Source organism: Ptychodera flava, chromosome 22 (assembly GCF_041260155.1).
Source record: "Ptychodera flava strain L36383 chromosome 22, AS_Pfla_20210202, whole genome shotgun sequence".
NCBI classification, from domain to species: Eukaryota; Metazoa; Hemichordata; class Enteropneusta; family Ptychoderidae; genus Ptychodera; species Ptychodera flava.
Window position 1 is genome coordinate 14,649,308 of NC_091949.1, and position 247,191 is coordinate 14,896,498.

Here is a 247,191-nt window from a genome sequence, read left to right on the forward strand (position 1 = left end):
ACATATAGACTGCATGTAAATGGTCCACCACTCAAGTCCGAAAAATCAATAACGCAAGAAAATCGTCGAACAGAGGTGTTTTTTTATCGTCCTCAGACATCTAAGCGAAACCTTTTTTCTCGATTAGGCCAAATTTCATATCCCTTGGACACAAGATGGGAGCAAAGGTGACCAAATCTCCCAGGAAAACAACGTGAATCCGAAATGAGCACGAACTGGAAATATTGAGGAGGGTTTCTATGGCAGAGAAACAATTCAGGCAAAGCGCACTTCGTCTCTGCGCACTGTTGAGGTTAGTTCAGAGGAAGAGTAATCATAGACAGTTACTCTGTGGTTCAGAGGAAGTTAGCAATGATGCTGCCGAAGATGTCAAATGTTATGAATCACAAAACGCAATTTGTGTTTGGATACCTTTCATATGTAAATAATATGTAAATGAGTGACGAATAAATAAATTATTTCCTCCCAACGTATACAATAGTGAGTAAGTAAGTAATAAGTAAGTAACAAAGTAAGTTAGTAGGTAGGTAGGTAGGTAGGTAGGTAAGTTTAATTTGAGTTCGATTAACAATTATTCTAGAATTAATAGACTTTGGTCAAAACAAGACCAGAAAGTATCGTTATTTAAATATGAATAGGTAATAAAACTTGACAAGTTCTACAAATTTCACTATACATAGTCGAAGGGGTGTCGTTTTTACAGACCAACTGACATAGTGTACGTTTCTTTCAAAGATAGTACTCTACGGCTTCTTCTGATCTACGGTATCAACAGTTTTCGTCTGCTCTAAACTTTCCTTCAATCAAACATTGTAACATATACCTGCGTCAGATGGAAATTCTATCCTCAAACTCGAGTTTCAATTTACCTGTAACAAGTTATTTATTACGTCATTTCCGGTAATGTTTTGGGGCACCAAAAACTGTTCTGCAACTGGTAAATCTTAACTCGGATATTGTAGGCTTGAAAATGTGTGTAACCATTCTCAGATTATCTGTTCTCGACATTTTAGCCATAATCCGGAGTTAAGCCGGCCTTCAAAATGATAATACTTACTTATCAACGCACGTATCTCGACATTCTGACAGGGTAAGATTAAACCCATGACAAAACGTCTGTAATTTCTGGATACTGTAAAATGGCTCCCATTACGTCTTAGAATATGCGACGGCAGGTTCGCCATTGAATCGTAAAATGCGATTCCCCGCCTCGTAATCATGAACACTACTGTGTGTACACGGTGTCACATTAAATTCGTACCTACGTCATTAGGTCTGATGTCCGGAACATGCAATGTGTATTCAACGTTTCCACCACTTTCCCACAGCAACAAACCACTTAATCTGTCGCGTCAAACGTGTGTGCTTGTAATTGTGATTGAATGAATAGGGGCCGTATGGTTTGTTTTCACCTGTGAATGGCCAATTCAGACCAGTATACATGTACTGAAACAACCGCAAATTCGACAGAACACTCGATTATCCATAGAAAAGCATAACGTATGTGATATCATTGTCGAACTCAACTGAGATCGAATGTTCCGATATTTATAAAGTTTGCTTGGTTCTTGACTGTCATTCGGCCTTAAAATTTTATTACAATTCACAGCACTGTTAACTACGAATAGATGGTTGTTCTCACTTTTGGGCAGTAATGTTCAATATTGCCCTTTAGCATAAATAGTGATAATTTTCAACCATGCTTAGTTTCCCGCAACGCTTCAGAATCTGTCCTCTCACTACTTTTGGTAGCTTGCCGATAGACTTGCATAGGGTAGAAATCGTCCGGGGGGATATATGAAAGGGACGTATCAACACCAACCAATTCAAAGTTCAAACGCTATAATATATTCAAACTACAAAGTTTGTCCCTTGGATAACATACAAGAGGTGTTGAGGACACCACCTCGTGATCTTCAGCGACTAGGGAATTGTAAATAAATCTGAGCTGATGAAATGATTTACCATGAGGGGGATGCTGATAACTTTGCTCAGGGAGGAAGAACGTCTCAAAGATGAAGCAGGAGTACATTTCACGCAAGTGTTCGTCTCTGATGGTGTGTCTTTCGGGTTCCGTTTTATGGGAGTGGTGACGTCAATCCCGGTTAAGTGAAAAAAACCAAACAAAAACAATACGAATATCAACTCCTTCAGTGTTACGGAACATCGATTATTTGATCAGATTACAATCAAGCCGAGTGTGGAAAATAGTCCCCTCCTGATTTCGAATTACAAGGGGACAATCCCTTGATGAGGGAATGCTAACACTGGCGCGCTGATGGGCGATAACCCCCGAAGGGAAGCCGTGTCGACGGCGAAGATTTCGCCACGTTGACGAGCGTTCAGTAATGGCAAAGTCCGTAATCAGATCTTAACTTCATTTGAGTTTCCATCAAAATTGTAACCTATCGTGCCAAAGTACCTCATGGAGCTAATGAACGTGACCCAAACTGACCTGTGCCTGCTCTTGAGATTTTTTGTCGTGCATAGAAGCTCCCTTCCATCAACAGCGGTTTCTGGTACTTTTCTATAGGTACTGCCCCGGGCGATGGTGTCTACACCTTCGAACTTTTCCCTTATCTTGAGGTTTGATTGTTCACAAGCAATACGCACTGGCACGCACATTTACGTCAATATAGCTTCTCCTCTCTAACATGGTTAGAAGATGCGAGTTTCTCCAAACCACTTTCAGCTGGCGGCGAATCCTCGTTTCGCAGTCTATCGGCGCATGTCGGAAGTAATGGTTCTTCTGATGTATAGTGCGAAAATGAATTAAGGTGAGATCAGAGCGTGTTCAACGACCGGAATATCCTCCCGCGAAAAGTGTAAGCCGAAATGCTCACCTTTTTCGTTTAGTTTCGTGGGCTCGGATTTCCAGATTGACTTACAAATGAATTGAATTCAGCCACAGAGAACACTGAATCGCTTCAAGGGATAGTGAAGGCACATAGAAAAGCATATGAGACGCAATGCATATTGGCGTGAACAACTATCTCTTTGTAACATTATGCGTAAAGTACTAAGAAAGAATCTTCGTCATACTGATTACAACATGTAAAACACGCGCTGAATACATATGATACACTAAACTTTCACAAATATCAGATTTAGAGCTCCATTAGCTAAATTACTGGTCAAGACTTTTGATGAGTTTTCTACTGTTTTTGCTGTGTTTGTAAAGCTCATCTTTGTTACATTAATTTTTTTAAAGTTTAACTAGTTCAACACAAGCTGCTCATGTGTACGTTGACAACGGAATTTACTAATGGTGTGTAAGTTATAGTACACAGTGTGTCCTGTTCACAAGGATAATGCCCTGTACATGTATTTCGACATATCTGAGATAGCGGAAGGTACTCATCTATATCTAGTATAACAACAAAAACGAAGACGACAACAACAACAACAACAACAACAACAAAAACAACAAAAACAACATTAATAATAATAATAATAATAATAATAATAATAATAATAATAATAATAATAATAATAATAACAAGGCAGTATTGCTGAAGGCAATGAGTACTTGGGCTGAGATAGAGTAATTTTGAGGACAATATATACTACTATTCAAATATGGTCTTGAATTTCCTCCTGTCAATTAGGCATTTGATTAACTGGTTATTAAACGAAGCAATCGCATGACAACGGCAAAATATGTCTGGCAACTTTTGTGGAGTTTGAGGCAGGGGTTCTTTATTTATAGTGAAATTGCTTAAACTCCTTAAATATTCAAATTACAGCAAATTTCTTTTGTTCTCGATGGTAGATGTCTAATATTTAGATGGGCATATTTAGATTTCTACCCTATAGTTATCCCTATATATCAAAAATCGGACATCTAGCTCTGTTGGCTTGCTCAGAACTAGATATGCAAATAATTAATGAGGTACAATATGTGGTGTCATAAGGTGTCCCATCATACCAAATATGAAGGGTGTAGCACTTGTGGTTACTGAGTTGTGGACAAATATGTATATTTGAGGTCAAAGGTCATTGAGGTCACATGACATTTTGTCAAAATAATTGTATTGCTAAGTTATTCCTATATACCAAAAATCAGACCTCTAGCTCTATTTGCTCGCTCAGAATTAGATATGCAAATAATTAATGAGGTACAATATGTGGTGTCGTAAGGTGTCCTATCATACCAAATATGAAGGTTGTAGCACTTGTGGTTACTGAGTTGTGGACAAATATATATATTTGAGGTCAAAGGTCATTGAGGTCACGTCACATTTTGTCATAATAATTGTACTGCTAAGTTATTCCTATATACCAAAAATCAGACCTCTAGCTCTATTGGCTCGCTCAAAATAAGATATGCGCATAATTAATGAGGTACAATATATGGTGTCATAAGGTGTCCTATCATACCAAATATGAAGGGTGTAGCACTTGTGGTTACTGAGTTGTGGACAAATATGTATATTTGAGGTCAAAGGTCATTGAGGTCACGTGACGTTTTGTCAAACAAATATATTGTTAACTTATCCCTATATACCAAAAATCAGACCTCTAGCTCTATTGGCTCGCTCAAAATTAGATATGCGCATAATTAATGAGGTACAATATGTGGCGTCATAAGGTGTCCCATCATACCAAATATGAAAGGTTTAGCACTTGTGGTTACTGAGTTATGGACAATAATGTATATTTGAGGTCAAAGGTAGGTCACATGATATTTTGTCAAAATGTCTGAGATATCTGCGTGAACCGATGGACTCACTGATGGACTCACGGACGGATATGACCCAATCTATAAGCCCCCTGGACTTTATCCGTGGGGACAAAAAATTGTGTCACTGCATCCTTTAGGCAATATGAATACGATGAGAAACTAAATTTTTATTTTTCTTGGCCTTATACATGAAAGTCTATGGAGAACTGCCTTATACATGGGAGTCTATGGAGGTGTAAACTAAAAAGTCCTCTAACACGGCCAAATTCGATCGCATTGTGAAACAAATCGACGTGCATCTGTATGGGGTTGGGTACTATTCTTGTGCAAAGTTTGAAAGAAATTGACCAGGGCATGTCTGAGATGTCTGCGTGAACGGACTGACGGACGGACTGACATGACCAAACCTATAACTCCCCCAGGACTTCGTCCGTGGGCACTAAAAACAACGTAACAGTTATTACAGCTACACCGGCGGTAGGTTCATATCCAGAGCCCCGTACGGTCTGCCGCCGTCGCTTGAAAACAATCTCATAAACCTGGCCATATGGGCAACTGTGTATGAGCAGCTGGATACTTGACTTCCCGGAGAAGGCGAGCTGTCACGTTCAAGCTCAGGATTATTTGTCGATCAAATTTCAGTAAATTTACCTTACCTAGATGAAATTTTGTCTATATGCTGAAATTTCGCCGAAGTTTGACAAAATTGCATCGATTTTTCAGGTTCATATCCGACATTTTGAGTTTGAGTGCAGACAGAAATAAGTTTTGAGGCAACATGGCTGCGACCCCATGTTGACCCTAGCCCTGCGTACGATGCTATGTGCTACAGCTAACACACAGCATCGTACGCAGGGCTAGCGAGAGAGTTGCCGACATCGACGGTTATTTACGAGAAGTGAATAAAAGACTGTCATTTTTGGAAGCGATCGAGTAGCTGAGGTAGGCTGGGATACGACTTGGGCCCAAGAACGCTGAATTTCGGCAGTAATTTGGCTTTTTACGTCAAGTCCCAAATGGATTTGAAGTCACCGACCCTACGTACGCGTACGGGTCTTTGCAGGGCTGTGGTGAGCGGGGCGATTAGCTGTAGCAGAACACACAGCATCGTACGCAGAGCTAGTTGACCCCAAGTGAAAATGTGTTCGCGATCAAATCTTCCTATATTTTTTTCAGAATTTTCGACAAAATCATTGCTTCTTACATCTTTTGTAAAATATAAAATATTAAAATAAAAATGCGATGTGCCATGTCTCCAGATTTCTAAATATCGTTCATTGACCGTTCGACGGAATACTCATTTCGCAAACTTGTGATGCAGTTGAAATTCAATACTGACCGCCAAATAATCTTAATGAGACGAGATCATTCTAGACATCCTCCAAATTATCCAACCATTCGTGTTAGAGTTCAGCTCGCTTAGAGGATCATAACATTCTTCGGCCTTCGTTTAGATCGACCCTAATCTCTCCCATTTAGGAAATAAATGCACAAGCTACCTTGACAAAACTTCGTGCACCATCCAGGACCAAACACACTACAAATCTGTCTTGACGTCATCATCTCCTTACATGGTAATCGGCATACCGTATTTTTTAGCAAAGGAGACACAGAATACGTCGGAGTATTCAGTTTCAAAACGTATTACATTGTGTGATGTTGTCAAAAAAGGTAATGTTACTGCAGTGGTATAAATTACAAAACACAAAAGTTCAAATCAGTTTATTTTGGACTGGCTTCACCCAACATTTCATATCGTTTCTTATGCCAGATTTGACCACGTGCTTACTGGCGACCCTTTACATGCAAATTTTGTGTCAAATGGTGTGTTCTCCTGGAAAAAACAACGTACGATTTCTATATGAAGGAGGCGAAATTTGCCCTCATAACTCGAAACCACCCCTTATGGGGTGTACCTAGCTATTTTGAACGAGCTTCTCGAATCTGCAGCTCTATTTCGAAATGATGGTCTGGTTTTCTCAGCTCAAGGATAAGTGTTCTCCATCGCTGTGGGCATTACTATTCTCAACTGGGGGTACAGTTTCAGTCGTAATGTTTTTCATTGTGTCCGGGATATAAAACCTTTCCTTTTCACAATTTTACTTCGATTAACACTAGTCCACATCTTGTCAGCGATTAAACATGTTTCAAGTTTAAATGTTAAATTCTGGTCTCGAGCCCTCTTGTTCGACCAAACTGAAATTACCCCTCCCACTTTGGCTCGTCCAGTGGGTGTAGCAAGGATCGTGCCATCGCCTAGGAAACGGAGGGTGCATTAATTGTTGCATTTCGATGCACATTTTGATTATATTCAGAAGATTTTGTGGCAAAAACTCAGATAGAGAAGCATTAATATTCACATCTCACTTATTCAAGACTGGCTGAGAGCAGCACTTCCATTCAGTTAACATCATTACGCCATTTATTATGCCAAGAAAGATGAAGCCAAGACATTTTGCCCTCCCTGGTCTCAGCCAGGAATGGTTATACCTTACAGAGTTTTTCCCCACGGAATGAAAACAAATGTACTTGGGCTGAGGCCCAAGTACAATAATAATAATAATAATAATAACTATAATAATAAATGATATTATCAACCATTACAACTACCATCACACGTAAGGTTAGCGTAATTTAAAACAGCCAGACTGAGTTCCTCTATTCACATTTTCTGCACGTCGAGCGTAATCGATTGTCAGACTTGTACCTGTTCACCAAACGAGTCTTCAAAAGGATTACACTGTTGTTGATTTGATAAAAAACAATCAGTTTCCAATGCTAACCATTGAATAGTAACTCAGAGCCTATTTGCTTGCCTCTGATAGATTATCAAACATGTCAATGGATTGCAATCGTGCGAATCAGATAATTGAGATCCATCCTTCACCAGTCGAAGATATACGATCCGCGCGGAATGCCTAGTTTTCTTCTGCAATGAACACACTAGAATCCGTGAGATGAACACGATAGTTCAAAAAAAATGAAGTCATGAAAAACTGTATATATATATATAATATATATATATATATATATATATATATATACATTTATGTATTTAGAATGAAGTCACTATATATATATATTTATATATAATTATATAATATATACATATATGCACATTTATGTAGTTAGAATGAAGTCACTATATATATATGTATATATATATATATATATATATATATATACATATATATGTGTGTATTAAATGTACATAATATATTACATATACGAATTAAAATATCTGTATGAATATATATTCATAAAATTCAATAAATCTTATCTATCTTTATTTAACCAATATTTCATCTTTATTGCTATATTCTTCCAACTTTACAGGTTCTTGTAGGGACATCTATTGATGAATGACTTTTAGGAATGGTTGAACACGTTCATGAAAATACAAGTTGTGTCTTCGTACAAGTTGAAAGTACAATTCGTATGCTTTAAGAATTGATGCTCACGACCCGATGTCTTGTTAATACAGCACTTTCAGTGCAGTCTTTTGGAAATCATATTGTCGACGCTCGTCAAGTATATTGTGTCGTTATTTGCCCGACCTATTTCAACATTCGTCACACGAGTATTGGTAACAGAGACTCGTTTGGTACAGAATTGTCGTTTTCTCTGGGGCGAAGATCTCGTCAGCGAGAAACAAACACGTTATTTTCGCGCGTGAGTTGACTGAAATGTAACATATTGTAAGGAGAAACATAATCGACAGTCTGTTCAATTGATACCGGGAGAACGTCTCAACTAGGTTTTGACTTGATTTTCATAGATTGTTTTGAGTCAGACCACTCCGTCACGATGGCGTCTCCCATCCCATATATACCTTCAGAAGATGGATACAACTTCACATTTGAGTCGACGATTTCTCCGACACACTTCTACTTCAATGGTTCTGGAAATGACACAATGTACTGCCCGCAGAACCTGCCATCGCCACCACCGGTTTCGGTATTTCTGTGGGCGCTCGTCTTCGGTGCGATGATAGTCATCGCAACAGTCGGGAACATCATTGTGTTGTGGATCGTCCTGGCTCACCGTCGAATGCGTACCGTTACCAACTACTTCATAGTGAATCTGGCTCTGGCGGATGCCATGAACGCAACATTCAACGTACTGTTCCCTTTCACCTACATGATCTACAACGACTGGTATTACGGGAATGTTTACTGCAAAATACAGCGTTTGATCGGCCCGGCCACCGTCGCAGCCAGCATCTTCACGCTGATGTCGATCGGTATCGACAGGTACATCGCCATTGTGCATCCCATGCGACCACGGATGTCTAAACTAAAAGCCAAGTCAATCATATGTCTGGTGTGGTTTGTGTCTGTGGCGATCAACATGCCGTGGCTGTTGTATTCAAGGGAGTATGTTCTCACGTGCCCAGATGATTCACCGGACCCATTGATAACACGGAGAGTTTGTGCTACTATTTGGCCTGACGGTACGGACTATGGCGCCTGGTATTTTTGGTACGTTCGCATTTCTACACGTGGATAGAAAAATGTAGGACAATTTTTGACATTACAAGGGATTAGTTATTATAATGGACTCGTTTTGATGTGATATAATGGCAAATGTTTGCGAATTTCTATTACATTTGATTTAAATATCATTGATAACATATATCTCAAAGTCAAATATTTTACAAAACTCTGTGGGTCAGAAAGCGGAATATGATATTTGCAAATCGAAATTACAGATTGTTATATCATTAACTTTCTAACGTATATCACATTTCGGCACAAAGAATGACTGTTTATGGTTCTATGCTGTAAGTGCTCTTCTAATGAAGAAATAGTTACAAATCGCCGAAGCAATAAAGCAAAAAGCACATTTTTGTATAATCAGCGGCCATTGTCAAATGACTACAGTCAATTGAATATAGATTGAGTAGTACATATAATCTGCGGATCGTATTCCACGTCATGCGCTCTCGTTACAGTCTATATTTGTTCTATTAATCACTCATTGAGCAAAGAAGTGTTGTATTGCATTTTGTGGCGAATATAAATGTCTTTACGATTAGATACATGTAGACATATTGATTAGTCGACAAACTGATTGAGTAGAGGTTATAAGGTAATATCTATCATGTTTGTATTATTTAAAGTACGCTTTCTGTGTCTGTTGCTAGGTATTCGTGTGCTTTTATGGTTGTAACCTACGTTGTGCCACTACTGGCCCAAGCGATATGCTACACCATCGTTGGTATTAAACTGTGGGGAAGCCAGGCTCCTGGCGAGGCGTCTAATCGCCATAAAGAACAACTGAAGGCTAAAAGAAAGGTAAGAAAGTAAACAGTGCAAAATGACCTAGTTTCGTCGATTTCAAGACATAGAAGTAACACTGAAGCTATAGCAAACATCTTCAAAATTACAGCCTGAGTTGAGGACTCGCTGGCTATGAAGATAGTCATTGTTACCTTCGAGATTGCTGATTGGGTACAGGTCAGATAGCATAACATACAGTACATTCCATGTTGCACACGGGTACTCAGAATTAATACTACACACGTCTGATGTGGCAAACATTGATGGCGCACGATCTTCTGTATTTTCGGTAGTCAATACTTGCTTTTCACTTGGGGCTGCGCAAAACGTTGCTCAAACAACAAAAAATAAGCTTGGCAAGCTAATATTACCATAAATGTTATTTCTAGTGACCTAGTTACTTTGACATTACGGTGCTGGTATGTCACGAATAGTCGTTAATGTATGTGTAAAGGTGAATAATGTTTCCTACTCAATGTTAATGCTATCGTAAATGCTAACCTCAATCAAGACCGACATTAAGGTAGAACGCGCCTCGGGGACAGGTAATTGGACTCTCAAATTTCTACAATTCTTTTCTGATCTACCATTTGTGGGGGCTCGTTTTAAAGCTCTTGGAGAAAGGAAAACTTGCACCGGCTTGGTTTTTCGAAAATCCAAAATTTATTTTCCTTCCATAGAGTTAACATTGAAATGGTGGTCATTTTGAATTTCAAATATCGCAAAATGTTAGGCAATTCGTTTCACTAGTTCCAAACTTTGCACTGAGATCCCCGATTTTATCGTTGATTTGGTAAACGAATTGTTGAACGTTTCATTCAGGAAAGTTTGAGCAAAAGTTTAAGTCTTTCACTTTCGAGGCGCATACTACCTTACTTGTTCGTTTATCGTCTTTCATTGGTGGAAAATTTTCTCATTTCAGGTTGTCAAGATGTTAGTTATTGTGGTGATCATTTTCGCCATCTGCTGGCTTCCCATTCACGTGTACTTCCTTCTCGGCCGTTTCTATGACTTGTATTCATACAAACATGCCAGAGAAATCTACATGACATTCTATTGGCTGGCCATGAGCAACTCGATGTACAACCCTTTCATCTACTGTTGGTTAAATGACAGGTGAGTGAGACAATGATACGCTTATTGCATTGTGAAGTTTATTGCGTGTTTCGCCAAAACGTTTCTCAAAAAATCTATCATTTTCCCCGTTGTATTTACACCCGACTCGTAACACTAAACACCAGTATTACATGCATTTCGTGTCAACCTGCAATTGGTAGTTGATGTTGGTCGCCATGCAATCTTTGAGTTGGTGATTGCATAGGTCAAAGATCACGCATACTACTCACGATATCGTGCTTGATAAAATTTGAACCAGAATACAACGCGCGCATTCATACAAGATGGCGCATTGTGTAATATTCTTTTAGGTTCCGAGTACTTAATTTTCAGTGCTTATGCTATTAAATGGATATTTATTCTCTTGTACAGTTGTTTTATGGAAAAATTATCGCACTATTGTGTTATAGTTTTAGGATGGGCTTCAAGAAAGCATTTAGATGGCTTCCTTGCATCAATTACTCAAAGGAACATTGGTCGAAAGTCCTCGGCTCCGGCTATGCACGTGTCACCTATATAAGGAGGAACAACGTTTCCACCATTGGAAGTAAGCTGATATACGAGTGTGAGACGGTCAGAGGCAAAGCTCGTTTCTGATTGGTCAATATCCACCTGTCAGTCATTCGTGAAATTGCCATTTCCGGTACCGGTATGCATGAACCACAACCCAGTGCCTTGGTTTGCTAGTTCCAAATGTAGTGGAACATCGGAATTTCCGAGCAGTGTGTGCATATCAGAAAGTGTTTTGATATTTGTCTTATATTCCCGCTACAAAACCATTTTTCAAACCTTGCCACTTCATTAGTACATGAAAACATTTTTTGAACACGCGCTTTGCTTCTTTTAGCCTTACTACGCCCTCTAGCTTATAAATCAGCCTACAACTAATATCTTCAGAGAACTTACATGGTCGCTTTCACACTCATGTATCAAGTTGCTTCAGGGACCCGCCGCTAGCACAACATTTTACTACTAACAACGACAGTTACGTTGTGTTACATTTTTCATCTTACTGTATATTTTCTCAGGATCGTGATTTCTTCTCCACGTGATGTCAGCATGATGAGCATGATTTGAATGATTTAACAATGATCGCCTGTGCATGCCATCTCTCCGTGCATGCCACCAATCAGAAGCAAGTCTTTGCTTAAATCCAATAAGGGGTAGCTCAAGTAGTCTTGTTGCAATCTCTATCAATAAATGATATATCTGTATGAGGCGCACTTTATTGCACAGTCATAGCATTTCTTAACAGTTACTCCGGCTGTACGATGCAAAATAGATTATGCAATACTATATATATATATATATATATATATATATATATATATATATATATATATATATATATATATAGTTATCACGTTACAGTATGTTTTGCATAAGGCCACTGTAAGAAGCTTTCATTCACCTTACCCAGGACTACCAAAATGGTCACTTACAAAGAACTAAAGTATACAAGAAGTTCAGTTGAACCACTCACCATTATCCAGTGTTGTCATTCAACATTCTCTAATACACTAGCACATTTTCCTAAATCACTTGCAACCCCGATTCTAACCATGGATATGGCTTGATATTAAAGAATGGGTATAAGTGGTTACTGTTTGCCGATCACGCCTCACAAATTCAAACACTGTTAGATAGTGTTCAAAGTCTGCACAAAAGCAATCATAAATTAGGACGGAGAAATTATATTGCCAGCGAGGAGCTACCAGTGAAGAAGAGTAATCAAATCGGAGGTTGACAACGGTATTCTTGCCTTGCAGATTCCGTCGAGGTTTCAGGAAAGCACTGCGGTGCTTCCCGTGCGTTAAATGGGCACCAGACCAGCGAATCGACGCCTCTCGACCAAGCACTATGAGCGGCACGTACAACGCCGGGCACGGCATGAAGCTTTCCCGGAACGGTTCCGTCATGACCACCACGGTCACAATGGATTATTCGCTGGCAGAGAACGCCATGTGAGATGGCCCCCAAACCTGGACAACGTCCTTTGCGGTAACGTTTTAAGCGGTACGGACACCTCAATATGGCAGCATCCATTTAGAAAGGTGGAAGGAAGTAGTATTACAGGCGTGTAAGTCTTGTGGCTGTGACTCTACTACTATTGACTCCACTACGATCCAGGTTTACTTTTTTCACAATCGGAAAGTTATCAAAGTCGAGAGACTGCGTCTTTGTAGTTCTAGCATGGATCAAAGTTCGAATGCCACCTTAATGATTATCATCTCTATACTAGCGTTAGTATTTATATTTGGATCACAAATGCTAACCTTCACACAGGAAAATGATACAAAGGCACTTATTAGAATGCCGCACTTTATTCAGTGTCACCATGTACATAACATCATACAGCACAAAATCATTATACAACACGATGAAGAATCTTTTAGATTTTTAAGTAATTTTGATTCAGAGAAATGAACTTTGTAGCTTACAATATTTTTTGACTGCTGTTTGTTTACAGTACCACTAGAGAACTTTCACGTAAAGTGTTGATAAGTATACGGAAATTCTTACATCAAAATTTTTTTGAATGTAATTTCTGAGTAACAATCGTGCTCAGAGGACCGCCACTGATATATACGTCATCATCTCAGTGAGCAAACCTTGTAATGTTCAATAGTATATACACCGGGTTTATTAAATTTTGGAGAAATGTTTAGATAAATCTTTACCTATAACAACGACCTTTAGAGACCTTCTACAAATATTTGTTTTACACATCAAATGGGTTTGTTAAATGCCAATTGCATGAATCGTAGCCTCAGGGGTTTTTAATCAATGTCGGTTGGATCAAAGAGTCACCATATTTGGAAATGTCTGGCACGATTTTATCACCAAACTACATATAGGAGAGACAGGTTTAGGAATGCGATTCTTGCTTTACAACCATTTAGGATCACAACTTATTTAGGAACACACGTTTTTAAAGTGTTTAAAGGATGAAATAGAACTATTTACTGTATATAAAGAAGTTCGTAAGTTTTCAATTCTGGGACTGTCAGTAGGTTTTAAAAATTGACTTAAAGTAGTGAAATGATATAATTGTGCAAATAGTAACTCTTTTGGGGGTGTTCAACATAATGGCTAATTAAATCTGTACTTAATTAATAAAAACACAAGCGCGCGAGGAAATCTTTCAGCCATTGTAACATACTAGTGAAAATATGTCACATGCAATAATTAAATCGATACATCATTTAATAGAGCGATTTGTAGATTAGAACTTAATTGATTTTGCTGGTTGGATTGTAATGTATATTGTATGTTTCTTTGTCTATATGATTAGCATTGACTATTGGTTTTGATGCCATCGCTAACATTTTACATAAAGAAATGTTTGGACTGTTAGCCTCTTTAACATGTTTTTCTTTTCTAAATCAGTGTACAAATATTTTATCAATTATAGCAGTCTTTAATTAAAAGAAGAGAGTTGCAGAAATATTCATCACTGTTATGCTGGACGACTGATTGTGAGTGTTCCGTGATTGTTATCTATGGATATGAGAGAGAGAGAGAGAGAGAGAGAGAGAGAGAGAGAGAGAGAGAGAGAGAGAGAGAGAGAGAGAGAGAGAGAGAACGAACAAATGTACTTTTTAAAATCATTTGTCTCAACCACCAAGTAAAGCTTATACGATTTACACAAGGTCTCTGCTCCATACCCTATAAAAGAGCTTTTTGCCGCAGCATGCAATTGTCGAAATTGAAAACGTAAGACAGCTATAAACATGTCCGTAAAAAGGTACCATACGACCAGGGATACTGGCAACGCAGTGCGGGACAAATGATGTGTCTTGGCATCTCGGTTCCACCACTTAACATCGACGACCGGCTTTTGCCAAATTTGGCTCTTTATTGTCATCCATCATGTCAATGACATTTTGCTAGGAGTACCCTAATCTGATGTACGGTTCCAGATTGTTGACGCCGCTATATCATGTACACAGAAGCCACAAGTCTAATGAAAGTTATTGGGAAAAATTGACACTGATGAAAATTCAATGAAAAAATTTTCCTGTTTGTTTCAAATTTGAGACAAGTGAAGGGCGACTGCACTTACTATCAGTGTTTCCATCCTCGATAACAGTTACAAACAATTCAACAGGGACGCCAAGACGATTGCTTTCACTTTCATCAATTTCACGCATTTCTTACCATTGTCAACTGATGCGGCGGATGCCTTGCAAGTCTTAATGCAAACACTGTGGTGAAAATCACCGTAAAGGATTGTCGCTATGGTTGATAGATTAGACTTGCAAATGAAGGACGACAGTACACATTCGGAGAATCACTTTAAAGATTTCCACTATGTAGCTCCTGTTTGGCATTTGCTGTCAAAGACGACCAAATGCACGACCAACAAAATCAGCAATTGGAATCAGCATTTCTGTTTTACAACTGCCAGAACAGAAAAGTAAATCGTGCGGAAAACATGAGAATATTACGGTCCGAGGCGCAATTAAAATTATCTGATTGAAAGATCCAATGCTACCGAATCCCCATTATCAAGAATTGGACATTTGATATTTAACGGAGGTTGCAAAGCACCCTGAAATTAGATTATGGAAGAAGAACAACAATGAAAGACATTGAACATCCATTCTATTCTATATTTCCCATTCATGTTCAAGCTATTAAATTTTCAGTCTAAAATTCAACCATCCCGCTCACATTTTGTTTCAAGAAATGAATTCCAAGCAGCCTTCAGGGACGTACTCGGGCGACAAATATCGACAATGTCAAATAATTGTAGTGGACGCTATTCCCTGGTACGTCGGGTATCTCAGTCACGCGTGCACGACATCTTGAACGACTGTATGTGCTATACATGTATGGCGTCGCTAAATGTCCCCAAATTCGGTAGCTGATACGAAAATGTTTAGAACTATTCTGGTAAGATCCCTACATGACCAATTATGTGCGGGCTATTTTCGTCTCCTATTTTTTGCGTTCAAATTATTCGATGAAACCTTTCAGGCAAATATGATTGTTATCGAAAAGGCATTCTCAAAAGATTACGTGATCTTTAGCCCCATTGGTTAGCTTTAATACGCAACGCTTCAGGCTTAATTGGTCGCATTCTAAAGGTTGCATCGCTCTCGATCCGAAACACGAGAAACTGACGATTCTCACCTTTCATCTCGAGGCTTTTTCAATTATAGAGATACTTTATAAGTGGAATGAATTTCAATGAATCAAAATTATCTCAAACAATATACTTGCGTCAATAAGACATACTTCGTCATTATTGTAATTTGATGACATCAACGTCTTGAAACTGATTTATTCTCATTGTAAGAAAATTAATTACTCTCCCTGCCTTGCAGTACTACAGTTTGAAATGATAGATCGACACTAACCTAATGGTCAATTACTTCGTACTATAATGTTCATAGCCAATGCTTTCATGTGTTTGTATTTTTCATTCGACGTACCTGGCCTGATTATTTTCCAATTGTTTCATATTTGTGCACAGATGTTGCCAATGCCATTTCATCAGCTTGTTCAACACTTTGCAGACGAAGTTTGATGAAAATGTATATACACAGGATACCATTCTCTTTTGGCTATTTTTTTCAGAACTGTTGTTTTGTGGTTTCCCTATACTTTCTGCATTGAATCCCTACACTGTAATCTGATGACAAGTATTTAGCATATCAACATAAGCTATGTCAGTATAATCTCCATTGTTATTGTTGAAAATTGTTTTCAAGTCCGGACTAGAATTCATTTGTAAACAATAAACAATGATCACCTCACACATACAAGCTGTGTTGACAAAAAGAATACTCGAAATTTCAGCATGAAAAACGGATTAGGGTCAGACACAGTAGTTGATATACAGAAGCAGAATACTGAAAAACTTGGTACAAGTTACAGCTCGTATGTCCCTTTAAACCGAAGAAATTGTCTTCAATCTGTATGTAATTTACATCCATTTAAGTCATTGGTATATGTTAGGTTTTGTAACAATATTGTACAGATTATCGAAACTGATTCGTATTTTTACATTTTCCTTTCGACATTTCGTTCTATTGTCGAGGAGATTGACCTAACTCTGAAAATTCACACATTTTAGACTTTTTATAATAATTACACACTTATTCCATGATGATATATAGCTCGTATACAAGTATTAGACTAAGTTATCAACCCAACTTTATTTATGGTCTCAAAGCAACTTAACAGGACACTTCGCATACCTAAACACGCGCTTCATGATATCTTGTAACGGACTGCATGTTTCACAACCTGCTATTAAAGGTTCTTTAAAGAAATAAGCAAAAGTGTTTTAGGGTGAGGTTTAAGTAGACTGGCTTTTGTAGTTGAACATTGCTCCTGAATTTTCTGTAGTTTTTTCCAAATAGAATAGAAGAAGTCAACCTGTCATATTGACGCTACAATTTTCTTGTCTTTCCTCTTCCATCTTCACATGACAAACGCTCTACTTTGTTTCATCTACACACTGAGGCTTTGTTGTTAAGTTGTTGGATAATTTTAACAATCAAGATTACGATTAACCATCAAATATTTGACGCCAAATTATATTCACTCCTCGGTTAAATGAGTGCACCCTTTCTCAAAGACGGCAAAGTTGGGTAAAATGAAGTTTCGGTAATGGGATATCTGCACAGATTAACTGAGATGTCAGACAGCAGTAATTTTGTAATTAATAGTGGGTTGATTGTTGAGATCTTTGACTTAACCGTAGACTGCAGAAAAAACGTTCATGCACGTTTTTAGTACCTTTATTGTTTTACCACAGATAATCATCCGATGCTCAAATGAGATAATTCAAATTGCCATTCATTTATGCAAAGTATACCTATGGATAATATCCAGAAATATTGAGCCGGTATCAGTTGAGAAAATTCATTTTCTTTGCGCTCTGTACACAATTACAGACCTGTTGTATTTATCGTTGGTGGCGCTATGGAAGGCATCACACTGAGTGCCTGGGCAAATATAAAGTAACGAATTTCTCGGGACACTCAATTCGCCTTGGTTTCAATTATTCCCTAACTGGCTACTCTGTCTCTGTACGGTGGGTTTTGAGGTTTGGGTGGTAAACATTGCCAAACGTGCTTATTTCCTGACTTTGTAGACAAATCAGCGTCATTTTTATTCTATTATCAGAGAGTTTGGGCAGCCGATTGAAACTGCCTTCTTCAGCTGCGCAAACTCATTAATATCTGTAAACATTCGTTACCACAGATCAAGAGATAGCTCGACCCATCTCGTAAGGGCCATCAGGCGCTTGAACTTGGTAAATGAACATAGGCCACTTTACAGGAATCTTACGGGACACCTACTTGATCCAATGTTCAAGAAGGTCCCTGTCTAAGAGAATATCACATAATATCAAGAAGAACTTGCAATAGTACACTGCATCTAAGCAGCGCCACACCCGACGAGAAAAGGTCATGCTAGAGCTATCGTAATGGAATGCATTTGTAAGTTGGGGTATTCAAAGACTCGGCATTGACGTCATTTGGTATTACTTTAAAAGTAGGAAGTTCGCTGAAAAGTGATTGTTGGATTGGCAGGATAGCAGTAGTAAAATTTAATATCATAATTATGTGAAATTTCATGAAAAATTTTGTCTGAAACAAAATTTGTACAGAAAAAGTAATTAGTCAAGATATGTCAAGTATTAGGTTCAAAGCATATTATTTCTTGTTGTTTATTCAGATGTACAGCACTGTTTGCTTTCGAGTATGTCAAACCCTGTACGGCTGAAGAATGATGAATGAATGGCTTGGCAATATCTCCCATCTCAAAATATACCATAAACTACGTTGATTAATGTACAATCATGTTTGTAAGTGTGTCCCAGTACTGCCATAGTTTTTCAAACGTGTTAGATATATTGATCATCCTCACAACGGCTTGTTTCCTTTTTCCAAAATCACTCATACGTGGTCCATTGAGATTCACATGTAATCTACTTCTACAGAATACGGCAAGTTTTCAATCGGGTTTGAACCCACAACATACGGCATCAGTCGCCTAGCGGAGAGGCAACAGACAGAACCGCTCGGCTAAATCCCCACTCTCAAAAAAGAATGGTTCAATAACCGGCTAAGAACAGTAATAATTTAATGTTGTCAGGTAGAGGCACATGTGTGTAAGCACTTAGGCCTATATCTTATTTAATGACAAGAAAGATAAAAAATTTGCACTTCATACAAGAGATACCGGGAATGTACTCGAACTTCTCAGAACTGTCAAGTCGAACCTTGATTCCAACACCACCTTTCTCATACTCACCAAGTGCACCAGTTACCCAAGAAGTAATGCAAGTACTCCGGGCCACTGTGTCAGTGACTTTCTCAGCCCTTCAGTTGTCAACAAAGGGTGTGACTGCACTTTTCAGCGCCATCGGAAAAGGGACGCGCTCAGTTTGCTGTTTCAATTCGAACGATAATCGAAATATACCATTTTTCGTTAGTATATTTCGTAAGGCCAAATGAACAATATGTGTGTTACCAGTAATCGGACCTACACAAGACATTTTTCTCACTTTCAAAAAGTATCTTGTAAATTTTCTACATTTTACCGTATTTTACGGGTCTCGGACGAAAAACTGGTAAGTCCGATCAATCTACCCTTATGTTGGAGGCATGTTACCGGAAAAGCACTAATATTTTGTTTCGCCGAAGAAGGGAAAGCTTATCCCAGATTTTAGAGCTTTGATAAACAAAACATGTTTTTCGCTATATGATACAAACACTGGAAGTTAAGATAATCCCCTCGTCTTTTCCTTTGCAAAGCTCGATATCAACAATTCTTGCGTTTACTCCAAATCACCAAAACTCAGACCTTTTGCCATTTTCATTCGCAGCAAAAATGGTGTACAATTTATGTTTTTAGATAATGCAATGTATTTTAATTGTTAGATACGCATATATGCTAACTTTTTCTTTAATTCAAATGCTCAAATAAGAATTTTCATAGAAGCTTAATGTATAATCTGAACCATCTGGGATTATTTTGTCAAGTGCATACTGACGCTACGAAGTTCTTTGTAGACCTATGTCGTCTATTTGCCTGCTTCATTGTGGCTTGCATTGAGCGACAATTCACTTGAATGCAATGTCACTCATATCCTAGTGATCATGATAGTTATTTTCACTATGTCCAGCACACCACTCCTTTGCGATATTGACTAACATTTGTGTTCGAATCCAATAGAGAATTGACTGACCCTTCACTGTACCATTATTCAATGGCAATATAACAGATTGCCATATTGTCACTGTTATTAAATATATGAGCCAGGATTGGTGGAGAATCAATTTCTTAATGACAAAAAAATTAAACTTCCACTTTGCAATTGAATTTGGGGTCACACAGGTCAAGACATCTTGTTTTATAAGATCTCTCACATGAATTTATCAAAGTTTGCCCATAGCAATATATTTTAGGAATCGTAATTTTTCTTTAATGATAAATCATAGTATGTGTATTGTCGTGAACTTAGTAACTGAATTACAAATCACTCTTTGTCTTTTAGTGTATATGTTCCACAGAATTTCTCTATTAGATTGCCAGGTACTGGTAGCGTACACACGTAGGTATTGAAACCTTTCTTGAAAGTGTTGAAATTATTGTGCTTTTTTCAGCTGTCCCGAGAGGGAATAATATATATATATATATATATATATATATATATATATATATATATATATATATATATATATATATATATATATATATATATATATATATATATATATATATATATATATATATATATATACATATATATATATATATATATATGTGTGTGTGTGTGTATATATGTATAGGGGTATATATATAGGGTATGTTATGTATGTATCTATGTCTGTCTCTATGTCTGTCTCTATGTCTGTTTATATCTATGCAAATACGTACAGTGATTTAAACTCGGTGTTAAAGCATGCCATCGTGTGCTGAATCAATTTCTTTTGCTGTCGGGCATCAACTAAAAAAGAAAGATGACACACTCACTTGTGTTGCAATAATATGTACAATCTTTAATACCACACATTCACTTCCGAGTGTCATGGTAATCCGCAATTACAGATTCAGAAAATGTAGTTTAAATCCTTTATATTCGCACAAGTGATCTGCACATCAAAAGTACTAAACAGCCTTTAGTAACAAATCTTAAAGTACCAATGTAACAGGATCATAATCAGAAGAAGCATTTTCCACAAAGCATTCCACTACTCAATCAAAGAAAACTTTCTAAACCTCTATCTTATGGCCCTATTAAATGGGACTGGTGTACACCCATTGAGAAGATTTATTATAACACCTGTCTGGCTGAATTCAAACCATGAAAAAATGATACGGAAATACATTGTAACGTAGAGGCCTACATCATTGAAATCATCACAAAAAATATTTGTGAGGTTCCCTTGATTTATTATATTTGAAGGTATGGTACAAGAAAAGGACCTTTTAACATGAAGAATTTAACTTTAAAATTTCTGCGGTGTTGTAATATCTCATCCTTAAGAGTACTGAAGGTTTGGTAAAAATGGCACTGAACTTCGTTGCTCGCACTCATCAAAGGTCATGCTACGATAAAATTGAAAAAAGTTTCCCACAATCGCCTTTTCCGCTATTGAATTTTAAACATTTGCAAAGCAATAAGCCTTTGTCATGTCATCGAAAAATAATCATCTTTCCAAATTAAGAACATTACATTATTTGATTTTTATCATCAAAATGCATCTCGATTTCTAGAACTGGTCTGCGACAAACAAATAAAGAGCTTTGACATGTACACTCGCCATTTCTATAATTAAATAAATAGATATAACAGCCTTCTGTTTCCCTCAGTTACAGTAGCGAACCCATGGACCCGATCTCTGGGTAGCACTATAGTGTAAGAGTAACCACTCAAATTGTACACTTTGACAAAAATACAATTTATATTTTCGGGGCTTCTTTGTCAGGTTTTTACAAATCACGATTGGAACTAATTTGGGATAATTGGATGTTCATATTTTTCAAATTCCTCAAAAGTGTTATGTGCCCTATAGCTGAGCGTTACAATGGTAAAAAAGTACTCATAAAAGCAAGAGTATATATTAAAACGAAAAGTGTTGTGAGCTTACATTTGCAGATTGACCGACACAATTAACCCAAATCAGTTCCAATCGTGTGACAAAGAGCTGTTTCAAGTACGTCATATTTCGAAGACTAGTATAAATTCACATGGAAATATAATTTGCGATTTTCGCCATTGATGCAAAGGAGGCGGTATTTTCTCCACTCAGATTTTACATATTCCATGACATTCGCGAAATGAAGTATTGGGGTATTAATAAAGTTAACAGTAAATTTATAATTTATCGGATTTAGTTTTTTCTTGGCGTCAAAATTGTATTCCTTAATTAAAACATTTTAGTTTTAAATGCACGACATTTCACACATTTTCATCATATCAACCCAGGGTCCGTTTTGTTCGAAAACATGCATGATGGCAGTTTTCATCTTGACTAGTGTTTCGGTATGACTCTTTCTAGAAATGTATGCTGACAGATCTGGCACTGTTTTATGTGTCTGTGAAAATATAGGTTCCCTACACAAGGCATTACGAAACTTTTAAAAGCATATAGCCTAGATTCTTTACGCTCTTTATTGCGATGTTTCGCAACGGGATTTACAAATGGAGGAATAAGTGACAAAAATGTTGGGGTTTTTTGCGTAACTTATTATGTTTACGAATTCCGTACGGGCACTTAAAATGGGTTCAACCTAAAAATCTTTAGAATTGCAATGTAAAAAGTCTAATGCATGTGTTTTATTGAAGTATTAAGTTAACATCTATACCTAAAGGAAGTAAAAGTACAGTTCGTAATTTGTTTCACAACTTCTAAGTGGGAAAATAAAGTGACATGCTCAAAGGGAGAAATGGTCTCGTCTACGGCCAGGCTGCGCGACTTTCTTAAGTTATTAATTGCCCCTTCCCAGAAATTGGCAACGAATGTCGAACAAATGTGTTCATACTTTACCAGTGAAGCTTTTCAAACATTGCAAGACTTTGGCAAACCAACCTTCGCCACGTCCCTTCGCTTAAATGACACTGGTTCGGCCGCGGTCACCACTTTCGGTACAGCAGTCATTCTAAACTTTTTAATAAGTACAAAGGACGTTTGAATATGTTGTGTACATCAACATTACCGTCATATGGGTCCCGTACGCACAGTCGCAGACGGGACGACCTCTCCCTTTAATCCCTACCGAACTCCAAGGAGAAAGGTCGGCTAGTAAGATACCCAGTAGAAATAGTCTGTGTTCGTAATTCATTTAAGTGAGATCGAGAAAGTAAGATTACTTGTCGGCAAGTCTGGTCAACTTAATTTGGATCAGTAAAATAGACTCTGCTGAAGACTGAAACTAGACAACATAACTCCGTGTATTAGATACCACTGAAATTGATAAAAAAGGGTCCCTCCAGGCCTCGAATTCTAATGGAGTAAGGTGATGGAGATCCCAAAAGGGAAAAAATGATAGCTTTAGTATAGTTTTTCAAAGGATCGTCGCTGCTTCAGTATCATTCCTTTCTCAATCATCCGGTATTGAACACGACATTATCTGTGTAAAGGTCTCCACAAAGTGTGCCATGTCATCGATGATCGTGTTTCGCCTTTCGGAAGATTGTTGGGATATTTCAGGCGCGGTATCTAGTCACACGCACATCTTATAACAAATCCCTATTACTCTGTTATCATGTTACAACCTTTCTTCCAAGCCCTGAATAAAATGTTGTTGAAACTAGGATCCATTGAAACATTCTGTCGCTGATTGATGAACGGTTATTTGTTTACCTTTAGAAAGTAACATCATTTTTACCTACTCCCGAAAATTTGCTTTCAGCAATAAGCGCTACCTTATATATGGCGCTCAGCTTTGTGACTTGTACCGTTCCATCGGATGGAAATACACGCGGTTTTCCACACGTTTTGGACATGCAGCCGTTTTTACGTAAGATTGCAACTTCAAATGATCACCTTTAAAACTGTGATGTATTCTGTTAAACTCAAAATCTACATACTTTATGAGAAATACATTATCACTAGATTTAACATTGGATTCGGCCAACTGGTAAATTGTTGGAGTAAAATATGTAAGACAGTGTTGTAGGCAAATAGAATAATTGCTTGGTATTTAATTTTTCAATAATTTGGACAATAATACTGATCGATGAATATCTTGGCAATTCATAAATATGAGATGATTGACAACACATCAAAGAGATTGCAGTTATAAGAAAAGTATTAAAATTATGATTATTACACAAAGAAATGAGGGTTTTCAATTTGCGACCAACATACTAATACATATGATTCCCGAGCGAGCGCCCTCTTGCGCCAGACGATAAAACGCTTTTGTTGTTCGCATTCATTTGATTCAAATTTCTGAGGTACATCGTTCCCTTCGCGTCCAATTCCTTATGCCATGGAACTTATTACCTATGGACACATTACTGTATAATTCATCGAGACAAAGTTTCAAGAAATTTCAATGTCGATTCAATAAATTTTAACTATCTGCCGGCCGTATAATATTACGTTACAGACGTATACCACGTGACTGCAAGGACAAATTTTGATACACTCCTCTGACAAATTAACCGTTAAAAGATCCCTCTGTCGGGCAGTTACTGGTCCTATCAACATCGTCTATTCTAATTTCACAATATTCAATATTGTCACCGCAAACAAGTCATTTATCTGATGGCTTTTGCTATTTACGGTTTATTTGAATGGATGAAGACAATTCATTTTTTCCATATCGCCAGAACTAACAATGCTAGAGCAATTAGTACCGGGGCAATTTGTTGCAGAAGTTGTCTGAGATTTGTCTAACCATTTACCACATCCGGTAGTTCTGGATATATTTGCTCCAAAAACGCGACTTTTGAACATCTATCACAGTATATGGTAAATAGAATCAAAAAAGTATTGTACAAAGTTTTTGTTTCGTCACGTAAATTTCATTTGTTAAAAAATTACGTTAAAAGCCTAAAAGGCAGCAAAATACAAAAGCAAAAGTTTAAGCACCAACTATATTCCAAATTTATAAATACGAAAGCATTTTCTATTCAACATTTGAGGGCGCACTGCATCCAGGAGCTTTACAAAAATATCACAAGAACAAGAAAATAGATACTACCGGAAGAACATGTATTTTCTTAGTTTGCTTGCGTGTCATGCTCTGCAAGATTCAACAACAAGACCTATGACAAAAAAGTGAAAAAGAAAAAAAAGTTGTAAGGTAATGACTTTGCTATACGGTCTAAACTAATTACTTTCCGAAATTCGTCAGGCTTGAATAACTTAGGATTCTATTCACTATGATATGTTGAACGACTATATTCCGAGGTTGTTTCGACTAACTATTCATATAACTTGACGCGTGTCATTGAAGGTCATTATATTAGGGAATTATGTAAACAAACAAACTAACAAACAGGACATGTTTAATCGTAAACTAGACCTAAGATGTTTTATTCATTTCGCTAAGTCGATAATTGATAAAAGTTTAAATAGGAAGTCTGCCATACACAGCTAGCAGCCTGGTCACGGGTGACATTGATGTATGCTTTTTGTGTGTCCGTTATCACCACTTAAAGGTATCGTTGGTTTATAAGTTAAATTAAGTGTTTAAATTTGAGCATGTGAGTCGGTATTTTACTACTTTTCGTGTGTGAGAATACTTGCTCTTGCAATCACGGTTTTGCATCAGAGTTTAGTCAGCAAGTCCTCAACTGCGAGTGGGGAAATTCTCACAAGGATATTAACCCCTATCCGACGCAAGTATTCTGATTCGGAGACTGCTGTCAACAAGTCTGATCTCATTGTTGAACAGCACGAGGAGTGATTCAGTACTGACTACTGACGTCACTTCTTTCTATATCGGTCAAAAATCCAATTCTGCGGTACGGCGAATTTGATCCTCTTCGAGCTCAGAAACGGATTTCGCTAAACCCCCGGGGGACACTAACCTCAGCTTCATGAATTATATCTTATTGTTAGACGGAGAACCGGGCTCTCTTCTACCCATAATAATATCACGGGAAATGCTCCACCACATATGGACAAAATCTAATCATTGCTTACATCTGCAAGGGGCCCGGAGAAGCCATCAAATATGAGTTGACGATTGTTCGTCGCACGGGGTGATAGGCTTTTACATGCCACACTTCCAGGAGAAAAACTATTTATTCAGACATTTTGGCCCAATTTTACATTATTGAACTAACAGTGCGATGGGTGCAGTGTAGGTGGTAAGGTCATCCCGGTTTTGTTTTTCTTTATTATTTAGGCTGTATCATCTTTCGCACTGTTATATGTTATTCTTTGCGATTACAAGACATTTTCTGCTGGGGCGTCTTCTACAGTCGTCATGACAGATCCGTTCCGAGATAGTTTCATACTGTGACCCGAGGCATAACTGCTCAACGTACTCGGCCTAGGGGCGTCAATGCTGTCTTCGGGCTTCCATTTCACTCCCGGCAAGAAGCGAAGCGCCTTCTTGAAGCCTTTCCTGAATCTGTGGGGAACAGGAACGAAGAAACTGAATAAGGATGACATTTCAGGTCAAAAACAAAATTGCAAATATATGTATACGTTGTCGGAGAGGCAGAAACGGTAATTAATGTTGTTTTTTTTTACGATTAAAAGCGTTCGGATTTAAACAAGCCCACAAAGCATTTAATCGTATGACATTTTGAACTCGGATAAAATCTCCGCCTCCCGATGGTTATCAAAGATCTTGACTTTCATTCTAACATATATTTGCATCAAATAAATTATTACGGAGACATGAAGCACATGCTGAATCTGATAAAGCTTTGGAACTTGTTTCAGAAATCACAAACGAAAAGTGACACAAATATAAACAACAAAATACGCAAAATTTTTCTCTTTTTTGTGACACTGAGACATACGGGAACAGATACACCATCTCATGAGAACTCCCACGCTGGCGTGGTCATTCGACACCATACCCTCATAATATCCCGTGACACGTGACGTCATTAACCCATCTTCAATGAGGTCACGACACAATTGCGTGAAGTTGGCGAACATATACGCGAGCAAGTACATAGCTTTTGCGGGCATTCCCGGAGATTGCGCTTCAAGTCAAATATACTAATGATATCTTCAAAAGCGTCGTGATGAAACATTAGCTTTCCTTACCATCTCACAAGCAGAGCTTTCAAATTAAAGGAACACTGTTTACATCCATACAAAATATTTTACGTCCACAACAATCTGACTCACTCGCTGCGGACGAGTCTGTATTGTGGATCACTGAACTGGTATCGTCTTTTGTACATAATATGGACGAAATTTAAAGTCTACACCAGAATAATTACTACCAAATATTATAATATTCTTTTCGGCGAATCATCCTGAAATTTCCAAATACATTCTAACATTTTCAAATCTCGTTTCCTTTCCTTTCCTCTGATAAACTAAGGATGTGGTCAAGTTTAATTTTAAAATAAAAAATAAAACAAATATGTCCCATCAGTATGTAAGACAACAGGTTTTATACTTGTAAAGAAACCCACAAAGTGAAATTTTCTGGCGACAAGTGTTACCTCAAGGTGCCGAGATTTCACTCTGAATCGTTCAGCCGGAAATAATCCTTCTTAAACACGATTTCTAGCTCTACCCATGCAATTTGAGTCTACAATATGGGTACCTTCTACGTGCGTCAGTACCTTGGGGCGAAATTTCATCACACGACCCGCTGTCAATTACACCCAGCGTGTGGTAACTGTGGATACACCACATCACTGAGATATTGAAGTATCTTGGCCAAGTTTTAATGTCACACATGGCGCTCCACGTCCAAGGGTCGAGCAGTTGAGCCGAATAATGTGCGCTTTACGCTTGAGCAGCATCCATCGCGAATTTTCTCGATGAAAACCTACTTCCAGACGATTACACTCCCCCTGACGAGTAGCTAGGCATTTACTTTTACAAACGTTGAACTCAAACACCTCACCTTTCTGAAGGAGACCGCCCGCTATCACCGTTTCTATGCTCTGTATTGCTTTCAGAACTCAGTTGCTACGTTGATTCTATCAACTTGACCGTCTCTTTTACTTTTCCATCACAATTTGTTTACAGAAACAAATACCATGCTGATTTTAAATCGCCCGAGAGTCACAGAACTCATGTTTTTTGCGAATTTACAAACCTTATCACAAAGTATTTCGCTACGTGTCGTAAAGCACGGAAAAAGTACAGGGTTTAAAGGTCCAAGAGCTGCAGTTCTTTGTAATTTATTAACCTCACGCTATCTTGCAATTTTCTCAAATATTCTTGAAATTACACCGGGTAAATGAGGTGCCATGTTGCTACTTTTTAGCAACATTCATTTGTGATCGGAGCGGCAGCTAAATTTAACAGAATGAGTGTCGTTGCTTAATTTTAAATTCCCCGCTTTTTTCCGGAAGAAAATAGACAATGCTTTTTCCAAGTGAGAAATTCAGCGCTGTTTTTTTTCCCATTGGATTAAAATATGTTACTTTTGTATGACTTTAATGCGCACAGGACACCATGGCCATTTCAACCATATCATGCTTTTTGAATAATTTGCATGAAGGTGGTCGTGTGTAAGTGGGAAAATGGCTCATATATTCATCATCTCGTTCCAACATATTTTCATATGCTTTAGTCCGTGTGCAATACTTGTAATCAAACATTTACTCATAGGTATACTACGGCGCGCCAAATGTTTCAAAAATATTTATCGATTCAGTGCAAAATAAACTGTCTTTCTCGATGAAATAAAAAATTAGGTGTCATTACGGAAGGAAATAAGTAAGAAAAGTATAATTAAAAACCAAAAGAAGAAATGTCATTTTAATACTTCATTTTAACTTGAGAATATTCTTTAAAGCGTAATTAGGAAATAAACAATTTTCAACGATTTGAAAAAGTCATCCATACCTATCGACATAAATACACGTATAATAGTTCGCTTAAAAGGTGCAATTAGTGCTGATTTTACGAAAAAAGAATAAGATGTTTACAGTGGTACGTACACAATAATCACAGGAAAATCACTAAAAAACCACTAGTACCACTCGGAAAAAAAATTACAAAAAATTAAAATGTGAACCACATACAGAAAATCATTATAAAAGAATCAGACAAAAAAGCCATGCATACATAAAAAATTATTTATGTACCTAAGAAAATTAAAAAGCAGTACGTCTCATAAAAAACGTATTGTAGATAATCAAAAATATAATATGAACCACCAGCCGCTTTTAACAGTAAAGAGAGAAAATCACAGAAAAAATTCGGCAGTGATGGCTCTAGACAAAAGTGGACATCATCGACTAAAAAATAAATAAATAAATAAATAAAATAAAAAAAATAAAAAAAATAAAAAATGCCATGGACACAGCAAATACAAAAAAAAACGCGTGGGCCTGTGGAAAGAAAAAACAAATGAGCACTCGCCACAGCAAAAAAAAAAGAAAAAACGGGAAAAAAAAGAAAAAAAAACAAAAAAAAAAAAACCCCGAGCACTCGCCACACAAAAAAAAACCAAACGCGCGAGATTACAATTAATTTATTCAAAAAACTCATGGTTCACGTTTCCTTCGATCGATGAATCCCCAACAGCCGGGAATTCGATCACCACATACTCAAATGTTTGACGAAATATTAATTGAGCATTTCAGTGATAACTTTGACATCTTGAATCCTAGCTCTGTTTGGCTAGGCCCAGCCAAGCAGAGCTACTTGAAACCGTACTTGATGAAGTGAAGTGCAATATCACCTAAAGAACGTCCAGGTTAACAGTGAATAGTTCCAGAGAGTCAAGTTAACTGAGCCAATTTGAGACAGTCCACAGTTCAGATCACGAGCGAGACGTACAACCCTTGTACCTTCATAGCAACACTGCGAACATATGGATGCCTTAGGTGCGGTACAGCAGGGGCTCACGTGCAGGCCTTGCACCGAGCCGCTCTGTCATCGCCGTTATATGATTTCTACACGGTTACGTCACGTGTGGTTCGATACATAGCGGCCGGCGTGTTGAGAGAACGTCCATCGTTTTCCGTGTTCGACAAGACGAGCGACACAACTATAAACACGCACTATGATGCAACCGCGATCCCTCAGGACCGGCACAAGCCTAACGAGTATGGTGAGAGTGTCCGGCCTTCGCAACGCCAGACACTCTCATTACACTCGCAGGGCTAGACCGGCACATACACGACATGTCGATCCCCACTGCAGAAAGCTTTATTTCCAACAGTCCAACATATGGAGCTACGATATTTGTGCAGTAGCTTATACATAGCTCTGGGTGCCAGGGCGGTGAGTTACCAGCGTTATACGGTCTGGCCGTGTAACGCCGGTAACTCACAGCCCTGCCACCCACAGCTACATATATATCAGTTATACAGAGAAATAGCGGCTGCTTGATCAGTGTTTGTCAAGTCGGGCGCGATCGCGTTCTACATGTACTACTGAAAACGTTGCCTCGAATCTAAACGGAGTGTTTTAGCCTGAGTATTTTTTCCTTTGCCACACTCCGTTTAGAGGCTAAACCCACGGTTACACGTGGTTCGATACATAGCGGCCGCCGCGTGCAATTTTACTATGCAACTATGCATACCCACACGGCGGCCGCTATGTATCGAATCACACACGTAACCGTGGGCTAGCGGCTAGCCATCGTTTTATTGGGGTAGGACTCCATGGCTTTGGCACAGACTGTCTATGGTTTGGGAGAGGCGGCCCTACACTGTACAGCGAGGGGATCGCTGGTCGCCGGCGCGGCGTGTACTGTACTAGCGACGGGACCGCTGGCCGCTAGCTTACCATCTCAAGGGGGTACATTGAGGCACGCCATGAGCGAGGGGACCGCTGGCAGCCGACGAACCACCACGAATGTTTTGTCCACTTGTAACTGTTTAATATAGAATGGGACGTGTCGGTAACTTGGACGTCCATGAGATGATATTGAAGACTAGAAGCTGAGAGTCATCGCTGAAATACCCAAAATATCTTGTCCAACATCCGAGTGTGATGATCCAAAACCCTCTGGCACTAAACTCTAACAATCAGATTGAGAATTATTCAATTTACATGTTTGGCTTTTTCTGCGGGGTGTCCCACTCTAAATTCTTTTCTCGAACGGGCCTCTTTTTTTCTACTGGGTTTTTTTTTTTTTTTTTGGTAACCTCGTTTTCGTTTTTTTTTTTTTTTTTTTTTTTTTTGTAACCTCGTTTTGGTTTTTTTCAAGCTGACCTCGTTTTGGTTTCTTTTCAGCCTCAACGCCAGCGCGATCTCGGTCGACTTTTCAGTTGTGATTTTCTTTCTTTTTTAGTCAGACCTGATGGTGGTTCGCTTTGTTTTTTTTGTAGTAGTGAAAGTACTATTTTTGGTTTTGTTTTTAAGCATTTCAATATTTTTTTTGTGTGTGCTTGATTTTTTTTTTACTTTTTTCCTTTATAATCAGCATTCATTGCACCTTTATATCAAATACACGTGTATGTACGTCAATAAGTATGGGATTGTGGTATTTTCAAATTTTTGCAAACAGTTTATCTTCTCATTACGGTTTAAAGGGTATTTTACAATTAAGTATTACATAACATTCTCCCCTTTTTTGCAATAATACTTTTCTCGTTTATTTTCTTCCGTAATTCCATCGAATTTTTATTTCAATCGAGAACAACGGTTGCACGTCATCTTTATCTGTACAGACACATTCAAATATTTATTGACACATATTTTCAAATGAATGTTATTTTTGTGAAAAAGTACATTAATAAAATAAAATGATATGGACGAAAGAAATTTTTTCTTTATTATTCATACACATTTTTACTCTATGACGATAATATTTTTGAAACGTTTGGCGGTATACTCACTTGAACTAATTTTAGTAAGAACGTAAAATCCTAAAAACACTGGAAAAGGTTGTAACTAATTGGCATTTAAACACATTATGAAAAAATTAAAACTGAAGTATTTTGGTGTCCCTACCCTGCTATCGACACGCATGCGCAATCCATACCTGTCATTCATCCAGCAGTATATGAACGGGTTGGTCATGGAGTTACTCATAGCAAGCCAGTATATAAACATGTATATCTCCTGAATGTGTTCGCTTCGGTAAATCTCTCGGTGGTGACGACCAAGCAATATGTACACGTGGACCGGCAGCCAACAGATTGCGAAGAGTAATACGACCACGATCATCATCTTGACGACCTGCGGAAATTCAACGGTAAATAGGGCGTTAGTATCGCTCGGAGTATTGTTGACAAGTCGCTGACGCTTGAGATTTTGAACGGCGCCAAATTCATAATCGAGGCTCCAAATACTTCGCACCTTACACATTTTTGCAGTAGTATCGAAGAAAAGTGGGCAAGGAAATGAGAGAGAGAAAAAGAGAGAGAGAGAGAGAGAGAGAGAGAGAGAGAGAGAGAGAGAGAGAGAGAGAGAGAGAGAGAGAGAGAGAGAGAGAGGGAGAAAGGGACAGACAGACAGACAGACAGACAGACAGACAGACAGACAAAGACAGAGATAGAGACAGAGACAGAGACAGAGACTGACAGAGAGACCGGAACAGAAACACAGAAACAGAGACACAGACAGACAGACAGACAGACAGACAGACAGACAGAAAGACGGACAGACAGAGACAGAGAGAGTCATTGTGTGCAGGGTGTTACTGCACTCTCTTGTAAGACTTGTTTTAAATTACCCAGCTGTTTTTTACGGTCACTGCTCTTGTACTTAGCCGTCTTTACAATAGAGTATGATTATATCTATTTTTGTGTGTCGACATGATTACATATATTTGTACTGTACGGGAAATGCATAATATCCTAATGCGGATTGTATTCCAACATCGATAAAATTTCATGTTCAAACTACGGCGCGCCAAATGTTTCAAAAATATTTATCGATTCAGTGCAAAAATAAACTGTCTTTCTCAATTGAAAAAAAAACTCGGTCTCATTAGGAAGGAAATAAGTAAGAAAAGTATATTTAAAAAACAAAAGACAGAAATGTACATGTCATTTAATACTTCATTTTAACTTGAGAAAAAATCTTTTAAGCGTAATTAGGAAATAAACAATTTTCAACGATTTGAAAAAGTCATACATCCATACTTATCGACATACATACACGTATAATAGTTCCCGTAAAAGGTGCAATGAGTGCTGATTTTACAAAAAGAAAAGTAAAATATATGTTATACAGTGGTACGTCCACAAAATTCACAAGAAAATCACTAAAAATCACTACTACCACTCGGAAAAAATAGTACAAAAAATAAAAACGTGAACCACATACAGAAAATAATTATAAAAGAATCAGACAAAAAAAAGCCATGCATACATAAAATTATTTATGTACTTAAGAAAATTAAAAAGCACTAAGTCTCAAAATAAACATATTATAGATAATCAAAAATATAAAATGAATCACAAGCCGCTTTGACAGTAAAGAGAGAAAATCAGAGAAAAAATTCGGCAGTGATGGCTCTAGACGAAAGTGGATCTCATCTACAAAAAATAAAATAAAATAAAATAAAAACGAAAAAGAAATCAAAAATGCCATGAACAGAGATACAAAAAAAACGCGTGGGCTTGTGGAAAGAAAAAACAAATTAGGACTCGCCACAGTAAAAAAAAAAAAAAAAGAAAAAAAAAAAAAAAAAGAAAAAAAGAGCACTCGCCACAGAAAAAAAAACAACAAGCCCGAAATCACAATTATTTTATTCAAAAAACTCATGGTTCACGTTTCCTTCGATCGATGAATCCCCAACAGCGGGGATCCGATCACCACATACTCCAATGTTTGACGAAATATTAATTGAGCATTTCAGTGATAACGTGACGTCTTGAAACCTAGCTCTGTTTGGCTGGGCCCTGCTCTACTTGAAACCATCATTGATGAAATGAAGTGGGCAATATCACCTAAAGAACGTCCAAGTTAACAGTGAATAGTTCCAAAGAGTCAAGTTAACTGAGCCAATTTCAGGCAGTCCACAGGTCAGATCACGAGCGAGACGTACAACCCATGACCATTCATAGCAACACTGCGAACATATCGATGCCTTAGGCGCGGTATGGCAGGGAGCCCACTGCAGGTCTTCCACCGAGCCGAGCCGCATTGTCATCGCCGTTTGGCCTACGTGATTTCTACACAGTTTTACACGTGTGCTTCGATACATCGGGTTCCAATACCATGATAATAAACCACCTTGTTGTTTGCTAATTCCTCGTCTATCCTCAAATATCACCCAAATCATGATAAAATGAATAGTTTTGATGAAATCTGCCGCGTGTTGAGAGAACGTCCATCGTTTTCTGTGTTCGACAAGACGAGCGACACAACTGTACAAGCCTTGCGACTACGAGTATGGCGAGAGTGTCCGGCCTTCGCAACGCCGGACACTCTCACTATACTCGCAAGGCAAGACCGGCACATACACGACATGTCGATCCCCATTGCAGAAATCTTTATATCCACACAGTCAAATATATGGAGCTACGATATTTGTGCAGTAGCCTATACATAGCTCTGGGTGGCAGGGCAGGGCTGTGAGTTACCGGCGTTATACGGCCTGGCCGTATAACGCCGGTGTTATACGGCCTGGCCGTATCCGGTAACTCACAGCCCGGCCCTGCCACCCAGATCTACAGTATACAGAGAAATAGCGGCTGCTTGATCAGTGTTTGTCAAGTCGGGCGCGTTCGCGTTCTACATGTACTAGTGAAAACGTTGCCTCGAATTTAAACGGAGTGTTTCAGCCCGAGTATTTTTGCCTTTGCCACACTCCGTTTAGAGGCTAAACCCACGGGATACGTGTGTGGTTCGATACATAGCGGCCGCTGCTAGCTCTGCATGGCAGGGCTGTGTGTTACCGGCGTTATACGGGAGGCTGTGTCACGCCGGTAACACACAGCCCTGCCATGCAGAACTCGGCCGCTGCGCGCTGCGTGGTATGCAATTTTACCATGCATACCCACACGGCGGCCGCTGTGTATCTAACCACACGTAGCCGTGGGCTAGCGGCAAGCCATCGTTTTGTTGGGGTTTGGGCACAGACTGTCTATGGTTTAGGAGAGGCGGCCCTACACTTTACAGCGAGGGGATCGCTCGCTGGCTTACCACCTCGAGTGTACATTGGAGCGAGGGGACCGCTGGCAGCCGACGAACCACCACGAGTGTTTTGTCCACTTTTAACCAAAACTGGTAACTGTTTGATATAGAATGGGACGTGTCGATAACTTGGACGTCCATGAGATGATATTGAAGACTAGAAGCTGAGAGTTATCGCTGAAATATCCCAAATATCTTGTCCAACATCCAAGTGTGCTGATCCAAAACCCTCTGGCATTAAACTGTAACAATCATGACGTTGACAATTATTCAATTTTCATGTTGGGCTTTTTCTGCGGGGTGTCCCACTCTGTTTTCTTTTCTCGAACGGGCCTCTCTTTTTTTCTACGGAGTTTTTTTTTTTTTTTTTTTTTTTTTTTTTGGTAACCTCGTTTTTTTTTGTAACCTCGCTTTGGTTTTTTTCCCAAGCTGACCTCGTTTTGGTTTCTTTACAGCCTCAATGCCGGCGCGATCTCGGTCGACTTTTCAATTGTGATTCTCTTTCTTTTTTTAGTCAGACCTGATGGTGGTTTGTTTTGTTTTTTGGTAGTAGTGCAAATACTATTTGTGGTTTTGTTTTTAATCATTTCAATATTTTTTGTTTGTGTGCTTGATTTTTTTTCTTTTTTCCCTTATAATCAGCATTCATTGCACCTTTATATCAAATACACGTGTATGTGTACGTCAATAAGTATGGGAGTGTGGTATTTCCAAATTTTTGAAAAGTTTATCTTCTCATTACGGTTTAAAGAATATTTTACAATTAAGCATTACATAACATTCTGCCCTTTTTTGCAATAATACTTTTCTCGTTTATTTTCTTCTGTAATTCCATCGAATTTTTATTTCAATCAAGAAAGACGGTTGCACGTCATCTTTATCTGTACAGACACATTCAATATTGAATGACACGTATTTCAAATGAATGCTATTTTTATGAAAAGGTACATTAATAAAATGCGATGATATGGACGAAAGAACTTTTTTCTTTATTATTCATACACGTTTAAGAACTTTTTTTAGAAAGAAAATTTGACAGTTTATTTTTACTCTATGACGATAAATATTTTTGAAACATTTGGCGCGCCGTATCAAACATATTAAAATGGGATTTCGTCAGGAAGAAAAAAAGGAAAAGATTATTTTGACGTTTCCGCCGTCTTCTCATGATAAGTAAAATGTAATCTTCTTACTCTTGAAAATGTTAGGTTATCTTGGTCATAATGAAAATGGAGAAAGGTAATTTGACAAAAAAAATTAAATAGTTCGGTAGGTTACAGTCGTCAAGATCCAATCTGTCTTCAATGTCAACGCTGAATGCAGAATTCTGATGTCGCACGACATTTCACTACGTGAGATTAGGCTACAATCTGGAATACTGCACTGCCCCCAGTGGCCACAAGGAGGCACTCTGCTATCGTCTGTGCTAGCGATCCACATTAAACATCGTGGAAATGACTGACTTTCGCCTCGCTCGCGTGTCTGAGGAACATTTGGAAACTGCAGTCGACCAAAAGAAAATCGTGCCGGGTTCCAGTTCCCGTTAATCACGCATAAATACTGATAAACACTGTTGATCTCTATTCTCAAAGCCCCGACCTCGATTGACTGAGAAAAAATTACAAAACTTGAAAAGTCTTTGCTTTGCTATAGAACGTAAGATCTTTAATCGTTTTGCGCAAAATTAACGCCTTGGGCCATTGAAAATAAAATAAAAATATTAAGTAATAAACTTACATGTAAATATTTGCTCGTGAATTTTAAAAAGCGGTTTCGTACTAATACGTAATATTTATAAAAGTAAAAGGGTTTAGCATGAATGATGAAACAATGTCGCCAAATACAATTCTATGATATTAAAAGGACGCATTCATGGTGGTTGCATAATAGCTTTTCAAATGTAATATTCATGGAATGGATGTAATAAGTCACCTTGTCTTCTGGTTGAGGCACAGAATAAAATGAAAATAAGTCTTGGTACATTCTAGCGTTCATTGAACTGAAGATCAAAAGACGATCCAATGAAGAGATCCAAAGTAAAGCTAGCTTCAGTGAATTTGGAAACTTTTGCGCATTATTAGTTTCATTCGTTATCTTTAATTATCATTTTAGGGAATTTTCGTGATGATGGAACCTCAATTATTCTGTAAATTTTACGTGTATAAGAGGGTTTCGAGCTTGAGGTAGTGCGCCCCCTAAGTTTTCTCAAAGTTTGTGCGTGGAAACTTTAAATTTTTCCCTTTCACAATCAAGAAAATAATCAGTTTGTAAATGTGCAAAAATCGGTACTAAAAACAATTTACCCAAAATTTACTGACACATCAAATTCAAAATGGCCGCCGTCCCTGTGTTAACTCTATGGGGAAAATTGAAATTTTCGATTTCACAAGACTGAAATCTGATCTCCCAATCGGTCAAGCACTACAAATATGTACAATTCAGAACACCATCGACGTCCCACAAATACCAAAAAATCAGTCCATGAGCTTCAAAATGAGCCCTCGCAAGTGGTAGAACAAAAAGGTATTGTAAAATCTTGAATATCTATCCGAGATTCGAAGGCACATTCCGCAACAAGACCGAAGAAGAAGATATCTCAAGAGTAGAAAAAATAAGTGAAACGGACCTTAGAATTGCAACAAATACTGATATAAGGTAACGCATATCCATATAGCTCGATGGAACGTGATACCAACTCTACTTCATACGTCTCGATTGCCGTTCAACGAGCTCTCAACTTCAATGAAAGTGCTCCCGAGCATGTGGTATTGCAAGACAGTACACTTAGACACCATATCGGAACAGAACAGAACACATTGCAGATGTCAGGACAGTAACTTGACATTGTTTTGTGAAGAAAGACACCGAAATAATTTATTGCTCGCGCCGGAAAGTGCACTCGCCTCAGCCGAGTCACCAAGCGTGCCACTGATCATTCTATATGTTAGATACAAATAACATCCATCGATTTACGTTTACTTTAATTGTTCAGACAGACATCAGTTATCAGCCTGCGCTAAGTAATTTTCTAATGATCGGTAAATCAGGCCAGGTTATAGGCTAACAGTATCATAACCGAGAGGTGATAAAATCAGTCTTGTTTCAGATGACCGTCTATACGGTGGACGTCACGCAGAGAACAAGCACGGGCACCAATAGCAACCCGTACACTGGCGCACCCGGGGATGGAGGAACAAGATCGACTGGAAACGTATAAATCACTTTTTCTGCCGCTTTCGATCTCCCAATCGGTCTAGCACTACAAACATGTAAAATTCAGAGAATCCATAGCATAGACGTCCGATGTTCCAGTCGCAAAGACTTAGAAAATACGTTTCAAATGCCAGCGCTGGCTCCTCCGCGGATTTACAAGTTCCAATTTCATTGCACGTCTATTTCCCTAATGCGTATTACAGCTGTGATTCATCGCGTAGAAGAAGTATGTATTATTAATAGCGTAGGAAGGAAATCCTACATTGGATGATTCAAAGAAACACTCACTTATTAAAGTGAATCCTTCGCAGAAATGCATAGGCACGCGCGTATCAAATTCGATTTTATCGGTTTGCTGCCTGGTTCAAGCAATTTATCTAAATCATTTTGGGTATCAGCCAGGGCAATATATTTCGATGAAGAGAAATGATAAAATCTTATTTTTCTCGAGTGCCGTTATTCATTTAAGGCAAACGTGATTTAAGCAATCCATAATTGTTTAGTATGTCCAAGTAATGGCCCTTAACCTGTTGAACGAACGAAGGTGGAAGCCTTTGAAAACTATAGCATAAAATGCACTTGGCTTAGTATCACACAGCGTAACGTTATTGCTTGAGAATGCTTGGCTGTTAATAGTGCCAAACGTTTATTGAACCCCGACTATTATCTTTCACATGAGATCAACTTTGCAAATAATTGAAAGTTTTATTAGCATTAATTCATACGCTTAAAAACTAGCATGAAAAACACAAAAAACAAAGGGACAAAATATGATAAAACAATCGAAATTATTCATAAAAAACATTTGTATTCAACAAATCAAAGTGCATGATATCGGTTTTATGCTTCAGCAATTTACAGTTTACGTCATTTTCACAATGTCCTTGGTAAAAGTCTTTTCGTTCTGCGTACATGTTCTGCGGAATAATATAAAATTTCGAATCCCTGTCTGCAGATCTTGCGTTAAGGTTATATATCTTCCTTATACGCCAATAACTTAGCCATGTATTGCATTTTTACTCATTTTATATATTAAATAAGACTCGCTGGGCATTGATACGTGTCTACAATGTAACCAAGCGTATTGAAGTGGCTATTGAACGAGTAGAAGTAGGGGGAATTTTGCAAATCAAAGTAAAATGTTTTGAACGAACCCGTTCCAACATCCTTAAACGTCTTGAGTCTTTGAATAAGATCGTCGAAACAAGTATCACACTCATTCGAACAATATGGTAGGAATAAGGCAATATGAACCTTTAAAACGCCATGTGAGCTCCTTTTTAAGACAAACAGTTTTGCTCTTGCGTTGTTTAAGTGCAACATTACTACCCTAGTAATTCACAGGATTTTTCAGTTCAAATCAAAGTATTCTCAATGTTTTCTCGTGTGGCACATTCAAATGGATCGCTATCATTATAAAACAGTACCATGATTGAACAATCTATAGCTCAGAAGATTACCTTAGTTTCCAATGCATTGATTGTACGCATTACATTGATAAAACGATTGGCGTTGGCTTTTCTTGAAGTTCACACACGACCCACTGCTGGTTTTAGTGAATTGTCACATATGTGTTTTGATCTTAACCATGTGCGATGGAACTCGCGTACTGTTTAATCTTGGTTCCAATTTCATTTAAATTGAGCATTCTCACATGTCAAGCGGTGTCATTAGCACATGTATGTCTGCTTACATACAGGTTTGGTATCAGGAAGATACTGTGTTATTCATTAATATATGAGGAATCATTTATTTTGTACTGTCCATGACATTTTTGAACACCAGGTTCGCTGCTTGTCGATGATCTTTGGCCACCATATTGTTCTAGTGTATGTACATCATGCATATTGAACGTGTGATTACAAACACTGGGATATTTGGCAACTAAGAGAATAAAGCATTTAGGTGGGTTTATTATTAGTACACAGAGTTGCAATCTTAGAATACGAAAAGTGTATAAAATATGCTGCTTCCATTCAATGACAACAACACCATACAGTGTTTTACAGGTTTCTTTTGATATATTTTGTATGTTCAAATAATGCATTGGCTGAACTCAACCCTGAGTGCTAAGAGTCAAAAGTTGTAGGGTTATTATAAACTTGTCGACAGTCTGTGAAAGTGAATAATAGTATGACAGAAGAAAGCTGCTTTTGTGAATGTAATGTTTGTGGCACAAGTAACATGATGCCGGTGTTTATGAAAGAAAAGATAAACGAGAATGGTTATCGCATACATGTCTTGCTCGTTGTCTGACGAAAGGGAAGCGAAAAGTTCGTTTGTGATAACTTTAAAGATTAAGGTAGAACGCGCCTCGGGGACAGACATTCGGACTCTCAAACTTTTACAATTCTCTTCCGATATACCACTTATGGGGCTTCATTTTAAAGCTCTTGATGTGAGAAAACTTTTCAATGGCTTAGTTTTTCAAAATTCGGAATTTTTCTCAATAGAGTTAAGACAGAGATGGCTGCCATTTTGAATTTTAAAGATCGGAAATCTTGAGTTATTTGTTTCCCTAGTACCAAAATTTGCACGATGACCCCCCTCCCTCAATTTTTATTCGTAATTTTGAAAGAGAATGGTTGAAAGATTTCTTAAGGAAAGTTTGAGCAAAAGTTTAAGTCTTAAGCTACTGTTCTGTGACGGTTCTGTTTGAACTTTTATAAAACGTTTTCAAAGGTATAAGACGAGTAATTCATAATTTAGTCATTAAATTTGTGACAAAAGTGAACATAACGCTGAACACATTGTGCAATTAGGGTCCTATTTTTTCTTTAAAGACATGAATGCTGTCCTACAAAATAGAAGGATCACTTAATTTTGTGTATTGACCATGACGTTATAAGTTAACCTTTGTGGCAAAGTATACATGACTTTGGTGCGGTGTATACATTGGTTGTCAACGACTGCAAGTTTTATTACAAATAAAAGTATAGGGTACAAACAAATGAACATCCATGTTTATGCAAGATAGTGTTCCGAAGTTACATCCACAGCTCATTACCATTCCATACTTCAAGTTCACCAAATGTTACCTACAGTACCAATGAGGGTTCATTTCCGGTCACCAAGTAATTTCACACGCATTTAAGCCATAATTCACCGCTTTGACACACAAAGGATTAAACGCCATGGCAGCTTTGTCGAAGTTCACAAATCAGAGTTTGATAAGGCGGACTAATGAGCTGTTTTGTTGGTATCTCTTGTCGTTCGCTGTCTCATCTACCGAGATACATCAATCTTTTGCTGGGGGAGAGATCTCAAACCTCCCGAGCTTTCGTTGTTGCTTGCATTAGACCACTTGACCTGAAGGTGTGAAATTGCTTTCAGCAATCTTTGTCGGTGTGAGTGGGAACTTAAAGTCAAAGACGGTTTCCACACCTGTGAGGTTTCCTTCTCATGATCACACTCGAAAGTAAAGACCGTGACATGTGTGCGACCCGGCTATCACAAGAACCTCTAATGACGGATTTTATCTTTGAGACGTTTTATCGTTGCAATTCTTTGATGTGGCTACCCACACATGGAATAGTTCGATTGCTACATATGTTGACCCATTGGGCCAGGTAAACGCTTGCAAGCACAGTGAGATACCATAGCTTTTCCCTTTTTTATAACATGTCCTTCGAGCATCCAAATATTTCCTGATTAGTATTTATAAATATATATGTCAGCGTTTCTATTACATAAAACAACCCCGTCAAGCTCCTATCAAGTACGATTTTTTCCTATTGTATATTTATATCTGTGTTCAGTTTAAACCCTTTGAGCGCCAAAGTCAATTTTTGTCGCCTTTACAGAATATATCTCAGTCAATTTTTTCAGGTTTTTGTCAAAATTCTGATAAACAACTGTAGCAAAGGAAATAGGATTTCCATTTGGTCCAAAATTATCAAAAAAATACAGAAAAATTCATAAAATGTGGTAAAATGTTGCACTAAGATTTTGGTGGGAAAAAACACTCAAAGGGGTAGACTAATGTGGCGTCTGAAGTGGTAGAAAAGCAGTTTTCACACACAGAAATTATGTGTGTCACGGAGATTTTCTATACTCAAATTTATACAGTGTTCTTCACGCTACGATGAGGCTCAGTCAAAATCTATGCCATCAGGCTATTTTTAAAGCGAAGCAATTACGATCTGCTCCAGAGAAAAGGGACAGAGGAAACTAGAACAGCCATGCCTCTTATTACTGACGTGCATGTCATATGTGAACAGAACATGCTATATCATTCTGAATACGCGTAATTGCATCGTGACTACTCACTTATGTATTGCGGTGAAATTATAGATATTATTTGCTCAGTGGAAGCCAGATTAACGACAATGTATATATTTGGCAAACGCGAATGACGAAGTGACACAAAAAGCACACTTATTGAAAGTATACCAAATTATTCACGTTACCTTTCTCTTGGCCTTCAGCTGCTCTCTGTGTCGGCTGGAGCTCTCGCCGGGAGCGTGACTAACCCATAGCTTGATGCCGACAATTGTGTACGACACAGCCATCGCTGATAATGGCAAGAAATAGGCCAATATCATTGAAGCCACGTTGTACCTTTCAAAGCAAAGAAATTACCATTCATGTTAGTTTTACAAACTGTATATTTTCTCTGTGTCCATACATATGTAGACTGCCTGTAATTAATGTATATGCATATACGATACCGAGGTCCTCTTGGGGAAGGGACTTTTTCGAACAGGGAACAGTTGCCTAGCGCTAGCTTTGAACTTGAATGAACTTCGGCGAATTAACTTCATTTCATTACCAAGTACGTTATGTGAATATATTTTGTACGTGTAAATAAATCAAAGATGATCATCCACGATGAGCAACGTAGCCGAAAGATAAGAATGCAAATCAAGTACAGGGTAAATAAACGAAATATATGCATTAAGTATATGGTATGCACAAAGTATGAATGAGTAATCCGCAACACAAAATTAATGTAAAATAAAGAATAAGTATGCACAGGTATATATGATATGCAAAAGGTACGAATATGTATTGGTAACCTGTGACATAAACTTGATATTTGCAATACAAATTTGATTTCAGTACAAGCCAAGAAACTGTTCGTTTTACTTCAGGCTAATGGAAATAATTATTTTAATTGTAACTGTTGGTGTACATCTCTCTCTCTCTCTCTCTCTCTCTCTCTCTCTCTCTCTCTCTCTCTCAGACAATATAAGTCATTATGTGTAGTTAAAGTGCTGTATACTGTAAATGACCAATGTGTATAAACACATACACAAGTGTATATGTAAGCATCATGTATTTCTTAGGGCATGACGATGAACAGTCAATGTGTTTAAGGTGAGTGTTATATATACAAACACACCAACGCAGTGTGAACGATAGTAAACAGAGAGGATCTAGGTTTACATAGCAGCGAGTGTGATCTCATGACAAGAGGGGTAAGAGTAAGTCTTGAAGATAAATAACACTTGTGAAACTATGATGAATCCAGCATATTTTGGAATTGAAGCAACGATACAATCTAAATTGCACAGTCACTTTTGAAATCAATCTCATACCGTATTTCCGCATTTATCTTTTTTTTTAAAGTTTGTTTTTTCATGCGGTTTTGTTGAATATGCTACATCAAACTTTGAAACCACCCTTGGGATCAAAAGATAACATGATCTCTCCATCGTGATAAAAACAACGTTTTCAATTTTGCAAAGCAGTGCGAGCTTACTCGATTACATCGTTGATATGTACTGAGTCTCCCATGGTGCAATTTCACAGATATATGTTAACAATTTATATCACAGATCGCTGTATTTTTACAGATTCGTTATAATTTGTATGTAAAGTATTTCCCTATATATGAAATGTGAGCCCAAACAAGAAAAATTCAAAGTGTTGCATATTCTTCATGCATAGGTATTCTAAAAAATATATGTATACAGAAGTATGTGATTACAATGAAGACACTGGTGTAATAACGCATTGTCAACGCAATAATTCCACACCAAAGAGCCTTGATAGGCTGTCGTCATGGTGCACAACTTGAAATATTAATATTTTAAGAGATCTTTTTAACAAGAATAATTAAAAATTAGACAATTAGGAAACAGAGAAAATAATTTTTGCAGGCGAGACTAAGTTACTGGTCGCCAAGTTGTCTAACGTGGAACTTCAGACCGTGCACCAAAAGTAAATAGAAAATGTGTGTACTATTCCTTACTGTACGCTATTTTTATGAAAACCATTAACACGATTGGAACTAATTTGGGATAATTGGATCTTCATATTTGTCAAATTTCTCAAAGATGTTAGGTGCCCTATCGTTGAATGTTGCAACATTACAAATTACTCATAAAAACAAGTGTGTAACATAAAAAGAAAAGCAGATGAGGTTACATTTGTAGATAAAATCGACATTACTTCACCATCCAATTATCCCAAATTAGTTCCAATCGTGTTCATTTCACAGGATGATGTCTATTTCAATGTTCTCAAAACAGAAGGTAAAGTTCCATAAAGCTGTCATTCAATGACATTTTTAATTTAAAATATTAGTTGACGATGTATAGTCAAAATATTTATAAAGACGTCGACCAGAAAATGTGTCCTCATTAATTTGAAACGGTAGGGTTGGGGAACTAACATTTTGAGGTTCATGACACGATGAAAATGCAAAGTAACTCTTCCTCATTTTTCAGGAGTTACATGTGATTGTGTGGAAGAATGTTGAGGGTCAGCAAACTTAAGTACATCGAACGGGTCTACAGCAGACACAAACGTTTAATTTTACTGTATAGTGACATGAATGGAAACAGTAACTTCCCATCATCAATACATCAATCATACATCAATTTAAATTAGTCTTGACTACTGATTAAAGGGGAACATATCGTCTTCATACTTAGATCTTCGCTGGCGATACTCCGTTACATGTCTTGCTGGGTCTAATTGTAACCTGTATACCCAGATTACAACGTAGGTGGTACACATAGGCCACGATGTCCATCGCCATCTTCACAGGAACATGGACACTTCTATAGAGCTACGCGCTGATTTCTCTACATCCCGGCGGCCACAGTAAAAATATTTACACAAGATTCGATTAAATATACTTTACTTTTATCAACTCCCATCATCAGCTGCGACGTGGGCATTAACGATTGAAACATTTGTGATGTCAAAAAGCCACAGGTAATACGTGAAAGCATGCGAAAAATTTGTGTTTACTATAAACTACCGTGGCATTTGTTTGGTTGAATTTGTTCCAGGTGGTTTAATTTGTCATCATTTGCAACCTCTGTCTTTTTATTGAAACCATACTTGTTAATTCATCGCCAAACGATCAAAGACTCCGGGGGAATTCTCGACGACTAACCGGTGGTAATGAGGTAAAGGCGATAACGAAGTTCTGATATCACACGATTTCAATGGAAAAAATTATCTTACAGGAGGAGAAAAATAGCAGAATGTCCTCCCTCTAAACGAAAGTTGACAAAACTTTCCATTGTATACTTCATTTGTGACAGCACCAATGGAATAACCTAAGGCAAAAAGAATAGGCTTTCAGTATGTGTCCATTAACATATGAAACGATACTTTCAAAGTAAAAAAAGATAGAATCCGCCGTATAGTCTCACGTTAAATGCAATAATGATTAAACAGAAATCTTGTTAAGAGTTTGCTTGTGATGGCCTACGGGTATTTTCCATTTAGGTAACTTTGATCCATGCAAATCTGCGGAAGGTAGAGAAAAAAAACCATTCTCACGCGGCTAGGCAGTGTTTTGTAAAACACGGTCGAACAAGATGCTGGTTCGAAAAGCACTTTAATCGTGAATCGCTCTTTCGCAGATTTCAATCCATGACAATAAATCGACGGTTTTCACGGAGTAATCATTGCGGCCCGAGGAGATGTGAACTGCGATTCTAATCACAGAGAATGAAAGAATACGGATGCCTGTATATTCTGAGCGAGTCCTATAATATGTTAACCGTCACTTCATCCTTAGACTACATTGACATAAAAGAAATTCGATTTCAGAGCAAACTCATTTTATTTGTTCCACCTATTTTGTCGGGATAATTAGTCAATCAAACTCGTACATACCTAGGCACACACCTAGATACATACCTAGATACATAGGTACATATATAGAAACACACATACATATATGCAGCTATGCATATGTGAATCCATCAGGCATGATGAATCCATCCATCCATCCATCCATCCATCAATTCATTCATCCATTCATCCATTCTTGCATCTATGCATCCGTCCATCCATCCATCCATCCATCATCCATCCATCCATCCATTCATTCATCGCATGCACCCGTCCATCCACAAACCCATCCACCCACCCACCCACCCACCCATCAACCCATCCATCCATCCATCCAGACAGACAGACAGACAGACAGACAGACAGACAAACAGACAGACAGACAGACAGACAGACAGACAGACAGACAGACAGACAGACAGACAGACAGAAGACAGACAGAAGGCAGGCAGGCAGGCAGGCAGGCAGGCAGGCAGGCAGGCAGGCAGGCAGGCATGCATGCATGCATGCATACATACATACATACGTACGTACGTACGTACGTACGTACGTACGTACGTACATACATACATACATACATACATACATACATACATACATACATACATACATACATACATACATACATACATACATACATACATATTCTTGCGTGAAGCAGGGAACAAAGTTCGTTCAGTGATATTTTCACGGAGAATTCCTCTTAATTCACGTCGTAAGTGCATTTCGCTAAGCAAAGTTTGTACGTTTGTGCAGAGCCGAACAATTTCTCTGGCGATAAATCACTGAAAATTTAAAACTTTAGGACGTGTCAGTGTAACATAAGTCAGTGTCAATTAACAGACAATCGGTTCTACCACCCAGGGCAAGGCATCGCTTTTCATGTCATTGTATACATTTTACGTTTAGAGCAATAATTCTTCTGCAAAATGTTGGTATACTTTAACGTATTTTTCTCTGCGCATGAGCATTTCAGGTACACCATACGTAGCTCGGGGCCAAGGTCACGATTGTGCGCATATACTTTAACTTCGACTTTTGTACTCCACCCATCATGCATATTTTATTACGACTATCACTGGCATCCAGACGGCATTGACAAGATATTGACCAAAACAGTTTGTCTGTTAATTCTCACATTTCCTGTTAAAGTTGATTTCAAAATTTTGCTTTACCTATGACATGTGACATAAGACAATTAAAAAGAGTTCATGAGCGCCATGAAGTTAATATGTGACAGTAAAGTAATTAACATATGTAAGTAATTAACTAGGGACGTGAAACGGACAAGTTTTAAATGCAGCATACGATATGTGATTGGAGCGGAACAGGAGTGCGTGCGTGTCAGCTCCATTCTTTGACGCTTTACTTTTCTGGATATCATGTCGATTACAGTGCGAGTATTCGTGAACTTTGACCCAGACCGAACCACCATATGCGCACAAGACAAGCTGCTCGTTTCAGGAACGCAGTGAATTTTTTCTCATCGACACTTGTTCCCTCGCAACGGCACGCCAGTATAAATGCCGTGTCCCGAATTAACGTTTAAACGTAATGTGGGCAATTATAATGCTCGCTAATAATCAGAAAGCGTGTTTGCTACCGAAATTTAAAATATTTGAAATCTTTTTTTTTTTGAAAATTGAACGAATTTAAATTACTAATAGAGTCGGCATATTTAACAGTTATGTTTCTTTAATGAAGAAATCCAAAACTGCATTTTTGCGACCAATAATGAAGATAAGTTTTCAGTAAGCTATCAATCTTCAAATATGACTGTTAACTGATCGTGTCACTACGTTTTTCTTGTTTAAACCCTATAGACCCATTTATTATTAAACTATATACCGGTAAATATTTGATGAAATCTTTCATCCAAATTACTTAACTTCGAGTCTGGTTATATCTCCTACCAGTGACATTTTAATGATTCATTTATTGATACGTTTGGTCTACCTGACTAAAGCGATCAAAGTTTAACAGCAAGACGTATTCAAAGTTGGTCTGCAATAGGTTACTGACATCCGAACAGTGTATGATTAAAGAGCACATGACAGTGAATGACTGTTTTGCTTGTGCAATTAATTGTCTTCAGAACCTCTAACCCACCACAGAACGATCACGTTAAAAGGCCCGACTTGATGACTTCAATATTGTGTTATTAAATTCTTTGACAAGTTCACCGTTATATCTGCAAGTGATCCGTTACAGAGACATTACATGTTAATCTGTTATTTACGTCACGAACATTCACTCAATAAAGTTCTGCTGCCATAACTTTATCTTAGCTCGCTAAGACACAGTGGATGACCCTTCATAAAACAAAACATCATAATCGAAATTCAGTCAAAAAGGTCGAGCTGTTCTGGGCCAGTACATTGTTTCTGTTTTCCCATTTAGTTTGAAGATCGATTGATCGATGGCGTGTTTTTGTGGGTTACCAGCGAGGCGCGTGAGTCGTATAATCAATACATTCATCATCACACGTTGTCGGATGGAGTGACCTTGATAGCCATCTTTCACAGAAAGAGATAATTCTCGACGTTAATAGATGCGGCTTCGCTCACGCAGTACAAGGTCGAAGCAGGTTAGATTTCACCCGGAGAGCTAATGGCCAGCTTAAGCATATGGTATTGGATGGTACAACAGTAGGATCTTGTCAATGGAAAGAACCATACTCTTCGCTTGATGCAAATTCTGTAATTCTAATGGAACAAGGCTTTGAATGCAAGCGACTTGTCATGCTATAATATAGTGTATACCTGTGCGCACGCGAGACTTGATAATTGGCCGGGCATAAGTAAACGTGGCTTTCACCTCAGCAGTATTAAGCCGCGAGCAGGGCCAAGCCACGGTCATAACTTCAGATCTTACAAAGGAAACGTTCAACTTCGATGTGTACATTATCACCGAGTTTGACAGACACTCCAATGAAACTGCCTTAATTGGCATCACAAAAATAAGTAGATATTATCTGATGTCATAAAACGATACGATGGCTGAGATTTGATTTGTATCGCGTCTTTGATTTGGCCATGATGTATTTCGCGGCATGTCGTCCTTTATATAGATACCAAGATGTGTCGCGGACTGAAATAATCGCCGTGTGATAAATATCCATTCGATCTGTGCATTGCGTCTTGATACTCGATATGGGCAGGACAAGCCCCAGCTGAAAATACACACTGAAATATGAAAAAGCTAAACACGACAGCGATATTTAAAGTAATCAAGATCCGAACAATTTCTCTCGTAACTTTTCATGACGTCAATGAAGTGAAAACGCTTCGCATTTTCCTCAAATAAATCGTAGAGCGCCACAATATCGTCTCACTTGGAGAAGACATTGCCTGTTTAATATTTACCAGTGTGTAATAATGATATAATGTGCCACTCTGGCTTTATTGCGATAGTAGTCGTGTGGTTACGTTATGTACATGCATCTTAGAGTAATTCAAGCATGGTATGGCTAAATCAGCGTCATATGTGTGTTTTTTTTTCTAACTGGAACACTGTGTGTTCAGTCACTGCGTATAACCACGGTCCCTTTATAACCCATTCTTTCCTGGCAACATCACTGATTAACCCTAAATTGAAGTCAAGGCTAAAGAATCTTAAGGAAAAACATTGTTATCCGGCCCATATTTAATTTTATGAAACTATTGTGAATAATACTCACCAGAAATCGTAATCACTGAAGGTACCGTCTGGCCACTCCAAGATGCAAATGGTGCGTTTTCCATCCTTACACGGTAAATCTTTAGTACGGGCGTAGATCAGTAGTGGTAAGCAGATGATCGTAGCAATCACCCACACGAAGGCGATAATGGTCTTGGCTCTCGACTTCGACATCCTCGGCCGCATGGGATGCACGATGGCGATGTAGCGATCGACGGCGATCGCTGACAGCGTGAAGACGCTGGCGATGACCGTCAGCACGCCGAGGCACCGGGCTATCTTGCAGTACACAAAGCCGAAGTACCAGATATTGTTGAGGAGAAAGGAGAAATTAAACGGCACATTGAGGGTCGCGACCATTGCATCCGCTATGGCCAAATTCACCAGAAAGTAATTAGTCACCGTTCTCATCCGGCGATGCGCCAGCACAATCCACACGACGATAATGTTCCCACCGGCCGCGATGACGATCATAACGCCGAACAGTAAGCTCCACAAAAACTGGGCAAAAGCCGGCTGAGTGTACATCATGGCGGAGCAGTCCGGAGGACTCGAGTTAGTTCTGTTGTCAACGAAACCAAAGTCAATCTCGGCCATGGAAAAATTGAAACTAACGACTGGCACCAAGGAGGTCTCCATTATCAGCAAGATCTATCGAGGACGCTATTTTTTTAAAGTGTAAATTTTTAACATCAACGTCTCTGATCTCCCTCCTTCAAAGTCCTTGCGATATCTACTATCGTCTTTGATTTAGGACAGGATAAGACGTCGATTATCTCTAAAAAACACAGAGTTGGCTCTCCGAACAAGAAACTGCGTCTCCGCAACGGTTTCTTTCGCCCGACGATTCAAGGCACACAAATGGGTGTGAATCACATGCGCAGTAAGGCCGATATGTCAGTATTAATATATGACGATAACAAATGCACGAGGCAAGGGAACTGATACTTTGAGAAACCCGTGCATGCGAGCAAAGGAACAAGGAAGCTCCGTTGAATCCCCAGGAATGAATTTTCAACAAACAGCTGTGGATGCGTCACAAATACAGAAACTTGTTTTTTCCTCACACAGATACGAACACTTTGATAATAATCAAGAGGCATGCGTCATAATATATCGCATCAGATTTTTTCTTTGCAAAACAATCTCAGTTATATTTCTACCTTTCTTGCTTTTAAATCAACATATACGCGTTCTTCTTTCCTGACTTTCCACATCTAATGTATAAAACCGTGAAGCTGTGGATAAAAAAGAAAGTTTTCACACAGTGAGGCTTTCAGTAATAAGACACCAGCTTATCCGAGTACGGCGACGAAGCTAGCTTGACATCAAGACGTTCCTCGGTCGTCTCCGTCGAACGATGTAATTAACTGACTCTAGGCGAAGAAGAAACAGAACTCCCGCCTTAGAAAACAGCAGGACTGCTAACCCACACAGTGGCAATATCGGCAAAAAGATATTTTTTCTCCGGAACACAGGGGCGGCGACTTGATCACCGAGGGTGGGCGTGTGAATATAATAACTTCCGTTACAAATAATGAATTGTTCGCTTAGTTGTCGTCTGAATCCTATTCACTCGCTGACTTGATGGTCTTTGGAGTAACCTGAGAACAAAAAATACATATAAGTAGTCAAAAAGTTGAGAAAAGAGGGCGAAATCTGTCTTCAATGACTGTCGATAATTCTAAAAATTACATTAGGTATGGAATAGTTTGTCGACGAAATCGTATCCTTTCTCATCTGAGAACGTATCCTCGAGCCCTGAGGGTGTATCATGCGATGACCCCCGGACGGAGTTTCCATTACGTCTTTTTTATTTAATAGCTATTTGTTCCTTTCAGCTCTCTGCTCATCATGGTGTAAAATAGAGTCTCTGTGACACAAACGTCTATTATGTGTCTCATCCAAATGTGTGAAATATAAACAATTGAACGGAACACCTTCTGAGAGGCAGAATGAATTCGATCCGATTGCCTGTTTGAGTAACTAAAATGTCTCTCTTAACTGATTGCAAAAGAAATCATAATTATCTGTGAGTCTCGCGGGAATTACATAGCTACGGGCGTCATCATTATTTCTAACGTGTGTTTTGGTGACGATTACACGGGGCTTAATAAGACTACAGAGTTTTGTTTTCGGTAAGCCTGTGTGTTACGGTATTGAGCTTGTCACCAGGCATCTAAAATAAAGTGCCACACTTTTGTCATATTGAAAGCTGGATTGATGATGTCAATGATTAGAGAGTAAAGTTAATGATTATCACGATATCAAAACAACAACAACTAAACAAAAACAAGGTAACAATAATAATAACAAAGAATGACGACGACAACTACGACAACAATGAAAACAACAACAACAACAACAATAATAATAATCAATAACCAATAATCATGATGATGATGATGATGATGATGATGATCATGATGATGACGATGATGATGATGACGATGAGGATGATGATGATGATGATGATGATGATGATGATGATGATAATGATGATGATGATGATGATTATTATTATTATTTCATAAGTAACATCACATCTTCTGGGATCTTTTTTCTCACAAAACAGCATAAGACATCCTTTTCTATGAGGCTGTTCAGGTGCAGTCTTTTGTCACTTGCGCACACTTTAGAGGTCAATGCAATATTAATGGAAACCAAAGATCAAATCCTTTACGGAAAAAGCAATGGGTTGTATCTGTCCCCTGCTTGGCATCTCTGACTCCGGCAATAAAATAGATAGGGATGGGTAAACGCAGCTGCAAAAATAAGGATAGTCGTTGGGAAATCTCAGTTGGAAGACTGGATTGTTTGTTTGCTGACGGGACCAAAATGATCACACGGCAGACGTTTAAGTGACGGTTTGGCGAATGCCTACTGAGGTCACCAGTTCGGAGACGTTGATTCCCCGGATGATCCGTGGCTCTGTCTGCGTAATGCATAGTACAATTTCCCGTTAGCTATGCTCATTAGCGCTACGGCTACCCATGCTGAACGGAAAATTTCATTTCTCGCATGTATCCCTGGGCTAACAGAAATTCTCGTCGGATCAGCCCTAGAATGAAAACACCGTCAATGTGCTATAGGCGGAGTTATGTACGTGATCTGGAGAGTACTCCTGCCTCGCATGGTTTATCATCGACGGTTAAACTTAAGAATTCATTTCTTCACATTATGTGATTATATTTTTGGGAACCACGGTTCCGTTAAGTGGTTTTAGTGTCAATGCAGAATGTGCAGGTCTTCTGTAAGAAAATGAACGCATTTCAGTCGAATTAGTTTTCATTTCTCTTCCCGAGAAGGTAATCGTAACAACAACCACTGTTTCTGAAAGTTCAACCGGGCGCTACTGTCGATGTATGTTGAGGTATTTTATTTCATAGATCGAAGAATTTTTTTTGATTTGATCCTTAAAACTGATCTAATCTGCTACTTGTTCAACTTTTCAACAATTTTCTGAGTAGTTGTAATTGTGTAATGTCTCAAAGTAAGTTCGAGCTAGAATTTTTTTTTAAAAAGCACTTTGCGTATTGCACACCACCGTGCACAACATTGCATTTGCAACGCTAAAACTTGTACTTTTGACATACTTAGGCACTAGAAGGAGAAAGTGACATTGTTTTGCTAAACACAAATAATGAACACATCAAATTTACAACGGTTTACTCTTTAAACGCTTGTCTTTGGCCATGACTGATGAAAATCAACGAGGAAGACATATTTCACAAGACATCTGGCATTGAAGGCTGGGGCTGATGTCATCAAATATCATGTGATGAGATTGTAGAGTGACAAGGAGGAACAATTTAAGATGGCACACAGACTCTGCCCATGCCCCTCCGTCATGTGAGAAGGTTAAAATACGTCATAACAGCGGACCAAAGTAACTCAATATCCCCAGTCATGCCGTCACCCTTCTCTCACACGCGTTCCTGTAAAAACGGACACTGCAATGCAATATAACATTCTCTTTCTGAGATAAAATTATTTAAAAAATTAAACGCCCTATGCATCATCTTACTATACAAGCAACCAATTAATCAGCCATCTGAAGGGTGAAAAATTTGATACGACCTTGATTTTGACCCTAATATTTCAAACTTTGCTCTTCTAACATCTTATAAATCACAATGATATACAGTCCGACCCATAGCCAGCTTCGCTAAATGTTTACTCTAAGTTTTTTCTCAGTCTAAACGCTACGATATGAAGATGGGATATCATCAGACCGACTCAGAGTAAGGCAACGATTGCTGAGTTGTTTATATTTCCTCACGTTGCAGATTTTGGTTTATCTTACAGGTCATTCGCGTCAAAACGAGTAGTGGCTGTGTTAAATCTCAAAAGATAATGCCATGATGTGGAAATATTTATTTCTTTAGAAATGTAAAATAGAACAAAACTGGTATAAAAGCCAATTCGTATTGAAATAAACAAATATAACGTATTTGGTTGTTTTAAAGTTTAAAAATCAGTTATGTAAATGAAACACTGCAGTTTTGCAACATACCCCACCCATTTTGAACTCTGTACACTTTTGCTCCCATTCATGCGTTTCATAAAGTTCGACGTCGCAATGGGTGGAAGGTGTACATTATGGATATCGTTCTCAAAATTGCGTTCCTATCCTGTCAACAAAATTCACATCGTGTATTCCATAACTTATCAAGGAGCAGTTGTACGCAATAAATTTCACCCAAAAAATCGGCATAAACCATCATACAATGTTTTTCCTGTTCAACACAATAAATTATTTAAATCATATACCCCAGGCTTATCGTCTGCATGTAGTATAAATATTTGTCTTATCATTTCTCATAAAATCGGTGATAACAGAGAGAAGATATAAATTTTACATATTGAGGTAAACAAAAATACCACGTCTGTGAAAACTCTATAATTCATGTCTCTCTGTAAGTACATTTGACAACACGCGTGCCTTATAGCAAAGTTTCAAACTTTTATTTTTAAAGTTCTACACGAGAAACTGAACATTGTCACCCCGAACGAACAAGTGTTAACATGCAGTGACAGTAAATACGACTTGGCGTAAAGGAAATAAATATTTTGATACACAAATAGATAAAATTAAACGAAGGAGACTTGCATGACGACTCCAACGACGTGAAAAAGAACATTGCAAACACGTCTGGGATTTATTGTTCTCGCGATATCTTAGACGAGGTGCTGGTGGACCTCACAAGCCTCGTTATGACAAAACCCTTGGTGTCTAACTGTGGTTTGCATTTTCTACAGCTGCATGCAAAGCACTAGCAAAATAAATTTCGAAATAATTTAATAAAATGCTATCAGTAATAAACTTAACAAAAACACTCTAGCTTTGACTATGAACGAGTATGCTTCGTCGCAAAAAGATAGAAATAATGTAAAAATGAGGCACACAAAAATAACAACTTACCGGCCGATTGACCACGCAAGCAAACAAACATACAAACAATAAAAATGACAAAAATAAAAAGTAATATGTTCAAAAATGAATCAATTATAACCAAATATAAGTAGATTAAAAATTAAAAAAAAATAATTTGATAAAAAATACATAAATAAATAAGTGACAAGGCAAATAAATAAATAAATAAATAAATTAAGCTTCTCAAATCCTTGGTGATTGAGCAAAGTTTGCTCGTTTCAGACTTACTGTTGTGCATGTTCCTGATCATAATCTGCTTTGTACAAATGGTATTGACCACCTCATGTCGAGCGATCGAAGGAGTCAAAGATTTGTGAAACACGAAGGCAAGCACGGATAACTCAACGTGACGTGTGAACCACAGTATATCACCTTCTGTCTATACCTGTTAGGAAGCAAGCGAATGTGGGTGACGATTTAGGATGCCCTCTCGCCCGCTCTTGAAATTGATATTAAATAAGTAATATCCTACTGAAGTGCACTGGTACGCATGACGAGATAATCTCGCCAATCAGTGACACCTGTCGTCTTCTTTATTTGCCGTAGAAATGAGTAATTACAGAGGCATTATTATTTTGTTATTGACGTAGAGTGGAGGTCAAGTAATATTTTTAACTGCCTTGGAGAGAATGCCAGTGCCTGTGATTATCCTTGATCTTGACCCCGAAGAACTTTTCTCTCTGTGTCACATGTAGGTGTTTGTGTGTGAGTGCTACCTGATATTCAGCCGGGTTAATGATGCTTGTTGAACTGTTTTGTATAAAACTTTAAACAGCCATGCCGGAAAATGCCGAGAGAGTTTGACCGGTTAAGAAGGGCTTGACTACGCAGTTTCTGCGTAGTGAAGCTTCATTACGTATTCATGGTGACCCCTGGCCAGCTGTCAATAACTTTGGGGGCTTTTGTCTTTTGGCCTGCTTTGCATATGCGTCGTTGGACACGACCTGCCAATCACCCAGGTAGTCAATTAAACTATTAATTGACTGTTTACCGACCCAATTAACACTATCCAGCAGTATCAGTCATATTTTAATCGCGTGGCACGGGTGGGCACAACGTAGGAACGCGTGTATTTCTGTGTGTACGTTTCACTTGTGGTGTTGTTTGTACCATCGTGTGTCCTTGTTTCACCTACAGCATTACCTTCAAGGTGACAGGCTTACTATTAATGTTCAGTATCATTGCACCGAGTTCTGCCCACGGTGAAAACCACCTGCTTTGCCTACTAATTACTGCCCGTCGCTGCCCGTCCTGAATGTAGCCTATCTATAGCTACAGTAATCACATAAATCATTTATCAGTTTTGATATATACTCCTAAATTGTAAGTTTGATCAAAATCGAGACCACATTCAAGGGCTATGCAGACTGTCCATGTAAGCACACACAGTGACAAGAAGGCGGCAAACACCTACTCACCAAGCACATCGAATCGGCGAAAAGAAGCATAAAAAGCTAGGCTTATCGCCAAAACAAACGCGCCAAGCGCTAACAAAAACCCATACCAAGCGGCCCTTTTCAGGGCCACCAAATACTCCAAAAAGGGAACTACCAAAAAATACGATAAGATGACATAGAACACACAAACACTTAAAAGAAATAACAAAATCGTACACATAACAAACAACTGAACACAACATTAAATACAAAATAAACAATCACAGTAACGTAACAGAAAACATGGCCGTGGAAATAAATAAGCTATTTCCAAAGAAAAGCCGACAACAACATGAAATTCAACAACAACCTATCATCGCTCAAACTATGAAACTCCGAAAAATAGTACTAGGCAAAAGCCTTGAAATTCATTCGGACACCAACAAAACCAAACAGAATAAAACCACCTCAGGATTTCAACAAATAAAGTCGTATAATGTGACTACGCTACATCATGAGACACAAACAATCGCAACAACACCAATTCAAAGAAAAGTCAAATTGGACTCCACGAACAACAAAAAAACAAAAACTTGAAAGCTATCTGAAGCTGCTAAACTCGCACTTCTAGAGATACCCTTTCAAACAAGGAAACAAAACATGTCGCGTGCCAAAAGAATCGCGATAAACCAGCTTGCAAACATTGGACAAATTTTGGGAAAATAACCCTTCGACAAGGGTCGGTTTTTCGTTATTGTCAACACAAACGATTACGTACTCGAATGCGAAAGGCAATTACGTAACACTCAGTATTATACACAAGCCAGAACAAACAGTAAACAAAATAAATGAACTATTAATTAAAATGTACGAGAACAAGCACATCAACCAGGATACTTGTAAGTATCTTGATCCAATAAACATAAAATCCGTACCCCGCAGTGGTACTTATTGCCTAAAAATTCACAAACCTCCGCAAAAATCTAAAAGACACACCAGTCAAAACAAAATTTACCGAAGTAAAGAAATATAGAACAAACAAACCGAACCACCAAACGGACTCACAACGTGACCAAAATTAATATACTTGCCTCGCTAATCGGAAAGCAAGACAACTAAAATGCATTAAAATAAATTTTCACAAACACAAACTAAGGAAAGAATCTACACTGCGACTGATGAGAAACCACACTCGGGTTTCGAAACGCAAGCGTCAAAGGGCGACTCTATCACTTTTGTAACAACATAGGTCCGGCTGCGTCTCGCCATAAGCTTTCCCCACACAAACAAAACATTACCGTACACACTAATCCAAACTTCTCTACAAATATCCAAAGCGAAACAAACATTTCATTAACACAAACAATCGGATAAGAATGTAGGAACACATTTTCGAAACGAATCAAACACAAACTCGACACAAAAACATTTAGGATAGTTAGGTGGGGAGCCTGTTTCACATTTTTTACATCTCGCTATACTGTCTATGATTCTAAAAATAAAGTCATCTGCCACTTTTTCTGTATACGCGGTTTGGCAAAACTCATCTCTTCAATCGAAAGTCGGGCGATTTCATGGTTCTTTGGGGCACTTAAGTGTACTTCGAGCTTAAGGAATGTAGTTACATTCGCGATGTTTTATTCGAAAATTATTTATTCCTTCAAGGGCAAATGCACATAATTTATGCTGTTGGAAATACTGGCCGCTCATAAACAAGACAATAAACTCAATATATGTGCATTTTTACTTATATTGTCAAAGTACCACCGACACCCACAAAAAACCAAATGGTTCAGTCCAGGTATTTGCAACTCTGCCATCCGACTGGTCAACAGGAAATCAACCATAGGTGTCTTTTGGCACGCGTATACGCCAGTCACCTAGGCGACGGTAATCTGCACCACTTATCACCATCGGGAAGGTACTCCTCCCCATATACCACTGGTGATCCCACCCTCAAGGCACTGCGTCATTCGACCAAGCATCGTTATTGTAATTTCCTGCATAAAATTAACAGCGAGGTCAACCGGTCAAACTCTCTCGGCATTTTCTCTCATGGCGAAAGTACCAGTGGAGTTCACATTGATAATAGTCGTGAACGGCGATCGGTAATAGTAATGGAGCGATTTTATATCGGAGAGACTCGTTCGAAAGAAAGAAAGGAAGACAGACACATAGACAGATAGACCGATACCTTGGCAGATAAATCGTTTGCGACCAAAAAGACCAGTAAAACGGCATGGATACGTATGAGACAGAGGCCAGATCTAACTTAATATCACAAGCGAGCTTAGTATGTAAAAATACACCTGAAATAGATCTAGACAAACGTATACAGTATCACCGAATGGGCGTGTTTTGAACAGATTTAACCCTGTATGCTTCGACATAGAGTGTTAAAGGTATACTGTCACCTGTTCCAATTTTGCCAAAGTTACCATGGAAAGAGAAAATCTAACCAATCACAGATTTTAAGCGGGTGGCCGCTTTTTAAAACAGCGCCCTCACATGGGCATTTTGAATACCGAGGAATGCCCCTTTGACCATATATGGGCATATTTAGATTACACGTGACTGTATACCTTTAATACTTCATTAGTTCCTGAAGTTTCTCTTAAATCCGAATTCCGAGCGTCACGTTGTCCGTGACTTTCACAATGTTGTTTGTAATGTCTTCACTCGTCATACAAAAAGTTGATCTGCAAATTGGTTACATAAATTTTCGTCCTTGACAGTACTACTGAGGCAAAAAACTGGAATTTGCTCATAAACCTATCACTGTTGTTTGCATGAGTAAATCTGAGATCATTTTGAAACAATCAGTGCATATATTTCCGGAGATAGGCACTTTTCAGACTAGTAATCAGCAAAAGCCATACACTTGAAATAATTATACAGCTCTTTTTATGATAAAATGAATATCCGCAAAGCAAACTTATCATAAACCAAGCGTGGGAAGCATTTGGACGTGAACTTTTAGTAGCATGTCTTTTTGAGACAAAGAAGCATTTCCATAAGCCTTCCGCGTGCATAATAACTTTAAATGTTCGCAGGGCAAGTAAGATATGTTGGACTTGAAGTGAGGGAAATTTTGTATTACAAGCTGTTGGCACATATCATTTAGTCTGAAAAGTGATTATTTCAGATACCATCGACAGCTGCACATGGCAATACAATAAGCTTATCAGCGTATGCAATTCCAAGATGTCATTTAAAAATAGAGATAACCCCTATCCCCTGTAATAAAATTGCTATTTTGATTATGTTTTAATTCCGATACCTTTGCGCGATAGCCACCAGGCTCGCATCTGAAACTTTGAAGCGTCCGGTGAGGGTCTCCCTCAAGATGACAATGAACAATTACACCCGCTGCATTTGCCTAAAAGTAACTTCGTCATAGGTCATAGGTCATGGGAAATTTCCATTTTGATAACATTCTCAGCTCGTAATTTCGTAGGTGTAAGTAAAAGGGGACAAGGCACAAATATCACAAGGAAAATGGTGGACTGTGCTATTAACTGTTATAACTTTGCCTGCAGTCTGTTCTCCGATTAAGTGAAAATTATACGTTGTGAACAACACAGACAATCTTCTTTAACGCATTCAAGAAAGCTATACTAGCTTAATTTTATTTTCGTACCTTTGGGGGTCCCTGAAATTCGCTTACACATCACGAAGAACAAACATTTCATCGCCGACAAATCGGAAAGCGATGGAGCTGACGGTCTACGGAAACTTCACCCAAAGGAGCAACAACCGAGAAGTAAGTGCTGAAGAGAAAATTGGGTTTCAAACGGCACCTACTAATCAAGTTACGACCACCACACAGCAGCGATTAAGTTTCGCTTTTATCGTTAATTATGAATCCGAGCCTTCTATTACGGTAATGAAATTTCGAACGAGAGTAACTGAGTTGTGGCACTGCAGAGAATTGCAGACGGCAGGAAATAAGCGGCGCCTTCAAAGCGGTCGCCGAGGTTGACATTATCCTTAGGTTGACCAAGAAGCGGTCGGGGGATGGAAAGGTAGGGAGGTGTCAATGATTGACTGTAAGTGTGTAAACAGGATATACGTTGAAGATAGATAGAGAGTTAATAATGTTAAAACAAGCCCGAGATATATTTGCAAGAACTACATTTGCACTCTATATTGGTGGATGTGAATGAGTGTAAGTAAGGGCTAACTCATCACTAATACAGCGCGCACGCATAGTACAAATATCCCCTTGAGCATTGTAGTCCCACTGGCAAAACCGAATGACATTTCTCCTATTAAAATTCAAGTTCGTGGGAGATAAGTTAGGGATATATCATGAAGCCTCACTTAAGAAATAATGCATGTATGTATGTATGTATGTATGTATGTATGTATGTATGTATGTATGTATGTATGTATGTATGTATGTATGTATGTATGTATGTATGTATGTATGTATGTATGTATGTATGTATGTATGTATGTATGTATGTATGTATGTATGTACGTACGTACGTACGTACGTACGTATGTATGTATGTGTGTATGTATGTATGTGTCTGTCTGTCTAGCTATCCATCTTTTATATGTGTATTTTTGAAGGTGGATATATGAAAAGGACATCCACCTATCAATCATCTATGTATTCATATATGATCTGCGCAATAGCATCATTTTGCATGTATGTAAATATGCCTGCCCGTCTATCTATCTATCTATCTAGCTGTCTGTCTGTTTATCTGTGTTTGTCTGTCTGTCCGTATTTTTGCCTCACAGTTTGTCCAGTTGTTCGTGTGTAAGATCTCTCAGACTCTAAGTTCATACGTCCGTCCGTTTGACTATCTGTCCGTCGATCGATCGATCAACCTGCTTGTCCGACTGCCTGTCGGTCAGCAAACCTAGTAATCTTAACCCCTATTTTTACATGATGCGTGAGAATGGATATGTTGTTAAATCTCCAACTCTGTTTCACATGGCCAACGCTTTTCCCAGAAAGATAAGCTGAAAGCGATATCAAGAATTGCTTTAAGTCGCTCAGCGTTTGAAAATACTACTTTTTTGTGATATAAGACTCTATTCGCTCCTTGTCTTCCTGAGATAGGTATAGGCGGGTTTTTTTTCAACCTCAAAACGTTACTGTTAAGAGAAGATCTGCCCTCAAAGTGCACCTTAGCTGTTGGCGCAGCGCTCGTACGTGTCATATGAACGAAAAATAGCCGAAGTTATTTGTGAATTCCATTGACGCAAACGCTGGCAATCGTCCCTCATCACCGTTGAGTAGTCCGATTATTTTGTGTGCAGACACACGTGACGTCAGCAAAAGTTGTTTGTTCACACGGGACGCCTTAGATAAAGACGACGACGGCAAAGAAATCCAACAGAGAGCCGGAGGCAATGTATGCCAAAGTGGAAGCTAACTCGAATGAAAGACATGCAGATTTCTCGAATATGCCAAATACGGACAAAGAAAAAGTCAATAAGAGGCTTTTTTTTCTCTTCTGAAAGTGTTATCTCTCTGGCTGACGTCACGCGTTGTTGTAGATGAAGTCTGTCTGGTTCGTAAGTACTGGAAATGTTCAAAAAACTGTCACATTTGAATTGTGTATCATCATGTTTAATGCAGAGACACCGGTTAAGATGCAATATCACCGTGTACTATTCTTTTCACCATTACACTAAGCCTAATTGAATCAACGATTATCTGAGGATTATCTCAAGGAAATTGTACCTTGTAAATCCCCTCTCCATGCTCCATATTGTCAGATAATGCGTCGATTCGTGTAATTAAAGAGATGACACCTGCCACAAGATGCTTGACGTGAACCGAATACCCTATGCATTGTTCGATTGTTGAGCCATGAAAAGCGAATCTTTCAAGCTAAACAATTTCTTTCAAGCTCAATTTTCACAAACTTTAAGCTATCGTTTTGATCGTAAACAGGAATTACAGCGAAATTTCAACCTAAAATTGTTGAAAAAAAGACGTTGTAAAAAAGTAAATCCGTCTTTTGGAAAGAAAAAAGTTAAAGGGTCAGTAATGCTAACCTTTGATGATTTTTTATTATTTTTATTTGAATATCAAATGACAAGCCCTTATTCTTCTCCCAAAAGAATAATGAAACGTACGCTATTTAGGTTGTCCAAATAGCGTCTATACGTGCAAAACACGCTGCTGTTGTTTACATTAGAATTCTAGTCCGGACCAGAATTCATTTGCCGACAATAACAACACCGTCAGTTTATGGACAGGGTGAATTGACAAGCTGAATACTGTGAATATCAACACACTTTGGAGAGTAGAACAATAAATTATGGTTGACATTAAAAATAAAAATAGTGAAAAAAATCATCCAAATTAGCATTACTGGCCCATTAATGTACACACAGAGTCATCAAACGCTTATGTTAAGGTAGAATGCGTATCGAGACAGATATTCGGACGCTCAAACTTCCACAGTCCTATTTTGGTCTACAACTTAGGGGAACCGATTTTGAGGCTCATGAATAAACCAAAGTTTTCATCGGGTAATTTTTTTGAAAATCGATTTTTTTCCTTTGCCATTGAGTTAACACAGGAATTGCGACCATTTTGAATTTACAGAGTCTGGAAATATTGGATAATTTGTTTCTCTGGTACAAAAGTTTTTTGCGCGGTGACCCCCGATTTTATTTTTGACTTAGGAAGGGAGTGATGTAAAGTTTTCAAACGGAAAATGAATGTTTGAGAGAAATTTCGAGGCCCGTACTACCTTAATGGAAAATAACATGCTCTGCTCCAGGTGCCTGGCGCCATCAACGGTAATTATTCGGTTAGTATTTGTCGATCGGGGAGTAGAGTATAGCTATCACATTTACGGTAAATGATGATCTTACGTCTAATTCCGTTATCATCTATCCACACTTAGTCTTATATTTTGATTATTTGGGTACGGAGGCTTTTATCTGCACACCGCTTCCCGAGAATGGGATTTCTTCAAATTAAAGGAAATGAGAAACCTAGCTTTCATCACTGTTCTTTGGATTAAATGACAACTAATCGAGCTTATCTCACTATTAAAACTTTGAAATTTAACCCGTACCAATTCCAGGCTTCAGATAATGTGTCTTGGAAACCATAATAGCGGTGACAGATTGCTAACTATGGATTGGAGAATGACTTTCGACACAATTACATTATACGAGCCAGATAAATTTGCAACAAGAATGGCAAGACCTTTTCACTGGCCTACCTTTGTGGGAATAAGGTGGCTGTCTTTTGTTTCCTTTCCATGTATAAGAAAACATTAAAAATGAATAGTAAACTTTAAAAAAATGTTTCTCATAAAAACACAAGCGACAAGTAAAAAGATGTTGTAGTACATACGCTGGTGTTGCAGTCATTTCCCCATTGACTATTTTTTCTTTCCGATGCAAAGTCTTAATCTAAGGTACCTATTCTTATAGCAAATAAGTAGACTACCAAATCAAACGGGCTTCATTCCCACCTCCAAACAAAAATGATGGAATATCTGAATATCTGAACTTAGGTGCGGCAATTTGTAACGTTACTGCTCAACGTAGCTGAAGTTAGATGCAGGACGCACTCAATTATACAAAATATACAGAAATAATGTACAAGACAGCGGCCCTAATCTTTCAACTCACACACGCAGAGTAGTATAATCACGCGAGTACAAATCTACATTTAGAATAATTATCAGCACAACAAAACATAATGGAACAGTGCATTGCTTGCACGATAGACGTATATTGATTTTTTCCTTTTCTTTTTTGAAAAACTTGGAGTTGCAAAGGTATCCATATGATTATTCTGCGTTCTATTCAACATGTGAACGTGGATGAACTATGAATATTTTAAAATGAATTTTGTGTACATTAACCCCGTGAGACGAATTAGTGCCCCTCCCGACTTAAGCTTATCCAGCTGCTATTGGCTTTTGAACACTTTTTCAAGCAGTGCTGGTATGTAAAATCATTCTGACAGCAGGAAAATGTTTAAATGATTTAGGGGAAAAAGCGGTCTGTCTTTTTATCATTAACCTGAATGGATTTATAGTTTATCAGCATTACCTGTCCGTTCGGTAGAAATATCACCGCAACTTGGCAGGGTACTGTTACCACAGCATATTCAATAATGAGAAACATTGCAAGCCTTTGACGTCCACCTGCTCACAACGCGGTGTAGATGTCACCTATCCGGCAAGGAGAGTTGACGACAGCAACTAGAAAACCGATTGAATTCTGTGACCTTAATCGGTATCCAAACGGACCTCGACAGATATGAGTACAGAAACGGATATTTTTTTTTTCTAATATAAAGCAGAACCCCCCCTCTCTCTCTCTCTCTCTCTCTCTCTCTCTCTCTCTCTCTCTCTCTCTCTCTCTCTCTCTCTCTCTCTCTCTCTCTCTCTCTCTCTCTCTCTCTAAGTATACAGATGCGCTCATGGAAAATGACAGGGCTTAATGCTAAAAGCAGAGCGTCATAAAGTTTTCACAAATTACAAAGTACAAAGTTATAATATCTGTTACTTAAGTTTCATGACTATGTGTAGCTTTTCTGAAGATATATATATATATATATATATATATATATATATATATATATATATATATATATATATATATATATATATATATATATATATATATATATATATACGAAAAGTGATTTGCTTGCCAATGCAGGCAAAGTATAGTGCTCAATGCATTTCTGCAGGGCGGTAATACTGAGAATCTAGGAACTTGTAATTGTCACTCTACAGGCTGTTTCATGCGCTCAGCAATGATCACCCTGATGATTGCTTACCGCATAAAACAGCCTGTAGAGTGACAACTACAAGTTACTAGATTCTCTCTCTCTCTCTCTCTCTCTCTCTCTCTCTCTCTCTCTCTCTCTCTCTCTCTCTCTCTCTCTCACACACACACACACACTTACGACCAGTCATTATTGTAGTGCATTTCGAAATTATTTATACATTGTGGTGTTGATTCTTTAGTTTATTATTCACAGTCACACACAGGACAGTTTGCACGATACTTACTGCATCGTATACTTGTAGAAAGTCTTTTATTCAGTCGCTTCACACACCACAGACGCTTAGCTTTCTAAACTATGTTTGGTTTGAGGAGCTCAGGCTTATCTTGTTATCAACGTAGAAGCGAAATTGCTACCTGGGTAGCTTCAAATTGCAGTCGTTACGAGACAGATCACGGCTAATAGAAAATTAGTTTTCTTGTTAAGTTTACACTGTCAGCGACTAGAGAAGGAACCGACAGGGATGATTGATGGGTTGTGAGTCTATTTGACAATGTAGGCCGGGCACTTATCGTATTCCTCGCTTGTTTTGACACCTTATAATTGACTGTTTAACACTTTCCTTTTCTTTTTAAGTAAATGGAAACAAGACGGTTGCGGTGGATTCACGCAACTGACAAATTCTCGTGTAATTGAATGGAGGCAAGCAGAAACGTGAGTATCATACGGAACAAGTTGAAAACTGACGACTTGCTCAAAAACTGCATGTATCACAGTAACTGCACAACTTGAACTTGCGGCTGAAGAAATGTGGAGATCTTCTCGGAAGCCCACCCTTACTTTAAATGTTTAGCACCCTTGAACTTTACCAATTATCTAGCCAGGTTTTAAAAGGAACATCGTAAACAAGTCGCTCATGGATTTGCTGTCACGATCGCCCTGACCCAAGCGCATGTCGCATTTACTTTCACAGTCGATACATAATTCAAAGCCCCGATCATATTCAGAGGTCACGAGGTCACTATCATTTGTGAATCACAAAAGACTCGCGTCTCAAAGATTACCATTAAACCTAGTAAAATACGTTCACGAATATCTAATAGGGAGCGCCGAAAAAGAGTCGAAAATTATTAACCGATAGCCGCATATTTTTCATTCATACCTGTGTTAAGCTTAAATGTGGCATGAAGATCTACTACGAGAGCCTTAGGCTATGGGAAAGATAGTGTAGTTCGTTCTTCGTTTGTTTAGATATGTGAAAATAATCATTTTTGAAAATCAGGTCTTACCTCAAATCAATCACTTAGTGAGCAGTAAAAATTTGACTCTTCAGGTACAGGCATGCTTGTATACCGAAATAAGGTCATGTTGTAGATGAGATATAATAGAAGCTGTTCACAAAAACATGTTTTGAGAGCGCACTTATTGTAAGCCAATCACTTAGCTCGTAGCTGTGACATCTCCTGGGCTCTTCAGAGATGCCTCGCCCAGCTCTGAAGGGCCCTTCAATATCGGCGACGGCTTTGCCAACTACTCGACACCAATGGAACAGAAAAGACATCCGTAAACACAGTGAGTGCACGCTTATCACTACCTCAGTTCGGAACTTTCTCGATATACTTATCGGGGGAATCTGCAAATCGCAGGCATTCTAAATATTGTGTGTTCAGAATTACCGGAATTGAACCCTATCAGATTATTATATCCGCTTTCTGCGCCAATTTCATTTTGACTTTTTTATTGCATGAATTTCCAATTATAATATCATCAGGACTTTTTGTGTTTTATCTGGATTTAATTTATGCCTCGTAAGTGGTTATTTTGGAACAAATCTAAATTCATAATTGCATAGTGTGGAATCCAATCAGATTCTGTTATTAAAGCCACGCATAAATCGAATTTCAACTTACTTGTTTTACGATATGCTGACCTAGTTGAACATGTAACATAATTACATATTAGCACGATAAATCATGCCGAAAACGGTCAGCCCGCTAGCTTCACATATTGCGCAAGTTTAGGGTAAGTGGGTTATGGTCTGGCTGTCCTCTGATCAGGGCAGCTTGTGTCATTTCTGGCGCTGTTTTAACATCATTCTCTGCCGCATTCTTCATATGTAAAGGCCGACAGAACTTCACAATGGTTACCTTTTATCATATTCTGCATGGGTAGGCATACCAAGATAAGCACTTTTAGTGTTGGGTTCGGATGCAGAACTTAATCTGATTGTTTTATTATCGAATTCCTACAAGGGGATTTATGCCACATTGCTGTAGCCACTTCACACAGGAATTTATTATACCTTGCTGACATTCGTTTTATAGGAATATATAACACACTGTCGACGTATGAACGCCAATGGTTGATTTTGATATGTGAATATTTGCGCAAGCTGTCATTAAGTCGCAGATTAACTTTCCTAAACCTGACATAAAGCTCGTCATCATTACTGAAAAAGATGGAAATTACCTCGGCTGTTACTATCTCAGCTTGCCACTCGATGAAATGAATGCCACTTTCCTTACTTACCTACCTTTTTCACGAAGAAGGTGCGCATGAGCAAATGACTATGATTGCGCTCGTCTCAATTACGTCGAGTTGAGACGCTCTAATGCCTTGTAAGAATTTGCGGTAAGCCTACGGTCTTCTTATTATGTAAGTTGATATGCGAGGCTTTAGTTACTTGACTTTACATGTATAGGTAACTATTTATTAGGCAGATGAGCAAGGAAGGTTACGTGTAGAGAACGAAGCTTAAGGTCGGCGGGAGGTGGCCTCGAATTGAAAGTAAGACACTGCCCTACACACATCTATGACTACAGCAGTACAATAGCCGCAGGGGAGGAAGAAAAGCAGAGAGTGACATGTATGCAGACACTGAGAGACACCCTGCTTGTACCGATAGTGAGAAAGAAGGTAGTAAAAAGGTAATAAAAGGAGAGAGAGAGAGAGAGAGAGAGAGAGAGAGAGAGAGAGAGAGAGAGAGAGAGAGAGAGAGAGAGAGAGAGAGAGAGAGAGAGAGAGAGGACGAAATAAGAAGACATTGAGTAACGAGGACAGGAACGACTGACCCGTTCAACCGGGCAGGATGGCAGGCAGCAGATAGATGGATCGAAACACTTACATCACCGGAAATTACACGCGCATCGTTGGTGTCGGAAACAACTTTAATGCCTTCGGAGATATGAAAGCTGAACTACAGGTTGCATGAAAATCACAACCGCTGTTAGAGAAGCTCGCATTTGCTCTCGGAGTACATGCACCGAAGGAGACAAGAGAGCAATCACGTCGGCTGAGTTGCGGTCACCCGTCGAACGGAGAACGAGAAGCACGCGTGATGACCTGTAAACACACCTCACATCGCCACCAGTAATGCTAACTGACGTTCCTTTCAAAATTTATGTCTGCTGCTTCCGCCTGCTTGAATTATCTGTCAGTTCTAATGAGCATTCAATGTTCAAAGCTTTCATCTCTTCTGAGATCATCGGGTCCATCTTTTGGTTATGTTTAACACATTAGTCAGGGTCGATGATTTGATCGGTCACACTGTTTGTTCTTGTCACGGTACGTTTTTTGTTTGTTTGAACTAAGCAAATTATGATCTAGTACAGGTCAACAAACTACCAAACGAACAAACAAACAAACAAATGCTTGAAGACGCAATCAAGCAAATATTCATCACTATCACCCTGCTATCACCACTATATTGACTTGGCATTACGAGGGTAAAATTCTTATAGCTTTGAGATTCATATGTACTTCCTTTACCTTGCATTCCTTTGGGCAAAATTAAGACACCTAAAAGGTCATACGTCATTAAAAGTGTGTGATTGACGGGGGCCGATTTGGAATTGTTGCGATTGTCTCGATGTTTGCGAGAGAAAATGCGAACACATTAGTACGACTACTGCGTGAATTACGCTAAATTGGAAACTTTCAAAAACATCTGCGCCCTCATTGTTAAGTTTCTTCTAACGGCACATCTGTAAAGTTCATTTATTCCCCGGTCTAGAGCTCACAGAGGAATTAGAAAATGTTGCGCATGTCGCTAATTGATCAAATCTACGTTAAGTTATCAATGCCAACCGAGTTATCACGTCCCAGCAATATCCGTGCAGTACAACAAGAACCACTGCTAAATAACTGAGAGAGCTAAGGGTTACGGTAAAGTCTTCTAAGATAAATTTTTTTCATATTACAGTGTCACAGTCTGATTTCACGTCCTAAGGTAGAACACGCCTCGGATAATTGGACTCTCAAACTTCTATAATTCTCTTCTGATCTACCACTTGTGGGGGTTCATTTTAGAGCTTTCTGTGTAAGGAACATTGTCACTGTCTTAATATTTCGAAAATCGAAAGCTTTACTTTTTCCATAGAGTTAGCACAGGGATGGTGAACAATTTGAATTTCAAGTATCGGCAAATCTTTGATAATTTTTTACCGCTGAATTTTATTCCTGATTTTGAAAGAGAATGGTTGAAAGATTCTTTGAGAAAATTTTGAACAAAAGTTAAAGTCTTTCACTTTCGAAGTGCATACTACCTTAGAATGACATATTTAGCAATCAGATAATAGCACACAGTTTACTGACATTTAGGGTAATATCGAGCAGTTTTGGCATCCTAATATCGCATAACAAAGAATATTGCAGCTACTTTTTTTGTGAACTTGTTTATAATCACACGTATAAGTTTATAGTTAAAGGAATGAAGAAACACAAAAATTAAGGCCTCTTAGATAGTGACGGCAGCGGGGAAAATGTTTTCAATCTGCAAAAGACACCGGAGGCCGAAGTCCCGTTGTGCTGGGATTATCGGTTGATCAGCATGCTGCCGGCTCGGTTGTTAACGTCTGTGGAAGGATTTCGCCATTTTCCTAATGGCATTACAACGCGCGACATGGCCGTGTTTGAACAGTGTGTAGAACGAGATAAGAACACGCTGTGGCAACATACGACACCCAGATCATGGCGATCAGCAAGCGGGCGAGTGCAATGGGAGGTAAATCGAGGGAGCTTTAGATGAACATGATGCCTTCTCCGGTTACAAGAAAGTAAATGATCGTGACTTACGACATGCTAAGTGCCCTGATAGCGAAAGCACGAATTGAAAGTGGAGCCAGCAAGATACAATGTGCAACACGTCGCACACGAAAGATAGACATAATAAACCAAGGTATATACTTCAGATCTTCTTTTAGACTCCTAAAACATTAATATCTTTTTATTATATATATATCTGAATATATATCTGAATATATATATATATATATATATATATATATATATATATATATATATATATATATCTGAATACCACGTTTACTGGTCAGTTTTGAGCTTTTCAATTTCAGTTCTCCGGTGCAGTGTACTTGCCAATCTCCAGTACGACTATATATTATCTTACATTAATAAGTACTCGCTGCCTCAAGTTTTCCTTACACCCTTTCAACATCGAAATACCAGCCTTGCCCCGATACGCTACCAATTGATCGACAATACAATTATAACCCCGGTCACGTCACATATGGAAGGCGCCAAAGTCCAATATTTTGTCGTCTATCTACACAGCTACGAAATGTTTACTGTCGCATCTTATAAGCATTCTCCGTAAAACTGCAAATCAATTCTCGGTTCCGAGCGAGAATATTTCCAAACGAATCTCCGACTGAAAAGCGACAAAATGACACGGGTGACAAATTGACAGGGCAATTCAACAGTGAGTAACTAGACACCTTGAGTGCGATTATTCAGAAACGCAGTCCCAGGGAAACGGACTTGATGAACAGTAAGCGAAACAGGATTACCGGAAGCCTTACAACATCTCCACACGTTCACTAATAAGATCCCAGTGACTGCGTGACTTTCAAGTCCTTCCGTCTCCTGGGAGTCAACGATGCAAAGAAATGAACAAAAGGCTGAATTTTCTATGAAAGAAAAAAAATGTTTGATAAGCTGATAGCGGGGCTCGAGTAACGGCAGCACTAAACAAGGAGCTAATGGTGCCAAAGTGTCTGTTGCAACGTTTCAGGTCAAATCTGCCAGGTGTGTTCATGACGCGGCACAAAATGTGAAGACGATTATAGAAATTACGCATTTGAAAATATGTATGGGCATAGACATGATCTAGATACATAGATACATACATACATACATACATACATACATACATACATACATACATACATACATACATACATACATACATACATACATACATACATACATACATGCGTACATAAGTACGTACGTACGTACAGACAGACAGACAGACAGACAGATAGATGGACAGACAGACCGACCGACCAACCAACCTACCTACGTACATTCATCCATCCATCCATCCATCAATCCACTCACCCATCAACACATACAAAGACAGACAGACAGACAGATAGACAGGCAGACAGGCAGACTGTTAGACAGAATATGATATATTATTAAGCGCGCGCAGGCGCTGATTACGAGTAAGCTTTATCTCTATGCATCATAATGCACGTCGCAGGTCCATCAATGACGGACACAAGAATGGCTCGTTGATTTATAAAAGTATTATACGCATTATAAAGAAGCTCATGTAGAAGCCAGCCCACGTCAAATTTAGCAGTCTTGTGAAGTACAAGCCATGTTCAATCGGTAACTGTTCTTCGAAAATATCTGTTGTAAAATGTTTTTGTTTACAGCGTAATTCATTATTTTGTTTCCTTCAATGCACGATCATGGGCATCAATCTGTGCACTCAGAAACAGACATGGATGTCAGGAAGAATTTTTCTGCCCGTGCATTATGTGTATGTTATTTCAGCACAAGCCTAACCTCGACAAGCGATTGAAAAACACGGATGTACACGGTGAGAAATAAATAAAAGCGACAACAAAACAGCACTGGTAGGTGTCCAGTGCCATGACATTCGACCATTGTAAACCAAATTGCTTGTTACATATTACCCTGTCAATCTCAAAGCCCTCAAACGAGCCAAATGATTGAAAGCAATCTCCAAGGATTGTCAGAAACGTTTTCTATTATCTCAATCAGCTGAGCCAGAATTGTGAATGACGTGCTCCATAATGCAGGAAATAAGGTTTATATCTCAAAAAGTTGTTAGCGGTCTTTTATTCCTTTCTGTAGAACAGGGCTACATGAACGTCTTTCATCTTGATTGTGATTAAATCCAGTACCCGATTTGCTACATATCGTAGCTTTCACAGTTACAATATATGTAAGCTCAAAAGATATGTACACTGCCAGTCAAAAACATATATAGGATGTTTCTTGTAACCTTAGATCAACCTGAAAATATTACATACATAACGGTCTATATCTAGGCGTTTTTTTCTGTCAAATGTATTTCGATTTACACGTTTGTTATTGTATGTTAATTGTCCACTACGTTTATGGTGTTGTTATAGGACATTTTGTCACGCCATGACTATTAACTTACTCTGCGTGATGCTAGAATGTCATCAACTATAGAGTACCAACACCTGAATTCGTGTTCAATAAAGTCGCACTTTCTCACATGTGGGTGGTACGTTTGCTTAAACCATGTACAAACATCCAAAATGGCAAAGTGTTAGTCTCCTGAATCTGCAAGACATTCTAATTATGCACACGACAACACAGTGAAAAGACAGGAAATCAAAGCTACATGTAGATATGGCATTTGACGAGAAAATAGAACATGTTTCGTTTTTTTTGGTCGTTGTGTTTGCATGACATTTTAAGATCAACATAAGTATTCATGATTCCTATCAGAGAAACCTCTATTCGCTAATAATACGACTTGTCCTGTGAGCGCTTGTTTTTTTAGTCAGGTATAATAAAACCTAAGCTAACAATGATTAAAACGAAGCAAAATGTATATCATTTTGAAGTAGGAAAGTTTCAAATATTTTCAAATCAGTGCTAGGGAACAAGAAACATAACAACGCAAACCCTGCAATCGTTTGCTTCATTTTCAAGAAATTTTTATGACCTGCACTGTGATCAGCGGACTGATAATTAGTTCCAGCAGCCAGGTCTGGTGACGATGAAGTGTCAACAGACAAGGTAGTGGACTCGAGTGACACACTTCTGATCGTGACAGCTAACACAGACAGAATCATTTCAATAGAAATCTTCGCATCTGTAATTTGCAGCAACGTTTATCAAAAGGACAGTGACAGGCTGCTGTACTCGTTATCTTGCGGTCTAGATCAGGTCGTTACGTGGACTACATTTGTCGTTGTTGAACAAATCACGTGCATCTTACCTTGACATTTGAATGATAACGTTTCATATCTAGCTATCTTATGGCATATTCTCTCTCTCTCTCTCTCTCTCTCTCTCTCTCTCTCTCTCTCTCTCTCTGAAAAGCGGAGAAAGTGATGTAATAAAAAGCGTTGATTTTTGTTTTATTTATGTGTATATGTATTGATTATTTTATTCTTTTTGTCTGTGAAGTGAAACAACTTTGTTACTCGGGACACATTTTTCAGAAACACAGCCTACAGTCGTAAGATCGCTCTTCCCGGACGAGTTGACTTTTTACTGTATGTGAAATACCTACATCTTCTAATGTGTGTCATATACTTCAATCATATGTTGTGCTAGTTTTCTGAAGTTACAAATTGTTGTATAGTCTGATGAGCAATCTGACCTGCATATACTTCGCCCTACACTACAAGGCATTTAGCGATCATTTCGATCTTTACGTGGCACGATAGTCATGTTTTATGTTTTTACTGTTGCACCATAGCCTTTGTCAAGGGTAAATTCGCGGCCTTGAGTTTGTAAAGTGCACTTTGCATCCGTAAAATAACACTTTGAAATGATCCATGCCGGTTTGAGTCTGCATCCAGAAGATTTAAAGTGACAGAAGCATGGGAATGCAGAGCTATCCATAATTCAAATACACCACAGCACTCAGGTCATGGATCACCTGGAACAGCAGAACTCCATTTTACAAACACGGCGCAAAAAAGTCCTTCACCGCCCCACGCCACAAGGTCGGCTTAAGTATCTGACGACTGGCATTTTGTGGTTCTATGGATGTGATGAATAAGTAATCTGTTCGTATTCGCCATTGTGTGACGTCATCTCACTCATCTCACAGTAGTGTTTTCCCTAGCAAATTATACATGCATCTGAGTGCTTACCCCCTTGCGGAGATAGAATCGCTACTTTTGACTAATACCAATGACCGATGATGTTCTATCAGTAGCTGCTTAGTGTACTAATAGCTTAAAAATCGAGTTTACAGTCTACTACTGTAACATTGATCTTGAATAGTATAACGTGTTGGTAAACGAATAGAAAGATATTTTCAGCTGACGAGGTATCACTTATTTGACAAGTACTTTCTGCACGGTTCAAGACCTACAAAGATTTTGGCCTGCCGGGGATATTTGCATTAATATGTTCGCCATGAAGCCGCATCTCAGAGTCTATTATTGCGTCAATTCTCGCAAGTTCTTCAATCTGCAAGCTGAAGTTGGGTGTAATGCCCTGCGTACCATGAGCTTATCGCTTACTCATGAATTAATCCTTCAGAACAAGACGAGGCAGACGGAAATTTACAAGTTCCATACATAGCGAAATGGATCAATTCTCCAGGCCGGCAACGCAAGCGAACGATCATAGGTTCAATATTAAAATGTACGCATCACTAGAGACAATCGGCAGCTTTAGCTAGACACTCTTGCGTCCGTACCACGCATTAGAGATGCTAGCAGACTCCGTGCCCGTGCAATTGAGAGAGATACAGATCGATTATCACAATTACCATCCCAAGAAACTCGTGCCGTTCTAGACGTTGATGTGCACCCCAGGAGGTGTTTAAGGGAAAAAACCTCCCCGGGGCTACAGTTACATGAGCAAAAAACGGTGCCGGAAAGTAATATTTGAGAGTAGATCACACGAAAATGTATTGTTCATTCCTTTCGTGCACTGACATGTTTAACCTCTCCGAAGCCATCAACATTTAATCAGCTAAATGCACCTCGAGTGGTGGGTTAAAATCGATGTAATCGCAACAACATTACAAACACTCAGCTGCATTGTTTGGCATTCTTATCTGAGTCACGTGAAAGGCCTGTCGGCTAAGCGTTTTAATCATAGAGAAGAAATTCTCCGGGTAGGCGTTAGTTTGTAAACTCTAGGCACTTAATAGCGATGGTGTCATTGCCGTTAATGTGATAAAATTACCAGAGAGATAGCATCGTTAACGTACTGATATAGCTATAAAATTTTGCCAACCGGACGTTTTGTATGACAACGCAAACCCTGTCCATGGTTACAAATGAACGTTTGTTCAAATAATCGATGTGTTGTGTCCTCTCCTCACCTTATCGCTACCGGAGCAGGGCAAGATGGAGTTTTACGATAATGGTCCACATCTCTGCAAGCTCCTATCTGAGTGTCATTTTACCATGAGTACTTGGGACAAGACTAGAAGGCTTCACATAAGTGTTCAAAGACGAATTCGAAATAGTGATCAATATCTTCCTTAAAAACCCAAGCAACTACCAAACTGTCCTCTTTAAAGCATTTTGACAAAAATCAAACCAAGAAATAATAATCACTTTGGTAATCTTACGTTAACATACACGTTATTTGCACTTTAAAAATAAGCTTCAATTGACTATTTTATGTTTTATGGCTAAAACAATCAAATAAGTGAATCACAAATTAAACAGTGAAAGAAAGAAGATATAAAGAAAGTAAGAGAGAGAGAGAGAGAGAAAGAGAAAATGTTTCCATAGGCCTACTCTACTTTTTCGGAGCAACACTGCAGGAAGCACACGTACTGCATATTTAGCCCTGCACATTTAATGAGATTCCGGTCTCGTTATATATTTGCAAAGAGGCATTTTGTGCTATTTTCTCACAGAGTGCTTTATGCCTTTTATTAGGTTTCCGTGCACTTTGCTGTTGTTTAGCACCGAAACGGGCAAGTAGTCAAAACAGCACAGTTACAGCACTGTTCGCGCATAATTGGATGACTGCGGCTAAAACTCGAATTTCCAGCGTTCTTCGATGCAAATTCAACCATTCTAGTATGAATAGATCTAAGATGTATTCAGAGGTCATAGGCATTAAGTTACGCTATTGTGTATCCTCTTACTTCCAATTTGGGAGAAAAATGTTGTCAAAAGAACTGTAATATGTAATAGTGTATGAGTCTGCTAACCCGAGGGTCCACTTAATTACGCACAAAGCCAACCAATTTATACTCATCTTGGGTCCCGATGATTGAATGGATGCGTTTAAGGAGATTACTGCTTGAATTCATTAGGCTGTAGAAGGGGCTCGTGTGTTTGTCCACCGTTTCTGCCATTATTGATTCATTCCACAGACGGTTGCTCCGCGCTCGACAATTATCGGATGTACTGGAAAAAGGTTCTTTCTACAATCAAGCGCTTTACGGAGCGTGGTGCTCATTAAAGTTGAGCTGCACTTAACCAACACATTTTTTCAAGTAAAGTTCATTATCAAAGATGACATGAAAGCCCCTTCAAACTATACATTTTAACAAAGCAGAGAATCTAAAGTTAGTATGGAAGTACATGCACTATAGTTTACTCAAAGGACGAAAACGGTTTAAATTTGAGTTTGAAAACCTAAATTTTGGTATAAATGATATAAATAATTTAAGTCAAAATCTTAATAAAATTTATATCTTATTTAAAACGACTATATGTAGGAACAAGTCATTGACAATGACATAGTCCCCACTTGTAATAGGAGTATTAGTCTTGATAGGGCAGGGAAATGTGGTCATTAAGAAGTATCACTGGAGTGTATATGTTCAGATCTATGGACACATAGGTCTATGTCATTGTTCCCAATTTGAAACAAGAGGCATGTCTAAGTTATGGTTCTAAATCGGGAAAAAAGATCAGACCTCTAGCTGTATTGGCCAGCCAAGAAATACATATGCGCATAATAAATGAGGTACAAGATGTGACACCTTAAGGTCTATTATCCTATCAAAATTGAAGCGTAAAGAACTTGTGGTTACTGAGTTATGCATATATATGCATAATCAGGGTCAAAGGTCATCAAGGTCACGTGACATTTTGAAAAAAAATTGTATCGCTAATTAATCCATATATGCCGAAATTCAGACCTCTAGCTCTATTGGCTTGCCCACAATTATATATGTACATAATTAATGAGGTAAAGCATGTGTTGTTTATAAGGTCTCCATCCTACTAAATATAAAGGACATAGCACTTGTGGTTACTTATTTATTGACATAATCGTGTATTTTAGGTAAAAGGTTATCGAGGTCACATGACATTTTGTCAAAAAATTTATATCCTATAGTCTAACCCTATATACAAAAAATCATACATCTAGCTCTTTTGGCTGGCTCAAAATTAGATATGCACATAATTAATGAGGTACAATATGTGGCGTCACAAGGTGTCCCATCATACCAAATATGAAGGGTGTAGCACTTGTGGTTCCTGAGTAATGGACAAATATGTATATTTGAGGTCAAAGGTCACCAAGGTCACATGACATTTTGTCAAGAAAATTGTATTGATAAGTTATCCCTATATACCAAAACTCAGACCTCTAGCTCTATTGGCTCGCTCAAAATTAGATACGCGCATAATTAATGAGGTACAATATGTGGCGTCATAAGGTGTCCCATCATACCAAATATGAAGGGTGTAGCACTTGTGGTTACTGAGTTATGCACAAATATGTATATTTGAGGTCAAAGGTCACCAAGGTCACGTGACATTTTGTCAAAGTGTCTGAGATATCTGCGTGAACGGATGGACTCATGGATTGACTCATGGACGGACATGACCCAATCTATAAGCCCCCTGGACTTTATCTGTGGGGACTAAAAACTGTGTCACTGCATCCTTTTTGCAATATGAATACGATGAGAAACTAAATTTTTATTTTTCTTGGCCTTATACATGGGAGTCTATGGACTGCCTTATACATGGGAGTCTATGGACTTCCTTATACATGGGAGTCTATGGACTGCCTTATACATGGGAGTCTATGGATGTGAAAACTAAAAAGTCCTCTAACACGGCCAAATTTGATCGCATTGTGAAACAAATCGACGTGCATCTGTATAAGGTAGGGTACTATCCTTGTACCAAGTTTGAACGAAATCACTCCAGGCGTCTTTGAGATATCTGCGTGAACGGACGGACGGACGGACGGACGGACGGACGGACGCACGGACATGACCAAACCTATAAGTCCCCCCGGACGGTGTCCGTGGGGACTAAAAATGACAATCTTGTTATGCATTGTCTATTCTCATGCTTTAAAAGAAGGGGTTGAAAGACTGACATCAGATTTCTGCAAAAAGTAATTAAAACCATAATAAGAAAAATTGCAATGATCCTTATTCATAATGTAAGAACTTTATTGCCAAACAAGATTGTTTTTTGCTATATGGTATTTAAATAACATAATATCAAAAACAACAAAATTTGTCCCGGCCAGAATGGAGTTAAATTTTTTTTTGAAATGTTGAAAGGTTGAGAAAAAAGGAGCCAGAAAAATCGAGTGATTTGCGTAAATTTGCATGAATTAGCAGTTCTTTCTCAGCCAAAGTATAAGCTGCTTGTCAGGCTCAAAGATGAACCGACCAACATTTTAATGTTGTGTTACCAAACTAATGAAAATTTAATGAATCATGCAAATATGCCGTTTTATGTGCAACACCATCACTACATTCAAAGTTGATCTCTCTATTACGTGATAACTTACCTTCACTCACTCATTAATTAAAGGTAAAAGCTCAAGTTCTACCTAGGTTGTGGTCTTTATAGAGGTGATTATGTGTGTATAGGCAGAGAGATCGCTAGAGAGATAGATAGTTATTTAGACAGATAGCTGCTGACTGATTTACTATTATATTGATTCTGCCAGAATGACAAACCTCCATCGTAAGCAAATACTTGGAATGATATTTATCTATAATTTGTTTCACACTATCAAGTCAAAAGTACAAAACTTTCCGCAGTCATTTAAATTTGAAATTCTGAGTTTCAAAAAGACGGGATTTAAAACATATCTAAACCAGGACGTGCGTTCACTTCGTGAGAACGCGTTGACTGTTTAACATAACATTTAGCAATAACATCAAGCACATTGGAGAAAATTTCGAAAAATCCTTTGAAGACATATGACGGTAAGTTTGTGAATTATCTAGAATAATGTATGGTCAGAGTTAATGTTCAATATCATTTCTCTTTTATTGATTTCAATACATTTATACAAATCATATTTTTTTGGCTTACAGGTCAATTTTTCATTTATTTTATGTAAAGTATCAACGTATATATCTGGTTTCCTTGGATGGTGGAAATATTTTGTCATGGGAGACATATCATATGTACTGTGTAATTTTCGTGCATGATTGAAACAAGTGGAAATAATTCGTCGGAATTTCCAGCTTCGTGAGCTGAGGGTTCAGAGGCCTTAGAAAATGGTTTGTTCGATGTATTTCACAGTTGAATAAAGCTCAGACACCGATTGTAGCACGGTTTATACGCCGATAGAATTGTTACGTTTCTATAAAAACCGAATCCTTGACTTGTCACCCTCGACAGGCGATTCTCTTGTTTTTACTTATCGCAATTAATTATACACAATTTCAAATCTCTCGTCGAACAACTCTCATATTATGCTCATCTGTGATAAAAGTGTCACAGTGCATAGTGCTAGCAAAGCCGTCCCAGAATACCTTTCTTTCTCCTTAAAATTCGCATGGCGAGTTTGAAAACAATCCAGTCTAAATTAATGAGCACTAAATATTCTATATTACTATCCGAATACGACATGTATACCGTAGAAGGCCCGCTCACCAGCCTCGGGCGTTTAATAACCACGAAAGGCAACTTCTTAGTTACACGAATTAGCATGTTTGGAAATATAAAGTAATCCTAGATTTTTGTCACCGAGCCAACCGACTCCACAGCCATAAAATGCCTAGAATTATATTCTATCAGTCCTAATGATGAATTGTGATGTATTTATTACGATTTTTGACGTACGCATACACGCAGGAATATATTGTACCGAAGAATATAACAGAAGAGGTAAAGCTAAAAGGCCTCTGCGCATGCGTCCTCACCAGAGACACGGTAAGACACGGTGATTTACAGCATTTGATTGGTGGCCACGGTGATGCTCACGCTTTAAGAAGTTTTATCGACGCAAGGCGATGGAAATATAGAGCGATTGCTAAAGCGGCTGAGACGATCTCCTTGTCGTCTCTAAAGTACGTAGATCCGAACATGAAAGTCACCGACCTGCTTTTCTTCAGGTGGCAAAGTGCAATAACAAACATCTGACCTTTAATTGTATTTTCTATTCGCTCGCCCACTCATGCAGTTTCACTAGAGGCTCATGCATGCGGCGGGCTGAGCATATGCTTTTCGAGGTTTTCTCAGTGTCGTGAACCCGTTAGCTTCTTATCAGTGATTTGCGAAGCATTCAGTTGAGGTACGCCGTATCGTAATGACACATTGATCATTCATGATCTTGACAAATCCACTTCCAGCTTGCGGCATCCCCGTGTCCTGTTTGAACATTCCGCTCTCCCTAATATTTTCCTTCATTTTACTACCTTCCAAGACAGGTTCCTAAATAACATAAAACTATAGTCGAGCTACTTTCACTTTTCGACAAAAGCATGAAGTTTTCGATGAACGATAACCCATTGCACTATTTACCTTTCAAAACAGCGAAATATCACCGCCATATGGGGGGAAAACTCGTATTTGCCTTAATAGATCAAACGATTTCTGTCTACACTAACGCAATATCCATTACACTATCGCAATAGGGACGGAAAATCGTTGCCCATTATCGAAAATTGTCGAGCAATTACCCTGAAAAATGCACAAAATGCTTTGCCTGTCATAAAGAACAATGAAGCAATCATTACAAGGTGAATTTTTTTATTCCATGTGGATTTTTACGGTCCGTAAAAGTTCTATGAACTGCAATAAAAGCAATGGCATGCGAAAGTTGACTTTGTGTCATGCGCTCTCCGAAATTAATGCTAACTTTGTATTATGCTTGAAAAGGTTTATAGTTCGTTATAGTCATTCGGTCAGGTTCACTCAATTTTATTCATGCCGACGTCGATTCTTTTATATAAAGATATTTGAATTTCTGTTTGGACAGAAAATGCCTCAAGGAAAAACGTTTCAAGTAATAGCCTGAAATTTAGCAATTTTTTCTGTCTGGCTTTTTGAACTTGTTATTCCACTTTTTCACCACAGTTAACATGGCAAAATCGAACTTTTTGAACTTAATTATCGGTAAATACAAAGTAACATGTTTGGCAAATCCAAAATTTGCACGCGGACAGTGTGGTTTTATTTTGTCAGTACTGTGAGGAGACTAGTAAGCTTCCTTGAGAAGAGAAAATTATTTTCAATTGTAAAACTTTTAGATTTGGAAGCTTCATTTCGTGGTGAATATGTCAATCAGAGAAAATGACAATCTCAGAATTGACAATCATCAAAGGTTACAGGACAACCTCGATATCACCATGCAGTAAAGTTTGAAAAAATCGCGTTGATGGAGGGACTGTGAAAAAGTGCACTTCTCTTATAGGAAGGGAGCGTTCGCTGTATATGTGTGTACCAATATAAATATGACATTCGTTGTCTGGCAACATCTACGTACACACGTACCTGCCAATTGCGGTCTATTATTTATCATGTCATATGGAAATTTGCTGCCGGCCCTAGCTGAGGAAATTAATCCATATAAATATAGTTTTATCGACATTACTGGGCAGTCGCAGTTGTTCATGTATATATTTGGCGCAAGAAGTCGACAGGACATAAAACGTTGCTTCAATTGTTTTTACACACTGTCAGGAAGAATGCCATATTAAGGATAAAAGCTCTCAAGTTTGAAAAATGTCGACCTTATATCGGGAAATAATGTTAGGAAGTTATTTTCTCCTCATTAACATTTGTACGCTTTTTTTAAAATATGAAATCGACATCACACGCTCAGCATACATGAAACCAGCAGATCTACATTTGTGGAAATACTCATTCATGGACAATCGAAAGTATTTGCATAGAATGAGATGCCCAGGTCAGCTATGCAGCTTAATTGAGCTAAAACACAGACGGGTTTTCCGGGACGTTTAGCCCTAGGCTAAAACATCGAATCATAGGGTTGTTGTTACTCTCAAAATCACTATATATTGATGAAATCGATATCGATGAACAGCGGTAAATAAGGCAAGATAGCTGTAACTTGTGATATGCAAATATTTTTTTTTATAAAACAATATAGATTTTTCTATCCCTTTTCTTACCGTATGACACTTTGCTAAGATACAAAGTATCAGCCTTGTCATCACTATGTATTGTGTATAGTTAGAGGTTATTTAAGCAATAAAGCACACCCGGCGACGGTATACCACGAGATTTTGACCAGTTCACTCCATATATGCACGAGCGATAGCGAGTGCATATATGGGGTGAACTGGTCAAAATCTCGTGGTATATCGCCAATATACCATGGTTCTTTTCGCGTCTCGACCAATCAGATCGCTGCATTTGCGCCATCAATATACTGGTATGATATAATTTACTTTATTATTGTTCAAGAACGAATTCCAGTCCCGATCAAAATTCACTTACATGTATCAACGACGGCATTGTCATTACGTATGTATAGACTGGAGTGCACAGCAGGTATTTTGGTATGGTGGGGAGTGGAATAGAAAATGATCCATAACAGACAAGAAAATAGTCAAGGAATACATCAAAGTTACACACAATGCACGAGTAGTTGAACTGTAACTACTATACCATCACAATGAAATTCAAAGCGAAGTTAAACATTACAAGCTAGACATAGCGTTTGCAACCACCTTGTGAGAGAGATTAGGTTGAAGTACATGACGCCATATAATCGTTACGACGTCATCCGACCAAAATGTATTTGTTCACAGCTCTGAGCAGTGACCGGTGACTTCATCGTCACGGCATACCCAGAGGGAAATTCTTCTTTTATTACCATATACTCATTGTATTGGACCAATAATAGGTCTTCCTTTGTGACTTTTGTTCATTCACATTATCATAAATTGTATTCTTTTAAGTGACATGTGGTGAAATTGCCACGCGTGTTTGGTGCCTCTGTTGAAACGTCCTATACGAGTAGTTAATGAATGTTAATTGATAAGTTAGGCGAGCGGTGGAATAAAGGTAGCCCTACAGTCATGGGGGACATTTAGCATTTTCCCCCGTAAGTTCTAAAATTGTGGGCATGCGTAAATCAATGATTACTCAATATATTCGATTCCTTGTGTCGTATCAGCATGTACCATTTTCGCTGCGTCAGACATGAGACGAGTATGAATGATACTCATGCTATACGACACGGCAACAGGTAATTGCATTTATCATAATTACTGTGTTGATTATGTTGTACTATTACAATACAAACATCCGCTAAACTCTTGTAACAAACATTATTTTCTGCAATGTGCCATTGCACCGCGACATATGTTTTTATCAGATCTCGCCGTATGAAATAGCAATTGTCTTTCCGTGACTGATATAATGAAATGCTGATGAACGTTATTCTACATGTACAGTAGTTGACAATCATGACCTGCAATTCTCGAGTCAGAGAAAAGTCAGAAATAATATTCAGTCCCACTATTCTGTGATATTGAAATGCCCAAGATTTCCCTTTGTCATGATAACAACTCTTAAACCCCCTTAAGGCTGTTCGATGATCAATGCTATAAAGAATTTTCAATTACGCCAACACCGTTCGACCGTAGAACGGAAGCACAGCAGCACTACAAGCGAACAGTCGACAGTGTAGCAAAGCCGTGCTCGGGAAAGGATGTGACTTTGTCTTAAGCATGCGCAAAGTAGCGTGTTTACGTCGACGACAAAAGATTATAGAGACCGTGCTCATAAGGACGCCCCCGTACACGTTTTGATACTACATGATGAGCTAGGAGGTGGTTTCAAATTCGAAAAGTAGGCATTACAAATCGTGGTAATGGTGATAGGGCCACCCCAAGGGTATTTCCGATACAAAGTTCTAACAAGGATACATTAGTGTTCAGAAGTCGTGACGGCGATTTAAGAAAATGTTCTTAAAGCTTTGCGATTATTTAATGATAACAGATCAGAGCCACAGTGCCATAATCATCCAAAAGTTAAGAATAATCGCCCATTTACCATTAAGCCATGCGAAGTCATCTTTGACCTATTAAAAGCGTTATAGGTTCATCAAGTTTGCCATTCTGTTTTTCGAAATGATCATTTACGACATACTTTGACGTTAGAGAATCAACTATAATTCACCGTGAATGATTATGTGAACGTAAATTGCTATGCAATATGTGGTATGTATCATTTAACCTACTGGTCATTTCGACTTATGTCACATTTGGAATACAAGAAACGAAAAATTACCTCTATTTATCTCATGAGCAAGAAGTGCCATACTCTTCAGAATCCCAAGTAACTTTAGAGAAGACCTCCCACGACTGATTTCTTGCTTTTCGGAGTAAAAGGTGACCCTCTGCAAAAAAGGACATCGCTTTTAGTTCCAGTGTAACATCAAAATCTGGGTCAATAAATACTTAATTCCAAATCCTATAACAGCATTTGTATGACAGGATGACCAATGTTTTGCAGAACAATCGTTTCCATAAATGGGCATGTGACTTCAGACAGGGAAGGCGTTGGAACCTTTAAATTATAGTGCTCAATTTCAGAAAATACTTTGAATGCATACTGGCAAGTTGATCACGCCACCTCCCAGGACATTTTTGCACAAATTTACAAATCTCTCCCTGAAGGGTCAAACAGCGAAGGGAAGTCGGTAAATCTCCATAATTATTGGCTCCTCAATTTTACGACTTCTTGCGAGGATCTCCATTTAATTACAACACAGAGAATTAATCAAAAGGTTCTCAATCAATGCCACACCAGCAAGATTTCTATCATGTTACCTGCATCTACCCACCTACTCAACACACTCGATTAAACATTTATTCCGAGCTCGAATAATTATAAGTCAAATTACGAAAGCCACAATCACCTTGCAAGCTGTTTTCAAAGAAATAACCATGGATTTACACTAATGAATGCAACAGTTAATAGATATCGTGTGCTCGGTTGGGTCACGCAATCATTCCATACAAATCGTAATTGCACCAATCAGCCACTTCACGCAATCCTTGTAAGCAATTATTTAAGTGAGCGACATACTGTGATTCAACATCAGGACAAGTTTTGGCAATTGATACAAGAGTTTACCCTTTGAGCGCCAAAGTCGATTTTTTGCCGCCTTTATAAAATGTAGTCTAGACAATTTTCTTCAGATTTGTTCCAAAATTTTGATCAAAAACAGTAGCTAATGAAAAGTAATATCCAAATTTACAGCACTCAAAGGGTTACATTTCTCGCATCTTCTGGTTTGGTAATTTTTGTTCCATATTATTCAATATGCTTTTTGTTATTACGCATTTAGGTGTACGTGAAAGAACAAATCGTGATTGAAAATAAAATGAAACCTCCCTCACATCTTCGGGTTCTTGCGTATTAGTACAACTTTGAGCTTATTAGCTTTTGCCTTATCGCACTCCCCTAGTGTGTTGTTAAGCAATAAAGAAAAGTGTGCTTAGTTGTAGGTTCCTTGCCATCGCATCAAAACGTCACGATTTCTTTTTTTACGTCTTACTTTACTTAGGTCGAATAAGAATGAACCAATTGACATATCCAACAGAACTATGCACAGCAGATATTTGAAGTCTCATTCTCAAGTAGCTCAATACCATTTCTAGAAGACATACTTTCTTAAGTGTTTGAATAAACGGGTGATATATACACTCTATCAAAGCGAAAAATAATCAAATAAAAACAGGCTTTCTGAGGTCAATGTTTATCTGATATCGAGAAACCCCCATAACAGTAAATGCCACTCAAACATATTCTGAAATAATCACTGCAACATAGTTTATAATTACACGGTACTGTAACAAATGACGATCAGAGACACAAACATTATAGAGATGATACATAATATCAAGGCGTTATGTTATGTATTTCTGAAAGACCGAACAATTCTCAGCAGCTGCTCAAGGTCAATACTTGTCTCGTAATAAGAAGCTAACATGTAACAAAAAACAAACGCTGTAGCACTAGCCAGTACCCCCTTTTGAAACGCTATCAGGTACCAGATACCGATATCGTATACTATACGGCGATGAGAGGGAATTCAAGTATCACAGGTCAGAGGATAGTATTGTGTCTGCCTTACCATTTATGCATATCTTGCATGAGTCATTTTTGTAAAAAAAGGGGTCTGTGATTTTAGTGTTACTAGGGCGATGTGGAAAGAAAACAACATACCAACTGCAGCCCTTTAATGAAACATTGAGCTCAAAGTGCAATGACAAGTGTACAGACAACTATTGAAAAACTTAGCCTCAGACTCCAAACGATTATTCTTGACGTCTGACATGTATATAATGCTTTTGTAAATCGTGTTGTCCTTTCCCAAGTAATTTCATGCTCTTCCAATATTACATGGTTCTTGTTTACAGAAGTAGAAACTATCTGACACCCCTCAATGTTAACCTTGTGCATGGAGTGGCTGAGCTATAAAACCTACGGCAACGCTTGGAAAGCGAATATCTCATAAATCCAATAATTGTTAGTTCAAGGTTCATGTGGGGTCGTTAATAAACTGCGACTGCAATTTTTTTCCTGCCGGAGTATTTTTCGCTCTATCTTCTCCCCTTATCCCTCTCTGACCCTGTCTCTGTCCCCCTCTGATCCATCTTTCTCTTTCTGTCTGCATCTGTCTCTCCCTCTTCCGGCCTGTGGTAACCTCCATATTTTCAAAAATCAAATAGGAGTACATCCTAACAGAAATGATGTAACTGCTTCTTGCGAAGTATTGTGACTATTCTACTTCACAGCACTTACAGTCTAAAATTACGTCTTTGAGCCACCGATTTAGAAACAACATCAAGTTAAATGTTGTCCATTTAAGACGGCAATGATTTATGAATTCAAATGTTGATGTATGGGCATTCCATTCGGTTAGAAGTAACGTTTTTAACACATGTTACTTGAAGGCCTGGACTTATTATTTAAAAAGTTAAGCCTTCAAGAAACATGTGTTTTAGAACGCTATCATGGCCATCGCTGCTGTATTGGGAAGGTGATGTGATATCGTATCATGGTTACTTTTGCAGTCAAACACTGGGTTCTGAAAGCTGCACGCCTGACAGATTTACTACATGTCAGGACTGTTCAAAGATACTATCATTAACTTATGATTCTATGTGATGTATCAAACCATTCGATATAGCGGCTTCATAGGGTACCTCATTGTGGATGCGAAGTAATTCAAGTGAAGTCCTATGCATGACTGTACAGACCGGTGCAATGCTGCACAAATCCGTCATAAAAAAAACTTGTTGCCTGTTTCTCTTTGAACGAGATGGTAATTAAATAGAAAGCGAAAAGCCGCGGACTTATCAGTTCTGTATTATACATCGTCTTCTCAAACATAATCAGACAAGTAGCGTAATTTTTCGCTTGACAGATGCAGCCATGTTCAAATGTCTTTATTCATCTATTTAATGAAGTGGAGTGTGTATTCTACGGTCGGTTACCGTCAGAGCTAAAGGGCAATAGTGCTGTACATAAAGTTCACGAAGCAGTTTGACATCATTGATCAAATATTAGAAAACTAATGCAGAGCACAGTGACTCCGTTTTCCAACGCTTCGAACTTTACTTCATCTGTTGTACTGTAAAGAAGAATTCGCGGAATAGAATATGCCTGCGCGTTACCTTTCAGATAATACCTGGACGAAAAACTACAGAGATTTCACCGAGTGTGTCCCCCATTTCTCTGATGAGGGAGAAGAATCCCAACTTTTCTACAAGTGTTATTATGTTAAACAGTTATTAACGCCTCTACATTGACCTCCGAATCCGCAGATAAATTAGCATTACTTATCACAAGAATACAGAACATTTTTTCATCAAAAGGTATTGCTTTGTATTTCACATTGGCAATTATATGGTGAAATATTTCAAAATTTTCGTAGAACGGTTTACGTAAAATTCAATATTTACTAAAGTTTGAAAATCTACAAAGCACTGAACAATTCATAGCTATTTGGAAACAAACACTGTGCACCTATGCAAACAATGGAGAAATCTACAGGCGATTGACCACAAAGTGTTGACCACAAAGTGTTGCCAGCAATGGACTGGAAAACCTGCCAAGCCGTTGCTTAGCATTCCAGATTACAAGTAACACAACGTCAGTGTTGACTTAAACACGATGACGCATTACCTAAACGCCCAATCACTTGAAACTACGCTGTTCACAATCCTTTAAACCGTTGATAAATGAATTATGCCTTATAAGCAATGTACATTTTTAAGCAATGTACATTTAAAAACATCAAATTGATACATGAAGATATTTTGAACTTGGTCACTTTTAATATGATATACAGATTATCATGCCAACCTTCAAACATTTAAAATGATTAAGCGCTTATAAAAAACGCATGTCAAAATGTCAAGATATGAAATAAAATATTAAAGATTACCCAAAAATTCTATACTATTTGAACAGCTATTGCCAAACGTCATTTTCCTGGCGCTTTGATCATTATTTATAACGTTATTACAGCATCATGATTATATTACTGCGAGGTATCGTTTGATGTGTAATTGCATTTTCCCCTGAAACAAGACGCATCCAGTCTGATAATACCAAGCTGACTGAAAGTTGACTACCATGGTGATAGTGGCACAGCAAGTGACTTTTAGGACCGGCTAGTGACTCGTAGCATAAAATTACCTTGCCTTATCGTAGATGAAAATCCCAATTTTTATTATGCCATATTTTCGATATTCAGTTAGCAAAGAAATTGCATATTAACATAATTAAAAAAAATGTGGCTTAAATGCACTCATACTAGCGTTTCTTGGGATAGTGTATTGTTATTGCTACACTCATTTATCGAGGACCTTTCATTGCGTTTCTTCAAGATGTTTACGGAATTCCTGCAAAGAGCAAATGAATGATTGTCATGAAATTATTTACTTTATGTCGTATATGTTATCATCGTGACTCAAAAAATATGCGATCATTCTTTTGTTATGTTTGATTGCATCATGAATTGTCCTTGCTAATGATGGATCTGTTTCAAAAAACAAATTAATCATTCAGGGTCGATCATGAGTATGAGATTAATATGTTTTTTAGAAGCGTCGTTCAATCACCGATATATGTTCACACATTACTGCATGTTTAACCTTCGGCGTAGAAATCACTCTTGACGGTATTCGCGTACTCAACTGACATGCATGTGTATTGTACTTTAGTGGTCGTTTGTTTTTGCAATTTAAAAGGACGAAATGTGCATTTGTCACGGGCAATAAGGGGATCTCGCGAGACCTACAAGATTCATTTGATCCGTTCCTTGAATGCAAAATCCAGGTGCATTTGTTACGTGAAATGTATGCCTGAGATTTTATAATGTAAGGTATGAGGTATCAAATTTTCCTTCTTTATATTTGGCTCGGTATTTATTGTGATACCGGAAAAATCCTTTTTTGACCAAAATATTCAATCCATAACATGTTTCCTGACATGTTCCCTTGAAGGTAATGACTCTCCATGTCATCCAATTGCAGTCCTGATGTCTAAGACCCTAACTGATCGGCCTCCAATCTGGATTATATCATGTTCCTCAAACAATGCGATTGGCACCATGTTCTCTTTCGGGCACTGTGAATACAGCAATATTAGACACAATATCAACTGACCCGTATAATTTATGTAAATTACATAAGTGAAACTGATAGAGAAATATCAGTAATGCTAATTGTGTTGGAATTGTTTATTTTGAAAATGTACTAACGAAAGTATAAAACGGGAAGTATACCTATTGAGAAAATGTCTTGGCCAAGACAATTTAGAGATAACCTAAGTATTCGCAAGTGCAACAGGTCAATGGTGAACTATATCACGCAATACGATAGAAGTAACACGCTGCACTTTCAACAACCTCAAGAACACATCTGCTATTTTTCACGGGGGAATTTTCAAGAGATTTCAGTTGTAGTCGATTTCAGCTATTTTCCAAAATAATTGGCTTTTGATGGAAAACGACACAGTCAAAGGGAGAAGAAGTCGAAGTTGGCAGGCTCGACTGTGTTCCATGTATATGCTCAACTTGTCTTTACCGATTTACTGACAAATAAACATTCATGTTTAGCATGTTGACCTTTGTTCACGCGTTGCCTGTAGGAAATATTGTTTAGAATTGTAATCTCAGCTCATTTTTGGACTCATAGGGTTTCACTCGTGGAAATATGACCGTTTCCTGAGCACAAGGTGCTCACTTCTTGCGAAACATCTGACATCACGTACATTTAGCAGCAAGAAGTCATATGTTTTCGTGAATATGACATCGACAACTCTTGTTTTAATAAAATTAATGCACAACTATGCCATGATAGTGTCGTCCAAAATATTGCTTTTCGTGGTTTTAGGCGCCTACATAGTAGTACACTACTACTCGCCTGTGTACACCAAATTGTAAATGTACTGGTAACTTTGTGGGTATTCTAACACAGCATTTTAATGAAGTCAGCGGAAGTATGCCAGCCATAGTTCTATCTATGACCGAAGGGCTAACTGGAAGCTACTGTGTGATGGTGATTGTGGTAGATAGAAATCAATATATTGTCACACAGAAAGCAAATATCAGTAATGAACAATGAAATTAGTCGACATGGAAAGAATCATTCACGTACTACCGTTGGAGATAGGCTTGCAACAGCTAGCCCTCTCGTTTATGACTACTAACACTAGTCCTCTGATTATATCGCTGCAATTCTCTATGATTCGAATAAAATGAAAGAAAATATAATTCACTACACTGTGTTGCGTTGTGTTGTAAAATGCATAAAATCAAACTTGTATTGTGATGCGACCGCCAAAAGAATCCAAAATTGCCTTATGTCAATGTTCCGGTGTCGTCATTTATTAATGTTATATTAACCACAGTTAAGTAGAGATTATTGGTGCAGTCAAAATGACCGAAAATATTTTAAAACTATGGCGGTATAATTTATTGTCTCTTAATTTCATACCATGATGTCTTCTCATGTCTCTCGTAAAATATTTCAAAACGTTCTAGCAAAGGCATATACTCAACGCTGAACGTAAATTCGCCCGAACGAATTAAATGCGATCACTCATTTTCTTTGACGTTGTATGGCCGCAAGACTTTGATAAAAATATGATCTAATAAACTTCACCATGGGGTACAGTTTCTTGCACATACTGAGAGTCCTTAGGCATCCACATTGAAAAAGGTCAGAGCGAATGACTGTGGGTACTGTCTTAGACGTTCCAAAAACTTGTAAGAAAATACAGAACAAGACTTTGTCATAATCGCTGAAAGATGAGGGGAAATGTGTTGAGAATGAAATACTTGAGAGGGCAGTCACTCATTTGCCAGGCCTTCAAAAAGAAATAACGCAGGAGGATGGTCGCCAACGAAAATGGCGGTCCATTATTCCAAGCGTATAGGTAAGTCAAACACAGTGAACAGCGAAGATGATCTGACGACAACGTGTTCCTCGTGAGGTGTCCTCACCTTTGATTTGTTAATGCGCGAAATTAGTCTCAAGGAATTTCACTGTCAACAATTTCTTTTGGTGGCAATGCGACTCCGGTATTATCAACGTTTAGATGGTTTTACAAAGTGACTAACGTCTGAGTTAGCATCGTACATGGTATTTGTCTACCAGACATCATGACGCCAACAACGATTGACTCGAAAATTAGTTCAGTGTAAAATATTCAGGTTTGTTTCTTCTGCCCGAGGATAGGCTCAGAGCTGACAATTTCCGAAGTGCTGCCATTAGAAAATTCGACTGCGATCGAGAATCATTGTGCAACATTAATTGGTAAGAAGAGATGTTTTCATAATGGCACAAGCTAAAAGGTAATTTTGAAAGCTTCACTGTCGGTCTCGAGTTCGCTTTTGGAAATGTACCTTGTATGATGTACCACAGTAAACAAAATTACCCAAGGTCAAATATCTTCTTCTTCGGTTGTGCGGTTTATCCTGCTTAAAATGGTGGCGCTTCACCTTGCCATTTCTTCTTACTCAAGTGGCTTCGACTTTATCGATAACATGAAAAGCTAAGGAGGAGAAAAGCACATCGCATATTCTCATCCTATCTGCCCTACCCAGAGTTAATGGTGCATCCCTGAACGCTTACCTTACCTCCCTGTCATTAATTTACAATGGATAGGGAATTTCTGAAACAGAAAGTATGAAATCCAGTAGGGAGGTGATGGAACATAATATACTCAAACTAATTTCTGCTAAGTTGATTTCGATACCTCTTTGATATCTTGATGTTTGTCGAAGCTGCACATGAAGCAAAGTGTGTGATTTTAGAAATTTATGTGAATTTGTAAATTTGTGAATTTGTGGTGAAAAGTGCAGGTCTGTAACATTAAAGCAGCGACCGAAACAAAAATGACAAACAAATCAATTTTTTTCTAAAATTCATGAACTTACAATAAATTATTGAGCGTTTACTTATTAGGGAATGTTGTTTCGGAACTTCATTCCACAAAGGAGTCAAACAACACTGCAACTATAGTGTATTGGGTGATGTCTTTATTCATGGCTCGTCAGAAAGCAACGAAGCGTGAACCCCTTTTCCAATTTGCATTCATGCCTGTTTACTTGAACATGTAATTTATTAGGGCGAAAATCGAAGATGCCCCGAGGGCGATGTGAATCCCAAAGTCACATGCAGGCTTGCTCTTCAATGACACGCATTTATCTATCTTCGGGCTGCAACAGGAAGATGTCTATTATACTACTCAGAAAATACAGGAAGTTTGAATTACAACTATTGTGCGACATTGTACAGACGTCCAAGGAGGACTTAAATGTGAAGTTTTCGCATCACATATTACGGGAACGCTTTTGTTCAAGGATTTTGTTCTTCGTGTATTATCAGTGAGCTAAAGGAAGGACGATCGAACTCGGAACACACTGCATGTACTTCACATCACAGAAACAGTAAACAGAATGATGCTAGCTGTAAGAATGATTCAACAAACCAGGCTTGCGCACACAAACTAGAATATTAATCAAAAGAATTCTATATAACTTGTCACATATGTCATATTCAGGGCATATAGTACATAAGTAACCAACCAAACGCAAATAATACAAATTCCGGGTACATACTGAAAAATACTAAATACATGTAAATGGTACAGGCTACTTTTCAGAATAATCAGACCTGTTTTCCGCTGTCGAAGGAATGCCTACTCGAAAGATGAAAAGCAGGCCAACTTATATCTGACCTTTACAAATTCACGTTAAATCTATAAAACAGGCAATGTCACACCAAATTGATGCGGATACCATAAAAGCTAAACCCACTTTACTTGTTCTACATATATTCCTCCACGCAAAGACCTGCAAACGGATGCTTTATTGATAAATCGTTCACGTATCTTGTTCTAAATTCGGTTTATTGCCTGTAGGAGACTCTGACAGACCCTTTTACTCAAGGGCAAACGGCATCATCCAAAAAGTGATCACATAACTCTGATCTCCATTCCAAGACAAAGTACCTGAACTTTCTCAAACTTTACCATGCTTGTGACCGTAATTGAGTATTTCTTACCATCATAAACATTAATTTCATTATACCAGTATATTAATGGCCAAAAGACAGCGATCTGGTTTACTGAGGCTCTAAACAACCTTGGTATATTCCATGGTAAGAATCCATCTGGGTGCCCTGAACATTGAATTCATTTTTAAATATGCGTTCATTTTATAAAGAAAATTAAGGAAGGGATTATTGAGAAAGAAATCACTGATCTATTTATTAATATCAATAAAAAAAAAAACGATATACGTACTAAACTGCTTTTATTTTTTCAATGGCGAAGACATTTATGTCGTATACAGTGCCAATCTTGCGTTTTACCTGTGGGCTTCAAATAACCACTTGTCAGGTGCGCAGAACGTCGGTCAACTTTAAGTATTCATATTTCGGGGCAAATGTCATACGCAAGGTTTATAATAGATCGATTTTAATATATTGATTATATAGCAAAAACTACGAAGAGTGACGGGTATATGATGGAATTTGACCAGATGATGACATATTGCGAGCGCGTATATGGAGTCAATCAGTCGTTTTGAAGTAAAAAAGAAAACTAGTTCATGTGCTACCGAGAGAAGTCGCTGCAAATATTTACAGTACACTTGATTAGTTTTAAGAACTTAATTGCGTGATTTGTATTTTGAGGATGAGTAAATTGCAAATCTACTGTGATTAGTAACCATACCATTGATCGAACAGTACACTTACCGGTAATGTTTTACCTTTAATGAAGTATTGATTTCATATTGAGACCTTCACCATGACTTTGCACTACACAGATCTAGAAGCGGCCTTTTGCGTCGACCATGGGCATGGCCATATTGGCGCTAATGGTCAAAATTATAACTATTCCTAGTAAGTTAGCAAATATACCATCACGCTGAAAGCACGTGATAGGGATCTTGCATCAGTCCAACCCTATATACAAGAAGTTGAGTAGATAGTGCTGCTTGATTGCGAGTGAATAGTAGTGCAATGGAGGTCAATAACATATCGAGGTTTAAAAAGTTTAACTTACCCCAATGCACGTGTAGCTTATTTCATACAACTGCCTATACTTCATCATGTTGTTGGGTTGGCGGGAAAATATTTTTTCCTGCATTTATTGGTTAGACTTTTCGAGAATTGGCCGCATTATTAAAGCTACCCTGGTGCAAAGGAATATGTATTGCTTTTGTCAGATTATCGAATGTGAATTGATATTGTTTGTTTTGTCGGCGCCTCAGTCGAAAATAACTCGTGAGTTTATGTGTTCAAATATAATGAATATTTGTTTCGAAACTCGGTCGGGATGACGAGATAACAACTTAAACTGTTTTTATCAAAACTAAATCGAATTAGTATCTTGACGTTACATGTGTTCGGATCTTTAAAGGCCAGAGCATTTCGTTTTAAATTCTTTATATCACAGCCATTACAAGTGATCTCAATCCATATCCGCTGCTATTGTATTTCACAGTTGATGACGTAATGTAGTCGCTCATGGCAAGTAGCAACGTGGTGGTATCTTCGACGTGTGTCAGCGACGCGGCGTATCTCAACCGAAGAGAGTTGGGATTTGAAGGCTACGAAGTTGCTGTTACAAAGGCAACTGATAAATATACCATAAAGAAAATTACGTGATTAAAAAACAGTTTTTCCGGGAGACTAAACGTATTTGAGTAACACAAAGTAACAGTTGAGTAACAGTTGTCTTTGACAACAAAGGCAAAGTGCGAACCGACTGTGCATTAACACAGATTAAAGCTCTTTGAGACATTTTCTGTTTCAGACAGCCATGTTTTTTTTGCATGTATTAAACTGGTGATGATAAGTTTAACTTTCATTAGGCGCTATCTAATGAGGACGTAGACCATCTAACCATTTCAAGGAGTGATCTATATTGCTAAAACAGCCGATTTGGAAGTGGTATTTGAGGGAAAAACCGTCCAGAAAAAAGGTCAATAACATAGGTCAAATCTTGCTTTTTCTGGGCAGGGGAGAGCTGAAACAGTACTGTAAGTAAGCCTCAATTATGCATGTTCCTTCCATAGAATTGAGCTTCGATATTTTCTTGTTTTCGACAAATAGCCACTCGGATTCAATGATATATCTGTCAAATTTGAACTCAAAATGAAAGGGAAATCAATAAAATGTGAACGTAAATGGATCGATGTTGTTGACGTCATAAAGGTCAATTATAAAAAAATAGAATATAATGTTCAATGTATCGTTACACGCTACGCGTAAACTTTAAACATGTTATTTTATTGAAAAGATAATTTTTCCCAGTAAGCTATCTACCCTATTTCAAACGTTCCGAGTTGGACGCTAAAGGTTTTACTGCATCCTGTCAACGTTAAACGAGGATAGGAAATTGTATAAATCTTGCCATTTGTTATGCTGATAGAAAAATTATCAACGTCTGTGTTAAACAGCAGCGATAGAATTCCAAACTATGCTTATCCTTTTCCATGTAGTTAAGTTAAGCGAATACATTTCTTGACCTAAAAGGGCAAAATATAAATCAAATAAAACAATCTAGATAATGATGGGGTTCGACCTTTTAAAAGAAATGTATATCTCTCTTCTTTGCCTTATGCATATTAAACAGCGCAATACTTTCCCCTTCACTAGTCACAGAGAATATGAGACATCCAATATGTCAAGTATGTATTGAGTTTAAGGTAATTGGAGTCTCCTAACGATCGTACAATAACCCCTATTTTATTTTCATCTAGTAGCATTTGATGTCATCTGTGTACTGGATCACATCAAATAAAGGTAGAATAATAGCGTTTAAGTCCTCCTAAGAACATTACTTCCTTGATAAACTACAGCTCATTTACAATATTTCATTCCTTATAGTGTATTAAACGTTCGCTGATCCGTTTGAAATGAAATTGAAAGTCCTAAAAATTCCAACCACGTAGCAAGATGACCTCTATTTAATACAAAATTGGACTTCCCTCCCGTGAAGCTTTACGACATACGTTAACATACGGCGATGTTATCTTCTAAGGCAGCAACTCGGTGATTTAAAATCACGGCAGTCCAAACATGGCTGTTTGGATTAACCTTAAATTACAATCAATAAAACAAAAAGGGGCTAAGAAACACAGATAGGGTCATATTCAGAGTATTTCCATTTCAAATCACTTTAAAATCTCACCGTATCAATAAGTATACAATCCAATTTTCAAAATCACTACAGCGGTGGGGCATGACCAAAACGCAAAAAATATTAGAGTAATTGGTATTCGACGCAACAGTGGACAAAACCTCTAAATAAGGATAGTATATCGATGCCGGGCGTTTTGCCAACTAGGTGTACATATGCTTATGGATGCCATGGTCTTCACATCAACAATCTGTCTGTCTGTCTGTCCGTCCGTCTGTCTGTCTGTCTGTCTCCCCTCTCTCTCTCTCTCTCTCTCTCTCTCTCTCTCTCTCTCTCTCTCTCTTCTCCTCTCTCTCTCTCTCTCTCTCTCTCTCTCTCTCTCTCTCTCTCTCTCTCTCTCTCTCTCAGATGAGGATGGGTGTTGTCCGTGTCAAACATTACTACAATTTTTAACTTTTTTAACAACTATCGATGAAGAAGATTGCGTAAAATATTTTCTGTATATAAAGTCAAGTCGAAAGCACAAGTAAACAGGGAGTATACGATAGGGATACCGCAGTATCAGGGCAAATTTGAAAGTCTAACCAATTTGCTACCCTTTATGCAATCTGAGAAAGACAGTTGCTTCACTATGCTCTGTTTTCAGAAACAAAAACCAATTAGAGTACTCCTCTTCACCAGAATCAATAGACCATTAGAACTAACAAGTTGCTCATACATGATATTGTCCTTAATGGGAGGCTTGCAAGTTTGTAAACGGCTTTTCAGTCAGTTGCATGGTTTGGCAGCCATGTTGGTCTATAGGAAAAACTTATAATAATGATGAAATGTCAACTTATCTTCTTCACGGGAACAAAAACTCGGCTTCAATGGACAACTATGGTGTCAAATTTGTTCTCTAAAATTTAGATAGCCGTGAACAACCTTTGGGCTTTGTTCTTGTATCTCGGCAACTACAAAGGACTAGGAGTTTGGTTTCCTTAAGTTTGTGTGTTCACCAGTATGCAACTAAGATTTATCCCATGGCTTTGGGATGACCTCCGATGAAGTGTGAACTACTTTCCCATACTTCGGTAACTACAAGTACGAGGGTTTTTTGTTTGTTGGATATTGACTAATATGGAACAGCAATTTTCAAATATACCAATATTTGCCGCACTTAGGTACTTAAAGTAATCTTAAAAACACAACTACTGGCAAGACATTTTATTCTGTCAAATGCGAAAACAAGAGAAGTTACTAATATTTTAAAACATACTGTTTTCGTGAATGAATCGTTGAACTAACAGGAAAGACAACAGTTGTGACTTTTGAGATTAAAGAAACTCTTCTGGTGAAATCAGATATAAGAAATATCACCACTGACAGATTTTCAATAAAAATACATGTAGTGTAACAGTTTTCTTGTTGCATATCAACATTAACAGTTGAATCCCGATTCCAATGTGTTCAAACAAACCAACGGTTTTTGTCTCACTATCAAACCAGTAAACAACGGCGAATCAAATAGTTTGAAAACTATTTTCATGAACAGCACAAAGCAGGAAAATTGGCAGGCCTGATTGAATTTTCTAAGAACTTTTATGGCAAATTACATAAATTAAATTTCATTTAAAATATTCAAACTATAGTAAAGAATATTGAGTGTATAATTTTTACAATGGGAGAATATTGATCACCAACAGCAACAACTTACTCCATATGCAATACCTTGCATGGATTAAAATGCATAGCAGTAAACACATCGTTTCGATATTCTACGATATACGGAGTTATTCTAACTGAATAATGACAATAATAATTTCAAGTAATCAAGCAAAAGAACGAGAAATGATTATAAACTTCAAGTCATCACAGAACCTCCGGAAAGCTATGAATATCGACAGGCCGGACATGATCCCCAGACGGAGGTAGGGATAATGAGCTTTCCTGTCTATAAAAACTTAGCATTTTACCATCGTACACAGATATAGGAACAGTGCGATCACGCTGACGCCATACTAATTGCTTATTTCAATGACTTCACCTCTTACTTTTTGTGGTCAAAGTGGGTCTGGTGTTTGCTTTGCCATCTGTGTTAGAATACCTTTATTGCATTGTAAGCCGGTATTTCCGTTTGAAATTGCATACAGGTTGTATGTCGTATATAGCCTTAAATTTTAAGAGGCGGCACTTTGTGGTAGAAACTTGAAGGTTCAAAAGGTTGTTAGGGAAAACTGTAACAAAAACTGAAGGATGTACTCAGACGATGAATAATATCTGTTTCATGTTGAAGTGAATTTCAATGGCATTTTTCCATAGGTATCTTTTAGACCATGCACACATTTACGCCATCATTCTTCTACATTTTACGTAGAATCCTAACTTTCCTTCTTTATCATGCTCTTATAAAAGAGAATAAGTAAAATACAACCAAAGATAGGGCTAAGGCGGTCTCAAAGTAATAAAACTCTTGCGTTTGATTCATTAGCTCAAACATCTGCACCTTCCTGAGAACGGATGTCTAGCTAAACACTTGCACAGGAAATACTTGAGCTATTCTTGACATGCAGCATGTTCCACAAAGCATGAGATTGCAAAATTATTATGTGCCTTTCAATTGACGAGGCATATTTTTATTATTTAATTTAACATAATTAGAATTGTAAATGAAGTATAGAGCGATGCCATCGATTTTAACATCAAAGCTCTTAGGTTACAGAAAGATTTTCAATCGTCATGGTACCAATACTGGATTATAATTATTTGAGTGACCAAAGTTTTAAAATATCACTTTTTATAAACATCTGCAATTACGTCTATTTTGTCAAATATTTTAAAAACGTTAACAGAATCAAAGACCTAAATCTGCACAAAAGTCCCTAGAAAGTATGTTTCATACTATGGCAAAAATGTATGTCTGTATATATATATGGACAATAAATTTTAAAGGTATCATGTCTTACAGACAAGACAATTAGTTACAGAGAAGATAGTTACGATATAAATGTTAAGTAATTACACAGTTAGACATATGTGTTTAAGTCATACAAAACTTCAAAAGTACAAATCGTGTAATTCGTCATGAAAGGATATTACGATTGGAACTAATTTGGGATAATTGGATTTTCATATTTTTCATATTCCTCGAAAATGTAAGATGCCCTATAGTTTAATGTTGCAAGACATTGGGTTATAAAACAAGTGTGTAACGTAAAAAGAAAAGCAGATGAGGTTACATTTTTAGATGAAATCGACTTACTTCACCATCCAATTATCCCAAACTAGTTCCAATCGTGTTGGATGCTGAATCAATACTTGGTCACATGAAAACAGTATGAGTTGCCTCTTGACTTATTATTTTAAACTCTTCATTTCCAGTATCCGTTAGCTCATCTGTGTTCGCCCAATGCAGGTAGTATTCGTGATAGCTCTAGCTTTGCTAATATCAGACTAGGTTAGGCTCTGAATTGCTTATTTTGTATGATTTCAAAGGAAAGAGTTCTAATGCCCGTGCATAATTCTATCCCTTCCAGGATTAAATGTGAGCGTTTCCAAGATAGCTGCCTGTGTTTAAGGTTAGAATGCCTGCCACATAACCCCAATTTACTGTTTCTTGATATGTTGACGAATTTTTCATGTGGCGATTATGTAATATTTATCGATTCATTCACACAAAATACTGAGGAGAAGCCAAAAAGCTTATCATGGACAATTAAAAGGAACACAAATACACTCTATAGATGACTTTCAGCAGAAATATCTGTCAGTACTATAGAATTAGAAAATCTTACGATTATGTTTGTAAAGCCGGTGTCGAAACAAAGGCGGCATCTGTAGATACTTCGTCGGTATGACCAATGACGTGTTTGATACACGCTATGTTAATCTTGAACAATCGTTCAGAAATTATCAGATTAGCACTGAGATACACGAATATATCTATAATGATCTCTGGAGACGAATACCAGGCATTCAGAAAGTTTTATCAAGCCTGTCTCGAGCATCCGAATATTCAAATGATAATAAGAGACACAATCTTTGCCTGCTAGGGAGCACAATGTAATCATAGCTGACAAATCTATATTGTTGTGAGTAAACATCTTAATTGATCAACCAACGTCATCATGAAAACAAACAAAGCTCTCCATTCTCTAGATTCAATTTATTAAAAATGGTACGCTCTTGTATGTCAATATCGAAAGTTACAAGATAAACAATATTCATGATTTAACAAAATATAACTACAGGGGTATTCAGAGGGTTGCTATTTGAAGTCGAAATATTTTCGACTTCGACTTCGAAATGTTTTCAACTTTTCAACTTTAAAGACAGAAGGGTTTGAAATACAATGCAAAGTCATTTTACTATCAGTGTCGACCAGTGCATCCTGGGACTTTGATTGAACTTTCACGGAAAAATCATTATTACAAATCATTTTACAAATAACCTGTTCGTGCACTGCTGTTGCTTCAGTTGATTATCTGCATTTGGAATTCCAACAAGACGAGGGCACTTGAGCGATAGTGCGACCAAATATATCTGAGTTCTTGGAAAGGATCTCCTGACATGTAAGTTCAAATATTTTCTCAAGGTGCTTTCCGGGGTATTGATTTCTATAGAAATGATGCGCGGTGAAACTAATGCAAAATTTGCCACTCTATTATATATACATGTTCATAAATACACAGCCTATAAACAATCAACCAACAAGCGGGGAAATAAGCTATCGGTAACCTACAAATGTGTACACAATACGGGGTTCTGGTTATCAAATCACCCCATCGCTGTCTCAGCAGCTGCCAGTATCAACCTGTTAGTAGTGAGACGGCATTCTGCAACAATGTTTGATTTAATAGATAATAAGAAAAACAAAACTGGTTCACGATAATTGACCAAAGGTATGTACACTTTAATGAAGACCCGGATTATTGAGGACCAACGTGTTTTTACAAATAATGCTTCATCCTTTGGGCATGTATGATATTGCGTTGCGGTAGAGTTTCGGAATGCGAGAAAATCTACTTTTGCTGGTTCGTTTATACACCCAGTCATCGCAAAATCAACCACTGAAACGTATGCCCAACGTCTTTCATGACGTTAATTTGACAAAGTCTGTACTGTAAACTCTTTTGGGCATTTGAAGTACGGTATATTAAAACGGCGATCGTACAATACGTCATACGTTATGTAGTCAAAGGGTGCGTGGCAGCCGCTTCTCAAAGTTAATTCTGAATCTATTGAGAACTTTTTTGTAAAATTTCTTGTCATTTCCTCTGCCGTAGGCTTGTGACTATTGATAAAATCTACCGACAATATTGTAACAACTCATTTCAAAAGGAATGCTTTCGACCATTTATGGGCACTTTTAAGCATTTCTAAAGCAATAGAATACGCATGGCGAAAACTGGGACAATGTACAGAGTGGTTTTTCTTTTGGAAAACTTGCTTCACAATTATTGCACTATTTTGAGAAGACAATATTTTTCTTTTGTAGACATGAAAACGTTTGCAAAACGGTTTTCATATTAGCAAAGAAGTTATCGATGTTAGTAAAATCTGCACATTGCGTAGTTTGAGCAATCTGCTTTTCCTGCATTAATGCAGTCAAGTACACAGTTAAACAAATAAACTAAAGTGGCATATGGCACAATGATTTCCCAGAACGTACTGATAGCACTCTTCAGTACCCTAGCTTTACCCAGAACGCAAGAAGTATTTACATATGACCTTTAAGAATCGCTGAAACGTCACAATGTGTTTAATTTTCCTAATGTTTCAAATTTAATATAAACTTTAGAGCATTTCAGAATTTTGGTAATCGATATGTATGAATAAATCACGTAAAGATACATGAATATGACGAGACATGTCTACTAAATGTTCACGTTTCAGTAACTCAAGTCCGATTACAGCGTTATTAGTTGAAGCTCAAAGACAACTGAAACAGAAGCTGTTGCGATGCATATATTTGTTTTAAGTCACTCGATTTGGGAAACGATGAGCAGAACAGTACATCATACTTCCAAAGCATCTTTACAGTGACAGTTTTGGCCGTAGAGCTACGCATAAATTGACCAGTGCATGTAAAGTCATATTAGAACTCAAAGAAAAACTGATTTAGATATCAGGTTTTAGGACGCTCAGTTGCAGACACTTGTGTCGGAATTAAAAGATAAAAGCGTACCTTTATTGCATAGTTTACCATACATCTCTGACGTAATAGGACGTTTAAAATGCAGGTATTTGACTTTCCTATCTTAAAGGGTAATCAAGAGTGATTGCCATTCTGTGAAAAAAGAAGTTTCGGATGCAGGTACTCATAATTTATTCTGTCCAACATTACTGCTATGACGCAAAGTTTGTCACGTGTTTGAAGTCTTCTTAGAAAGGAGTTATCTTCTGAATATTAATCGCAGGACGGATAACGTGCTTGTATCACTAAAATTGTCAGACAAAACCATAAGAATGTCATTACTTAAGTTTGCAAAGACCACTGAAGCCCATTGTCAACAGCAGATTATGAGGTCAATACGTGACATTAACTGCATGCTTACAATGGCTAAAGGTTGAAGTAAACCACGCAGCTCCCGGGATCTGTGAGGCCTACGCCGAAACAACACAACGTTTCCTAGTCTCATTGTTAATCTGATTATAACGCACATAACAGGCACTACATCTCTTCAGCTCGACATCAATGTCTGCTGCTATTAAAATTAAGTCAAATGGTATTCGCTCTTGTATGAAATGTTTAACGTATGTGGTGAATGTTTCTTCCAGCAATCGAAAGAAAGAAAGAAATTAAACTAGAGAAGCTGCAGATAAAATGAGATTCATTCCACAATCTACGTCCAAAAATAGTCACATGACAATAATAGGCCATCGGTCCAATGTTAATTCGCCCTACGGACGATTACCAAATTATGTCAACCTATGTCGTACGATCTGCGTCCTATTTGCAATTAACAATGAACGCAAAAGTGAGGTATTGGCGTTTTAAAACGATTGGAATAAATGTAAAGTGCAGCGGACAAATTGATACAGTGATCTTAACAACTTTTCTTTGGGGATTTGTTACTGTAGAGCAAAAGATCTTGTCTTAATACTGAAGACGTTTCAGCACAAACACTTATTTAGAAATACAGATACGCATCATTTAAGATTGTAACAAATGATAGTATAAACTTCGTCAGCAAAATATTATTTGCCAGATCTTAACGCTGAAAGTATCATAACATCTAAAGTGATGCATCAGAGCGATTTTTTCATCTCCAGTTTTGACATTTACATGTATTTCTGCAAACTTAACTGAGTGTACGATGAACGGGATAAATCACAAGGAAAATAAGTTCATCGGAGACATTGTAATATGCAGCATATGTGCATCTAATGAAATCTCACAAAAATGCAACAATGCCCCCAAACCTCCCACGCAAATACACGCCGAACACATCGAACTTCAAATGAAAGGCAAACAGACCTTTGCCCATTACCATAAACTGATGTCAGGTGTCTCCTTAAGGTTACTATATATTTAAGGTCTAATATTAATTTTGTTTTGCCTGAACTTTATTCGGGCATCTTGATTTTACCTACCCTGCAGTGTTTTAAAGTATTGAAGACCAAGTTTTGCTAAATAATCATCGAATACTGCCCTTTTCAGAGGATTTTACATGTTTTACTTGATGTGATTTGATTTGGTTCAGAAGAATGGTTGCCGTCAGTCTCAACATTTCTGCAAAGGCGCAAGGGCATCTATGCATTCGTGTACGGCAGGTTATCACTTAGTAGCGTACGAAATGCAATGACAAATTCTTCATTATTAAGATTGTATTCAACCACCTGACATAAGCTGAATGTCCGTGCCTTTGTAAGACATATTCAATACGGAGAGGAGCAATTGCTGGTACAATGAATCTGAGATGATACTTGATGAACACGATAGTATTTTGTTGTTGTTGTTGTTGTTGTTGTTGTTGTTGTTGTTGTTGAATTGTTATTGTTGTTGTTGTTGTTGTTGTTTTTGTTGTTGTTGTTGTTGTTGTTTTTGTTGAATTGTTTGTTTTTAAAAATTGTATGTTATATATTTTATAGGTTAACATGTACTTCCAATTTTGCCATACGGAAAGGATATACTCGTTCTTTCCGACGCTTTTTGACATGTATCACGGCAGAAAGCTAGAACTCGGAGGTCTCTGAAAAATGACACCAGATAACATCAATGCATGACACTTGCCTATGGGATACGAATACATATGTCATAGGAAAATGATATAAGATGGCATCAGTGACATACGTCTTCAGAATGTGACAACTTGTTTTCTTTACTCGGAAGCTGATACGAGGCGAATTCAATAAATAGGGTAGCATGTACACACTCATTTTGCATTGGATACGCCTAATCGTGGTTTTTGCGACCAGAGGACATTATGCTCCACATTTATGATCATGAAAGTCCTCTGTTGCGTTCATTTTGCTATCAGTAACTTGAAATTGTAAAGTTTTAAGCGAATACTAGGATATATTACAAATTTATGGTTTTAGAGACCTCTGACCTCTGACCTCTCATGTTCTTTTCAATCCAATCCTTAAAACTTTGACAAGCAGAATATGTAATGATCTTGTAAGAGCTCCAATGTCTTTATGCCATGACCAATCAGATTTTTTGCTGCACTTAAATAATTATGGTTGAATGTGATAAACGTATTCGTATGCTCTTTCTCACACCCATTATAATTTATGCATTAGGTGTTTGACTCAAGGAAGATCAGCGTGCCAAATTTAACGGACGTAAAAATCTCAATTACGTCTCACTACACATACATGATGCTCGTACGTCAAGCTTTCTTCTGATTCAGAGTGCCGGGAATTGGTCGTGCGTAAATAGACTCTTGAAGGAACGATATATTTCAGCGTTTGGATTAGTATCTTGCTTTAGCCCGTACTCGATGCAACGGTGATGGCCGTGGGATGAGCTACTTCTCAATTCCTGTATGCCACATCTTCATTTTTCCGCGTCCGTGCGAAATCATACTTCTTACCTTGGGTCTTCGTACTTTCTGAAATCGGTTGGTCGTGTAACTACGCAGCAACTTCACTAAGAGAACACTGGATTGTGCAACTGATGCATAACTTCATATAACATCAAACGCCTCGACGTTAGTCATGTGCTGTCGACCGTAACTATACGTTGTATTATCCATCTTGTTCTCAAACTGATTACAAAATGATAGCTTGACATCCATTTGCCCAAATAAAGCCCTTATCATGCTCAGCCAGGCGAATGTTTTCTTGTTGTGCTGCGATGTTACCCTGGATTCTTGTCCATGCAATGTATCTCCTTCTCATTTCAGATTTACTCAATGGCATATACCGTCGCGGATTACGAAGAAGACTATAAAACACAAAATCTGTCTAAAAGCCCTAACCTATAGACCAAAGTTTCTAGTATTGTAGCCATAACACGGGCATTGGTGTAGAATTGTTTGAGGTCTTTGTCATTTGACGTAAAAGTTGCGAGGGTTTCTGTCTTTATTAATTTCATTATTTTCATGATTTTACTTTTACTAACAGTTCGGTCCTGAGACTGTGACATAATAGCTATGGTTGTACTTTACTCATTGCAAAAACTTATCAAGGCAGTGATTAATCAGCAAGTCTGTTACTTTTTAGGGTTTCACAATTGTAAATAGTTTAGCTGGTCTTACATGGAATACTACGGCAGACTGTACATTGAATTTTGAGCACGTTTCTTGAGGCAGAAGGACGTAACGAGAAGTTCTAAAGTGGTAGAAAGGAATTATGTAACAAATGTTGAGCCTAATATGACAACCACAATTATGATTTTTGTTGCCTTTTGTCGGGTTTGCCATCTATCAGCACTGTTATAGCTTTAATATCGATCAATCTATCCATACACGACACTAAATCAACTGATCAACTCCGGGCATATCAACATGCCAATTTCAAAGTTTTAACATGTCATGTTAAAGTTAAATGTCTGCACAAAAGTGGTTTTCGCTGTTTTTTCAATAAAACTATCCTCACATACACGCAATTGTTTCAAAGGTCAGTAACTGCTTGTTATAATGATGATTGTACAAGGGCACCATTATGTATATGTATCCTTATATTTTTGAGATGGAAGATGTTGTATGCAAGCAAGTTGTAATGCTTGCAATTGTGCAGCATTACTTTAAACTCTTGGCTTGTTATCCTGATACAGAGGTTGTCAAACGTGAACCATGTATTAGTGTGACTTTATCAACTGGTGCTACGTTCAGATAGTGCTGGCGTTAAACAATCTAAACATTCTAATTGTACATTTCACTTTCAGCTGAAAACTTATTTTACCTGAACTAAAATCCATTCTCAGCCGATAATTTCTACTAACTTATCGAGATTTGCGTAGAGTTCAAATCCTGTATATGCCACCGTGGCAATTGTGTGGATGTTTACCTTGTACCGTTGATTAAAGAAATGTCTATTTAGTTGTTTCATTTAACTGGATCCTGCCATGGGCGGTTTTATTAAGCAAAGGTTTACAGGACAGGCGACAATATGAATTTTGTCGTCATAGAGACTGTTGCGTATGTATCCATCTGTTATATTTGCTTTACATTTTATATTTTGTAAAGTTGCTATACATTGTAAAGATTATTATTATTTTTAAATAGAACATGCATGCATGTCAATATAGCTATTTCTAAAACCCTGAACTTCAATACATGTAATACTCAATGTGGCAAATCATTGAATTGTTAAAGCGAGACGGTTGAAATGGTATGCTTTAATGAGTATTCTTCGAAGGTGTCAAATAATAACTAGGAGCCATCGAGTCACACCAAAGGACGGTTAATTGAAAAGAGGTCGTTGTGGATAAGCGAACCTTCTACTATAGCAGCAATCATACAGATGGAGTTTGGCGAAGGAGAGAGCGTGGTTTTTAATCTGACTTGAACGATTCCCCGGAAGGGTAGATTAATTATTGTCATGGGAGTGAGATTACCAGGCTATTATTGACATTTAAGGGTACTCGTCTCGTTTACCTGTCACACTTTTCTCCTCGACGAGACTTATCTCTTCCATCTTAATAAAAATGATCATCCTTTTAGTAAAAAGTACCAGGAAAAATATTTTGTTACACTGTCAGCATATTATAAGGTAATTGCATTTCTCTTCTGTTTCATTGTTTATTTAACTCTCAGAAGGGCAAAATACCCTTAAAAATACCTTTAAAAGGTCAACGTGAATTCCAATCAACATTATTGATTAGTGCTTAACATATGCAAGTTTAAAAATGAACTTTGACCTGGGTTGGGCACGGCAAAAGCCGAATGTATAGCCTGTGAGAAATGAGGCTCCCTAAAGATGAAATATGCATGCGATCTTTGACAAATAATTAATATGTGTTAATTCTTCGGCAACGACATAAGACTTGAACAGGTCTACACAAAGGACGTGGATAGTCTTTTACGAAAAAAAGTAAAACAAGTTGCTGGTTTACAACACCTCCTGCTTGCCTCTTAGTTGAACATACATCACATTTTGGGTCAGTTGTTCAGCTCTAGCAATTAAACCTTCAGGAAATCACCAGATACGCATGCATCACTCAAAAAGGTGAATCGCTGTAAATTGCCTTTATCAATATTAACCTTCATCAATGTTAGCTCAATAACTATAAACACTACAAGTACTGCCATAAATAATAGAAAACCTGGCTCATACTCTGTCGGCCTCTCTTTCGCGCTTGGTATATTCTGATAAAGGAGTGCTTAGTGTTGGTGAATATCAAAGAGACAGAGTGGCGCATTGATCTCTTATATGATATAAAGTGTGACAACGTCCAAAGTCGGTCACATGGGCCAGTATTCCGTGTGTGTTTGTGTATACATATATGGGATATTGCAGTGCTCGATGCTAAAGCAGAGCGTTATGATTGATAACACAAATTACTTCAAGTACAAAGTAATAATATCTGTTACTTAAGTTTCATGCATCCTGCAATCTTCAGACAGAAGAAGTGAAAGGAATCTTAGCTCAACACTCTCATATATGTGATTGGGATGTACCTTTCTATTTGTAGGTGGTGTTAATATTTGATAAATAATATTTGTTTTGTTGGCGACATTTTGAAACCAACTCAGCGCCATTGTTTAACAGCGTAGATTTGTCAGCATTGAAGACGATTGGAACTAATTTGGGATTATTGGATCTTCAAATTTTTTGAATTTTTCAAAAGTGTTAGGTGCCCTCTAGCTGAATGTTCCAATATTACAAATTACTCATAAAAACAAGTGTATTACTTAAAAAGAGAAGCAGATGAGCTTACATTTATAGATTCAACCGGCATTACTTCATCATCCAACTATCCCAAATTAGTTCAAATCGTGTTATTGATAATCTGTAACTTTTGTGACATACAAAGATTACATCGCTTGCTTATGTAGAGTAACTAGATGCTTTTTCAATAATTAACCAATATATATATATATATTATATATATATATATATATATATATATATATATATATATATATATATATATATATATGTGTGTGTATGTATATTTCTATATATATATATATATATATATATATATATATATATATATATATATATATATATATATATATATATATATATTATACTATTCTGTTTTCTCAACCCAATGGACAAACTGTAGGATAAATAACAAAATAGAAAAGTTGAGCATTTATATTTAATACTTTAAACGAAGTATTCTTTCGTCTTTGGAAAATCACACGTCCGTGAGCAGTATAATGCTCTTAAATCACGATAAGTCATGCAGACGATTGGCGGGATAGTACATTTGAAATAACGCCATTCAGCGAATATCACGTTTCCATGAACACGTCCGTATAAAGGGAGTGACAATCACATTACTTGATTTACATATACTCTCCTTTTTCACACATCAGGAGAAATATGAAAGATTCCAGTCACTGACAGAACCTCCTAAGTTGTTCTCTCCACACACCGAAATTTTAAAGAAGCTAATGTAATCTTTGCCTACTTTGTGCAGATGAAATTTACAGATGATATTTGAATATTCACTAGAAAATGGAACAAACACATGTTATTGCGACGGTCCGTATATAAAATTTAAATATATTTTAATTAGAAAAGGAATAGAAATTATGCTGAAAGCAGCGTGTTGCAAAATTACAGAGGTCAAAGTTCTTCTGTGTATATTCAGTTGAGTAATATTGAACTCTTTACAAAGCAGGATGCTAATTTATTCGCACACTGGGGTTTGTTTTTATCCTGTCCACTAGTGTGTCCGCCTGTCCGCTCGTCAATCGGTCCATTTACGTGCAGCAGGATTTTGTCAAATATCAAATGGAATTCATCCATCGAATGTTCTGCAGGCTCATGACCATTAGATACTCTTCTCTTTTGAGAGTCTTGTATAAAGAAGAATTTACTTTACGGACACGTGTGTTAGGACACTCTTCACAGTTTGCTGCGGCTCCGCTATTTATCACATGTTAAGGAAGTTGCGTCTAGTTGGTGAAAGGCTTAACCTTTTGCTCCAACTTAATTAAATGAAACTTTCAACCATTCTCTTACAAAATTAAGAATAAAATCAGGGGTCGCCGTGCAACGTTTGGTGGTAGACAAACAAATTAACTGGCATTTACCGATATTTGAAATTCAAAATGTCTTCCCTGTGGTTACTCTATTGGGAAAATAGAATTTCGATTTTCGAAAAATCTAGGACGATGACATTTTTCCTACTTCAAGAGTTTTAAAATAATTGTCGGCAAGTGGTAGATCAAAAAAGGAATCGCACAAATTTGAGAGACCGAATATCTTACATCGAGGCGCATTCCACTTTAATGTGTAACTTCGGGTTACACCCAAGTTAATAATTACCACACTACCAGTTATACATAATTATTGGTTATACATAATCTACGGAGAGAGACTAAAAGAAACAACCCCGCAGCTGATATTTCTTGCGTAGCTATCGATGACCCATATACATAATTATCGCATTTATGTCTGAACAATAAAATTCACGTTTCTTACAAAAATTTATGACAAGAGTTCCAGCTAACGGAGCGCTGCCCCCGTATTTTTTCACAACCCTTTAGTACATTATTTTCAACCTGAGGCACACAACCTATACCTTTTACTTCACACATTACGTTTGCGATTGAATTTATACTATTTATTGCTTATTCGCATATTTCACATGTGTTCCTGTATGTAGTTACAAAATAGAATTCTCTTAGTAACAGAATCCCAAGAGTACAGCTGATGCGTAGGTAATTTTTAGGCCCGCCGACGTGACACTCCCGTGTTCGCAGCTGCCAACGCACGTTTGCTTGTCAGAAGCAACATTCACTTTGAATGAAGAGCATTATACCCGCGTGGATATGCCAAGGCATGAGGTAAAACTACCACAATCTGTTTGCCCAAGAAATATTTCCAATTCAATTTTTCGGCTTTCAATTTAATTACGCTCGCTTAAATTGCATCTATGATTGCGTCGTACTTTTGACTCGGACTGAATCAAAATGAATATTCGTGACATTTGACAAAAATTGCTTTCTCGTCAGCGTGGTACATAGCAAGTGGTTTGTTACATGTCCCACTGAAAGGTTAGGGCGCCAGAGACCCGGTAATATTTTAATTACATTTTGACGAGAGCGTAAGCTGACGCTTGAGTCTATTGACCGCCAAGCGGCCGTGTACTAAGCCAAATAAATCACCCGTTCTGGTTGTAGTCACAAATATTCAGAGAACAAAACAAAAAAACAAGGGAAGCAGGACAAAGTGCATCATGGGAAATAATAACAAGAATTTGGGGAACAGAAATCTCATGAGAAATATACATCATTCATTCACATGGATTTTCTTCGGTTTTGCGGGCCTATCGACTTTGTGTCTACATTGCCGTTTCGAAATTGTCCTGTACAGCGAGAACTAGCAACCCAAGCGAAGGCACTATATTTCTCAAGGCTAGGATTATTTCATTTGCGCTAGCACCACAGGCCAATAACATCGTCTTTCGTGCCTAACGTTCATAATCATGGGATTAATGAAAATTCCTTTTTCATAGTTCTAGTATCGCAACAGCTACTAATGCTTTGAATTCATGTGGCACGCGGCTTTGGTTTAATCCATTGTACAGTAAGTATATTTGTCTGGATGTCACATAAATTGTGAAAGGGACCTGCTCTGATTACGCGTTATCAGCGATTGTATTCAGGGGCAATATGAATACATGCATGTAAATACAGTCACATCTCCACAATGACACAAAGGCCAGTGTGTGTATAGGCGCACAAGTATGAGGAGTGCCGACAATAGCGCATTAGGAATCGCTGTTCAGAAAAGGGCGCGTCGGAATGGTTCTACTCCGGAATAAAAAGGACGCGATGCGTACGCGTTCTACATACTCAGTACGCCCAAATAATCACGTGATGCCGGTACAAACAAACCCACATGTGTACTGAACGCGTATGGAAATACACGTACGTCTGTGCGCGTTTGCGCACATGGCTTTGTTTGTACCGTGGTCGATTCGAATTCCGGGTTTGGCCTATTACGACACGACAGCTTCCAAACCTTCGTTAAGACCTTACTTATCGGCGTATCATAAGCTCCAACCCTACAGTACACGTGGTTACATATCACACCAATCAAAGTTTCAAAGAATCCGGAAATGAAGGCAATACATGTATATGGATAACTGGCAGTAAGTGAAATAGGCCCTGGTCATCTACGGAAAGACGTTAGTTTCATTTGTCAAGATTTTTTATCTGAAATTTGGTCGCGATGCATCGTCTTTTCTTTCGCTAAATTGTCTATTATCAATGCGGCAATCCAGACAGTGGATTTGGTTGTAACCGGTAATGGCTTACAGATATGTTGTACACGACTTGTGTATCACGAAGAATGATACAAAACATTACAGTTACTTAGCAAAAGATTTATCTTAACATCACCTGGATTTTTCATCAAGTTCGCAATAATCACATGTCCGAGGAATTTCCCGTCGACACTTCCAGCTCAAATGACCTAGGAAGTACGCCAAGACTAGCGTACGCATGCGTCAAGAGTGTGTTTGACCGCGCGGCTCTCGCTTTCCCGAAGATTAGCAGACGTTCGCCAAAATTTATCGCCTGAGTGCTATTGCATAACCTTCGGCGTGGAAATCAGTCAACCAAGCCCAGGTTCTCAAATGCTCATACACAGCCGAGCATCACGCCTTTAATGGGATTAACCCAGCCGGGTTTTTTTGAACTGTAAGAGACGCTTTGTACAGCAGTAAATAATAAAGTCTTAACTCGATTTACGCCTCGTGTTAGTGCAGCTTTTCTCCACGGCCCGGGCCTGCCTCTTCGGATCACGCAAGCACTGAGCAAATTGGCACGAGAAAATTCCTATACGTCTGCCGGGAACATGGTACACAGCTCCTTTCAACGCAAGGTCGTGAGACGATATTCATATACTTTGCTGTCGCCGTAATTTTTCACCGATCGACTGGAATATTTATCGGTGATGTCATCCAGGATGACGCTGTGATACTTATGCTGTCTACTTTGGTGCGTTCACACATGTGTGTTTTACAGACCTGCATTAGCCCAATGGCACACTGTCTGTAGTCTGTAATTCATCGACCGCATTCGACTAGTACTATAAGTAGTGTACGGCCTATAGCTTTATATATACAAGTTTAGTCGCATGCGCTAATATTCGGGTCCTAGAGGAGGACACCTGCACAGCATTCGACGAGATAATCTCAAGAAGAGTGAAGATGTCTTAAGGTCGAATGCGCCTCGAAGACTGATATTATGACTCACATATGTTTACAATGCTATCCACCACTTTTAAGGACTCATTTGGTAGTTGTTTGAGCAAGCAAAGCTTTCACCGTCTTAGGTTTTGGAAATCGCAAAATAATTTATTTTTTCTCCTAGAGTTAACACGGGGATGGCGGCCATCTTGAATTTCAAATATTGGTAACTGTTAGGCATTTATTTCCTCTAGTACCACGACAAACCTTAATTTGTATTCTTGATTTGTTGAGAGTGTATTTCAAAGTTTCTTCCAGGAAAGTTCGAGAAAAAGTACAATTCTTTGAGTTTTGAGACGCTTAATACCTAAAATTATATCCAAGAGAGTCTCGCTAGGTTATCAATTGAGCGTGACAAACACTTTGTGTGTCTTAGCATTATGGTATACCCGAACAGTATCCAGAGGGGGTATAGCTTATCACTTACGCATTGAGGCAAAATGACGCCGACCTAAACGGAAAATTAACTGAGAGTCCACTGCACATAATTCTCGGAGGAGTCTGTGAGAATAACCGGCAAGGCGACACAGATAGTTGATAATAGACAACAAGTCACGAAGCCCGAATTATTTGAACCATCTGCATATGTCGACATTCGAGGAATGGCAAGCCGTTTATCGACGAACAGATTATTTTCTAGACATAGCCAGTCATTAGTAGCCGATACAGAATGAAGTACCACCACGCCATTTAGGAGACCGAATGCCCTACCATGATCTTCGGGACGAAGCGAAATTGGTAATCACATTTGACGAGTTTAACAGCATCACGTATTGACTGACGTGTTACCGAATAAGTCGCTTAAGGCAGGCGAATCCCTACGAACACCTCTCCCCACTAAATCATTCCTTGGGTGACTGAGTGAATGTCTATGAGGGGTCGCCTCGGGTCAGTACGAAAGCGTAGTGCCAGTTTAGCGGCGCGATTACTCTGAGCACGGCGTGCGTGCTCATTCCAGGAACTCTCGGCGAACCTCAGAGAAAGTGTACGCATTAATAGGTGCGTGTTTAAATTGGCCACCTACCCACTTCAAAACGTCAGCAACACATGCAATTATCCAATAACGCACGTTCTATATCGAGATATATCTGCCCATGCATATCAGACAAGACTTGATAGATACTCCGTTGATGAGATACATTTTACCAACCTCTGCTCTATGAGATTTTCAGGTAGAGAGATGACCCATATTATCAGGACTTGAAAAAACCTTATAACCACAATCAACATATTTTTAAGATCGAATACTGAATTCTGCTTTCATGATGTTGGTTTTGCAAGACGTCAAATGTAGACTTCGACATGCTTCTCATATATTAGCCTCTCCACTGTCGACAACTTTGTGGAAAATCTTTCGCATGCTTTCAAATCGACGAATCCTGTTCTGCTACCGAAAATTTATACCTTGAAATTTTACCTGATGCGAGGGGTGCTAATATATATTCTCAATGGCAAACCGACTCTATATTACCCGAAACCACATTTTCTACGGATTAAGATTGTCAACCACGATTAGGCGGCTGCGTCAAAAGATATGGGAGAAAGAGACACCACTTTTTACTGAAATGCCAAATCATATACGCTCAGACATTGGAAGGGCTTGCCCTCAGAATAACATTCCACCTGAGGATTACAGCGTGCAAATTGGTGTATCTTTACACCTCAATTGATAAGATATCGAGAGAAAGGAATACAGTCTACAAGACTGCCTTTCCGAAGCGCTAATGTACGTTTCGAAACATGCCGAGAACATTTTTATACACATAATAATCAGTAGAAACGCATGCCGACCAACCTGAGGTAGCTTACCTTCAAAAAGTGACGTCCGATTCCGTTGCCCGTCGACGCACACTGGCAAACAGACCCATCAAAGGCCTGCGCTTTGGGTCTTGCGTGTTTTGGTAAGCGTTGTGTCGAAACAGCCAAATGGTGCATTTACAACTGCGTCAGTCAAATTAAAGTATTCAAGTCATCACGTAAAATTGCCGTCAAATTTTGTCCAACGGTGGTTTCTTTGTGTAGCGCTTCCTGTCGCTCGCTGCTGGCTTCTGTGCACTCTTTGCCGGAAAGTAGGGACTGCTGGAATGTGTTCCCAATTATCGTTAGAGGGCGCTGTTCATCTGGCGTTATAAAATTTCCATATCTCAGAAAGAATGTTGCAGGGGATTAATTCATGAAAGAGGTTAGAATTTTCAAGAAACGATAAAAAGTTCAAACATTTTTTATTTCAGGGCTAGAGTTCAGAAACATAAGTATTAACGACTTTTTGCGTGATTTCAAGTGATTGATTTAATATGTTTTTGTGTGAATCAATATATTGACTATTTGGAAACAAAATTACACTAGTAAGCTTAATTTATGCACCAATATCCTTCTATGTATATCTTCCTTGAAATCATTACGACAATCTTTAGTATGGAAGTTAAACCTATTGATGCGTGTCGTAACGTTGATTTTTGGCGCGCGAAGTTTATTGACATAAACCTCACCGTTTTAACAGTGACCTATATATAGATATATGTTGACCAAATCCCGCCTGTCGATTTTGCAGCCTAAATAAAAAAAAAAAAGACTGACTCTTTCTTTCCGCCAATCATCACCCAGTGTCTTTCAGCACACGGTATTTATCGCTGGCTTTCTCAGAGCGTTGGCACGTACACGACGCCCGGCAAGAACATGTGGTCATGGCTTGTACAAAGTTGAATACGTGTATCCCGTTTCAGTGGCGGATTTGACTCAGTGCTGTTTCATGTAGTAACTGAGGATTTTGCCGTCATAGCCTTCAACGCAATGCGGTCAGCCTGACGCGACATAGTTTACACAATCACCAGCAGGCATACACAGCATGTACGAAAATATGTTACCATATAATCTGGAAATATCCTAAAGATATCATATTGTGAACTTTTAGAAAGACGCAATGAAAATATTTTCCATGGCATATAAAAGACAGATTCATAACTCATTGTAACCTTTTTTGAAAGAGACAAAAACTACGAGGGCTTGTCGTCCAAAAGGCGTGAATATCCGTGCTCTGGAAATTTTAGATTCTAAGATGATTTTGGTTTTATTTACAGCAATTGAAAGCTATGCAGACGATCTGTACCCCGGGGGTGTTCAAATCCTGTTTTAGAATTTGAAAAAAAGTTTCACACCTCAATCGGGGTCGATTTGTGGGTCAATGATTGGAGCAGTTTGATTGAAATTGCGGGCCGATGAACGTGTTAAGCGATAAATGTCTATGCCGCTGGTCAGGCTGCCGAAAATGGCATGTGACATCCTTTTCTTGTAAATGTAGTTAAGCTTACAGTAATCGTCTCGCACAAGTGTCTCAAATGTGTGAAGATTTTCATTAAAAAACAGAAGCACTTAGAGCGAACGATAGAGGCGCCGGCCGTTGGAATTCCCTGCAGCTCAGATTGCTTAGAAAGTGCGAGTTGACCCCGGTTACCCGTGCGGAACTCAGTGAACACATTAACAAAGAGGTGACGAAGAAGGCTTGAACAGATTTTCAAACATAGAGGATTGAGAGAATTCTACCCAGTCCTTTGCGTCATGATGTACACCTCTATTTGAACAGATGCCAAATGAGTACAGTTGACAAGACACCTCTCGGAACATGTCTTGCAGTACAATTTGACGTCAAATTCCAAGTTAGACAAGTTGACTTCAAAAGTAAACACAGCTATAACGATTTGTTGGTATAGGACAACGAACACTGTTTTTCAACAAGGAAACCAATTCTTCTTATTTTGATTGAGGACTCCACTAGTTGGATTTAGCAATTTGGTCGCGTTTCCCTAAACCTTTGCTGCAGTCGCCCGGATGTAAACTACGGAACAGGCACGTAGTTTGGAGACTATAGAGCGTCTTGTTAAACACTCGAGCTCATCACTGCAGTTATTCCATGACTCAGAATCTTCAGCGCGGATCGATAAAATCGATATCATAACCTAGAGGGCGCGAGGATGTGTACAGACCAAGGCCCTGGGTGGCAGTAAGCATGTTTTGCAGAAATGCCCTGAAGACCTGTTTTTGGTAGAGAGTGCATCCCAACGTGCCACGGATAAAGTGGCGAGACGTGATACTGACCGCCCACAAACAAACCCTATAACGTCGCTCACGTCTTACGCGGCAACATAGGGAGGCTGTCAGCACTAATTAGAATATGCAAGACTGACGAAAGTAATATGAAAATGCAACGGATACCCGACATATGCCGAATGTTTTCTGTTAAGGACATGAGCTCAACTTTTCTTTTTTTCCGTTCAATTTTATATTCCTATGATATTGCCGAAATTTTCTAATCATGAAGTTTTATTTATTGTGCCACAATATATACTATATTCCTTTGTTTATGAAGTTCGTGTTGTTTTCTTAAAACAATTTTGAAGCGAACAAAGTAACCGTAAAATATGCATAGAAAATACAATAAAATATTTATCAACATTCTTAAACTATTATTAAACTTATTCAATTGTAACAAATTATCCATATATTGTTTGTAGTTCACTGCGTTGACTAATAAAGGTTTTATGATAAGAAATATAGATTCTGAAAAATACGGGCGACGCGCTGACCATTAACGTTTACTTGTGGGCAAGGGCGAGAGGAAAGCCAAAAAGTAACTGCCGAGACCGTTATCTGGCTTTCCTCGAGCCCGCGCCCACAAATAAACGTTAATGGTCAGAGTGGAGTCTGTTATTTCCATTATATTATCAGCGAACCCTAGAAAACCGTTAAAATTTCCGAAAATTTCAGGAGCGAACGACAACTGGGCCCCAGAAACTGAGCAATACGCGATGCACTGTCACGCGCGCTGTAAAAAATTGGCAAATCCGGAGATGTTTTCAGAAAAAAGTATCTCAACTTGACCTACAAGTGCTCCATTTTATTTTGTGATTGATTATGATTTACGTTTGAGCTGTAAAGTTACGATACTTTGAGTTGTTAATCTTATTATTCATATTCACGGGCATGTAAACAAACCATTACTGTGTATTTGTGGTCAGTCGCGTGGTTCAGCTCGACCAATCAAAATGCGACGGGCAGGGTATGGCAATATAATACATAATATTTGTCAGTGAAAACATGTGAATTATTGTTTCGCTTTGATTAAATGCGGATTAAAAACTTTGCAGGTACACAGGTATAGTTGTGGCTGCATCTTTTTTGTACATATTGACAGAAAATGTGGGTATTTTCATGTTTTGAAATGCGACGTGAGTTTCGTGTGAGGATTGTTGAGAGAGAGAGAGAGAGAGAGAGAGAGAGAGAGAGAGAGAGGGAGAGAGAGAGAGAGAGAGAGAGAGAGAGAGAGAGAATTCGAACGGCCCGTGACTTTGCGGTGAGCCACTCTGTATATGCGACGAGAATACCAAATGCAGAATGATGCTTCCCGCTGTGGGTTCTCGACGTGTCAAGCAATTAGGCGTAAAGCGAAACGTTTTACACTTCCGTATTAGACTTTTCTTGATAAGGTTTTCCAAAGCGTTGGGATAACAAATTGAGCGTTTTTGTGCATCGGCTGGCATGCCGAGTGATACGTTATCTTAACTCTATATGTGCGTACATTGGTAGAACATTTGCGAACGTGAATATAGACGCTATAAATTCAATCCCTTTATCAAGAATGTTGGTCCCAGACGCCTGTCAAAAGTCATTAGCGGAAACATATTGTGCTCTCTATGAATTGGGTGTTTTCTCGCCGGGGGCGAAAATATTGTCGAAGATTTGAATGTTTGAACGGAGCGTGGAAGTATTTACGATTGACCTTAGTCAGCGTGAATTTTCAAATTATAAACATAACTTTTAAGAAACACTTGTACATTCGGAAACATGTTATTTTAATGCAACGTTGTAGCTCTCCAGGGGATGTCGGGGGACTTCACTCAACATTAAAAATGTAGAGATGTACACTGTTAAACGTTAACACCAGAAGTATGGATGGGCTAAATGTTATCTTACCAGTGCCCGGTTCAAAGTTCAATAGGGGAGGCGAATTCGCTAATAATCGATCATGGACATTGATTTAAATACAGCCAGATGTCAAGAGCTTCCCTTGACGTAATAGCGCTCGATGGCACTTTTTGATAAATGTTTACTCAAATACCTGATGGTATCTCAGACTAAACTAAAGTGGTGAACCTTGTGTGTGATATGTTGGATGACGACTAATTCGCTTTAACATGTACCTCCTCCTTCCTATGACGTTGGATTTCACTTAAGAGAGCAGTTGAAGTTTAATCTCGGCGAATTATAAAATACGCGAGCGAGACGTATTAAAGTGCATAACCAAGTGCAAAGCTTCAATGTATTTTCGATTTTTACATCAAGAAGAGATAGTGATCAATTATCTGCAATGATCGGTATACCTTCCACATGTCACATTTTAATCAAGAAAAAATTTGCATCTAATCAGAAAAGCCGAAACACACTTTTAATGGATTACCAAAGCACTAGTATTACAACGGCATTTCAATAAGGAGGATATTGACTTAGATGTCAAGCCTACTTGAATGAAATGTGCAATATTTCTATCCGAGCCATCATCGACCAGGAGAGCCTCAGTGAGAGAGATTGTCATACAAAATAACTCTCTCCAAGGGTTTCCACGACCTTTCACTTCGCACTCTATAAATCAATTTTTCGCATTTCTAAACTTTTCAATATGAAACAGAATAATTTGCAACGGATGGTATTTCAAGACTATCCACTGTAGCCCTGATGAGTTCACTGCTCGACATATCTGTAAGACTTAATAATATTTGCACGATCACGGCATACGTGTGCCTGCAGAAATGGCGGCTAGTCTTGTTGGAAAACAACAGACCCCACTCGTGTACAGAGGCACACAATTTATCATGCAATGGTACTTTCATCGCTGATATATTGTAGACTATTTGTCAGAGTTTAACGTCTAAAAATGTCTTTATTAACTTTATCGAGATATTCCTGTCAGACATCCAATGCATGGATAATATTCTCTCTACGCAGTCGAATCTGTTTCAGAGGAGACTTATAATCTGCAACATGCCCTGGAGGTCTACAGGCCTGTGTTTTCTTACATGTAGCTCATTAGTTGCTATACTATCCTCTTTCTCTCAATAGTTAGGTAATGAATATAGAAACTATTTACATGTTTCTTAAATTGCCTATTTTTAACTCAAGGCTTTGACCGGCTGCGGGCAGTCAGTTGTCAGTCGAAGGATGCAGTATTCAGGGACTGGAGGCTTTTAAAGCCCCCATCCAGGTAATCCTATCGGAGTTATATATAGGTTGGGCAAATGAGCTTGCCGGTAGCTCTTTCACGGTCAATCACCTGCCTGAACCGCTGTCTCCAATACAATGATAACCTAGAGCATGACATCCTGGCAAAGCAGTAGGTTTAAATTACACGATAAAACAGGATAATACTCTTCCCATTCATTACAGGTATTCAATTTGTGTATTTTGTACCTTCACGATGCGATCACGTGATCGGACGGGCATTCGCCCCCATCGACCAGTGACAGAGTTAATGGGGTTGTTTCCAAATGAGTTGCGAGCACGTAAAGTTAACCGTCGTAAAGGCTCCACATTAAAAGGAAAGGTCTAATATTCTGTGATATGGCTGTTACCGACGTTTGAAGTCTTGCCGTTTGGCAAATGAAATTTTGGTTTTGTTTGTTTTTGTTTGTTTTTTTAGGGGGAACGGTGTTGTATTATTAGGTCATTTTTCATTAACATGAGGCAATATTTCAACCATTTACCACTGTGCAGGCTGTTGCCAGTAGAGTGTGTCCCGCCTGATACACAATTTTTGTTTGTTTGTTTGTGTTTTTTTTTTCTTTTTTCATAGTTATTTTTCAATGAACGGTTCATTGATAGGGTCTTCTGAAATCAGCTGTCCTGTCCACTGACATAATCCTAACACATCCTATACCTGACACTGTACTGTAATTTTTCCTCTAGCACGGACCAGACAAACGTCAGTGTTTCTCATGCTAGCCAACGTGACGTCCAAACTGTTGGAACGACAGTTCTACATCCGAGATAAGATGTTAAATTTAGTTTTTTGAAAATTAACCGAACCTTGTTTTAATTTTGTATCTCAAGTTGGGTCAGGGTCTAATATGATCTGGAGTTGTCTTAAGGCAGTTGCGCTCGAAAATGAAAGACTTAATCTTTTGCTCAAACGTTTCTCAAGGAATCTTTCAACCATTCTCCTTGAAAATCAAGAATAAACATGGGGATCACCATACAAATTTGGTACTAGAGAAACAAATTATTCAATATTGACCGATATTTGAACTTCAAAATGGCCGCCGTCCCTGTGTTCACTAAACAGGGAAAAATAAAATTTCAAATTTTCGAAAAAAAAGCTATGAGCTTTAAAATGAGCCCCCCCCCCCCTTAAGTGGCAGATTAGAAAAGAATTGTAAAAATTTTAGAGTCCGAATATTATCTGTCCCTGCGTCGCATTCTACCTTAATGCGCATGGCATTGGATTCATTTCCAATGTAGTCAACCAATGATACGCTCACATACGTAGTTGACCATTTACTAGGGTCAACAGATGACGTCATGGACCTTTTTTTATTTTTCTCCAGAGTCGCAAAATGCTGTAACAATCTGTCCCGTGAATACACTTATCATATTTCGTAAATGACCAGACAGGATTAATATATGACCAATATGTAGATGGTCACAAATCTGAAAAATGCAAACTAAATTGGAAATCACCATTGAAAACAACGATCTGGCCGTATTATTCAGACCGTCACCATGACAACCCCTTTAAACACACGTTTAGGCTTACTTTTAAATTAAGACATTTTCAGCAAAACAGACATCGACTAAAAAACGATTTTGAAGCAAGGGCATAATGCAGTCACCTTTGTATTCAGTCATTGTAAATTTCAATGTCCTGTACAGATGGCCAACCTCGAGATCTATCGGGCGGGGGACAGAATCCCACGGTGTAATACAAATGGCATCCTAATCGAAAAACGTTTTTATCCTGTCTCCGTCGTTTAATGCCGATTTCAGAACGGCTCTTGTAGCCGAGTATGTCACATAGTGTCTATTTCACATTAGGCGATACGGATTGCCTCTCTTGGTTCCAAAAAAAAAAATGTAAATTTATATAGTGATAGCTCAGCGGTGATGTCACAACTGCTCAGATCGGTCACATGTCATCAGCGCCGTAGCAGCAGCTCGTCTTGCATTTTCAAAGGATGTTGGAATAGAAAATATGCATAAAAGCTGATAACTTTTCCGGGGAATAAAATCAAGATTAACTCGCGTTAATAGTTCAGTAACGTTGACACATTTTTCAATGACTCCTATAATTACATGCCTGTCTTTTATGTTAGGAATACAACTGGAGTGAACTTACCAATTTACAGAACGCCAGGTGACACGTCATAAAACTTACAGGGGAGCGAGCATCAAAAATTAATTTTCAATTGCCGTTTGCATCTTTTATAGGAGGTTTTATCAAATCAATATGGCACCGAGTTCGCAAACAAATTAATAGCTTGTCAAAATTACATTTTTCACACTTGGATGCCACAAGAGGTATTGAATGCGACTTGAATGATCAATCGTTTTAGTGTGTTCTCAACGTTTACTGAAATATGTAAAAACCTGCAATCCACAGCCTACATCTGTTTTGAAACTAGGCCCCTCTCTCCTACAATACTGCCGGAATTGGAAAGCTTCAAGTGTGAAGAAAAATTATGTTCGCTACAGAAAAATAACAGGTTGGTTTTAAACCATTGCCACGAGCAAACTGTATTCTGAATTTGGCGCATTGTAAACTTTTACTCAGAGAGATAAATAAAACATTAATAGGAATCATGTAGAGAATAAATGACACATAAATGGAATAGGTTTCATTTATCCGCTGGCTAAGATTATCGTTCAAAGATTTTGACCGAGTTAATTGAAAGAACCATACCTAGGCAAAAGTCAAGTCAATAGCATGCTCAACTTAAAATTTAACCCCAGGTTCTGTAGTGCATGCTTATTTGCACAGATCGCTCAAAGATTGTATCCAACTGTATATCACCGTGTACTCTGTTTCCGTGTGATGACAAAGTTTTAGATATTTCATCGCTCGTGTGTATCTTTCCATATTGGATTTGCGTCCGGTCAAACCATTTGAAAGATCTCTCTTGTGTAAATACATGTACACAGACATGGTATGCTGAAAATTTGCTTATAAATATATATTACGTACTATCATAACGTTTAGCGCGTTTGCTCAGCACATAGCATTATTGGCAGGGTTAAGAACACCAGTGATATGATTATTGAATAAATGTTTACAATTGACACAGTAATCCCTAGGCTTTTCTGAGAATTTGTTGCATAATCCGAACCGGCAGGCGCTGTCATTTCCAACGATTTGATTGGTTCTACAGGTGGAAAAACACAAAGACCATACAGTTTCACCGGTATTGGTTAGAGAAAATATATAAGTGACAAGGGATACATATGTTCTTGTACGTTTGGTTTGTATGATTCCTTTCTGTTGAATGAAAGAAAGAGTGTGCTGGCTGTCCCGGGCTTTCTGGTGTCATAATGGTTACATCTTATGTATAACAGCAACATCTGAAATAGTGTCCTCTGCTAGCTTTAATCACTCCTGTGGACGCCGTGTGTTCCCGAAATCTGACAGTGTGTCATTCATACTTGAATGAGACGATCGATATTACCCGTCCGCCATACTAAATCCGAGCTGACGAATTCTAAATGTACATTTTACCTATTCTCTAAGTATTCATAGATCCCCGGTGTATTGACGATGTAATGTAGACCTATACATGGTGGCTATGTGCTCGGAGAAATCGATATACTCCTTCACATATTGAAAACGAGTTGTTTTGAAACGATATCTAGCTTGGTAGCAGCAATGTCACAACGCTGTATAAAAGAACACCTCGGGCATTTTAAAATGCAAATAAATTAAAGCCGAATTACACTGAAATTTCCGAATAAATATCATTTGCTTACAAATCTAGGATTCTATATATTTCAATGAGGACTGCCAACGGCGTCGATGTATGCATAATAAATTTATTTAATTTTAAGTTTTATTGATTTGCATCATAGCTATCAATTCTTACACTTTACAAATTTGTGGGTAGCTTTTGATGAGTCAATGATAGCAATATCAACTGGACGGAAACTCTCTCATTGATAGCGCTATGCTCTTTTCATGTACCTTCTGTGACACATATGCTAGGCACAGACAGGCACCGTCTGTGGCTTATTGCGATGAATGCTACGTGCACAAACACATGAAATGTGTATATTTACCCTGTCTTATTTGCTATAGCATACCATAATCACAGTGAGTTCCTTTCCTTTATTCCTTTGATTTATTTTCTCTGCGAGTTTAAGCTTATGCAATGATCGCGTGATAGCGACAAGCTTCGCAGCAAACCGGGTTGAAACGCGCGCGTTTCGTCATCAATTCGTTCGACTGTATTTGGGGTTCTCTTTGTGCTGTTTTTGTGAACCTAACCCAATTTGACTAGTGTACGTCGTAAAACTGATTGAAATAAAATGTGAGAGTGGAGCTAAAAATCCGCAAACGTAATGCATTAATCAAGGTAGCCCCTTTAGATTCCCGGCGGCTACATAATTCATACTTTATCGTTGGTAAGAGAACACGGAACAGATTGATCCTAGCCTGTGGTCGACCAGTAATGTCCTCTTGTCTCCCCACCAGTTTAGCCAGCTAGAATAAATTGTGATTAGTGCTTTCCATATCAACACAACGTAACTTTCACCCATCGTCAATTTCAGTTGTCTGAAATATACACACAGGCGCCCAGCAAATTGTAATTTCAGTATATATGCTTATCAACATGATGTATAAAAACGAGTTATAATGTTGCCGTTTGGATTTTTTGCTCAAAGAGAAGCAGAAGCCCAATGGAACCCACGCAAACGGTGTAACCTTGATGAGAGTATGAGTACTCTGCAGTACAACAAAATCCCGGTGTTTATGTTTGCCGGAACGAATACAGGGAAACCCGTTCGCTTTCTTGCCTTGTTGACTTAAGGATTTTTTTTAAATATATGTAAAAAAATAAGTAAACAGCAAATGAGTACAGTCAAAACATCTGTGAACTACACTGACCATCTACAAACATCTGAACATCTATAAACCTTTAACGCTTCACGTCAATGCCATTGCAAAATATGCGATGCGAGTGATACACAGGAAACGTCATACATCAAGTGACTGCCGTTTTACCTCCGTCAGCTTGTGTAAAACCGTTATGCAAACTCGCGTATATCTGGAACCAGACAATTTTCAGTTGCTGCAGCTCTTCTAGATCCTTCTGTTTTGTTTTGTTTGAGTGTTTGAGTGTGTATTTAAGACTTATTCCAGTGAGAAGCACACGTTTGTATGAGTGTAAATATTGCTAGAAACCCCATTCCGCCGAATGAAAAAGCCATCTTTACGCTTGAATTCAGACGAAGTTTAATGGCAAATTAAATGGCAATGCAGTACTAGTGACGCCGTCTTCCATAGAGGGTATGATTGGGTACGTAAATGAGTGGGGTATAGGCTTACTTGCCCAAAGCTGGAGAGAAATATTGGCTATTAAAACGAGTTTCATTAATCAAAACCACAGAATTTAATTACCTTCAAACGTGTGAGCGAAAATATATGCTTTTGTTTGAATGTAATAAGGAAAAGTCAATTTATCACTTCTTTCTGGCCTTTTCACTGCAATGCTTCGAGACGCAATCTCTAGCCCTTTGACATTATGTATGTATGTAAATATATATGTATGTATGTATGTATGTATGTATGTATGTATGTATGTATGTATGTATGTATGTATGTATGTATGTATGTATGTATGTATGTATGTATGTATGTATGTATGTATGTATGTATGTATCTATCTATCTATCTATCTATCTATCTATCTATCTATCTATCTATCTATCTATCTATCTATCTATCTATCTATCTTTGTATCTATGTAGCTATGTATCTATTTGTATCTATGTATGTATCTATCTATTTATCCATCTATCTATCTATCTATCTATCTATCTATTTATCTATCTATCTATCTATCTTCTCTCTATCTATCTATCTATCTATCTATCCATCTATGTATCTATCTATCTATCTATCTATCTATCTATCTATCTATCTATCTATCTATCTATCTATCTATCTATCCATGCGTCTATGTAGCCATGTATCCATGTATGTAAAGTGTGAGTCGTTTTGTGTTGCTTAAATATTCTCAAATTTTACTGAAATTATTGGAACACCAACGACGTATATACAGACGTTATCAAACTCAGCGTTTGATAGTATTGGGTTATTTAGGAATGACAGTGATTCCAGGTTGTGCAATGCAAGGTTTCATGTGAAGTGGGTATGTATAACAAGAATGTTCTGTCATGGAATTTCACATATTCAATTTCATGGGAACACCAGAGATATAGCACTCCAATGAAGGTTAAGAAATATTTGATCTCGCGCTATCTGCTGAGTGTACGATATATTTTAACCGTCCATGTCTGTGCAAGGACTTCACGATTATTCTCACTTCATTTCCATTCAGTTCGATATCGATTACACGGCTTGTCTTTTGTGGCGAGACAGGATGGAGCTCCAGTTGTGGAAATGGAAGAAAAGAGCTGCCTGTGTTGACACAAATGCATTATACAAAAACGCCCTTTTGTAGCGACTCGTGCATTTATGTGATCTTCGCGAAACAGAACGTCTCACACATACATACGTCTGAACAAACATCGATGCTTGATTGTCCTTGCCTCATTCAGCTGTGTGTGGTATTTTGAAAGAGGGCCGATAGGCCCTGATAACAGGATACAGAACCCCATAGTTCATTCATACACACTTTCCAGTTCCGAGAGTCTCAAGCAATTGAGTTGAGAAAAACATCCTGCACGATATATTTCGATGAACAGACTGTTACATTTTACATTTCGCTAATCAGCTGGCAATGTAGAATGTCCGTTAGTAAAACCACATTTGATAAAAAACGTACTGAAGTCGCGATAAGTATACATTAATTGTGTCCAATTCTTGATGTTGTTGGTATTGAAGCTTACGAACTTTGACCCCTCCCATGTTTTTCTTGAGACCGCTTTATCTCTCTCAGACGTTTATTGCCAAACTTATTATTTTCATGTCATGTTTTTTATAGGGCAAAAGATAAAACAGACAAATGAAGCGAGACTCTGTTTGAGCCATAAAACGATACCAGACACCAACTGTGCGTGACATTATTTTACTTTATGACGTCATAATCTTTGGCGTTCAGCAAAGCAAAAATGCAGAAGAAAAGCAAACGGACCTCAAAGCAAAGCAGCCGCAGATATGTTTCTCCTTGCGATAATAAGAAAAACAAAGTTCCAACCGCCAACAACTACAATGCTTGCTTGCTTGCTTGCTTTATTTATTTATTTATTTATTTATTTATTTATTTATTTATTTATTTATTTATTCGCGCATGCACTTATTTGTTTATTTAACATTAGAAGAGTTTCCATTTAACACGATTGGAACTAATTTGGATAATTGGATAGCAAAATAATGTCGGTTTAATCTGCAAATGTAAGCCCATCTGCCTGTTTCATTGAGCAATGCACTTTTTATGATTAACTTGAAATATTGAAACGTGCAGCTATAGAGCACCAAACACGTTTGAGAAATTTGAAAAATATCAAGATTTAATTCTCCCAAATAAGTTCCAATCGTGTTATTACAGACTCAGTGTAAAGCGATCTTTAGATTTGGGACACCATACGGTGATTATATAGTATCATCCACTGACAGTGAGTTCGCGGTTTTGCAGGTTAACTTCGGTCAGTATTCCTTTGTACAGAAACAGCCGAGTCAGAACAAAGAATTCTTCGATCAATATAGAACAAGTAAGCTTTGCAATACATTTTATGACTAAAAAGGCACTGATAATTTAGAAGTAGATAGACACTCTCTATATTGTTTGAAAGATCGAGTTACAATATTGCACAAATCCTTACATTTGATATTTTGTAAAGCAGGTACGTTGAAAATTTACTGTAAGAACTTTAAATGCTTTAATATTTGGAAATAGTGTTCGTGATGAAGTTGGTTAAGGTTTGTATTATTGCTTTAACGAGATGATATCTGTTCTCGAAAACGCGAGGTTAAAAAGCATTGTCAGCTTTTGACCAATGTTACTCACTCTTCAAATGCAAAAAGAGCAACATTTGTTCTCCTTTCCCGGACAAAAGAGCTTGGACAAGCTGGATGTATACCTACGTTAGTAGGCCCATAGTCCTAATAAAAGTCATGGCCCCTGAGTGAAATATATAAACCAGGGAAACTGAATCAAGCTTTTCCAAAAAATATCATTTTGTGCAGAAATACTGCTAAATGTAAACAGGAAGCGGCGAAAACGTTGACATATGCACTTAATTCTTGCGTAAATAATGATAAGTGTCCAAACAATGATCGCTAGGAAGAATTCGAGTGTGTCTTTTCCGTTGGTACGAAACAAAACGCCCCTACAGAATTTGTTTGACGGAGAATTTGGCTATCGAGAATTAGTTATCGTGGTAGCAGAAAGTTTGAGAAAATGCAGAGTCTACAGATACAAATTATAACATGGCACTGCATTCATAATTGTTCTGCATAACAAATAAGCAGTATACGCATTTGCGCACACAATGCACGCACTGTAGCATTCTCAGTTCTTGTACGATTCGATTACTTAGTTTAAAACAGAATGCAAAAAAGAAATTTGATCAGCTGATAAACTCATTAAGGAGTTTGGTAGGGTTGGAAGAGAAATTCAATTGTCCAATGAATGTTGTTGAACTGTTTCTTAATTGAATAATGGTGCAGTGCATTAGTAATGGTAATGGTAAAATCAAGTGTATGCGAACGGGAAGGCCACTTTTGAAAGTTTCAATAGGAAAATGAGGGGAAAGTTTTGTTGGCTAGAATTCCTATATCATTAAATTTATGAAAAGTTATGTGATGCAGCCGGGGAATTTCATTGGAAATGCCGAACGTAATCGGAACTGTGACTTTGCTCTTAAAAACTAGAAAAAATCAGATTATAGCAATTTTACGGTATGTGGCACTATGATCAGTGTGGATGTGCTTTGAAACATTTAAGTAAATTAAGCCAAAAAGGAAAGCAAACGAAGGTATTTTTCGGTTCCAAAGGCAAACTGAGGCTCGGGGACCACTTAAACACCGTCTGCTGCCGAGATACTGTTGTCTCGTACTCGGGTAAACTTTACACAACATGGGATGACGCAATTACACCATGACAACCTGCTGGACATGTTGCGAACTCTAAATAGTTATTCTTATATTATAGTATTTCGTTCATTCCACTGTAAAAATGCTCTTTACTACTGGTATAAAGAATTATATTGTTACTAATACTCAAATTATGCTACATTCACTAACACAAATGCCCTTGGCATAATGTCATAAAAAGAAAGAGAGGTATGAAGTTACAAAATCATACCACACACATGCATATATATATATATATATATATATATATATATATATATATATATATATATATATATATATATATATATATATATATATATATATATATATATATATATATTTATATATATATCACATACATCCATACATACATCCATCCATACACACACACACATACATACATACATACATACATACATACATACATACATACATACATACATACATACATACATACATACATACATACATACATACATACATACATACATACATACATACATACATACATACATACATACATACATACATACATACATACATACATACATACATACATACATACATACATACATACATACATACATACATACAATAATTCAATAATTCAGCTTAGTTAGTTCACACCTATATCTTGCATTTTTAATCTCCGTCAGATTTATGACCACTAACGCGCTACAGGCAGGTCGTTAATGACGTCATATGTTTTCAACTTGTTGACAGAAGCAATTCTTGACGGGCGGATGAAAAGCACACATCGCGTTGCCAGGGCGCAAGAATTGATGGCAGCCGCGTGTGTACGCAACTCGCAAACTATATACATGGAAATCAATTTAGCGTGTTTTCTAAACAAGCGCATTGAGTTGTATGGCCTTTTTACAACAGCGGGGTCGGCTCGGAATCGATATCTATGGACAGGCAAATTCTTCCTGTAACCCATATTATCGATTTGACAATCTTCGAGATTAAAACTGTCTCTTTTAATGGAAGGAAACTCTCATCTGCGCGCTCTTCGATAACCTTGACATCCGGGTAACTAGTCCCCGTCGTTGCCAAGGACCACCGCATAAATTGTCACCGCCTATGGCAAAATTTAATTGTTTTACTGAATACAGTTAGTTTTACAAGCGCGGGGTAAATATTAAAGTTATAGCTCGAGGACTTTCAAACATATAATATCAAATCTCTAGGTAATGCAGGCGATTTGAGCCGAGAAATTATTGACACAATATTTTGCCCTTTACCCTTAATCGTAGGTTCGCAAATAAGTCACTTTTTAGGCAAGGAATCGTCAGAATTAAAGAGATGCTGCATGGAAAATGGATACATACGAATATAAGACGCGTTTTTTTACTAATGCCGGTAATAGCGGGTCATGGTACCCACAATGCATACGTCACATGAGTCTATCCAAAACGACTGCTCATAAATTTTATGTACCACCGATGATCGTCTCCAGTGACTATGAAGACATCCAACGCATTATATTTGATGTTATCGTCATTGGAACGTTAGAAAATTTATCTATCTACTAGTCTATGACTTGATCAATCGCTCTTTTGGTCTATCATGCTGTCAACAGCACTCTGTCTTTCTCTCTATCTGACTGTCTCTCTCTGTCTCTGTCTCTCTTTCTCTGTGTGCCTGTCTGTCCCTCTCTGTCTCTCTCTCTGTCTCTGCTCTCTCTCTCTCTCTCTCTCTCTTTCTCTGTCTGCCTGTCTGTCCCTCTCTGTCTCTCTCTGTCTCTGTTCTCTCTGTCTCTGTCTGTCTGTCTGTCTGTCTGTCTGTCTGTCTCTCTCTCTCTTCTCTCTCTCTCTCTCTCTCTCCTCTCTCTCTCTCTCTCTCTCTCTCTCTCTCTCTCTCTCTCTCTCTCTCTCTCATAGACTTTTAGGTGTTAGCACACGGAGAACTGGAGAGCGGTTGCAAACGGTCCGAGATATAAGCCATTATCAGACATTGCTCCAATTGGCGACTTGAAAAATTCGTGACCAACTACACATAAGATGGGAAACATTTGAATGGCCTCAAATGAAGACTCCTGCTTTTGACACGATAGGCATTGATGTGAATAAAATTCACTTTGACGGTCTTCCTTCAGTGTCTATTTTTAAACACTGAGCTTATAAATATATATATATATATATATATATATATATATATATATATATATATATATATATATGCCCATTTTCACATTTTTATCTTTTGGGCATACACTGTAATAAATAAAGGAATTCTCGGTGGATAAAAACTTCAACGACTGGCGTCAGTAAGTGTAGTCAACGTAAAATACATTGTTTGACGACCTAACATTGCATAAATGATTAGATATTGCCGCCATACCTTTGTCACTGCAATTACAGTCCGTGAATCAGCGATCAGATGCTTCCCCTGTGCTGCAAAACGTCACACTAACGCTACACCCGAGAACAGTTCCTAGTTAAAGTCGTCTGCATCGTAAAAATGTGCCCTCATGCGACTAGGGCCAACGCGCCACGAGGCTGTGTACTCAATACGCGTGCGCACGTGTTTGATTGCCATTGTGTACGTATACATTATAGCCGTTTGCAGTTAACTTAAAAAGACTAAGTGAAAATTTTGTTATTTACGGTTATGCGTATGTATCATATACAATTATGCACTGCTTCAAGTATCGGCCAGGCTACCATTAGGCATACCGTTTTTTACTCTCGCACGATATATTTTTTGACAGGATTGACAATTTCTTGTGATTCATGCCTCCTTCTTGGAAATAGAAAAAAACAACGTCTGGACTCTTGAATTTTCTCTAAAGCACTTACTCATATTTCAAATTAAACAGTAAGAAAACACCTGGTAAATGGATGTTTGCTTTGTCGCTTGACAAGGTATCGGGAGCTTTCAATCTGTGAAGCGCCAAACACGAACGACACTTTCGTTACAAAAAGTGGCGGGAACATGACCATTAGACGCCGTTCTGCGGGGGGCAAGTGGGCAATAATGTCACCTCGGCCCGATATCAAGAGTCTATTCACGTCTTCTTACAAGTACACTTCGTAGACTTGCAAACGAGTACAGTTTTCATATCGAGAAGTACTCTTACCTTGTGATTTCTCGCGACCAGATGTGAAGGTATTCACATGATCATAGAAGTTATTTTGTACGATACCTCACACAATGGGGTGCTATACGTGCGAGAGAACTAATCCTTTTCACAAAATCAATATCTACCGCACAGAAAAAGTCGTGATCGAAATTGTGCCGAGGACGTTGCAATTATGACTCGAACATAGGTAAAGTGAGATTATTTGATGAAAAACCTTGATTTGACTTTCCAAACCTGATACAAAATATTAAGTGCGCAATGAAAATGAATGATAGGAAACCGTCATTTGCTCTGTGTTAGTAACAAGTTAAATACAAGTGTCATTTAGAGTACGAAAGTGCTTTTGCAAAAGACAAGTTAGAGACAAATTGTTGTAAATGGATACCAACCTTAACTTAGAACTCTACTGTAATCACACCTTTTTGGCAAGCAATGTACTCCTACTTTCAGTTACTAATACTACATCTTAAATACAAAAAAAATCAAAAGTAGCAAGAAAACATGGAGATAATTTTTAGTCAATTCTTAGCATTATACCTCGCTTGATTTTATCAAAACCTTTTGCAGCGAAGGGTATCATTCCTTGGTTACAGTATACCAGTCCCTTTTAAAGGCATTGTAAACTTAGAGGAAAGTTATTAAAAGTTTTCAAGATCATGAAAATATGTCACAAACAAATTTTGGATTAGTTTTTCATGTTAGCAGGCTTCATCAAACAAAGCTGTGGTGGATCGAAGCACTTTACGCGACGATCCTTCAATATCATAAGTGGACGTCGAGCTGAATGCGATGATTTGAATTTCAAATCGGTGCCCTCCATCTACATTAGGGATTTTCTGAGTTTTGATGCGATGAATCATTAATTGAAGTGTGTACTCAAAAATTACCAAGTGGCTGTCGCCAGATATGAGAGCATATGCTTCGCCAGCATTAGACTGTTCCGTTGTCAGGAAAGATTGAAAGGAATTGGTCGTATGAAATACAGCACGCAAACACAGGAATACATTCGCATTTACTCATCGAAATAGTAGAATATGTTGTGTTTGCCAACAAGAAGAAAGTGCTACTTCGCCCGTCGATCGCTTTCTCAAGAGACTATTACAGTTTGTTGACTTTAATTTTTCATTTTGAATGGTAAACACGGAGTGTTTCAGCTTACATGGTTACAACGTTTCCTAGTTGCCTTGGCTGACTCAAGTGCCGGAAAAATGTCCAGTGCGGTTGTATATCTTAACAGATGGTCAAAGTGGCGCTTGCGGTGCTCTCAGCTCAATGTAAAAACGCGGTCATAAATTTAGACCACTGATACGTACATGGACATTACATCAGTCAAGTAAATATTGGCCTTCTTTTCACTGGAACCACAATCTTAAAAGGAACGACAAACATAAAATATTATCAGGGTAATTGTCGCAAGAATTTTTGCCTCTCGTCTCTTCGTCTTTAATACTCAATGGCGTCCGTTGTAACAATTTGTAGGAATCCAAAAGTGGCTATAATAAATATGGTCAACAGCACTTCTATATTGAATACAATCTTTCGACTGTACACACTATGCAAATATGAAACCGCATCTACATAAAACGACCTTTAGTCTTATGCATTTGCTGGTCAAACAAAGTGATCCATTATTAAAATACTACATTTATTTTATCATGGTGTTATTTTATTATTTGGGGACACAACTAGAAAGCCGACGTTTGCGCACCTGTACAGTCAAGCGTTAGTTGCTAACGAATACGATACACTTGTATCGTTCCGGATCTTAAAGACATATCATATCTCTACTTTAGTTTAACGTATAAGATATTTATTTGGAATGGACTATTAGGTTGTATTGTATTAAATACATGACACCAATTAGCAGCTGTTTTGTTTACTTTGATTCGGTAATGGGAATTGTATGTTACAAATGAAACCGCAATCAAGACGACAAATTTTCCATAAAATGGTTGCAAATACCACATGTAATATATTTTCCATTAAAAGAGCACGGCGATTTTCCTGTGAAATCTTTATCCTGACATATTGAAGGGCACATCGCTTACGAAAAAACTTAACGAACTTTGTATTCTGCAGATTTCTGCGTGCACTAGGATGGGTTTCTATGCATCTGTGATGAGGAAAATATAAGTTAGTACATTTGTCTCTCTACACTGTCTGAAGACAAGTCTAGCATTATACATTAGTGTGATCATCTTGCACTTGTGATGTTTCAATCTCCCTGCGTGTATTTGTCCTTCACCATTGGCGTCAAAGACGTCGTTTGAAGAGCATATTGGTGATTTATATAGGGGTGTGATGAAAGTGTCTCTCCAACACAAACATAAATGCACTGTAGAACTGATATATATTGACTTTTTCTCGCTGAATTTGATGACTTCATTTGCTGGACACACATGAAGTAAAACGAGTAAGCTGACTTTAAACGTGTTCACTTTGATTATTAACCAACACTATTGCGACGAAAGTTGACAACTAACGCGTACTTGTAACATTTTAACGTAATGTGTGTTGTTAAAGATGATACTGAAAAAATAAACGTACTCATAAATTGCTACAGCCGTGGAAATTGTTTGCATATGACCTGCCCTTGTTTAAGACCTTACGAACAAGAGTTCTGAATTCTTCATGTTTTTGAACGAGCCTTTGCGGTTTATCAACTAGTAGAAATAGCCTTATTGAGCTTTAGCTTAAAGTTTCCTCTGATGTAAAGCTAACAACAAACTAGAAAACACTGCCTTTAAAATATATTTGGACTTCTGAACTCCATATCAAAAAATAATATTATTATCATTTTGACTTTTGAAATTGAAGGGCAGTTATGTCAACGGCTCCGAGTTAACCATGCTCGGTTCTGCACAACGTTCTTTGCCGCTCCTAGGAGCATGCAAATAATTCCTTCTGATCTCTTGGTGTAAACAGAGTGTGCTTAAAACAGATCACAGAATACAATTTTTTTCCGAAGGATTGTTCACAGAATAATAACAAATAGTGTGAAATTTTTAGTACAGAGGTATTGCCCTAATGTGATCAATTCGAATTCTTTCTTTGTACAGGTAAGTGTTCTGGCCAATGGCAATGTCTAGGACCTCTTTCTGAGATTAAGGTCTAATTATTGATCTAATTGTGAAAAGTTTGTTTATTATACGATAGCGCCCGAGAAGATAACGAACTATCTGTCTATCAAATAGAACCCTTCTTGAATCCCAGTCGTTTTTCAACACATTTATATTGTCTCAGGCTATAAACAAATATCTAGGCTTGACATAATCTGAACAAATCTAACATATACTTTTGTGGACACCAAGAAACAAAATTATAAAATATTAGATTTGTGATCTAGGGAGAACAATCGTCAAAAATAATAAGAGACACTGCTGTAAAATAAGCAGTGTATATTTCGTGTTTGAGCGATGTCTATGAAACGATCTTGTTGGAAGCAGCAATCGGGCAGGTGGTTTTGAAAAAACACGTATGCCTGTGTGCATCATATGAGATGTGTAAGTCAAATGTAGATCTGAGAAAACGTATAGAGCTTTATGCAAAAATTATTTGTGGTAGCAATATGCGGCTGTCAAAAATTTAGAGCTTTGATACAACGTACGGTCGGACTCCGCAGATTTTCACATGGAATATATATAGTATCGTCTCATTTCACAGCAGTTTCATGTCAGATTATCCTAAACCATCCTCAGGTCAAAAGCCTTTCGTAATTACAAAGTCGAGGGTACTCTTTTTTGCAGGATTATTATGATTACATCCAGGTCTCCACTTTGCAACACCAATCACCTTTTGTCAGACTGCTCCTCATCATGTTCGTATACGGGGAAGGGATAAACAACGAGCCTATCGCGAAGATGGCACACACTTTGCCGAGATAGACTTCTATGGCATTGTGTTAATAGTAAAACACATATTTCGCTTTTTAGCCAGACATAACTATATTTCAAGTAAGTATTGTTTTCTAGGATAAGTATGGCTTCGTTGCATTTTCCACCTTTTATTAACCGTCATGTCAGTAAAAGTTTACATTGTATTACGAAGTTCATGATATGCTTGAGGGTCAGCAACAAAATTCGGGGAACAAAGTCTTCAAAACGTTGTGATATTGTATTTGCTGATCCGTTCGCCTCAGGAATAGGACTCAGATAATGACCTATTTATCCCTGTGGTGGTGTTTTGGATTGGGGAACCTATAAGGGACTACACAAAAACATATAATTGAATTTAACTAGCACAGCACGAAATTGCTAGGGATAGGACACTGCAAACGCTGAAAAGAGGAAATGCTACAAGTAACCATGGAAACTAAGTATTCCAAAAATACATCGTAAAGGTAAAGTTAAAGGTTACCTTTGCCCATAAGGAATATAGATGGGCTATCAAGCTGAACAGACAATCTGAGGTGAAAGCTAAACGGGCCTTTGGAACTATTTTCTTGCCTTGGAAACATATTGGTCAATCAACCACTTGCGGGTATGATTGGCTTCCCTCTAGTGATAGATGCATTTCCTGATCGCGTACATGTACGCTGTTGACCATCACGACATAACCGCGATGTTCTCGGCTACAAGGAAACTGAATTGGTCGTGCAAGGATGAAGGTTGCCTCTGTTTGGTTGCCTAGCAATCATACACAGTATGTTGCTCGCCGGGTTACACGATGCAATCCGCGAAACCGAACGCTAGAAGCGTGTCACGTTAATATTGTAACAGCACTGTTTTTCCCTCAAACCTGTTATGAATGCACGGCTATAGAATGAAACGCACATAACAAGAGTGTAGCGTATAAGTATTGAGGTAGGTTGACCTTACCTTTTTTCCGATTTCTGTTCCACTACGCCAATATTGCGATCTTTTCTTTCTAAAGAAAAACTTCCCTTACTTCGTTGAAACGTTTGAGTAGATCATAATTGATTGGAATCCAGAACAACGTACCTCGGGCGTGATATACGTTCAGTAAACTACATTCCATTTCTATGTCGCTGAACAATGCGATTCATTAAAAATACAACGAATACCCTTTGTTAGCTTATTCGAAATAACTGCTGCATTGAGTAAATGCAATGTAATTGAGAAACTTGCTTTATGCGAACCGAGTAGTGTATATTTAGTGTGGGTAAATGTATACATCGATTAAAAGCCCATGGCTTATACTGTTAATATTTAGGTAAAGATTTCTGTGTCGTGAAACCAAGATTGTGTGACACGGTCTCTTCATTGTAAATAAACCCAATTATTTCAGAAAGGAGATTTCGTCATCTGTGATTTTAGCGTTCACGGTCGACGCTGTTACACATGCTGTATAACAAAGCATTAGAGACTAGCGGCTCCCACGTGCACGATTTGTCCATTAAAAGATGAGACGTCGTGTTTCTTAAGCGGATGCGCAAAATGAAATATCCGGCATAGGGAGTTAATCGTGCATATCATGTCAACCAGATTTGCTAACACCAGTGGGAGCGACCATTTATCAAGATGGACTGATAAGATAAGATAAAATCAGTAGCACAAAAGCAAAATTAAAATGAAAAGAGAGTTTCACAAATGCGGGAAGGGAATGCAGAATAAGAGTTTATTTGTGATGTGTGGTTTGGTGTGAAACTTTGCTAACGATTGAAATGACAGAGCTAAGGAGAGCTATAACCACTCCAATTGGCAGGGATATGTTGGCATTGAATAAGAGCACGAGGAACACATGCTCTCAAACTCACAGAGTTTTGAAGATCGTAAGGAACATGGAACAGGTTGCCTCCTTGATTAAATGATGTATCGAAGAACTAAGATAAGCACTCTTGGAACTATGTCGAAGGTCACTACTTTGGTACACAGAATATTGCTGATGCATAACCAGTCTCCTACTCAGCTCTGAGTTTTGCGTGGTTTCTGACATGATCGATTGAAGAGAATTGCTAATTCCATTACATTGTGATCATTTAATAGATCTTCATTGGTATATAGCCAGCAACAAAGGATACTTGAACCCGAAATCGCTGAGGACGGTAAGAAAAATGGGTTACGAGTTAATGATCTTCTTCGATTACGTGGAAAATGATTGAGAGTTGGGCTAATGAGACAAGAACTTAAACAAGTATTATTGTGACGCTCCATTACCCAGTTAATGTAAGATTACCCGATGTATGGCTGTACGTATATATATATATATATATATATATATATATATATATATATATATATATATATATATATATATATATATATATATATATATATTATATATATATATATTATATATATATATGCGTTTGTCTGTCTGTCTGTATGTATGTATGTATGTATGTATGTATGTATGTATGTATGTATGTATGTATGTATGTATGTATGTATGTATGTATGCATACATGCATGCATGCATGTATGTATGCATGCATGCATGCATGCATGTATGTGAGCGCGAGTGTTCGTGTTTGAGACGTCGTGTATGCGTGCCGGCATGAATACGTGTGTCTATGCAAGTTTCCCGCCCTCTGTCCATCACATTTGTGTTCGTTTATCTTTTTGTACAGCGAACCATATGCCCAATTGTCTGCCTATCTGTCTGTTTATCTGTCTGTGTATCTGTCAGCTGCTGCATTAAATATGATCTTAAACGTGCATAGTTATCTAGTTCAGTTCGATAAGTCTTCTCTTTCTCGATTGATGGTTAAATACATCGTCCAGTGGACGAACTTCCATTTTCTAATAAAAATATTTGGTTCAACGGGTACTTCCATCTGGTTTTGCTTTTATCAGGCTTACTTATACACACAAAGTATATCATTTTTGTCTGCAGCACAAACGTCAAACCGAAAGGTCGAATGAAAATCTTTCATCAAGATTCATAGAAGATAAGGACACAGAACTGACAGGTAAACCAGTGATCGATGTCCTGTGAGCTCGAGATCTATGAAAATAGCCATTTATAATTTAACCATGCGTAAACATGCTGGAGATCGTATTATAGTAATGAAAACAAATCGATTCGTTGTGCACAAGATTCTCTCGATTGCTATCATCCCCTGAATTGTTCGATGTTCAAACTCAGATAAGTTAAACTCTATCTCGGATTTCATGGCACTCATTTAAATAACTACGCACATATTACGCTTACAGGCAACTAGATACAATGCTCCAACATTGATGTTACGTTCAGCTTATGTAATAAAATGAAAACTTCGACGCACGTCTCAATTTCACGGCTCAACGGGGCTTGCAACGACAAAACATGAAAACTGTCGTGTTGCTATGGTCGGTCATGGAGTACAGTGACCCAGAGAAGTACATCCACGCATCGTTACGACATTTTCGATTCCTCTGCGCTTAATTGCTAAATCAATGACGCCGACACCGCCCTGTATTTTACCACGGTGACCTCTCCTCCAGTGTTCTGATCGCGTTACTTTTGTCGTTCTTTGGGTGGCAGAGGTTGGCGTCAAGTCCATGTCTACTACGAAATCCGTGCGTCGCTCTGATAGGGAAGTGTTAAGTAAAATATGTATTCTTATTCATGTCATGTTATAAACGTCGGTTGTTGTCAAAATTTTCAGCCGGCGTGTCCGGACATGACGGTTTTCAGAGCAGTGTTTGAGAGCCAAGTCTAATTGCTCGCAGTCACAACCTTGTGCGCATGTCTGCTCACTGTGTAGGTCACGCAATGTGCCAACGGGAAAAGTTAGCTTGTTATAGCCATATCCCCCTTCTTTTCCCTTCATTCTGCAATTTTCACGGTAAAATTACCCCGATAATTGGGAACACGTACGTCTGTCGTTACGCAAACAGTCTATTTTTAATCCACTCATAGTGGTACAGATATCAACCAAGTTATACACTTGCTATCTAAACCGACGCTATTGAAGAATTGCTTTCCAGTAACTATATAATTAAATATTACAACCTTTACTACTGCATTTTACAGACCTTTAAATAGCTTTTCGTATTCTGTTTGATATTGTTTAAACTTTAAAAGGGTCGTCTACAATTTGAATACTGCCCAAACATAGTAACAACATCGGACGAAGCACTTACCGATTGCATTTTCAGTGAGGAAGCTGATTATCTTCATTGAAAATAATGTGTTGCCTTATATAATGCAAGATGAAACTTACGTCACTCATATATGAACACAGTATGCTATCATTTTCTGCATGGAAATTAAGAAAGTAACCTTCATCTTAAGTGATACCAGATTTGCCTGCTGTTTAAACTAATTTCCGTTTCTTGGAAAACTAAGGGGAAGACCATAGACATGACCAATACGCCAATTTCCTATCAAATTTCAATATGGACTGAATATATCATTTCATGAGTTTGTACAGTTGCTTTTAAAGGAGTATGATTGAGAAAAAGGATTGAGAAACCTCTCCTAATTTCATATAGAGTAACTGGGTATGCAAATCCAAACTTACAACAGCATAGTGCCGATTGCAATTACTTATATATCTGACAATTTAAAGGAATTTTTGCAGATCAGCCACAAGTATGGCCGAAAAAAGAATAATCAAGTATTTGGACTTCCAAGAATTGGTAATTTGGGGGTTTTTATGAAATCGAAGAGTAAGTCTATCTGTTTCAAAATTGCACACTCTTTCATTCCCTTCATACACTTTTGCAAATAAGTTGGCATGGAAAGCGCTGCAATAAGGACAACAGAAATGTCAGTTAGAAATACAAATTACGTTAGGTTCAGGTTCCCTTGCACCGCATATGTTAATAATTGATGACGTGGATCTAACCATCTCAAAAGTGCATTTACTTCTTGCTCCTAAAAAAAGAATATTCTCCATATTAAAAACGACCCATGTTCTAAATATTGTTTTCCCCATATTTTGCATAATGAAAGTCCGCTGGAGTCGATAAATTTTGGCTTTGTCCGATGTATTGAAGCTACATACTTTGCTCTTAGTAACTAGCCTGCGGGCCTTTATTTGACACAGCCGTTGAAAATGCTGTCACATATAGTGGTGGTCGTAAATTTAATGTCTGTGGAAGGTTAGGCGTAAAAGCACAGAATCACTGCCGTTGTAATGTGATTGATTTCGAGGATATTGTCACCGTGCGTGTGCTTGTCACTGAAACGGGACTAAGCTGCGACATATTTCGACTGCTATAGCTGCAGTACGCGACGTAGCGATGCGATGAAGGCTATTAAAATCGTCAGCCCTACCCGAGCTAGCTGTAAAGATGCGTCTTTGGCTGGGGGAGAAAAAAAAACCGCAGCTATCTTGTCAAAGTGGTATGTGATTAACGAAACACAAAATATCCAAGCGTGAAAATGAATTTTGCGAATTCCCAAGTGGATGAGAGCATCCGACATGGGTTGCATTAAGTAAGACATGCCTGCCTTTTCACTGTTGACAGCTTTCTGCGCAGCGCGATCGCAGTGAGCGAAAATTTAAAGCCGCGGCTGATACTACCCGCGCTCGATCCCAATTGGTGAAAAATAGCCAAGCAGCTCCCATACTGTGTGATATCGTCCGTTGAAGGTAGGCATTTTATACATTTAATCAGGATTGATGAAATGAACATGGGATGAAAGGTAATACATCTGAAGATAAAGTACACAAGAGATGTTACCACGATGATATTCCACTTTCTGTTGATTGACTCGATGTCCAAATCTTCAATATCAAATAACATGTTTTTGAAATACTCTCGCAGAAAGGAAAAGTATTACCCAAATGACGTTGATCATATTCTCATCGCCCCAAGATTACAACTCTGTGTTTAACATCTTCATGTAAATTTAATGGCCTGTATAATATCTACCCGAGTAGCTATATACTTACCGCAGCAAATTAATCTTAAAATCTCCAAGTCTCATCGGGGTTTCGTACGATTAATCCTGATCAGGTCCCAATAGGCAGGTGATTACATTTCATTCAAGCACGTGGCATGTATTCAAAATTACAAATTATCGAAAACGCTCTTCTAATTTTTCAATTGTGAGGAGATCGATAACGTCCCCTTGAACCAAAGACATTAATAATACGGTAGGAAACAGACGCAGTCAATCACCATCTTTTTCACGGTAATCTGGTAATATGGGACGATCACTGAACGTTGATCCGACGCTTTCCTGTCTTTCAAGTAAAATCGCGATAGAATACTGGAGTCTTTTTATTGATTCTTTTGACTTACCTGAAGGATTTTAGATGCCTTCCTTTCAGCGATCTAGTAAACTGCCCATTTACATGAATAAGAGTAAGTTTAAAATGCCGTAGCAATCTTCTCAACGACCTGCTCCGAGTGTGGCGCGAATGATCCGGACGTCGTATTCTGCTTGTGGGCCAAGGTAGACTATTCCACTTCTTTAGCACAGGACCGGTTATTCCATTTGGAAACACCCCCCACTCAAAGCATAAGGTTTCTAATACACGTCATTTGCATATTTCATCCAATGCATAATAATATCTTGCTCGATATCATGATATCACTATTAGTTTTAATTCTTTTCATAATTCCTGGATAACAAAATCTTTGAAGATATTTTGCTTGCAATAGGAATCATAGCAATTTCCAACAAACCGCTTGCTAAGTGTTTATGAAAACCATACATCATAATTGCCCACAAAAGTACAGTTTACGAGGAGTCTAATCGCCCACGAGGTAAATAATCATTTAGAAGATCTACATGCAACGAAAAATGCAGACATGGCCATATCTATCACCATTTACAGCCCCTTTGCCTTCCTTCGTAGGTGCCTGTGACGTCACAGGTCAAATCAACGAGTAAATACCGAAAGTAGCGTCACTCCAAATTATCATAGGTTCCAGGTGGACTTTTTCGTTCTCTAATTAAATTTTTCTGATTTTGAACACCGAGGGAAAATAAATACCTTCCGGTTTTTTTGAAAGACACATGTGTGACAGGCCTTTCATTAAAATCTTGGAATGTGCCACTTTAAATTGAACAGGAACTGGTGAGGAGGAGAACGTTTTCGGGGTAGGTATGAAGAATAGTTACATTATGTGACATTTTATGAAGGGCGCCACGGGGCAAAAACGTCGATTGGCCTTTCAATAATTGTTAATCATAACGTTCTTGTACAAGGACTGTGCTCACTAGGAGTAAATCATAATCATCAGTAATATTGGCGGCGAGTTGAGTCGATTGAAACCTGTGTTCGAAGACGGGAGAAGCTGAGGCGCGTCTCATGAAGAACGCTTGACCCGGTCGCAATTACCAAAACAAAAAGCTCTTCTGAGGCCTGGGGCTTCCCAAGTTTAAGGTAGTGTGCGCTTCGAAACTAAAAGATTTAGACTTTTGTTTAAACTTGTCTTAAGCAAACTATCGACATTCTCTTTCGAGATCAATAATAAACCTCTTGGATCGCTTCGCAAGTTTTGGTACAGAAACAAATTGTCCAAGATTTGCCGACGTTTGAAATTCAAAATGGCCGCCATCCCTAAGGTAAAAGTAGAGTCTTTGATTTTCACAAAAATAAACTGGAGCAAACTTTATGTACTTTATGATCTTCAAACTTAGCCCCAACAAGTGGTTAGCAAAAAAGTACAATATTATTGTAAAAGTTTGAGTATCCGAATATCTGTCCCTGAGGGGCGTTCTACCTTAATGCGATTGGTGGAAATTTTAAGTATAGGCTCTGTATTCTCTAGTCATATCAAAGCAGATGCATGCTCATCCAACTTCAACAACACGTTTTCTGATACCAAAGACCTTTATTCTGAAAGTGTAAATTCCGGGCCTGTTGGTAAAAATAACAGTATTTTAAAGAGAGTTTTGAGAATAAGATAAATCCCTTAAGAATAATCGTGATGGTCTGTGTAGATTTTTTGCCCGTTGATGTAAAACGGGCAATGACTACAAAAATACTCAATCTCAAACAACTTTTATATATCAAAGTTGTATAAATCAATGAAATGAAAACCTCTCTTCGGTTTATTACTTTTTGAAACTAATTAATGTCTTTTTATGACAAAAATACTACAAATAATAGAAATAGACTTCAGGCGCAGTTTAACTTTCAAGATGATTTCTCACAGAGGTTTGGATTTTTGGCTGCATCCATCAATATTTAATGATAATATGTCACTCATTTTTGACAAAGTTAGAACGGAATGCGCGTACTTTAATTATCCCTTCGTAGCGGAGTATGTGTGTACTCTATTAACACCACTGACGGATGTCTTACATAATTAAATTCTATTTCCGATTCGTATAGATTAGGATAGGTATTAAGTAGACACACAGAAGCAAGATAACGGCCAAGAATTGGCGGCACTTTGGCATTTTATCTCATTGAAGAGAGTCGTATTTTAGGTCGTAGATAAGTGTACATCAGCCGGGTATTGGATGTATTTCTAAATCATTTGACCATTTAGCCAGCACTTAACTTTTTTCTAACAACTACACGGCATCTTCATTCTAGCAAACAGCGCCGCTTGTGCAGAAATCTGAAAGATGTTGATTATTATGCCACTACTTGAAGAGGTCAATACGGAAATCAGGTAGTTCCCCGGGCACAACATGGAGATGGAAACAACTTCTGTGTAATTATGTTTCAATACTACATCCTTCATTAAACCTCCCAAGACAGTGCACCTTATTCGACCAACAAACCTAGACACGGATAACAAAACAAATGATCTTGGCTCAGGAAATAGCATTTACTCGGCCTCAATATTTGTAGTCAGTCGCAAGTCTGATGAAACTTTTGCAAAATCGGTGTTTTACACTATCTAGGAGGGTAGCTACAAATATCACCTGGCGGGAAAACAGTGAGACGTATTCAGCTGTTTACCGATGACCCTCGATCGACCTTATTTAACCCCCTTCATGGCCTATTCGACTAGGGCTCGTTTCAACCCCTATGAAACGCAAATGAAACAATGTCAAATTGCCAATGTCATGACACGCTTTATACATCGAATACCATTGATATCTGTTCATTGGAAAGAACAGTGCACTTTGTCTGTTTTGACATGAGGACTGCTACAAATCTCTCATAGTTACAAAATATGCATGACATTTGCTCGACAGCTTTTGACTGCACCTATTGCTAGACACATATGCATGTCCCACCGGTATAACTTCCTCCGAAGTGGGTATTTCAAGTCATTGATAGGCGTCTGAAATATGTTTGTGATACTATACGAGTTCGAAATTTGTCGCACTATTGTAGCTTTAGACGTCTGAGAAACAGGCATATCGGCGACGCGTAAAATTAGCCATGTATGCTGGACGCATTATTAGATGCCGTGCGACCATCCATTCACATACACATCTTGAATTCTGTAACCACCATCTGAAAAAACACTTAGATATGTCATTTCATGCGGAACAGGGGAGATCTTTTAAGACACTCTGTTCTTGTTCTACAATTACATTACTCTGTAGTGAACAATTCCTATGAAACTCCAAAGATGCCGTTCTCTGTATTCTCTGTATTAAAATATCTGTAACAAGAGAAGTTTAAAATACTCGTACATTATGAGCTTCAATTGAACAAACATGTTTTATTAAATGGCCAGATGATGTAAAGCAAAAGGCCCCTTTTCATTGTATCATAATGTGCATAAAGTGCCGCTGACATTTAAGTATAGTACGAAACTTTGTTTACTATGTCAAATCTATGTTGGGGTTATGTGCAGAAGAATAGAGTGAACCCACTTACAGTTTTATCTGAGTCGGGGTTTTTTCTAAGTAAACAGACAAAAGTGCAAAGTGTCACATACTTTGACGGCCCTACTTGTCACAAACAAGGAAATGGAGATATTGTGGCGCCACTTGCAGGCATCCAATCGGATGGTCTGAGAGCGCCGCGACAGATTCCTCAACATGAAGTAAATCATCCTGCTGAGCTCGCAATCTTGCTGCTATTTAATTTTCCGCAACAACAGTTAGCGCGAGAGTAAACCACCAATAAGGTTCCATAGCAGACAGTTTGATCTCTGTGCCCGTGAAATAATCGAGATTAGGGTATTTTTGACGATCGTTGAGTCGCTTATTAAACCTAACAAAAGATTGTTAAATTGTTATTAATATTGTACCATATTTCTTGAATTGAAAAGAAATTGTGCATTATAATGCTCGAGAGTTTCGTACTTTTTTACCCTTAAATGTCAGAATCTGCGGAAACGTTTGTCATGTGCAAATCACTTTCATTCCTTTTTACGCGCCAAATTGAACAAGGATATATGTTTGAGACGATGGATCAATTTCGGAGCGTTTTTCGGTTTGAAAGTAATCGTCACGCATGAGCGTTCCATTAAAGGTCGCAAATTTGCGTTTTTGATTTGCGTGCAGTCTCGGAATGCGAGCGATAAATTGCTCCCAAAACAGGCTTGTTTTCACTTCATTAGAGCAACATCACGTCATTGAAAAAGACAACATTTCCAATTTCCTCTCGCTAATACGGAGAGTATCAATATTTAAAATTGTGTTAATATAAATTAATATTGAGCTCGTCTGTGGAACATATGTCACATAAGTTTCCACTGTATTCCACCACTTGTATAATGAGTTTTCCATGATTTCCACTGGGACATGACAAAAAATTCTCGGGTAAAAAAAACAACACAGCGGACAAATATGTACTTTTGTAGGGTTTGATATTAAAGTATTTACACTTAAAATTAATTAGAGGGATAAAAACAACTCCCCTTAGCATGACAATCTTTTCGACAGGCAAAAAGCACACGGGAATCGACTTTTATTGCTATATGCAGTTGGTAAAAGTTGAAACGTGTTAGGTCAACAATCTTATTTTAAAAGGCGCCTGCAACGTAACATGTACATGGGTGTATGAGACGAAAATGCATATGGCGTCCACAAAGAATAATGAGTAATTTTGTGCTCTAGATATATTCATATAATATCGAGAGATGGCGGACGTTCAGTCAAGCGGCCTAAAACAAGCGAGCAGAAATTTCAGCCTAAGGGGGAGATTGATTATCGCTGGATAGCACGCGTACGGGAGTGAGAAATCTATAGACATGAATGGATGGGCGCACGCACGGACAGGCAGACAGACAGCAAAATTTAAACAGATGACGGACAGAAAACAGACAAATAGACAGAGTAATTCAGCGACAAACAGGTAAAGCGTAAAATCGATAAATAGAAGTTGATGTCTGACTATTTACATCCCCTCGCACTGTCATCATCTCTAACGCATGCATATTTAAAGCGGCGTTGAATCGCGGCAAATGCGACAGCATCGCCGCAATAACGATTTGATGTCAAAGTCGCGGCGAATTTCGACCCGGGTAAACATAACAAACTACCAAGCTCAACAACAGTGGCGTCAGTGAGTACGGGAGCTGAGAAAAGCCGACGCATTTGTCACGGCTGTAATGGAACCGCCTGGCAACGACAAGCGGCAGCGACTCAAGTGGAAGATGCGCTCTGCTGATATTTGACATTTTATCAACGCGTACTCGAGCTCACACAACGATGTGCACGGTCAATTAATTATGATTAATTTCTACGTGTATACCCACGGTGCAATGATGTTCTCGGCTATCGACTTGAAACTTTACGATATAGTGACCTTTAACCTCTGCTAATGATAATGGCTGTTACGATACAACGAGGATAGGTACGATCACGGCTAGTTGCCTAGTCGGTTTGCGTCGATGAGAGCGCTAGAGTTTCTTTCATATATTAACGACAATTCTATCCAGAGAAAAATACACCAAACTAATGTGGTTGACTTGCTGCACGGAATGAAGAACATGTATGTCTAACATTACATGTATCTTTTTGTAAATTTGTTCATGTTATTCTGATCCAATCAGGCTATATTTGACCCGGAAATAATTGGTGCATTGCGCGAAAATGAGAAAAAGGATGACGGTTTCAAGGCGCGACTCTAGACTTTGACTCAGATTAAGCGTTAAGAATATGTGTACAGAAACACATCATGCTATGTTTCAAGTGCGTTTAAAGTGTTTCCAAAGGCAGCCTCAATGCAATGTGGGATAACCGGGAAAAGGTAAATTCTAGGAAGTTCACTGGAGGCGCACCATTACTACAAACCTTAGGTCTAGAATATATAGGTACTCCGTTTAATCCCATGAATATCAAGCGCGCAGTGGGCCACTGGAATGCAACCCCCAACCCAACCCCCTCCCCCTAAAAAAAAACGCTGTTAGATTGTTTCCTATCTCGTGAGATCAACGCATGAGTGCAAGGTCAAATACAAAGGTCAGCGGTAGTAAAATGGCAAAGATGGATATGTATACTTATAGGTAATGCCTTGATAGCGATACGTTAATTTTTTTATAAATATTCATAAAATGAATAACCAATATGTTTGAGTGTTTGGTACTGTCGATCGTGTGTATTCTGCAATAATCGACAGTGTAAGAAAAAATGCCGCACGCTATTTGTTACATAGATTATGTTCGGTTTTTCTACATGTAAAGTTCCAGATTTACAGACTCGCTGGAAACCCGGATGTGAACTCACAAGTCAAAGTATACTTAAAGTGTAATAGGGCGATTGCCAAACTGGATAATTTCCGCAGAGTGATATTTTATTTCAATGTGGCAAAGGCACTGTCGTCGTTAAGACTCTCTGAATTGGCCGCTGTCTGATATATATGGGTGCCCAGAAGATATTGTGTGGGCATGATCTCATACAGAGGGCGGCGTCTATAATTTGATGGACGTCACCATACTACGACGGACACACAGTTCGCGTTGGTCCCCTTTTTCCTGACAGCCGTTAAGTGTTAAATTGCCCTTAGCTAAAAACGGCGATGTCGTTCAGAAAAGACATGCATTCTTCTCATATTATGGCACTAGTTCAATGTACTTGTCATTGTTCCCCTAATTGCATCGAATTTAATGAAAACTTGTACACAGCGAATAACGGAGATTACATTAAACTTCGTAATAACTCAACAAGTACATTTTTTTTACATAGAGCTCATAGAATCGAGAGCATGTTTTGGCATAATTCAATGAATGAATTCCAACAGTACTCTAACAATGTATGTCGTCGACAAATTTTATTGAAATCGGCAGGCTCAATCGCCAACCGGCGCGTTGATCTTTACGGTGGTCGTCGGCGAACCGAGCAAAGGCCATAAAACACGTGGGTCTGCGAAATGTACATATCAAAACGGAGGCATTGGAGACTAGCTGCTTACCGCGGTGCACATAAAATATTACATGTGTCATAAACTAGTTACTTTGCCTCCGGCGTTTCACCTCTACACCGTCGACAGGTTCTTGAATGATTTCTGTATCAGCATCTCATCAACATTATCATTTTAATGTCAAGGAGAAGCAATCGACCGAAAGTGTGCGAATTGGTGTCACAAGGTCGGAGCCAGCTCATGATAAATGACAACAGGGTGTTTGTTTGTGGGTTGATTGAAATGAGTCTCTACTCAAAAGCCGTCGTACTCAGTCTGTGAACTTACTTAGCGTGGATGAATTTAAATCTATAAGTTGAAATCGTTGACGCGTATTAATACCATAAAGAATAGTGTCTATTTACACCTCTCATATATAATTCCACATGAACGAACCGATTTATCTTTGTCGCTGCTGTTAATATTTCCACATAAATAAACATGCGAACAATTAAATAGCCGCCATTTTCTATCAAAGTAAATAATATAAGTGTTGTTCTAAGACAAATAACATACAAACTGAGATATGGCGGAAGTATAGTCATGGCTTAAATGATACAAAATTAATATGTGCTCGTGATGACGTGTATCGACCAAACCAATGACGTGATCGACCAAACCAATATCTCGGTAATTACAATTAATTATTCGAATTCCCATCCTTTTATGAATCACATACTTTGATGGGTTTTAAAGTAAATTATTACAGATGATGATGAGTGCTTGATCCCAAAAAAGGCCAAGCTCTCTTTTGTAATCTCTGATATAACTTTTGACTCATAAGTTTGGTAGACTCAATTTGAATCGATGCAACTTGACATACACATCACCCAAAATGCGACAGAGGGTCAAAAGTGTTGCATTGAAATCGAAATCCTCTCAGCAATCCTTTGGTGTGAGAGCGTCTTTCATCCTCCTATTTCTTTTAGAAATGAAGTTCTTGAGTTAAGATTTTTTAACTTGTTTTTATCATTTTCAAGTTTTTCATAGTATATACAACTCATGCAGTCATTTTTTAGGAAAAATACTTTCGATTTAAAAGATAGATAAATTGAGCTATTTATTTCCAACTGGCAATAGTTATCTATATAAAATCGACTATCTTACACCTTGCGTTCATAATCCATTAGACGACAGACGACTGTTTAATCATGTTTTATCACAATGTTTTAAAATACATTAATCATTGTTAAAGATACATTAATCGAGCAATTGAGTTATTCACCCTAAATATTTCACCGAAGGCAGTTTTACAGTCGAAACGGCCAATTAAAATAACCTTACCAAGTTGTATTTGAGGTAGTTCGCGCCTCGAAACAAAGGGATTAAAACTTTTACTTAAACTTTCAAAAAGGAAATTTAAAATCATTCCCTTTGGAAGTAAAGAATAAAATTCAGGGATCGACGTGTTTATACTAGCGATGCAAATTAAATATCCAATATTTACCGACTCTTGAAATTCATCCATGTCTGAACTCAATAGGGAATATATTTTTCGATTTCGACATAACTCATCTGATAAAAAGTTTACTTACTCCATAAGCTTCAAAATGAGCCCTCACAAATGGTAGGCCAAAAAAAATATTGTGAAAAATTTGAGATCCCGAATTTCTATCCCCGAGGCGCATTGTACCTTAACTCAATATCTCCATTCTGACGAATGCTGCTGTAAATGCGGGAGGAAGTGTCCTTTACTCAGGCACGAACATTATAAAGAGACTCGCCATAATGCTCGGATTTACCTTTGACCCGTAGTCAAATTTAATTGACCTCTGCTTGTTAACACATTGACTGCAATCACATTTTATTCAGTTTGCGCCGACGAGAAACCAAGGTCGGCCATTCGGCATAATTGATGCGTGATTCCCAATTCCAGTGCAAACACGTACGCGCGCTCGTGTGACACCCTCATGTGTAGAATAATCCGCTTGCCCACATGCGACAAGTGAAAGACGCCCTCATCGTTGTCCATTTAGGAGAAAATGAACTCACTCTATCTGTTTTTGCCTTTCATCCTTTCATTTCATTTCTTTGAAAAGGGAAGTGGAAAGCGAGCGCTTTTTGCAAAATTGTCGACTAACATTATACAGTCATAAATGCATTTTTCAAATTCTCGGGTCACGTGAACTGGGTTTAATGTTGTCATTATTTAAGTTTCACGAGCAGAGAGAGATAAAATGCGCAATTATACGACTCAGCTGTATTAAATTTCGCACTGGTATGTCTTACATTTTCAAATACGTATTCAGTTGTAGTAGCAGTAGTAAAATAAATATCTGTTTAAGAATTTCTCATCGGATCCGAAATAACAGAATACGAGATTATGTCACTGGTGATGTGGTCACAAAACGACAACTCAACACACACTCATATTTTATTCAAATCAAGCGAAATAACAATTATCATGCTACGTTTAAAGTGCCTTGATTGTAACAATCACATGTAAATAATAAGCTTCGTTAATTGACTATATCCATTTGGCAAAAAAAGTGAGAAAGGTACAATATATCAATAGCTAACATTCCTTGGGGAAAATTCCACTCGTTCGGCCATGGTCCAACATAAAAATGCTTCCATCGCCTGTCCATAAACATTCCGGAAGTCAACGATGGTGTTCGCGACGTAAGGAAACCCTCGACGATTAGTGTGCGCATTTTCCTTTGTAATGTGACGAAAGTGAGACGCTGCTTCACATTTAATGCCAACTGAGATCGTCGCCAGCGATAAACACACTTGTAATCCTACCAGATCAAGACGAAATTATGCTGCATTATATCAATAGAGAAAATAATCGACAACCTTTACTGCGATAACAAAAATTAAGTTTCCAACTATGTTTGACCTTTATGTGGCAGCATAGATCACGGATGTTATTGCACGTGACATTTGATATTTTGGACGAGTTTGTTCCACTTTACTTGTGTTTAAAGGGTCAGTATAGCTGTTTTGGTGATTTTTTCATTATTTCTGGTTTTTTTCATGTCAAGTAAAGCTTCTTGTTTTACTACTCGAAGTATGATGAGATACACACTGTGTTGAGCTTGTCAACTTGGCCTTACACGTACAGATTGCATTGTTATTGTTATTGTTGACAAGTGGATTCCGGTTCGAACTAGATATCAAATGTAAACTATAGCAGTGCATTTTACACGTATAGCCGCTGTATGGACAAGTTAAATTACAGGTGTTTCAACATGCTTTGGGGAGTAAAACAAGAACTTGCAATTGACATACGGACCAAAATTAGTTTCAAAAAATCATCAAAGGTTTACAGCTTCTGGTCCATGAATAGTTTCAGTCCACATTGCTTCAAGTCACACTTCCATCCGTTTCAAAACACCTCGACTGCAATGATCGAGGGAAATATTTGGTAAAGGTTATATATTCGAAACTAAAGTGACAACTTAACAAAATATTGCAAAGTAAATGGACAATGTGGCTGTCGTTCATCAGTGTACACAGGACATGACATCATAATACTACATGACAAGGACGCTCTGAAAAGGAGGGAAGTTTGATGTCACGAAGTGAGAACAAGAAATAGATATTAAGTGTACCTGTGATATAGTCGAGTCTGGCACTCTTGGGATTTCTAATATGGTTCGGAGTATCAACTTCTCAATCCTTTAATGGCCGTGTAATGCCTCGATAAAGGTTGTACACGAACAGATCCAACGAAGAATAAATTCTTATATTTATCGTGGTTTTATGACCGGCGATGGGAGCTACATTTTTATTTCTCGGCTAATGAACTCTTGTTGACAGGGAGAACCAATTTTCTTAATACTAAACCTAATTTCAATCGTCGGTGGTCGTACTTTGTCCCAGTTTCGGCAGTAAGTCACGCCATTTTCGAATTACTTTTAATAGGTTAAATATTTCATTTCGTCTACAGGTAAACTTATGTATTAAAGATTACGCAGTTCGGTGACGTTATCTAGCCCGTTTTATTGATAATATTGGTCCCCTTATACTTCAAAGGAGCTGTCAAATGGCGGGGTGTAAAGCTCAGCCGGGACCTAGCGGCTCTTCTTTCTTCGATTGTTTCTAACATTGCATTTCTGACCATGGAATTACCGAGATCCTGTTGTTAAGTGCATGTTTCACTTAATAAACATGGCGGTTGCGATACGAAACGAAAGAGGCGAAACTCGTATCCAATTTCTTAAAAATAAGCTATTTTCTCGACTTCTGATACGTTGCGGTGTAGCACTAACAATCCTAAATTAGCGCATGTCAAGGTTATTTTGAACCGAAGAAACGATGAAGTACTGCGTAGGCCATCGCTATTCTGCGTTACCGTCCTTGAAAGTATGAGATAGAGATAACCGCAGTATTTGACATTGACATATCGAAAGAAATAGTTGACTACACAACCATTTCACCGTGGTACACGACTTTATGTCACTGATAAGCGTTTAAGGTAGATCGAGCCTCGGGGACAGATATTCGGGCTTTCAAACTTTATCAATTCTATTCTGATATGCTCCTTGTGGGAATTCGTTTTAAAGCTATTTGCAAAAGAAAACTATTCACCATCTTAGTTTTTCGAAACTCGAAAATTTTCTTTTCTCGATAGAGTTAACACAGGGATGGCGGCGATTTTGAGTTTCAAATATCTGTAAATCTTAGGTAATTTGTTTCCCTAGTACCAAAATTTGCTCGGTGACCCCCGATTTTTATTCTTGATTTTGAAAGAGAATGGTTGAAAGATTCATTTAGGAAAGTTTGAGCAAAAGTTTAAGTCTTTCGTTTTCGAGGCGCATTAATAACTTAAGCAAACCCTGACGCTATTTCATTTTCGGTAATACAGACTAGACGTGAGCTCATTTGCCTTCAGGATTTGTCAATATTTACATTTCCTGTGAAGAGAATGAGCTCGTTGCATTTTTAATAGAGTTCTGTTTGCTTCCTCGAAATTATTCAGATGATTCGTCCATCAACGGAAACATGCCAAACATAGTACACAAAATAAATGAGATGCTTTAATTGTATTGTTATATGCGTAGCCGATCATGTGTTTGCACATAGTGGTACGACTGATTGCAAACGCGAGCCAATCAGTATGACAGTCTCTTGCGAAAAGACATCAGTAACTTGATTCATTTATAATTTACCTTTTGTTATAAAGTGGGCGATGAGCTCTAAAAGTGATTTTGGAAGACGACCTTTAACACTTTTCGAATTATAATGTTTCCCACCAAAATTTTAGTGTAACGTTTCACTAATTTTAATTTATTTTCCTATACCGATTGATAATTTTGACATATTGACATCACTTTTCATTGGTTACAGTTTTTGATCGAAATGTTTTGGAAAAATACTGAAGAAAAATCTTCTGGATATGCAGAAAAGATTTTCTTGGTTATGTTTTGTAAAGGCAACTGACATTGACTTTGGCGTTAAAACCGTTAACCTAGAATGAATGTTAATTTGAAGTATTGACAATAATTGGCAAATGGTCCAGTAGACTTGGCTAATCATCACAACGCCCTCCTGCAATCGCAATTTCAGTGAAAGTTGACTACGACAGCATTATTCTCAGTTTGTATGGCTCATAATTTACCTATAGTTGCTCTTTCAGTAGTTTTAAAGAAAGGTTTCTGTCAATTTGGGCAATATCGCTCGTATTTCTAACGTCCGAAGGTTCAACCACTATTGATAATATTAAAGCACCCATTGGCTGACACACATTTAGTGCGCTTGCTCGTCATTGGAATTGAATCTAATTTAGTCGTCACGACAAGATTCAACGTTATTGGTGTCCCAGATTTGATCTTTTTATTTGCGTGTCGAATATGTTGAAGTTTCCATCTTCCTGAGAAGTTGAAGGTTGATTGATTTTGTATTGACATTACAAGGCATCTGAGATGTCGTAAGCCATACGTGATGAACGTAAATAATATTCCTATGTCATTTTGCTGGTCGATCTTGTGACTCACCAAGGACGAACATGTACATTTTGTCTGTTGTATTCTCTTTACAACACATCATCATTATGGCTGACATATAACTGACATATTCGATGCTTCTCTACGCTGTCCTGAAAATATATTGTGTGCTGAAACTGTGCAACTGAATCAGGATTTGGCACTTTGTCCTGTAGAGGGCGCCAGAGATAACCAAGTTTCTTCCGTGTAGAGGTAATGTCCTTTGGTCATTTGATCATTGTTTTCAGTAAATGAACATGCCAATTTCATAAAAGAATGGCACTTAATAGAGATTACCATTATAACTTTAACATATAACACACCCATGATGAAAACTGCTAACTTTCGAACACCATATCACATGAAGTAACAGCCATTGTGGCTACGTTACCATCAAGTTAGCTACACTTTTTGCACTTATCACATTGCGGCATTTGAGTGTCTTAAAAGTATTACATGATGAGAACAATAGCGGCGACATATTAACAATGACATGGCCAATGATCAAAGACCTTCCGATGTGACAGGATGTTCTTTTTAGTGATTAGTCAGTGTTAATCGACCTATATTTCTTTCCCTCTTCACATACATGTATACATCATAATAACGAACACAGCATTAGTCTGAGGCGTGAATAATTACAGAGATATTATGGATTTTTTTTGAAAGCTGATGATACAAACTTTCTTTAGTTTTTACACTACAGAAGCATGCAATGTCTCAAGCCAATGAGTTCTGACTATTCTTACAAAGTCGCTGAAATAACTAAAAAAGGGGGAATGAAAATACAGTAGGAACGTATACGGGGAAAAGTTACCATGTAAAACAATATCAACTTAAAATCCACTAACTTTTAAATATTGATTAAGAATTGTATGTGTTAATAAACTTTCTCGGTTTTGTTGAAGTTTTGAAGTTTTAAAAGAAAAGCAATACGAGCATCAAAACTTTATAAGTGTGTTTGAAACATTTTTTCAAACTTTCACTGAGGAACCTTGCAACCACTCCTGTTCATAACCGAGAACAAGAATTTTGGCTCGCCGTGCAAGGTTTGGTATTAGACAAAAACACAATCTGAAGTTTACCGATATTTGATATTCAAAATGGCTACTAATTCCTGTGTTTACTTTGGGGGGAAAATGAACTTTCGAGTTAACAAAAACAATGTCAAGATCTCAATTTACTTTACAACGAGTCCGCGCACACGATTCAGAATAACAAAGTATTGCGTCAGTCGGAGTCAGATCCCCGAGGCGGATATTGTCTGATCAATTTTTTTTCGTGCAGAAAATAGAAATTTTAATGTTTATTTGTTTGTATCCGTGGGCGGGTTGAGATTGGAAATTTACGCGCCGTCGGCCTTCAGTATATTTAAAGACGGCAACGGACATAGCTGACTTCTTCAACACTACAAAATAGATAACAATAACGCCAAAAGACAGTGACTTTGTCCCTCAGCCCTTTAACCTCAGTGGTTTGACCCAAACCAATTATTATGAATGTTATTGTGGACCTCTTTCCTGGACATAGGAGTGAACAGGTTAAGGTACCCCTTTCAATCTTGTATCCCTCTGATGCATTGTTTCTGATAGTTTGATATTTGTGATGGTGTTAAGAATCAGGTAGGGAAGAGATCAGCTTCGATGATAAGGTTCAAAGCCAGTTTTTATCAGGAAATAGAGGCTTCGAACATCTCAATGTATTAAACTATGTAGGGGTTTTGGCGTCATGTCTCATCGGCCTTATTTTAAAATCAGCTCTACATTTTGAGAAAACTACCTAACCAAAGTCACTGATTTATATAGAAACAGATAAATAATGGAAGCTAGAGGCGATCTAATCCCTCAATAAACAATTTTTGCGCTAACGCCCGTAAATATATATAGGCTACTATGTTTTCCATTTCAGTGGCAAATGTTTGATAGCTGAATGTACATGTATATGTATAGAAAGAAATGACAGTGTCAATGAACCGATAAAATGTACAGTATACGAAACACTTAAGATAATATATTTATAACGCTCTGCTTTCAGCATCGAGCACTTTATTTTTCATATATATATATATATATATATATATATATATATATATATATATATATATATATATATATATATATATATATATATATATACATAAAACCACCAATAAAAGTATAATATTTACGGTGCAGTGATTCGAAACGCCGACAAGACACAATCATTTTTTTCCATCCCATGAAAAACGAACTCACAAACTGTGTGGGCGATCCTCTGTTTAATGTTTGATTTCTTCCTGAACTGATTGCTCGCTCTAAGAACTAACGTTAATATTTGAAAAGTGTTGAAAGATGACCCGAAGTTGTGAGCTTCAAAGTTATAACCGACAAGAAAGAGTTATTCTACACCACATTTATAAGATTCCTAAATCATATTTCTTCGAACTTTGTATTAAACAGATACTATTATTGAAACCTTGTCGGCTCTCCATAAATTACGAATAACATGCGTGGAAAATATTTAAGGCGATTCGTAAGTGTTTTACTTAATTCAAGAAACCCATTTATTTTATTTTCGTAAGCGATCTCTTTTGACAAGGTAATATATATTCCATGTTTGTACAATTTAATGCAAGCAAATTTGCCGATACACAAAGCATTCGATAAATGACGATGTTTTATCATCTTTGACTCAATGCGCTCCTTTTGAGTAATTTTATGCAAATAAGAGCGTTTTCAAAACTTCAAACCCTGCTGTTTCTTGTAAAAAGTGCATGCTACTCTATCTGTTACCGAACTATTTTACGTGAAGTGAATCTTAAGGATTCTCTTTATTCGTTTTACTGAATCGTAGAATATTTCATCAAGATCTGTGTCCGGAGAATGTGTCTTTGATTTAATTGCACTATGAATGAGAAGTGTTTATCGTCAAACTCCTGATAAAATTGAAGTTATATCGCTTCAATCAGCGATAGAACATTTCATGGCTGTACTAAAAGGTAATTTCGTTCGAAATAAATATGGCGGCTCAATAACCTTCTGTTTAAATTTTCAGCTATTTGAGCTACTGAGTGAAGACGCAATGAAGGTTGATATTACCGAGATCAAAGCGATCATTACCGAAGCGAAGCAGCCACAACCGAAACCGTGGGAAGTTGCCCGAAATAGAGGTATCCTATTAATATTTACAAGGCTCTGTGATATACTAAATGAAATCGTGCACAAAAGTGAAACTTTTAACATCTTGCACACGTGTACACTAAAGACAGGTTGCCAGTCCTCTCTCTGGTCGAAGTCAGGTTCCAGAAGGAAACTACTTTTACCATCTATGTAAAATTAACAGCTGTAAGTTTAGGAAAGTACGATCAACTGCTACCATGTGTCACCATAACGAAAGCATCTAAAAGGGAATTTCGCTTCCTACAGAGAATCTGATAGTTTAACAAGTACTTGCAAAACAGGAGACACTTGAAAGTTGACAACGAGTCTGTTGACCGATCTCTGACTTTTAATGGTTTTTCAGGTATGGCTCTTCTTATCATTGCTTTATGTTTTCCCCGTAAAAAAACTGACAACCTATAGCTTACCGAAATCTTTCCTGGAAATTGGATGAAAGATGATGACGACACAGGTATAAATTTCCCCTTCCGCGCTCTCCTTATCGCCCTACCAGACATATTGTGTAGATTGAAAAATGATAAGGTTCGTACCACTTGACGCGCAAGCGTTCGGAATATTGCCCTGGCGAAGAAAGGTTTGTGTTTCATGGCCGGGACAAATCAACGGTGGTAATAATTGGCCCCCGAGACATGATGCACTTTTTATCGATTAATCGTAGTGAAAGAAACCGCCGTAAAAGTTAAATGTTCACGGCCTCGATTCTGACCGAATAACTTTAAACTTATCGCTGCCCTGACGAAATTAAGGTCATGAATTCTCCGGTGCATGCAAGGAGAATGCTTAGATTAAATTAAAATGCAGCTAAACTGAAACTTTAGATCCATGGTGAACAGTCATTCGAACATTTACTAATACATATGTTCTGACGTGAACATACTAAGCAGGAACTCTTCACAAAATGTATACTTTCACAACAAGATTCGATTTATAATGATAATTTCTCAAATTCTGCAGTGGACAAGTTTCAACTACTGGACACGTTTTTTACTGAGTTTGAAGTTCATAGAGAACGATTAGAGTGACGCGTCAAGAAAAACATTATCATTGCTGACTCATTCACATTCGAGATATGGTCTATACTCCTCAGACTCTATCAGTGTTTGCACATTTTATAAGGCATAGAACAGGAGCTAACATAAAAAGAGATGGGTTCAAGAAATGTGTTGCATTGAAGTTGTTTTGGCACAAATCTGACCTTCAGCTGTTGCCTACGAGCAACATCTAAGCTTCATATACTGCAGATGACGCATTAAGCAATGCAGAGGGTTCAGGGTCAGGTTCTGGTACCTATATTAGTTTCGAAAGCAATCACGGGATGTGTCAGCCACAATCATTATTGACACCTTGGCAATACTCACTGCATGCGTCGAAAAGCATAGATTCATGAAAAGGGACATATGTTTTGTAATTCTGTTGTGTGCGAACATCTTCATTAATGGTCCGATTTCTCTCTGCACGTTTGCAAAAGAGTATTTTGGTTTTATGTTAGGCTAGAAGCTATAAAATATTTACCGTAATGTTTTGCCAACAATTTAAAGACCGCGAGAAAGGCCATTTCATCCAATCATCTGACAAATGTCATAAAACTGAACCGAGGCGTGAGAGCATTTCCTAATGAAAAGTCTTAAGGATCTGGGCATCACTGAAGTCAATTGTACCTTTAAATCTCACTTGTGATCACATGTACTCTAGATACTCCTTGGACTTTCTGTCGACAAACCTTTCTTTCTGTTTCTCAGTTTATGAGCTATGTGTCTTGCTTATATTTTATCTCAAATTGCCATCCTTCAAGAATGCCAATTGAGTGCACTTCATGTTTTAGAGTCCCTTAAAAAAGGCACTATTCCTGTTTCCTGTAACAATCTATACCGTGTGGCGCTTTATCTTTTGCAGAATTGTTATTAACAGTTTATTGCATGTATTCGCATCAACGGGAGAATAGCTCTGACCTTTGATAATAGTTCAATTATATTTGTGAAATAAATAAATACATTGTCATACTCTTCTGCCTGCAGTACATTGAGGTAAGTATAATAAATACCAACGCTTCGCATCGAGTGCATTATGCAATATTATATTCTTGTTAAGGTAGTGTGCCCTCGAAAATGAAAGACTTCAACTTCAAATCTTCAAATCTTTCAACCATTCTTTTTCAAAATCAAGAATAAACATTGGGAGTCACCATACAGATTTTGGTACTAGAGAGACCAATTACCTAAGATTTACCGATATTTGAAATTCAAAATTGCCGCCATCCCTGTGTTAATTCTAGGAAGGATAATAAAAGTTTGGATTTTCGAAAAACCAAGACGGTGAAAATCTTTTTTACACCGAGAGCTTTAAAAGGAGCCCCCAAATGGTAGATCAGAAAAGAATTGTGAAAGTTAGAGAGTCAATATCTATATCCCTGAGGCGCATTCTACCTGTAAATGACCTCTAGGCTGTGTTACAATTTAGCTCTCAAAGTAAACACTTGCAACAGTAACATTGAACAGTACTCACATACAGGCTTTGTCAGACAGGTTGAGCACAAACCGTTTCGCCATGACTTTGAGAATCACTGTACAACAAGAAACAGCCGCTTCCGAAGACACAACAAAATGCAACAAAAGTTAGAGTCGATTGCGTTTCAAATATTGAAAGGTTTCTATTTTATATGAAGTAAAATTTTGCATTTGTACGCCACCGCTATAATTCATTTTGTTTGCAAAACACAAACTTATGTCTCGTTCTTACTTGTCGAGCCATTCCTTATCTGTATCAATTTTAGAGGCTTGCTCTCGTCATAACCGTTTAAGTAAACTTTTTATTTTGCTTTCCCGAGAGCTTCCACCCACAAGACACTCAAGAATACCGCCTTATCATCAGTGTGTATTACGTTTCTGTCAGTAGCAGACCTGGTATTATTAGACGCTGTGATTTTCTTTTCAATAATTCAATCAATTTAAATGTCTTCCAATTTGAACCCAAGAGTTTATCTGGTCGCCCGCAAGGCTGTAGAAGGTTGATCATTTAATTACCCCTCTATGAAAGTTTGGTCTCCCGGTTCAGGTTGTCAAAACTTGATTCCTACAGTATTTTCCCTAACAGGCTTGGTGGACCACCTATTTAGTCAATCAAAGCACGCTCTTTGTGTGTTTGAACGAAGACTCTCGAAAGTGACCTTCATTTTACGCATGCGATCGAATATATATGTACGTCTGAGTACAGTACGTTGGTTGGAGTGAACGGAGCCCCAGTCCTTGTTCTTGTATAGTACTTTTGAACTGTAGATTTTGTTTGCAAACTGTACAAGATGTTACATTACTTGTTGATTCGTTATAGATGGATCAGTGTAATGTTTAGTAATTAAATTTCACTCACGGAAAAAGAACATATGACGAAACAGTCTGCCCACCTGTATGCATTGTTCGTTTGTGTTGTTCTATCTTGTTGTTTATATATATATATATATATATATATATATATATATATATATATATATATATATATATATGTATATTTGTATTTCTGTCACTCCTTGATATATGTTCTTCAATCTATTTTCTATCTATCTATTAATTTAACCACTCACTCTCCTACCTTCCATCCTGACTGTAAGATAAATATTGTGCCTTTTGCAGCTGTGTTCTCTATTTGACTTTCGAAACCTAGATACCCTCATCACGAGAACCATGCTGCAGATATATTGAAGATGATAGACAGATACACAGATACATGGATAAATTAATAGATAGATAGATAGATAGATAGATAGATAGATAGATAGATAGATAGATAGATAGATAGATAGATAGATAGATAGATAGATAGATAGATAGAAAGATAGATAGATAGATAGATAGACAGACAGACAGACAGACGTATACATACATATAAAGAGACACATTAAGACAGAGAGAGCAAGCGCAATGCTTCAGTCACATTATTGAGTCTTCATTTTGTTGTTCTACATCTGTATGTAAATTATAGGATGATATTTATGGCAGAATGTTGACAGCTTCCCGCCGTTAATGAGTGGAGGGAATTAAACTGTTAACGAACACGGACGTCGCATATCATTCTGTCAAGCTCTCTTCATCCTCGATAAACAAGTCCCTTATCAGTGGCATTAATCTCGGCGCTGCATTTTCCTGTTTGCGACCACTTTGTGGAACCGTGGGATTCAAGCGCCAGGCGTATGACGAGACACTTTCCACGTATTTGCCTCAATTTGAATGCAAAACATATGCAAAGAGTTTGGTGTCCCCGTTTGACATTCACCAAACGCGTCTTATGCAGACAAACTGTTGCCGCGATAATAACGAAAAAAGCGTTTCTTGTGGTAAAACATCCCCTTCATTAAGAAAGACTTTGTTTCATAGGGTCTACCGATAAGGGTACACGTTATCGAGTGAACCTATTGCTGGAAAGCAAAACAGGGCTATGTAGTGAATATAAAGTGAAGCAAACTGATGTATATACCGATGGAATTACGGTTAAACAAACCGATCAATGCATCAGAGGATAAGTATGGTGGTTTAAAGTTAGTCTGTTAGAGAATTCTTGACTCCAAGAAGCCTGGAATGATAACTAAATATTACAGACACTGATCCCCAGACATGGAATTTGAGAGTTGTTTGAGGTAAAGAGATTTGATAAACTGAAAATGTAGTTTGCTTAACCTTCTAATCGCAATATGATTCAGCGCATGTTTCACACTGGGAATGTATACTCATTATTCTAGTCATGCATTTCTGCAGCTTTTGAATCGCGAAAATGTATGCATACAACAACGGAGCAATTATGGGTTGTGCGTCAGCCTCCTTCTACGATCTCTGTTTCTGAATGTTAGCTCAATCTATGTGGCACTTGGAGTCTATTTAGCAAATCTGAGCACGTAAAAGGGTATCAACAGCTGCAGTTCTCAGTGTTTCGTTCAAATCACGAGACTCATGAGGTGAAAACTTGGTACACCGAATTTTCGAGTAACTTATTGGAGCCAAGGTGACATTAAGCTATGGTAATAGGCCTACAACATTTTTATAGATCATTTTGTCTTCAATAGACTGTCCTTTGTTCGTTTCCAAGATACGCGAGAGATCCTTAAAATATGATACGAGGAAATGAGCAGACGATAATAGGAAGTGTCGTCAAAAGTTTATGTTTCGCGAGATGCATATCACTGAATTCCATGCCTTCCAGTCATGACGATGTTCATCATAACAAGAATTCTTATACTTGTGCTTTGCTTCTGGATAATCATTCCTTGTACACTATAGGACAAAGTAACTCGTAAAATGTGACTCGTAAAATTTTCACATTAACGTTAGGAATTCCACAGTTCTTTCAGGTTAGGGTACTGTAACAGTACGCACTTTGATATGCGCAAACACGGAATGATTGCCTTTTATCTTTTCTGAATATTGCTACAATTTGTATATTTAACGAGTTGCATATAACATCAAACCAGCATTTCCTACTTCAAATACAGAACGGAGAACTCATTAGGCTTCCAGACCGAAATATAAATAAATAAATAACATTGATCTTTTGAAAGCTTTTAGTTGCGGTATACCCCTAATGGTTAATTATAAGCTAAATCGTGCACATGAAATTGGTCGTGAGGATAACGCATTCCGACGCAAGGCTCCATACCTGCGACATGCGTGACAGCTGTGGCGTTCAACCAATTAAGTGTACAAAACAAAACGACGGCGCGCACGGCTTCTCTTACCTGATATCGGAAATTGTGAGGCCGAATTCGATACGCGCAACTGAGCAAACGGAAGTCGCGGTACGTGCCCTTGATATTTGCCAACAGAGGAGCTAGAGCATAGACTGAGTGATCTTACTCCAGTTAATATGAATGCCACCGTGTCCAGATATCCTTTCCGAGGTTTTCAAACAACAGCGTTTCCACTTCCCCCGCTGAGGTAAATTAGAGTATCGTATTTCAAACATGCACGTCGGTTAATTTTCAAAACGGAGATGTACAGGCTTACGCTTTATAATTGGATTGTGATTTCTAAGTAAACTTCGTACGCGTTTTATTGCCCTAGACGAGGAAAATAGTATATAGTACTAAAAGGTAAAGCAAAACCGCAGAAGCTTGTCTTAACGACTGATATTTCTTATAACGAGTTCAAAAATCGTCTGTACTATTTAAGTTTGTTTTCGCTGATTTGATACATGCGTATAGATATTGCATCTTACTTTAGCCACTTTGGATGGTCACCTTGCATGACAGTGAAAATGATCCTAAAGAGAAAACAATGCTTAAATGTTTAAATGGAAAGAATACTGTTTTGTCGCGCCAGAACGAACTAGTTTTTTTTAAAGGCAATCATTCCGTGTTTGCGCATATCAAAGTGCGTACTGTTACAGTACCCTAAACCTGAAAGAACTGTGGAATTCCTAACGTTAATGTGAAAATTTTACGAGCCACATTTTACGAGTTACTTTGTCCTATAGTGTACAAGGAATGATTATCCAGAAGCAAAGCACAAGTATAAGAATTCTTGTTATGATGAACATCGTCAGGACTGGAAGGCATGGAATTCAGTGATATGCATCTCGCGAAACATAAACTTCTGATGATTTTGGACATTTCTTAGAATGATAGATTTAAGTCAGTAACATACTCCTAGTATTCTCACGTAGTATTTCTTTGAATTGTGACTACAATAAGTACAAACATTACTCGTCGTATCATACATGACATGACTCCAATTACTTTCCGTTACCAATCAAGGGCAGACATTGATTAACTGCGTGTTTCAAATGTCATTGGCGGCTTATTGCGTGAGAACATGGACCCGAAGATTATGTGTTCACGTTCGACATATGTGTGCTTTAAACTGTGGTTTTAAACGATGACAACTATAGAATACTGTGAAACATCAGGGAGAAAGGACGTGTTAAAACTGATAGAATGCAGATTCTTTCTGATCACGATTACTGAAAATGAACTCTAACTTGGTGATCAGGGAGACATGAATTTCGCGTCCATGAATTTGCGTTACTAGAACGTTGACTTACGGCATCGACTTAATAAACCTAATTTTTTAAAAGTAATGGTGAAGTAGAAACATTTTGGTCGTTAAAGATATCCTCTTAGCGCCCATGTGGCAAGATTCACGACAGCAAGCGCCGCTGGTCACGTTTGATACATCTAGCCTGCAGAGTATTATCCGCTGACTTCAAAGACTCGCTATAACATGATTAAATTCTTGTGGTGGTGTGCCTGCAGGAGAAGGGCCTTCGAAGGAGCAACGGTTTTATTACCTCACAAGCGGTAAGCGTGGTTTGATTAAATAGCGGGTCGTCCACCGTCTTGCAGGCGTACGCGTGTTCGAACGAAGTGACGCCAAATATGGCTTGAGAGGGGAGAAGGGGTTACACGCGAAAAGTAGGGTTCGACGCCGTCGTCTCTGCGTATGTCGCAAAATGCACATACTGCTAAGTCAACAAATTGGAACTTATTTTTCTGAAATTATGCAATGAGAAAATTCCTCTTGAGTTACAACATGTACTGACTTGAAAAATGAAGGAAACGGTAACCTAAAAGAGTTTGTAACCACTTCCTCACTTTCTATAAGATTATATGAAATAGTTCTTCTAACGCTGCTCAATAATTCATCATTGTAAAGCATATTACTGAACACATCGGCACGTGATGTGTCAAACACAATGATTGTATTGAGGTCATATAGAATGCCCATTATCCTCTGTGCATTCATCGTAAACTGCATATGGTTCGTGTTTCCTTTCGGATTTGTGATTCTGAAAATCTGAGTGCCTAGTGAATGTTACCTAATGTGCACAACTTGCGAACGACAAATATGGCCATGAAAACGTGGCGTCAGCGAAAAATATTTTTATAGTAACATTACATATCAGTAAACATGTAATTAAACACGGTTGTCTTGTGACAATTGTATGATGAAATGAGGTTGAAGTGCATCAGGAACAGCCTTTTATGGTAAATTTTGGTCTCAACTTATCATCAGCTTTTGATGATGGAAAAATTTTAAAAATTCTACCACACGTCCATTCTATGTAAGGCAGGATTCCCGGAAAACTAATCTTTAGAAGCATTACTATCAGGCACTGGTGAAAAACGAAATGTCACAGTTTTTTTACTCTCAAAGCCACAAGTTTCAACCCGGAAATCAAGTCCAATTAATGACCCGTTTTGCATTCAGTGCATTTTTCAATGAAGATGCTGAGAAAGCGCTTTGTTTTTCTGCCTGTATCTCAGCATGAGCGCCAGCGTTCGTGTTCATTCTTCAAGTATCCTCGGGTTAGCAAACTTAATGAAGGACAAACAAGGATCGATGGCCTGCGGCAAGGTATATTTTCTTTCACTTCATGAGTTTCGGAAAGAGCTACACAGAAATGAGATAAACTCAGAAATGACACTGAAGGAGTTTCCAGCTCCAACGAGACCACTGGTACGAATGTTTGCATTTTTACCACCCTAAAAACTCCTAAGAGATAGTTTTGAACTCCCAAACGTCAATGCAGTACACATCGCCTAGCTTTTAGCTTTGCAATTCAATAATATTCTTGCCGATTGAATTGGATTGGCAAATTTTAGTGATCTGGCTCGGTAACACAAACGTCTCTACGGTGACCTTTCAACCCAAAGATCGGAAACGTTCGCATTTGCTTTCGAATCATGAAAAAAGTAAAGGAAAGCCCGTCTATACCATGAAGATGTAATGTGTCAGTGATTCCAGTGTTGAGCCTTCGCCTGCGAGAGCAGAAGCCGTCACATGTTACGTTGCCGAGACAAAGGTTCTGCTTAAAATATTATCGTGCCATCATCGAGGAACAGAAACATTTCAAATTAGCGTTGTTTCTTGGCTATTTCCGTGTCCACGCACAAGGACTACAGCGTACTCATTCTAACGGCGGGTTACCATAGAAACTTGGCTCTCTTTTGGTCTACGCGTCCACCCAATGAGTCAACCAGATGATAACACGACGAAAGAAAAGATCCCTTCCTCTTGTAGGATGCCGGGTAATTCGCACCATTTCAACGTTATAAACAATGATTTGTTACACTAATAGGCCGGGACGACCAGGCGTTACGATCAAAAGTTTAGCGGGTGTATTCCGATTATTTTGAACGACTTAATAACATCATTTGCATATTTTACAACATCACGAAATTTTACAATATTTAAAGTAGAACGAACACAGACAGCAAGCACATAGTTGACATTTGTCGTATTTAGGGGCGACCGAAAAATGTTGGTAGGGTGGGTTGTAAACACCGGAGAGAAAAATAGTTGCGCACAGAAAAAATGCAGCATTATTTGTTTTCTGAAATAATATAAACCATATGATTGTCAGCGGAAAAAAGCTTGCACATTTAGAGAGATTGCATACTTAATTAGCATGCCAAGTGTACAAACGCAAACAAAAATCCACATTTTCCTAACATGTTGGCCACCGATTTCCGGGATTGATCCCGAACCGATCATCTGTTGATATGGCATGTGCATAAAGTATTTAGTAGATGTGTAGGACATATTTAATACATTAATATTCAGAAACACCTGTCGGCGAAAAATCAGCGAAATATACTTTGATTTTCATATTGCTGTTCTTAGGTCATAGACAAGGCAAAAATACGAAACAAATAACGCACCTTGCAGTTATTACATTACTTCCGCATAATTTTTACATTTCATGAATAATACAATGAGAGAATAAGTAATCAGTATGATAATATGATTTTAGTCTGTGAACGCATTATACGCTTTTGTCATAAGCAATGCAAGTTATTCACTTTTCACAGTTCATTCCTGTCCAGACATGATAAATTGAACTCTTTGACATTTATTGACAACGCATGAAAAAAACTGGAAACATTATCCTCTTTTAAATCCGCGAAAACAGTCTGCGGTTACAAAAGCCATCACGGTTAGTACGAATTGGATATGCGTGATATTTTAAAAGTTTAAAATGATCTGGTATTCTTTACGCCTGCTTACCTTATGCTACCATACATTATTTACCCTATACACGGATAGATGCGACTGTCAACTGCCTGATAGCAAATCGTTTTCGCCAAGGGCCATTTTCTGTATCGAATATGCCTTATTTCTACGAAAGCTATTGCAGTTTGGGTTTGGGCACGATTTTGAAGATTTATCCCATTATTTGCATACAAAACCTGTAATGTAGAGCGTGACAGTGGTATTATTGGGATGGGATGCAGAATCCTTTCAAATATACAGCCATACATGCAACAAGGGAATGCGTGTACAAATAAAAAAATGTCTCGTTCCTTTAAAATTCCGTATTCCTCAGACTTGTTTGTCTGTTTGATGTTGATGTAGTTTTCGATATGATGCGGATTTCTAAGAGATAACTTTTCATTTGTTGCACTCGACAGCAAGTTACAAATCAGCCCTTTTGCTCAAGTGTCGAGAATTGTAATGCATCCTCTTGTTCTAAATATTTTACTGTGGCCTATTCCGACTGTCACACCAAAACGGATGCCAGGTTTGAATACGGGCATATTGTTCCGTCCAACTCCGACGTTTGAAGTATCACCCTTTGACATGTTCATGAGCAAGACCAACCGATTCTTTATATGTCATACAACTGTGAAGAAACTATAGAATACACGTTGTGAACATGTTGATATAATTATACTTTTTTATGTTTCCGCAGGGCCACCACTGGGCAAACTCTTAGCAAATTATCTACCATACATTTTTCTATTATTCTATTTTCCCCTCTGAAAGAGGTATTGTTGATTACATTCATGGCAATGACTGTCAATACAGTACAAGTGCATGTGTATACGAGATACAAGCTTCAATTTTACGTCATAAACAATAATTACTACAGCCCCTTTATCCTTTTCTCTGAAACTAAAACAACCAAGATCAAGCTTTAGGTCAGTGTTATAAAACTTTCATTCATAACCTTCAGGAAAATAACTAGAAAATGACAGATACAATATTATGTGTTTTCTTATGATCACTCAGAATTGATCTTCTGTATGAAGTATCATAAGTAAAACAACATCTTATTAGCAGCAAGAAAATTATCAAAGTATTCAAGGTTGTTGGTTTACTGTCCTTGTTTTTTTATCGTTTTCTTTTAAATAGCTTGATAACCAAACACAATAAATCGTATTTGAGGGCGATAGTTCCTAGCAATAAAAAGACGCGAGTTTTCAGTCAATCCATGTTCGTATCGTCAACAAAGCCAAGTAAATATAAGGTATGGTAACTGAGCTTTATACATGCATGAATGCTGTGTCGGTATTTTACGGATTCGCGAAGCACGTAACGACACTAGAGTGCTCGCAACCCCTAACCTATGCCAAGGACGTACGAATGAATCGACGAAAAGCACCTTTTTTCGTTCAGCAGCGTGTTGCCGTTTCTATGACAGTTGTAAACACTCCTGAAATATTAGCCCCCTTTACATTCAGCAGACGTCACGCTGATGTCGTTAAGTTTGTCATTTGACGTAATGAGCTTTCACACATGATCACACGCACAAGAACAAGCTACCTTTCCATTCTGGTAAAAAACACGTAAAAATACAACCTGTCGCGCGAAATTTCACAGGTAACATCTTCTTTGCGACATTCTGTACTGTCTATATCATTTTACCCGCTAAACTTATTTTTTTTCTAAAATTTTACTCTCTATTGGTTATGAAGGCATATTTAACAGATCACGAATGTTCTTTCCGAAGGAAGGAAAAGGATCATTTTGTAAATATTGTAGATATTTATTCAAGATATATTCCATATGGTAATGTATAAAATCTTTTACTAGTGTACCATTATTATAAAATCCACTATTATAGTACAGAATATTCTATTCACATGTCTACAGTGAGTATTCGGTGAAGGGCGATGAAATAGGAAGAATGAATATATACTTAGATCATCCTATCGATCCTACAGACAAGTGCGATTGTATCAACCTTGACGTTCATTGTTCAATTTCCTAAAGGATGGTTTATGAGTTTAGCTCATTCGTCGTTCGTTCGTTTTATCACGCAATCACCTGAGGCGTGACAGTGCACAATGACACTGACACCAGAAAGGTCGATGTCAAGTGGCACTCTGCCAAGTCTTCTATGATTCAATAGTCGAGGTGAAGTCACAAACATCCCCGGTTGTGCCGAAAAAGGCTCCCCCCGTGCCAATTGCCGCCCATTCCAATTGCCGCCCATTTCCATTCCCATCTTAGTGTTTCTCAGAGCGACTTTGAAGGGATATTAATTTGCTTTTCTTTCTGAGTTGCTGATGGAAACAGTAAAGTTACACGGATAGTGTTAGAATCATACTGCTTGAAAAAACGCTATTTCAAAAGTGCCTTGGCATGACATGACAAATTTATAAAATACGACAATCTCGAATTAGATGTTATATTTGAAAAGATTTATAGATTACTTCTGTTATATCTAAATTGATGTTTTATAAAAAACAAAACAATTATGATCAAAGTCGCGCCAAATAATTCAATCCATTGATGTTAGAGTATCGGTTGTATGATATACAAGATACACGAATTTTGAATACTGGTTTGTTTGTTTTCGTTCGTGTCCTCAGATATCTATTTTTTCGCATTGGAATTGTAAGATGTTGGGTGAAATGAAATGTTTTATGCTCACCTAGGGAGCCTTGGTGCGGACAGTTAAAGGCAGTGATAGTACACCTCCCCGATTCATATCTTTCTACGCTGGCACGCGAGACTTACGAACTGCTCACGTAAGATACATTGCATTGCCCCAGTTGAAGATGTACACTGACTTGTACAGAAAGCTGTGGCTAACCATGAATGAGTCCATCTGGGGAGATGAGTCGATGTCAGAAAACTCGATTTTTAACATGCAGCCAGCAATCATGAACTATACCGCTGAGGACAACTTCACAAATGATTCCTATGCGTACTTCGAAGATTGCGATGCCGACAGGTTTTTCCACCCGCCTCACATTGTCCTGGCCTGGGTTGTGGTGTATGTGGCCGTTATAGTGGTCGCTGCCGGCGGTAACTGCATAGTGATGTGGATCGTCCTGGCCCACAGAGAGATGCGAACGGTCACCAACTACTTTCTCGTCAACCTGGCGCTGGCTGATACCCTGATCGTAGTCTTTTACACTCCGTTTCAGTTCAGCTATTTAATTACCCACCACTGGTACTTCGGAGACGCGTACTGCAAGATCGCACAGTTCTTCGGACCGTTGACAGTATCGGCGAGCATTTTCACCCTGGCTGCCATCAGCATCGACCGCTACATAGCCATCATCCATCCGATGCGGCCCAGGATGACCAAACTGGAGTCGTCGATGATCATCTGCGTGGTGTGGATAGTTGCCGTTCTCACTTTGCTGCCTTTCCTCATCTACGCCCAAACTCACACCTACAACTGCCCAGACGGTCAAAGAACAACCTGCATCCTGGTGTGGCCAGATGGCCAACATTACAACTACGATTTCTGGTAGGAACATTCTTTCCTTCAATATTTGCTTGTTTACAGAAATAATATTTCGCTTCAAAAGAAAAGGATAACATTGTACCGGTAACAAAATAAAATGTTAAATCATCGTTTGGAACCTTAGACATTCGGACACTAATACATAAATTTTGTAAAACATATTTAACAAGGGAAACGTTTTCGATTTTTCCTACTGACATATTACAAAAGGGCATATATAGAGGTTCTCATCATACGTTGTAAATTGTTTATAGGCCGTTTTCTCATTTCCTCAGGGGACAAGAAGGCCTTTTTACTGCTACTTTCAATCGTTTTTATTGGGGAACAATTTACTACTAAAGTGATTGGACGCACATTTGACATACGCAAATCTCTTGTAAGCTATCAGAATTCTTTTGCCTCCTCGTACACGCGATTTTATCAGCCTCGAACGCAAAATGTTTTAAAGGTTTTCCCGAGCATCGGGAAAAGGTTTAACATTTCTTTGAAAAGCTTAAAAATTGTTCATGCAATGTTCATGCCATCGGCCTGTGTCTAACCCAAGAGCATTATTCCACTGAATACGTACGGAGCTGTCATATTCTCCATATTACACTACAAAATGTCGAGTGAAATTTTTCAACCAGCAAAGTCCGTTTCCCGGGTCACATACTTGAAACTCCGTAGACAGTAAAATGAAACGATGCTGTCACCAGGAAATGTAGCCGCATGGTTGCAAGCAGTAAATAATATTATACGACAGAATAAAACTTAACACTCCTGTCATTACAACACAAGATTGGAGGGAAAAATAGAGAATTGCATTTAAACAGATTTCCATAAAAGTTTATATATGCTGTATCAGACATACATCAACTTGGCTTCTTATATTCAGAGAGGAAATATGGTGTCTGTTCCGAAACGTTGTATGTGAATGTAGTTGTGGTAAATATTAATACTCAGTATGGAGGGACAAACAGCGCAAAACCGGAATGCAAAAACTATGAAAATGTCCACATTGAAATTCCTTGTAGTACTAATCATTTACCACGGCTCATGTCCCGCACACCTGAAGCCGCCATCGATGCGTCAGCGCATGCGCATTGAGAATTAAATGTATTTGTTTCGCGTTACTGGCATCTCTTTCCAAGTATTATGGATTAACGATCCAATGCAATTCTCCAAACAGTGTTCATTACTATCACTTAGATTGTGATTTTAACCAATTGACGTTTGCCTCTGTAGGTTGAAAATCTAGTATTCATTACCCTGCATCGTTCAATGCGTCTCATAACAACCTATTTCATAAACGAGTTCCAAGTCCGCTGTATGAATCAATGTCACACTGAAAGTAAAATATGCGTTGCTATGGTTTATTCAATGAGCGATTCGCCAATGAATGTAGAAAGAACACTGCGTTTGCCTGCCTACAGTTTGTGTCAGTGATTTTCAATATAAGGAAACTCGTATCCTCGTTACAAGAACGATGCAAAACATTTAGAGTACGGACCCTTTTTTCCTTGTGTCTTTTAAACAGCAACAGTGTCAATGAACATGTGATTTTCAATATAAAGGAAACTCGTATCCTTGTCACGAGAACGTAGTAAAACATTAAAGTACTGACCCTTTTCCTTAATTCTTTTAAACAGCAACAGAGTCAATAAACCGTTGCATTTGTGCTATTATTCAGAGAGTTACAAAGGGACAAAATTGTCCTGACTAGGTTATAAATTTCTTTGGACCATAGTTGAAACTCTTCCCGACATGAGTGACAGACGAAAGTGATAGCGACTTGAATTCATAGTGAAAACATTCAGTACAAATCGTTCCTCGTAAAGAAAGCCAGATAACGAATAGAAAGCCTTTACAAAACTTTCCAAAAGCATCTTTTCGTGTCTTGCTTTAGAAGCTATTACTTTCAGTCAACTTGTGCGCCAACGATAGATCGAAGGTGTTCTTCGTGTCCATTCGTCTGTACTTTGATACAATACATTCTGTGGTGTAACTGATAAAAGACGCGCCTGCGACAATACCCGAGCTTGTGAATGGCGGCTAGACATTTCGCCTCCATAAACATGCCTTGAATGTCTTTTATTGAACTTGCTGAAGTAAGTATAAATAACAATCTTGTAGCTGACGACTTAAAGCGGAAAAATCAACCTTTTTGAAAGTAATTTAGTACATACTTTATATCATCATGCCCGGTTTAGCAGAATGATTGAGCGTCACTTAAAACTTTATTTACGTGCTCAACTGAAACGCCGACTTCAATTGCAAAATTGCTATAACTTAAGTCATTTCGTCAATTAAAGCTGATATATATATAATATATATATATATAATATATATATATATATATATATATATATATATATATATATATATATATATGGACCAAATTCAGTGATGATAAACTGTTTACTGAATCCTTTTGGATTTCATACAGCAATTTACCGCATTATAAAAGTGAGATCTGCTTTGATTAATGCTGTTTTAAAGAGAAAGCTAGAAAAGAACATTTTACCTCTTTCATGATTTTTATGCCATTATCATGAACACTTAATTTTAGAATTATCCTTCCTACCTGAATTTACTTATCAGTTTCCGTGCTAGGAAATTATGTATAATATTACTAAAGGCCATGTAAGAGTTTATTAATTTATATAACCGTGTTGTCATATAGCCATGGATGAGGAAAGATTATCTCATACTGTGTCATGAAAGAATGCAAGAAGGGTCGCGAGTTCTTTTATTCGCATTTTGAGTCGGGAAACATGATGTTATTCAACAGTCGCGAACCGCGGTGAGAACAAAAAAAATCTCACAGTGTGAACAAGGCACTCTCCAGATCGTAAAAGAGAAACTCGCCATGCTCTTTAAGGATGGAAGGCAACTTAAGGAAATCGGTTACGGGAATGTCTGTGCAATTCACCGACATTGTGAAAGGCAAACATTCTCTTCACCGCTTTCCAGACTACCGCTGTTGCCCCTAGTAACGGGTGCACCGTGGAAACAGCGGCTTATGATTTCATTGAAGTCAAAAATGCCTGAATGAATAAGCGCTATAATTCAGCGCAGATGCATCTACATCAGATTTTCAGTTTGCTTTTAAATCAGGTGATTTTACATAGTCATTGCAGGCACAAAAACGGAAAAATTGCGATATATGCCAATGATATTTTAAAATTGCGAGAAGCTAACATAGCATTTGACCTAAAAATGTTTTGATGGGAGTCATTAACTCCTACATCTATATTTATGTAGCTATGTTTACATTAGAATCACGCAGAACGGATGCGTGTACTTTTCAGGACACGCACATACAAGCAAGGTCTCCTTTCCAATAACAGAAATGATATTTAAACATTTGTACCATTGTAAGTGTACAGTGTATCGTTTGTTGTATTGCAATTCAAATCTCAACAATGAGTAATGAGACTGATAAATATACAGTGTGTGTATAATTCACAGACGAAAACACTGACCATTGAGTCTCACCATCAACCTTTTACGCCAACAAATGTTACAAAAGTACAGTTTCTATTTTTCCGATAATTGCGCATAGGGAGGGGTTATTCATGCAAACCAGATGTATAGAAGGATACTCAGGCGACAGCAGTACGCAGCAGATATTATTTTTTCATTTTCACTGCTCTGCAACTTTGTATCGATCATTTCTTGCCATGAATCTTCCTAGTACATCTACCCTTCTTTTTCAATGACTACATTTTACATACACACAGACAGACAGACAGACAGACAGACAGACAGACAGATAGATAGACAGACAGACAGACAGACAGACAGATAGATAGATAGATAGATAGATAGATAGATAGATAGATAGATAGATAGATAGATAGATAGATAGATAGATAGATAGATAGATAGATAGATAGATAGATAGATAGATAGATAGATAGATAGATAGATAGATAGATAGATAGACTGTAACGTTAGGCTGTTTTTTGCTCACCACTGTAATAAATATGCAAATGGCTTCATTTACTCTGTTAATGTTCCGTCGGAAGTGAGGAACATTAAACAGCAGATAACAATTACCGTCTCTTAAATGCCATGTCAAGTTTAGAAGTGGGTCAATATCGAGAAGCGAGAAATGCTCATCAGAGTTTCGCAGTGCTGGGTACCTCAGCCGATCAAATGGCCACACTTGGTATTGATTGAACAAGGAGGAACGGACAGATGCATCATACATTTTGGCATAAAAGCAGTATAGTGAAGACAATAGTTTACACGGAAAACGCAATATATCAAAACATATTTTACAATGTCTGACACAGTAAGCTGGAGTAATAGCAATGAATAGTAGCTAAAACGAAATCAGAACATGTAAATCAAGGACAACTCTTGTCTTCTCGTACGTTTATTATTAACTACTTACAATCACTATAAAATGAACGTCTTTTTACATGGCAACGAGAAATGTTTGAGCCTTATTCAGGGATGTTTGAGATTTGTCTTCATTCTTAAACTTTAGCTTGTTTGACTTTTACGACTATTCTTAGAATCTTTCCCGCGTTCATCGATCGCGATTTAGTAGCCATAAACAAACGCTGACAATTACACTCTAACGACAGCCTTGTCCCTCGTTACTCCGTCAGTCCCGACTTTCTTTCAATGAGTAAATCACAACAGAAGATGTCGTTTATAGGCCAGGAAATGAGGTTTACGTTTTCTCTACTGATCCTTTCATGCTTGAAGGCAACGGTCTAGTTCCTGATTCAGCACGCCTATTGAAAAGGTTGTTCAGAGTCTGAGGTATTCAGGGATGTCGAAATCCGGTAACACGTTACCATGCTCCTTTTGATCCGTTCATAACATGGCGACCTTTATGACCATAGAGAGAGAGTGGCTGACGGGTGCCAACAGTGGAAAGAGGTAAACGTACCCACATGAGTAATGAGAAGCCGTACCCACATTTGTGGTAATTGTAGTTAGGGTCCCAAGACATACAACTGGCGCCACTGTTCACTACCTTTCAAGCTTATTCCGAAGAGATGCTCTTCTCGAGGTAGAAGATCCTTGTTGAAAGCAACGAAGTGCTTCAACATCCACAACGAGAGCCTTTTTATCCTTTGTTGTCGGTAGATAAAACTAGGTAGCCAAGACGCAGTGAACGTATGGGTGTTTCTTCCACAAAACAAAGTAAAAGAGGATGTGACATTTCTAAAAGCTTTCCTTTTCAATTATATCAATGGCGACTGGACAAGCTCGCCATTTAGAATACTAGGAAAGTTAGATCCATTAACTGACGTAAAGCATACTCTCAGATGTTGATTTCGGTTTCATTGTGATAAATTAGAAAATAATTCTCTGATGGGAAAACTTGAAGATGCATTAGCTTTGTTTTGTGCCATGCTTTAGAGCCTTTCCTATCGCAATTGCACCGCGGTTTCATTAGAGGGGTTTCTAATCACCGGGAGCCGTCTCAGGCGAAAACGAAATGTCGCTACCGAGCATGAGTTATTGCACGAGGAGATAATATATCCGCGGGAGATTAGTCAAGATTCCGACTGTTACAGCATACCGTAGCTTTGAAGAGGTTAAAGATACGTTACACGATGAGTAGAAGGAAACAACTTCGAGTTTCAGCACTTACGAGAGCACTGGAGCATTCGTTAAGGAAACCTTAGAAGAGTGTTGTGCCCAAAAGTCCATTCTTCTGCTATGAAGAGCACCTCAAAAACAAATGATTACATACGAAAGAGGAATGTGTGTTTATCCAAAGAATAGTTGGAATAGAATTGTCTTGATCCCCTTTTTCTGGAACAGATTTATCAATCACCCCCCGGTTAAATGAAATAAAACCCTTCTCATGGGACATGAAAAGTGTTTCGAGAATGAAAGCCTGAGGTTGTCCGCGTACTCTTTACCATCACTTGACTTGACTGTACGTCCCTGCTCAAGTCAAAGTTTTATATCAACGGCTGCCATTCTTGGGTCTTAGTTTTGTTTTCCTGGGACACTGTTAACCTGTTTTGTTCGCGAGGTGTGAATGACTTCGTCGGCTGTATTCTCGGTGTAATTTACATAGAAATGCCTGTCAGGTAAATGGCAAATTACTAATGACCGTAATTTTATCGCCTTCTCTGTAGGGGATATATTCAAAGTCGCCCTGTTTTTTGCCTAGCTATGGGCCAAACGAGTACACGGCGATGATTACTTTGTTTGTGCAAGCGTCATAATTCTTCCATCACGCCGAGAAACGTTCAAATAGCTCCATTTCACCCCTTCAAAGGTCGATACATCACGCATCCGTAATGTGATGTATGTACCTGTGGTTGCAACGCTGCAACACGGAGCAATCCTCCTAATACAAGGGATTCGATTACTGACTGTGCCTGCCTGTCGACTATCAGTTTCCCGTGAGGATGACGAGGCACGCCACCTAACACATAAATATAAGCTCATCGCTGCGTTCGAAGACAAGTCATTCATAATTGAATTTGGCAGAAGCTTTTTCTGTTGTTATTTGATAGACATCACGAGTATAGAAACACACTGCTTCAGAGATTGCTGCGAAAGAAGCGAAATTCAATTAGATGGGTCGGCTAAATAAGTGAAAACTTGTGTATATCTCAAGGACCTACCCATTACAAGCCATTGAGTATTCCCCATTAAGAGACTTAGCCTTGAAGACAGTTGTTCATTTAACCCCATCTTTGATAAGTCTTAAGTTGGCTTTACTGTAAAGTGTATCTTGCCCAACTTACGATGCAGCAGATGGGCAAAGAATATTTAGAAGTTCTAATTTCGTGCATGCCTTTCAAGTTTTGATTTTTTTTTTTTTAATTTCCAAAAACCAAGAAAATTATTGCAACATCTACTCGTGCAATTTTGTAAAGGTTAAAAGTAACGTTATCCGTCGCGAAGACTCATGTGAAATAAGTGAGTAATGTCTGAAACTCGTTGCGTCCACTGTTACCAAGTACGAAAAGCCAATGTTATTTGATTTATTTGATTCAGTGTCATCATTTGTTAAAATATGAGTAACATTCTAATCATTTATCTATTTATATATTTATTTGTTATTTATTATTGTCTCGTTTTTCGTTCGCTTACCTATTTGTTGCCTACTCATTTATGTCCTGTTTGGGTTTTTCGATTACTTTCGTGGCAGAGTATAGACTTAATGAAATTGGAATGCGGTTTGTGAGCCCGCGTATATTAGGGAGCTAACAGGAATTACTCTGCCGTTGCAATTAATATTCCTGTCGTCAAACTACCCGTATTTGAACAAAATGCGAATACCCTTAGATCGATTAGGATTGGGGGATTCCTGAAAATCAAATACATTTCGTGTCATGACTAGGTGTGAACAGTATCCCTACTGCATGTTAGAAATACTCTATATCGCCTTTCTAATTGGTGTGAATTAGCAGTATGGCAATTAAGTGCAATGTGGTCGGTGAATCATGATATATCAAGATGCGGAAAGCGACATATCAACAGCACAAAAGAGATTTATTTTCACATCCATTGACTTGAAACATTAAAAGTTGTAAGTGGTTAAGGTTATATAAATGCTTGTGGGAATATGGTTATATCAAGAAAGCTGTGACTGCCACACAATCTCCCGTGGATCTATTAGTCTTAATATAAGCTCTCCGAGAAAAGACTAATGGACAAAGCAGGATATTGTGACAATATAGATTGTTGTCGAATGTATAGAATACAATAAAGGCAAAATACTCTAAACTTTAAAAATAACATTCTTTTAAATAGAACACTGCTATACATGTATATAGAAAGACAAACTAATGGAATCAAACTATTACAATTTTGTTAAGTCGTATGTTAGATGCAAGATCGAGATGACGCTCATCGTAAGCATCTGATGAATTTCTTTCTTCATTGTCGTGTTTAAGATGCTACCTTGAACGCAATTAGTTGAAATGTGCTTCAAACATGATCTAACCATTCAAGTATGGTACCCATGAGATGAATCAGTCAGATGCGTAGTAAAGTGGAAGTAACTAGCAGATCTTTGCTGCGCAAGGTGTAACAATACGTTCATTCTGCGGCAACACTGCTCTGATTTTGTTCTTAGAGCATGCCTTTATTGGCTTTTTGACTGTACATTATGTCTCGGTCAATTAATCTTTCAAGTGAACACCAGGATATGAAAGAAGCGAATTCAGAAATCATCATGGAACAGGTAGCATTAGAGTCTAGGGTTATGCCCATGATAGGAAGCTCTCTCAGCTATGACGTCAATGGTGCAATGTCAGATACACAAAGTATATTGGCATAAGAACGTGTTAATTTTAACAACCAAAGCCTCTATCATTGCCACCTTATGTTGCAACATACCGTTGTCTGAAACAGCCTAAATCGTACTCACAATGTACTGAAGCAGAGAAAAAGAGTGGCATTTGGCAATTTCGATCTTTTTCCTTGTTACATTAAATGGAGAACATTTTTGTCTTGTGCAAGATTTGAGCAAGATTTATGTAAAGAGCCACAGCAAATAGAAATGTTCATTGCTCTAACTGCCGCTTCTTGGTTTTTATATCCCCTCTTTGCATTTGACTAGGTCATACGAAAATGGCATTCGACACATTTCTTTTAATGCGCGAATATTCTCTCTTAATTTGCAAAGAGAGTGAACCATAAAATACTTGTTCTCGATATCGAATGGAATGGACGTTAAGATATACTTTCTTCATTTTTGCAAATTACCCATCAAACACTTGTCAAAAGTCGTGAAATATCACAAATAGTATGCAATATCATTACCCCAAAGACCCTATATCATTTTATCTTTTGAAGCATCAATATATGTATGTGTATGTATGTATGTATGTATGTATGTATGTATGTATGTATGTATGTATGTATGTATGTATGTATGTATGTATGTATGTATGTATGTACGTATGTATGTATGTATATATGTCTGTCTGTCTGTCTGTCTGTCTGTATGTAGTTACGTATGTATGTATGTATGTATGTATGTATGTATGTATGTATGTATGTACGTACGTACGTACGTATGTATGTATGTATGTAACTATGTATGTATGTATGTATGTATGTATGTATGTATGTATGTATGTATGTATGTATGTATGTACGTACGTACGTACATACGTACGTACGTATGTATGTAACTATGTATGTATGTATGTATGTGCGTGAGTACGCATGCACTATCAGTGGTTATACACACTGCAATATCCGAGGTGCGAATAGATGAGTGGTTCCTGATGGTCCTACCTAAATTTGTAAGTCAGAAATGTCCCATGGACCTGGTAATGTATTACCTTGAATGGAAATGATTATTGGAACAGTTCAATGTCATATTACAAGCATTTTGCACACGTTTCTATGTATTAATGGCCATGAACGTCTACACAATTTTTCAGTCTGACGCTTTAGTTCAATTCGATCGGTAGTTTGTTTACTTATTAATACATTATTTCGTCATCGCTTAAAGTTTTCGCGTCGACGGATTAATGTAGGTTCACATTGTATACACTCGAACAATCAATATTTATCAAACAAAGTTGTTCTTTTTAGATTTTGCCGACAGGACAGCAACACATAGAACGTATCTTGCTGAGATCAGAATAGGGTTGATTTTGAGGCACCGGTTGTTTTAGGTGTACAAATATTGAAAGGTCGTAATGTTGGATTACATGCGGTTCCTTGGTAATACTTCTTGGTTCTTGGAAATACTACAGTCATAGAATCTGTACAGTTAAATGAATTTCTTTTCTTTTCGAGCGTGTCAGAATAAAATTAACGACCTAAATTCGATGTTTAGAATTATCCTAATTCAGGGCAATGTTGTGTAATAATAAATCGCTTTTGCCCGACAACAACTCTTCGTACCAAATTGCAGTGTTACAGAAACTTTCTGACAACTCAATATCAGGTGTAAATTGCAAATGGTGCAAATGTATGTGCTTTCCGATAAACCTGATGATACCAAAAAATAGATTCTTCTAAATGAGTTGTACATGCTCAGTATAAATGTTAACATTTTTCTGCATGATGTAGGCTCCCTGTTCCCTATATGTAACAATGACAAAGTGTCATGACGCACTGCAAAAGTCAAGTTTACCGTCGAATACCACATTGAAAGGACTAGATCACAATTTATTAATCACAGTTACTCTCTGACTTTGAAAGCGTGTATAATAAATAAAGCCTTCGTTTTAAAGAGCATTCACGTGCCACTCTTTCAAACAGTTTAAGAAAGATGTGGATATAATACAAAATCCTCTTTTCATGTTTATCTTTGATACTCAGACAATACTCAACTGAACCTCATATCTTGCAACATATCTAGAAAAACTTGACGTTAAATTGATCAAGGGCTATGCTTGATCCTTCCAAAGGAAATTGAATACAGCGTTTATGAGCATTCGCGTTCTAAAGAGATTTCAGGTGTCATAAACTGTGCAATACACATCATTCTAAATAAATCTACAAGTTTAATAGTTGTCATAAATAACTGATACACGCAGAGTCAGATTCGTGTTAAAAGCCGCATTTGAATACTGCGGTAGACAGTAATAGGTTTGGCTGAAACCATGACTGAAGGACCGGCATTTATTCGAACAACTTTGATACGCAAAGACCGTAAATCGTGCTAATTGGCGAGTGTCTTCAAAAAAGCCGGCTACTATAAAATTGGGATAGAAAGAAATAAATTTAAGCTTTTTGAGAGCTTTATTGTCCCTGGCACGTACACTGGCTTTATGATGACATAATAATAAAGCGTTGTTGAAAGAATTGAATTTAGCAAAATCATGTCACTCTCACCCCAACGGCGATGCATTCCTTGCCAAATAATCATGTTGCAATATGAGAAATATACCTACCAGGTCTTAGGATATTGCAATATGCAACATTTCAATAATTAAAACAATGTTCAGGTAAATTTCAACAAATACATTATTTTTGAGCCTTATTCGTCTAAAACAGCTTTGTACATTCTTGATATTTGCTCAGTATTTCCATTAACGATATCTCTTGTAAGAGACTATAGCAGAAAGAAACAAAGGTTAACGAAACTCACGCCCTCGATATACTTCAGTGTATCCCATATTTGTTGTGAAAGAATATACACTTTACATGGTTTGTGTCTATTGCAGGTACCACATCGGTCGATTGGTAATCACCTACGTGATTCCACTGACGGCCATGGCGATATCATACACCATCGTGGGCATCAAACTGTGGGGCAGCCAGACCCCCGGGGAATGCTCCCATCGCCACCGTGAACAACTCAGAGCCAAGAGAAAGGTAAGAAGGAAGGTAGGTGTCACACGCCGTCACAATTCCAGAGCCAGATTTGAAGCGGTTCTCTCGCATAACCGGTCATGTTTTAGTTCGACTTCAGGAACCCGTGCTACATTACAAGAGGTTATGCTAGAAAGCCACTTGATATATGGCTAGTGGAATTTTGGTGTGCTAAATACTGGTAGTTCCGACTTGGAAAAACTTAGCCTTTTATTGGCACCTTCTGTGATAACTGTGCATACTTCAAGTGGCGAGATGATGTGAAGGCTTACCTCACAACTGACACAGTAATATGTAAGAGACACTCATGTACTCAAGGTAGCTTCTCATCTCAATAACAACTTGAAATATGCATTTAATATTTCATCATTTTGTTAAGCTGTTTATCATTCGCATAAGCTTGAAATATACGGCAATGTAATTATTTGAAAATCATAACAGTGGGGGCACTAACTGGTATTCCATGCAAAACTCTGCTGTAATGACTACTATCAAATTGTTAGTGACGTGTAAGTTGATATCCGTACACATCAAGTGTCAGTCTTCGTCAGTACTCCGCCTCCTTCTCAGTTCGTTCAATATCAAGTCAATTATCAGTAACGGAAAATGATGGAACAGCATGTCCGCTGTCTTCTTCCTCAGCTCCTGTCTGCCTATCTGTCCATCTGCCTGTCTACATAGCAGTATTCAAACTTTACCACCCCTTTCTTTTGAATTTGATTCTCGCCACCATGTTCAGTGTAAATATGGCATTATGCTCTATCTGCTTGAAATAAGTCAAACGCTTTTCCATTCATTATATTTTGTTTCTGCTTCTTTTGAATTTATAATAGAGTCACTAAATCCTACATCGATACTCTATATGTATTACACCACTCGATATTCTTCCTTGTTAATTGGGTGCATGCTAATGTATCGATAATGATACTCTGGCACGTACCTTATGTGCCGTAACGTAGACCAACATCCTATATGAACGATTATGCACATTTTTCTATCATAAAAAACTGTTCTTTTTCGTCGAATAAATCATTCTTGGCTTACGATTTTCAGTACTTAAGGTAATATGCACCTCGAAAGTGAAAGTGTTCTTTTTCGTCCAATAAATCATTCTTGGCTTACGATTTTAAGTACTTAAACGGCCATGTGATAGTGATAAACGTTCTCGTAGAATTTATGTTTCATACTGTGGCAAAATGTACATCTGTCTGTCTACTTGTCTGTATGTATGTCTGTTTGTCTTTCTGTATGTCTTTCTGTATGTCTTTCTGTATGTCTTTCTGTATGTATGTATTGTATGTCTTTCTGTATGTCTTTCTGTATGTCTTTCTGTATGTCTTTCTGTATGTCTTTCTGTATGTATGTATGTATGTATGTATGTATGTATGTATGTATGTATGTATGTATGTATGTATGTATGTAGGTAGGTAGGTAGGTAGGTAGGTAGGTAGGTAGGTAGGTAGGTAGGTAGGTATGTATGTATGTATGTATGTATGTATGTATGTATGTATGTATGTATGTATGTATGTATGTATGTATGTAAAAATTACAATATTTGTCACAATACTGTAGGCCTACCTGCGTAAAGTAACACTTGCATTAAATCGAGTTTCGTCATATTTTGGTTTGCAGTTTAACCAAGTATTTCACATCTCACTACATCATTGCAAGTCACTATGTCGAATTTCTCTGATAGACATTGTTAAAAATTGACAATCTGTAGCCTGATAAGGAAGCAAATTTTCCCTTGTGTTTAGTGACGTTGCATCGATCCAGGTTAAGGATGGACAGAAAACAGTTGTGCTGCAAGCTACACTTGTGCAATGATGCGATTTCTTTGAGCATATTATCCATTTCCTTGAAAAAATCATAACATCGGCTCAGTAGCTGCTCAGTGTTCTGTTAAGGGCATCACACAGTGCAAAACACTTGAAAACAAAATTATCACAGCACGAACGGAAATGTGCAAATGTGTCCTTACAGATTTAAACTGGCTGGTTCTAAGATGGCTCGGCATCTGGCGTAGATAAGAGTGATCTCATCTGTTGCGACAACCCAATCTTAGCTTGATACAATTTTCGAAATTCGCTTCATTCTTTGTACTCATCAAATTGCCTATACGTAGGGATAAATGATTGACCAAGGTCCGTCCACATTCCTTAATTGTTACGATAAGATAGACTGAGTGTATTCGTTCACCCTTGATGTCTCTCAACGTCACACGTACATTACACATTGTTCGGAGGAGAATGTATAAGACTTTGATAGATGTGATTTAAAGACCCAAGAAGGATATGTCAGCATCTCCGTATATCACGATTCTGAATGCATTTCCTCAAATAAATTCCATCTTTTTTGTTGATTTAACGACAAATCTTTAAACCAATCATCTATTTCAATTGATTGAATAGCGAACACACACTTTTCTCTGTTGATTGGTCACTTGCTCTACCTGACAGGTCACTGTTGCAATGCCAGTTCGGATTCACAATCTAAATCTTAGGCTGACGATGAGTGTTTAATCTACATTACACATGCAGTTTTTATATCCGAAAGAAGCTGTGAAAATAAAAGCCGATGTATTAATCGTATATCATTTTAAGGAAGAATACTCTCAAATTTTTCCAATTCTTTTCTGATCCACCACTTGTGTTGACTCATTTTAAAGCTCATGGAGTAAGAAAAACTTTCATTATGTCAGTTTTCTTAAAATCAAATATTTTGTTTTTTATCCATAAAGTTAACACAGGAATGGCGGTCATTTCTAATTTTAAATATCGGTAAATCTTGGTCAATTTGTTTTTCTAGTACCAAAATTTGCACAGTGACCCCGATCTACATTGTTGATTTTGAAAGAGAATTATGGTTGAAAGATTCCTTGAGGAAGGTTTGAGCTACAGTTTTAGTCTTTAACTATCGAAGCGAATACAACATTTAACGGAACATATGAAAGGCAAAGTAAAGCGACTGCGTAAGTTCACATCGCAGACAAGGTAAATCATTTATTTATTAGTAAACTCAAATTTGCGAACAAGACGTTCATCAATATTCATTATCTAAAATTAAGGCCTTCTCAAATATCAGATCTATAAAAGATTGATTTAAAGTCTAGCGTAGCGTTAAATTACTCGTGTCCAAAAAGTCGCATGACTAATGATGTAGTTGATCCCGAAATAAATTATTACTCTTATACCGAAGATTCTGACTTATGTCGTTTCTGAACGTAAATCCGTAATTTTTCAGATGCACAAATCCATTTGCCCCGAAATAATCCGACTAGATGCGCGATTACGATGAAATCCGCTAGCAACGACTATTAGACAATGTGCTCCGGTACGTGCCACCCTAGATATGTCTTCACTTTTGAAAGATTTATATGGTGGTAAAAGGCCTCATTGATTACATGGGGCAATGGACTATTCGTCAGATCGTGAATCTCTTCTAATCTTATCTCTTCTAAACATTAAATTATGGTGTTATGTAGTTCTACTTTGTCATGATATGCCATTGAAAGCATACACCAATAGTCAATCTAATATGTCGACCGTATACTCGTTTTCATATTGTTATTGTTATATCAATACAAGACTACCGACCTTCTCTTGAAATAATGTACCCCTTTAAAGGCAGTTTTGTTTCTTTCCCTTTGTTGACACTCAAGATGTCAGGAAATGGTGTCAAGAGTGTTGAATAGAAAAATACAATTAAGATCAACAAGTAATAGGAAGCATACTTGAAAGCAAAAAATTATCGTTTTGTGACATGAAAGAATACGGTTAGGCTTAGCATTGTCAAACCCATCACCGTCCAGAGTCTGGGTGTTTTAAGGTTTTTAGTAATTTGAAACGAAAAAACACATCTCTGTACTAGGAACACCATCTTAAGACGTACCTTTTTGTACAAATCATCACACTATACGTTCAAACAATTGAGAAAATCATATCGTGTATGAGAATTCTGGCGAGGCAACTTTGTGAAAATCATAATTACATGTTTTAGGGGTCTCCTACAGGTTATAAATGATGTGTTATGCTTTATTAGCTTAACTGATTTGACTATACCGACGTGAGATATACCACTGGTAAAAGATGAGAGTAAACGATTTTAGTATCATTCCATTCTGTTGGTTGTGCATAGTGATTCATTTTATTCATTCGGAATCTCGTCCAATCACATTCCCTGTTACAAATTCTACAAACAGCGGCTTTTAAATTCCTTGCTAGCTTCGTTTTGCGAATGATGTAATTTTGCCAGGCAAACTAGCAAGTCCCATTACTATTTCCACCACGTTTTCATTCCAATAGACAACATGTGCATAGCTTGTAAATAAAAAAATGTAAAATACAGACTGCATACGAAGCTGTAAGTATAATATTCAAAGTGTACATGGAAAAATCACTGTTGAGTTCTCTGCTTCCTTTGAGAGCGACAGTGAATTCAACTTCCTGCAATTTGGGCAATGTCAATGTTCACGTACCAGACAGGCTAAATTAAACGTATATGGTAGAATTAAGTCTTAATTGCAAACATCAAACTCCCCCCGACAGTTTAAATCAAGCGAATTACCTTTCCTGTATTGCATGCAAATTGCATGAATGACGAAATTATAAAAGCTATTGCTATTTCATTGAATACATTTCAAAGACTAACCAGTTTTCACAAGAACACATGGGACTGGTTCAATTTAATAATCGACTGGAATGAATAACCTAAATACGGAAACAGATTTTTTGTCTATGTGGTTCATGTGAAATCAACCAACATGAGTTTAAGTCTATTGAATTCTATTGTCGATTTATAGCTGTAGCTGTCGTCATCGGTTAATTAAATATAAAACGGACGCCAGCAGGAATTTTAAACTTCGTGACTTCCCCTATTTAAATGAGGCAGAAAGTCGTCTGATTTCCGTGTTACAACATCAAAGAATAATGCTGACCCAGCAAAGATTCCTTGTGTAGAAGAATAAAAACCTAACGGCGACAAAGTAATCATATGAACTTCCTTCTACTATACATTGTGTATGTGGCACAACATAAATGTACACGTCACATTGCTTTACAAACATTCTGTATCTCATGGGACAAGACAAGATCTATTTTTGTCACCGCTCAGCATAATGCATCGAGAGCTACGGCAGAAATTTATTTCTGTTTAAGTTCATAAAAAGGTTAAGATACAATTTTAAACCTGGATTCTGTTTTCGTGCGAATGTTGCTGAAGCTTCACCGAGTGGCATAGGTATTGTTGATAGGTATCCCTTTTGACGGAATCGAAATTTCTTCCCCTTGTACTTATTGGAAATATTACACATTCAATGACGATTTAGCTGAAAGATTCTCTTCCACTGTACAGCTATTACCTTACTCTCTTCTCTCCTGCTCTTTTGAATCTCGATTAGCACGCCGGTGATTGAAACTATATTAGGCTTTGCTTTTCGCAAATATGCAAATGAACTCGAGGAACGTAAATGGCCAGAGGCACCACTCTATTAGGTACTGTTTCCCTGTTTTTCGCTTCCTTCATTAACGTCATTTGATTTATAGTTCTCAGCTGTGAGCCTCCGAGCAGTGCGCTACAATTTCGTTTGCTCTTTTGATTGTGTCTCGTTTTACATGGATGCTAAGCGGTTGCTAAAAATTTGATTTGGACAAGTCTTCAATTCTTTCGTGAAGCTGTTACTCAAATTTCTCACTCATCTTGCTGGGCTAGTATTCCCTTGACTTTGAGAGGAATGCTGAATTCCCAGCTGCTCACTTCATGTATGTAACTAAAAGGTTGCTTGAAACCCACCTTCGGGTCATTTCAGAGATTGAAATCTGCGCAGCTGCTATCCTGGAAATTGATTTTCTCGTGTCTTTACCCGCTCATGATTTTACATTTAGAAACATTCAATTTAGTGTACCCGCTGGTTTGTTATCTGGGGCTTAACGTGTCAAGTAGTTTATTTGCAGAATTGTTGTACCTCGCCTTTTTCGTATTTCTTATAAGCGCAATAACTGATAACAAATTCAGGTTCATTTCAAAGCCGGTAACAATTAAATTTAAACTTCTGCTGTGATGTAATTTCAATAGTATGGTTTACATTTAACTTCCACGTTTCCTAATGTAATGTGTGTGTGTTCATGGGACTTTATGACAGCCCCTTCTGTAATGCCGAATTACCCACCATTGATCATACTCTGTTTTGTACCTTTAGGGAATCGCCGGTCGATATCTCGATTAGATATCATCACCATCTTATTGCGATATCAAGAGCCACAAAGGTTCATTGTTCTGGCAGTTTCCTTTCTTCCCATTTGTTTTCACCCACTAATGTCTCTGCCCACGCACGTGAGATCATAAAGCTGTTCATGAGAGAGGACGGCATGTGAGCTTCGCGAATTAGAAGTCTGAGACGTGACCAGCGCTGTTTAAAGAGATGGATAATGGATGGAGAAAACGGCTTTGATTTGCCATAAAGTAATCACTAAATCCGAGATAATGGCTACTTTGCAAACATAGCCTTTAAATAGCCGGCCTTATGAATAGAAAAGCATGGTATTCCTGAACTCTTCGTCACTGTCTCTCTGAATTATTGTCAGATGATTTGCACCTCTTGCGTTTCAAGGTCAGCAGTCATTTATCTGAAATCCGACGGTTATGTTGTCTATTATTCACAAGGTGTCGAGCTTTCTTAGCGCTGATCACTTACTTTTTCACCCACTGAGATTTGAACAGCTCTAGATAGTGTCATCAAAATTTCAGATGAATTCTACTTTGAAACTTTCATGAAAACGACTGTTTTACTATTTTAGAGATAAAATTGAAGAAATGCTAATTTACAGTGGAGATTGAATTTAACCAGTACATTTTCGAAATGATAGTTTTGAAATTAGCGCACTGGTAATTCCGTTGTTGCTTTTGACATTGAAGTCTTTCAAAAAGGCTCTCGATTCTAGCACCTACCCCTCGAATTTCTTTGTACTTTTCGTCTGTCGTCTGGTTCAAATTTCTCCCTAAAGAATTATAAGATATGTAACGGTTATGGAAGATTGATATGGCCAACAAGTCACGAATTCAGTTCCCCGCGAGGCATAGAGCAGTGTCTCCAAGAAAAATACAGCTTCGAGATGGTGCCCTAAAGGGACTATATTTTGACGCCATTTTAGAGGTGTGTTGAGCAGGACCAGGTGAATATTGATATTTTGAATGTAATAAAAGATTTTAACCAACTTTAAGATTGTTGTAGGACGTTCAAACGTATGTCAATTGACATGAAAGATTATTTACATTCATTGATCACATACATGCCAATATCCTTGACAAAATACTATTACTAAGGAGTTAATCAGTATACGACGTATATATCAAACAGTTTGATAATATCAAAAAGATATTGCATAACATCAGTGATTGAGGGGATAGACTTAAGAATTACCATTAAATCCCTTACATTGCCCCTAACCTTTTAATAATCCGAAGATGGATTCTGTCGGCAAATGACTTTTGACCGTGCCTACTTTTCCTAATGTTTTCGCAATAGATTTACAGCACAGGGTTTTCAGTTGCTACTAGATCTGTAACATGCATGCCCAAACTTAGTCATTGAAGGATCGCATTGGTAATTGCTGGCGGGTAAGGTTAAGTTCATCTGCTATAAATACTCATAGGAAGACAGTATTGCTAAAACATAAAACGTCTTAATCGTTTCTGTGTCAGTGTCCACAGTGACGCCACCTAACGGCATATTGAACTCGTAATCGTCCTTGAAAGTCACGACAATTTCTGCATGTTGTTTTGGTTGCCTTGCAACGGTCGATTTTCTGCACGACAATATTAAAAGTGTATTAGTGGGCAATTTTTCAGTCTGAAAATAAGCGTAGCTTACAGTGAGTCATTGCAAATTGGGATTATCCACAGGCCTAAGTTCGTGCATTATTTATAAATTGCAGGAACCGCTTGGCTATTCAACCAAAATCATTTCACAAGTTTTGGGTCTGCAGTTCGACTGTGAAACAACTGCAGAGGTCGTCAAACCTCTTATTCATGTGTCACTGAATTTGAAAAAAAAATGGCTTTTCTTTGTCTTGTAGGTTGTTAAGATGATGATCTTTGTGCTGCTGGTATTCGCCGTTTGCTGGCTCCCTCTACACATATTCCTTCTGCTGACGAGGTACCACTTGTATCTGTACGCGCGAAAACACATGCAGCAAGTCTATCTGGGCATCTTTTGGCTCGCAATGAGCAACTCCATGTACAATCCATTCATATACTGCTGGATGAATGACAGGTACGGATTATCAAAATCATGATAAATATCTTACTTAAATGTTAAAATAGGCCAACTTGAAGATACTAATGACTATTCAATGCTTTTGCGAGTATGTTGCTTGAACATCGTTGCTCACTCTAGCGTGGTTCTTTTATACACTTGAAAGATTTGTTAGCTGTGACTTTTCGCGATACTTTTAGTTTGTATAAAATGCAGTGTCTTGTTCTACTGTCAAAATCACACCAAAATGTTTAACGTTCTGCTTATAGTCTGTATGATTGTGTGCTATTCCTAAAGTTATTGCCGACATCTGAAGTTTAATCCAGATAAGAATTAATTTGGCTACAATAAAAGTGCAAGAATATTGTAGTACGCGATGGGTTGAGCTGGCGAGTATATTACTTTTGTTTCTATAACAGGAAGAAGAAAAAGAATTTACAGATTTTGTGTAGAAAAAAGCAATTAAGATGTTACCAACAATTACAGGGTATTTGATATAACTAGGCTAATAGATGCAAATTTTTGCTTACAAGTCAAAGTCAACAACGGATACAGATAAACCAGATTAGGTAGTCACCAACAGAAGAAATAATTTCATTCAGAATGTTATAAAGTTTCTGTTTGCTCACGCCCACGACATCAGACCAAATCTCGTGTTGATTTCGACCATATAAAAAATCATGAAAAGGTTTGCCCTTGTATTGTTCTTCCATTGACGTTAAAATGTCAATCTATTACCGAGAAAATTTTCTCCGCTCTGATTTTCGCTGTCATTGCCGTGTATTTACAAATTCAAAGTCCGCAGCTGCTAAGTTACCGTAAGCAATCAAATTATATCAAATTAAATATTCACATTGATCAAGTCCTACGTCACTGGTTACTTTGACATTATTCAATTTCCATGACAATGTTGCCGTTTGAAGGTTGAAGAGGTTCTCCTTGACAGCAATGTTAAAAACTCAGTGCCTGCGCTTGCAAGCAACCACTCCGCCAGCAGACAATACAGGCTGTTCTTAAAATACAGAGCTATGAAAAGGACAAATCATTGCAATTAATATCAAGCTGGGCATTTAGATAAAAAAGTCATACTGTGTTTCTATGCCAACGTTTATTTTTCATCACGTTCAGTGTAATCTCAATTTTATTTTATAAGCCCGTTCAGGTTTTAAGCACGTAATGCTGTTTGCTGAAGAATTGCCGCATTGATACTAATTGGTCAACGGTGTTTGTTTCGTAAATTAACGCCGCGCTACACAGTACAAAGTTGTGTAAAGTGCTAAAATGAAATCCCACATTAACGTTTACGCTTTTCGGTGCCCTACGAAAATCGGCTTGCCCTTGCCGGCGCATGTTGAAAAGGTTGTACCCTGAGGAGCCTCTAAGTGCACACATAAAAATGCTACTTCAGAGCTAGACATTGTTAAAAACTAATCAGTACTCTTCGGCAAAAATCTGTTCTGCCATAATTCCATTAAAAGCGCCATCTATTGAATTGAATTTGGCACATATAAGATTGAAATTAAATGTGCAGTTGCACTCTCTTTGAAAATTTCTCGTCGATCAAACGTCAATTATATGCAAATGGTCAATCACTGGTTTGAAGATAAAGCATGGTCATTTTAGTCAAGTATGAATTTATTATACAGACACCTGATTCTTTGAACTTGATGAATAATGCATGCTGCTCTTGTCCCTGTTTTCAATCACGGGATTCTCGTAAAATAATCATGTTAACCCAACTTGTGCAAAATTATTTATAGCATGTGTTCAGTTTGTCGACCTGCTCTTTGATGAAGTGTCGTCACAAGACAGACAATCAGCAATCCATCTTTTTTGATTTAGTTATTGTCGTTGAAACATTTGCTATCGGGCACAGATGGCTGTCAACAACATCGTTGGCGCTTTGCTATAATGCTGATTTTATATAGAGTAGACATTTACTCTCGTTGTATATGTTATTAAATTTGAAACGTTGACAGTGACGTCACTCCACTGTCTACGGTTGGGCCATATACATAAATACTCGTCTATTCTCCTGCTACAAAGAGCAAAGTATTTTAAGACACTGATGTGTATTTTGGAGTAAAACTCTTAAATTTTCTTGAAACATTTTCCTGATAAATACAAGTTCGCACATCCAAAGGTTCAGGTGGTCTTAATGAAAAAGCAAAATGAAAGCGTGTTTTCTAGAAATTTGTCTCGCGAACTTGTATGACAGATGCAAATCACAAATTAAATACAGCCACGAATCGCCAAATTTAACTGACTGTCGTTGGCGTCGTCGCATTAGATATCAACAGAACGAATTACCAATTGCCTTCAATGATGGAATACAATGCCTTCCTTGTACTGAACGCGATTGGAACTAATTTGGGAGAATTGGATATTCATATTTTTCAAATTTCCAAAACTGTTTGGTGCCCTATAGCGGAATGTTGCAATATTACAAATTACTCATAAAAACAGGTGCATAACTTAAAAAGAAGAGCAGCGAAGTTTACATTTGCAGATTAAACCGAAATTACTACACCATCCAAATATCCCAAATAAGTTCCAATCGTGTTATTGCTAGATTCACATGGATTGGCCCTAAATTATCATATTTGCTTGTACGATAAACAATATGGTACGATAAATATGTAACTATTGTTCTGCATTAACCACATATTTATTTATATTTGCTTTCACTGTGGCAGCATGTTACAATCAATAATCGTACACATACTGTTTAGATTGTATTTATAATACGTCTTTACCCTGCAGATTTCGAAGAGGATTCAAGCGTGCGCTTCGTTTCTGTCCCTTTATTAAGAAGGAGCCATTTCGAAGACCCATTCGCCCGAGCACCATCAGTGGAAGCACTCATTCGTCTAAGCTATCGAGAAATGGCTCAATTGAAACAACAACAGATCATCATCATCCCGTTGAGCACATCATGTAAACACAGGAAATATTTTCGGTCTTGGGAAAGGATAGGATAAATTTTTAGAGCGTTTAGTAGCATTAAGACATGATAAATATTTTTCTCATCTACTTATCTAATGTGCGGAGAATTTGCTGTAATTTTAATGTATTTGCCAGGATTATTTTTCTGCCATATTCAAAGTACATGTTCTTAATCTTCTCCCGACACTCAAGTCGAAATGACTTCTGTTGAACTTATTAGCACTGCGTAACAGCCCACATGTCGTTCACAGCTATTTACTGGGTATAAAAAGTTAATTTATCAAGAATATGAGAAAACAAAATAAACCACTTTTTCTTAGAAAAATAATAAAAAGAAAACGTAGTTATAAATGTTGACAGTTTAACGTTGATAGTTAAGACTGGTTTTTCGAGCACGTCACGTATTTGTAGCAACGGATACACAAACAGAGTAATATATTGTAGATTACATTACATTGCATTATATTTGTAGATTAAACGAGTTAATGGTTTTTTTAAGAACATGTATAATGTTACCCAGTCCATTTATTGTACTTGATATGTAAATATTGGGAAATTTGTCGAGTTTTCACCACATATTTATCTGATCAGCACTACCCATACCTCGTTGTTCGTTGACACAGAGGACATGAATTGGTCAAATCGCCTTTCGTGCGCCTTACGTTCGCACCTCTTGCCTGTCTACATTTAAGAATAATCCGGGCGTTGACCTTTATCTTCACATTACTTTTTTCCATTTAAAAAGGGATTAGCTATTTTTGACAATCACCACACCATGAATATTGTAAATCAAATAAATTTATAGGCATGTTCAATAAGCAAAGTAAATCCTCTTGTAATAACGTTTGCCATTTCCAGCAGAATTTGTTTATTGAATGTGTACTTCAGAGTTATCTCAGGGAAGGAAAGTTGACAAACGATCGCTGAGCTTCATTTTTGACGTAAATCCAGCTTACAAACACGACCGCGTGACCTTCAAATGGATCGACGGGGACGACGTTCTGTAGAAAAACCATCAATAAATTATGTAGAAAGTGTCTATTGATAATACTCTTTCTATTAGACTTAAATATTTTATATTTTTCGACGAGTAGCAGATTTTAACAAACCTGCAAAGCATATTGCATACCTAATTGTATATTTAGCGGGTTGTATAGAAGCCGCCAAAGTTTTAATGGTATAATCAATTTTAGTTTTATCACTAAAAACAACCAAGCGTTAGATTATTAAATGACATATTATCCTCATCATATCAAACACAGCTTATATATATATATATATATATATATATATATATATATATATATATATATATATATATATATATATATATATATATTATATAATGTAGTCTAAGAAGTGCATACAATTTGGCATAACCAACTATATATGTCTATAGTATGTATCTACTAGCAGTAGCTACTATCTATGTATAGTATGAACTCATTAGTGAGAAGCCTAGGCAGCATGATGCATCATGTAAAGAGCAACAATCAGCATACATAGTATGACGTAGTATAAAATAGCCTAACAGCCGGACATATATAATCAGTAGCAAATATGTGTTTAATAGTTTTTTGTTTTTTCCTTTTTTTTCTTTTTTGATACATGATCACGGAAATAAGAAAAAAGACATCTAATAATGAGGCTTTTTCATTTTATCGAATAGTTTAGATTACAACAACTGAGCGTCTCTTGTTTCCTAGTTGTCTTGCAATGAAACAGGGAGCCCTAGCTTTTTGCAATTTTTATAGGTTTTTGCATTTTCTTGAGTAGTTTAAATTACAAAATTGAACCTCTCTTTTTTCCTACTTATCTTGTAATGAAACAAGGCGACCTAATTTTCGTAGGATGGTTTAACTTTGTCCATTCATGGGGATTAACGATGCCACAGGAGCCCCAGCTAAACAACGAACAAGTCAATACAAAAACAATTAAAAGAAAGAAACAGACAAAAAATACAGAAACATATGCAGATACATACATACATACATACATACATACATACATACATACATACATACATACATAAATACATACATACATATATACATACATACATGCAAAAACAACACGCAAACAAACAAACAAATAAACAAATAAACAAACTAATAACTAAGCATAAATACCATTTAACTGACTCACCTGAAATATGACAAATCTACACAATAGAGTAGGTGTGTCAAACTTCTAGTCCGTATAAGTAGTCACCCTGCTACGGAGCAGTCCTTCCCTAACATGCTGATTACGTATATGTATGTTGATATTAAGTGTGGAACTCACCATTATATTTTTTCGACTTGTAGTTTTCAATAAGCTCTTCGCAAGTTTGCTTATTGCGTTTATATAGTAGTGTGGTTATCTGTTTGTTTGTTTGTTTGTTTGTTTGTTTGTTTGTTTGTTTGTTTGACCGTTTTTTTGGTATTTTTTCTAATCATTACTTTCTTCCTTTTTCTTCAGTTTGAAATTTGAGTCTTTGACCCCTGCGCTTTATACACACACATATATATATATATATATATATATATATATATATATATATATATATATATATATATATATATATATACGGTAATTGTTTTAGCGTGCTAAATCATGTCTTCACAGAAGTTGTACAGATATGTATATTGTGATTATGAATTCATTATAAATAGCACATCGCTTATTTCTTGTATCTAGCGGACTTTATTTAAATTAAAAGAGGATGAAAACCATCAATTAAGCAATGTTCACTTTTGTCAGCTTCTAATCTTCAAGTGGCACTCCCACTTGGTAACATTTTTAAAACAAATCTTTTTAATGTCAGTGGTCGATATTTGACAAGGTAATTGTGCGCGGAGCGCGAGATATCGATAAAAACATGTCCTCAAAAAAGTAAAGTTTGAATTCCGGTGGGGTCAGCTTCCGAACATTGTGCCATTGTCAACTAAACTATGGAGTACGAGTCTACGCTGACGCTGTTGTACGCAGCAGTACAACTCGCGTCAGTGATCGGTCATGCCCCGTGGGAGAAAGCTGAGTCTTACTGACTTGGCGAACAAACGGAAAACAAAGTTTGCTGTTTCCACCAGAATTCGCATAAGTGACTAGCACAGATAGTGCGGTTGTTACATTACCACGCGGCGCGCGGCGGCTATGTATGGAACCACGCGTAACTGTGTGGCAGACGACAGAATGTAGTCGTCAGAGGCGGCTAATATTTTACACGTAAAAACTAATATCTATGTTGTATTGGTTAAACATATAATAGAACTGACTAAGAATAATGAAAAAGACAAAAACTAAGGAGAAGTTTTAAAAGAACTTACCTAAAGTGAAGGCATAATGCTGTATATAAAGCCTTCGCAGTGGGAGGTAAAATTCCGTCGTTCGAACTTATTATTGACTCCCTAGAATATCGTCAATCAGCACAACAACAACCTTCGGGGGATTTCGGGTCATAATCAGAAACAATCGTAAAACTTCGGGATGTGATAAATACACTCGGGATATGACATGTTTTTATCGATATCTCGCGATCTGCGCACAGTCGCCACATCAAATATCGACCGTTGGCATTAAAAAAATGTGATTTCAAAATGTTACCAAGTGAGAGTGCCTCTTTAATCTCTTTCATTGTTAGTTAAGGAAAATAATCTCGGTATTTAACAAAATTGGATAATTGAAGGGTACATTATAAGCACAAAGAGGCAAAGGCCTGACATCCTTACCTTGGTGAAGGCTGTTGCACGGTTGTAATGTTTATCAACTATGACGCATAGTGTTGAACATTTGACTTTTGCCCATTTAGTCAATAAATGGAAACAAACGTTTTGTTCATACCTATAGTTTTGTTTTAAATTCTATGAACGTTGGTTTTCTAATATCATGTTTTTTTTCAATAGATATAGTCACTGAAAATCTGCCAGGATTGGCAGCACTCACAATTTACCAAAACAAATGCCAATCATTGACTTAAAAGCTTTTTTATTTAAGGACAAAGTAGAAACCCATCCTGTGAATATGTTGTATAAATTTGATAAATACTTGGTGGTAAGAATGTCCTAAGGAAATATATATTCCTATTCCTAAATGTAACGATTTTTCATCACTTGTCGACGGTATATATCAACTTCTTTTTAAGCATGTAGGGAACGTTACGCTGTCTTCATTCGTATTGTTAATATCACAAGGTCAATATTCTATTGTGATTACCGATACAAATTTCTTCTTTTTGACACTTTCGACGATTTTCGTCTTTAAACCAAAACGTTCCACATGCACAACATTGCCTAGCTTTTATCGGAGATTATGAACGGGTAGCGGGTACAGTTTGCTTTGGTCAAGTATAAACAAACTTTAAACTTGAGACATATTTTTACATTACATTAGTATGCCACAAACTGCCATTGTCACTTTGTAATGATCAACTCTCATCAAAATGGCATATCGCTATCATCCCGTGTACAACATATTAGGGGAAAGCTACTTCTTGGTTAACCGACTTTTTCACTATCAAATCAGAGTTCAGAAAGCAGAAAAAAATAAAAAAGCGATCGATATTTTTCCTGCCGATCTTCATCACAACAAATATTATCTTCGAATCTGGATTTTCCTCCTATCCATTCCTTTAATGTTCAAATGTTCAATTTATTTCTCTTCCGACGGCATCCATTCACATTCTTGTACATGCATTCACAATTTACAAAGCGACAGCCGTATCAGATTCTGAACGGACTCAAAACTTTAAAACACAGCGCACATCTACATAAATGGAAGTCGTCAGCTACATATAAAACTATACTTCGGCACTATAAAAGAATGGATGCACATTAATGTCGACTTTGGAGTTCAACTAGTATTTATGATGGCATATTTAGGCATGGCCATAAAATATCATTACCGATTTGAAGTGTTTGACTTGACATTTAAACGTGATGTATTTGAAATCGCGCCTTTGTGAATAGAAATGAGCGTCAGAAGTATTAGTTTTAGTAACGACTTGTGAGAGATCTCTGGTTTCAAATCTTATTTAGCCGGACTTTGTCGTGAATTAGTATCTATATGAAATAAGTTTAAATTCCTCCAACATCACTTTTTAGCTCATTATCTTGGCACTATCGATTGTTGAAAGTATTGGATTTATGATAGATTAATCGCGATGTGTCTTCGCCCTTGTCCATAACTTAGTATATGCGATGTGTAAAAACGTCGAGCCTTGGACAAAACAACCCTTTTCGTCCATGTCGACACGATTGCCGTCCAACAGATAAAATAGCAGATAAGAGTTTTGTATTTTCCTGAAACACGACTTTGACCAATCATTGTAATCTTTGACGCCAGTGTTTTGGTTAAAATGTAGTCTTTTAAACCTTGATTTAAACGAAAATAATATTGTAGATAGTTTAGAGAATGTCGCTCAAACTGTCCAGGGTCCGCCTTTACCAATTTTTTCTGCTTGTGCTTGTATACTTACCGTCGCAGATAAAGTCATGTCAGAAAGACAGTCCTGAATTAGAGGTTAGAGAAACTATAGAATCAGATTTTTCAGTTTCTTATCCATATACGTGTATTTTCCTTATTTGACTCTAACAGTCATCTTTCTACTAGTTTGTATGACGAGAGAGATGATTTCAACTTTACTATCATAAATTTTCCCCTCCTTGACAGCATCATTCCACTATCCTCCTCCTATGTCGTATCTATCTATCTATCTATCTATCTATCTATCTATCTATCTATCTATCTATCTATCTATCTATCTATCTATCTATATGTCTGTCTGTCTGTCTGTCTGTCTATCTATCCAATTACCTATCTACCTACCTCTGTATCTATGCATTTATTTCAGTGTTTAAATTGTATTTTAACCGTTGTGTTTTGTCAAAATGCACATCGTAATATTTTTGGGATATGTAAACAATGCGGCTCTGTTGAATCTTCGATATGCATACCTACAATTACTGATTTGCATGTAAGCCATAAGTCTATCACAAGCTTATCCACATACCAAGGATTAGGTTTGCATACATCCCTCAAGTGCGGTGATTAAAAACTCTTTAAAATTCTCTCAGTGTGTACTGTTTGCCTTCGGTTTTCTGTCAATCGTTTGTTTTTTATCGACTGACAATGCGTTTAGGACTTATTGTAATGCTTAACGTTTACGGTGTCCAGCGTAATATCACAGTATTTTTATTACGCCTTCATAGAGGCTAGCTACCAAGATCTCGATGTTTCGCAAAGTATTTCGTTGACGTAAAATTCCTATATCTTTATAACATTTGGTGGAGAATGTGTCTTTTTATCATAATGTTTCCATATTTACATCACGAAAGAGTTATTAAATTTATGCCTGAAACATTTCAACTATCTTTGAATAGTCAACTGATAGTAGGCGTACAAATAATATTCATTTTAGTTTGTACATGCATTATGGGACTTTGTATTTCATCAACTGAATTTGAGATCACAACGACGATCCATAATTCTACATTACATCACCGATACAAATCAACATCTTATATGATTGTGAGAGGCACCTTGCCCGAAGGTTTTTAGTGTATCCGGCGTTGAGGGCGTCATGCTGAGTTCGGAAAACGTTCACTTAAAAATTGCAATGTCCAAAGAGAGACAGGGACAGAGAGGTTTTACCTTTCAAGTAGGAGAGAGTTTTACCGCTTTAAAGAGAGAAAGAGAGAGTGAGAGACAGAGAGAGACAGATAAAGACAGAGACAGAGAGAGACTGAAAGAGACTGAAAGAAACAGACAATGAGAGAGAGAGAGAGAGAGAGAGAGAGAGAGAGAGAGAGAGAGAGAGAGAGAGAGAGAGAGAGAGACTCGATGCGTACCTAGATTAGATGTGACACCAAGGGAGTACAATAACCTAGGTTGATAGAAATTTAAAGAGGGGATTTCCTTAATTCGTGCCTTCTCTAGTCTTTTTCCTTCGCCTCAGACTTTGTTAACAATAGATTTGAGGCAAACCCGGTGATCCATTTTTACATGGAAAAAGAAAGTAATCGTAAAAAGCGATTTATAATGAATGAAATCACCTATTTTAAATGAAAAATAAAACATGGGTTAAAGGTATATGACGAACGAAGAGTGACATAGAAAATATCGAATAATTGAAGTGAATTATAAGCAAGATTAGTTTCAAGGTGCAAAATAAGTGACCCTTGCAAAAATTGATTATAGATTTACCGTGAACAGTTGAAATATACGTAATTGATGAAAAACAGAATTTGGAACGAGTTAAATACGGCATATATCTAAATAGAAAAATAAAACAGATTATACATTTATGGGGAGCAAAACTTAGCCAACCGATTAATAAAAATATTTAAGCTATAAAAGTATATTGATACATATCATGGATGTCCATGCTTTGCCTACAGCAATTAAGAAATGATAATTAATTATAAACTTTTACTGAGTAAATTGGACTTAAAGATTTGAATCCATCAACCGTTGCATTACTTTTCACAGTATTATCATCTAAAAAGTTTTTTTTCACAACGATGTTTAGACATATGTTATGTGATCTACTCTGTAATTTAATTGGCTCTATGTTCTTTTTCTGTTCTCTTGCTTATAACAATTTATTCTATTCTAGCAATACAATCTCCTACCATTATTTTGATGATATGACTTCAATATAACGCTGATCACATATTTCTGCTTACTATATTAGTTGTCACAGCTCGCCGTTATACAACTTGAACATCCTCGAGGAGGAACAATGGGGGAAACGTGACATCACGTGGTTCAACCCCTTTCAATAAAAACGAAGGAACTAAAATCGGTAATATATGCCGTCGGCTGCTTGATCACCACCTCTACAATTACTCTTAACTATAAAAAATTTTCGATAGAAACGGTCTGAACCATACAAGATTTTTAATCAAGAAATTATTGCTACTGTTCATGATTAGTATGGGTGACTATGTCTAGCAAAAAGGTATTCCTGTATCACATGTTATGCAACATTTTGTTTTGGTTCCTTGTTTTTAAGCTAAGAAGATATGTTAACTTCTTCAATGTTTGTGACTTACTTCACTACATACAACATATTATCACATTACTTTACTCCTGATTGTGTATTATTTTCTTAACTTATACGATATATTCTGGTCTTCATATATTTTCCTTCTTTATTCTATCGTTTGTATTCTTAACTCCTTGTGTATTTAGTGAGGAACTAAATGCATTCTTCGATCATGAAAAGCAACAGTCGAGTGAAAATATCTTTGTATGTTATAGGTACATGTGATTCTTTCTGCTCATTTTTGTGATCTGTATAATGCTCAGAAAGGTTCACTGGAATAAAAAAACTCTCCAGTGAGATATGCCACGTCCATAGAGCTACAACTAATATGGATGTTAGGTTAATCATGTTCAAGTTGATAAATACTCTACTCTTATGGCAAAGTGAAACGGTTGTTTTAATAGTCAACCGCAAAAAATACCAGTAACATGAAAATGTTGTTATTAGGAGTGTCTAAAAGTTCACTTTTGTCTGCCATCGGTGTACTGCCATGCCAGAGGTACCGGAATCGATACCCGAATTCTCCACCAAGTATTACAGTTCACTTCTGTCTGCCATTTGGGGAATTGACATATGAGAGGTCGTCGGGATACATAAACAGAGTAGAGACTCCCGGCCTTCAAAGTTGACATCGTTTTATGTAAGAGTTCCATATCAACAACGATGCCTACAGAAGAGCCAACTGATGATAGTAGAGGGCTGCTATACCAAAACTACTACCCAAATTTATACCTACTTAGCTTAATTATACTTGCAATTCGATGTAACTCACTACAGTAACTCAAGGAGAAACTTAAACCGTACAAAGAATTCTAGAAACAATTGGCGGGCAATAATTTACATATCTTAATAAATGATAGTAATCAATTAGTTCTACTCCCGAAAAACTCGCTACATCCGCCATATTATCCAGGAAGATTAATCATCTTCTACCTTTACACAACATTATTGAGAAACAGCACATGCTGTAACTTGACACTTTCGAAAACTTTTATTCTGGTCCTCAGCTAGTTTCTTTCCCATTCATTATCACCGTCAAAAATATATTTGGTCTATTTTATAGTGTGCTGTAGTTTAGACTATATTTATCCCTGGCGTTATATAGAACATAAAACTAGTATATATACTAAGGATAGTTTCTTTGACTACCAAAATGACAAATATTTTAATACACATAAAAACAAGAAACTTTTGTAATCATATTACCCTAAACAGAAGAAATCGTTTAAAGTTAATGTTGATATAATTATTTTATAAACTTATGAGAAACGATACACAACTACATCGGATCGTCTCGACACTGCAAATAATATTTCGGGGCTTGAAAGTAAAGAGGAGAAAGAGACTGATCAACTCAGCCATAGTTAACATATGCAATAGAGGAATCACACTACAAATATTAAAAAGAAACATCCGAATGAATGAAACCTGCCGTGAATATCATTCCCTTGACGAACACGCGGTTTCTTCAAGATTTTCAACCAAATCGCTTTGTGCTTTTCCTTCACTTAGGCAAAAACAAACATTATACTTCCTTCAATAAACTGACACTAAAGTATCTTCCATATAATCCTTATTTTACAACTAAAATTCCAACCATAATAAAAATAATTAATGGCATTTTCCGGTCTCAAGTACATCATGTTAAAGCCAAGAAGTGATAAAATGCACTAGGAGCTTTGTTTATTTTCAAGGAAATTTTTGTCGTATAGTCAATTAAATGAATGAATTAGATCAGGTACTTATTGTTCAGGAATTATCCAGGGAGAATAGTTCAGCAGAGTAATTTAACCTCTCACTGAATGGAAATATAAGCCCCTTCCTTTTCCTCATTGTTCATGCGATGAAACAGGGATTTTTTGATCCGTCTTCTGCAAGGCTTTTGCCTCATCTTCTTTATTTACAGCTGCCGGGATAATTCCTCCTATGAATATGTTAGAGTAGACAGGTCGCTGGTCTTTGACTGGTTGCCAAGTAGCCATTGCAGTATGGAAAATATATCTGTTTTGCACGCAGCACATGGTTGATGAAATGCATGAGACTTTACAAAATTTTTCCAGCAAAGTACAAGGGGTAGCAGCCTGAGGGTATGACTCTGAAGATATCCATTTTTTTATAAATTTCCCTGAAATATAATTAAAAATGCTTATTCTGCTTTAGCGTTATCACAATCATAAGTAGCTCGTCCAAGTGTCTTATTGTGCGAACACCAAGAGACTATTGCCCTAAAGCTCTTTTTTGCAGCATATACAGCTTGTTACTCGAAAGAACTCCCTCGCCTCTCTCGTCATCTCCTCTGTGTATTGATCTAGCTCCCAGAGCTTTTTATGATTTTGAAACAGTGTGCTTCCTAAGACCGTGTTTGAGTATTACTTGTTGCAAGTGAGAAACACGGACTGCACAGACGGCCAACGAATACGCGGAAATGTCTCAGAGATAACAAATCCAGGCAAGGATGGCAGAAAAAATTAAAGAAATACAGCAAGTAGTGATTACGTGAAAACTAAAATAGTGAACCGACAAAAATTCCAGGTGAAGCTGGGAGAAACAAAATGCTCCAAAGTCACCCCTCCACCCCATATCAACTATTCGACCCCTTAGTACAGATTCTTCACGGTAGAATGAATTCGATGGTAAGAATCGCCTATAACATCCTCGTTCCGGTCGCATATGGTATTCCATTCTTGCTGTGGATCTGCGGAAGGCGGTGTGGTCGCGAAGGACGCCCTCTATAACTAGAGTATCAATTCAATATATACATCAACGCATCTTACACACAGCAGCGTACAGTTTCGCTAAGGGTACACTAGAGAAAAAAGTATATTTTTCCGTATAATATGACCCTTCCGACGAAATTTTGACAAATTCGAAAAGTTACTCAATAGACGCAAGACATGCCTTCTATCTCTGGCACTTTATAAAATCAGACTTTGTTTTACACAGTGTTGAAATTGTCATATCGAATGAAACCCATTCTTAAAGCTCGGCATTTAAAGTTGGTCATCAGTTATGTTTAGGGTACTCCTGGTTTGATGCCATTTCACATATTATCTTTACTACAACAGCAAATTAATACTTAAGCGCCTCTGAGCGCCCCAGGCTATCATCTATACGCATTTATTAAACATCGCATGGGTTCACCGGACAGAAAATTCTTGTGAACACGTTTCTCTAGACGACAAAAGTGTCTATACCAAGGCAATTTTTTCGCGTATTTAGTTTAAATAACGAGCACATTCTAAATCTGCCACTGCTGTGCTGAAATAGTATGATCTCAAAATGAAGTCGGTGACAGTTGTCCTCGTGCAGTACACACATTGTACAGTAGCGTTTTGTAGGTTCTCAAATTGACAGAAAATGGGCTAGTGCCAACTAATTCACCCACTCTTTGCATGTTATCTTTGATATTTTAAAAAAGCCCTCGCGAAACTGCCGTTTTCTGAGAGTGTATCTGACAGTGAAAATGAGCTGCTTTTCGAGCTCGGTTCATAAAATTACCCACAGCCCCTTGCGGCGAGACCAACACCGCCTGGATCTGTGGTGAGTGTACTTTCTTCTGTGACACTGTGCACTGAGCTTGGCCTCGTGTCAGGATATGTACCAGGAAAAAACACCAGGAATTCATGGGCTTGTCTTCCTGAGTTTTAAAATGAAAGATAACCCTTAGGGGTTTATTCCAAACAAACATGGTAATCGGACATACAAGTATTTTACATTACTCGAAAGCTACCAACAGCCATTATTTCCTTGTATTATCAATATAAATATTCTTATTTGATGATAGTTATTATATAATCTCCTTTTTCGCTAGGACAGAAGACGTTGTTTGATCCTTAAAACAATTGTAATGGTAATTTTTGGTACTAATCGTCAAGATGAAGATTATCTTTGCGAATATGTGTCAGTGCCATTTAAGACTAGGGATATCACATCTGGGCGAAGTGCTATCTCAAGAATTTTGTGTTTCCGCTCTATAGCTACATTGCCTCACAGCTTGTTTACAAACACTTTTCAGATATAACATCATGCATTCGCTTCTCCTTATTTGTTGTTGAAGTCTCCGTCACAGTTCAGCGAACGTTTAAGTATAATTTAGGTATTTTAAAAGCCGTGCTAGAAGGGCGAGCAAAGGGCCTTAGGTTCTCTGTACAAGTTTGCGAAATGTTATATTTTAGTAACTACTTATGTTTTTAAGCGATGTTTTTCAAATGTTTTTACGCACTTTGCTCATGAGTCTATACTGTTTTGTGATTTTTTTAACTTTGTATATGTTATTTCGTTTGTGATCTCCTTCACACGTTCTTATTTCTTACACAAGTTATCATCAATTACAAAATAAAGATCCTACAGAATTCTAACGAGGTATTACATCTTTTGCAAATCACAAAACGCATGCCATATACAAATCAGTCAACATATTTGAGTTGTTAAGATTGAAGTGTAGTCAACCATCCCACGCATAAACAGACTCACCCCTTGTGAAGCAAGCTTTTATTCGGAATAGGTATGACTACACCCTGCTGCTCTCACTTTACCTGCATTCCGACCTTGTCCATTAACCTTATACTTTGTTGATTATAGATTGGAGGCGAACGTAGTGTACATAAACGTCACAACCAATTGAGCAGATATTTGTGGCAAACAAACAAAATTGGTCGAAAATAAGACACATTATAGGTTTATAGCGAATAAAGTGATCTATATTAAATGGAAAAGAAAAATGAGTCACTTATGAAAAATTCAAAGTAAAATGAAAAGAAAGACAGCTTTCTAGGGACTAGTCAAGTTAGCCATACATATGTGGAAACTTTCTCTCTTTCAACGACAAATTATGCCTTTTAGGCCGAATATCGTTTTAATAGTGAAAGGTAGATAGCGTTATAAATCGGGTCAAGTTTTGTTACGATATGCATGGCGAATCGTTTAGGCTCTGTGTCAGTAGTTTTTTTTTTCAATTAAATTTTAAAGGGATACTATAGCAAGGCGTCGTTGATTTACTATTGTCGCCTGAAACTTTCTTTATTTGAATCGTCTAAACAGGCATATGTTCGCTTTTTGAAGCTAAAAGTGCGGCTGGCCTTCTCAATTACCTTCACCAAGGTGGCGCTCTTTAGACGCAAATATAAGTTCACGAGTTCATTGTGTCTATCTGTGAAGGAAATATCAGTGATTATTTCCGTCGTTGTTCAAATACGATAATCAAAAGCACCTTGAAAGATTTTTATTGGAAGTAGGGGATTTCAGTTATGAAAACTCTATACGATTCCTTTGTCGATATTTAATTTCTTAATCTATTAGGGTTTGTGCCACTGGAACGCCACACACGCATGCAGTTTATGTTCACAAAAAATACCGCAAACAATTGCAAAGTCGATTCCTTCAGCGAAAGTGTTTGGCTTTGAATTAGTATTAATATTTATTGTCATTATTTATGAATAAGTTACGTCATTCAAAACGTTGACACATACGAAGAGAAAATTCCACACCATAAAAGAAGCTCTAATGTCAACATTTACAACAAAGGTAATGCCAAAAACAGAGAAGGGTTTGTTTTTCTCCCTCGCATGCATCGTCTACTTAGACAGGCCACCTCAACCTTTGTGACTTTAGCTCAAAACATTAGATGGGAAAGAATGTAACAGCGTGTTTAGAATGCCAAAACTGTCAATTTCTGTAGAATCATATATATATATATATATATATATATATATATATATATATATATATATATATATATATATATATATATATATATATATATATATATATATATACTACAGACACACAGACACACACTCGGTATAAGTATTGAACAGTGAACATGTCGTCATCGTCACGTGGTATGTGTCAAAATTGCTGCTGCATTCCAAAGATTCCCTGTTTTGTTGTTTTTTCTTATGTAAGCAAATAAGATCTTCAGTCCTCAAAGAATCAACATAATCAAATCATTAACCAATATAATAAATCTTTGTGACCCTCCCCCATAGGCTTGCACAAAATTTTATGACCCTTCAAAAATGCTTGCGCGAAAAATGGCGACCCACCCCCAAAAAACACCGGCCCACCCCCCCCTGTAATTTGTGTCCAGTCCCTTAACTGTCTAGATTTCATGCTGCTTTTTTATGTTCGTTTCCAGTTACGCAACAAAAACACTGTACATATTATCTTTAGTTTTCCCATGGACCAGCCCGCGTATTGAACGGACGTTTTTGCCTTTCCGGAGAGGCAAGTCATACCATGCATATACATACTAGTTACCTTTGAATAAAAGAGATAGTTGTTAGAGCTCACTGAGGATTATAATCTCTGAAATTCCCAGCTATTGTTTTGTGTATTATTACCTCTGCACGCATAATAATGAACTCATTATTGGCGACACATTTTAAATACCATAGCATTGTGTACTTTTAATGCCTTTATGCTTGATGAAAAGAAGAAGAATAACTTGCTTTAGAGCTTAAATATGATATTTTTATGCATTTTGGTGGCTATTTAACAGTGAATTGCGACACGTACCGAGTTTAAGGTATGTCTCTGGAATCATTCGTCCACATGTTCATTCACACAAAAAATGATGCTATCAGATTTCGACTTCATCGGTACTAGGAATGAGTATTTCTGTTCAGCTGATACAGACAAATGTCACCTTAAGGCGGACCGGGCATTAACAACGCAAGCCTTCGGGCCGCCATTGTCGATATGGAGTGAAAAGTAGAGGAGGAGCAACGCCTGGCAACACCACTTCAGCATCGGAAAGTATACTGCTGCATTGAGCAATTAACATTGACTTTAGTTATCCAATGACTTTTCAAAAGGACTTCGCGGATTCGATAAACGCCTGAACTCGAACAGGGCTCTAACGTATGGTCTCTAAATCAAGCTGGTAAATTGAATATGTTTCTAAAGTCACCCTTGCTTTTATTCGTTTCATTTTAATGTACTTTTCAAAACTGTTATGATCAAAGGAGGCTACATAGTGTGCCTCACTTGTTCACTCTATTGACTCATTGAACCGCACCCATGCGTAACAGACATTGTGCTATTGCCCGGAAAAAGAGCAGTTTTCTCGCAAGATTGGAATGTAAAAAGAGACCTTTAAATAGATAAACAGATTAGTGAAGGAAAGGTCGACCATGGAGTTTGAACCTGACAAGAAGCTGCACAAACCAACCTTTGGAGTATTAGAAACGCTGAAAAAGCAAGAATCATCGGCAATGGTGGAACATCTCCCAGCCACGGTCAGTCCACCCGTGAGAAAACAGGAATCGAAAACTACCATGTTCAGAGCAACTGTTCATCAAGAGAGATGCGAGGGTGAAGCATTAGAAGTTGCTGCAGATTACAGTGAGAGTGATGCTGTGAAAATACGGCGGTTGGAGTTGGACCATGAGTACAGAATGAAGCAGTTAGAATTTAATGAGAAAGAAAAGCAAAAGGAGTTAGAAATCAAGGAAAAGGAAATTGCATTGCGAATGGAGCAGGAAAGGATAGCGACTAATGGAATAAGGAAAACGTCCGAGGGGTCACTTCTTCATTTCAACACAACAAAATACATTCGACCTGTTCCGCCATTTCAGGAAACAGAGATTGATGATTATTTTCAGCGTTTTGAAGAAATTGCAGTTGGCCAAGAGTGGCCGAAGGGCATCTGGACATCGCTACTGCAAAGTGTCTTGGTCGGAAAGGCCCGCGAAGTATATTCTAGCATGAGTCTCCGAGAGAGGACTGACTACGAAGTTGTGAAAGAATCGATTCTGAAAGCGTATGAGCCGGAACCAGAGGTCTACAGGGAAAAGTTCAGAAGTGTCCAAAAGCGGGAAGATCAAACACATGTTGAATTCGCAAGAGAGAAAGAGATGCTGTTCGACAAATGGTTGACATCGAAAGGAGTTGACTACAGCTTTGCTAAGCTCAGAGACCTCATGTTAATCGAAGAGTTTACAAGCTGTATTAATGTTGACATTAAGGTGCATTTGAATGAGCATGAAACTGATACCTTGCATGAGATAGCCACTGTGGCTGATAATTATTCCCTAACTAATAATCTCCATCATATCAAAGATACTTCAGATGAAAAAGATGATTCTAATATCTTTCTGTTTCCTCCTCACGATAAAAGTTCCGAAACATTTACTGCAACTTCTGGAGAAAAGGAATATAGTTACAATTTGGTAATAGTTAATGATCATGATAATTATCCAATAACTAACAAAATGGACCATATCAAAGATACTTCAGATGAAAAATATGAGTCTAATATCTTCCTGTTTCCTTCTCAGGACAAAAATCCCAAACATACATTTACAGCAACTTCCGGAGAAAAGGAACATAGTTCTGATTTTGTAATAATTAATGATCATGATAATTATCCCATAACTGATAACCTCGACCATATCAAAGATCGTTCAGATGAAAAAGATGAGTCAAATATCTTCATGTTTCCTCCTCATGATAAAAGCTCCGATACATTTACTGCAACTTCTGGAGAAAAGGAACATAGTTCTAATTTTGTAATAATTAATGATCATGATAATTATCCAATACCTAATAGCCTCGACCATATCAAAGATAGTTCAGATGAAAAGAGCGAGTCTAATATCTTCCACATTCCTTCGCAGGATAAAAGCCCCGAACATACATTTATGGCAAGTTCTGGAGGCAAGGAACATAGTTCTAATTTGGTAATGATAAATAATCATGGTAATCATCCCATAACTAATAACCTCGACCATACTAAAGATTCCCCAGATGAGCAGAATGAGTCTAATACCTTCCACATTCCTTCTTTAGATAAAAGCCCCGAACATATATTCATGGAAAGTTCTGGAGGCAAGGAACATAGTTCTAATTTGGTAAAAATTGATGATAATGATAATTATTCCATAACTACTAATCTCGAGAATGTCGTTTTGTCTCTTTCTCAGCAAAAGAGTCCCCAACATATATTTACAGCAAAGGTACATAGTTCAACGTTGGTAAGCAAAACTAGAGATGAGGTACCGCAGACGTGTGCCTATTGCAAAGAGAAAAGTCACCTCATTTCCGAGTGTTTGTCCTTTGCAAGGAAAGGGGAATAAAGTAAAGCTCTATCAAATGTCTGCATAGTTATTGTAAAACATTCCAAATCACAAGTTGGATGTCAAAAGATAGATAACAGGTCATGGTCTAGGGTAAGGTTGGGATTTAAACCAGTCCTTTTAGTTTTGATGAATGATCGGAAATGAACACGAGGTGCCTCAGTTAAAGATAAAAGAAATGTGTTAATCAAATTGTTTAGTGCTACATGATATCTGAGAGAAATAGTACGCTTTGACCTCGATAACCTATGACTGAACGATCAGGTGTCAGCAAGATGCATTTCACAATCAAAAATCATTTTTACCACTTAGGATAGGAGATACTGTTCCTGCTCTTACTGAAAAATTGATTCCCTGCCACTGCCAAAAATTAAAGCCGGAAAATGGATGGCTGCTAACCGTAATGTTAGCTTCCGCTTCTTTTCTTCAAGCAACTACACTCGAAAGCCGAATCTTCAATATTACTGAAAGCACTTGTTTTTTTTCACTATTTTGGACTTCCCTTTCTTAAGTTGCCAAATGTCATTGCCGGGTTATGCTTGCAGTTTATGCACCAGTAAAGCACCAAACTATCGCAAATCACATGCTTACTATTCCAAGTCCCAGTGAGCTCTTTCACGTTTCAATCAGACTTCAAAAATATGATCTGATTCAAGTAATGAATTCATGCCGTTTTGATTCAGAAGGGTTGGGATTGATGAGATCACCTAATCGCTAATATCTCTATTAAAGTATGATATGATTGTCAAAGAAAGTATTATAAAATGTATATACTCATGTAGAATATACTGTATAATTTTATGTTGGCTTTGAAACATTTTATGCACTTAGTCTATATATACTTTTAATCCATCATAATCCCCTATATTCATCCATAAGATCAAAAACAGATGTTGATGCGGTAGACTTGCCAGCTAAGACTGCGATTCGGATTTCAAGTTAAAGGCGAAGATTTATCGCAGAAAACTCTTTGTGCCATACAGCTGACATAATGTCGAAGTTTCTTTGGCACATTGCCTGCGATAGTGCGAAAGCCTGTTTATGTTTTTGACCACCTCCATTGCTGTCATGCTTTTTTTCTAAGGGGAAATATTACACACCCAAGTACATTGATATATTGCTTTTGCACTTGGTTCAAAGAAGCATAAACAATGGTTAAGAAGCTGAAAGTTATCTTGTTGGGTGTTACCAGCAATGTGCAACAGGGAACTATAACAACACATTTAGTGAAGATGGTAAAACATCATCATTCGATGATGTGCTTTCAGAATTCCCTTGTTCGGAATCTGCAAAATCAAAGTTCACGACTACGATCAGCGAAGGGAGATTTCTGTTCAGCTTGAGCTGGCAAATGTCACATACAAGCCATACACTGCTGGTATCGGACTGCATAGTGAGGCCAAATAGAATTTTGACGACGTCACTAAGAATGTGATACTGAAATTTCGGGAATTTATGAGCCGAATTAAATCACATCTGCATAATAGTGCTTGGTATATTCAATTGTTTAGTGTTATTGCTAATCGTAACTCGTTTCAGTCATATTGTTCTAAGGTTCAATTAAAGTTTGTTTCGTTATATAACCAAACTAAATAGTCGGCGTAACTCATTCACTATTATCAGTTGCTTCTTCCGTAATATATCATCGTCTTATTTAACGTTAGCGAACGTTGCTAACCAGGATCGCCGGGCTTTGGAAACTTTACGGGTAATACCACAATGAGGCCGGTCATGACAAAATTTGACTGTGACCGATGTGAATTCGAGAATTATTCTTGCTTTCGTTTAGAAACCGGTGGTTTGTTTTGTTCGGTTTTTGTATAAATTTTACAAAACTGTATGTCCTTCTTTGTGGCTGACTACGGCTAATTTCACGTAAAGTCGTAGTTTTCAAAAGGTCTGTTATACTGTAAAACTGTAAAATTCTATCTGTTGACAGCTGCGAAATATCCTATTTGATTGTACAGAATATGATTATCGCTGTTTTACATTCCGCTTGCGGTTTTTAAAATATCTTGCTCACTCTAAAACTGTTTTAACTACAGTGCATTATATTGCAGTCAGAAATATCCAGGTACGGCCGACGAAGATGTACGTGCAAAAAGGAGTTCGCGCGTGTTTTTTCAACGTGGGCGTGCTGATTTAAAATTAATGAGTGGGCGGGGCGAAACAGTCAATTTCTACTGCGGGCAGGGAAGAAATTTCAGTGTTTACATAGAGAAGGGATAAAATTTGTGGCGGTGGATACAGGTAAATAGGCAGAGGGAAGTAATACTGAGGGTTATAGAACTTAGGGAAGATTAAATGGTATATGTTGCAGGATGAAGGCATAATTGAGCTTGATCTGTAGTGGGCGGTGAGTGGACCATGGATGTCGGAGGGGAGTAGGCACTATACTTCGGTTGAAGGGCATGATTTTCACAGATGCTGGTGGGAGGGCAGTAACAGGTAGCTCTCCTTTCCCCTCTAAATCATAAAGTCAAGGTCAAAAATATGTAAAATCAGTGTAAAAACCCTGTTTTGTGATGATTTTGTATTATTGACCGAATTTACACGTGGCTGCACCTGAATATCGTACACGGCCTGTCCATAGCGACATCCTAGTGGGCTACTGTATCCACTTGCGTAATCTTATAACAATATTTGATCTTACTATTGTTTAAATCTTTTACAGTTCTTAAAAACTATTCAAGACTAAACTTTTATCTCAAAAACAAGTATCCTGAAATTTATGTTTATACCTTTCTGTACATGAATAGGCACAATATATTCACCTAAGAGTTTCAACAGTTAGACGTCTTTCGCAAATATCCTTCTTGCACGCAAGGATCGCCTATGCAAAGTGATTTCGCTCTTGCCCTAGACCATAGAAGCATCACTTCTACTGTCTATGCTTTTGGTAACTCTTTCATAAAGAGATTTACATGTACATGTCGTTACGATAAGTCATTGAAGCACGGATGACAGTTCCTGAACAAACGATTGCCAAACCAATTGTTTTGCAATTCGTTTACATTTTGGGGTAACGATTTCAGGATTTTAGTTTTAGGCGACAAATAAACTCATTACCTGTGTGAGAAATGGGATTGTACTGACCATAATTTTGTCACTGAAACAAACCAAAGAGGTGATTCCTTTTGTTGAAGGAAGACAGCCTTTTATGATTATGATTTCACATCAACTTTGTTCAAATAATTCCATTGTCGAGGAGGCTTATCGCACGAGATTGTTAAGAGCTTATGTATGACATGTGAACGTTTGCGCCACCAACGGCGCGATGGTAGAATCTGTCAATGCAGTAAGACGCCGTACTAGGAATGAATTCTTCCTTTCGGGAACATGATAACCTGAATAAAAAATGTCATAAATGTTATGATTAGGTTCAATTTGATCTGAGGAAGTTCTGTTCTCAGTGACCATGGCGAGGGCAATTCGCACACTTAAATAATATTCTCAAAGGGGAACGATGGAAATTTGACACACTGCATAAATACCGAACGCTTTGCAATTTGAGCTTGAAAATAGAGTGTGCTGATACGTAAACAGCTTAGTTTTCAAATGGCCTGGAATAGGCGATGATACTTTAGGTTATAATCGCCGTGAGGGTGACACTGTGTGCATTACTTAAGATATATGTGGTATTATTTTGTTCATTCTTGACTCTAAACCTTTTGAGTCTATGTAACTTTTGGTGTCATAAACTTCCTCTTGAAAGTAAATAAAATGTAAACACCAAGGCCTAGTTTAAATGAATTTATCATATCTGATTACGTACTCAACCTATACATAAGAGAAGAGGCATTAAGTTTTCAGTCTGTAACCGCCTCTTCTAAACAAACAAGCTGTAAAAACATGACCATTTCTAAGTGTAGAAAGTAGTTGGTTACGTTAAGATTTCGTTAACTTTCAGCTATTCTTTATGTCGAAGTTGTATGCAAATCTCCAGATACAAAATCAATACATTTATGTGTTACGACCCCCCTCCCTAAACATTAGTGAGATGATTATTTTGCATTCTGAAAATGTTGTTTTATTGATTTGAAATTTATATTCTTCGTTGTAGGTTCATTAATTTAAAATAACAAACTACATTCATTTTGAGTGCATGATTAGTAAAATTAACAGACCAAATAAGTGAATATAATCAAATGCAAACTGACCAAAAAAGTGAAACTGCCTTTCTGATTACGTAAATCAAACATTGCTACTATCGATATATGTATGTATGTATGTATGTATGTATGTATGTATGTATGTATGTATGTATGTATGTATGTATGTATGTATGTATGTATGTATGTATGTATGTATGTATGTATGTATGTATGTATGTATGTATGTATGTATGTATGTATGTATGTATGTATGTATGTATGTATGTGTGTATGTTAGTATGTATGTACGTACGTATCTGTCTGTCTGTCTATCTATCTATCTATCTATCGATCGATCGATCGATCGATCGATCGTCAACTATCTATCTATCTATCTATCTATCTATCTATCTATCTATCTATCTATCTATCTATCTATCTATCTATCTATCTCTATCTATCTATCTATCTACCATATATATAGATGGATGGATGGATGGATGGATGGATGGATGGATGGATGGATGGAGTGGATGGATGGATGGATGGATAGATGGATAGATGGATAGATGGATAGATGGATGGATTGACGGACGGACGGACGGACGGACGGATGGATGTATCGATGTATATATGTCAGCATGTGTATTTACGGAGACGGAATACGTGTCACCAGTACTCGTTTTGATATAAACTTTAAAATCTATTACGTTTCAATAATTATGCCCCTTCAAATGTAGTCTCTAAAGCCAAACACACGAAATACGATTTAACGACATTTTTACACGTACCTTAGTTTGTCAAACGATATGTAACAGATTATTTTATGCTTGAAAGTGCAGTAATTATGGGAGTGTGTGATGTATTGTAATTCGGCACACGAAGTCTAACAACCTATAATCAAGGAGCCACTTTGACGTCACCAACAGTCTCCTTACCTTCGCGCCAATATCGATCGACGCAACCGTCTCTTTTCTCACACGGTAAACTTCATACGTGTGTTCTCATGGCGAATGACGTCGTGAGCATCATGTTCTGGAAACTAGAAAGGTGATAACTACTTAAGGACAGAAGGGGATTTATGTTCAATTAGGAAAGTATCCATTATGACAGCCTCGAATTGAATAGTAAATGAATAGAGATCGCCACGCGTAAAGGGCGATTGTTGTGCAGGCTACCCATCAATGCAACACCCTCTCTTAGCTCAGTAACACAATGCATGTAAAATAATATTAAGACAGGCGTCGTGCGTCTATTTCAATATCAGAAAATGTCTCAGTTGAACAATTTCATCGCCCTTTTGAAAAAGGTTGAAGCAAGTTATATATCTCATCAGAGATGATTAAAGAGACAGATCAATTGAATGGTTAGAACTATACAAGCATGCATTAAGATACATTGACCGTTGACTGAGAGACAGAGCAAACAAGAGAGAAAGAGAAAAAGAAAGAACAGACAGACAGACAGACAGAAAAAACGTACATATACTCGCACATACATACATACATACATACATACATACATACATACATACAGACAGACAGACGTGCGTAATTGCGTGCGTGCGTGCGTGCGTGCGTGCGTGCGTGCGTACGTACGTACGTACGTACGTACGTACGTACTACATACATACATACATACATACATACATACATACATACATACATACATACATACATACATACATACATACATACATACATACATACATACATACATACATACATACATACATACATACATACATACACACATGCATACACATATACATTTCGCCAGCTTCAAGCAATCATTATTTGCCCTGCTGTACTCAGGGTTTCCTTTTTTAATCTTCTGTACCTGTTAACGTAATCCCTTGTCACAATAACCGCGTGTGTCGTTTTTGTGTTAGATTTGAAAGTGTTCCATTTTCTTTAAACATTGGTATTGCCGTGTTGTCTCGTAATTCTGAAACTCACCAGTACGGTCTTTTCACCAGAGACCTGTTACCGGTCATTTTCACTAGACACCGCTGCCGGTAAATGCTATGGACACGTTCCCAGTTAAAGCATGATGCGGAGCGTGTCTCCATCTGCAAAACAAGATATCACTGCCAGTGGAGATCACCTTTCACAGTTTCTCAAATTCCCACTAATTGTCGAAATAGACACTCTAATAAATATGCCCTGACCATTTCATGGTGATTACCACCATTAATTTTATTAGCCGTAAGGTAATTGTCCAGCTTGCTGCTATCGGAGAACGAGTTTCACCTGTGACCTTTTCATTGACTGTCTCCAATGATTCTAAATAGATTATTTTATGAAGTGGAATAAATTCGTGTTGAAGACTCTACCAAGTACAAACGCTCTGCGTTACTTTCTTGGATTTTGGAAGACATGGTATCTGCTTTATGAAACAAAAATATGTTGGTCAAAGTCCAGTATGTATTTAATTTTAATCATCGAAAGGTATGTAAAATTTCGATAAACGAGTAAGTTATATTATATAATTTTAAAACTCTCAAACTATCATCTTATTTTCGAAAAACAAAACATCAATAATATTAAATCTAGAGGTGAGAAAATCGAAAGGTATGTAAAAATTTGATAAAAGAGTAACTCTTAAACTGTCATCCTATTTTCGAAAAGAAAAGAAAACATTAACCTCTTGAGTGCTGTAATTTTTCCCATCAAAATTTCAGTACAACATTTTACCGATTTTTATGAATTTTTCTTTGATTTTTCTGATAATTTTGGACCAAAGAACATCACATTTCCTTTGCTAGAGCTTTTCATCAAAATTTTGGAAAAAATTTGAAAAAAATTTACTGGGGTATATTTTGTAAAGGTGACGGAAATTGACTTTGGAGCTCAAAGGGTTAACAATATAGAATCTAGAGGTGGCAAAATTTGGTGTTTGCAACTGTGTTTTACGTTTATCACTAAACGATTTTGCGTTTTCCCATGAGGTTCATTCGATCAGCCACTTTTCTTATTCCGCGCCTATGTATATTCTGCCCTAAACAACAGTCAGATTAACTTGAATTTAGAAGTCGATATTTAAATCTGGACCGTTTGATCCGATTCATTCTGCAGGCGCGTCACTTATCTTACAAAGGAAATTGCCCGTTAGAGTAAATATCACGAAGCTATTTAGCGCCTAGTTCAATACAATCAACTGATTGTCACCTTTCTTTCCAAACACGACTAGCGAGACTCTACGCATCAACAATCGGATTGTGCCATCGTGCATATTGAATTCTTGTCGATTTCGCGATAAATTATCTTGCAAAGGAGCACCTTTTTCTCTCTCTTTCTTGACCTCGAGAGTGGTTTAGAAATTGAGACGATGGCCACTGTTTGCTGCTTCAATGAATTCAGCCTGTTCAACGACATGAAGATCAATAAGCTTATCGAATTTATAATTTACATTACTTGGTGAAAATTTGTCTAATAGGTGCTCGTTTTGATGATGATAGAAAATGCAATTGATGTCAAGATATTTTAGCAGCAAGAATTTAAAGTTATATAAATATAAAAAATTAAAGTTATATATATATATATATATATATATATATATATATATATATATATATATATATATATATATATATATATATATATATATATATATATATATATATATATATATATAATATATATATATATATATATATATAAAGCGGTGCCCACTAAGTTGGAGCATGGAGTATAGTTTTGCCTAATAACAATTCTGGCCTTTTAGAACAACATTCTTCACGGCTTAGTTTGTGGATTGCCCTTTGTTAAAAACAGATATGAATGGCGAACAACCCACGACGCAGCAAAAGCTTTCAACACCATATATCTAAATTTTATTGACTATAAAAACCTATTCTAACCCCTAGCCCATTGCACTTATACTATTTCTGCTTAATAAGATGAAAATTCTACTGATATATAGTGAAGTGCTACATAGTTTCACCCTAGGTGTTTATTGTACGGAAAGCTCTGTCGTTTGTCAATGATGCACATTCGGTCGACTGTCGTCAATATGCTTGTTAAGCTTGGATCGAACTGCACATCAACGTCATAATGGATGACAGTTTGATTGCTTCAGCGATATTCCGAGACCGAGTCACGTCAAGTCGACGGTTAAATACCTCCTTATAGTTCAAAGTCATTATTTAGCCCTGCTGAAACTGTTCATAACAAACACGAAGGCCTAGAAATGTCCAATGGCACTGTAAAAAGGTGAACGTTTCTGTTGGCTACCATTCATCGTACAAATGTGATGTATAACTGTTACACCCTAAAAGGATGTTACCCATATGTACAAAGCTATGAAAAAAAATGTACAAATTGTCAGTACTATGTTTACCTTCACGGACGTTGAATTACCTCTTGAGAGTATTCGAAACGACTACAGCCGCTAAAACATGTGATGTCGCTCAGACACACTTTTCCTGTTCATTTCAATACATTGCTTAGAAGATTGTATCCCTTTTTGCCAAAACACAATCATTTTTTTGTCAACTCATCTGATGTCATTCAATACAATCTTCATCAATATAAACTCGTACTTTGTGAAGTGAGGATTCCCGAAGAATTACTTCGAGCATACATGTTCACCAATAGACCAAATGTTTATGACCTGTATTTTGGCTTAAAGGCCCAGTAGCCGTAACTTAAGTTATATTTCACACTCTTTTTGTATCAATGTCAACTATACTATCTTGCTCTACTCCCTTAAGCATGTTCAAATACACAGTGTTCAGATTATCAATTCAGCTTTCGCTCGTGTACGCTGTATTGTTATTGTTGACAGTGATTTTTTTTTCTCCAGACTAGAATTCAAATGTTAACTATGACAGTGCAACCTACATATGTAAAAGTTGTGGTGGCAAATTACATCGTGGGATATTTCAGTATTCTTGCAGGAGTAGAATAAGAACGTGTAATTGACGTACCAAAACAAATGTTGTGACGAAATTATCACAACTTACATCTACTAGCCCTTTAAGACAAAGTAAGGTATGATTTGAAAGTGCAGTATCTTAAAGCATAGGCGGTTGACAAAACAAGGCACTTTTGAAAGATCACTAATCTCAAAGATCTAAATGGGTCTACAATATCCGTATGTAAAATTTATTTGACATCGCAATGTTTAGAGTTTCAAAGGTCATGCAATCGTTGACAACAGCATAGATGGCTACCTAAGCCAAGTTTATTCTAGAGGGTATAAACATACACCACGCAAAAGGAATTGATCGAGCAATAACAAAAGTCTTCACACATTATTACACACGTATTAATCGTGGTGAAGAAAGTAAGTTTTGAGACAGTCATTTAAGCACGAACTACGACGTTGTCTTGTTGATTTAGTAAGATTATCACCGTATTTGCTCTGCAAAAGCCTCCGATGAGACTTGGTAACTTTGAACGAGAGCCTGTCCTGTATTAACACGGTTTAATCCAAAAGTCGGTTGTTGGATGTTGAATAGAAGCGTTGCAGATCGTATCACCGTTTGATATGTTTTCATTCACGCCCAGAACAAACGATTTTTTGCAATTATTTGTAATTAAATTTTACTCCTGACATTTGCGTATCTAAGTTATGTTCTACATGTGAAAGTGATAAATAAGAACACTCAGAGAAAGCCAATGTCTGAATATGCGTCCGAAGTTTTGCTGATGACAAATTTCTATGAGTTTCAGGGTTATTCTTTCGGTAAATTTATACATTGTCAATGAAGAGGAGAAAAGTGCAGGATGATAAATAGACCATTCTGTATTTCCCAAACCTATGAACCAACTTTCATCAGAAGAAGACGAATGTGAACCCATAGTGTATTGAATGGGATAAAATCATTTAAATAAAACAGCTACAAACGTGAGCACACACCTACACCCCGGGGGTGTAACGGATTATTGTTAAATCCCGCACTTTCAAGGAAGAGAGAGGTTTTTCGGTGACAATCTCTCACTATTACCGGGGATAGATACACGTCTGGTATTTTATATGGACAGGACGTGGTCTCTCCTTTCGAAGCACCTGACATCATATAACCACGGGTCAATCTGATTTGACAGTATTCCCTCCCGTTCTGTGCTTTGTATATCAAACACTTTCGTGTACAGACTTTGAGTAGACAAATAAATTGTTATGTCTATTACATATGGGTGTTCTACGTGTTGCCCATTTATTTAATCCTGCTAATGCTTTGTAAAACTATAAAGAGGCAGATTTTAGCTTCTTGATCTTTGCAAATGAATATTTAATCTTTCATCCATCCCAAATTATTTCCTAACGGTTCCTTCTATACTCCTATATACGGTGTGAGTGGTTCTTACTTGTAGGCTCAAGCAATGGCGCAAGATTTGCTGCATGAGCGACGTTCTTGAAGTAGGAGGAAGTGAAAAATGAGTGACAAATGGTGCATATATTAGTTTCGGTGGCAATGTTCTCTAACTTTTAATACTTCACTATCTTCTTTTGACAAGAGATTGGCTGGGTTCCAATTAGCGAACACTGGGGTACAAAGTCTGTAGGTAAGTTATGAAACATTCTTCAGGGTGATACAAGAAGACAATACAATTAGTGCCCACGTCAAACGCCCCCCGCCCAATGCTGACGTCGACCTAGAATCAGAAAAACAAATTTGTGTATATTCTGAACAGTTGATCAAATGCACAAAGATATTGTTTCCGTAATTATGATTTATGAATGAACAGACCAAACAGGATATTAATAACACATCAAACACGGAGCGAAGCTAATGGCATGTGATGTATTTCTTGTAATGGAAAGATTTAAACTTTTTCGTTTAATACTCTCGCGGAAACTTTGAATGATTTCCTTGCATATTAAACTATAAGAATGAATATCATGGGCTACTATGCAGAGTTTTGAGTAGACAAACTGACCGATATTTGAAGTTGGAAGGGTTACCCTGTATTCATTCAAACTAAACATCTCATTGTCGGTATTCACTGAAAGGTAACGGCGTAAACTATAGGTTTTCTCTGTAGGTTTCCAAAGGGGTCAACAAAAACCGTAGAATAATGATATTTTGACTGTCTGCATGTCCAACCCAAAGGCGCATTTTGATTTTACTCGAATATCCTCGGAAAAATGGAATAATTTGAACGGATTCTCCTGTCGTCATAGTAACTAGAGCGTTGACATCATCTTGCAAGGCTAACTAGAAATGAAACCATTCAAGTAAATCACATCTATTCATGATGAGGATTCATAACGCCTAACCTTTCAGGTTTATTTATGTGTTCCACGTATATGCATCGGGTATGAAGAATCCACAAAAAGAACCGGCGCACACAAACGAAAGAAAACATCGTGTCTTACATGGAGTAAGTAACACACGAAGAGCCTGAGTCACAGTTTTCAGAACTTAAGTGATTTCAGTTGGTTTAAAAGGGTCACTTATCATGCCAATATTCCTAAAACCGGCAATAAATAAATCTGTTATCGCGATTGGCATCTGGTCACGTTTTGATATTCCTTGTTTTCAGATGCAATGTGTCTCAAACTGACTAAATTAGCAGGGAGGGAGCCTTTGACTTAATAGTTTAAAATGAGGAATATCCCAGATATGCCGCTTCTTAGGGAGCGTTCACTTATTATGGCCGGGGTGGGCCGGCAAAATCCAGGGGGGGGGGGTCACCTCAAATTTGAAAACTGCAAAGGGAGGGTCATGTATTTTTCAAACATCTAAGAGGGGGGGTCACATAATTTTCATAAGTATCCGTCCCGTCAAAAAGCAGTTTCAGTGTTCAGAAATATTCTTGGAGATAAAAATGATTCGTTGCATGATTTCATTCCCTGAAGTTTCGCCTGTAAACACCTGTAATCTGAACAAAAGTATAATTATCTGTCACATGAACATTTTGACTTGACAACTCTGAGGCTTGTCTTATTGTAAATCAAGCTCACTGCACTGAGGGCAATGAACAATTCCTATTACTTACAAATCAGAGATATAGCAAGTTTTGTCAGGGAAATTATTTAACAGTTACCTGTACTGAGACTACTAGTACCATGAAAAGTTAAATAATACTTTTAGGTGAAATTCCAATATCATAATTGTTGTCCACATCTGAACTTTTAAATACCCTATTTGAATCAAGTACATTTGTATCAATTATCAAACACCTATAAAAGCACAAATTAATTTAGTTTAACAGATGAAAAATTTTCAGTTAATTCCAAAATCAGATTTCTTGTGAATCAACATTTCTTTAACCATCATATTCTAATCAAGTACAATTATGTTAATTATTGAACGTCTGTATATGCACAAGTATACCAAGGTTTTCATTGGAAAAAAAATTATTCACAATTTTATCATTGACTCCCATGTATAGTGGACGAACATTTTGGTGAAATTCTAAGGTCAAACTTTTTGTCCACATGCCAGTTGTAATAACCCTATTTCATTTAAGTACATTTATGTAAATTATCAAATATCTAGAAATGCATAGATACAGTTTTGCACTGAGAGAGTATTACATAGATTCCTCATACATGTATGAGAAAATATATGTATACCATGTATAGTGAATCAACATTATCAACAGCTGATTTTTAATTAAATCCAAATATCAAAATATGTACACATACGCTTGCGCAAAAATATTGCGATCCACCAGTAATTTCTGTCCAACCCCTTTGAGGGGTAATTTCAAAATTATAGCAAGTCAGAATGGGAAATCTGAGCATTTGAGTTTGTAAGGAAGGTCATTTTAAAAAAATCTAAGCTCTTTTTGGGGGGATTCTATCGCTCCATACCCCTGAGGTGTTTGTGTGTGCAGCTAATTTACTCAAGCAATGTGGGGGGTCATGAAATTTTTGTCATCTTGAAAGGGGGGTCATCAATTTTTTGGTACAATGGGTAGGGGGTCACTTATTTTGACTGATGCGCAGGAAGAATTTGCCGGCTCACCCCCGGCCATAATAACTGAACGCTCCCTTACCAACAAGAACTTCGGAATACGACATGACCTCAAATTCAAAGAAGTCGGTCACACTACTTACTCGATGACAATAAATTAATTATTAAGGTAGTTAATGTTTTATCTAGATACACTTAATAACAAATGTGTGATATTTAGCTCTGTTTATTATTATCAAATCGAAGTTGTTCATCAACCGTGCAAATGTGTAAGCGAACTGTCCACATATCATTCCGGTGTGTAGATTCTTATTGTTCCTAGAGTAATATATTTCAATAAGATGGGATAAAAAGTTCTATAATACAAATGACCTGTAAGACGTATGGACATCATCAAATCCGGACACACTCATGTTTCACAAAAGGAAAATATGTTGATGTCTGAGTAGGTTTTTGAAATGGTGATAATGTTCTTTCCTAATGTTGATTTTTTCACTGCACCCTTTATGATGCTATATGTTATGATGCTTAATGATAATTGTTGAAATATAGAATTAGTGCGGACTTGTAACAATAATGAAATATGAAATGTCAGTGCTTGAATACTGACGTAAACATTCATGGTGTGTATACTACATTTTATCAGTTTATTTATTTGTTTGTTTGTTTACAGTTTATTTGATGATTGACATTTATCAAGGCGCACACAATCCAAGCAGCAAAGCAATGTCTTTCAAGTAAAAAACATACCTCTAAAGTTGAAAAATGTGTTTGATGAAATCTTTCGGCAACATATTAAACTTTTCTCGAATCTAGTAGTAATTACCGACCACAATAGAAATATTAAAGTTCCTTGTCGATTCACGTGTGAGATATTTGATTAATACTTTTACGTCATCTCTTGAAAATTACCTAACCTTGGTAGGTTCATTCACAACATTTACCATTTTCTTTTCGAATATTTGAAGAGTGATTGATATCACTTCAAATGCAGCCAACAAAACTTTACATACAGACAGCTGCTCGTGAGTGATTTCCTTGCGCAGGCGAGAGGGCAATTTATTAGCGTCTGGGGAACGGGTGGGCCGACAATTGCTTCTAAGAATGCTTCATTGAAGGGCCAGAAATATTCACGGTAGACATTTACTTAGTATTGGTTTGATTTGCATACGCAAACAATCCTCATTAATACACTTTGCACAAAGGAATACAATCATTCGGGATATTGAGCATTAGACGAAAATTCCGTGCTCTGGCTAAGTGGGCAGCTTGATAAAGATCCATCGACGTTAGCATAGAGTAAGGTAGATAGCGTGGCAACGGGTATTGTTTAAGGCGTGAAGCGGTTACGTAACCCATCCATGTTCGCCTCGCCTCAGGTTGCTCTCGCCTCTCTTTCCGAAGAGTGCCGACCATGAATCCTTCGGTAATTTCGGATTTTCGCCAATTTTTAAGCGAAAGTATGTTCGGCAAAGTTTGTGTTGTTGTTGTCGTGTGGTGCTGAGCAGAATTGACGTGCTGGCGAAAACGGGAGTGTTTTGAGCTTCAGGAAAATGAGTTTTACCGTTTTAAAAATTCCTCTCATATTTTTATGAATATATAATGAGTGTAATTGAACAAAATTTGAAAGTCTTTTATCGATACTGTCTGGTTTTACTCAATGGTTTACGGTCAGTCATACCGTCTTTTACACGTGCGTCAAGGAAGGACTGTTTATGAAACTGCTGGCGTGTTATGTTTTGATTGGCGTAAGCAGTGTTTTCTGGCCTGAGAGCTCACAAAGTAACTATGGTTGCTACGCGACTGGCAGTACGATGCCATCTCGTCGTATTTTTCGCATAATCTCGTGTAATTATCAACCACAAACAAAGCCTCCAAAAAGTTTAACACCTTTGAAGCTCATTTTAAATAGTCCTACCGAGACGACCATGGAACAAAAGGCATGCAAGTGTTGCCACTCTGTCTATATGTTTCTCTGTGACGTTAGGCAGGCTGGGGGTATGACTCTCTTGTTTTCGGGAGTTTGTTCGATAGGGAAGTAAAAATTATTTATTGAAGAGACGGAAGTCAGAGTTTTTGTGGTGGAGAGAGGGTAGCGGGAAGCGGGAGAATTTTTATTTTTCACTGTTGAAGAACATTGATCTATAAACACAAAGATACGGAGAAAATGTTTAACAGTTTACACCTAGATTACTATGAAAAGTGAACTGATATTTTTGGGCGAAATTCGAACATCGTATGTGCTGTTCCCATCTGAATTTTCAAACACATTATTCTGATCAAGTATATTTGTATGCATTGTAAGACAATTATTATAACACTGATTCAGTTAGTTTAGTACTTTAAAAAAAATTCATAGTTTTCTCATAGACTTCCAGGTATAGTGAATCAACATTTTCGGTGAAATTCAAAATCAAATTTATTATACACATATGCAATTGGAACCACCTTATTCTAATCAAGTACATTAATGCAAATTATGTAACACATATATGCTAGTTTTATATTGGAAAAATGTTCATAGTTTTCTCATAGACTACCATGTATAGTGGATCAACATTTTCGGTGAAATTCCAAAATCAAATTTCTTGTACAGTTATGCACTTGTAAGCACCCTATTCTAATCAAGCACATTTATATCAATTATCAAACGTCAATAAATGAGCAAATATTGCAAATTGAAAAAAATTGTCCATAGTTTTCTCATAAACTGCCATATATATTGAATCAACAATTTCAATGAAATCCAAAGCAAATTCCTTGTAAATACATGTACTTTTACCTCCAGCTTTAAGCAAAGTACATTTACATAAACTATCAATCATATTGTAAAAGTACAGATACAGCATGTTTTGTAGGTGAAAATTGCTAAAAGTTTGCCCAATAGACTCTCATCTATTATAATTTGATATTTTTGGACGAAGCACTATAACGACCCCGTCTTTGGCTTTAATATTTGCGCAAAAAGTGGTGAACCTCTCCCTGAGGCATGCGTCACGGTCAAATTTCATGACCCTTTAAAAATGCTTGAGCAAAATATTGTGACCCAACCCCCAAAAACACTGGCCTTTCCAAAATCCCCCATTGTAATTTCTGACAGTCACTCATTCATTTTACGGACCTTGTGGTGACTGTCTATCTTTCGTTGAGTTGTCTATAGTTTTTATAGCTGCTGACGTCATAAGCTGGCGTGAACGTCAGCAGCCTTGCCCTTCATTTGTGTTGATTCCTTCTTTCATTTATCAAGACAAGCTGTGGTTTGGTAGCAGCCTTGACTGTTTCCCGGCCCACTATCACTCGATATATGCATGCCCATGTCGTTAAATGTGCGGATTGTGGTTAAATATAAAGTGTACAGCTACAGCATCACACCAAGGAGACAGAAGAAAGATATATCTTGGGGATATACCAAATGTATAGTATACTTCATTTTAGTGTTTTGTTCATGATAACAAATACATTTAACCATGGTTGTTTTTCGAGTTTCTCCATATTAATTCAAACCTTGTTATCCACATATTGGAGGAATATGCCCGCAAACACCAGACACGTATAAATGCATCGTTGAAGGTGCACCATACCGGCGTGAGATGGAATCTTACACTTCTTTCTCATCTTTTTCGTCGCCATGGAAATGAAAATGAATGCGATCAGTTTGAATTTTTAGATAAGATTGAAATCAGAATTAGGGTCACAATGAAAGTCAAAATTATAGCTTTTGAAAAGTCTGTGTCTACGAAACTGATATGGAAATGACACAGAATTAAATATAGAAAATCAAGTCTGATGAACAAAGTGAAAATCGAAAACGACACATATTCGAAATTAAAACGAGCGCTAAATTTTAAGTAAGCATAAAGTGGGGTTAACTTTTAAAATGAAAATAGAAAGCATTTTCTTCATTCATGTGCCTGAAAAAAATGACTGGTTTCATAAGGAAATCGCATCATCACCAATTATAGGTTTATTGGCATAGCCCTAACTCGAAGGCATGCATTGTGTTCAATCTGGGATCATCTTCACTGTTGTCTGATGCCTGAGATAAACAAGTAATGATGCGTTACCTAGGATGCAGTCTCTGTCTCTCTGTTTTCTCTGTGTCTGTCTGCTGTCTGTCTGTCTGTCTCTCTCTCATCTCTCTCTCTCTCTCTCTCTCGCTCTCTCTCTCTCTCTTCCTCTCTCTCTCTCTCTCTCTCTCTCTCTCTCTCTCTCTCTCTCTCACTCACACACACACATATTACCATCTCATATACTTTCAGGTTTTTGCACACGGCGACCCGGTAAGCGGTAGCAAACTTACCGAGGTAATAGACATAATCAAACCTTATTCCGATTGCAAAATTAGTGACTAACTGCACGTGAGATGGGAAATATAAAAATGGCCTTAGCTGAAGACTCCCACCTTGGATAGTGCAGGAAATGTACACACACGAGCAACCATGCACATTCATTTCATTGGCCCTACATACCTTAGGGGGCTGTGGATAATTGAAGCGCGCGCACGGCAAACGTAATTCCGTGTTTAGGGGGATATTTTTGGGGGTGGCTGTATTTCGATTACCGTGAGCAAAAATCGCACTTCATGTTTTCATATCAGCATCTCGCTCCAAGTTTTACTGTATCGCAAAATATCGCGTTGTACTGTTTGGCGTGTACCAGTCCAGTGCGGCACCTGCGCTACACAATTCTTTAGACATACATGTGGTTCAGTGCAGGGTGTACAACTTAGTAACGTAACAACCATTTTCGATACATTTGCGTTATTGTCGAGTTGGCGCTGAACAAAGATTGATTTAGAGATGTGCGTGACTTAGCCGAGTATTTCTGTCTGTTGCTTCCCCACTAGGTGACTGGATGCTGTATGTTGTGGGTTCGAACCCGATTGAAAACACCGTATATTCATAGCCATGTAATTACCGATTGTAGGTATGATACAGAATGAGGCTAGGTTGGATTTTCGTACCTCCAAACTTTAGTTTAGGAGGGGAGGGGGTTGAGGCCAAACGCACTTGGTTTCGTTCACCGGGCGCTTCCTTTAATTATCCACGGCCCCTTAATATCTATACCTTATATACACTCACACTCATAAGCATGAAATATAAGAAATAAAGAAATTGTTTATGTATAAGTAGTTCAGCAACTGGCTTCAATAAGCGTAGTCAACGTCAAGTGCGTTTAAGGATCTAATATTGCAGAAAGGATTAGATATAGATAGATAAGTAGCTATAGATAGACGGATCGATGGATCAACGGATCGATGGATCTATATGGCTCGATGAATCAATTGATAATTGGAAGTATTGAAGGGTGGACGAATGAAAAAATGGGTGGATAGATGCAGTGTTCAGCTACTCAAATGTATCGGTACAGTCTTTGTAAGTTACTCATTCTTTACGTCTAATCACAACCCCTTTTTGTGGCAGAAACTATATTTTCAAAACTCCCATTGTAAAACGTGTCGGTTGTGCAATCACGGGGCGTAAAAAACGACACAGGCTTTTGTGACTCGTATTTAATGTTTGCTTCGACGGCAAGAAACCCTCCCACATATTGCTTCATTAAAGGTGAATTTCTAACCTCCCACGCATGAGTAAGATCATTTGAATATAAGTTGCAGCGTGGCTGACGCGCCACTCCGCAACAGACAGCGAACCAACCCTGTCAATGAATCTGAATCCAAGGTGGCAAGATATACAGCGAGTTATTCGTTCACCGGTAGAGTTTTAACAGAAGGTAAGATAACCAAACTGGTGAGTTAACTTTTCTGATGTGCATTCAACATACAGTTATATACAATCGATCTGCTGTAAGAAACTTTACCTCGTGAGAATCCCTTACTGTGGTACTTGTCGCGACTGCAAACAGTTTGATATTTGTTTTCTTCCTCTAAAGCGAAAAAATCGCTTCCTTTTTCTAATCTCTATATTGCCTCCGTCAAAAATATCAACCTCCTGTATCAGTTAAATAAATCAGCGAGACTGTATAATCGGGTTTGCGATTAAGCAGTAACCAGATACGTGTTCGGCAAATTGCGAGCTTGACCGGTCATCGTGTGCCATCGCACTATAATTTTTTTCTTTAAGCAAAGTACATCATGGTAAAACTTGGTGTTAATCTGCTTTTCTACATCGAAGGCTCATGTATTCCTAATTTATTAATAGTCCCTGTAACTACAGATCAAAAGTTTAATTTTTGTCAGAAAATCACTATTTGCCTTATTTTATTTACACTTTCCGACAGAGGAATAAAGCATGATCTATTATATGCGTATTATGGCAGTGACTTATCCTACATTTTTTATGAGTTCATGGTATAAATTTTGGCGACTGACGTTTTATTCATTGCACCAGAAAATGCGATTATATGAACGACGTTTACACTTCTTTCGCTCGTATTCAATATTTTGTTTCTTTTTTGACAGAATTTACATATGATAAAACTTTTAAAAGTAAATCATTCACCATTGATGACGATAGCGGCAATGTACACATGTCAACTTCATGCTCGACTTGTCTCGGTTGGAAACAGTGACTAGACGACCTTATTGGAGTAACTTCAATTCTAAAGGGGTTACTTGTCTCTCACTTTCGTATAAAACGATACTCAATCCTTGCTTTCTGGAGTTTGTGAATAATCTTTCTTTTCTAAAACTATTCTGTGGGAGGTACATTTTTCGATGTGTGAGTACCCCTGAAATTTACTCTGTGGGAGTCTTTGTTTCCATGGAATTTAAAATTCTGTGAAACTTTTTGCTCTTCGTTTAATCTCGCCAATAATATGCATCATAACATTGACCGCTTCCACATTTCTGAATCACCGTTTTAGAGAATGATACGCGGTGTGACAGTCAATCAGTACCCACATCCGATCGCTTAATCTCGCCGTGTAGCCTGGTGAACTTCCTACGGCTCATTTCAAATGTTTCCCGTGATCGGCTGCGTTTGTGTCATCGAAGAACTCAAAGGGTAACATTTATGATAATTTAGATGTTAGAATTCACAACAGAAAGGACGAGACTAATTAAAGTAGGGCATGAACGACTTGTCACATTACGAACCACCTCACGATAGGGGGATAAAAATGCAACAAGTGTACAGTAGCATAAAACTGACTAAAACCGGCCGCATTTTATTCCTTTTCATAGCAAGCGCCTTTCCTCCCTGCTGGTCGGTTTGTAGTCGACTTGACACAAATATTCGCGACAGCTCCCGATAAGTGCGCACAAAAGGGCATGAGGAGCGAGGCTATCTATCTTCTTCTTTATTTGCCAATTGCTGGAAAAGAAAGCGACACATGGAGTTTATGTTTGCACACTTTGCAGGCATAAGTCCAGCTTGGGTATAATAAGTACCGTGTAAAGCCATTGAAAAGATCATGTATAACTATATTTTGGATATAGTGACGTCAATCGGGAAAAAAGATTTCACTTAAGATAATTTTCAATGCCCTTGGAAAATAGTAATTTTAATCGATCATGGGCTGACATCCGGCTGAGATTATGCAAAATCCGATTTAAAAAACCCACTGAACACGACTCAGTTAAGCTCCTTGCACTTAAAGATTATCCTGATTACTTAGAAAGACAGAAATCTATGCGTCTATAAAGCTTTTGTTATAATGCTCCCAAATGCCTTTTCATATTTTTCTTCCTAAATATGGTGGAAAACGACGGATATAACCAGGTGAACACAACAAATTGCATACAACATGCAACTGGACAAATCCAGTTTAGTCTGGAATAACATTCCACTGCCAAACTTTAATAGCAGAAATCACACGGTGTCACATATATTTCTGTATTAAAAGGTTGAAGGCTTAGCGTTTTCACGTGATCGCCGAATGAAAGAAGACATTTTTTATGGACAGTGTAGGCTATTAGAAACTAAACTGAAAGTTTAAGCTACGGACCTTTCATCTTGACCTGTCTTAAGATCGTGTCTGATCGTTTCCATTTTTTCGTATACAATTTAGATAAGTTACCGATGGTATTGGTATCTGTACAAGCAATTTTTGGTATAGTGTCACGTTCTTTTGTATACATGTATATGGTTTTGTCCGTTTTATCAGCTCCTTACTGTCGTCATTATTGTCATTAATATTATCACAATCGTCTCGTCTACACAACTGTCATCACTATTATCGTCGTCGTCGTCGACATCTTCACCGTCGTCGTAGTCATCATCATCATCATCATCATCATCATCATCATCATCATCATCATCGTCAAAAGCAACAACAACAATAACACCAACAACAACATCATTATCATCATTGTCATTAATATTATCAAAATCGTCGTCTACACAATTTTCATTACTATTATCGTCATCATCATCGACATCGTCGTCGTCGTCATCATCAGCATAATTCATCATCATCATCATCATCATCATCATCATCATCATCATCATCATCATCATCAACAACAACAACAACAACAACAACAAAAGCAACAACAACAATAACAACAACAACATCATCATCATTATCATCAATATCATTATCATCAATACAATCATCACCAACATTATTGACATTATCATCATCATTATCATTACCATGGATATCAACATCATCAACATAAACATAATCATCATTATTATCACCATCACTATCACCACCACCACCACCACCAACATTATCAAAAACAACAACAACAAAAACATCTTCATCACCAGCACCACCATCATCATCATCACCACCATCGTAGTCGTCGTCATGATCATCATCAACACCACTATCTCGAGTTCTCTCTCAAAGCGCTTTACGAAACTGCCCAATCAGATATGTACTATTCCGTCGTTAATGATTTCGTGTGACCTCTTCTATAGATGCTATATTTGTACAGTGTTTGTAATCTAAAATAAAACTTGGACGTCAAAACATGCAGACGACTGCTTTACGTCAGAGGTGTATGTTTTGACTCGCCGCCTATTGAAACTCAAATAAACCCTAAATGTGCAAAACTGAAGCCCTGTAATTTTCAATCTGGTCTCAATATGTCAATTTCGAATTCAAAAACCAGCATTTATGGATTTTAGGAGTGTCTGAGCTCCAATAAATATGTCCTAGTGTTAACCTGTCCAGGTTTTACCTCTTAATTTGGTAAAGAATCAAGTGATGTCCGTTCATAATTTTGGTCATTGGTTGCTTTCAGTATGAGCAACCTTGTTATCAGAATGATAGATATTTTGTCAAGTGCACTTTTATTTCAGACCGCAATGTGAAATGTACGACAAGTTAACAAACAGATTTAGAAATAAAATTATAAGCAAGGCAGTACTTCAGCAATTAACAGCCACGGGACCTTCGAATAGATCACACGCAGATCAACTGTAAGTCAACAACGACCTTGCTACCAGTTTTCTTGACTGAAATATGTCACTGTTGTCCTCCAAAGCTGGTCTATATTGACATACATGTCGAACAGAGTATAAAACTACGTTTGAAATCCTTGATTGGCCGAAACCACTTTTGGAAAAATTGTGCTAACATTTTGTCACGTCATTGATTGAAGAGCGACGTCACATAAAGCAAGGACCCGTAAATGTAATAAAAATTCGCAAATTACCGTAAAAATTTTATCTTCCGGGTTAGTAGTCTGTACTTATTACTGATAACATTGATGAGATTATTTGCTTTCTTTGCTTTTATATGTTCAATTTTAAAGAACATTAAACTCAGAGAAAACTTCACTTCGATGGATAGAGACAAAATCTTTGCTCTATCTCCTAACGATTATGGTCCATTCATTACTAATGCTGTCCGTTCTTAGTCTGTGTTTCTGACCGAAGGAACGTTTTCGTACGATGTAAAAAACAAAATGGACCATTTTCATTAGCCTTACATGTTTCACTTTCTCACTCGAATGATTCTAAAAAACGCAAACAACTCATTATTTCCAAGCCGGTGGACACGCCACAGTGGGTAGAGTCGACTTCCATGCTGAGTCAAAAAAGGGAATTCGTACTGATCATTGAAAACATTTTCAGAAACAGGCCAGAAGTGATCAATACCTTCAGCAAATATGGTATAACGAAGGGGACTCACTGTGAACACGACCTTCAAACATCCGAAAGTATGTATTCAGGGGAGCGAGTTGTTTACTTTGCCTTCTGAAATATTCTAAAGGTTGCTTCTACAAAGTGTATAACATGGTCAAAACTAAAAAGACGATATGCTGTAAAGTTTGGATGTAGCGATAAGCTTATAAACATTCCTCGAAAAATTTACCTCTTTGAAAATTCTGCCTGTAGTCTCCCTTAGAAAGTTTTTGAATGCAAGTGATATGTCACATTTAGTTTTGTCTTACCGGAGAAAGGCGGCAAATGTTTCAAAGATTCCTGATAGTATACTAAACTTCTCTCTACTGCGTGAATATGAGACGGTATTACAAGAACTGCAGAACATTAATTTTCTCCGCATGTCACCGGATGTGTCTCTGACAGGCGGGCTTCAGACGCAGATTGCAATTATTTTCAACGTCGATTCTAAGAATACATTATCCCCGTGAAACGCAACTCTCGACATAACATTAACTGAGCCTTATTATAATTGCATTCTTCTTTATCTCTAGTCCAATTAACCCTGCGATATTGCCAGACTTGGGATGAGCGTAAGCTTAATTCAAAAAGCTATTAAAATGTCGTACTAAGGAAGCACTGATACGTCAGTGGATCAATTAAACGTCGTCGATCGCTGGTTTGAGTCACGCGAGAGAAAGGCCGAGTCCCGTACACGTTTGATGACGCTCACCGCGGCCGAATGTATTTTTCTTTCAGAATGCACTAATTGACTCGCGATATACCGCGGTACGCTAGGACCAATAACAGAAAGCCAAGTGACTCGTGTCGGTTATTAGATTTTCGGTTAAAGTTATTAAAAGTTGATCTTTGGTCTTTAAATTTCGTCATCTCGTATCGAACTCTGCTTCACTGTATCCGTAAAAGCAATAACTTGCTGTACACAATTTACTGCCACACAATCGATCCTTAAACCCTCTATATCTTGTTTCTCGATCGATTCGTTTGAAGATAATTATTTTGAAATGCTCCCAGGTAGGTAAAATATATTTACCTTGTGTCGAGTTTTTTTTTTCCGACAAAAATATTACTTCACGCGTATTTGATGCACGAAAACAATGCCTTATGACAAAAATGTTCAAGACAATTAATTTCAGAGCTTAGTGATTTCCCGCGTTTAATTCGCATTCACACTTTGAAATGACGCTACACTATATTCTAGTCAATCAATTGACAAAAAATTGACAGAACTTCCATGTATACGTCCATCCATCCATACGTCAGATCGGTCCATCCACTCACCAATTCCAATATTATTCAAATCATATGAGATGGTGATTTTCCACCTTGGTAGCCTATTGCTTGTGTTTTGCAGTAAATTAAAGTTCTCGTTGCCGCTTTTACATTAGGTTATCCATACTCAATTGGCTCACTTACCCTTTAACCTATACAAGTCAGTTTATCGGACCAATCAGGTCAAATCTTCACCACCGTGAATTGTCAGAGAGAAAGTTTATTCTTTTCATGCATGAAGCAACTACACCAGCGTGCTTTACCGTCTCACGAATGTTTAATGTTTTGTTATACGCTATCAGCAGCATTGAGCTGATGTCAAAATCATAGCACCCAACTCTGACATTGGCAATCAAACGGGGCCCACGTCATTGAAATTAGACAGTAGCATATCACCATGTGTAATGGACCGTGTTCATTCTGAACCATGGTGTGTGGGCGTGCTGAAGATGACACGCCTCGGACACTGGTTCTATCGCCACGCATGCCACCGAGTGTTGAGGATAACAACAGTTAGAACCAGGTATCCCCTGGCTAAAAGAGTGAAACTGTATTGAATTTCAAGCTACTTTTCTCCAATCAGTCGATGAGACAGTGTTACACTTATAAGAAGCCAAGTCGAAGGCAGCGTCAGCGATAAGACACATGTGATGAAATACATTCGAAAGGAAGACACAATTCCACGTATTGCCAAACAACATCCTAACATTATCCCGTGAATTATTAAACCGTTTGGTTGACGGGTAACGGGTGAATTATGAATACAAAGTCTTCTACTTAAGCACACCAGGTGAACTTTTGTTCAATCAAGTTGTATGTAAAAGATATCCAAGATGCAATGAAGTAGATTGAGAATGAGCGCCCTAGGATGATGATGATGACGATCGTGATTTATCTACCCATCTATACCTACCTAGTGCTTATCGCTTATGTTCACCAAAAATGATTAACGATGCCCGGTAAAATAACAAAACTGGACAAACGCGCTTTAAGCTCGAAATTTTACTTGACGTTGAAGAAGAGTGATAATCCCCAAATTGTTTCAGCTTTTAATGCCTGTGTAATATTTTAACCGTGTCGTTTGGAAAACTCTTTTTAGAACGTGTTTAATCAGACCGTTTTTATTGGAGGTTTTTTTGTCCTTTTATTTTGACTCACCCCATTTCTTGTCCTTTGTTTTTTGGTTCTCAAAATAAACAAATATGATATAATTAATTATTATACAACTTGGCTAACACAATGACAAGTAATAAAAGCTTCAATATATAACAGGGAAAAAAGGCAGCAAATTTAAGATCATGTTCATAGTAACACTGTAAAATACGGTATAAATCAACATCGAATATTATGAGACCAATTTCAAAACACAGAAGAAAGAATTTGTCCTTGACATGTGATATACTTTTTATTGGGATTTTATTAGGACATGACTTATGGAGTAGTCTCTCAGGTATTGAGTCACAATTAGTAAATTTTGCCATTAGGGACCTATCGGGCTATGCCAACCGCCCTTTTCGTGTCTGCATTCATCCAAGTAATCAAGCATTCAGGAAGTAATTCACCATAATGGCTTTTGTGAATAATTCATCGGAGTCAACATGGCAATTTCCGACAATGAGCCATTCTGACGAGATCATTTTTTAATGATGAACTCAAAGTCAGCTTTCAATTACTGACTGGCTGTACCATGTTATGTGTCTCTGCGAAATGTTCAGAACAACTAAGGTAGAAAACTAAAGTAGAAAACTCAACCCACGCACCAATAATTTTGTTGGGACTGTTTTGAAATATCTAGTGTTGCTAGGGGCTGAACGTCGTTTCCTAAACAGGCATATTTGAGCATATATAGGTCATCTTCGCAGAGGCTTGCCATCTTGTTTTTTGCCAAAATCGACAATATTCACTTCAAATACAGTTGACATTGAGAACGACAGTCAGTTCAATTCTAACCGACAGAGTTTTTTTTCTTTCCCTGGCGATTGGTGGCAGGATATGCCTGACTTTGAAAGTTTCATGAGGGAAAATTCCGAAGTTTTATCTCCTTATCGCCGGTAGCACGCCTAGTCTGTGCTTGGACTTATTCGCAATTAACAAAATATTGCGGTTATAAATGGCCTTCTTTTTGAAATGCAGCAATCGATGGTTTACAGAGTTCATCGTGGTATTACAACCTAACCCCACTTCAGGAGTTGATTGTCTTTAAGATGTAAATTTTTAGCTGTTCTTAATATTTTCACCAAACGTTAACTATTTAATTAATTATTATTTATTTATTTATTTGTTGTTTATTTTGTTTATTTGCTTGTTTGTTTGTCTTTATTTATGTTTGTGTTACAATTAACATAAATGAACAAACTGATAGGCCTTGGCTTGCATTTGACGATTTTTCAGATATGTCGTTGTTTAATACAATAATACAAATTATGTAAAATGCTAACTCTTAACGTTATTTCGCGTTGTTTTAATTTTTCTGTCCTTCAGGTACCGATTCGAAGGAGCCTGTAATATGGCGCCAACGGCGGTATTATCAATCGTTTGCCTGGTGGGGGCTCATATCGTCCTCTGTGAAGCCTACACGTTCGGCGACGGTCGTACAGATCCCGCCGTCAACAGGAAGCGGAGCGTCATCCATCGCTGGCTCCGGGAATCCTTTCTAGAGTGGCTGGAACAGAGAAATGCCAAGGCTATCAAAAAGGTGGAGGAAGCGGAGGAACAGGACGAGGAAACAGGAAACGTCGATGTGGCTCTAGACATCCTCGCGATGAACAATAAACAGAAAGGAAAGAACGCGAAGCGGAGGCGCCCTCTATGGAGACCTTGCACTACGGGACACTTTTGCAGCCGAAGAAAAGGAAGAAGCGTGTCTACGTCTCAGGGACTATAAAGTAGTTTTTAAGAAACTATCAGAGAAATCACTATTTTCATGAGCTTCAAAGGGATAACTGTTTCTATGATATCAAAATGAAAATTAATAGCAGGTGCTCTATGAATTTCGGTGACGGTAATTTTGATATTTGATTCGTTGCCAGGAGTAACTGAGACCTACCACGAAAACGTCACATGCGTCTGTTCTAGCACCGTTTCGATGCCAGTCAGTTTGAGTCATCTACATGTATGGAGAGCGATTTAACTTGTTGATCTCACGTTGAACTTGTTAATCGAAGTAAACTCTTGTCTTTCATAAAAGTAATATATGTCGTCTTCTTTACATCAAACCTTTGGGTCGGTGACATTGACTTAGTCTGTCTGCCTGTCTGTCTGTCTGTCTGTCTGTCTGTCTGTCTGTCTGTCTGTCTGTTTGTCAGTGTATTAGTCAGTACGTCTGTCTGTCTGTCTGTCTGTCTGTCTGTCTGTCTGTCTGTCAGTGTCTGTCTGTCTGTCTGTCTGTCTGTCTGTCTGTCTGTCTGTCTGTATGTATGTATGTATGTATGTATGTATGTATGTATGTATGTATGTATGTATGTATGTATGTATGTATGTATGTATGTATGTATGTATGTATGTGTGTGTGTATGTATGCTTTACGTACGAAGTTACATTGTCTTTAATGTAGGCATGTTGCAACTCGTGTTGACGTAAGCTTGAAATGGGACCCATGTCACAGCCCTGTATTTAATGCTCAAGCCAGAAGTGTGAGAATACTATCGCTCACGCCCTCACACAAGCAAATGCCATTAAGGTTGCCTGTGTGTTAACTAAGGAATGTCGGACGGAGATATTCTGAGGTTGCTGTATTTTTTCAGAAAGAAGATGGACGTAAGTAAATTTAAGAAACGCGTTACACCTTTCCTATGAAGCAACTAGCGAGGTCAAACAACGACCGATACATACATACATACATACATACATACATACATACATACATACATACATACATACATACATACATACATACATACATACACACACACACACACACACACACACATACACACATACATACATACATACATACATACATACATACATACATACATACATACATACATACATACATACATACATACATACATACATACATACATACATACATACATACATACATACATACATACATACATACATACATACATACATACATACATACATACATACATACATACATACATACATACATACATACATACATACATACATGCAGGCTGCCAGGGAGGAAAAAAAACAGCCAAATATATTTTCACAGTCACCAAGGTATTTAGTTTGTTCTCAACAAACGACATCTTTATTGTTTACCAGGGTAATAGAATAGAATGTGAGCAGCTCAGGTAATTAGAGATATTTGTTGCTCATATAAATGTTGATGTTGGTAAACTACACTTTAGACAAGAAATTTGAAATTTCGGAAGCTTAAATATTCCAGTGACTGCTGAGTTGCTCAACCATTTGTATCGTGCCATCGTCTTAAGATAATGATATTCCAGTTTCCTCACAGTGAATTGTTGCAATAGACAAAATAAATATTAAATAGAATGATTAGGGCCAAAGAGAAGTTAACTGTTTAAATTGAAATTAAATATAGGGAATCCACATTTTGTTTTATTTTATGTGCATTACTATAGTGATACTTCACTCCTGATAATGTGCATTACAACTCTAGTGCATAACTACCAAGGCAATGAATAGTTAATGGAAAGAACGATTTCGGCTGGTAAATTAACAATGCTACATCAGCCAGACGTTCTTAATAATGTTCTTAATGTCTGTGATATCAATGCCCTTCAAGGTACGCATATGCAATGAATGAACTGGTTATTACAGTCTTGTTCACAGATGTACCATGAATCAGGTAGGGAGTAATCCAAAGGCCGGTCATTCCACTTGAAATCAGACCAGTCGCTGCTTCTCAATTCATGTATTTCACCAGACTTCACAACTTCGCCGTTGTTAGGTCCATCAGGTTGCCACGGCATAAAGCTCTCGTCAACTGCTGATCCGTCAGATCATGTGTAACCTGCACCGGTCTGAAATTGAACACAAATCGCAAAATATGATCTTCTTGAATTAAAACAGTAATTTGGATTAAATTAATCGCAGTTATATGTTAGTGTGATGGCACACTCCAACAATTTAGTTTGTTTCGTACGTGCCGGCTAGATATTAGAATGAACTGTTCTCCCTTTATATATATATATATATATATATATATATATATATATATATATATATATATATATATATATATATATATATATATATATATATATATATTGACAGGATAGGTCATGCAGTATAGATATATATACATATATTATATATATATATATATATATATATATATGTATATATGTATATATATATATACACACTCTTTTCAAGATATATCATTACACTATATGCTCTCCTTCACACGCTCCACTTGTGTCGGATGCACATTGGGAGTGCTCCTGTTAATAGTTATCTCTCTGATGAAAGCAATGAAAGGTTAAATATGAATTGGTACTTCGTACAATAAACTGATATAACGGTTACACATCCATATTGGACTGCAACCACTAGTATCAAGGCTTGCCACTTCCGACGACAAAAAGCTGTGCATATCCTCGATCGGTATCCTTGGCTAGGTGACCGCCTTCTCCTTGACAGTAGTCCTCCGCTTCTGACCATGTCAAGATGTTTGTACCGAAATAGTAACACTTGGAACCATGAAGCTTCCAGCCGTCTTCACTGGCATAGGCTGAAGAAAATATGTCATTATCGTCATACCATTTGCAGAAACAACCACAAAGTTATGTTACTTCACATATTATAATTCAGATGGTGCATAAGTTAAAACGAGACAATACATATGCAATATCAATTCCTGTTCGTAAAACCCCCTAATCCCCAGTAATTACCTTAGCTATGAGCCTGCTACTGATTGCCGTTGGATATATCACTGCACAAGCAAGTGACACAAAGTGTCTGTCTTTGGGCAGCTTGACAACGTGCATTGTTGTTGCAAAGCACTTCATCAATTAATCAATTGATTATTATTAATCAATTATATATATGTATGAGTCCGTAACTACTACCTATCTATCTATCTATCTATCTATCTATCTATCTATCTATCTATCTATCTATCTATCTATCTATCAATATATCTATCTATCTATCTAGCTGTAAATGCATTATGTATCTATGTATGTTTGTATCTCTGTATCTATGTCAACATGCATATCTTTTTATCTATCTATCTATCTATCTATCTATCTATCTATCTATCTATCTATCTATCTATCTATCTATCTATCTATCTATCTATCTATCTATCTATCTATCTATCTATCTATCTCTATATCTATCTCTATATCTATCTCTCTATCTATCTATCTATCTATCTATCTATCTATCTATCTATCTATCTATCTATCTATCTATCTATCTATCTATCTATCTATCAATTCATCTATCTATCAATCGATCTGTTTGTCTATCTGTCTGTCTGTCAATTCATCCATCTATCTATCTTTATGTTCCCCTGTGTCTCTATGTGTCTGTCTGTCTTCTTTCTACATGCATCTATCTATTAATCTCTATCTAATGTCTATCTATCTATCTGATACATCTATCTATTGATCGATCTATCTACACACATGACGGAAAAAGGTGAATTTTTTACACTAATTAAGGAAAATTATTTTGATATTGTCGTACCTTGGCGTTGACAGATGTACCATGAATCCGGGATAGAGTAATCGAGAGGTCGATCGTTCCACTTGAAATCAGACCAGTCGCTGCTTCTCAATTCTATTTCACCAGAATTTTCAGCTTCTCCTTTGTGAGGCTCACCGGTTGCCATGGCATAAAACTTTCATCCACCGGTGATCCATCAGACCTACTGTATCCTTCACCAGGCTAAAGAAACATGTAATTTATGGTCTAGCATACAGGGGTCATTTACATCTCTTTTCCATTTTTTTTCCCTTTTTAATGTAAGCCTAAATATATGAGTAAGCATTCAGCAGGAAAGATTTTCATATTTAATGAATTTTTAGATTTGTCAGGCTCAGAAACCAACAAGTAACCCAAGGAAGTTGTACATTTGACACATAAGTAACTTTAGGATTGAAATTTGATTTCAGCATTTCCATGACTATGACAAATATGTTTATATTTCGTCTTGACTTTGTTATGAGATTTCACTATTAATCATGTTTCTGGACATAACGTATAAGTCTCAAGCATGGACAGTTGACGGATGTGAAGAATAGCATACCATGTACAATAATCCGACGAAAGCTGAGGGGTACACATCCATATTGGACTGCAACCACTTGTGTCAAGACTTGTCACTTCTGCCGATAAAAAGCTGTGCATATCTTGGGTATCTTTAGCCAAGTGACCGTCTTCTGTTTGGCAAAAATCTTCAGCTTCCGTCCAGGTTAAGGAGTTTGTGCCAAAGAAGAAGCAGGAAGATCCAAAGATCTCCCATCCATCGGAACATACCAGTGCTTTCATGAAGAAAGTACAATTTTTTTACACATACCCCATTATCATTAAGTCTCGCAGTATTTAACAATATTTAGTGACAACGACACTGGGATGATCATATTTCCAAAATCTACGAAACCATTAACCGCCCTCATTTTAACGTTGTCTGATGAGGTCATCAACGATGTTGATGGAACCAGGAATAATAAAACAACAAGAATTCACTATTGATGGCACAAAGTCCACTAGGAATGAGTCATTCAGTGTGGTACGGACGTCAGTCCAAGGATACCCTCGAACTGACTACAGCAATGTACATTGCTAAGAAAAAGTGCCTCTGGAGAAGTTATATTTGACTTCATCAAAACAAAACTTGGCTCCCAGATTACCGTTTATCCCTTCGCAAATTTTGGACTTATCTGATTTTGACAGGATAAGTACAAATTGTGTATAAAGTAATGTAGCTCATCTACTTGGTTAGTGTTTTGATAATTTTAGTATGTGCGTTCTGGGCGATATCTCCATGAAAAAAGATCAGAGAGCAACAACCATCATTTGAAGGACTGTAGACCATGATTTTAAGTCAGTGTTTATTGTGATGATGTGGTAATGAGAAACCATGGGCTGCCCTACAGGAATAGCTTTGGTGGACGTTCTGGAAAGATGATGTTACACCGGCGTCATGCAATGCCGGAAACACAAATGCAGGTATTCAGCTAGCTATTCGCAAGCTATTTCCGTGGATGAGCCCCCAAGAAAGTGTTAGTTACAATGTTCATTTTGTCCCTCGGAGCTTTATCAAGTACGATTGTAGACTGCTTATTGAACTGTACGTTACGCGGCTGTCGTTGCCCTGTATTTATGGATCCTACATCATACAAACCAAATGAGTATGTTTATCGTCTCCGAAATGCATTCAGATTCCGATATCGATAGCATAACAAGTCAAATAAAACATATGACTAAAATGAAGCAGATCTTAATAAGGTCCCATTTTTGTCAAAAATTCACTTGCAACGCGACAGAAAATATTACACTATCATATATTCTGACACTCCTGTGGCAAAAAAGCGACAGAAGGCTTTGTTTTCATCCAAGATAATAATGTTGTGCTTTGGTACAGACAAACATGTATCCGTTGTGACTGAAAATCTAGTCATTTTCATTAGCAAAACTAAATCTTGTATTCTTTCTGATTTTGAACACAGTTGTTAAAAAAGTCGGTGGTGTATGGCTGTCCATTCGACCTTGGCAAAAGTTATGAATTTAAGGCTAAAGCTGTTAAAATCCATTGTTCTATTTTTACTGGTATAGTATACTATTTTGCTCTATGAATTGATAGCGTTTCGGTCTCAATGAAAAATTAACAGTCGGAAGAATTGGAAAATTTCGAAAACTGAACGAGGGAACCGTTGCATGAGAGACTGCCAATACTTCACTGTAACACCTCACTACACATGTAGCGAGGCGGGAACGACGCTTTCTCGGTGCAGATAGCTTATAACGTGGAAACTTTGGAATAGCCTGGAGTTTTGTGGATTCCTGTTATAGTGACAATGAGCAGGACACAGAACATTAATCGGCCACATAAATCATATGTTGAGATTCCATTGTGAGCCACGATACAATGTGCAATAAAGTACGACACATTGACACGACGTAAGTACATATCCTACAATATGGCGAAATGCTGTTTTGACGCAATAGCTGTGTACCTTAAAAAAGCTTAATGCGCAAGGTCTTGCAAATAGGAGCGATGTGCTGGCACTGACGATACTGTAAGTACATGATTGGGAAACGAAGTGAAATTACAACTCCGTTTATGAACGAATGCACGCAATTTATTACCATTTAGGCTGCGTTCACAAAAAAACTGTTGGGGGCTGGAGGAATTCAGGGGGGATTCGAAAATTTGGGGGGTAGTGGAGGGGGGACTTGAAAATTTTGCTCTACCTGTAGGGGGACTTGAAAATTGTTGGTTCCCTTTTGAGTTTTACATTTTCCAATTTCAAGTTTTTGTAGGTAATTCAATGAAAAATGAATACCATTTTTTATGTCATCAAAATTTGTAATGTTAGTAATAATTTAACAATCTAGAACCATTTTGTCACATTTCATGACTTTTATCTCGAAAAATCTAAACGTGTGATTTGTCGTAAAAAAACCAAACTTTAGCCTCGTAACAGGGCGGAAGCTGCAACTGTTAATGATTTCTGCAATATTTCTATGCAATATAACAACTACAGTTTCTTGCTATCTCCTAGTCTGGCAGAGACCCTGCGATTCTCGTTCTTCCCAGTGTCAGTCAGTTGGAACACGCGCGCGCCCTTCAGAGACGCGACGCGAATCCCAGGGTCTGGACGTTCTTGCAAGCGACCGGTCGGATTTCTGCCTGATCCGGGTACTTTACAGAACTCTACGCATCCGTCAATCAAAAAAAAAATGACAAGTACCATAGCCAAATAAAATGTAAAATGAAAAATAAAAACATACCGCGTATATAGGTCTACCAGTTTCTAGAATATGTTCTC

At 37.7% G+C, this 247,191-nt stretch overlaps 3 protein-coding genes and 1 long non-coding RNA gene across 11 annotated transcripts in view; 3 read left to right on the forward strand and 1 right to left on the reverse strand.

The window, feature by feature from the left end:
• Nucleotides 1-14,539, forward strand: part of LOC139122754 (substance-P receptor-like) — a 93,725-nt gene extending 79,186 nt beyond the window's left edge. For 3 of the 5 annotated variants that reach the window (XM_070688446.1, XM_070688448.1, XM_070688447.1), the window contains 4 exons: nucleotides 8,021-9,165; nucleotides 9,831-9,981; nucleotides 10,889-11,082; nucleotides 12,852-14,539. In XM_070688446.1, the coding sequence (XP_070544547.1) occupies nucleotides 8,492-9,165; nucleotides 9,831-9,981; nucleotides 10,889-11,082; nucleotides 12,852-13,050 (1,218 nt within the window). In that variant the 5' untranslated portion in view covers nucleotides 8,021-8,491 and the 3' untranslated portion in view covers nucleotides 13,051-14,539. Of the gene's footprint in view, nucleotides 1-8,020; nucleotides 9,166-9,830; nucleotides 9,982-10,888; nucleotides 11,083-11,492; nucleotides 11,630-12,851 lie in introns of all 5 variants that reach the window. The other 2 variants (XM_070688444.1, XM_070688445.1) reach the window with 1 other exon arrangement.
• A 6,545-nt stretch (nucleotides 14,540-21,084) lies between these two features.
• On the reverse strand, nucleotides 21,085-144,004 carry LOC139122755 (tachykinin-like peptides receptor 99D). 4 transcript variants are annotated; one of them, XM_070688453.1, is made up of 7 exons: nucleotides 133,013-133,082; nucleotides 85,179-85,287; nucleotides 50,194-51,796; nucleotides 42,884-43,034; nucleotides 32,158-32,354; nucleotides 26,561-26,646; nucleotides 21,085-25,330 (listed from the first exon to the last, which is right to left on the reverse strand). In XM_070688453.1, the coding sequence occupies exons 3-7, from the start codon at nucleotides 50,829-50,831 to the stop codon at nucleotides 25,302-25,304; spliced, it is 1,101 nt and encodes a 366-aa protein (XP_070544554.1). In that variant the 5' UTR covers nucleotides 50,832-51,796; nucleotides 85,179-85,287; nucleotides 133,013-133,082; the 3' UTR covers nucleotides 21,085-25,301. The 4 variants fall into 4 exon arrangements, with proteins under 4 accessions (XP_070544554.1, XP_070544552.1, XP_070544550.1 ...); XM_070688451.1 differs by lacking the exon at nucleotides 133,013-133,082 and adding an exon at nucleotides 143,894-144,004 and having other exon boundaries at nucleotides 21,085-26,646; XM_070688449.1 differs by having other exon boundaries at nucleotides 21,085-26,646.
• Nucleotides 144,005-172,622: 28,618 nt separating this feature from the next.
• LOC139122358 (substance-P receptor-like) lies at nucleotides 172,623-197,119 on the forward strand. The gene is made up of 4 exons (XM_070687754.1): nucleotides 172,623-173,416; nucleotides 184,519-184,669; nucleotides 192,739-192,935; nucleotides 195,681-197,119. The coding sequence occupies exons 1-4, from the start codon at nucleotides 172,716-172,718 to the stop codon at nucleotides 195,856-195,858; spliced, it is 1,227 nt and encodes a 408-aa protein (XP_070543855.1). The 5' UTR covers nucleotides 172,623-172,715; the 3' UTR covers nucleotides 195,859-197,119.
• A 34,433-nt stretch (nucleotides 197,120-231,552) lies between these two features.
• Nucleotides 231,553-240,437, forward strand: LOC139122359 (uncharacterized). Its single transcript, XR_011549429.1, has 2 exons — nucleotides 231,553-231,665; nucleotides 239,729-240,437. It is a non-coding gene; the product is annotated as an uncharacterized lncRNA (long non-coding RNA).
• The last annotated feature ends 6,754 nt before the right edge of the window (nucleotides 240,438-247,191 follow it).

Coding starts and splice junctions, on each gene's coding strand:
- LOC139122755 (XM_070688451.1), bottom strand. CDS start 50,831: ATGGAGACCTCCTTGGTGCCAGTCGTTAGTTTCAATTTTTCCATGGCC. Junction 43,035..50,193: donor TTCAGTGATTACGATTTCTG/GTGAGTATTATT, acceptor TTGCTTTGAAAG/GTACAACGTGGCTTCAATGA. Junction 32,355..42,883: donor AGCTGAAGGCCAAGAGAAAG/GTAACGTGAATA, acceptor GAATTTCCGCAG/GTCGTCAAGATGATGATCGT.
- LOC139122358 (XM_070687754.1), top strand. CDS start 172,716: ATGTACACTGACTTGTACAGAAAGCTGTGGCTAACCATGAATGAGTCC. Junction 173,417..184,518: donor CATTACAACTACGATTTCTG/GTAGGAACATTC, acceptor TGTCTATTGCAG/GTACCACATCGGTCGATTGG. Junction 192,936..195,680: donor TACTGCTGGATGAATGACAG/GTACGGATTATC, acceptor TTTACCCTGCAG/ATTTCGAAGAGGATTCAAGC.